This window comes from Saimiri boliviensis, chromosome 7 (assembly GCF_048565385.1).
Source record: "Saimiri boliviensis isolate mSaiBol1 chromosome 7, mSaiBol1.pri, whole genome shotgun sequence".
Lineage (NCBI taxonomy): Eukaryota > Metazoa > Chordata > Mammalia > Primates > Cebidae > Saimiri > Saimiri boliviensis.
Window position 1 is genome coordinate 11942654 of NC_133455.1, and position 273382 is coordinate 12216035.

The following is a 273382-nucleotide window of genomic DNA, read 5'->3' on the forward strand; positions in this document are numbered from 1 at the left end:
CCTGCCACCACACCCCTCTAATTTTTGTATTTTTAGTAGAGACGAGGTTTCACTCTGTTGGCCAGGCTGATCTCAAACTCCTGGCCTCAAGCAATCCTCCTGCCTTGGCCTCCCAAAGTGTTGGGATTACAAGCATGAGTCACCATGCCCAGCCTATGATATTTTTTTTATAGCAGCTGGAACAGGCTAAGACATCCTACTTCTCAGCTTAAATGTCACCTCTACACAGAGCCCTTCGTGACACATCTGAACAGATTCTCTCCTGTGACTCTCCATCCCTGCACTGTGTTTGCTCTTTCAGGGTGCTTTTTAGCACTTGCGAGGGTTTATGTGTCTCCTCTTCCAGGCTGTAAGCTCCATAAAGTCTCTGTTTGGTTCATAACTAGAACAAGCCCTAACACATAGCAGTGGGTGTTCATTAAACATATGAAGAATGAATCAGCGAGTGATTTCACATCTCATCATCTCTAAAAAGCCTGTTTGATCACTTCCAGGACTAGGAAATTTCTGACATTATCAAGGATGTCATTGCAAAGTGAAATGTCATAAACATACAGAAGCTGCTTCCTTCCAGATGCTGGCAGTCCAGGACTGCTGCAGGAGCTGCACAACGTCACCAGCGTTCTGACCTTTTTGCTCAACCATCTTCAGGGGGTGGCTGCTGTACTCAGAGCTACCTCATGGGCCAAGATGGCTGCTGGACTCTCGCCATCATATCCAAATACCAGGCAGCAAAAAGAGGTAGAATAGAGGGCAAAAGCAATGAACCTCAAGGCTGAGGCTCCTGAATACCCTTTTACCTACAGTCTGGGGGATGCAGTGTGGTCATAGGCCCACAGCGAAATGCAACAGAGACTGGGGAATGTCTTCATTCCAGGCAACGCAATCAGAATCTGTTATTGTTTATTTATTTGTTTATTTATTTATTTATTTTGAGACAGAGTCTTGCTCTGTCACCAGGCTGGAGTGCAGTCGCACAATCTTAGCTCACTGCAACCTCTGCCTCCCGGGTTCAAGCAATTCCCCTGCCTCAGCCTCCCAAGTAGCTGGGACTACAGGTGTGTACCACCATGCCCGGCTAGTTTTTTGTGTTTTAGTAGAGATGGGATTTCACCATGTTTGCCAGGATGGTCTCGATTTCCTGACCTCGTGATCCACCCACCTTAGCCTCCCAAAGTGCTGGGATTACAGGTGTGAGCCACTGTGCCCAGCCGGGAATCTGTTACTAAGGGGAAAGAAATAGGAAGAATGGACATTAGGTATGTAACTCGCTACAAATGATCATGGCATCGCTGTTTATTGAGCACTTACTATGTGCTAGACACAGTCCTAAGTACTTAATAAATGTGGCCTGGTCAAACAAGATTGCCCTCTGCTCCTTCTGTAGCCAGGGACACACCACACACACACACACACACACGAGTCAGTTGGGTTTGCCCCCTTCACTGTGGGAGCTGACATGCGAAGTCTTTGTCACGTGACTCTAAGCAGGAAGAGGATAGTGTCCTCTTAGCATGATAAGATCAGGATTCATAAAGTTAAATCAAAGTAACTAGGAGGAATATCAGTTTCCCATGCAGAAGGTAAAGGGGAATGCTTTCAGAAGGAAATTGATCGTTATGGTTTGAGACATGTTTAATTTTAAATATGTGAACAGAAAACCAGCTACAGCCTGGCATGGAAACTCCTGCTGTTCCAGCCAGCGCCTTGGAGAAGAGAGGCCATGCCCGCTTCCTCCCTCGGAGAAGTTGATGAACGTGGAGACCAAAGTCCTCCCGTTCCTCTGCAGTCAGCGGAAATCAGAGAAGAACGTCTTTAGACAGTCAGCAGACTCCGGAACTGTGTACTTTGCAATTTACAAAGAGGGGCTCTGGGACTTTTTTTTTTTTTTTTTAACTTTTATTGTTTTGAGACAGACTCTCACTCTGTTGCCCAAGCTGGAGTGCAGTGGCTCGATCTTGGCTCACTGTAACCTCCACCTCCCAAGTTCAAGCGATTCTCCTGACTCGGCCTGCCGAGTAGCTGGGATTACAGGCACCCACCACCACGCCTGGCTGATTTTTGTTATTTTTAGTAAAGACAGGATTTTGCCACGTTGGCCAGGCTGGTCTCGAACTCCTGACCTCAGGTGATCCACCTGCTTTGGCCTCCCAAAGTGCTGGGATTACAGGCATGAGCCATCACACCCAGCCTGGGACTTTTTTAGTTTTACAGAGGATGAGTGATGATTTATGGGATGTTGGAGATGCCCCAAGACTGGAGATGTGGCCTGGGCAAAATTCAGGGAGGCTGGATCCTGGGTATGGAATAGCCCGTCTGAATAAAGACCCCTGCCCCAAAGGTTGGCACAGAAATAGTGGTCTTGCCAGCCTTCAGGGGAGGCCCACACCAGTCTTAGACTGCCTGCTTCTGGAAGGAATCAACTCTTACATGTTTACGCCATTTCACCTCCTGTTCTATATAGCTAAACCTAATACCAAACTGATACATTATTATCATTTTCAGAACCAACCAAAGCTGGAAGAACATTCTTGATCATGTCAGGAGTTTCCTAGTCCCAGAAGTAAGCAAACAGAGGCTTTTCAGAGATGTGAAATCACTCACTGATTCATTCTTCATATGTTTAATGGGCACCCACTAGGTGCTAAGCCTTGTTCTACTCATGAATAAAACAGAGATTTCATGAAGTTTACAGGCTGGCGGAGGAGACATGGATCGGGCTATTACATTCAGACCAAAGGCTGGGAGAGCCCACCCAAACATGTTTACCTATGTAAGAATCCCGTAACCTTTATACAAGACTAGAAATAGTAAGTGCTGAGTCATGACTGAGTTTGAATGCCACCTTACCTGAAGTCTGAGTCAGGAATAATTTGATTTCAGAAGAATAAAATGAGGTTCCTAGCACCTGTCCCAAGTTGCAAGGAAATCAGGGTATTCTATAAGAGACAGATGACAGGACCCTGCGGCAATGAATTTGTCAAACTCAGGGCTAAGGACACGGCCCTCCACAAGGCTGCCTTCGCTTCAAATCCCACGTGCAATTGGGGGTTCCTACGCCACCCTCACTTCTGACCAGTTGGCTGCAAATTTGAGGGTTCCCACTACCCTCTCTGATTCAATAATTCACTAGAATAACTCACGGAACTCAGGAAAATGCCCTGCCTTATAATGACAGTTTTTATGATAACAAACAGATACAGATCAGAACCAACCAAAAGAAAAGACATACAGGGTAGGGTGTGGAAGGGGTTCACGTGCAAAGCTCCCGGTTCGACGTGGTGAAACCCCGTCTCTACTAAAAATACAAAATTAGCTGGGCGCGGTGCACACCTGTAATCCCAGCTACTCGGGGAGCTGAGGCAGGAGAATCACTTGAACCCAGGAGGCGGAGGTTGCAGTGAGCTGCGATCACACAACTGCACTCCAGCCTGGGAGCAAAACTCCATCTCAGAAATAACAGCAACAAAAAATAACAAAAACGAAAACAAAAAACAAGAAATAACAATAACATGGCCGGGCGCGGTGGCCATGTCGGTGGCCGTGTTGTGGTTATCTTCTCTCCAGTCACCTCCTTCCAGCTTGCAGGTGACAACACTCAGAGAATACTGCTAACCAGAGAAGCCCTGAGGCTTTCGTGTCCAGCGTTTTTGGGAGGGTTGTTTGTTTTTTCAGACAGTATCGCCCAGGCTGGAGTGCAATGGCGCAATTTCGGCTCACTGCAACCTCCACCTCCTGGGTTCAAGTAATTCTCTTGCCTTAGCCTCCTGAATAGCTGGGATTACAGGTGCCCACCACCACATCCAGCTAATTTTTGTGTTTTCTTTTTTCTTTTTGAGACGGAGTCTCGCTCTTGTTGCCCAGGCTGGAGTGCAGCGGTGCGATCTCAGCTCACCGCAACCTCCGCCTCCCAGGTTCAAGTGATTCTCCTGCCTCAGCCTCCCACATAGCTGAGATTACAAGTGCCCACCACCACGCCAGGCTAATTTTTTGTATTTTTAGTAGAGACAGGGTTTTACTATGTTGATCAGGCTAATCACGAACTCCTGACCTCATGATCCACCGGCCTCGGCCTCCTAAAGTGCTGGGATTACAGGTGTGAGCCACTGAGCCCGGCCTAATTTTTGTATGTTTTTAGCAGAGACAAGGTTTCACTATGTTGGCCAGGTTGGTCTCGAACTCCTGACCTCGTGATCCGCCCTTCTTGGCCTCCCAAAGTGCTGGGATCACAGCCATGAGCCACCGCGCCCAGCCATGTTGCCGTTTTTAAGATGCAGTTTCGCTCTTGTCGCCCAGGCTGGAGTGCAGTTGCGTGATCTTGGCTCACTGCAACCTCCGCCTCCTGGGTTCAAGCGATTCTCCCGCCTCAGTTTCTGGAATACAAGTAGCTGGGATTACAGGTGTGCACCACGCCCGGCTAATTTTGTTTTTTGTTTTGTTTTGTTTTGTTTTGAGACGGAGTTTCGCTCTAGTTACCCAGGCTGGAGTGCAATGGCGCGATCTCGGCTCACTGCAACCTCTGCCTCCTGGGTTCAGGCAATTCTCCTGCCTCAGCCTCCTGAGTAGCTGGGATTACAGGCACGTGCCACCATGCCCAGCTAATTTTTGTATTTTTAGTAGAGGCGGGGTTTTACCATGTTGACCAGGATGGTCTCAATCTCCTGACCTCGTGATCCACCCACCTCGGCCTCCCAAAGTGCTGGGATTACAGGCATGAGCCACTGCGCCCGGCCTGTAATTTTGTATTTTTAGTAGAAACAAGGTTTCACCACATTGGCCAAGCTGATCTCAAACTCCTGACCTCAAGTGATCCACCCTCCTCAGCCTCCCAAAGTGCTGGGATTACAGGCATGAGATACAGCTGGCTGGTGTCAGGCGTTTTTTACTGGAGCTTGACCCCATGCTGCCTGTGTGGCTGACCTTTCCTCTCCAGGCACTCCTGAGCTAACTCAGTGCACCCAGTTCATCTGGAGGTTGGAACTGAAATAGTGTTCCTTACGGATCACATTGTTAGACTATCTGGTGGCTGAGGGCCCCAGGCAAACACAGACACTTCTATCCCACAGGACATTCCAGGGGCCTAGAGATCACCTTCCAGCAACGGAAGGCAAAGCCAGACCTCTCATTGGGTAAAGGTAATCCTCCTACTGTATATCTTTTTTTTTTTAAGAGATGGGGTCTCATTCTGTTACCCAGGCTGGAGTGCAGTGACACAGTCATGTCTTGCTGCAGCCTCAACCTCCTGGGCTCAAGCAATCCTCCTGTAGCTGGGACTACAGGTGTGTACCACCACACCTGGCCATCCACCACCACCCTGTCTCCTCGGCCCCCAAAGCCATGAGGCTTTGACTAGCTATCAGTTGGGTTGTTTTCATTTGAAAACAACAACAACAACAACAACAAAATCCCCAACGTGAACACACACAGAGAGAACGTCTTAGGACATGGAGGTCGCCGCTGGAGTGCTTCAGAGGCAAGCCAGAGACAGCCAAAGATTGCCAGAGACGGGAGAGGCTGGAAGAGGCAAGGGCGGAATCGCCCCTCTCCCCCAGGCTTCAGGGGAGCCAGGGCCTACCGACACCTTGATTTGGGGCTTCTAATCTCTAGAAATGCAATGTGCAAGGCTGGGCGTGGTGGCTCATGCCTGTAATCCTAGAACTTTGGGAGGCCGAGGTGGGTGGAACACGAGGTCAGGAGTTCAAGATCAGCCTGGTCAACATGGTGAAACCCTGTCTCTACTCAAAATACAAAAATTGGCCGGGCGCGGTGGCTCAAGCCTGTAATCCCAGCACTTTGGGAGGCCGAGGCGGGTGGATCATGAGGTCGAGAGATCGAGACCATCCTGGTCAACAAGGTGAAACCCCGTCTCTACTAAAAATACAAAAAATTAGCTGGGCATGGTGGTGCGTGCCTGTAATCCCAGCTACTCAGGAGGCTGAGGCAGGAGAATTGCCTGAACCCAAGAGGCGGAGGTTGCGGTGAGCCGAGATCGCGCCATTGCACTCCAGCCTGGGTAACAAGAGCGAAACTCCATCTCAAAAAAAAAAAAAAAATAGCTGGCCATGGTGGCACCTGCTTGTAATCCTAGCTACTCAGGAAGTTGAGGCAGGAGAACCACTTGAACCTGGGAGGCAGAGGTTGCAGTGAGCCGAGATTGTTCCACTACACTCCAGCCTGGGCGACAGGGCAAGACTCCATCTCCAAAACAAATGCAATATGCAGGGACTTGTTCCAGCTGGATTGGTCCCCTTGAGGATGTGGCAATGGATGGGTCCCCCCAGAATTGATGATTGTCCCTTTGTCCCTTACCAGCAATCCCCAAACCAATTCACAAGTTCTGTTTTGTTTTGGTTTCATTTTTTGTTGAGACAGGGTCTCATTTTGTCACCCCAGCTGGAGTGCAGTGACGTGAACATAGCTCACTGCAGCCTCAAACTCCCAGGCTCAAGTGATCCTCCCACCTTAGCCTCTTGAGTAGCTGGGGCGACAGGCTTGCACCACCCTGCCCAGGTAGTTTTTTTCATTTTTTATAGAGGTGGAGGTCTCCCTATGTTGCCCAGTCTGGTCTCAAACTCCTAGGCTCCAGTGATCCTCCCATCTCAGCCTCCCAAAGTGCTGGGATTACAGGCATGAGCCACCGTGCCTGGACACAAGGTATTTTTTAGGTCTGGAGGTTTCCATGTATTGGATTTCCCTCTTGGAGCTTCACTGTACATACTTGTCCAAGGGCAGGGAGATCCGGTGTAATCTGCTTACCCAATATGCCTGGAGAAGTTCTCATTCACTAGATACCTGTACATCTTTGCAGAGTGACAGAGGGTTCTCCAGCAAACACCTTGGAGAGCCCAACTCTTTCCTGGGCATGCCTCTGTGTTAATGGGAATCAAAGCTGAGAGCAGCTGGGGAAAGTACATTCCTGGCTGATTAGCTTCCAACAGAAAGGGGGAAATAAGAGGCCAAGCGTGGTGGCTCACACCTGTAATCCCAGCATTTTGGGAGGCCAAAGCGGGTAGATGACCTGAGGTCAGGAGTTTGAGACCAGCCCGGCCAACATTGTGAAACCCCATCTCTATTAAACATACAAAAATTAGCTGGGTGTGGCGCTATACGCCTATAATACCAGCTACTCCGGAGGCTGTGGGAGGAGAATTGCTTAAACCTGGAAGGCGAAGGTTGCATCAAGCCGAGATTGAAGGTTGCATCGAGCCGGGAACGTGCCACTGCACTCCAGCCCGGGCAACAAAGTGAGACTCCGTCCCAAAAAACAAACGTGAGGGATGGAGGAATAAGAACAGAGGCAACCTTTTATTGCAAGGGGCTGGGTGCCTCTAAGGTCAGTCAGACAAAGCCCACGATAAGATTAGGCAGAAACTGGAGTCAATTTCAAGTCAAGACTCTGTCCCTTCCTTCCCCACACTGTCCACCTCTGGGCCACTTTGCACTTTGTAATTTCTCTTTTTCTGAGAAAGGAGGTAGAGGGAAAGAAGCATTTCAAAGGTAACAGCCTGGCTCCTGGTGACCAGCTCTGGGGATCAGGAAGTTAGTTGAAAGGATCGAGTGAGCTCTGGGATAATCTTTCCTGTCACTGCTGCTGATTCCGCCTCGAGTGGACACAGACAGTGGAGGGAAGGCCTGGCCACCTCTGGCGCCCATGCCTCGCGGGGCTGCACCTTCCTGCCAGTGGTTGGGTCTCAGTTACTTGCATCTGCCTCCACTCCACAGCGTGAGTGCACACGCACATCTGTTTCATCACATTTTGCCCTTATATTATAGATATGAGAGGGATGTGGAAAAATGAAAAGGCTAAGATTGGGATCAAAAATGTAGCTCTTAGGCTGGGCATGGTGGCACGAACCTGTCATCCCAGCTACTCGGGCAGCTGAGGCAGGAGCATCCCTTGAACTCAGGAGTTGGAGGTTGTAGTGAGATCACACCACTGCACTCCAGCTTGGGCAATAGAGTGAGACTCCATCTCAAAACAAAACAAAACAAATGTAGTTCTTAAAACAACCAAAACAAAGTTGTGAAGAATAGGAGGTCTTTAGCATTGATTAGAATTAGTCTTTGGCTGGGTGCGGTGGCTCATATCTAAATCCCAGTACTTTGGGAGGCTAAGGTGAGAGGATCATTTGAGCCCAAGAGTTTGAGACCAGCCCAGGCAACACAGTGAGATCTCATTTCTACTGGAAATAAAAAATTAGCCAGGAATGGTGGCACCTGCCTATAGTCCTAGCTACTCAGGAGGCTGAAGTGGGAGGATTGTGTGAGCCTGGGAGGTGGAGGCTCCAGTGAGCTAGGATGGTGCCACCGCACTCCAGCCTGGGCAACAGAAAACGCCCCGTCAAAATTTTAAAAAGCCAGATGCAGTGGCTCACACCTGTAATCCCAGCACTTTGGGAGGCCAAATCGGGCGGATCACGAGGTCAGGAGTTCGAGACCAGCCTAGTCAGCATGATGAAACCACATCTCTACTAAAGATATAAAAAATTAGCTGGGCGTGGTGGCTTGTGCCTGTAATCCCAGCTACTCAGCAGGCTGAGGCAGGTGAATTGCTTGAACCTAGGAGGTGGAAGTTGCAGTGAGCCGAGATTGCACTCCAGCCTGGGTGACATGGTGAGACTCTGTCTCAAACACAGACACACACACACAAGGTAGGCTGGGTGCAGTGGCTCACACCTATAATCCCAGCACTTTGGGAGGCCGAGGCAGGCAGATCACCTGAGACCAGGAGTTCAGGACCAGCCTGACCAACATGGAGAAACCCCATCTCTATTTAAAAAAAAAAAATTCTCAATCTTTTCCCCCTAAGCTTTTTTCCGCACTGCAGCCTTCCTCAAGTAAGCTAAAAACAAACAGCTCTGTGTTGTTTGGGTCAAATATTGACTTTATCCTTGCTGCCTCACTTTCTCTCATAACCCATAGTCAGTTGGTCTGGAAATAAAAATAAAAGTTTCCCCAGTATAAAAAAATTAATGTCCCAAGGTTGGGTGGGCTTGATGGTGTATGTCATTAGGAGCCTAGGTTTTCTCAATCTACAGCATCGGCTTCAGTGGAGGCCGGTTCCCCTCATGGTCACAAAGTGGCTGCCACCACTCACTGAGGCACCTTGAACTCCTCTGAGGAGAAGGAGGAGCTGCTCACCCTCATCAGCCTAGAGTAAGCCCCACAGCTGGATGGAATTAGCAGGACTGACTGAGCTCAGTGGATCTCAAAGTGCGGTCCCAGGACCAGCAGCATTGGCCTCACCTGGGAACTTGTTAGAACTGCAAATCCTCTAGCCTCACCTCAAACTTGCTGAATCAGAAACTCAGGGTGGGGCCCAGCGAGCTGGATATGTTTCCCAAGGCCTGCAGGGAATTTGAATTTGTGCTCCCACTGAAGAACTTCTTCCTTGATTAAAGAGCTTCGTAAACTATCGTCAAGGTCGAGGCACGAGGGTGGCTTCGGAGGAAGGTAGGTGAGACGCTGCGACAGCGGGAGGGGAAGAGTGGCCTCTTCAGTGGGCATCGAAGCTCACTCGCGGGGACAGCGTAAACCCAGGAGTCCCAGCTGCAGTCTCTGGTCTGGCTGGAGACAGTAAGGGAACACTCCCCCATACAATCCCCCAAAGGAAAGGCATAAACTCACTGACAGAAAAAGACAGAACTACGCATGCCTTATGTCATTTTTGTCTCATAGCTGCCCTTTAAAGATATGTTATTAAATTCCCATTTTGGGCTTGGCACAGTGGCTCACGCCTGTAAACCTAGCACTTTGGGAAGCTGAGGTGGGCAGATCACTGAGGTCAGGAGTTTGAGACCAGCCTAGCCAACGTAGTAAAACCCAGTCTCTACTAAAAATACAAAAATTAGCTGGGCACGGTGGCATGTGCCTATAGTCCCAGCTACTCGGGAGGCTGAGGCAGGAGAATTGCTTGAACCCAGGAGGTGGAGGTTGCAGTGAGCCGAGATCACGCCATTGCACTCCAGCCTGGGCGACAGAGTGAGACTCTGTCTCAAAAATAAAAGAATAAAAATAAATTCCCATTTTAGCAATGAAAAAAACGGGTTCAGAGAAGTCGAGGGCCCAGTGTGGTGGCTCACACCTGTAATCCCAGCACTTTGGGAGGCTGAGGTGTATGGATCACCTCAGGATAGGAGTTTGAGACCCGCCTGGTGAACATGGTAAAACCCTGTCTCTACTACTAATAAAAAATTAGCCAGGTGTGATGGTGTGTGCCTGTAATCCCAGCTACTCGGGAGGCTGAGGCAGGAGAATTGCTTGAACCTGAGAGGCGGAAGTTGTAGTGAGCCAAGATCTCACCATTGTTGCACTCCAGCCTGGGCTACAGAGCGAAACTCTATGTCAAAAAAACAAAACTGTACTAAAAAACAAGAGAAGTCGAGGCCACATGGCTATCCGCAGCCACCTGTCTTAGTCCTATGGTCTATGTCATGGATTTCAGATGAGACGTCCAGTCTCTCTGCCAGTGATGTGCCAAGGGCGGGGCAGTGGGAGCAAATTGTAACAGAGGGGGGCATTTGGTGCAGACAATGTAAAAGCCAGAATAAAGCCAGCTAGGCCAGGTGAGGTGGCTCATAGCTATAATCCCAATACTGCAGTAGGCCAAGGTGAAAAGATCACTTGAAGGCCGGGCCCAGTGGCTCACACCTTTAATCCCAGCACTTTGGGAGGCCAAGGCGGGTGGATCCCAAGGTCAGGAGTTCAAGACTAGCCTAACCAACGTGGTAAGACACCATCTCTACTAAAAATCCAAAAATTAGCCAGGCGTGGTGGTTGGCTCCTGTAATCCCAGCTCCTCGGGAGGCCGAGGCAGGAGAATCGCTTGAACCCGGGAGGCAGAGGTGGCAGTGAGCCAAGACTGTGCCCTTGCACTTCAGCCTGGCACCTGGCAACAGAGTGAGACTCCATCTCAAAAATAATAAGAAGAAGAGAAAAAAGATCACTTGAGTCCAGGAGTTCAAAACCAGCCTGGACAGCACAGCAAGACCCCATCTCTAAAAAATAAAAAAGCCAGGTGCAGTGGCACAAACCTGTAGACCCAGCTACTTGGAACACTGAGGCAGGGGGGTCGCTTGAGCCCAGGAGTCTGAGGATACAGTGAGCTATGATCGCACCACTGCACTAGTCTGGGCAACAGCGAGACTCCATCCTAAAAAGAAAAAAAATAGAAATAAAACTAACTAAAAGACGGTCTGCTTTTTATTCTCACTATGCTCTCACAATTCTAAATATCAGTGATAAAATACTCTTTCTCGAGCTGATATAAGTTCTAAATATTTGCCATAGATACTGCTGAGTTTTAGAAATATAAATAACCTAATCCTATAAGATAAAAAAAAATAACACAAATAATATAAATTGTAAAATAGCTTTTTTATTTTTTTGAGACCGAGTCTCACTCTGTCACTGAGGCTGGAGTGCTGTGGCTCAATCTTAGCTCTCTGCAACCTCTGCCTCCTGGGTTCAAGTGATTCTCCTGCCTCAGCCTCCCAAGTAGCTAGGATTACAGGGACCTGCTGCCACACCAGGCTGATTTTGTGTTTTTAGATGAGACAGTGTTTCACCATGCTGGCCAGGCTGGTCTCCAACCCCAGACCTCAGGTGATCCACTGGCCTTGGCCTCCCAATGTGCTGGGATTGCAGGCATGAGCCACTGCGCCTGGCCGAAATAGGATTTTTTAATAACTTATGTTTTGTTTGTTGGTTGGTTTTAAGACTGAGCCTCACCCTGTTACCCAAGCTGGAGTGCAGTGGTGCAATCTCGGCTCACTGCAGCCTCCACCTCCAGGGTTCAAGCGATTCCCCTGCCTCAGCCTCCTGAGCAGCTGGTACTACAGGCACACGCCACCACACCCAGCTAATTTTTTGCATTTTACTATAGGCGGGGCTTCACCATGTTGGTTAGGGTGGCCTCGAACTCCTGACCTCGTGATCCATCTATCTCAGCCTCCCAACATGCTGTGATTACAGAAATGAGCCCCTGCGCCCAGCCGGCCATGATAGTTTTAAGGAAGTTTATAATAATGCGAAATCACTGGGCACAGTTTATAACTCCAGCCCCAATGGTACTACATATTAATGGTACTGCATTTAAACCATAGATTTTACTAGAAAAAAAAAAAAAAAAAAAACCTAAAAAAAAATAGTTGTTTTTTTAAAGTATAGTGCAGTGATTGTAAAGACAAAAAACCCAGAACCTGGTCTATTTCAGTTTGTCACTCTAGGGGTCCATTTGGAGTTCTTATTTTGTGTTGAAATATAAAACAGTGAGAGACTATGAACAGCAGGGTGTAATACTTCTGTTTAGTAAAATTCACATGAGAAATAGTTGATCGAATTTAAATAATACCTTTAAAATTGAAATGTATTCCTCTTTCCTAATTGTTAATTGTTTTGAAATGAAAGAATGAATCAAGAAATTGATGATCACAGATGATTACATGATACTGAGAATATTTTTGTCATTGAGAGGAAGGGAGGGTTTAAAGATGATATGCTTGGGGTCAAATACAGTCCTTGAAATAAACACCTGAGGAGTATTTTCACACCCTCGCTGGGACTCGGGTCTTCCTAACTAAAGGCCCCTAATTATTCTACCCACTCCTCAGCTGACACACTTCAGCCAGCCTGCTTGCCTGCCCCGGTTACCTCTAGAGCCTGGTGGAACCTTCTAAAATCACGGCGTCCAGAACGTCGAATTCTGCAGGAGAGAAGAGTGAGCACGAGTTTTAGAACCAGTGGGCCTGTATGCAAATGTTGGATTTGGCCGTGACCTTGGGAAAGTCATTTTCTCTCTGAGCCTGTTTCCTCATGACTACAGTTTGGTGAAGGATCTTTATAATCTTGGGGTTAATATGAGAATTGGATGAGTGTTTTTTTTTTTTTTTTAATCATCTAGGTGTGATTATCTATGGTCTTTCCTTCCCCACCTTCTAAGGGAAGACAATTCTTGCCCAAGCAGCTTTATACATCCCCTTTATCAGGCAGAATCCCAGCAATGGGCTGTGTCTTGAGACGAAGTTGTTAGAGAATTCAAGACCTGAGCATACCACCTCCTCTATGGATACTATTGTGAGAGAAGAAGAAATGCTTTAAAGAAGCCTTACTGTAATGCCAGGTGTGGTGGCTCATGCCTGTAACCCCAGTACTTTGGGAGGCTGAGGCAGGCAGATCACAAGGTCAGGAATTTGAGACCCGCTGGACCAACATGGTGAACCCCCATCTCTACTAAAAATACAAAAATTAGCTGGGCGTGGTGGTAGGCGCCTGTAATTCCCGCTACTCAGGAGGCTGAGGCAGGAGAATCCCTTGAACTTGGGAGTCGGAGGGTACACTGAGCCGAGATTGCACCACTGCACTCCAGCCTGGTCAACAGAGTGAGACTCCATCTCAAAAAAAAAAAAAAAGTCTTACTCTGTACTGAAATGTACATGCTCCAAAACCACACCTATTATAATGGCTAAAATTAAAAGGACTGACCATAACAAGTGCTGACAAGGATATATGGCAACTGGAACACCTAAACGTTGTTGTTTGTAGTATAAAGTGGAGGGCATGAGAATTTCTTTTTTGTGTATGTGAGACAGAGTCTCATTCTGTCACCTGGCTGGAGTGCAGTGGCATGATCTTGTTCACTGCAACCTCCGCCTCATGGGTTCCAGCAATTCTCCTGCCTCAGCCTCCTGAGTAGCTGGGATTACAGACGTGCACCACCACGCCTAGCTAATTTTTGTATTTTCCGTCAAGATGAGGTTTCACCATCTTGGTCCAGCTGGTCTCGAACTCCTGGCCTCCTGTGATCCGCCCATCTCAGCCTCCCAAAGTGCTAGGATTACAGGCATGAAGCACCGCACCCGGCCAATTATTTTGATCATGGTGGTGGTTTCACAGGTGTAGGCTTCGATCAGAACTTATCAGATTGCATGCTTTAAATGTGTGCAGTTTGTTGTATGTCAGCTATACCTCCACAACACTCTTTTTAAAAAATGTACTCACTCTGGCATTTTTTGAGACTGAGAAAAGATTTTAATTACTTCCAATTATATTTTTCTGCCAAATAAGTCACCATGCAGCGACAAGGCAATGAAAAGCCTTGGTTATATTTGGCTTACATATATTACGCATAGAGCTCAGTGCCTGGCTCAATAAATAGCTGTGCTTCAGATATCATCTGACTGACAGGGAGGAGAACTCTCTATTTAAACCAGAACTTGCAAACTCAGAAGGCTTTGGGGTCCCAGCAGGTGAAGCAAAGCAAGACAAGCATCTCCTTCATGTAACAGCAGAGACTATGGCAAAATGAATTTATGTCCAATCCAAATGCATTTATTTAATTGCTGAGTGCTGAACAAGGGACATTGGTGGGCTGAATTGGGCAAGTCCTGGGTGGGGACTGAAGGGGACTTCACTCTCCACGTGACTACTGCGTGTAAAATGGGTCCATGTAACTCAGTGATATGATAGTGTATTAGTTCATTTTCACGATGCTGATAAAGACATACTGGAGACTGAGTCACCTATAAAGAAAAGGGTGAACTCACAGTTCCACGTGGCTGGGGAGGCCTCACGATCATGGCAGAAGGTAAAAGGCACGTCTTCCATGGTGGCAGGCAAGACAGAATGAGAGTCAAGTGAAAAGGGAAACCCCTTATAAAGCCGTCAGATCTTGTGAGACTTATTCACTGCTATGAGAACAGTATAGGGGAACCACCCCCACCCCATGATTCAGTGATCTCCCACCAGGTCCCTCCCACAACACATGGGAATTACGGGAGCTACAATTCAAGATGAGAGCTGGGTGAGGACACAGCCAAACTACATCAGATAGCAACAGCTGATCTTTGAGAAAAATGCTTTCATTTGGTGCTCCCAAGAACTCTGTGCTCTAGATAATTTGTTTTCCAGATGAGAAAACTGAGGCTCGGAGATATCATCTAGGCTTCTCCCCAGGGCCAGTGAAACAAAGACCCAGACTTACTTCTGTGTTTTTCACTCCCCACCCGCTACCCAGCCACGCCTAGATTGTATTGGCTTTGTTTATTTCCATGGGGTAAACCCATGGAGAAAACCTAACTTTCTCTTGCTTCCTGAAATCATTGCTTCCAGGAACCAGCGTTGTTTTGGAAGGAGAAGGTGCTCAGCCCCCTGGTGGATGCTCTTGGAACTCTAAGAACTGGAGACATACCTCTTCTACCCACCTGCCCATTTCAAGTTGATATTTTTGGTTTTTTGTAAATTCTCTTTTTAAGAAGTTTATCTGGCCAGGCACAGTGGCTCATGCCTGTAATCCCAGCACTTTGGGAGGTCAAGGTGGGTGGATCACCTGAGGTCAGGAGTTCAAGACCAGTCTAACCAACATGGTGAAATCCCATCTCTACTAAAATAGAAAAATTAGCTGGGCAGGGTGGTGTACTCCTGTAATCCCAGCTACTTGGTGGGGCTGAGGCAGGAGAATCACTTGAACCTGGGAAGCGGAGGTTGCAGTGAGCCGAGATCACGCCATTGTACTCCAGCCTAAGTAACAAGAGTGAGACTCTGTGTCAAAAAAAAAAAGAACTTCATCTGTGTCCAAGTATTCTAAGAAAATGATACAGTAAATCCACTTTAAGAGATGCATTATGTAAGAACTTATTTTGAAAAATAGATTTGTTTATTCATTCCACAAATGCATACAGCTGGTGTGTGACAATCTTAACAGTGAGTGGGGGCCGGGCATGGTGGCTCACCCCTGTAATCCAGCACTTTGGGAGGCTGAGGCAGGCAGATCACTTGAGGCCAGGAGTTTGAGACCAGCCTGGCCAACATGGTGAAACCTCATCTCTAGTAAAAATACAAAAATTAGCCAGACATGGTGGCACACACCTGTAATCCCAGCTCCTTGGGAGGCTGAGGCAGGAGAATTGCTTGAACTCAAAAGGTGGAGGTTGCAGTGAGCTGAGATAGTGCCACTCCACTCCAGCCTGGGCAACAGAGTGAAACTCCATCTCAAAAAACAAGCAAAACAAAACCAAAAAACAGCGAGTAGGGCTAACTCCATGTCTGACACAGTTTTAAGTGCTTTGCAGATATTAACAATTAATTCTTGGCCAGGCGCTGTGGCTCACGCCTGTAATCCTAGCACTTTGGGAGGCTGAGGTGGGTGGATCACCTGAGGTCAGGAGTTAAAGACCAGTCTGGCCATCATGGTGAAACCCCATCTTGAAAAAATAAAAAGTTAGGCCGGGCACGGTGGCTCATGCCTGTAATCCCAGCACTCTGGGAGGCCGAGGCAGGTGGATCATGAGGTCAAGAGATTGAGACCATCCTGGTCAACATGGTGAAACCCTGTTTCTACTAAAAATACAAAAAATTAGCTGGGCATGGTGGCGCGTGCCTGTAATTCCAGCTACTCAGGAGGCTGAGGCAGGAGAATTGCCTGAACCCAGGAGGCAGAGACTGCGGTGAGCTGAGATCGCGCCATTGCACTCCAGCCTGGGTAACAAGAGCAAAACTCCATCTGAAAAAAAAAAGAAAGAAAGAAAAAGTTAAAAAAACCAATAATTTAAGGTGAGTTCTGTTATATCTTTGCTGCTTGATCAGCCATAGCAAAATACTATAGACTGAGAAATTTCTTTCTTTCTTTCTTTCTTTTTTTTTTTTTAAAGATGAGGCTTCACCATATTGGTCAGGCTGGTCTCACACTCCTGACCTCAGGTGATCCACCCATCTCAGCCTCCCAAAGTACTGGGATTACAGATGTGAGTCACTGCTCCCGGCTTTTTTTTTTTTTTTCTTCAAAAATGAGTCTTGCTCTGTCACCCGTGCTAGAGTGCAATGGTGCGATCTCAGCTCACTGCAACCTCCGCCTCCTGGGTTCAAGTGATTCTTTTGCCTCAGCCTCCTGAGTAGCTGGAATTACAGGTATGCACCACCACAACTGGCTAAATTTTTCTGTATTTTTAGTAGAGATGGGGTTTCACCATGTTGGCCAGGCTGGTCGCAAACTCCTGACTTCAAATGATTCACCCACCTTGGCCTCCCAAAGTACTGGGATTACAGGCGTGAGCCACCAAGCCCGGCCAAGAAATTTATTTCTTATAGTTCTGAAGGCTGGGAGGTCCAAAATCAAGGTATTGGCAAGGTAGATTTTATTCTGAGGCCTCTTCCCTTGGCTTGTAGACAGCTACCTTCTTGCTGTGTGCTCCCATGACCTCTTCTTTGTGTATCTATTTATTTATTTATTTTTGAGACAGACTGTCTCTTTGTCACCCAGGCTAAAGTGCAGTGGCACAATCTTGACTCACTGTAACCTCTGCTTCCTGGATTCAAGCAATTCTCTCCCCTCCCCTCTCCCCTGCCTGGCCTCCTGTAGGACTTACAGGCACATGCCACCACACCCGGCTAATTTTTTTTTTTTTTTTTTTTTTTTTGAGACAGTTTCAAGATTGTCACCCAGGCTGGAGTGCAGTGGTGCATTCTCAGCTCACTGCCATCTCTGCCTCCCGGGTTCAAGCAGTTCTCCTGCCTCAGCCTCCTGAGTAGGTGGGGTTACAGGCACATACCACCATGCTAGGCTACTTTTTTGTATTTTAGTAGAGACAGGGTTTCACCCTGTTGTCCAGGCTGGTCTCGAACTCCTGAGCTCGGGAAATTCTCCCACTTCAGCCTCTCAAAGTGCTGAGATTACAGGAATGAGCCACCACGCCCAACCTGAAACCTCATTTGAAAGTCTGATCCCTAATATTGGAGGTGGAGCCTCATGGGAGGAGTCTGGGTTGTGGGGGCAGATCCCTCATCAACAGCTCGATGCCACCCTAGCAGGCATGAGTGAGTTCTCGCTCTATTATTAGTTTGATGCAAAAGTAATTGTGGTTTTTGCCATTGAAAGTAATGGTTCCCCTAATAGTTCCCACAAGAGCTGGTTGTTTAAAAGCGCCTGGCACCTCCATTCTCTCTCTTGCTTCCTCTCCCACTATGTGATCTCTGTGTACACTGGCTCCCTTTCACCCTCAGCCTTGAGTGGAAACAGCCTGAGACCCTCACCAGAAAGTCTAATCTTGAACTTTTCAGCCATCAGAACTGTGAGCCAAACAAACCTCTTTTCTTTATAATTTCCCAGCGTTAGGTATTCTTTTGGCAACATCTATGGACTGAGAGAGGTGGGGTGAGGGTGGAACGGGTGGTCTCTTCTCAGGGCTGCTTTCAATGGACACCTTGCCCTCTACTCTACCTCACCTTCTTCCTCCACCAGCACAAACATAACAAACATATTTTTTTGTTTTTTTGGGTTTTTTTTTTTTTTTTTTTTTTTTTTTAGAGATGAGGTCTTGCTATGTTGCTCAGGCTTGTCTTTGAACTCCTGGCCTCAAGTGATCCTCCTGCCTTGGCCTCCCAAAGTGCTGGGATTGCAGGCATGAGCCACCATGCCTGGACCATCTACAATGCCCAGCTCACATGAACATCTTGACTCAACATACAGAAAACTTCAGGAGGGCATCAATGTTTTGGTTTTTTTGTTGTTGTTGTTTGTTTGTTTGTTTGTTTTTTGAGACGGAGTTTCACTCTTGTTACCCAGGCTGGAGTGCAATGGCGCGATCTCGGCTCACCGCAACCTCCACCTCCTGGGTTCAGGCAATTCTCCTGCCTCAGCCTCCTGAGTAGCTGGGACTACAGGCGTGTGCCACCATGCCCAGCTAATTTTTGTATTTTTAGTAGAGACGGGGTTTCACCATGTTGACCAGGATGGTCTCGATCTCTTGACCTCATGATCCACCCATCTCGGCAGAGGGCATCACTGTTCGAAGAGTCGAGGTGGTCCTATCTAGAATCATCCATAAAGGGAAAGGAGAAAGGAAAAGACACCTGACACATTTAAGCACTTGCCCTGTGCCACTGTGTTTAAATTATCACATTCATTCATTCATTCATTCATTCAGAGGAGCCCCATGAGTTGTGTGCAAAGACAAAGCAAAGGGCTCACCAAATTCATTCCCTCTTCCTGGGCACTAGCTGAGTTACATTTCTTAGCTCCCTTGCAGCTAGAAAGGGACATGTACCTTGCACTGTCAACGGGCAGAAGTGAGGCACCTGCCCACCAGGCCTGGCCATAATACATCCAGTCTAATCTTTCATACTCTGCCTCTGTCTGCTGTCCGTAAGGATGAGGGCAAAAGCGTTTAAGATGGTGGAGCCTTACTATAGAAAGGAACCCAATGCCAGAGTCCACCAGCTGGAAAAAGACTGCCTAGGACTTCTACCTTCCCGGAATCCTCTGCGTCGGACTCTGTGGGAGAGGGAAAGAAATCTTCATTGTGGGCCGGGCAAGGTGGCTCACACCGGTAGTCCCAGCACTTTGGGAGTCTGAGGCAGGCGAATCACCTGAGGACAGGAGTTTGAGATCAGCCTGGCCAACATGATGAAACCCCGTCTCTACTAAAAATACAAAAATCAGTCAGGTGTGGTGGCGGGTACTTGTAATCCCAGCTACTTGGGAGGCTGAGGCAGGAGAATCGCTTGAACCTGGGAGGCGGAGGTTGCAGTGAGCCGAGGTCATGCCACTGCATTCCAGCCTGGGGGACAAGAGCTAGACTTCATCTCAAAAAAAAAAAAAAAAAAATCCTTCATTATATTCAGTCAGTGAGATATTTGTGATTGTTACAGTAGTGAGCCAATCCTGTCGAACACATGGTATTTGATAGTAGACCCATTTCACAGAATGGGAAAACAGGCTCAGTAGACGGAGTTCACACTACTCGTATGTAGTACAACAGGGACTTGAACCAAGCTCTGTCTGACACTAGACATCCCTTTCATTGGTTGTTTTTCTTTTCTTTTCTTTTTTTAAGAGATGGAGTCTCATCCGGGCGTGTAATCCCAGCACTTTGGGAATCCAAGGTGGGCAGATCATTTGAGATCAGGAGTTCGAGACCACCCTGGCCAATATGGCAAAACCCCCTCTCTACTAAAAATACAAAAATTAGCTGGGCATTGTGGTGGTTCACCCCTGTAATCCCGGCTACTTGGGAGGCTGAGGCAGGAAAATCGCTTCAACCTGGAAGGTGGAGGTTGCAGTGAGCCAAGATTGTGCCACTGCACTCTAGCCTAGGTAAGAGAGCAAGACTCTGTCTCAAAAAAACCAACAAACAAATGAAAAAAGAGACGGGGTTTCACTCGGTCACCCAGCCTGAAATGCAGTGGTGCAATCATAGCTCATTGTAACCTGGAACTCCTAGCCTATGAGCCATCCTCCCGCCTTGGCCTCCCAAAGTGCTAGGATCACAGGCATGGGCCCCCACATCTGGCCGCATTTGCTCTTTTCTTTCTTTTTTCTTTTTTTTTTTTTTTTTTTTTGAGACGGAGTTTCGCTCTTGTTACCCGGGCTGGAGTGCAATGGCGCGATCTCGGCTCACCGCAACCTCTGCTTCCTGGGTTCAGGCAATTCTCCTGCCTCAGCCTCCTGAGTAGCTGGGATTACAGGCACGTGCCACCATGCCCAGCTAATTTTTTTTTTGTATTTTTAGTAGAGACAGGGTTTCACCATGTTGACCAGGATGGTCTCGATCTCTCGACCTCGTGATCTACCCGCCTCGGCCTCCCAAAGTGCTGGGATTACAGGCTTGAGCCACCGCGCCCGGCCTTCTTTTCTTTCTTTAAACAACATTTTTTTTTTTTTTTTTTTTTGAAACAGAATTTCATTCTGTTGCCCAGGCTGGAGTGCAGTGATGCAATCTCACCTCACTGCAACTGCCTCCTGGGTTCCAGTGATACTCCTGCCTCAGCCTCTCGAGTAGCTGGGACCACAGGCATGCACCACCATACCCAGCTAATTTTTGTATTTTTGGTAGAGATGGGGTCTCGCTGTGTTGCCCAAGCTGGTCTCAAACTTCTGGCCTCAAGTGACCCACCCATCTCGGCTTCCCAAAGTGCTGGGATTATAGATGTGAGCCACCATTTTTGGCTTAAACAACTTTTTAAAATCTGCATAAGAAGCTAGCACAGGCCAGGCATGGTCATTCCTGCCTGTAATACCAGCACTTTGGGAGGCGGAGGTAGGTGGATTACCTGAGGTCAGGAGATTGAGACCATCATAGCTAACATGGTGAAACATTTCACCAGCCTGACCAACATAGTGAAAATACAAAATACAAGCCGGGCGCGGTGGCTCAAGCCTGTAATCCCAGCACTTTGGGAGGCCGAGGCGGGTGGATCACGAGGTCGAGAAATCGAGACCATCCTGGTCAACACGGTGAAACCCCGTCTCTACTAAAAATACAAAAAAAAAAAAAAAAAAAAAAATTAGCTGGGCATGGTGGCGTGTGCCTGTAATCCCAGCTACTCAGGAAGCTGAGGCAGGAGAATTGCCTGAACCCAGGAGGCGGAGGTTGCGGTGAGCCTAGATCGCGCCATTGCACTCCAGCCTGGGTAACAAGAGTGAAACTCCCTCTCAAAAAAAAAAAAAAAGAAAAGAAAAAATACAAAATACAAAAATTACTAAATTATTAGACCAGGCGTGGTGGCTCACGCCTGTAATTCCAACACTATGGGATGCCGAGGTGGGCGGATCATGGGGTCAGGAGATTGAGACCAGTCTGGCCAAGATGATGAAACCCCATCTCTACTGAAACAAAACAAAACAAAACAAAAAATTAGCCAGGCGTAGTGGAACATGTCTGTAATCCCAGCTACTAAGGAGGCTGAGGCAGGAGAACCGCTTGAACCCTGGAGTCAGAGGTAACAGTAAGCCGAGATTACACCACTGCACTCCAGCCTGGGCAACAGAGCGAGACTGTCTCAAAAAATAAAAAATAAGATGAAGCTGGCACAGTGGCATGCACGGATAGTCCCAGCTACTCAGGAGGCTGAGGCAGGAAGATTGCTCAAGCCTAAGAATTCAAAATTGTAGGGTACGGTGCTCTCCAGCCTGGGAAACATACTGAAACCCTATCTCTTAAAAAAAATACCACAAACGGCATAAGCAATATGTACAATGTTTCACGTGAATGCAGCCGAGTTCATTTCGTTAATCTTCTATTTCCCCCACTGTCGTCAGCAATCATTCCATGAACATCCTTGTAGCTAAAGATCTATGCATAATCCTTCATGGTTTCTTTAGCATACGTTCTTAACAGTGGAATTCCTGGGTTAAAGTTGCTTGCGCTTTTTTTTTTTTTTTAGGCTTCAGAAATACATATAGCAAATAAGTCCCACGCCCTTTCTATTGCCCTATGCTGGTTCCCAAGCTGTTGGCTGATGACTGGGAGGTACCTTGAGGTTTCTGTGACATCTCTGGCGTCAGCTGTCGGAGATGGGGGAAGAGGATCTAGAGCTGCTGGCTGCCTGTGGGTCTATGAAATCAAGCCAGGAAGAAGTCTGCTGGGGAAGCAACCCGGCTGACCAGAGGCTCTTTTTTTTTTTTTTTTTTCTTTGAGACAGTCTTGGCTGGGCACGGTGGCTCACTCCTGTAATCCTGGCACTTTAGGAGGCCGAGGTGGGTGGATCACGGGGTCAGGAGCTTGAGACAAGCCTGACCAACATGGTGAAACCCCATCTCTACTAAAAATACAATTATTAGCTGGGCATGGTGGTGCACACCTGTAATCTCAGCTACTCAGGAGGCTGAGGCAGGAGAATGGCTTGAATCCAGGAGGTGGAGGTTGTGGTGAGCTGAGATTGTACCACTGCACTCCAGCCTGGGCAACAGAGCGAGACTCTGCCTCAAAAACAACAACAACAACAACAACAACAAAGAGACAGAGTCTTGCTCTGTTGCCCAGGCTAGAGTTCAGTGGCATGACCTTAGCTCACTGCAGCCTCTATCTCCTGGGTTCAAGTGATCCTCCAGCTTCAGCCTCCTAGTAGCTGGGACTACAGGTGCAAACCACCACACCTGGCTAGTTTTTTTTCTTTTGTAGAGAAGGGGTCTCACTATGTCACCCAAGCTGGACCCTCAGCCATTTTTGTATAGGGAGCATGAAAAGGGCTTCTTTTTCAAGCTCCATTTATTCATTCAAAAAATTCATTAAAGATTATGAGTTATTGAATAGATAAGCTGTGAACATAGTAAAAATTCAAAAGACAAAAGGTCTGGGGTGAAAGTTCCCTTTCCAGCTCCTGAATACATGAAGGTTCCACTGCAGAGATAGCTAATCTCCCATGGGTATGCAAGCCAAAATCTACATATATCTTTTTTTTTTTTTTTTTTGATTGGTTGTAGAACCATGAGTTTTACCTTGTTGGGTGCTGATATTTTTGTAATCTATAAATATTCTGGAGCTTTTGTCTTTGAAATGTTTTTTGTTTTTCTTTTTTTTTTTTTTTTTGAGACGGAGTCTCACTCTGTTGCCAGGCTGGAGTACAGTGGTGCTATCTCGCCTCACTGCAGCCTCTGCCTTTCAGGTTCAAACAATTCTCCTGCCTCAGCCTCCCGAGTAGCTAGGACTATAGGCACGCATCCCCACGCCCAGCTAATTTTTGTATTTTAGCAGAGATGGGGTTTCACCATGTTGGCCAGAATGGCCTCAATCTCTTGACCTTGTGATCCTCCCTCATCAGTCTCCCAAAGGGCTAAAGTGCTAGGATTACAAGTGTGAGCCACCGCACCTGGCCAAAAATACAGACTTTTTAAAATACAAAGAATAGCATACTATACATACCATTCCACACCTCCCTTTTTTTCACTTAGCTGTACACATTGGAGATTGTTCTATATCAGTACACATCTATCTGCTTTATTCATTTAAAACATTTTTTTCCTGCCTCAGCCTCGTGAGTAGCTGAGACTATAGGCATGCACCACCATGCCTGGCTAATTTTTTCTACTTTTGTAGAGATGGGGTCTCATTGTGTTGCCTAAGCTGGTCTCAAACTCCTGGCCTCAAGTGATCCTCCTGCCTCAGCCTTCCAAAGTGCTGGGATTACAAGTGTGATCCACTGTGCCAGCCCTGTTCATTTTTAATGGGTGTATAGTATTCCATTGTACAACCATGCTATGATTTATTTAATAATTCTCCCTTCCCGGATGTTCAGGTTCTTTGCCATTTCTTGGTATTATAAATAGGGTGACAAGGAGCAGATATTTATTAGGGTCCTCTAAGGTGCCAGGTAGTGAGCATAAGGTAGAAAATGAGACAGATGAGGTTTCTGCCCTTAGAGAACTTGACATCAAGTTGGGGAGAGGTCATCAACAGTAGGGCTGGGTGCGGTAGCTCACATCTGTAATCGTAGCGTTTTGGGAGGCCAAGCAGGGAGGATCACTTGAGCCTGGGAATTTGATACCAGCCTGGGCAACACTGTAACAGCTCATCGCTACAGAGAGTAAAAGTAGCTGGGCACCATGCCTCTCACCTGTAATCCAAGCACTTTGGGAAGCCGAGGTGGGCAGATCCGAGGTCAGGAGATCGAGACCATCCGGACTAACACAGTGAAACCCCATCTCTACTAAAAATACAAAAAATTAGCCAGGCATGGTGGCACACTCCTGCAGTCCCAGCTACTCTGGAGGCTGAGGCAGGAGAATCGCTTGAACCTGGGAGGCAGAGGTTGCGGTGAGCCGAGATCCCACCACTGCACTCCATCTTGGTGACAGAGCAAGACTCCAATCTCAAAAAAAAAAAAAAAAAAAACAACAAAAAACAACATAAAAGGCCGGGCGCGGTGGCTCAAGCCTGTGATCCCAGCACTTTGGGAGGCCGAGGCGGGTGGATCACGAGGTCGAGAGATCAAGACCATCCCGGTCAACATGGTGAAACCCCGTCTCTACTAAAAATACAAAAAATTAGCTGGGCATGGTGGCACGTGTCTGTAATCCCAGCTACTCAGGAGGCTGAGGCAGGAGAATTGCCTGAACCCAGGAGGCGGAGGTTGCGGTGAGCCGAGATCGCGCCATTGCACTCCAGCCTGGGTAACAAGAGCGAAACTCCGTCTCAAAAAAAAACCAAAAAAAAAAAAAACAACATAAAAAATAAATGAGCTGGGCGGGGTGGTGCACACCTGTAGTTCCATCTACTCCAGAGGCTGAGGCAAAAGGATAGCTTGAGCCTGGGAGGGGGAGGCTGCAGTGAGCTGTGATCGTGCCACTGAACTCCATCCTGGGCAAGAATGAGACCCTGTCTCTAAAACAAACAGTCACAAAAACAAGTGAAGAATGCAGGGGCAGCAAGTGTGTCATGCTTGGGAAGCACTCACAGGGTATCACAGGAGCAGTGCCAAAGAGGGGTTGGGGGTGAGTTTAGCCTTCCTGCCTCTCTCCATCAGCAGGAGGACGGAGGGGAAAAGCTGGTTATTGACATGGACAACTTGTTAATCTCATGGAATGGAAAATATCATCTTATTGTTGAATTCCCTAGAAGAGGAGTCTGAGACAGACATATACGGTTCTCCAGTTAGAGTATGGGAGGAAGCAGGACAGGGAGGAGCAGAGCTGAGCCTCAGGTGAAGTCTGGCTTTGGCCTGACCCACAGCGGGTGTGCGCTGGCGTCTAAACTGCGCCATAGAATCGTCCCACCTTGAGGCAATGAGGCCTTTTTTTTTTTCTTTTTCTTTCAGACAGAGCCTTGCTCTGTCACCCAGGCTGGAGTTCAGTGGCATGATCTCTGTTCACTGCACCTCCCAGGTTCAAGAGATTCTCCTGCCTCATCTTCCAGAGTAGCTGGGGTTATAGGCATGCACCACCATGCCCGGCTAATTTTTGGTATTTTTAGTAGAGACAGGGTTTTATCATGTTGGCCAGGCTGGTCTCGAACTCTTGACCTCAGGCAATCCACCCACATCGACTCCCAAACTGTTGGGATTACAGTTATGAGCCACTGCGCCGGCTGAGGCCAACCTTTTGTGCCCCTCTGATGCCATTGCGGGCTGCTGGGCAGGGGCAGGGAACGGAGCCGATGTAACCTCCCAGGAGAGGCAGGGCTCCTTGTGGGAACACAGTTCTCTGGAGAACGGAACAGCCAAGACTCCCAGCAGCTGGGGAATGGAAGCACCTGCTGGGAAAGGATCTGGGCAGGGCAGACGCAGCGTATTCTACAGCGACCAACAGGCAGCTCCAACACAAACCCCTTCCAACCTCATTACCCACCCCAGCATTCCCTAGTGGGAAGATCAGAGAAGGCTTCCCTACCAGGGTGGGCAACATAGCCAGACCCCATCTCTACAAAAAATTTAAAAAATTTGCCGGCCATGGTGGTGTGTGGCTGTAGTCCCAGCTACTCTCGGGAGGCTGAGCAAGAGGATCGCTTGAGCCCAGGAGGTTGAGGCTGCAGTGAGCTGAGATCGCTCCACTGCACTCCAGCCTGGGTGACAGAATGAGACCCTGTCTCAGAGAGAGAGAGAGAGAGAGAGAGAGAGAGAGAGAGGCAGTGGGGGGAGAGAGAGAAGGGTTCCCTGAGCCTGATTTTCCCTGGAGACCTGAAGGATGAAGAGGAGCTAAAGGCAGAAGGGAATAAGGAGCCAGAGAAGCATTCCAAGCAGAAGGCCGGCACTTGCAGAGGCAGGGAGACAGGGAGGCAGGAGGGAGGGTCGCTCATTTGAGGAACAGAGAGGCAGCCACTGAAGGCGCAGTGGGGCGGAGTTGTGGCAGACACTGCGCTGCGGCTTCAACTTTCCCTCAGGGGAGTGGGAAGCCCCTGGTGGTTTAAAACACATGAATGACATGACCTGACTTGCAAGGGACTCACTCCTCTGGCTGCTGTGAGGGGGACAGACTCCTGTGGATAAGGGCAGAGGCTGGGAGTCCAGGGGGGAGGTCAGTGGTCGGTTCAGGCAAGCAGTAACCATGTTCACACAAAAACTCGTCTATGAAAGCTCATGGCAGGCTTATAGTAGTTCCAAGATGGAAACAACCCAAATGTCCATCCACTGATGAAGCAGAATGTGACCTATCTGTACAATAGAATAATTCTGAACATAAAAAGCAGTGCAGCCAGGCGCCGTGGCTCACGCCTGTAATCCAAACACTTTGGAAGGCTAAGGCAGGTGGCTCATGAGGTCAGGAAATCAAGACCAACCTGTTAACACAGTGAAACCCCGTCTCTACTAAAAATACAAAAAATTAGCCGGGCATGGTGGCACACACCTGTAGTCCCAGCTAATCGAGAGGCTGAGGCAGGAGAATCACTTGAACTCTAGAGGCGGAGATTGCAATGAGCTGAGATCGTGCCACTGCACTCCAGCCTGGGTGACAGAGTGAGACTCCATCTCAAAAAAAAAAAAAAAACTACCACCACCACCACAGCCAGGCACAGTGGCTCAGACCTTTAATCCCAGCACTTTGGGACACCAATGTGGGCGGATCACTTAAGGCCAAGAGTTCAAGGCCAGCCTGGCCAACCTGGTAAAACCCCATCTCTACTAAAAATACAAAAATTAGCTGGGTGTGGTGGTGGGCACCTGTAATCCCAGCTACTTGGGGGCGCTGAAGCATGAGAATTGCTCAAGCCTATGAGGCGGAGGTTGAAGTGAGCCGAGATCGCGCCACTACACTCCAGTCTGGGCAAAAGAGCAAGAGTCTGTCTCAAAAAGAGAAAAAAAATGAGAAATGCAGTACTGACAAACGGATGAACCTTGAAAACATTATGCAGAGTGAAAGAAGCCAGACACAGAAAGACCACATATCATTTGATTCCATTTATATGAAACGTTCAGAATAGGCATCTCCATAGAGATAGAAATTAGATTAGATGTTGACAAGGGCTTGGGGTTTGGGGGGTGGTGAGAGAAAGGGGAGTGACTGAGAATGGGTGTGAGGTTTCTCTGGGGAAGATAAAGATGATTTGGAAGTAGATTATGGAGGTAGTTGGGCAAGTTGGTAACTATATATCAAAAACCACTGAATTGCATACTTTAAAAGGGTGAATTTTATAGTATGTGAATTACGTCTCAATCAAAAAAGGAGGAGAAGGAAGAAAAGAAGAGGTTGGGCGTGGTGGCTCAGGCCTGTAATCCCAGCATTTTGGGAGGTCAAGGCAGGTGGATCACCTGAGGTTGGGAGTTCGAGACCAACCTGGCCAACACGATGAAACCCTGTCTTTACTAAAAATACAAAAATGAGCCAGGCGTGGTGGTGCATACTTGTAATCCCAGCTACTCTGGAGGCTGATGCAGGAGAATCACTTGAACCCGAGAGGTGGAGGTTGCAGTGAGCTGAGATCAGGCCATTGCATTCCAGCCTGAACAGCGGAAGTCTTTGTCTCGAAAATAAATAAATAAATGTTAACACCCTATATTAGTTTCCTATGGCTGCTGTAGAAATTACCACAAATACTGACTTCACACAAGGGTATTCTCAGTTCCAGAAGTCATGAATCTGAAATGGCTTTGACAGGGCTGGTTGCGTCTGAGGGCTCTGAGGGCAGAATGACTCCTCGCCTTTTTCATCTTCTAGAGGACCACCTGCATTCCTTGGCTCCCGTTCCCTTCATCAGTCACTACGACCTCTTGTTTCCATCATGAAATCTGCCCCCACTCACTCTGGTCTGCCTCCCTCTTCCAAGGACCCGTGTGATCATACTGGGCCAATGCAGACAATCCAGGATAATCTCCCATCTCAAAATTCTGAATTTGACGCATCTGCAGAGTCTCCTTTCCTATATTCGTAGATTCTAGAGATTAGGACGTGGACTCTTTTTTTTTTTTTTTTTTGAGAAGGAATTTTGCTCTTGTTGCCCAGACTGGAGTGCAATGGCACAATATTGGCTCATCGCAACCTCGCCTCCTGGGTTCAAGCGATTCTCCTGCCTCAGCCTCTGGGTAGCTGGAATTACAGGCATGCACCACCACACCAGGCTAATTTTGTATTTTTAGTAGAGACAGGGTTTCTCCATGTTGGTCAGGCTGGTCTCAAACTCCCAACCTCAGGTGATCCACCCGCCTCAGCCTCCCAAAGTGCTGAGATTACAGGCGTGAGCCACCGTGCCCGGCAGGACATGGATATCTTTTAGGGGGCATTATTCAGCCTACCACACACCTACAGATTTAAAATTCTATGAAGTACACTTACCTACAATTTCTCATTTAGGTACTTACAAGGTGTTATCATTTCTGTTTAATGAATGAGAAAGCAGCTCTAGAAAACTTAATTGCTTAGCAACAGTCATATAGTTAGTCAAAGAACTAGAATTCAAACCAGAGCATATTGAAGAAGAAACAAACAAACAAACAAACAAACAAGAGTGGGGGGGAGGAGGCTGGGTGCCATGGTTTGGGCCTATAATCCCAGCACTTTGGGAGGCCAAGGCAAGATGATTGCTTGAGCCCAGGGGTTTGAGACCAGCCTAGGCAACAAGACAAGAGCTTGTCTCTACTAAAAACAAACAAAAAAACTCAGCTGGATGCAGTGGCACATGCCTGTAGTTCAACTAGTTGGGAGACTGAGGCCGGAGGAGTGCTTGAGCTCAGAAATTCAAGGCTACAGTGAGCTATGATTGCACCACACCACTGCACTCCAGCCTGGGTGCCAGAGCAATACCCTGTCTCTCGGGGGGGTCGGGGTCAGGGTCTGGGGTGAATTGACCTGAGAAGGAAAATGGCTGAATTTGGGATATAGTTTAGACACAGTGGGGCAGGACCTGGTCCTCTGTGAGTCCCTGTGTCCCTCAAATGTGCCACTGGAAGAAAAGCAGAACGAACACCGAGGGCAGAGACTGTCAGGGCATCACCAGCTCCCCAGTATGAGCCACTCACCGAATGCAAAGGACACGCAGTCCTGTAGTGCTGGGATTCAGAAAGTGTCAGATTTACACGCCTCCACGCCTCCACTCAATGGCCTGTGTGTCCTTGGGTAAGTAGCTTGCCCTCTCTGGGCCTCTGGAGGACTAGGGGCAGTGAGTTTATAAAGCCCTGAGCTGCCTCTTCAGCATTCTGAGCACACTGTTGGAACCAAGTGCATTGTGACAGCCCCATGTGCTGACAGCTGATGGAGTCCACGCCTCTTCTACGCGTGGCTTCAGAGTCCTCTCATTAACCTAACCCTGCCTGGTCAACCCCAGCTCTAAAAAGAACTGCCCAGGCCTGCACTAGGACCGCGTCTTCTCCCTGTGACTCACATCTGTTACACCACTGGGGTTTTTTTTTTGAGATGGAGCCTTGCTCTGTTGCCCAGGTTGGAGTGCAGTGGAGCTGTCTTGGCTCACTGCAACCTCCGCCTTCCGGGTTGAAGCGCGTCTTGTGTCTCAGCCTCCCGAGTAGCTCAGACTACAGGCACATGCTGCCACCACACCAGGCTAGTTTTTTTGTTTTTTGCTTTTTGTTTTTGAGACAGAGTCTTGCGCTGTCACCCTGGCTGGAGTGCAATGGCACAATCTTGGCTCACTGCAACCTCCGCCTTCCTGGTTCAAGCAAATCTCCTGTCTCAGCCTCCTGAGTAGGTGGGATTACAGGCGTCTGCCACCACGCCTGGCTATTTTTTTTTTTAAGACGGGGTTTCACCAACTTGGCCAGGGTGGTCTTGAACTCCTGACCTCAGGTGATCTGCCTGCCTCAGCCTCCCAAAATGCTGGGATTACAGGCATGAGCCACCACACCCAGCCTTTTAAAAAATTTATTATTATTAGTAGTAGTATTATGTAAATATTTGAAGTTTGTTTTGTTTTGTTTTTTTAAATGGAGTCTCAGTCTGTCACCCAGGCTGGAGTTCAGTGGCATGATCTCGACTCACTGCAACCTCTGCCTCCCGGGTGCAAGCAATTCTGTGCCTCAGCCTCCTGAGTAGCTGGGATTACAAGCATGCACCACCATGCCTGGCTAATTTTTTATTTGTACCGATATTTTTAGTAGAGACGGGGTTTGACCTTGTTGGCTGGGCTGGTCTCAAATTCCTGACCTCAGGTGATCTGCCCATCTCAGCCTCCCAAAGTGCTGGGATTACAAGAGTGAGCCAGCACACCCAACCTAGAGATTTCATCTAAATGATCTAGCTTGGTGAGGGCAAGTATCTGAGCCTCTTGTCTTTCAATATGGAAGTGAAGACACTGTCTCCCAGCAGACTAATGACCTGCCCAAGGTCACACAGAAAGCCTGTGGTCAAGCCACATGTGGAACCCAGACCTCCTGACTCTGGTTTTCTAAAACTGTAAAGTGCTTTAGCACTCATGAGAAGGGAGAGGAATGTGAGGCTCGGCAGCCAGGAATGAGGCCCCCTTGGTGGAAGTGGAGGGAGGAAGATGGAGGAACATGGCAAAGGATGGCTAAAGCTGGGAGAGGCCGCGGGGGTGAGATTAAGATAAAACAATGCTATAAAAGGCCGGGTGCAGTGGCTCATGCCTGTAATCCCAGCACTCTGGGAGGCCAAGGCAGGCAGATCATAAGGTCAGGAGATCAAGACCATCCTGGCTAACGCAGTGAAATCCTGTCTCTACTAAAAATACAAAAAATTAGCTGGGTGTGGTGGTGCGCACCTGTAGTCCCAGCTACTGGGGAGGTTGAGGCAGGAGAATTGCTTGAATCTGGGAGGCAGAGGTTGCAGTGAGCTGAGATCGTGCCATTGCACTCCAGCCTGGGTGACAGAGCAAGACTCCAAGAAAGAAAAGCAAAGGAAAGAAAAAAAAAAAAAAAAGGCCAGGCGCGGTGGCTCACGTCTGTAATCCAAGCACTTTGGAGGCCAAGGCGGGTGGATCACCTGAGGTCGGGAGTTCAAGACCAGCCTGACCAACACGGTGAAACCCCGTCTTTATAAAAAAAAAAAAAAGAAGAAGAAAGAAAGAAAAAAAAAAGAAAAGGAAAGGAAAGAAAGGAAGAAATCAATCTCTAGAAACACAAGGAAGCAGGTACCTAGAAAAAGGGATGGTCTGGAATTCGTGTGGTCTCCTACGTCCCACAGTGGCAGCAGCTGTTTCTGGCAAAATCCTTGGCACTGGTTCTAGCCATTCAGCTCCCCTAGGTTTCTGCCAATTTCCTGATCCTATTTCTCTTGCCAATTCTCTAAGCTTCCAGATATCCTTCTAACAAATTCCTTTCTGCCTAAGTTACCCAGAATTAGATTCCATTGTTGGCAACCGAAGTCCCTGATGAGCTCAGACCTTCAAGTGGTCCTGTGACAGAATGAGAGAACCTCATGTCTTTACTTAAGTGTGTTATGCCTTTTGGTTGTGTATGTCTTGTGAATCTTCTGCTCTCAACCTTCTCTCCCCAGAAACAGGGATATCTTGAGGATCTAAACACAGTACAAAACTCAAAAACAGCTGGCTTATAGACCCAGAAGCCTTCCAAACATCTTGGAGGATCTTTTAGTTCAGAGAGTCACATTGTCAGCCTGACAGAGCTATCATTGGATGTGCTTTGTCTAGAAATACATTAAAGTTTCGGATTTCCAGATTTTCTTGAAAAATCTGAAGATCTGGCCATACCAACCCACAGTCCCACATAGCAACATTCAGCTGAAGTTGAGTGGTACCTACCCCCTTTAGATGGGATGTGACTTCTCTGGTTATCCATACTCTCCACCCATCCCTGTTACATTACATCTAGACCACGTCATTCATTTAACTAATCTATTTGGGGCCAGGTGCAGTGGATCACACCTACAATCCCAGTTCATTCAGGAGGCTGAGGCAGGAGGATCACTTAAACCCAGGATTTCGAGGCTACAGTGAGCCATGATTGCACCACTGCACTCCAGCCTGGGCAACAGTGTGAGACCCTGGCTCAAATAAATAAATAAATTTTTTAAATTAAATTATTTGAGTCCAGAAGGCATTTGAGTTTGCGCCTCTCTGCTGGGTGCAGTGGCTCACGCCTGTAATCCCAGCACTTTGTGAGGCCGAGGCGGGTAGATCATTTGAGATCAGGAGTTCGAGACCAGCCTAGCCAACATGGTGACACCCTGTCTCTACTAAAAAATACAGAAATGAGGCCAGGCACAGTGGCTCATGCCTGTAATCCCAGCACTTTCGGAGGCCGAGGCGGGCAGATCACCTGAAGTCAGGAGTTCAAGACCAGCCTGACCAACATGGTGAAACCCTGTCTCTATAAAATAAAGAAATAAATAAATAAAAATACAGAAATTAGCCAGACATGGTGGCGCGCACCTGTAATCCCAGCTACTCAGGAGGCTGAGGCAAAAGAATCGTTTCAATGCAGGAGGTGGAGGCTGCAGGAAGCCAAGGTCACTCCACGAGTCTCACCTCTTGTTTAGATGAGTAGAATGTTGTGGGTCATGCCTTGTTTTCCTTGAGCCTGTCTTTGGAGGCCACAGCTGGGCATGGGGTGTGGCTGAGTGAGATGAGCACAGGCCCTGGAGTCACTGACGAGCTGTGTAACCCTGGGCAAATACCTTAACCTCTCTGAGCCTCAGTCTTTGTAACTCTGAAATGGAAATAATAGTTCACAAGAGGCCGGGCGCGGTGGCTCACACCTGTAATCCCAGCACTTTGGGTGGCCGAGGCGGGTGGATCACGAGGTCAAGAGATCGAGACCATCCTGGTCAACATGGTGAAACCCCGTCTCTACTAAAAATACAAAAAATTAGCTGGGCATGGTGGCACGTGCCTGTAATCCCAGCTACTCAGGAGGCTGAGGCAGGAGAATTGCCTGAACCCAGGAGGCGGAGGTTGCAGTGAGCCGAGATCGCACCATTGCACTCCAGCCCGTGTAACAAGAGCAAAACTCCATCTTAAAAAAAAAAAAAATAGTTCACAAGAATGCTGCGAAAATTCAGTCAGGTCAGTAAAGCAGGATACAGAAAAGTAGGTGTTTGCTCAATTTACGAAAGAGGAAATTCTGAGATCTTCCAGGTGGAAGGGCTCTGTAAAATGCTTGGTTCATAGTTGGTGCTTGAGAAGTGTTCCTTCTGTTCCCCTGATTTTTTTTTTTTTTTTTTTTTTTTTTTTTTGATATAGCGTTTCACTCTTGCTGTCCAGGCTAGTGTGCAATGGTGTAATCTCAGCTCACCGCAACCTCCGCCTCCTGGGTTCAAGCAATTCTCCTGCCTCAGCCTCCGAGTAGCTGGGATTATAGGCATGTACCACCATGCCTAGCTAATTTTGTATTTTTAGTACAGACAGGGTTTCTCCATGTTGGGTGTAGTCTCCATGAGGTTGTAGTCTCAAACTCCCACCCTCAGGTGATCTGTCCACCTGGACATCCCAAAGTGTTGGGATTACAGGCATGAGCCACCAGACCGGCGTTTTTTGTTTTGTTTTGTTTTTTGAGACCGCCTCGTTCTGTGGCCCAGGCTGGAGTACAGTGGCGCAATCTCAGCTCACTGCAACCTCTGTCTCTCAGGTTCAAGCGATTCTCTTGCCTTAACCTCCAGAGTAGCTGGAGTTACAGGCATGTGCTACCAAGCCCGGCTAATGTTTGTATTTTTAGTAGAGATGGGGTTTTAACATGTTGACCAGGCTGGTCTCGAACCCCTGACCTCAAGTGATCTGCCCACCTCGGCCTCCCAAAGTGCTGAGATTACAGGCGTGAACCACCATGCCCAGTGCCAAGCTGGAATGCAGTGGCACAATCTCAGCTCACTGCAACCTCCGCCTCCCGGGTTCAAGTGATTCTCCTGCCTCAGGCTCCCAAGTAGCTGGGACTACAGGTGTGCACCACCACACCCAGCTAATTCTTGTATTTTTAGTAGAGATGGGGTTTCGCCATGTTGGCCAGGATGGTCTCCATCTATTGACCTCGTGATCCGTCTGCCTCAGTTTCCCAAAGTGCTGGGATTACAGGCGTGAGCCACTGCATCCAGCCTTGCCCTGTTTTTTCTTTTCTTTTTTTTTTTTTTAATTGTTGAGCAGAATTCTTCGGTTTTTGCTTTTGGCTGGGCCAAGGTGGAGCAATCAGACCACAGTGCTCTTCAGAGGGATTCTGTGGGCTCTGGTAAAACTGGCCCCCTGCTAGCTGTGGAAGATGGAGCATATGCGTGGGTAGCACGACACCTTGTAAAATATGTACAGCCACCCCCCTGATTCACATGGGACCCACAGGCTTCTTGGGAAAGGAATGACATCATGTTCTGGTGTCTGAAACTGGGATTCAGAAAGCTCCAAACCAGCCCAACAGGCTTGGCAGGTGTAGACAGAAGTTACAGGGGGCGGGGGACCTCCAAGAGAAAACTGCAGGAGAAGGACATGTGGCCTGCCTGGCCTGAGGGCTGAGTCTAGAGATTGGAGAGAAGAGGGGTACCAGAAACAAACAATCTGTTATATATATATATATATATATATATATATATATGCACACTTTTTTTTTTTTGAGACAGAGTCTCACTCTGTCGCCCAGGCTAGAGTGCAGTGGCCCAATCTCAGCTCACTGCAACCTCCACCTCTTGGGTTCAAGGGATTCTCCTGCCTCAGCCTCCCAAGTAGCTGGAACTACAGGCGAGTGCCACCATGCCAGGCTAATTTTTTTTTTTTTTGAACGGTCTCACTCTGTTGCCCAGGCTGGAGAGTGGTGGCATGATCTCAGCTCACTGCAACTTCTGCCTCCCAGGTTCAAGTAATTCTCATGCCTCAGCCTCCCAAGTAGCTGGGATTACAGGCGTGTGCCACACACCTGGCTAATTTTTGTATTTTTAGTAGAGATGGGGTTTCACCATGTTTGCTGGGCTGGTTTCAAATTCCTGGCCTCAAGTGATCCGCCCCCTTGGCCTCTCAAAGTGGTGGGATTATAGGTGTGAGCCACCGTGCCCGGCCAGCAAACCGGGCCCCTTTATATTCACAGCTGGCCCATACCTGTTCTGCACCTGCTCTGTGTCCAAGCTCCATGCCAGGTGGGCAGCAAGGAGCAACAGACCAGAGCTTCCAGGCTAGTAGGGAGATAACAGCCCAGTAAGCAAATGAGTCAAGGTAAACTCAGTAGTGATACGTGGACAGCCGAGATGTTGGAGCTGAGTGGCCAGGGAAGACTCAGTCATTTGAGACACCATGGCATGAGCTAGGAGTGGAAGGGTCACATCAGTTTTCTTCTCTTGGGTAGCATTGCCAGGCCTCGCCTTGATGGGTTCCTTGTCTCACCTGAGAAGTCAGGGTCTCCCAACAGCTGGCCCAGGAGAGCAGATCAGCTGTGTTGTTCCCAGGCAAGCCAATGCCAGGGTGTTCTCGTCTGGGCAATGAGGTTGATGGGAACAGGATCTTCTGAGCCACTGGCAGGGCCAGAGGGGTTTGAGACTTGCTCTTACCTGCCCAGGTAGGCCCAGGCTCTAGGGCAGGGGTGTCACCTGTGACTCATCTCAGGCAACGCTGGGAAGTCTACTGTCATTCTACCCTAGCTCTAGGCCTCTGGGACAGGAACTGAGCAGAGACGCTCATGAAAATAAGGGCTTGTGATCACTGGGACAGCCTCCAGCAGGGGCCTTGGTGGAATTTGGGATTCATTTCCAACTCCTTCTGCGGGAAGGGAGTATGGACCTTGAGGACCTGATGGCGGCATTTCTTAGGGTGTGGCTGGACCACTAAGGCAGCATTTGAGACACTGGCTCAGGGGGACAGCCACTGGGCAGTGATTCGCCCCAAACAATCACCAGCTGTCTGTGTGTCTGTTTGTTTATTTGCTTGCTTGCTTGGAGACTGGGTCTTATTTTGTCGCCCAAGCTGGAGTACAGTGGTGTAATCATAGCTCACTACAGCCTTCACCTCCTGGGCTCAAGTGATCCTCCCACCACAGCCTTTCCATAGGTGGGACTGCAGGGTGCCCCACTATGCCTGGCTAATGTTTTTTAAAATATCCTTAGCATAGCGCTGGCTAACATTTTTATTTTTTGTTAGAGACAGGGTCTGGCTCTGTTGCCTAGGCTGGAATGCAGTGGCATGATTATAGCTCACTCCAGCCTTGAATTCCTAGGTTCAAGTGATCATCCTGCCTCAGTCTTCCAAGTAGCTGGGACTACATGAGACTACAGGCATGCACCACCACATCTGGGTTTGGTTTTTTTTTTTTTTTCTTCACTTGTTTGTTTTGTTTTGTTTTGATAGAGACAGGCTCTTGTTATGGCGCCCAGACTGGTCTTGACCTCCTGGCCTCAAGTGATCTTCCTGCCGTGGCTTCCCAAAGTGCTAGAATTACAAGTGCGAAGCCCCGCGTCTGCCTGCCCTTTACTGTTTCTTCCTCAGAATCACCTTCTGCAATGCCCACTCAGTTCCTCTCCCGGTGCCCCCATCTCAGTCACTTAAACCCAGACCCGTCCACTTCCCGGGGTGCCACATGGCTCTGGATTCAAAGCGCAGCCCCACCATCCACCTATGACTACCTGTCAGCCCTGCCACCATCTCTTTACCTTCTCTATGTGTCTGTTTCATGATTTTTGTTTGTTTGTTTGTTTGTTTGAGATGGGGTCCCATTCTGTCACCCAGGCTGGAGTGCAGTGGTAGGATCTTGGCTCACTGAAACCTCTGCCTCCCAGGGTCAAGCGATTCTCCTGGCTCAGCCTCCCGAATAGCTGGGATTATAGGCATGCGCCACCACACCCAGCTAATTTTCTATATTTTTTAGTGGAGATGGGATTTCACCATGTTGCCTGGCTTGGTTTGGAACTCTTTTTTTTTTTTTGGTCTGGAACTCTTGAGCTTAAGTGATCTGCCTGCCAAAGTACTGGGATTACCAGGCACGAAGCACCACACCCAACCTAGTTTCTTGTTACATAAAATAGGAATACAGTCCAGCTTTGGCTGGGTGTGGTGGCTCACACAAATAATCCTAGCACTTTGGGAGGCTGAGGTGGGATGATTGCTTGAGCTCAAGAGTTTGAGACCAGCCTAGGCAAAATGGTGAGACCTCATCTTTATAAAATAAATAAATAAATAAAAGAGGCTGGGCACAGAGGCTCATGCTGTAATCCCAGCACTTTGGGAGGCCGAGGTGGGCGATCACCTGAGGTCAGGAGTTCGAGACCAGACTGGCCAACATAACAAAACCCCGTTTCTATTAAAAATACAAAAAATTGGCCGGGCGCGGTGGCTCAAGCCTGTAATCCCAGCACTTTGGGAGGCTGAGGCGGGTGGATCACAAGGTCAAGAGATCGAGACCATCTTGGTCAACAAGGTGAAACCCCGTCTCTACTAAAAATACAAAAAATTAGCTGGGCATGGTGGCTCATGCCTGTAATCCCAGCTACTCAGGAGGCTGAGACAGGAGAATTGCCTGAACCCAGGAAGCGGAGGTTGCGGTGAGCCGAGATCGTGCCATTGCACTCCAGCCTGGGTAACAAGAGCGAAACTCCATCTAAAAAAAAAAAAAAAAAATACAAAAAAAAAAAAAAATACAAAAAATTAGCCGGAGATGGTGGCAAGCGTCTGTAATCCCATTTACTCTGGAGGCTGAGGCAGGACAATTGCTTGAACCCAGGAGGCGGAGGTTGCAGTGAGCTGAGATCACGCCACTGCACGCCAGCCTGGGTGACAGAGCAAGACTCTGTCTCAAAAAATAATAATAATAAAATAAAACAAAACAAAAAGTGGCCAGCCTTATAGGATTGTTAACCACATTTTCACCCAGCAAATATGATACGAGTTAAGAGATATGAGGCACTTCGAAGGGTGCCTGACACATAATGAGCACTCAATAAATGGTAGCTGTTTTACTATTACCATGATTTTGTAGTTAGCAAGTATCTATCGTCCTCGGTGGTGGGCATTCGTTGAGGAAAGCAGACACCATTGCAGTGACGAAGTAGAAGGATGTATAGCACCTGTCACCTGCAGGGCCCCCAGTCATCGGCGGGTCCTCCTCTCTTCCTTCCCAGCTCTGAGGCCCCTCCATGCTTCTCACTGTCCACAGAAACCTACAGATCTTACACATGCTGAAGGCTGAGTGAACACTTCTGGCCAGCAGAGGACCCCCAAAAGACTGCTCCAGGTGCTAGTCATCTTGGGGTGTGCCACTTAGGAAAGCCTTCCCTGAGGAGGAGTCCTAAAGATACATTTGCCAGATGGGAGGATGCAAGCAAGCTTCGAGGGTGTTGGCTGAGTCCCGTTCTACCCACCAATCTGCTCATTCAGCATCTAGAAATAGGGCACTAAGAGTCTGACTTAGGCTGGGCATGCTGGCTCACGTCCGTAATCCCAGCACTTTGGGAAGCTGAGGAGGGCAGATCACTTGAGGTCAGGAGTTCAAGACAACCCTGGCCAACACGGCGAAACCCTGTCTCTACTGAAAATACAAAAATTATCTGGGCATGGTGGCAGGCACCTGTTGTCCCAGCTACTGGGAAGCCTGAGGCAGGAGAATCACTTGAACCCGGGAGGCGGAGGTTGCAGTGAGCCAAGATGGTGCTGCTGCACTCCAGCCTGGGTGACAGAGAGATTCTCTCAAAACAAATAAAAAGAGAAAAGAAAAAGAAAAGCCAACTGTAGTATGGATGAATAAAGCAACCTTTATTTAAAAAAAAAAAAAAAAAAAAAGAGTTTGACTTAGCCTCTGGGCAACACGGCGAAACCTTGTCTCTACAACAAATATAAAAATTAGCCAGGTATCACACTCCAGCCTGGGCAACAGAGCAAGACACCATCTCAAACAAAAAAAAAAAAAAAAAAAAAAAAAAAGAAGGTTATCCAGGCATGGTGGCATGTGCCGGCAGTTCCAGCTACTTGGGAGGCTGAGGTGGGAAGATGGCTTGAGCCCAGGAGGTTAAGGCTGCAGTGAACCATGACTGTGCCATTGCACTCTAGCCTGGGTGACAGAGTGACACCAAAAAACAAAAGCTTGCCTTTCTTGGGTCCCCTTAGTGAAGCATGGTTTCCACCTGGAATCCTCTGACTCAGGCCAGACTCTCAGGAACAGAAGTGGGCACTTTCAACTACCTAAATCTGGCTTTGTGATTTTCACATTCCATTCCGGAATTCAAAGTTGCCCTCAGGTGTCACTGAAGGTGTGGCCTCTAATTGGCAAAGTCCAGCCTGAGGGGTAGACCCCGCGGCTGGGTGTCTGAACCGCTCCTAAGAAGTACTCTGAGGCTTTGGGCTAGATTTAAAATGCTTCCTGGCCGGGCGCGGTGGCTCAAGCCTGTAATCCCAGCACTTTGGGAGGCCGAGGCGGGTGGATCACAAGGTCAAGAGATCGAGACCATCCTGGTCAACATGGTGAAACCCCGTCTCTACTAAAAATACAAAAAAAAAATAGCTGGGCATGGTGGTGCATGCCTGTAATCCCAGCTACTCAGGAGGCTGAGGCAGGAGAATTGCCTGAACCCAGGAGGCGGAGGTTGCGGTGAGCCGAGATCGCGCCATTGCACTCCAGCCTGGGTAACGAGAGCGAAACTCCGTCTCAAAAAAAAAAAAAAAAAAATGCTTCCTGATAAGGACAGAGGGACAAGCATGGGGCATGCATCCCTTGCAAGGACAGAGGTTGGGTTACCTTTTGGAAGAGGGGAATTCTGAAATAACTTAGAAGTTATTAAATCACTTAGAAACTGCCAGGCGCAGTTTCTCACGCCTTATAATCCCAGTACTTTGGGAGGCCAAGGCAGACGGATTACTTGATGTCAGGAATTCGAGACAGGCCATGGCTAACATGGTAAAACCGTGACTCTACTAAAATGACAAGAATTAGCCAGTGACCTGTAATCTCCGCTACTCTGGAGGCTGAAGCGGGGGATCGCTTGAACCTGGGAGGCAGAGGTTGCAGTGAGCTGAGATCGCGCCACTGCACTTCAGCCTGGGTGACAGAGCAAAACTCCGTCTCAAAAAAAAGAAGACCTAAGTATAGTCTAACTCTAGAAGCTGGATTTAAATAGGGGCTATAACAGAGTTCAAGACTGCAGAAAAACAGAAAGAATATGAACAGTTACAATCTATTGAGTGCTTGCCAGATGCCAGGCACTGTGCTAAACCCTTCACATGCATCAGCTCACGTAGGCTGGAGAACAGCCCTGTGAGGCTGGTGTTGTTACCTCCAGTTAGGAGATAAGAAAGCAGGAGGCTCAGAGAGGTGGCACCACCTGCCCAAGGTCACACAGCTAGCAAGCAACAAAGGCAGAATTTGAACCTACATGGAGTGACTCCAGAACCCACAGTATTAACCTCGGCACCGGTGTTACCAACCAGGCTAAGCATAAGGAAAAAGTTAGAGTCTTGAGCTACAGTGAACAGAAGAATATTGGTGGAGGTACTTTGCCTTTAACCACAGAAGTTTTCAACTCTGACTGGGCAGGTGTTAGAATCACCAGAGAAACAGAAAAAAAAAAAAAAAAAGCCAGACTGCCACTTAATTACAGAAGTTGAGGCTGCAGTGACCTATGATCATGCCATTGCACTCCAGCCTGGGCAACAGAGCAAGACCCTGTTTCTTTTTTTTTTTTTTTTTGAGACGGAGTTTCGCTCTTGTTACCCAGGCTGGAGTGCAATGGCGCGATCTCGGCTCACCGCAACCTCCGCCTCCTGGGTTCAGGCAATTCTCCTGCCTCAGCCTCCTGAGTAGCTGGGATTACAGGCACGCACCACCATGCTCAGCTAATTTTTTGCACCATTAGTAGAGACGGGGTTTCACCATGTTGACAAGGATGGTCTCGATCTCTTGACCTCGTGATCCACCTGCCTCGGCCTCCCAAAGTGCTGGGATTACAGGCTTGAGCCACCGTGCCCGGCAACCCTGTTTCTTAAAAAAAAAAAAAAAAAAAAAAAAAAAAAAAAGGCTGGATACTGTGACTCACACCTGTACTCCAGCACTTTGGGAGGCCAAGGCAGGAGGATTGCTTGAGTCCAGGAATTTGAAACCAGACTGGGAAACATAGTGAGATCCTGTCTCTACAAAAAAATTTAAAAGATTAGGTGGATGTGGTGACACACGCCTCTAGTCCCAGCTACTTAGGAGGCTGAGGTGGGAGCATTGCTTGAACCCGGGAGGTCAAGGCTGCAGTGAGCCAAGATTGTGCCAAGCCTGGGCCACAGAACAAGACCCTGTCTCAAAAAAAAAAAATAATAATAATCGGCCAGGCACAGTGGCTCAGGTCTGTAATCCCAGCACTTTGGAAGGCCAAGGCAACCAGATCATTTGAGGCCAAGAGTTCAAGACCAGCCTGCCCAACATGGTGAAACCCTGTCTCTACTAAAACTGCAAGAATTAGCCAGGTGTGGTGGTGAATGCCTGTAATCCCAGCTACTCAGGAGGCTAAGGCAGGAGAATCGCTTGATCTCAGGAAGCAGAGGTTGTAGTGAGTCAAAACGGCACCACTATACTCCAGCCTGGGCAACACAGCAAGACTCTGTCTCAAAAAAAAAAAAAAAAAAAAAATGTAGATCACCAGTCTCTACCGCTAGAGCTACTGATTCAGTAGATGGGGCATAGCATATCTATTTTTCAGTTTCTCAAATCACTCTGATGCTCTGGGTTGAAAGCTACTGCCTTAGCCTGGATAGGAGTTTTGAGAGCTCTCACCTCCTGCCAGCCCCAAATATTTTTCAGAGGGCTCTAGGCTGGAATCCAAACCACCCTGAGGTGTTTAGGAATAGTGAAGTGGGGCAAGCATAGGATTATGTGATCGAACTGGTTTTACATCCTGGCTCCTCCACAAACTAGCTGAGTGACCTTAAACAAATGGTTTCACTTTTCCGTGCCTCTGTTTCCTCAGCTTAAAAATGAGGGATAGTTGTACTAACCTTAAAGGGGTACTCTGAGGAATAAAAAGGTTAAAAAGTGTAAGGGGACCAGGCTCAGTGGCTCACACCTGTAATCCCAGCACTTTGGGAGGCTGAGGCAGGTGGATCACCTGAGGTCAGGAGTTTGAGACCAGCCTGGCCCACATAGTGAAACCCCACCTCTACTAAAAATACAAAAATTAGCCAGGTGTGGTGGCGGGCACTTGTAATCCCAGCTACTTGGGAGGCTGAGGCAGGAGAATCGCTTGAACCTGGGAGGTGGAGGTTACAGTGAGCTGAGATTGTGCCATTGTACTCCAACCTGGGAAACAAGACCAAAACTTCATCCACCTCCTGAAAAAAAGTGTAAGGGGGCGGGTAATAGCACAATAATTTGGTCAGAATAATCATGCCTCAAATTACAATTATAACACTGAAACAAGGGCTGGGTGCGGTGGCTTATACCTGTAATCCCAGCACTTTGGGAGGCTGAGGAAGGCAGATCGTTTGAGGTTAGGAATTTGAGACCGGTCTGGCCAGCATGACAAAACCCCATCTCTACTAAACATACACAAAAAATTAGCCAGGCTGGTGGTATGCGCCTATAGTCCCAGCCACTTGGGAGGATGAGGCAGGAGAATGGCTTGAATCCAGGAAGCGGAGGTTGCAGTGAGCCGAGATCGTGCCACTGCACTCTAGCCCAGTGACAGAGTGAGACTCTGTCTCAAAAAAAAAAAAAAAAAAAAAAAAAAACTGAAACAAGGCCAGATACAGTGGCTCATGCCTGTAATCTTAGCACCTTTGGAGACTAAGGTGAAAGGATCACTTGAGACCAGGAGTTCAAGACCAGCCTGGGCAATACAGCAAGACTCCATCTCCACCAAAATAGCTTTTTAAAAAATTAGCCAGGCATGGTGATATGTACTGGTGGTCCCAGCTACCTGGGAGGCTGAGGCAGGAGGATTGCTTGAGTTCAGGAGTTCAAGTCTGCGGTTTGCTATGATCGCACCACTGTGCTCCAGCCTGGGCAACAAAGCAAGGTCCTGTCTCACAAAACAAAACAAAACAAAACAAAACAAAACAAACCTGCGTGTGGCGGCTCACACCTGTAATCCCAGCACTTTGGGAGACCAACACAGCCAGGTCACCTGAGGTCAGGAATTCAAGACCAGCCTGGTCAACATGGTGAAGTCCTGTCTCTACTAAAAATACAAAAATTACCCTGGCATGATGGTGCATGCCTGTAGTCCCAGATACTCGGGAGGCTGAGACTTGAGAATCACTTGAACTTGGGAAGCAGAGGTTGTAGTGAGCTGAGATCGCGCCATGGCACTCCAGCCTGGGTGACAAGAACAAAATTCCATCTCAAAACAAAACCAAAACAAAACAAAAAACCTGAATAAAATAAACAACAACGAAACCCAAATATCTAAAGGCACTAAGAGAACGCCTAATAGCAAGTAGAAATGTGAGAGAAACCAATTTTTGAAAGATGGGAGCTGCCTTATACTAGACATATTTTTGTGGTCATTTGTGTGAGGGCAATCTGTAATTTGTGTGGGAGGTGGAAATGCATAGAAAGCCACAGTCTTCCTGGTTTGAGGTGCCAAGCATACAGAGTTCTATGCAAGTAGTATGGCTAGAAAATTAAGAGGGAAATCACAGAAAAAAATTCTATAGAGCAAACAAGTCCCAAAATCTGTACATAAACTCTGTCCAAATCCTTGGTTGTCCAAATGCACATATGCACAGGAGTCTCTCGGGGTCCCAGTAAAATCAGCAGCTGGGAGCTGAAATAACTAAGTGGAAATTCCAGCTACTGCCCTTCACAAGGGAAACAAAGTTTGGAGTTTGAGTCCAACCAAGTTAATTGCCTGTTAGAACAAAATTAACACTCTTGAGAGGAACATAACAAAATCCATAGTCTTGACAATGTCCAGCCACAATGAACAAGTACTAGGCAGATGAAGAAACAGAAAACTGTGAAGCACAATCAAAACTCACTCTTTTTTTTTTTTTTTTTGAGATGGAGTCTTGCTCTGTCACCCAGGCTGGAGTGTAGTGGCATGATGTCAGCCCCTGCAACCTCCATCTCCCAGTTTTGAGTGATTCTCCTGCCTCAGCCTCCCAAGTAGCTGGGACTACAGGCACACGCCACCATGGCCAGCAAATTTTTGTATTTTTAGGAGAGACGGAGTTTCACCACGTTGGCCAGGATGGTCTCAATCTCCTGACCTCATGATCTGCCCACCTTGGCCTCCCAAAGTGCTAGGATTACAGGTGTGAGCCAGCACGCAGCAAAACTCACTCTGAAAGAGAAAAAGTGATGACCCAGATGTTGGAATTCCTAATCTTTGGAATTAGCAGCAAGGATTTTAAAGCAACTTTTACAATTATTTTCTCTTTTCTGAGATGGAGTCTCATTCTGTCATGCAAGCTGGAGTATAGTAGCATGATCTTGGCTCACTGCAGCCTCTACCTCCCAGATTCAAGTGATTCTACTGCCTCAGTCTCCCAAGTAGCTGGGATTACATGTGCGTGCCACCACACCCAACTAATTTTTGTATTTTTAGTAGAGATGGGGTTTCACGATGTTGGCCAGGCTGGTCTTGAACTCCCAACCTCAGATGATCCACCTACCTTGACATACCAAAGTCCTGGAATTACAGGCGTGAGCCACCATGCCGAGCCTTGTTTTCAAGGCCTTAAAAGAAAATGTAATCATAATGAAGGAACAGATGTGGAACCTCAGAAGATAAATTTTAACTATAAAAAAGAATCAAATGGAAATTCTAGAATTGAAAAGTACAATAACTGAAATGAAAAATCAACTTGATAGGTTTAATAGCAGAATGAAGATTACAAAGGAAGGAGTCAGTGAATTTAAAGATAAAGTAATGCAAATTATTTATTCTAAACATCAGAGAGAGAGAGAAAAATAACTGAAAAAATTAAACACAGCTTTATGGATTTGGGGGGCAACATTAAAAGTTCTATATACCCAGCTTGGCCAACAGGGTGAAACCCTGTCTCTACCATAAACACAAAAATTTCTGGACACAGTGGCTCATGCCTGTAATCCCAGCACTTTGTGAGGCCAAGGTGGGTGGATCACGAGAGGTCAGGAGTACGAGACCAGCCTGACCAACATGGAAAAATCCTGTCTCTACTAAAAATACAAAAATTTGCCAGAATGGTGGCACATGCCTATAATCCCAGCTACTCAGGAGGCTAAGGCAGGAGAATTGCTTAAATCAGGGAGGCAGAGGTTGCAGTGAGCTAGGATTGCACCATTGCACTCCAGCCTGGGCAATAAGAGCGAAACTCTGTCTCAAAAAAAATAAAAATTGTCCGGGCATGGTGGCACATGCCCGTAATCCCAGCTATTCAGAAGGGTGAGGCAGGGGAATTGCTTGAACCCGGGAAGTGGAGGTTGCAGTGAGCTGAGATTGCGCCATTGCACTCCAGACTGGGTGACAACCTCAAACTCTGTCTCAAAAAAAAAAAAAAAAAGCCGGGCTCGGCGGCTCACGCCTGTAATCCCAGCACTTTGAGAGGCTGAGGCGGGTGGATCATGAGGTCAAGAGATCGAGACCTTACTGGTCAACATGGTGAAACCCCGTCTCTACTAAAAATACAAAAAAATTAGCTGGGCATGGTGGCGTGTGCCTGTAATCCCAGCTACTCAGGAGGCTGAGCCAGGAGAATTGCCTGAACCCAGGAGGCGGAGGTTGTGGTGAGCCGAGATCGCACCATTGCACTCCAGCCTGGGTAACAAGAGCAAAACTCTGTCTCAAAAAAAAAAAGTTCTATATACCATATGTAATTTGAACTTTAGAAAAATAGAAGAGAGAGAATGGGGCATTAAAATACTAGACAAAGTATGTGCAAATTTATTCAAAGACAAATTTATAGATTCAAAAATCTCAGTGAAGCAGCCTGAATAGAAAACTAACTGCTGAGGCCTGGCATAGTCAAACTTCCAAAATCTAAAGGTAAAAAGAAAAACATTGAAAACAACCAGAGAAAAATGATACATTATAAATAAGGACTGTGATTGAAATGATAGCTGACTTCTCACTGCCAACAGTGGATGCTTGAACCCAAGGGGTTAACATCTTTAAAGTGCAGAGGGAGAAAGAGAAGAAAGAGAAGGGATGAAAAATGAACACTCAAATTAGATTTCTATATCCAGTAACACTATCCTTCGAAAATGAGGGCAAAATAGAGACACTGTGAGATAAACAAAAATTTCGTTTGTCACCAGCAGACCTGTATTATAAGAAACATTGGTTGGCTGGATACAATGGCTCACGCCTGTAATCCCAGTACTTTGAGAGGCCAAGACAAGCAGATCATTTAGTGTCAGGAGTTTCAGACCAGCCCAGCCAACATGGTGAAACCGTATCTCTACCAAAAACACAAAAATTAGCCAGGCATGCTGGTGGGGGCCTGTAATCCCAGCTACTTGGGAGGCTGAGGCAGGAGAATTGCTTGAACCCAGGAGGCGGAGGCTGTAGTGAGCTGAGATCATGCCATTGCACTTCAGAGTGGGCAACAGAGTGAGACTCTGTCTCAGGGAAAAAAAAAAAAAAAAAAATCAAAGGAAGTTAGTCTAGCTGAACGATATGATACCAGATAAAAACTCTGATCTATAGAAAGGAATAAAAAATACTTGAAGGCCGGGTGCGGTGGCTCACGCCTGTAATCCCAGCACTCTGGGAGGCCGGGGCGGATGGATCATGAGGTCAAGAGATTGAGACCATCCTGGTCAACATGGTGAAACCCTGTCTCCACTAAAAATACAAAAAATCAGCTGGGCATGGTGGCGCGTGCCTGTAATCCCAGCTACCGAGGAGGCTGAGGCAGGAGAATTGCCTGAACCCAGGAGGTGGAGGTTGCGGTGAGCCGAGATCACGCCATTGCACTCCAGCCTGGGTAACAAGAGTGAAACTCCGTCTCAAAAATAAATAAATAAATAAAATAAATAAATAAAAAATACTTGAGATGGTAAACAGGGGAGTAAATATTTTTAAATTGTATTTAAAATTTTTCTTTTATCTCTTTAAGAGATGTGGCCATTTATTTATTTATTTTTCACTTTTTTTTAACCATATAGGCACACCGACAGATGTGGCTATTTAAAAGCTAAAATTATGACATTGTATTGTGGGGTTTATAATTGAAGTAATTTATATAATAAAAATAACAAAAGAGGGTGGGCATGGACATAAATGGAACTATGCTGTGCCAAGTTTCTACATTTTATGGGAAATGGTACAATATTAATTTTAAGTAGATTGTGGGCTGGGCATGGTGGCTTACACCTGTAATCCCAGCACTTTGGGAGGCTGACTAAGGTGGATCACTTGAGATCAGGAGCTCAAGACCAGCCTGACCCACAGGGTGAAATCCCGTCTCTACTAAAAATACAAAAATTAGCTGTGTGTGGTGGCATGTGCCTATAATCCCAGCTACTCAGGAAGCTGAGGCATGAGAATCACTTGAATCCAGGAGGCAGAGGTTGCAGTGAGCCGAGATTGCACCACTGCCCTCCAGCCTGGGCAATAGGGTGAGACTCCATCTCAAAATAATAATATTAAGTAGATTGTGATAAGTTAAAGCTCATGAGATTCATACTCACTATAGCAGCCACTATGAATACAATTTAAAGAGGGTACAGCTTTTAAAAAGCCAGCAAAACTGGTGAGGTGGCTGACGCCTGTAATCCCAGCACTTTGGGAGGCCAAGGTGGGCGGATCTCGAGGTCAAGAGATTGAGACCATCCTGGCCAACATGGTGAAACCCCGTCTCTACTAAAAAATATATAAATTAGCTGGGTGTGGTAGCATGCACCTGTAGTCTCAGTTGCTTGGGAGGCTGAGGCAGGAGAATTGCTTGAACCCAGGAGCTGGAGATTGCAGTGAGCCAAGGTTGCGTCACTGCACTCCAGCCTGGCACCTGGTGACAGAGCAAGACTCTGTCTCAAAAAGAAAAAATTTAAAAAAATAAAAAATAAATTTTAAAAAAGCCAGTAAAGATATTAAAATGTCGGCCGGGCGTGGTGGCTCAAGCCTGTAATCCCAGCACTTTGGGAGGCCGAGGCGGGTGGATCACGAGGTCAAGAGATCGAAACCATCCTGGTCAACATGGTGAAACCCCGTCTCTACTAAAAAAAATACAAAAAATTAGCTGGGCATGGTGGCGCGTGCCTGTAATCCCAGCTACTCAGGAGGCTGAGGCAGGAGAATTGCCTGAACCCAGGAGGCGGAGGTTGCGGTGAGCCGAGATCGCGCCATTGCACTCCAGCCTGGGTAAGAGTGAAACTCTGTCTCAAAAAAAAAATAAAAAATAAAAAATAAAAAAATAAAATGTCAGTGGCTCATGCGGTAATCCCAGCACTTTGCGAGGCTGAGGCAGGCAGATCAGAAGGTTAGGAGATCAAGACCATCCTGGCTAACACAGTGAAACCCTGTCCTTACTAAAAATACAAAAAACCCAGCCAGGAGTGCTGGCACGCGCCGGTAGTCCTGGCTACTAGGGAGGTTGAGGCAGGTGAATTGCTTGAACCTGGGAGGCGGAGGTTGCAGTGAGCCAGGATCACACCACTGCACTCCATCCTGAGTAACAGAACAAGACTCCGTCTCAAAAAAAAAAAAAAAAAGATATTACAGTGTAATCATAAAAGGTATTCAGTTAACTCAAGAGAAGGCAGAAAAGGAGAAACAGAGGAACAACAAAAAAAAGATGGAACTAGTAGTAAACAAATAGCAAAATGGCAGAACCCAACCTAAACACATCAATAGTTACATCAAGTGTAAGTGAAGTAAACATTCTATATATTTTATTTTTATTTATTTATTTATTTTTAGAGACAGGGGTTCACTATGCTGGCCAGGCTAGTCTAGAACTCCTGACCTTGTGATCTACCTGCCTCTGCCTCTCAAAGTGCTGGGATTACAGGCATGAGCCACCGCACCCGGCCCTAAATATTCTAATTAAAACACAGAAATGGTCAGGGAGGGGCCAGGCTCTGTGGTTTACACCTGTAATCCCAGCACTTGTAAGGCTAAGGCTGAGGCTGAGGCAGGTGGATCATCTGAGGTCAGGAGTTCAAGACAAGCTTGGCCAACATGGAAAAACCCTGTCTCTACTAAAAATACAAAATTACCCGGGTGTGGTGGCATATGCCTGTAATTCCAGCTATTCATAAGGCTGAGGCAGGAGAATCACTTGAAGCTGGGAGGTAGAAATTGCAGTGGTTCACCAGTCTTGGTGGCTCATGCCTGTAATCCTAGCATTTTAGGAGGCCGAGGTGGGGTGGATCACCTGAGGTCAGGAGTTCAAGACCAGCCTGGCCATCATGGTAAAATCCCACCTTTAAAAAAAAAAAAAGAAAGAAAAAGAAGGATATAGAAATTGCAGTGGGTCAAGATATAGACAGAGTCTCACTCTGTTGCCCAGGCTGGAGTGCAGTGGCGCCGTCTTGGCTCACTGCAACCTCCACCTCCTGGATTCAACTGATCCTCCTGCTTCAGCCTCCTGAGTAGCTGGAATTACAGGTGCGTGCCACCACGTCTGACTAATTTTTATATTTTTGTAGAGACAACGTTTTACCATGTTAACCAGGCTGGTCTTGAACTCCTGACCTCAGCTGATCTGCCTGCCTTGGCCTCCCAAAGTGCTGGGATTACAGGCATAAGCCATTGCGCCGGCCCAAGACACATACTTTATTAATTATTTATTTATTTATTTATTTATTTATTTATTTATTTATTTTGTGACAAAGTTTTGCTTTTGTTGCCAAGGCTGGAGTGCAATGGTGCAACCTCTACCTCCCGGGTTCAAGCAATTCTCCTGCTTCAGCCACCCAAGTAGCTGGGACTACAGGCATGCGCCACCATACATGGCTAATTTTTTTTGTATTTTAGCAGAGACAGGGTTTCACCATGTTGCCCAGGCTGGTACGGAACTCCTGAGCTCAGGCAATCCACCCACCTCGGCCTCCCAAAGTGTTAGGATTACAGGCGTGAGCCACAATGCCCAGCCGGCACATACTTTAACTACAAAGCCACACTGAGGTTAAGAGTAAGAGGTTGGAAAATGATCTAAAATTAAAACACACATCATAAGAAAGCTATATTAATATCAGATAAAGTTGTCTTCCAAACTAAGAATATAAGAGAGGTATTTTATAATGATAAAAGGGGCACTTCATTAAGAAGATATAACAATTTTAAGCGAGTATCAACCTAATCATAGTTCCAAATACATAAAGGAAAATGGATATAATTAAATGAAGAAGTAAACAAACTCATAATCATAATTAGAAACTTAATTATCTCTTAATAGTTGATTGAACTGCTAGACAAAAATATCAGTAAGGACCCAGAATACCTCAATAACATTATCAGCCACCTTGAATTAGTTTATGATTATAAAACACCACACGGCAAAATAATAGACTTCTTCTAAAGTACACCTGGAATAGTCTCTAACATATAAACCAACATATGGTTTATATGTTGGCTATAAACAAGTTTCAATAAGCTTCGGAAGACTGAAATCTTACAGAATATATTATCTGGCCACAACAGAACTAAATCAGACATCAATAACAAAGAAGATATCCAGGAAAGCCTCACGTATTTGGAAATTAAACATTCTTCCAGAAAATATATGGTATCCACAGTATACCCAAATAAATTGAAGCCATGTCCATATGAAACCTGCACACAAATATTGAGAGCTGCTTTATTCATATTTGCCAAAACTTGGAAGCAACCAAGGTGTCCTTCAATAGGTGAACGGATACACTCTGGTACATTCATACAACGGAATATTATTCGGCAATAAAAAGAAATGAGCTATCAAGCCATGAAAAGACATGGAAAAATCTTAAAAGCATACTGCTAAGTGAAAAGCCAACCTGAAAAGGTGACATGCTGCATGATTCCAATGATAGGACATTCTGGAAAATGCAAAACTATGGAGACAATAAAAAGATCCGTGGTTGCCAGAATTTGATGGGGAGGGAGGGATGAACAGGCAGAGGGCGGGAGATTTTTAGGGCAGTGAAACTCTGCTGTATGACATTGTAATGGTGGTTATGTACCACAGCAAATTTGTCAAAACCCTTAGACTGTGCAACATGATGGGTGAAAGGTAATCTCATTATTGGCTCATCCACTGTAACAAATGTACTACACTAATACACTGTGTAATTCATAGGGGAGATTTACTGGGGAAGAGGCCTATATGGGAACTCTCTGTACTTTCCCATCAATTTTTCTGTAAGCTTAAAACTTCTCCAAAAAACAGGTTTTCTCTGAAAACCCATGTTCAAAGAACGTTAGTGACCCTGTGTCTAATAAGCTCCCTATATACCTTACTTCTGATCTGTCTTCCTGTAATCTCTCTCTCTCTCTTTATAAATTCTCATTCTTAGTCAAGGAGGGAGTTGCAGAGGGCAGAAGTGGATGCTGAGTATGACATCAGGCAAAACAAGTTGTTCTGAATCGTGGCTTGCCTTCTCCTTCACTCAAACATTCATCCTACAAACATGGAGCTTCTGTTCTAGGCTAACTTCACTGCTGGGCACACAGGATGTAACTGGCAATGAGTTAACAATCTCTTCCCAAGAAACATTCCCAAGCTAAGGGAGAAACAGCCGATGACAGTTCATTGTGACAGTTCATTGTGCTAAGTGTCACGTGGATAAATTCAGAGGACGATGAGAATGCAGAGATGTATCTAACCCAGCCACGTTTTGGTCAAGTGAAGTTTCCTGGAGGATGTGACATTACGATCAAGCCCCCAAAACTGAGCAGCAGTTATGAGGCAGTGAGAGGCCCAGCGCCGTGGCTCAGGCCTGTAACTTGAAGTCAGGAGTTCGAGACCAGCCTGGCCAACGTGGTGAAACCCATCTCCACTAAAAATACAAAAAAAAAAAAAAAAAAAAATTAGCTGGGTGTGCTGGTGGGCAACTGTAATCCCAGCTACTCGGGAGGCTGAAGCAGGAGAATCACTTGAAGAAGGAGGCAGAGGTTGCAGTGAGCTGAGATGGCACCATTGCACACCAGCCTCAATAACAGAGGGAGACTTTGTCAGAAAAATAAAAAAAGCCACCTCCTGGACTTGAGCAGAGGTTTGAAAGGAAAAAAGAACACAGTTCATGGAGAAACTGCAAGCCGGTCACTCTGGAACATAAACAAAGGCTGCATGCATGTGTGTAGGGTTGAGGGGCGGATGACAGAGGGAGGAATGGGCAGGAGGAACAGGTGGAGCCAGGTCGGACCTGAGCCTTGATGTTCTCAGAAGCAATGCTTAAGCAGCCCAGACAGATCTGGCAATGCTAGCTCCCTGGAGTCTATGCCTAAGGCAGGAGATGCGTCCTGGGGGAGACTCCCCAAGTCTCTTTTGAACACACTTGGTAGAAGAAGCTATCCTATAATTACTGTGGTGATAATTAGAGGCACCTCCATGGCCTCTTTCTTTTCTTTCTTCTTTTTTTTTTTTTTTTTTGAGACTAAGTTTCGATCTTGTCACCCAGGCTGGAGTGCAATGGCGTGATCTCAGCTTACCGCAACCTCCGCCTCCTGGGTTCAAGTGATTCTCCTGCCTCAGCCTCCCAAGTAGCTGGGATTACAGGCATGTGCCACCATGCTTGGCTCATTTTTTTTGTTTTGTTTTTAGTAGAGACTGGGTTTCTCCATCTTGTCCAGGTTGGTCTCAAACTCCCGACCTTAGGTGATCCACCAGCCTTGGCCTCCCGAAGTGTTGGGATTACAGGTGTGAACCACCACATCTGGCCTCTATGGCCTCTTTCAACAAACATTGCACAAGCTGTAGCTCTTTCACCTGCAATAGGGTGCAGAGAGACCAAGCACCCCTCCCAGGGGGAGCCTAATGCATAGGTCTCTTGTCAAGCACACCTGACTCCCTGGCTGACACTCAGAGGTGCCACAGATATACCTGGGGCTGTTCCAGCTTGGAGCTGAGTGCTGCTGGCAGGGAAACTAAAAGTCACTCCTGGCTGGGTGCGGTGGCTCATGCCTGTAATCCTAGCACTTTGGGAGGCTGAGGTGGGCGGTCAAGATTTTGAAACTAGCCAGGCCAACATGGTGAAACCTCATCTCGACTAAAAATACAAAAAATAGCTGGGCATGGTGGCAGGCGCCTGTAATCCCAGCTACTCGGGAGGCTGAGGCAGGAGAATGACTTGAATCTGGGAGGTGGGAGGTTGCAGTGAGCTGAGATCTTCACACTGCATTCCAGCCTGGGTAACAGAGTGAGACTCTGTCTCAAAATAAAATAAAAAATTAAATTAAATTTAAAGTCACTCCCCAGATTGCCACAGTCTGGGCAGCTTCTAGCCAACCCGCTGGCTTCAGATTTATTCCAGCCTTATCCTACCGGGAGACTTCAAGCCTGTAGAGATCTTGACTAGGACCTAGAGGTGCCATCTACTTCTTAGCAACCTTAGCCTGAGATGCTCAAGCCATTCGTCTCTGGGCCCACACTTCATCTTCCTGGGACCAGGTACATGGTGTTTCCATGGCCTGGACACCATCCCAGTCCTGGCAAGTGCTCTGTGGCGTCTTATAGGGTCCGCAGCCACATGTCCTCAAGAAACACTTCAGAGGTCTCTGGTTCAGACAGAGAGAAGAAAACACCTCATTCACCATAGTTTCACCAAACCCTTTCTTCCTTCTTTCTTCCACCAGATTCCTCCCACTGAAAAGAATGGCCCCTTTGCTTCCGGGAAGGCCTTGACTCTCCTACGCCAGCAGCTCCCATTTCATTCATTCATCCAACACCAACTTTCCACTTGGCTTTGCTTTCTGTGACTCACTGGGAACCAAAGCCCAAGTGAATCGCCCAGAGGCTCAGTGTGGCGTTTTTTGTTTCCATAACAACATGTGTGGTCTGTTTTGTTCTTAGCTCTCCAGAGGAGTTTCTGCACCTCCCAAAGCCACTTCCAACGACTTCTGGCCTTTCCCATGGGACCTAACACCTCACTCCGTGCCCCTTAGAGACTCAGAATGACTTTGTTCAAGGGCATGGCTGGCTTTCTGTAAAAGCACTTGGCCATGTTGAGAGCTAAATGAATGGGGGCGGGCGGATCCCTTGAGGTCAGGAGTTCGAGAGTAGTTTGACCAACATGGTGACACCCCATGTCTACTAAAAATAAAAATTAGCTGCGTGTGGTGGTGCATGCCTGTAATCCCTGCTACTTGGGAGGCTAAGGGAAGAGAATTGCTTGAACCTGGGGGGCAGAGGTTGCAGTGAGCCCAGATCACACCGCTACACTCTAGCCTGGGTGACAGAGCAAGATTCTGTCTCAAAAAAATAATAATAATAATAATTAATTAAAGTTAAAAAATTTTAAAAAAGAATTTAGGCCCTTTGCCTTCTCATCTCCCCTTAATATCCATGCATCTGGTGGGTTTGTGGGGGGACAAATCTTTGCAGGCCAGAATCTTCCTGTGAATAGCAAGAGGAAGGGTCTCTGGTGGTTTGATGATTTCTTTTTGCCCCGCCTCAAACCCTCCCCTGGACTCTTGCAACCTCCTCCTCCCTGGTTCAAGCGATTCTCCTGCCTCAGCCTCCTGAGTACCTGAGACTACAGGCACGCGCCACCACACCCATCTAATTTTGTATTTTTAGTCGAGATGGGGTTTCACCATGTTGGCCAGGATGGTCATGATCTCTTGACCTCATGATCCACTCTCCTCAGCCTCCCAAAGTGCTGGGATTGCAGGAGTGAGCCACCTAGCCCAGCCTGGACCTCGATCTTATCAGTGGGCCTTTTCCCAGGGCTCTCTGATAAAGCTTTGGAAGAAACACTTGGAACCTAACCGGTCCTGGCACCTGGCAGTGGGGGAAGAAGGAAGAAGAAGAGTTTGCTTCTGAAGGGAAAGTGTACTTGGCTTTCTCTTTAAAGGATTTCTCTTGGGAAACAGGCAACCGGCAGATGCATGGGCAATGGCCAGCTGATCCATTTGTAGATAGAGCCAGGGTGCGGTGTTCCCTGCAAGCCTGGGCAGGCCCCGGGAAATGAGCAGAGCTAAATTCTGGCCTAAAGTTGGGCAAGTGCAGAGAAGCTTGAGTATGTTGGTTTCAGGTGCGTGAGTTTCGCCTTCTGCAGAGAAACTGGGGGGTGAGGGGTGGGGGTGGAGGGATGTCCAGGAGGGTTAGTGTCTTGTTGCCCGGGCATGTTTCTAAATTCTGAAGCTGCACTAGTTAGTCGTTTTTGTTCATGAACACAGTAGCTGGCAGGGAGGCTCAGCTGGGCCCTCCAGCTCTGACTTCAGTGCTTCTTTTCAGTGTCTTCCCCCAAAACTCTCCAGCACAAATCACCCATCCCACGCTTGATTCAAGCCCACCTGGAATTGGGCCTTGCCTCATGCCATTCTTTCTTCCTAGAAAGCCTTCTTAAAATTTTTTTATTTTTATTTTTATTTTTTGAGACAGAGTCTCGCTCAGTCACCCAGGCTGGAGTGCGGTGGCACAATCTCGGCTCACTGCAACCTCTGCCTCTCGGGTTCAAGTGATTCTCCTGCCTGAGCCTCCTCAGTAGTTGGGATTACAGGCATGTGCCACCATACCTACCTAATTTTTGTATTTGTAATAGAGACAGAGTTTCACCATGTTGGTCAGGCTGGTCTCCAACACCTGACCTTGTGATCCGACCCCCTCAGCCTCCCAAATTGCTGGGATTACAGGCGTGAGTCACCACCCCCGGCCAAGAACACCTTTTCTTTGGTAAGTCTCTTATCCTTTCAGACGGCCTCATCCACTCCTGGCGAAGTATCCCCCAGTACCTGGGGCCTCCATTCATCTCTCCCTCCTCCTTCTCTCTAAGCCCAAGATTCACTCTGTTGGTCTCTGGTCTAGCTCTACTGTCTTTACTTCTGTGCCAGGAAACCTTTAGATGGACGGTTTCCTGAGCTTTCCCAGGATCTTTGAGCTTTCCGTGGATCTTTGCAAGGCCAGCTCTGTCATTCAATATCACTCAAACGTCACCTCCTAAGCGAGGCTTTCCTTGACCACCCTATCTAAAGTAACCCACACCTCTACTCACTCTCTGTCCCCTCACCTTGTGTAAAAAACGTGTTTTCGTAAAAATTAACAGCATCTGAAATTATTTTCTTTGTAGGCTTGGACTATCTCTAGAACGTAAGCTCCAGGAAGGCAGAGTAAGTTGACACACGGTTGGCACCCAACAAATATCTGTTGATTGATTCAATGAAGGCAAGCGTGGGGTATTCGACTTGGCACCAGGCCTGGGCGCAATAAAGGTTGGCTGCCTGGAATATTTGCTACGTGAATAAATGAACCAGGGTACTTAAGAACGAAGGAGTGCAGCCCTCTCTGCCTGTTGACTGACAAGTTGACTGACATTTGGGGCGCCCGTGGCCGGCAGACTGTTGACTGACGGTTGACAGCTGAGTGGCAGCCAACAGACGAGCATCGGCGTTCCCGATTGGCTGGTGCTGCATCCCCTCGGAAAGGGGCAAAAGAGGGTACCCGAGGCGACATCTCCGCGTGGGGAAGGGGGCGGCACCAGGCGGCGGGAGGCGGCTCGACAGCCCCGGCCGTGCAAGCCGCAGCCGCCTAGAACCCGGGAGCCGACGTCTCCGCGCAGGAGCCCGGCTCGAGGGGCGGGGCGCGCGTCACGTGAGCGTGTTTTGGGCACGTGACCCGCGCGGGCCCAAGGCTCGCCCCCGCCCCCGCCCCTCCTCCCCTCGGCGGGTGTGATCGAGCGGCCTCGCCTCATCGCCTAGCGCCCCCCTCAGCCGCCGCCGCCGCCTCCGCCCGCCGGCCATGTCCCCCGGCCGCCGCCGCCGCCGCCCGAGCGCGGCGCTCCCGCGGCCCGCCGCGCAGTGAGCGCGGGCCCGTCTTGCCGTTCGCCTGCCCCGGGGCCCCCTTGTTCTCGGCGCCGCCGCCGCCGCCGCCATGTTGGGTTTGGAGCCGCAGCGGAGCCGCCGCCGTCGCCGCGGGTGAGGGAGGCCGAGAGCGGAGCCCGCCCCGCCCCGGGGCCCAGGGAGCGGGGCCGCCTCGGAGCCCGGCCTCTACCCGCCAGCCGCCTTCCCGGCCCGCCGTGCAGCCAGCGAGCCAGCGAGCGAGCGAGCAAGAACCGAACCCCGGCCGCGCCTTCCGCTCCCGGCCCGAGCGAGCCCGCCGCCGCCGGGCCCGGCCACAGCCTGCAGCGGAGCCCACGAGAGGCAGCGCCATGGCGGAGCAGACCTACTCGTGGTGAGTGCGGGGCTCCGGGAGGCCGGGGCGCGGCGAGGGTGGGGGTCGGGGCGCCGGCGCGGCCCGCCGAGGGGAAGAGGAGGAGGAACAGGTGCGTGTCGGGGAGGGGGGGGCTCGGGTTGGGGTGCACGCCCCCCTCTTCCCCACCGGAGGGGGCGGCTGGCGCGCGCGGAAGGCGGTGAGTGGCCAGGGACCCGGCGTCCGAGAAGGGGGATGGAGGAGGCGGCGGCGGCAGGCAGCGGCGGATGTCATCTGGCTATGGGCGGAGCAGGTGATGGAGAAGGGGAGCTTGACCCCGGGGATGGGAGTCCCAAGGATGGGAAGTTGAATCCGACGGGCGCCCCGGAACTGACTCGTGGGGGTGGCTCCTCGGCAGGAGGACTCGAAAGGGTGGAGAGAGGCAGAGGCAGGCCAGGGCAAAGGTGGGCCGCTGGGCGGAGAGGCAGCGCTGGCGAGAACAGGTGATAGAGGCAGAACTTCTGAGCTGGGAGAGTGGAGCAGCCGCCGCAGCTGCGGGGCCGCTGCTTGGCTCTGGGACAGGGAGCTCAGGGAGAGTCGGTGAGGTGGGCAGAGGCCCGGGAGTAAAGGGAGAAAAACTGCGGGGGGATAGGGTCCGGGAACCTTGGGAGGGGAGTCACGGGTGAAGAGGTTGGAAGGGAGCCTGTTAGAAGAACCAGATTCTGGAAGAGGAATTCGTTGGTGGCGGCGGGGCATGGGCAGAATCTTTGTAAGGGTCGCTACTATTGTTTTAAGAGGACTGGCGCCCAGGTCCAAGTGTGGAGGTGGAGAACCTGCAAGTGAAGTTCATTTCTGTGGGGCTTTTAAAGTTAGGAAAGTAAATAGCTCGTTAAAGACCAGAAGCGAGAAGCTACTGTGGAGTTGATGGGGTGACAAGAGAGTGCCAGGGTTTGGGGGAAGGAACAAAAGAGGTGTCCCTTTAGCATGCAGTGGTGGGATATTTGTGGGACGGGTTGAAGCAATGATGATAGTACCCATGAAGAGTGGAAATTGAATAGTGAGAAGGAGGTCATGCCTGGAGAGTGAGGAAGCAAGAAATGGGATGATTATTGGAGTTGGGATCAGGCTGCAGTCTAGAGAAATGGTTTAAAGATGGTTTACTCTTGAAGCAAGTGTGGTTTGGGACAGAACTGTAGACCTTCCCTTCTTAGAAAAGAGCATAATAGAATGGGGAAGAGCATGGCGTTTGGAGTTGGAAAACCTGCTTCGGAGGTCCGGTTTGCCACCAGCTTGCTTTGTTGATATGACGTGATAGTGAGTTCTTGGGTCCTTTTTTTCTTACCTGTAAAGTAGGGGGAATTACCTTTTCCAGAGCCTGTAAGGATTAAGTGAGTACATTTAGAAAGTGCTTGGCAAACTATGCAGCGCCGTATGTTACTACATTAATTATAATTGTCCTAGGGAAACATCCAAGAAATGGGTAATAATCAGTGGATTATTCATAGTGTTAGAGGTTGTAAATCAGTAACTTACTCTATCTTCACATAGGGAAAGGGAGTTAGTGATTTGGTGATTGAATCTGATAATTATTATTATTTTGTTATTTTTAGTAGAAACGGGGTTTCACCATGTTGGTCAGACTGGTCTCGAACTCCTAACCTCATGATCCGCCTGCCTTGGCCTTCCAAAGTGCTGGAATAACAGGCTTGAGCCGCTGCGCCTGGCCTGAAGATGATAATTCTTGTTTTTTTTTGTTTGTTTTTTTTTGTTTTTTTTTTTGAGACGGAGTTTCGCTCTTGTTACCCAGGCTGGAGTGCAATGGCGCGATCTCGGCTCACCGCAACCTCCGCCTCCTGGGTTCAGGCAATTCTCCTGCCTCAGCCTCCTGAGTAGCTGGAATTACAGGCAAGAGCCACCATGCCCAGCTAATTTTTTTGTATTTTTAGTAGAGACGGGGTTTCACCATGTTGACCAGGATGGTCTCGATCTCTCGACCTCGTGATCCACCCGCCTCGGCCTCCCAAAGTGCTGGGATTACAGGCTTGAGCCACCGCGCCCGGCCTTGAAGATGATAATTCTTAAGGGAACTTCAATGATGTATGTAACAATCTCAAGAAAGGTAATTGAGAGACAGAAGGTAGCTCTAAAGGAAGGGAGAACATGTGCTCTAAAAACAGGTTTAAACTAATTTCGTAGTTTTGAGTGACACAGAGCTGTTTTTCAGTGGCAGGTCATAGGGGAGACAAGATTACAATTTGAGCTTCCTTCTGGACAGAGTAAGAAATGAAGGTAAAGGTGTTTCTGTCATGCCGTGTGATAACTCATCTTGAGCTTCTCATGCTCAGGCCCAGCTGACAATCCTAATGGCTGCCTTGCTGTTTTTACTGTACTGTAAAGAGACCGTAGATCAGGCGTCCCCAAACTTTTTACACAGGGGGCCGGTTCACTGTCCCTCAGACCGTTGGAGGGCTGCCACATACTGTGCTCCTCTCACTGACCACCAATGAAAGAGGTGCCCCTTCCTGAAGTGCGGTGGGGGGCCGGATAAATGGCCTCAGGGGGCCGCATGCGGCCCTTGGGCCATAGTTTGGGGACACCTGCCGTGGATGGTTGAAAGAATAGAAAACTCAGTGGTGAAGAAATGGGGAAAATAACATGTTTTACTAGGTAGGTTGGACACACACTACTTCTCTCTGACATTAGTTGGCTCTATTAAGGAGGGATAACTTTGTAAAATTTGACAGTTTACAAATTTATTTGACTAAAATACCTCTTTCAGTATCAGCTCTGTTTGCTTTACAGGCAAAGAAACTTCTTGAAATCAGGGAGCTTAGCCCCTCACCTTTAGCAGGTTTTGAGATGAAGAAAACTTTTACATGATTTGGAGGGTGGCACATAAAGGAAGAGGCTGTGGAAACAGGGCAGCATCCTTTTTTTTTTTTTTTTTTTTTTTTTTTTTCTCTTCAAGGTGGAGTCTCACTTTGTGGCCCAGGCTGGCTTGCAGTGGCACCATCTCTGCTCACTGCAACCTCCATCTCCCAGGTTCAAGCAATTCTCCTGCCTCAGCCTCCCGAGTAGCTGGGACTACAGGCACTTGCTATCACGCCTGGCTGATTTTTGTATTTTTAGTAGAGACAGGGTTTCACCATGTTGGCTAGGCTGGTCTGGAACTCCTGACCTTGTGGTTCACCTGCCTTGATCTCCCAAAGTGCTGGGATTACAGACATGAGCCACCATATCCAGCCATAGCTTTCTATTTAATAGTTGTTCCTGAGTCAACTGGCTAATAATATAATAAAATAAGAAACTGTACACATGGCATTTAATATACACTCATTTAATTCTCACAAGTTTCTGAGGTAGGTGATATTTCCCTATTTTATAGAGGAAGAAACTTAGATTTGGGAGGCCAAGTGATATATTTAAAGTACTTCACTTGTGATACTCTTATTTTGTTTGACATGAATTCTCCCATCACTTTACTCATTCTTATTGAAATATACGTATGGAAAAGGTATCCAAAAGTATATGTAAACTGATTTTTGGGTTATCTGTCATTTTGCAGTATCTTTGTCACTCTTCCCTTGGTTTGTGCAAACGATCAAGAGTTAATTACTTATTTTTTATTTTTTTGAGACAGGTCTTACTCTGTCATCCAGGCTGGAATACAGTGGCCTGATCTCAGCTCACTGCAGCCTCTGCCTCCCAGGTTCAGGCAGCTCTCCTGCCTCAGCCCCGCAGGTAGCTGGGACCACAGGCATGCACCACCATGCCCGATAATTTTTTAATTTTTTAATTTTTTTTTTTTAGTAGAGACAGGGTTTTGCAATATTGCCCAGGCTGGTCTTGAACTCCTGACCTCAAGCGATCTGCCTGCCTTGACCTCCCAAAGTGCTGGGATTACAGGCATGAGCCACCACACCCAGCAACTGATCTTTTTTTTCCCTTGAGACAGGGTCTCACTTTGCAGGCTGGAGTGCAGTAGGGGGATCACAGCAGCGCCTCCAGGGCTTAAGCCATCCTCCTGCCTAAGCCTCCTTAGTAGCTGCAACCACAGGTGGGCCCTACCACGCCCAGCTGATTTTTGCATTTTTTGGAGAGACTGTTTCATCATGTTGCCCATGCAGGTCTTGAACTCAGTCTATGCCATCTGCCCACCTTGTCCTCCCAAAGTGCTGGGATTATAGGCATGAGAAACTGTGCCAGGCTCCCACTTTTTTTTTTTTTTTTTAAACAGGCTTGCACTTTATTTGGCCTTTAGAAAAACCAAACTGTGGATACTGTTGTGGCACTAGAGATTTGTCTGAGGATGCATCAGTGAAGAATGTAGAGGCATATGCAGATAGGCTCTCTTAGGATTTTTGTATAAGAAGACATGTAAATTATTGGCAATGAGTTGATCATTCCTGGAGCTAGGTGATGAGTATACATGGAGGTTTATTCTTTTGACTTTTTTACCTGTTTAAATTTTTCAGATAAAAAGTTTTTTCAAAAAAGCTCTTACATGTAAGTTCATGTGTGCTTGTTCTCTTCCTAGCAAATTCGATCAAAATCTTGTACTCAGGGGTTCAACTCAAATTCTGCTTAGCTGTGAAGCATTTTTTGACCACCCCATATGAAAGTGATCTTTTTATTTTTAGTTTTAGTTTTTTTGAGAGAGTGTCTTGCTCTTTCACCCAGGCTGGAGTCAAGTGGCTGGATCTTGGCTCACTGCAACCTCTGCCTCCCCAGTTCAGGCCGATTCTCCTGCCTAAGCCTCCCAAGTAGCTGGGATTACAGGCGGGTGCCACCACACCGACTGATATTTGGCCGCGCTGGTCTCAAATTCCCTGACCTCAGGTGTTCCACCCACCTGGGCCTCCCAAAGTGCTGAGATTACAGGCATGAGCCACCGGCAGACCAGTCTTTATTTTTAATATTTACAGTTCTATTTGTTTTTTTTTTTTGTTTGTTTTTTTTTTTTTGAGACGGAGTTTCGCTCTTGTTACCCAGGCTGGAGTGCAATGGCGCGATCTCGGCTCACCGCAACCTCCGCCTCCTGGGCTCAGGCAATTCTCCTGCCTCAGGCTCCTAAGTAGCTGGGATTACAGGCACACGCCACCATGCCCAGCTAGTTTTTTGTATTTTTAGCAGAGACGGGGTTTCACCATGTTGACCAGGATGGTCTTGATCTCTCGACCTCGTGATCCACCCGCCTCGGCCTCCCAAAGTGCTGGGATTACAGGCTTGAGCCACCGGCTTACAGTTCTATCTGTATCATTCTCTCCTTATCTTGTGTAAATGCCTAATCTCCTAATTAGATTGTAAACTGCCTGAGAGTAAGGACCACATAACTCTAACAAACCTTTCTCCCTTAGTGCCTAGCACATTGTATTACATGTAGCCCTGCTTAGTAAATACTGAGTGGTAAATATGACACTGAATTTCAGGATGGTTCATCGTTTGTTGAAAGAATATTAAACATAAGGAGGACGACACTGAAAGATAAGCATTTGTAATCCAGGTACTTATCAAAGAGGGCTTTTGGTAACTTGGTTTCCTGATGTACCAGTGCTGCAAGAATGAGGAATGCCATACTTTATTAACATTCTTTATAAAAGCTGGCTGACCTCCGTGGCTCACACCTGTAATCCCAGCACTTTGGGACACTGAGGTGCATGAATCACATGGTTGGGAGTTCAAGACCAGCTTGGCCAAGATGATGAAACCCTGTCTCCACTAAAAATACAAAAATTAGCTGGATGTGGTGGCAATCACCTGTAATCCCAGCTACTTGGGAGGCTGAGGCAGAGAATTGCTTGAACCCGGGAGACAGAGGTTGCAGTGAGCCAAGATGGTGCCACTGCACTCCAGCCTGAGCAACTGAGTGAGACTCTGTCTCAAAAAAAAAAAAAAAAAAAAAAAACAGCCGAGCACCGTGGCTCAAGCCTGTAATCCCAGCACTTTGGGAGGCCGAGGCGGGTGGATCACAAGGTCGAGAGATCGAGACCAACCTGGTCAACATGGTGAAACCCCGTCTCTACTAAAAATACAAAAAATTAGCTGGGCATGGTGGCGTGTGCCTGTAATCCCAGCTACTCAGGAGGCTGAGGCAGGAGAATTGCCTGAACCCAGAAGGTGGAGGTTGCGGTGAGCCGAGATCGCGCCATTGCACTCCAGCCTGGGTAACAAGAGCGAAACTCCGGAAAAAAAAAAAAAAAAAAAAAACAGCTATTGACAGAATAAATTGAAACAATTGGTAGTAACACCAGAATCTTTATCACAGTTTACAAGATTCTACTTATATCCTTTTTTTCTCACATACACTGAGGAAGTAAAAGAATGCATGTGAAAATACAGATTGAAGGTGCAAACTAGACTTTGATTAATTAGAGAAAAACACCTTGCTTCCTGTATATTAGCAGTTTTAGTGTAAGTTCTGTGGGAAACAGGAACTTGTCTCCTGATAAACCAAAATGTGTATATAACTGCTCTTGAACCCTGCTTAACATTACTAATGTTGGTGTGAGGGAAAAGGAAGTCCATTTATTTAAACTTCTTCAAGTGAATTTTGTTACCAAAACACTATCATAATGTGTGTATTTCCTATGCGATAGAGTTTTACAAGCATTATTAAGCAAGGAAATTGAGGCTCAAAGCGTATAAGTAACTTGCCCAAGTGTGTAAATGGTAAAAGGGCTCAAACTGAAGATTATCTGGCACCAAAATTCTGACATTGAATCTGTCCACTTAATGTTTTCATAGTCTTTGCTGTAAATAAGCCCTTTTTTGCTTGAGTTCCTGTATTAGCCTCTTTGCTGGGTTTCCTCTACCTGTTGGTACCTTCTTGGCCTTCTGACAACCTAAGTCACATCTTGGCAGTTTTCTGCTTAAAATTCTTCAGTGGCTTTGGTCACAATTAGAATAAAACCCAGGTTCCTTAGTGTGGTTCTTCATGGTCTGATGTTGTGTATATCTCAAGGGGATGACAGATGATAAAATAAGCTGCATAAGGATAAAACTCTTTCTGTTTTGGTGCCCTCTCTAGTGCCTGGCATTTAAAAGCTGTAATAGATATAAATATGTGGCTGCTCTGTGCTACCCATCTTTTTTTTTTTTTTTTTTGGAGACTGAGTCTTGCTCTGTTCAGGCTGGAGTGTGGTGGCACAATCTCAGTTCATTGCAACCTCCATCTCCCAGGCTTAAGCAATTCCCATGCTTTAACCCCCTGAGTAGATGGGACTACAGGCATGTGCTACCATGCCTGGATAATTTTTTGTATTTTTTATAAACATGAGGTTTTGCCATATTGGCGAGGTTAGTCTCATACTCCTGATCTCAGTCTGCCCACCTCTGCCTCCGAAAGTGCTGGGATTACTTTGGAGCCACCCCACCAGGCCTGTGCTACCCATTTTAAGATCTGATCTCAGCGCTGCATTATATTGAGGTGATGTATTGTGATAATGGACGTTGCTTGTCAGATATTTGCAAATGGTACTAAAGCTGAGAATGACAAATAACACAGGTCTCCAGATCTAGTGGAAGTCAGTTCTACTTTTGGATTACTGTTGTGTGTTATTATATCTGGTATGATCATATCTGATTGTAGCTGATGGAAGTTTTTCAGAGAGAAATTAGTTGAAAATGTGTATCTAGCATTATAGACTTTAGAAAATGCTCATTATTTTAAAAACATGTTTTGTCTGTAAAGTGCTATGATAATGTTGTTTGGATGATGTGTGATTTAAACTAAAATTAGTCAGAGTTAACGTTGTGAATTTATATTTAAATTGTTTTCTCAAGGTTTGTTATAACAAGCCTTCAGGGGTAAAGAAAGCTGGAGAGTATAACCACATCAGCCTGTAATTATCAGGTAGTACTGTGAATTTAAATGCTTAATGATCATGCACTTCTCAAAAAGATTTCTACATGATCATTTATTTTAGAGATGACAAATGGGTTGTGAGATGTATAGTTCTATATAATTGTATTTTATTTCAACATTAATAACATTAATAAATTATTTAGTTCTCATCATTGGTTATCTGTTTTATCAAACCATCTTGTGAAAATTTAGAGATGTCCTAAGAAGAGAAAGAGAGTGTTAATAACCAAATGCTGTTTTAGTTGGCTGCTTTTGGCCTCTGAAACTGTGTGTGACTGCTGTCCCTCATAGTAAAGCCATAGTATAATTTGATTTTTAAAATTCTACTATCAATTTTTGATGTTTCTGGAGTTTAATGGTTCCTTCTTAGAAATTTAAAGAAAATACTGATTATAAATTACGAAGTGTTTGGAACTTTCACTTTCTATAATGTATTTTCTTTTTTTTTCCCCAGGAGAGGTAGGTGGGAAGGAGGGTGAATGCAAAAGCTAATGTATTTTCTTATCCTCACTTAAAGAGTTAGAGGCAGAATACTTACTTGTCGTCTGGAATTTTAACCTCTTAAGTGCTCAGAGGGGCTCCAAATGATCAAATTCAGTTTTACAGGGAAAAATCTGCAGTTAGTCTCCATGACCCTCTCAATGAATTGTTACCGCTCAGATTTTATTAACAAGTCAAACTAGAGACACAACTTAAGATGAAACAGTCCCACTTAGTTGTGGTATGACTAGGTTGAGCCCTTAGAAAAAGTTTTTGTAGGTATTTTTAAGGTATCAGACTAAGGAATATGTCTTACCCTAATAGAGACCTTATGGAAAATCCCATTTCTTGGTTTGTAGGGTTTTCCCTAACCTGGTAGGAAAACTTAATTATCTCTGTTTTGGAGTTCTAGCATGGATAGTGAAGAACCACCAAAGGATTTCTTTTTTTTTATTCTTTTTTTTGAGGCAGGGTTTCACCATGTTGGCCAGGATGATCTTGACCTCTTGACCTCGTGATCTACCCAGCTCAGCCTCCCAAAGTGCTAGGATTACAGGCTTGAGCCACCGCACCCGACCCAGGATTTTTTTTAAGTGCTCTGAGGTGAAGGTGTCCTAGTTGTTTTTTACGTATTTTGAATTGTATCGAATATAAGTGATTATTCAAAAAGTATTCAGTTGTGTTACGACATTCATTAAATTTTCATTTGAAATCTTGAGATATGAGCACTTCATTCTGTGAGGTGTGCATCAGGAAATCTTTAGTGTGAGGGTGATTTTCATCTCTAGTTCACTGTGACCTAGCCATGTCTTAGTCCCAGTATTGTATTTGGTCCAATAGTTAGGCTTGTACTCCACAGGGTGGTTGTGAGGATTTAGTGAGATAATATATGTAAAAATGCTTTGTACATTGCTAAGTGCTCCCTCAAGGCACGCTGTTTGTTCTGTACATTATTTGTTAGAGCCAGATAGGTTCCAGATAGAGTTCCTCACTATAGAAATGACTTTTCTTGTTTCACAATTAGCCATATTTAAACTTTGAGATATCCTTTGTATTGAGAATGCTACATAATACTATATAAAAATACATAGAGCCGGGCGGGGTGGCTCAAGCCTGTAATCCCAGCACTTTGGGAGGCTGAGGCGGGTGGATCACGAGGTCAAGAGATCGAGACCATCCTGGTCAACATGGTGAAACCCCGTCTCTACTAAAAATACAAAAAATTAGCTGGGCATGGTGGCGCGTGCCTGTAATCCCAGCTACTCAGGAGGCTGAGGCAGGAGAATTGCCTGAGCCCAGGAGGCGGAGGTTGCGGTGAGCTGAGATCGTGCCATTGCACTCCAGCCTGGGTAACAAGAGCGAAACTCCGTCTCAAAAAAAAAAAAAAAACATAGAAATAATAGTATCCAAATTGTCATTGATTTATAGGTTTCTTAGCCTGTGTCTACATTCCACAAGAAGAAAAATAAATAATGAATAAAGCTATGTTTCTTCTTCTTCTTCTTCTTTTCTTTTTTTTTTTTTTTTTTGAGATGGTGTTTCGCTCTTGTCACCCAAGCTGGAGTGCAGTGGCACGATCTCGGCTCACTGCAACTTCCACCTCCCAGGTTTAAGTGATTCTCCTGCCTCAGCCTCCCGAGTAGCTTGGATTATGGGTATGTGCCACAACACCCAGCTAATTTTTGTATTTTTAGTAGAAACAGAGTTTCACCATGTTGTCCAGGCTATTCTCAAACTCCTGACCTCAGATGATCCACCTGCCTTAGCCTCCCAAAGTGGTGGGATTACAGGTGTGAGCCATTGCACCAACCTGTTTTTTTATATGTTAGCTTTATCTTGATTTTGAAGACAGTTTCCTTCATAATCTACTTAAATGAAGAAAGAACAGTCAAGTGGATAACCCTCATCTTTTCCTGCTTTTCTGTGGGATGCATAGTAAAGTTTTCTACCCTTCTAAAATGAGGAGGCGCTGTTAGTTAGCACTTTCTTTCTTTTTTTCTTTCTTTCTTTCTTTTTTTTTTTTGAGATGGAGTTTCCCTCTTGTTGCCCAGGCTGGAGTGCCATGAAAGGATCTCAGCTCACCGCAACCTCCGCCTCCCAGGTTCAAGTGATTCTTCTGCCTCAGCTACTGTAATCCAGTAGCTGGGATTACAGACATGCACCACCTCACCCAGCTACTTTTTTATTTTTAGTGAAGACGGGGGTTTCTCCATGTTGGTCACGCTGGTCTCAAACTCCTGAACTCAGGTGATCCTCCTGCCTCAGCCTCCCAAAGTGCCCAGCCATCAGTTTCTTACCTGCTTTCTTACCCCACACCATGCCTGACAGGCACACCTACTTTCCTTCATCCAGGACCACAGGCTTGGGCTTCACTCTTGACCGAAATAGGGCAGGTGTAGCAAAGAAAGCTTTGTCCATTATTTCTTCAAGCTAGTTATACAGTCTGATTTTGTTTTGTTGTTTATTTAAGTTTTGTCTAGCTTTGTCTAGCTTGACCTTCCAAACTTGATTAAATCTTCAGGCTTTGCCTGATAGCCTTTGACTGTATACTTTGACTTTATAAACTTCCTGAAATGTACGCTCATTTTTTATAACCACTTACAAAAATACTACTGTTAGAAGTAAAAATTAGTTGTGAAAAACAAATTCTCTTATCTTTGCCGTTGATTAGTACACATGTCTCTAGAAATGCCACCTGGGATTATGGTTAGGGTGGCTAGAACTAGTTGAAGATATGCAGTAAGACCAGTTAACAAAAGGGAAGAGTGTGGAGAGGAAAGAATGGAAGATCAGAAATTGATGCTTGGGAAGCTCACAATTAGGAAATGACAGGAAGAAGAAGAGTCAGAAGAGGTTCCATCAGAGGTAGGATAATTAGGAAAGTGCAGTGGCGATGAAAAGGCACAGGAGAGTTTTTAGGGGCAGAAGTGTAAAAAGCTACAGGATTCAGAGAGAATGAAGCAGCAAGCTATTGAATTTGTAAAGGAAGTTATTATTGAGAGTGTACTAATAAAGATCAGAGTAATGGGGGGTGAAAGCCAAATCAGGGGTAAGTAATAAAGAAATAAAGGCATCTTCTGGGTACCGGCCATTTCTTTGAGAAGATGTGAAAGACTTGAGGAAAGACAATTGTTGGTATAGACGGCAGGGTCATAAAGGTCTTTTGTTTTTATTTTTTATACATAGGCAGGGAGAAGAAATTGATCTTGGAAAAAAATTATTTTTTTACTGTACTTTGCGTTTAGAGATTTCTACCTTTTTAAAATTTATCAAGGATTTCAGTTAGGATTTGTAAAGAGAACTTCAGAGAAATGCTTAGTGAGTGCATTTAATTTTTGTCTCTTGGTTTGTATATTGTCTTTAAAATTTGGGTTGTATTGTATTTTAATGGCGTTTAGATTTTTTATTGCTGGAGTATAAAAATCTAACCTCTTCAGTCTGTCTTTCAAAACCATCTGGTGTTGTAACCCTGCCCTATACTTCCTTTAAATATAACTTGTTACTTCAGCCAAACTGGGTTACTTCTTTTTTTTTCTTTTTCTGAAACCGAGTCTCACTTTGTCGCCAGTCGCCAGGCGCCAGGCTGGAGTGCAGTGGTGCTATCTCAGCTCACTGCAACCTCCGCCTTCTGGGTTCAAGCAATTCTTCTGCCTCAGCATCCCAAGTTAGCTGGGACTACAGGCACATGCCACCATGCCCAGCTAATTTTTGTATTTTTAGTAGAGATGGGGGTTTCACCATGTTGGCCAGGATGGTCTCGATCTCTTGATCTCATGATGTGCCTGCCTCGGCCTCCCAAACTGTTGGGATTACAGGTGTGAGCCAAACTGGGTTACTTCTGTTTCCTCTTTTAAGTAAGTTAACTCTTCTGGCTCATTTGCCCTTCTTCTAAGTTTCTAAACATGTTAACTCTTACCCATTTTTCAAGGTCCAGCTGAAATGCTTTCCCCTTGCTATGGAGCCTTCTGATTGGCCCAGGAGAAATGTTCTTCTGATGCCTACAGCTCTTTATCTATTCCTGTCATATGGGCAGCACTCAGGATTTTCTGACCTTGTATTGAATTTATTTAATATGACTGACTTCCCATTTTGACAGTGAACTCTATAAGGGTAGGTTCAAAGCCATTAATCTCATGGTGCAAGGACCTACAGATGGTAGTAGGTGCTCAGATTTTCTTAGTAAAAGAATGAATATTTTATGCCGATGGGTCTGACTTGAAAACAAGCATAAAAAAAAGAATATTTTAGGGGTAAATTTGTTAGATGCTGGATTTTAGAATAGCATGTCTCCCTAAAAATATAGTGACAAGGCACATAGAAGAGAGGAGAGAACATCTTACTGCTTTTTGAAGGAAATACAGAAATAAAATGGCTACTGCCAAGTTGGTTCAAGTGTTATGGACAGATTTGCCTAACTTCCTAATATGCTGACAACACCTAGAGAAAAGAAAGGGGCTCAGCTAAGGGGCACGTCTACGAAGGACCACAAGTCCTGTAGAGTAGTCATCTTCATTTATTTCCTTCTTGAACTTGACCACTGACTCTCTTATAAAAAACTATAAGTATATAAATTTATTTATACTTTATATTTCCCAAACAGCCACTTGTTAAATATGTGGCATGTGTTACTTTTTTTCTAAAGCAGGTGTCCCCAAACTACGGCCCGAGGGCAGCATGTGGCCCCCTGAGGCCATTTATCCGCCCTCCCACCCCCTCGCTGCACTTCAGGAAGGGGCATCTCTTTTCATTGGTGGTCAGTGAGAGGAGCACAGTATGTGGTGGCCCTCCAACGGTCTGAGGGACAGTGAACTGGCCCCCTGTGTAAAAAGTTAGGGGATGCCTGTTCTAAAGTGAAGATGCCCTGTTTTTTTTGGGGGGGCGGGGAATTTCAATAACATACATGAAAATATTTTGCAGGAAACATCCCTTGAGATATAAGTAACTATAAGCTGTATGTAAACTAGCTTTTGAACAATGTAATTTCTCTTTTTTGATGCTATCTCAGGAATTCAGTCTTCATATTAAGCTTTTGTTTAAAAAGCTAAAAAATTGGCTGGGTGTGGTGGCTCACGCCTGTAATCCAAGCACTTTGGAGGCCAAGGCGGGCGGATCACCTGAGGTCGGGAGTTCAAGACCACCCTGACCAACATGGTGAAATCCTGTCTTTAAAAAAAAAAAAAAAAAAAAAAAAAACTAAAAAAATTTTTTAAAAATAAACTTATTTTGCTATTTTGTTGTCCTTTTTTTCTAAAAGCCTGTCAGCTCATTTGTTGTCCCTTGTTTTATAATTATTCAGAAAGGGTGATTGAAAAAAATCTCTTGGCCTGATGTGTGCATATTTTAAAGTTAGTAGATATAGCAGTGCTTCAGTCTTAGGTTAGAATTAAATAACACCATCATCTGGAATAGGCATAAACCAGACATTTGAGAGATTAGGAGTTAGTTTTGTTTTCTAACCTTTGTATGCTTTGCAGTGCTGAAAACCTACAGGCCTAACGATGATGTATTAGGCTGGATTCCTGTATAGCAGTTATAAAACCATGGGCAAATGTTATCAACCAGCTTAGAAAAAAAGAGAGTAACAAGTAGAAGCAGGAAAGAAGTGTACATGGCAAATGTGATTGAACAACAGAAGCAGAGGCGAGGGTTAAAGATGAAAACGGAGCCAGCTACCAGAAAGTAGACAGCTAAACCAGAATCATTGTGTAGCAAAGATGTGGATGGCCCAAGACATCTCTGGAAATCTACCTTCGTGTTCAGGTTAGATTTACCAAGTTGATAATGAGTCAACTTTTAGTGATAGGATAGTCTTACCCTGTCCAGTTAGCTATTGAAAGCATCAGGTTTGGGCTTCACAGCTAGAGACCTTGGAGACATTCTTGATTCTCATCAAGTCAGTAAGGTCTGTTGATTTTTTTTTTGCTCCATGTTTGCATGTGTATGTAGAATATTATTTAATATATTTTAAATTTGCCTCCTCTTCCTTCCTCTGAATTTTTGTTTCAAGATGATGCTTCCCTCTGTTCCCTTAAAGTTTTGAGGACATTAATAATGTTCAGGTGTTTATCCTCAGTGGTCTGGTACATAGTTTATTAAAGTGAACATAATTCTGTATTTGATTTTTTTTTTTTTTTACATACTCTGAAAAAGTAAAACGTTTATTTATATATATTTTTTGAGATGGAGTTTTGCTCTTGTTGCCCTGGGTGGAATGTAATGGTGCAATCTTGGCTCACCGCAACCTCTGCCTCCTGGGTTCAAGCAATTCTCCTGCCTCAGCCTCACAAGTAGTGGGGATTACCGGCATGTGCCAGCATGCCTGGCTAACTTTTTAAAATTTTATTTATTTATTTATTTTTTGGGACAGAGTCTCGCTGTGTCACCAGGCTCCAGGCTGGAGTGCAGTGGCACAGTCTTGGCTCACTACACCCTCCGCCTCCCGCATTCAAGCAATTTTCCTGCCTCAGCCTCCCAAGTAGCTGGGACTACAGGCGTGCGCCACCACGCCCAGCTAATTTTGTTTGTGTTTTTAGTAGAGGTGGGGTTTCACTATGTTGGCCAGGAGGGTCTCGATCTCTCGACCTCAGGTGATCCGCCTGCCTCGGCCTCCCTGAGTGCTGGGATTACAGTCATGGGCCACTGCACCTGGCAAAATTATTTTTTTTGAAAAGGAAAGTGGAAGAATATGTGACGTCTTAAATTGCTATCAACCATCAGTTAAGAGCTTACAGGGACAAGCATCAGATATCATTTATGCTTGTCTTACGTTAAGTGAAAAACCATTATTCAAGGTATTAGGCTGGACCTACCTTGATAATGATCACTGTTCAATTTATAGGACCTCTTTATAATACAGTGGGAGAATTGGTGATTATATCAGTTAGCTATTGCCACGATAACACTGTATAACAAATGATGCCAACACTCAGTGGATTAAGAAAACAATGAAATATTCTTATGAATCTACAGATTGGTTGGTGCAGCTCTGCTTCTTCCGATCTGTAAGTTGATTAAGATGACTCTGCTTTATGTGTGTTCATTTTAGGGCTCAGAGTGAATGGGCAGTCGCCACATAGGGGAAGCTGTTCTCTAGGCAGTGGCAGGGGCACAAGAGAGCAAGTGGAAACCTGCAAGACCTCTTCAGGTTTAGGCTTATAATTGGCACACTACCATTTCTGCTCCATTCTTTATTGTGTTCTTTCTTTCTTTTTTAGAGACAGGGTTTTACCATGTTGGTCAGGCTGGTCTTGAACTCCTGACCTTGGTGATCCACCCGCCTTGGCCTCCCAAAGTGCTGGGATTACAGGCTTGCGCCACCACACCCGGCCCATTCTTTTGGCCAAAGCAAGTCATATGGTTGAAACTAAAGTTAAGGAACCACAAAAATAAATCTTACCCCTGTTAGGAGGAGGAACTGCAAAATCATATGGCTATGGAGTAGATCCTGGGAAGGATGAGGAATTAGGGCCTGTATTGCAATCTACCACAGTTAAAGTTTCCTCTTCCGTTTCAGTAGGGCTCATTATTCCTTTTTCATTTTATTCTAAAGTGAAGCATTTCATGTAGGCACATTTCATAGAAGTCACTTTCTATGGCATCGTATTTTTCATTTTGATGTTTATGTTTTATAAATAGCTTTTGAAAGATGGGATTCATGGGCTGGGGTGCAGTGGCTCATGCCTGTAATCTCAACACTTTAGGAGGCCGAGGCGGGTGGATCACCTGAAGCCAAAGTTTAAGACCAGCCTGGCCAACGTGGCAAAACCCCGTTTCTACTAAAAATACAAAAGTTAGCTGGGTGAGGTGGCACGAACCTGTAAAAGCAGCTACTTACTCGGGAGGCTGAAGCAAGAGAATCACCTGAGCTTGGGAGGCAGAGGTTGCAGTGAGCCGAGATTGCACTACTGTTCTCTGCCCTGGGCAACAAAACAAGACCTAGTCTCAAAAAATAAAATAAAATAGATATAATTCGCATATTATACAACTCAGTCATAAAAAGTGTACAATTCAGTGATTTTTACTGTACCTACAGAGTTGTGTAATCATCGCTGTGGTCAATTTTAGAACATTTGCTTCATCCCAAAAGAAACTGTATATGTTAGCAATTACTGCTCATTACCCTTCTCCTCAGCCCTTGGCAGCCACTAGTCTGCTTTTGGCCTCTATGGATTTGCCATTTCCTATTAATCAAATAATACATGGCTTTTGTTGTGTTAATGGCTTCTTGCACTTAGCATAATGTTTTTAAGGTTCATCCATGTTGTAGCATGTGTCAGTGTTTCATTCTCTTTATTGTCAAATAATTTTCGTTTGTATGTTTATACCAGATTCAGCTTATCCACTCATTAGTTGACAAGCATTTGGGTAGTTGCCACATTTTGGCTATTATGAATAATGTGAGGCCAGGTGTAGTGGCTCACACCTGTAATCCCAGCACTTTGGGAGGCCAAGGCACATGGATCACCTGAAGTCAGGAGTTCGAGACTAGCCTAGCCAACACAGTGAAACCCTGTCTCTACCAAAAATACAAAATTTAGCTGGATGTGGTGATTGGCGCCTGTAATGCCGGCTACTCAGGAAGCTGAGTCAGGAGAATCGCTTGAACCCAGGAGGCAGAGGTTGCAGTAAGCTGAGGTCATGCCATTGAACTCCAACCTAGGCAGCAAAGCAAGACTCCATTAAAAAAACTCCAAAAATAGTAATAATGCAATGAACTTTTGTATATAAGTTTTTGGGCAGATGTATATATTTCATTTCTCTTGGGTAGTACTTTGGCGTGAAGCTGCTGGCTCATAGTTGTTTTTTTTTTTTTAACATTTTGATGAACTGCCAAACAGTTTTCCAAAAATAGCTGCAATATTTTACATTCCCACCAACAATGTATAAGGTTCTGATTTCTCCACATCTTCACCAACACTTGTTACTGTCTTTTTTAAATTATAGCCATTCTTTTGAGTGTGAAGTCATACCTCATTGTGGTTTTGTGTAGTGTTTATGTTTAATTAAGGGTTTGTAGAGGAAAAAAGCAGTGGTTTAAAATGTTAGATCTGTTTGTTCGTAGAAGTGTGTTACCAAAGTTGAACCTCAGTTTTAGTTACCTAAAAATCTTTGTATTGAGAGCAAAAATTTAATAAGCCTTTGGTTCACAGATTTTTCTTCAGGCTACTTCTTTTACATGCTAGAATCATTTAGGAAGAAATTAGCCTCATAATTTTTAAACTGGTTTCTTCCCTTTGGTTAAGTGATTAACCAAATTACTCTGGCAACCTGCTGCATCATCAGTAAACCTGGAACTGTGAGTGGTTTCATGATTGAAGGTTTGGTGGGTGGAAGAGGGGGTGAGGGGTGCCTTGATGGGTCAGTTATTTGCTGGGAAGATAATCACTGGAGGAATTAGTTGTAAAATACTACTTTTTCTAGAGCAACACTACCCAATAGAAGTATAATACATGGTACATATGTAATGTGACGTTTTCTAGTAGCCACATTAAAAGGTTTTTTTTGAAAAAAGGTGATACTAATTTTAGTAATAGTTTATTTAACTCAGTATATAAAAATATTTGGCTGGGCATGGTGGCTCACGCCTGTAATCCCAGTACTTTGGGAGGGCAAGGCAGGTGGATAATGAAATCAAGAGATCGAGACTGTCTTGGTTAGCATGGTGAAACCCCGTCTCTATTAGAAATACAAAAACTTAGCCAGGTATGGTGGCACGTGCCTGTAGTTCCAGCTACTCAGGAGGCTGAGGCAGAAGAATCACTTAACCTGGGAGGTGGAGGTTGCTAGTGAGCCTAGATTGTGCCACTGCACTCCATCCTGGGTGACAGAATGGGACTCTGTCTCAAGTGTGTGTGTGTGTGTGTGTGTGTGTGTGTGCACGCGCGCGTGTGTATGTAATCAATATACATATTGAGATATTTAAACTTTTTTTTTAGTTCAAGATCTTCTCAATTCAGACTATCCACATTTCAAGTGCTCAGTAGCTACATGTGGCTAGCAGCTACCATATTGAACAGTGCGGTTCTGGAGGTAGTAAATACTTATGATCTAGATTTTTGCTCACATCTACGTATCTTTTTTTTTTTTTTTTTTTTTTTGAGGCGGAGTTTCGCTCTCATTACCCAGGCTGGAGTGCAATGGCGCGATCTCGGCTCACCGCAACCTCTGCCTCCTGGGTTCAGGCAATTCTCCTGCCTCAGCCTCCTGAGTAGCTGGGATTACAGGCATGTGCCACCATGCCCAGCTAATTTTTTGTATTTTTAGTAGAGACGGGGTTTCACCATGTTGACCAGGATGGTCTCGATCTCTTGACCTCGTGATCCACCCACCTCGGCATCCCAAAGTGCTGGGATTACAGGCGTGAGCCACCGCGCCCGGCCACATCTACGTATCTTTAGGAAAAATAGATGAGAGTGTGATCAGTCTGTATTTCTAGTTCTTTATTTTTTTATTGTTAGTGCTGGTTTTTTTTTTCTTTCAGTGCAGAAGAGGGTGTTTAGAGGGTTGCAGAGAGGCAAGCTCATAACTCAGATTTTTGGTTGTGAGCAGATAAATTCACAGAGGGAGAAAATTGCCTCATCCTCATTAGAGATATACCAGATTCTATAGTTCTCAGCAAGTGAATCTGTTGGAACTGTATTGTTTGGTCCTTGTTGTAATTGTTCCAGATGGTCAAGGTCCGCTTTGGCCTGTTGTCTTCAGTTATGTACTGCTTGTACTGCCTGATCACACAGCTCACTTGGTTAGACATAGTAAGATTGTGGGTTTGATCTCTGTATTTAATGAATGACTTTATGCTTTTTGGGGCTCTGCTATAGTAACTATATAGTAACTAAAAACAGAATAAACCAGATCCTCTTTCATCAGATGTTTATAATGTTGTTAGAGACTGGGTGTCAAATGCCCCCAGATGTAGTTAGACAATTTAGAGACAAGGAGATTTCAGATAATATTCAATGGGCCATTGTATATATTGTGTGTCCCAGTCAGTCAGTTGATTACTAGAAAGACTGAATTTAGTTAAAAAAAAAAAAAAAAAAAAAAAAAAAAAAACAGAAGTTTTGGCCCTGACGAGGTGGCTCACACCCGTAATTCTAGCACTTTGGGAGGCTGAGGCAGGCGGATCACCTGAGATTGGAGTTCAAGACCAGCCTGACCAACATGGAGAAACCCCATCCCTGCTAACAATACAAAAGTCGCCGGTCATGGTGGCACATGCATGTAATCCCAGCTACTTGGGAGGCTGAGGCAGGAGAATTGCTTGAACCTGGGAGGCGGAGGTTGCCATGAGCTGAGATTGCGCCATTGCACTCCAGCCTGGGCAACAAGAGTGAAACTTCATCTCAAAAAAATTTTAAAAACAAGTTTTAACATTTGTATGACTTTACTCACAGCTTAGTTTTTTTTTTTCTTTCTGAGATGGAGTATCACTCTGTCACCAGGTTGGAGTGTAGTGGTACAATCTCAGATCACTGGAACCTCTACCTCCTGGGTTGAAGTGATTCTCCTGCCTCAGCCTCCCAAGTAGCTGGGACTACAGGCATACACTACCACGCCTAGCTAATTTTTGTATTAGTAGAGACGGGGTTTCACCATGTTGGTCTTGATCTCTTGACCTGGTGATCCGCCCGCCTTGGCCTCCCAAAGTGCTGAGATTACAGGCGTCAGCCACTGCGCCCGACCACAGCTTACATTTTCTAATTTGCGTCAGTCCCCATCACTTTCTGTTGCCATATACTGAATCTCTACCTCACTATATGCTGTTTAGCTAGTTCCTGGAGGCGATTGAGTTGTGATCCCTTAGTGACCATAGTTGTAGGTCGTTACCTCAAGGATTGTTGGAGATCAGGGGATAGCTGATCAGTGCTCCAGTGACTGAGGATTGAAAAAACAACTTTGTTATAGGTACTTGCGTGTTTAGATACAAATACTTTCACAGAACTTGACCATTGCATTAAGTATTACTGACTATTGGATGACTTAATGACACGTAGTTATTCTGGATGGCATTCGTGTGCTTGTGAGTTGGAGTCCCTGAGTGGTATTCAAGGATCAGGACTTAATTTACATGCTATGTCCTTACATTTGTGATACTATGAACCCAGGGCCCATTTGTAAGTTCACTGATGCATTTGAATTTGAAGGCCATGTTAAATACTTATGTGTCATAGGTCCAGCACACAATTAATGGAATTAAAACCATAAGTGGCACTGTCTCTTTAATTAATCAACAGTTTATTTGGTGGTTCTGTTGAGTTTTTGTATACATTATGATTTTGATAATTTCCAAATATTTTATACTTCGACACTTGTTCATCAACTTCATTTTTGAAATGTGTTTGAAAGCCTTAACCTTACTAAGAAAGAAATGTCCTTTAGTCAAGTTTGAAATGCTTTGATTTGTTGGTATTATATTAATGTAAGGGTTTTTTATTTGTTCTCAACCAAGTGCAGTCTGCAGTGACTAAGCTCCAACTTAGTTGGACCAGCAGGGGCAGAATTGGAGCCTTACTTACACTAAATAATTCCATTCCTTTAGGGAATAAAATCTAGTTTAGGCCTCTTTGGTAACAAAAAAGACCTTAACTGAAGTTATTTATAGTATCTATTCATTGATGTGACTTGTTACCCTCTTTACAGACTGTTGTTACCTTTCTGAAAGCCAAAAAAAAAAAAGAAAATAATAATTTTGAAACATCTCCTGCCATAAGGTGTCAGATAAGGAATTATGGAACTGTAATACCATTTTTTATTGGTGAAAATATTGGAAAGTGCAGATAAACACAAAAAGTATAGAAAAACTACCCACAATTCTACCAACACAGAGAGATGTTACATTTGTTATGTATCTTTCAGGTCTTTAAAAAAATGCACTTACTGTCATCGTTAATTTTTTTTTAATTACACAAAACAAGTTGTTGAAACCCAAAAATCCCAAATAGAAGTAAAAAAGAAAAATTATAAGTAACCTAATATTTAACTTACTTAGAAAATTCAGCCAGGCACGGTAGCTCACGCCTGTAATCCTAGCACTTTGGGAGGCTAAGGTAGGTGGATGACGTGAAGTCAGGAGTTAGAGACCAGCCTGGCCAACATGGCGAAACCCTGTCTGTACTAAAAATAAAAAAATCAGCCAGTCATGGTGGCGGGTGCCTGTAATCCCAGCTGCTTGGGAGGCTGAGGCAAGAGAATCATTTGAACCTGGGAGGTGAAGGTTACCCTGAGCTTAGATTGCACCGTTGCACTCCAGCCTGGGCAATGAGAGTGAAACTCTGTCCCAAAAAAGAAAACGAAACAGGCCGGGCATGGTGGCTCACACCTGTAATCCAAGCACTTTGGAGGCCAAGGCGGGTGGATCACCTGAGGTCGGGAGTTCAAGACCAGCCTGACCAACATGATGAAACCCCATCTTTAAAAAACAAACAAACAAAACAAAACAAAAACAATTCATGGTAACATTTTGTGTTACCCTTTGAGGAATTACATATAGGAACTATAAATCACTTTTTACCCAAAAGTAGAAACTGGTTTATTCTGTGTTGTTTTTTTTTTTAATGCGATATTTAATATCTACAGAAGAATATATGTTTTGTATGTATAGCATAATAAATGAACGCTCGTGAACTTTACCAGTTAATTAAACTATAGGATTACCAGTGTTCTGGAAGCCCCCAGTATACTCTCCTTTGTCCCTTCCCCTGCCTCTGTCCCCCGCCCCTGTTTAGGTGTAACCACTCTCATGAATTTTGTTTACCGTCCCTTTGCTTTTTTAAAAAACTAGATTTACATCTATTTTTATTTTTTAATTTGAGATGGAGTCTCGCTGTGTCACCCAGGCTGGAGTGCAGTGGCTTGATCTCAGTTCACCACAACCCCTGCCTCCTAGGTTCAAGTGATTCTCCCGCCTCAGCCTCCCAACTAGCTGGGATTAGAGGCATGGGCCACCACGCCCGGCTAATTTTGTACTTTTAGTGGAGATGGGGTTTCTCCATGTTGGTCAGGCAGGTCTTGAACTCCTGACCTCAGGTGATCCACTCACCTGGGCCTCCCAAAGTGCTGTGATTACAGGCATGAGCCACCAAGCCCGGCCTACTTCTACATTTTGATGTTTTACTGTACATGTTTAGTTTTGCTTTTTTTTTGAAACGGGGTCTTGCTCTGTTGCCCATGGAGTACAGTAGCGTGATCTTGGCTCACGGCAACCTCCGCTCTGGGTTCAAGTGATTTCTCCTGCCTCAGCCTCCTGAGTAGCTGGGATTACAGGTGCATGCCACCACACCCAGCTAATTTTTGTATTTTTAGTAGAGTCGGGGTTTCACCATGTTGGTTAGACTGGTCTCAAACTCCTGACCTTGTGATCCGCCCACCTTGGCCTCCGAAAGTGCTGGGATTACAGGCGTGAGCTACTGCGCTTGGTCTAGTTTTGCTTTCTAAAATAAGTTTATAAAAATGGTTGTTTTTTTATTTTTTATTTTTTAGACAGTGTTTTCACTCTGGTTGCCCAGGCTGCAGTGCAGCGGCGTGATCCGCTAGTGCAGTGGGCTCACTGCAACCTCTACCTTCTGGGATGAAGTGATTCTCTTGCCTGAGGCTCCTCAGTAGCTAAGATTACAGGCATGCGCCACCAGGCTCAGCTAATTTTTTATTTTTAGTAGAGACTGGGCTTTTCCATGTTGGTCAGCCTGCCCTCAAACTTCTGACCCCAGGTGATGTGCCTGCCTGGACCTCCCAGAGTGCTGGGATTACAGACATGAGCCATGATCTGCTGATTGTCTTTTGTAATTTGTTTTTTTCAGTCAGTATTTTTTCTAAGCTTTGTCCCCACTGTTGCACTCTTTTCCAGTGCTGTATAATGTTCCATTCTATGAATATGTAATTACATTATTTATCTGTTCTCTTGTTGATGAATATTTAGGTTTCCAATTTGATGCTATTTCAAAGGGGTCTTGTGAACTTTTTTTTTTTTTCTTTTTTTTTTTTTTTGAGACGGAGTTTCGCTCTTGTTACCCAGGCTGGAGTGCAATGGCGCGATCTCGGCTCATCGCAACCTCTGCCTCCTGGGCTCAGGCAATTCTCCTGCCTCAGCCTCCTGAGTAGCTGGGATTACAGGCACGCGCCACCACGCCCAGCTAGTTTTTTTTGTATTTTTAGTAGAGACGGGGTTTCACATGTTGACCAGGATGGTCTCGATCTCTCGACCTCGTGATCCACCCACCTCGGCCTCCCAAAGTGCTGGGATTACAGGCTTGAGCCACCGTGCCCGGCTTTTTTTTTTTTTTTTTTTTTTGAGACAGAGTCTCACTCCTTCACCAGGCACCAAGCTGGAGTGCAGTGGTGCGACCTCGGCTCACTGCAATGTCTGCGTCCCAGGTTTAAGCAGTTCTGCCTCTGCCTCCCCAGTAACTGGGACTACAGGTGCGCGCCACCACGCCCAGCTAATTTTTTTGTATTTTTAGTGGAGCGGCGTTTCACCGTGTTGGCCAGGATGGTCTCCATCTCTTAACCTCATGATCCACCTGCCTCGGCCTCCCAAAGTGCTGGGATTACAGGCGTGAACCACCATGCCCGGCCCGTTCTTTTTTTTTTTCCTTCTGAGACAATTTTATTCTTGTTGCCCAGGCTGGAGTGCAATGGCATGATCTCAGCTCACCACAATCTCCGCCTCCTGGGTTGAAGCAATTCTTCTACCTCAGCCTCCCAAGTAGCTGGGATTATAGGCATGTGTCACCACACCCAGATAATTTTGTATTTTTTAGTAGACACAGGGTTTCTCTATGTTGTTCAGGCTGGTCTCAAACTCCTGACTTCAGGTGATCTACCTGCCTTGGCCTCCCAAAGTTCTGGATTACAAACGTGAGCCACCATGCCCGGCTTTGTGAACCTTCTGGTACATTTACCTGGTGTTCATGTTTCAGAGTTTTCCTTGGATTTATATATCTGAGAGTGGAATCTACCATGCTCTTTTATGGTGAGTGCTTTTTGTGTGCTAAGAGATTATTCTGTAGCCTGAAATCTTATAGTCTCCTATATTTTCCTCTAAATAGGAATAGGTTAGGGTTAAGGTTCAAGCTTTGCCTTTCACATACAAGTTTTTAATCCATCTAGAATTAAGTTTTATGTATCTGTGTATGTATTACTTAGGAATCCACTTGTCCCAGAATGATCAAATAGTCTCTTTTTCCTCAGCGATCTCTATCATTACCTCTGTGATTGGTTTTAAAAAGCCAGGGTCTAGCTCTATTGCCCAGGCTGGAATGCATTGATGCCTTCATAGCTCACTGTAACCTTGAACTCCTGGCCTCAAGCAGTCCTTCGCCTTGGCCTCCCACAGCACTGGGTTTACAGGTGTAAGCCACTGTGGCCAGCTGGAGATTGTTTTTGTGTGTGTGTATATGAAAGTAATGTTAAAATGGCAAATGGTGTTTTGTTACGTGCTTTTTTCTATTTAATATATCTTGAATGTCTTTTGGTACCTTTAATATATAACCAGCTTTTGTGGATACATAGGAGACCACTATATTCAATCCCTCTAGCTTTTATTATAAATCACTTTAATTCCTCATCTTCCAGTCTACTTCTCCAAGAAAGCTTATAACCGGTTTTCTTGGCCAGCTGCAGTGGCTCACACCTGTAATCTCAGCACTGTGGGAGGCTGAGGTGGGCAGATTATGAGGTCTGGAGTTCGAGACCAGCCTGGTCAATATGGTGAAACCCGATCTCTATCAAAAAAAAAAAAAAAAAACAAAAAAAAACAAAAATTAGCTGGGCATGGTAGCGCACGCCTGTAATTCCACCTGCTCTGGAGACTGACGCAGGAGAATCCCTAGGACTTGGGAGGCGGAGGTTGCAATGAGTCGAGATCACACCATTGCACTTCAGCCTGGGCAACAGAACAAGACTCCATCTCAAAAAACAAAAAACCGTTTTCTTTCCTTCTAGAAATGTGTGCATGAAAGCACATGTGTATACAAAGTCCCCCTATTATATTGTGGTAAAATATAGTGTAAAATTGATCATTTTTAAGTGTCACTGAACTCAGTGGCATTAAGTACATGCACATACTTACCTGTCACCACCATCCGTTTCCAGGACTTTTTAATCTTCCCAGACTGAAACTGTACAGTAGTCCCCTCTTATCCACATCCCAAGACTCCCAGTGGATACCTTGAAACTGCAGATAGTACTGAATCCTGCATATACTGTTTATTCAGTCTGATAACCAAGATGGTTACTAAATGACTAACTGGTGGGTAGGGGTGATGTACGTATACAACATAGAGATGCTGGACAAAGCAATGAGTCACTTCCCGGGCAGGAGGGAGCAGGACTGCATGAGACTTAATCATATTGCTCAGAATGGCTCACAATTTAAAACTTATGAATTACTTTTTTCTGGAAATTTCCATGTAATATTTTCAGACCATGGTTGACTGCATGGAGGCAAAACCATAGATAAGTTTAATGAGAACTACTGCACCCATTAAACTCTTAACTCCCCATTCCCCTCCCTCCACACAAACCCTGGCAACTTTTGTTCTCCTTTCTGTCTCTGTGAATTTGACTACACTAGGTACCTCATGTAAATGACCTCTACCAGTATTTTGTTTTGTTATTGGCTTTCCCACTTAGAGTGATGTCCCCAGGGTTCATCTGTGTTTTAGTGTATGTCAGAATTTCCTTCCTTTTCAAGGCTAGATAATACTTGACTGTATGGATAAAACCACATTTTGTGTATCTGTTTCTTTGTTGATGAGCAGTAGTCGCTTCCAACCTTTTAGTTACTATGAGTAATACTATGAATATTGGTGTACAAATATCTGTTCAAGACCCTGCTTTCAGTTCTTTTGGATATATACCTAGAAGTGGGATTGCTCAATCATATAGTAATTGTACATCATTTGACTTCCTTCCTTCCTTCCCTCCCTCCCTCCCTCCCTTCCTTCCTTCCTTCCCTCCCTCCCTCCCTTCCTTCCTTCCTTCCTTTATGCTCTCTTCTTCTCTTCCTCCCATCTTTCTTTCTGTTTTTCTTTCCATCTTTTCTGTCTTGACAGAGTCTTGCTCTTTTGCACAGGCTGTAGTGCAGTCGTGCAGTCTTGGCTCACTGCAACCTTTGCCTCCTGGGTTCTTCTCCTGCCTCAGCCTCCCAAGTAGCTGGGATTACAGGTGCATGCCACCATGCTCAGGTAAGTTTTGTATTTTTAGTAGAGACAGGGTTTCACCATGTTGGTTAGGCTAGTCTTGAACTCCTGACCTCAGGTGATCCACCTGCCTCGGCCTCCCAAAGTGCTGGGATTACAGGTGTGAGCCACCACGCCTGGCCAACATTTAATTTTTTGAGGGTTCACCATACCATCTTCCATAGTGACTGCAACATTTTACATTCTCACCAGCAATGCATAAGAGTTTGTTTTTCTACATCCTTGCCAACACTAGTTGACTTTGGTGTGTGTGTGTTTTTTATTAGGCATCCTAATGGGTGCGAAGTGGTTTTGATTTGTATTTCCCTAGTGGTTAGTGTTGCTGAGCATCTGTTCACAGGCTTATTGACCATTTGTATCTTTGGAGAAGTGTCTATTCAAGTCCTTTGCCTGTTTTTTAGCTTGGTTGATTATTGTTGAGCTGTAGTTCTTGATATATTCTGAATATCAATCCCTTAGCAGTAATAATTTCTTTTTTCTCTTTTTATTTTTTGAGATGGAGTCTCCCTCTGTCACGCAGGCTGGAGTACAGGATCTCGGCTCACTACAATCTGCCTCTCAGGTTCAAGGGATTCTCCTGCCTCACCCTCCCAAGTAGCTGGGACTGTAGGCACATGCCACCATGCCTGGCTAATTTTTTGTATTTTTAGTAGAGATGGGATTTCACTGTGTTAGCCAGGATAGTCTCTATCTCCAGACCTGGTGATCCGCCCACCTTGGCCTCCCAAAGTGCTGGGATTGCAGGCATGAGCCACTGTGCCTGACCAATTTGCAAATAATTTTTCCCATTATATGGGTCTTTGGTGCAGAAGTTTTTACTTTTGATGAAGGTCTTTTTTTCTGTCTTCTGTCATGTGTGCTCTGGTGTCATATCCATGAAGTCTGCCACGTCCAATGTCATGAAGCCTACCTCTTTATTCTTCTAAGAGTTTTTAGTCTTAGCTCTTACTTGTATGTCTTTGATCCATTTTCAAGACCATTTTTGTATAATAGTAAGAGTCCAACTTCATTCTTTTGTGTAATTAATTTTTTTTTTTTTTTTTTGAGACGGAGTTTCACTCTTGTTACCCAGGCTGGAGTGCAATGGCACTATCTCGGCTCACTGCAACCTCTGCCTCCTGGGTTCAGGCAATTTTCCTGCCTCAGCCTCCTGAGTAGCTGGGGTTACAGGCACGCGCCACCATGCCCAGCTAATTTTTTGTATTTTTAGTAGAGACAGGGTTTCACCATTTTGACCAGGATGGTCTCTATCTCTTGACCTCCTGATCCACCTGCCTCGGCCTCCCAAAGTGCTGGGATTACAGGCTTGAGCCACTGCGCCTGATGTGATTCATTTTTAATAGGGTAGTCGTTGCATCATATATACTGAGATTGATTATCTGGTTTTTTTCACTCAACGTGTCTCCACCCCACTGTTTTCTTCTTGTCCTGTCCTCCAGTATCCCGTTGAGTGGTGTGAGCCCATGTGTAGGAAAGCTTTTGAACATGGCTACCTTCACTAACAGTTAAAATGAAAGGAAAATTAAGTAGGATTGTTAAATCTAGGAATGAAAAGTGAGCAAAAAGTCAAAAGCAGGGAAGAGAAAAGAAGAGAGGTGGAGAGTATGGGAAGTTCAGGTATCACCAACTTCTGCTTTTAGAACAAATTGCAGTTTTATTGAAAATTTGTCAGGCACATTGTTAAATTCTGTGTATATATAATTTTTTAAAAACCACAGTTGACTGCGTTATGTGTATATATAACTCATCTTTACATCAGTTCCCTGAAGTGTAGGTATTGTTTTCCCCATTTTACAGTTGAAAAACTGATGACTTACCCAAGATTTTATATTTAATGAGTGGCAGATGTAGCATTTGAACACAGGTATTTTTGACTCTGCAATTAATGGCTCTTTGTGATAATGAGAACCTTTAATCAAGTAAGCTTGAAAAAGGCTGCATATTAAATCCCTCTCTTGGAAATTTGGTCTGAATTAGCATTATTATGAGCTCTGAGAAGTTGGGCAGTAAAAAACCCTGTTTAATTTTGCTTGAAATTTTTTTTTTTTTTTTTTTTTTGAGACGGAGTTTCGCTCTTGTTACCCAGGCTGGAGTGCAATGGCACGATCTTGGCTCACCGCACCCTCCGCCTCCTGGGTTCAGGCAATTCTCCTGCCTCAGCCTCCTGAGTAGCTGGGATTATAGGCACGCGCCACCATGCCCAGCTAATTTTTTGTATTTTTAGTATAGACGGGGTTTCACCATGTTGACCAGGATGGTCTCGATCTCTTGACCTCGTGATCCACCCGCCTCGGCCTCCCAAAGAGCTGGGATTACAGGCTTGAGCCACCGCGCCCGGCCTGCTTGAAATATTAAGATGCTGACTTGCTCAAGAGAAGAGTTTGCTCGGCATCTTAATACCTGGAACAGTTCTCATTTTACACTATTTTGGGAAGTACAACTCAAAGTTGCGTTCTGTTTTCTTGTGTCAAATCAAAAGACAGTAAGTTAAATCCTAACTTCGTCAAGAAGAGAATCAATGTGTAGAATCCTCTAACATAGACCAGGTGTGTTGCTTTTGGGGCGGGGGGTGGGGGTGGGGGGAGATGAGGAATGTCGATTTATGCTTCAAAGTCTACTGTGATGTAACTCAAAAGTAACGTGTTTTTCCATGGAAAGTGGCATGTGAGTATAGCTTCCTTTGTCCACATGACAGGTATTAAGCTGTAGCTTTATTTTATTTTAGTTTAGTTTTATTATCTTATTCTTAACCCTACAAGGAATGCAAGACTGTAGCTTTATTTCAGTGTATATGATATGGCAAAATAACACAACAGAAGGATTTAAGGCATTCATGTAAAGATATTTAAGAAAAAATAATTTTTGACCAGCAGCACTTTTTACATATGGGCTTTGAGTTAAGGATTTTATCTTGGTCATGAATTGTTCATTTTAGCTATGCCACTGATAAACATAAGCTATGATTTAGGAAATGAAAGATTGTCTCTCTTATGGGTGTATTATTTAAATATTGAACCGAAAGTCGTGTCAGAGATGGTCAGCAAATGAATGAATCAGCAGTCCATTTGCATTTAGCTTGTAAGAGAAAGTCATTTATCAGCTGAATTGAGACCCAGTCCCTTGATTAGGCATTGCTTTTAGTATTCAGTAGGGTAATCCTACCTTTATGTTTTTACAGAATGTTCTTTCATATTTTTGCCCACTTATTTTTCCAAGTTCCCAAGTTCCGTAAAGTATCTTGTTAATGATTTTGTTGGAAGTACGTTACGGCTGTTATTTAACTGGGGCAAAATTTTCATGATGTTCTGCTATATTCCTTCTGTACAACTGACCAAGGTATGTTTTTTTAATACTACATTAATTATCAGATATTTTATACTTTTTTTTTTTTTTTTTTGAGACGGAGTTTCGCTCTTGTTACCCAGGCTGGAGTGCAATGGCGTGATCTCTGCTCACCGCAACCTCCGCCTCCTGGGTTCAGGCAATTCTCCTGCCTCAGCCTCCTGAGTAGCTGGTATTACAGGCACGCGCCACCATGCCCGGTTGATTTTTTTGTATTTTTAGTAGAGACGGGGTTTCACCATGTTGACCAGGATGGTCTCGATCTCCTGACCTTGTGATCCACCCGCCTCAGCCTCCCAAAGTGCTGGGATTACAGGCTTGAGCCACCGCGCCCGGCTATACTTTTTGTTTAATGAAGATAGTTCTTCATTTTTTTCCTAGCTGGTTATTACCGGTATGTAGAAATCCATTTTATTTTGGCCTTTACGATTCCTTTCTCATTTCTCACTTTGAGATTTTTATTTTCCTGTTTAATTAAAAAATTTTTTTATTTTTTTGAGACAGAGTCTTGCTCTGTCACCCAGGCTAGAGTGCAGTGGTACCATCTTGGCTCACTGCAGTCTCCGCCTCCCAGGTCCAGGCAATTCTCTTCCCTCAAGTAGCTGGGATTACAGGTACCTGCCACCATGCCCAGCTAATTTTTGTATTTTTAGTAGAGATGAGGGTTTCACCACATTGGTCAGGCTGGTCTTGAATCAGGTGATTGAAGGTGATCCACCCGTCTTGGTCTCCCAAAGTGCTGAGATTACAGGCATCAGCCACCACGCCTGACCTAAAAAAGTTTTTTTTTTTGTTTTTAGATTGAGTTTTACTCTTGTTGCCCAGGCTAGAGTGCAGTGGTGCAATCTTGGCTCACCACAACCTCTGCCTCCCAGGTTCAAGTGATTCTCCTGCCTCAGCCTCGCAAGTAGTTGGGATTACAGGCGTGTGCCACCACACCCAGCTAATTTTTGTATTTTTAGTAGAGGCAGGGTTTCTCCATTTTGGTCAGGCTGGTCTCAAACTCCCGACCTCAGGTGATGCACCTGCCTTGGCCTCCCAAAGTGCTGGGATTATAGGCGTGAGCCACTGTGCCCAGTCCTTAAAAAATTTTTAATCAGTGCTTTGCCTACAGTAAAATCTACCCATTTTAAGTATACAGTTCAATCAGTTTTTGGTGAATACATGCTATTGTGAAACTGCTACCACAATCAAGATGTACAGCATGTTTTTCCATTACTCCAAACAATTTCCTTGTGCCCCTAGGCCCTTGGCAACCACTGATTTGCCTTTTGTCGTTATAGTTTTGCCTTTATAGAATTTTGTGTAAGTGGCGTCACACAGCATGTAATCTTTTGAACTTGGCTTCTTTCACTTAGCGTGAGTTTGAAATTGTCACCCATGTTGTTGGCTGTATCAGAAGTTTATTCTTTGTATTGCTGAGTACTAGTCCTCTATGTAGATATCAAATTTTGTTTACCATTCACCAGTTGGTGAGCATTGTTTCTCTTCTGGGCTATTACAAATAAAGTTGCTGTGAACATTCAAGTACAAGTCTTCACACGTTATTTTATTTCTCTTGGGTGAATACCTAGGAGTGGGATTGCTGGGTCATATGGTAAGCATATGTCTAATCTTTAAAGAAACGATCAAACTGTTTTTCAATGACTGTAGCGTTTTATATTACCACCAGCAGTGTATGAGAGTTCCAGTCGCTCCCCGCCCATGTAAGACAGTGTATGCTCTATGTGTTTTGACTGCCTCATGGACCAGCTTAGCCATTCCTTCATCTCTCTCCTGCCCCTCAGGCCTCTCTGTTCCCCTAGACACAACAATATTGAAATTAGGCCAGTTAATAGCCCTGCGATGGCCTCTGAGTCTTCAAGCGAAAGAAAATCATGCCTCTCACTTTAAAATAAAAACTAGAAATCATTAAGCTTAGTGTGGAAAGCATTTCAAAAGCTGAGATAGGCCAAAAATTAGGACTCTTTGACCAGTTATCCAAGTTGTGAATACAAAGGAAAAGTCCTTGAAGGAAATTGAAAGTGCTACTATGGTAGCAGTTACAGTTGATCAGAAAGCCAGACAGCCTTGTTGCTGATATGGAGAAAGTTTTAGTGGTCTATAGAGAAGACTAAACCAGCCACAACATTTCCTTAAGCCAGAACCTAATCCAGAGGAAGGCCCTAACTCTCTTCAATTCTGTGAAGGCTGACAGAGGTGAGGAAGCTGCTGCAGAAAAGTGTGGAGCTAGCAGAAGTTGATTCAGGAGGTTTAAGGAAAGACACCCTCTTCATATAATTACAAGGTGAAGGAAAAGCTGCAGCAAGTTATCCAGAAGATCTAGGTAAGATCATTGATAAAGGTAGCTCCACTAAAAAACAGATTTCCAATGTAGATGAAATAGCCTTATATTGTAAGATAATACCATCCAGGACTTTCAGAGCTAGAGAGAAGTCAATGTCTGACTTTAAAGTTTCAAAGGACAGGCTCACTATCATTAGGGGTTAATGTAGCTGGTGACTTTTAAGTTGAAGCCATTGCTCATTTACCATTCTGAACCTTCTAGGACTCTTAAGAATTTTCCAAAGTCTACTCTGCCTGTGCTCCATAAATGGAACAACAAAGCCTGGATGATAGTACATCTGTGTAAACAGTGTGGCTCACGCCTGTAATCCCAGCACTTTGGGAGGCCAAGGCGGTTGGATCACGAGGTCAGGAGATTGAGACTATCCTGGCCAACGTGGTGAAGCCCCATCTCTACTAAAAATACAAAAATTAACCATGCATGGTAGTGTGCACCTGTAGTCCCAGCTACTCGAGAGGCTGAGGCAGGAGAATCACTTGAACCCAGGAGGCAGAGGATGCAGTGAGCTAAGATCGCATCACTGCACTCCAGCCTGGGCAACAGAGCAAGAGTTCATCTCAAAAAAAAAGGACCCTGGTTGGGCGCGGGGGCTCATGCCTGTAATCTCAACACTTTGGGAGGCAAAGGCAGGTGGATCACTTGTGGTCAGGAGTTTGAGACCAGCTTGGTCAACATAGTGAAACCCTGTCTTAAAAAAAGGACCCCAATATAAAGGTAGACTTTAAAAAAGGACCTCAACATAAAGGGATGGGGACAAGAAGGAACATACCCCTTAGTGTAGAGAAATAGTGGGGCAGGAGGAGGGGAAGCCTCAAAAGGAGGGGAATGTCATTAAGGCTGCAAAATATTCTGTGTAGGGAAGGAGGAAGGGGTCTTCACAGCCTCAGAGATGAAGGCAGAAATCACCTTCTCAGTGTCCAGAAGCAGGGAAATGGCAGCTTTCCTTTCTTCCATGGCAGCCACTCCATTGCTCCTCCAGATTACCTTCATCCTTATGTAGGTAAGAGAGCTGCAGAACTCAGAAGAGATTCGTTTGTGTGAGTTAAAAGTCAGCATTACTAGCCGCAATTGTGCTCCTGACTCCTCTGTCTCAGGTACCACCGATTGCACTAGGCGGGGCCTTCTGGGGGGAAAGGCTTCTCAGAGTAGAGATGCATTTTGGGGCCAGACATCCTCTGGGGGCAGCCCGATGAGGTTAAAGATTTTACCCAACTGGTTGGCTTCAGAGTTTCCACAGAAGAGAGGCTTTCCATGAAACATCAATGCAAAGATAAAGCCAACACTCTACATAGCCATGGGTGTTGGGTATGTCAATTGCAGAAGAACTTTGGGAGCTTGGTACCAGAGCGTAACAACCGTATATGTGCTGTCTGGAAGCTGTAGATTCTGGCCAGGCCAAACTCAGCCAGCTTGACTCTTTCACCACTTGTCACCAGAATGTTCTCTGGCTTCTGATCTCTGTGAATGATACAATTAGCATGAAGAAAATCTAGGCCTCTTAGAAACTGGCACATCAAATCCTTGATGGGCTCCACTGGCAAGCCTGGCAGGGCTGCCTTGTCTGATAGGTCTTACTTGGACACCACGGTTACCTTGATCTCCTGGTTAGTTTGGGATGTGGCAGAAACATCCATCAGCCAGACAACACTGAGATGCTCAAAAGCCCCCAGCCGTCTCAGTAAGGCCATCTCACAAGTTGTGCTGATGGGAAGGCCTCCTCCAGTTCCTCTTCCATTGGGAATTTTCACACTCTTGAGGGCCACAAAGCAGCCACTGTAGGGATCATGGGCCTTGTACAATGTCCCATAGGCACTGACACCAGTTTCAACCACCGGTTCATATAGAGGTAGCCATTCTCAGATCAGATGAGACCTTCACACCAGGCCGGGGAGCTGCAGGGACAGCCTGTTATCAGAGCTCTGGAGCTAGTTCTTGCAGCACCATACACCTAAGCTCAGTCCAGGGCAGCTAGATGCTGAGGGCCTGACCATAGACACACGCTGTAGGCTAGAGAGGCTCCCCTCACCCCCACCCTCACCATGTGACCAGCTGCCAAAGAGGCACACAGAAACTTGTTTACTGAATATTTTAAAGTCCACTGTTGAGACCTACTGCTCAGACAAAAAAGATTCCTTTCAAAATATACTGCACGTCGTCAATACACCTGGTCACTCAAGACCTCTGATGGAGATGTACAAGGAGATTGTTGTTTTCATGTCTGCCGACACAACATCCATTCTGCAATCCATGGATCGGTAAGTCATTTTGAGTTTCAAGTCTTATTATTTAAGAAATACATTTTACAAAGCTATAGCTGCCATAGATAGTGGTTCCTCTGATGGATTTGGACGAAGCAAATAAAAAAATTTGGAAAGGATTCACCATTCTAGATACCACTAAGATTATTTATGGTTCATGGGAAGAGGTCAAAATATCAACATTCAGAGGAGTTTGGAAGAAGTTGATTCCAGTCTTTATGGATGACTTTGAGGGTTTTAAGACTTGAGTAGAAGTAGTAACCACAGACATGGGGAAATAGCACGAGAAGTAGGCTTGCAAGTAGAGTTTGAAGATGTGACTGAATTGCTACACTCTTATGATAAAACTTGAACAGATGAGAAGTTGCTTCAGATGACACACAAAGAAGGTGGTTTCTTGAGATGGAATCTACTGGTGAAGATGCTATGACCGTTGTTGAAAATGCAAAAAAAGGATTTAGGATATTACATAAACTTTGTTGATAAAGCAGCAGCAAGGTCTGAGAGGATTTCTTTTTTTTTTTTTCTTTTTTTGAGGCAGAGTTTTTGCTCATTCCTCAGGCTGGAGTATAGTGGCACAATCTCGGTTCATTACAGCCTCCACCTCCCTAGTTCAAGTAATTTTCCTGCTTCAGCCTCTCGGATAGCTGGGATTACAGGCATGTGCCACAATGCCCAACTGATTTTGTATTCTTAGTAGAGGCAGGGTTTCACCATGTTAGTCAGGCTGGTCTCGAACTCCTGACCTCAGGTGATCCACCCACCTCGGCCTCCCAAAGTGCTGGGATTACAGACGTGAGCCATGGTGTCTGGCCTTGACTTCAGTTTTGAAAGAAGTTCTGCTGTGGGAAAAATGTTGTTAAATGGCATCATGTGCTACAGAGAAATCTTTCATGAAAGGAAGAGTCAGTTGATGTGGCAAACTTAACTTCATTGTTGCCTCCTTTTAATAAATTGCCACAGCCTCCATCTTTCAGCAGTCACCACCCTAATCAGTCAGCAGCCATCCATGATGAGTCAGGACCCTCACTAACAAAAAGATGACGAGTTGCTGAAGGCTCAGAGATTGTTAGCATCTTTTAGCAGTAAAATAGTTTAAGGTATGTACATTTTTTTAGACATGCTGTTTCACACTTAATAGACTACAATATAGTATAAATATAACTTTTATATGCACTGGGAAATTTAAAAATTTGTGTGATTTACTTTATTGTCATATTTGCTTTGTTGTGGTGGTTTGGAATTGAAACCGCAATATCTCTGAGATAATGCCTGTGCATGGTTCTTCCACATATTTTGTTAAATGTGTATCTTTATATTTCCTATTTTTGGATAATTGTAATTTTTATTTCAGCTTTCAGTTTTTCTTTTTTTTTAACCTTATTTTTTTTATTTTTTTTAATTGCATTTTAGGTTTTGGGGTACATGTGAGGAACATGCAAGATTGTTGCATAGGTACACATATGGCAGTGTGATTTGCTGCCTTCCTTCCCCTCACCTATATCTGTCATTTCTCCCTTGCTATCAACTTTCAGTTTTTCATTGAGAGTATATAGAAATTTAACAGATTTTTAAATTTTTTTAAATTTTTTTTTTTTTTTTTTTTTTTTTTTTTTAAAGACAGAGTTTCCCTCTTTTCACCCAGGCTGGAGTGCAATGGCACAATCTTGGCTCATTGCAACCTCCCCCTCCTGGGTTCAAGTGATTCTTCTGCCTCAGCCTCCTGAGTAGCTGGGACTACAGGCATGTGCCACTACGCCTGGCTAATTTTTTTGTATTTTTAGTAAAGATGAGGTTTCACCATTTTGGCCAGGCCAGTCTCAAACTCCTGACTTCAGGGGATTTGCCTGCCTGGGCCTCCCAAAGTGCTGGGATTACAGGTGTGAAACACTGTGCCCGGCCAGAAATGTAATTGATTTTTAAAGACCTGATCTTGTATCCTACAGTCTAATCTTGGTAAACTCACTTATGACTTCTAGTAACTTTTTGTGTGGGTTACTTACCATTTTGTACATATGTAATTATATAATCTGCAAATAAAGATAATTTGACTTATTTAGTTTTAATCTCTTGCCTTTTGTTTCTTTTGCTTGTCTCATTGCACTGATGAGGTTCTCCAGTATGATGCTATCAGTGAGAAGAGTGGGTATCTCAGCCCTGTTGATCTTAGGTGGAAGGATTGAGCCTTCCATCACTGTATGTGATCTGGTTTTTTTCTAGATGCCTTTATAAAGATAAAGACATTGCCTTTTATTTTTAGTTTGCCATGAAATTTTATCACGAATGGGTGTTGGATTTTGTCAAATGCTTTTTCAGAATCTATTGAAATAATCATATGGTTTTGTTATTGTTGTTTGTTTTTTTCTATTTTTGACTCAAAGTTCTGAAAATCATATGGTTTTAAATATTAATACCATGAATTATACTGATTGATTTTCAAATGTTAAACCAGGCTGGCATTCCTGAAGTCTTAATGTGTTATGCTTTTGCTATGTGGCAGGGTTTGGTTTGCTAACATTTTGTTACAGATTTTCACGTCTCTATTCATGAGATACATTGGTCTGTAATTTTTTTATGTCTTTGGTTTTGGTATCAGAGTAATGCTGGCCTTACAGAATGAGTTGGGAAGTGTTTTCTCTCCTCTTCTGGAAGGTTGTGTAGAATTGTTACTTCTTTCTTTAAATGGTTGGTGGATCACCGGTGAAGTAATCTGGGCTTAGAATTTTCTTTATGGGAGGATCTTAAGCTACCATTTCAATTTTGTTACCAGATACTGGCCTAGTTAAGCTATAAATTGATTTAGGGTTTATAGTATGTATCTTAGTTTATGTTGAAATTGGTAATTTATCTCTCTCCATTTCATCTAGATAGTCTTAATTTGTTTGTATGAGTTTGTAGTTTTTTACCACCTTTTAAATGTTTGTAACATCTGTCGTGATGTTCCTTCTTTCATTTCCGATATTAGTAATTTGTACTTCTCCCTTTCTCCTGATCAATTTAGCTAGATGAGTTTGTTTTCAGAGAATTGCTTTTAGTTTTCCTGCTTTTTCTCTAGTGTTTTTCTATTTTATTCATTTCTGCATTCATATTTATTATGTCCTCCTTTCTTTGCATTTAATTTGTTTCCTTTTTTTGTGTGTGTTTCTCAAGATAGAAGCTTAGATCTTGAATTTGAAAACTTTCTTCTTTTCCAGTGTAAGTATTGAAAGCTACACATTTCCCTCTAAGCACTTCTTTAGCTGTATACCATAAATTTTGGTCTGTTTGATTTTCATTCAAGTCAAAATATTTTCTCATTTCCCTTATTGTTTCCTTTGACCCATGAGTTATTTAGAAGTGTTTTTCCTCCTATTAATTTCTGGTTTAATTCTCCTGTAGAGAATACGTTTATATTATTTCAGTCTTTTTAAATTGAGGGATAGGGGTTTGTGGTTTTGGTGGTCCAGAATATGGTCCATGTTGGTGAATGTTTTAAGTACACTTGAAAATAATGTATATTCTGCTGTTACTGGATGAAATATTGTATCGGTATTGATTAAGCCAAGTTGGTCAGTAGTAGTTCTTGGTGAGTTTGGCGGGGGTGAGTCTCGTTGTTTTGTCAATCACTAAGAAAGATGTGTTGACCTTTCCAACTTGAATTGCTTGTTTCTCCTTTCAGTTCTGTGAGTGTTAAAGCTCAGCTGTCAGGGAATACATATTTGGGATTGTTATGTCCTTTTGAGGAATGGACCCCTCTATCATTTTGTAATATCCCTCCTGATATTCCTTGTCCTAAAGTCTACTCTGTTGATACTTAACACCACTCCGGCTTACCTATATGGTATATGTATTTTCTCCATCCTTTTAATCTGTATGTTTGTTTGTTTATTTATTTTAGATGGAGTTTCACTCTGTAGCCCAGGCTGGAGTGCAGTGGTGCCATCTCGGTTCACCGCAGCTCCGCCTCCTGGGTCCCGGTTCAAGGAATTCTCCTACCTCAGCCTCCCGAGTAGCTGGGATTACAGGCATGAGCCACCATGCCCAGCTAATTTTTGTATTTTTTAGTAGAGACAGGGTTTCACCATGTTGTCCAGTCTGGTCTTGAATTCGTGAGCCACCGTGCCCGGCCTGTATCTGCATTTCTTATCCATAGCATGTGGCTGGACTTGCTTTTTTGTCTAGTTTGACAATCTTTGCCTTTTAGAGTAGGTTATATTATAATTTACTTTTGATGTAATTATTGATATGCTTGTGTTAAAAAATTTTTCCTTGAAATTTCTTTTTCATCTTTTTTTCTTCCTTTTCCACATTTTTGTGCCTTTTTAAAACATTAAGTATTTTCATGATTCCATTTTATCTCTGTTCTTTTTTTTTTTTTTTTTTTTTAAGATGGGGTTTCACCATGTTGGCCAGGAGGGTCTTGAACTCCTGACCTCAGATGATCTACCCACCTTGGTCTCCAAAGTGCTTGGATTACAGGCATGAGCTACCATGCCCGGCCTCTTTTTTTTTGAGATGGAGTCTCACTCTATCACCCAGGCGAGAGGGCGGTGGCACAGCCTGGACTCAATGCAACCTCCACCTCCCAGGTTTAAACAGTTCTCCGCCTCAGCCTCCCTAGTAGTTGGGATTATAGGCACTGCCACCACGCTTGGTTAATTTTTTGCATTTTTAGTAGAGACAGGTTTTCACCATGTTGACCAGACTGGTCTGTTCTTGATTTACTAACTTCACATCCTTGTTTTATAATTTTAGTGGTTGATATAGGGTGTACAGTATATATCGTTACCACTATCTATTGAAATAATGTTACACCATTTCACCTGTAACTTAAGCATAATTTAAAAATATTCTATTTTTTGTTTGTTTGTTTTAGTTACTTTTTTTTTTTTGGATGGAGTTTCGCTCTGTCGCTCTGGCGCAATCTCAGATCACTGCAACCTCTGCCTCCAAGGTTCAAGCAATTCTCCTGTCTCAGCCTCCCAAGTAGCCAGGATTACAGGCACACGCTGCCATGCCCAGCTAATTTTTTGTATTTTAGTAGAGATGGGATTTCACCGTGTTGCCCAGGCTGGTCTCAAACTCCTGAGCTAAGGCAATTCACTCGCCTCAGCCTCCCAAAGTGCTAGGATTATAGGTGTGAGCCACTGCGCCTGGCCTGTTCTAGTTATTTTCATGGCATAAAAGCCCACCAGTAAAGTAGTGCCTTAAAACAACACTATTGCCAACTTATTCTGTAGATTAGGTATTTGGATAGGACACAGCAGGGATGGTCTGTCTCTGCTTCATGATGTCTGTGTCCTCTGCTGAGGCAGCTGAAAACTGGGGGCTGGGATTATCTGAAGGTTTACCCACTTGTATGTTAAGCAGTTGATGCTGGCTGAGACCTTAGCTTTGTCTGTTGGCTGGAATCTGTGCACATGACCTTTTCATGTGGCCTAATTTTTTTTTTTTTAAAACAGAGTCTTGCTCTGTTGCCAGGCTGGAGTGGAGTGGTACAATCTTGGCTCACTACAACCTCTGCCTCCTGGATTCAAGCAATACGCCTGCCTCAGCCTCCTTAGTAGCTGGGATTGTAGGCGTTCTCTACCATGCCCAGTTAATTTTTGTATTTTTAGTAGAGACAGGGTTCACCATGTTGGCCAGGATGGTTGTGATCCTCCTGCCTCAGCCTCCCAAAGTGCTGGGATTACAGGCGAGAGCCACTGCACCCGCTGGCTTAAATTTTCTTACAGTCTGGTAGTTGAGTTCTAAAGGCAAGCGTCCCAAGAGAAGAGAGCCAGATAGAAGCATATTGGCTTTTGTGACCTTGCCTTGACTAGTGTCACTTCTGCTGTACTTTTTAGGTGGAGGCAGTTATAGAGGTTTGCCTTAATTCAGAGAGTATGTGCATAACCATCTCCTATCTCACCAACACACACACACACACACACACACACACACACACACTCTCTCTCTCTCTCTCTCTCTCTCTCTCTCTCTCTCTCTCTCTCTCTTACTTTCCCTCCCTCCCTTCCTCCCTCCCTCTCATATTCCAACTCATATGTTCTGCTTTCAATGTTATATCCATATGAATATTGATGTCGTATTAGAAGCAGGGCATGTGGGCTGGGGTAGGACACAGTCTTTGGAAAATACAGTCTACCGCACTGCTGCCATTTTGCTGCTATTAGACATTTTAATTCTTTCGATGTTATGTTACACAACACATTATTTTTGTTTGAAACATGTCTTTTACATTTACTCACTTATTTATCATTTCTTTCACTCTTGATTTCTTTTATAGATCCACGTTTCCATCTGCTATTTTTCTTTTGTGTGAAGAAATTTCTTTAACATTAGTTGTAGTAGGATTCTGCTGATAATTATCTCAGCTTTTATTGGTCTAAAGTATTTTGTCTCCATATTTGAACTGTCACTGGGTATAGAAGTTTATATTGACTTTTTTTTTTTTCTCAGTAAAGATCTATTTTCTTCTTGCTGCATGATTTCTGATTTCATCTTTATTTTTGTTTCTCTGTGAATAGTGTGGCCTTTTCCTTCCGGATGCATGAGGTTTTTTGTTTTACCACTGATTTTTAGCGCTTCGGTTATAATGTGCCTTGATGTGTTTTTGTTGTTATTGTTTGTTTGTTTGTTTTGTGACGGAATCTCACTCTGTTGCCCAAGCTAGAGTGCAGTGGCGTGATCTTGGCTCACTGCAACCTCCCCCTCCTGGGTTCAAGGAGTTCTCCTGCCTCAGCCTCCCAAATAGCTGGGACTACAAGGCAGGTGTCACACGCCCAGCTAATTTTTGTATTTTTAGTAGAGATGGGGTTTCACCATGTTGGCCAGGATGGTCTTGATCTCTTGACCTTGTGATCTGCTTGCCTCCATCTCCCAAAGTGCTAGGATTACAGGCATGAGCCACTGCGCCCAGCTGATGTGGTTTTATTTATGTTTCTTTTGTTTGGGGCTTTTTGAGTTTCTTGGATCTGTGAATTTACAGTTTTCATCATATGTATAAAATTTGCAGCCATTATTTCTTCAAATTTTTTTTTCTGCTTTCCCTTTTGCCCTTCCTGTATTCTCGTTCAGCTATGTTAGACCACTTGATCGTGTCCCACAGGTTACTGAGGCTGTGATTTGTTGTTGTTGTTGTTTTTGTTTTTATTTTATTTTTATAAATTGTTTGTTTTGAGACGAAGTCTCACTCTGTCACCAGGCTGGAGTGCAGTGGTGCGATCTTGGCTCACTGCAACCTACACCTCCCGGGTTCAAGAGATTCTCTTGCCTCAGCCTGCTGAGTAGCTGGGACTACAGGTGTGTGCCACCACGCCCGGCTGATTTTTATATTTTTAGTAGAGATGGGATTTCATCGTGTTGGCCAAGATGGTCTCGATCTCTTGACCTTGTGATCCCCCACCTTGGCCTCCCAAAATGTTGGGATTACAGGCGTGAGCCACCGTGCTCAGTCCACTGAAGCTCTGTTAATATTTTTTCAGTCTTTTCATTGTGGGTACTTTTTATTTTTCTTTTGGAGAGTTTACCTCTGTCGCCAGGCTGGAGTGCAGTGGTCCGATCTTGGCTCACTGCAACCCACACCTCCTGGGTTCAAGTGATTCTCCTATCTCAGCCTCCCGGGTAGCTGGGACTACAGGTGTGCACCACCATGCATAGCTAATTTTTGTATTTTTTGGTAGAGACAGGGTATCATCGTGTTGACCAAGATGGTCTCGATCTCTTGACCTTGTCATCTATCCACCTTGGCCTCCCAAAGTGCTGGGATTACAGGCATGAGCCACTGCACCCGGCCCACTGTGAGTGCTTTTTATTGCTGCATCTTCAAGTTCAGCCATCTTACCTTCTGCAAGGTCTCATTTGCTGTTATTCTGAGCCAATGTGTTTTTAATTTGAGATACTGTACTTTAAAAATCTTTACAATTTCCATTTTGGTCAGAAAAACTATTTCCTTTCCACATCACATTCATATGAACTAGATATTATTTGTTTTAACGTCCTTGTATTCTGATTTCATTATTTCTGTCATTTACAGATTTATTTCAATTAGTTTTCATCCTGATATGGGTCATCTTTTTCACTTCCTTGTATGCTTGGACATTGTGAATTTTATATTTTATATTGCTGGACACTGGATTTGCTATATTCCTCTAAAGACTGTCAGATTGTATTTGATCACACAGTTAAGTAACGTTTGGCTCGGTTTGATCCTTTCGAAGCTTACTTCTAAGGTTTTTGTGGCTAGTCATAGCAATCTTTATCTTTGGACTAATTTAGACCCCCCACCTCCACCCCGCAAGATGTTGATCCTTCTAGAGACCCCGTGGTTTTTTCATGGTCAGCGTAACAAGTGGTATGGGAGCTCTGGGAAGTGTTGGGCTTATTGCTTTCCCATAGGTTGTTCCCTGACCTTGGGGAGACTTTCTCTTAAGCACTTGCAAATCTGAGAAGAAAGGGAACCCTTCTGCCAGACCTCCAAAGCTCTCTGCACGCAGTTCCAGCTTCTCCAGTACTGTGTCCTGCAAATTCTAGCTGCCTCAGCTTCCCCTAGCTCTATTGACTCCTCAGTTCACTGAGACCCTTGTATTTTGTTTCAGTGTTCTTTCCCTGAAGTGAAGCCTGGGAGTTGTCACCAGGCTGTAAGTTTCGTTAATTGTAAAGTTTACCTTTTGTTTTCCTTTCCCTGGCGGAGGATCACAGTCTTGTGCTACTTCTTGCCCAGTGTCTAAAAACTGTTATTTCATGTATGTTGTCTGGTTTTCTAGCTGTTTATAGTGAGAGGACAGTTCTCATAGCAATTACAAGTTCATGTTCTGAGTTGAGAGTCCTCCTGTTTAAATTTTGTTAATACAGTCAGCCCTCTGTATCTGTGGGGCCTGCTCATTGGATTCAACTAACTTTGGATCAGAATATTTGGAAAAGAAAATAATAACAATACAATGATAATGCATGTTCTTTAAAATATGGCCTAACAGCAACAGGTTGAGTATCCCTAATCCAGAAATCTGAAATGCTCTAAATTCTGCAACTTTTTGAATGCCATGATGCTCAAAGGACATACTTATTTGAGCATTTTTGATTTTCAACTTAGGGATGTTGAACCAGTAAATATGTAATGCAAATATCCCAAAATCTGAAAAACCCCAAATCCAAAACACTTCTGGTCTCAAGCATTTCAGATAAGGATTATTCAACTATATTTGTGTGGCATTTACGTTATATTAGGTATTACAAGTAATGTAGAGACAATTTAAAGTGTAGAGAAGGATGTGTGTAGGTTATATGTAAATACTATGCCCTCCCCCAACAGAATTTCGCTCTTGTCACCCATGCTGGAGTGCAGTGGTGTGATCTCGGTTCACTGCAACTCCACCTCCTGGGTTCAAGTGATTCTCCTGCCTTAGCCTCCCAAGTAGCTGGGAGTACAGGTATGTGCCATCACACCCAGCTAATTTTTGTATTTTTAGTAGAGATGAGGTTTTACCATGTTGGCCAGGCTGGTCTTGAACTCCTGACTTAAGGTGGTCTACCCATCTCAGCCTCCCAAAGTGCTGGGATTACAGGTGTGAGCCACTGTGACCAGCCATTTTATATAAAGGACTTGAGCATATGTGGATTTTGTTATATGAGGGGGATCCTTGGTATCCCCCATGGATACCAAGGAATGATTCTACCTTCAGTGATTTATTAGTTTCAGTTGCCAACAGATTTTATGTCAGTTCTACTTTCTAATTTGCCAGCTTTTTACTTTTTACTCTTTTTTGAAAACTTTGGTAAAATGTATATAAAACATAAAATTTACCATTTTAATCATTTTTAAATGTACCCTTCTGTGGTATTATGTACATTCACAGTGCTGTGCAGTCATTATCACTGTTTACCTCCAGAACTTTTTCATCTTCTTAAACTGAAACTGCATACTTATTATACAACAATCCCATTTTCCTCTCCCCCAGCCACCATTCCGTCTATGAACTTGACTGCTCTAGGTATGTCACATGAATGGAATCCTACATTTGTCCTTTTGTGACTGGCGTACTTCACTTAGCGTGTCTTGAAGGTTCATCCCTGTTGTAGTATGTATCAGAATTTCAGAATTAGCTTTTCTTTAAAGGCTGAATAATATTTGAATGTATAGATAGGCCACATTTTTCTTATCCATTCTTTCATGGGTGGGCATGGGTTGCTTCCACCCTCTGGCTGTTGTGAATAATGCTGTTGTGATCATGGCCATATGAACATTTCTTCAAGACTCTGCTTTCTATTCTTTCTAGCTTTATGATTGCATTCATCTTTGTATATTTTTTCTTTATTACGTTGCTTTTATTCTGAATCTGAATGTTCTTTTTTCATTGATAGTTTAATAATTTAAAATGGAATGTTTCTTTTGCAGTGTACATCTTTTACAGCAAGCTAAACAGTTTTGGTTAAATTTGTTGAAAACAGTATGAAAGCTTCAATGGCTTTATGTCACTGTTTGATACTTTTTCACTTTGGACAACATGCTGGTGGTGAGTAGTTTCTGGTCCAGTGAAATCCAGTTTTCAGATATTCCTAGTTTTGGATTCTCAGCTGCGTATTTGAAATCATCACATTCAGAATTCTTTTGTTCCAGAACATATATGTTCCCATTCTTGTTTGTACTTGAGTCATATTTTATCACATATATTTGTAGTATGCTTAGATATAGTAGTTTCTATTTTCATAACTACTTCTCTGTTGATCCATTATGGTGAATTGCAGCTACAAAGTCATACTGTGTAGTAGCAAAAACGCTAACATAAGAAGTAAATAGTAGCAAGCAAAGGATTTTTAAAATATCCAAGCCTAGTAATATATACCCATTTAGCTCAGTAGTTTTCAGCTGTGGTAATACCATTTTCTGGGGTGCATTTTTGAAATTTGTGAGAACATTTTTGTTTGGCAGCATAGTAGAGGTCATTACAGACATTTAGTGGACAGGGTTTAGGTCTGCTGGATGTCCTGCAGTGTGCAGAAAAGTGCGGTACAATGAATATTCTGTCTCATGGTGTTTGAAGCTCCTTTAATTACTCACATCTAAAGTTTTTTTTTTTGAGACGGAGTTTCGCTCTTGTTACCCAGGCTGGAGTGCAATGGCGCGATCTCGGCTCACCGCAACCTCTGCCTCCTGGGTTCAGGCAATTCTCCTGCCTCAGCCTCCTGAGTAGCTGGGATTACAGGCACACGCCACCATGCCCAGCTAATTTTTTGTATTTTTAGTAGAGACAGGGTTTCACCATGTTGACATGAATGGTCTCGATCTCTTGACCTCGTGATCCACCCGCCTCGACCTCCAAAAGTGCTGGGATTACAGGTTTGAGCCACCGCGCCCGGCCTAAAGTATTTTACATATAAACAGATCATTTTTTACATAATACACTACATTTTCTATGAATGGCACTGCTGTGTAAATCAAGGAGTGAGTAATGTCCTTTCATTTAAGGCTTTACCAAGAGCTTGCCATTTTGGTAAAATGCATCACCTATGGCAGTACTCCTCATGGTGTGGTAGTCACCATTTGACACACCTGATTCAGTTTGCATTTGTTGTTGTCACATTCATGGCGATGTTTCATTTTGATGAAAGCATCTTACTGTATCATGATATTTCCTAGTATATTGATGCTCCAGTTTTAATATGTTAAATAGTGTTTTATTATGAATTAACTTCCTTTTCTTTATTCTCTATATTACAGTTAGGACATTGTAATGATTTTTTAAGTTATGTAGAGTATTAATATAATTTCAGTATAATGAAGAGACTTAAACATTTTTATTATGAACAGGAGATGTTAGGTGTGGTAAACTTGGGACAGTAGTCCCTATAGCACACCCACCCTTTAAGATTACTTCAGGATTTCTGTGAAGTTATTAATCTTATACTTCAGATGTATATGAAAATATTGTTTTATTGATTTTCCTTAGAAATTACCACATGATCTATCTGTTGACCACTTGACAAGTGATTGGGCAATACTGGTGGTCCATAGACTACACTTTGGAAAGAAGTGCCTTATATCCTATCTTCTTGTCCTCAGTTACTGAAATTGCTCCGTATTTCACTTTATCAGATACCATTTTTTCCCTAACATTTTTTTTTCTTTTGTAGTGACAGGGCCTCACTCTGTCACCCAGGCTGGATTGCAGTGGCATGACCTTGGCTCCACTGCACCCATGACCTCCCAGGCTCAAGGGATCCTCCCAGTTCATCCTCCTGAGTGGCTAGGATTATAGGTACACACCTCTAATCATAGGTATACACCTATAAATTAGGCGTGGTGATGCCTAATTTATTTTTTGTAAAGATGAGGTCTCACTATATTGCCTGGGGCAAACTATAATTTTTATACATGGGCTGGGTGCAGTGGCTTACACCTGTAATCCCAGCACTTTGGGAGGCCGAGGTTGGCGGATCACTTGAGGTTAGGTATTTGAGACCAGGCTGGCCAACATGGTGAAACCCCGTCTCTGCTAAATATACAAAAATCAGCTGGGCCTGGTGGCACATGCCTGTAATCTCAGCTCCTCAGGAGGCTGAGGCAGGAGAATCACTGAAACCTGGGAGACAGAGGTTGCAGTGAGCCGTCATTGTGCCTCTGCACTTCAGCCTGGAGAACAGAGCAAGACTCTTATCTCAAAAAAAAATTATTTTTAATACATGAATTGTCTAATACCATAGTTGTTCAACTCGGAGATAAACTTTTCCTCAACACTTTTAAATATTTTTGATGGTCCTTTGTAGTCCTTAATGGCAAAAGAAATTCACAAGTGCTGTTGCAAATGTCATTGCCTGCATACATATATAAACTTTGCCATGTGTGGGAGTGTCTTCTCAACCATTTGTCACCTAATTAAAGTTATTTGCACTGGCAGCATTTTAAGTTAAATTTAGATAAGCAATTACTTTCAGTATCTTTCTCAAAAGGACTATGCTACAAGGATTATTTTATGTATAGCAAATAGCCTATACCAAGGTAAATAATACAGTTAGAAGCAATAGAAATAGTTAAATCTTAGGAATACATTGTAGAGCATTTGAGAGATAATGGGGGTTAACTTACTGATTCATGACTTGGGATGGAATATCACTCAAGCACTAATTTTTTTTTTAAAACATCCTTATTTTTAAGAGAAACTGCCTAATTTCTAGGGACATCTATTTGAGGAAAGATGAAACTGAGTTTAACTAAATACAGAATTCAGAGGATTCTCAGATATTCTTTTATTTGCCTCGAAATTATGCTGTCAGCCCCAAAGATGTCAAAAAGAACAGAATTCTGGGTTTTGAGAAGTGACATGTTTCTCTGATACTATTGCATAACTGGCGATGGCCAAAAGTTCAGAAAAATCATTAGACTTTGAATGTGAAGAACGTTTCAGTTCAAACTTTGATCAGAGGCTGAAGAGGAAAGTGGTATGTAACTGTTTTGGGAAACGTATGCTATTTTACAATCCACTGTGTCTTAGAAGAAATGCATTATTTCTCCATTTTAAATTCTTTTTTTGAGCGTGTCTTTTTCAGGATAAACTTTCTCATGTGTGGAGGTGTCTTTTCAAAGTAAATTATGCCTTACTATTTCAGTTAATTCAGAAAATGACTTTTGATGATTGACTATCAGTCTTTTAATAGTTCTAAATTCCTCAAATACAGTGTTTTCTCTAGAGGTGTATGTCCCAACCTTGCATAATAATAGGAATTCCTTAACATGTTGTTTCATGGATTCTAAGGCTCTTTCCCTAAAGTTTATTATGGTGTATAGTCTAGGTTGGGACCCAGTAATCTAGATTTGGAAATACCTTAGGTTACAGGCCTCCAACCTTTTTGGCATCAGGGACTGGTTTGGTGGAAGACAGTTTTTCTACGGATGGGAAGGAGGGGGAGGATGTTTTTGGGATGATTCAAGCACGTTACTTTATGTTGCATTTTATTTCTGTTATTACATTGTAATATATAATAATTATACGACTCATCATAATGTAGAATCAGTGGGAGCTCTGAACTTGTTTTTCTGCAACTACTCGGTCCCATCTGAGGATGATGGGAGTCAGTGACAGATCATCAAGCATTCGATTCTCATGAGTGTACAACCTAGATCCCTTGCACGTGCTGTTCGCAATAGGGTTTGCCCTCCTATGAGAATCTAATGCCGCTGGCTGATCTGACAGAAGGTGGAACTCAGACGTTAATGCGAGCGATGGAAAGAGGCTGTAAATACAGATGAAGCTTCACTGACTTGCCTGCCTCTCCTGCAGTGTGGCCCAGTTCCTGATAGGCCACTAATCAGTCCCAGTCTGACCTCGGGGTTGGGGACCCCTGCCTTAGGTGATTTTTCCAGGCTAGCTTGGGAAATACTGCTGTTAGAGCGTAGGCTTCTTCCTGGGGGTGCAGCCTAGTCTTGACTACTGTATAAAATTTCTTTGCTACAACTTAGAATACATCTACTATTCCAGTATTATAGTAATATATACTAATAAATATAGCAATATTTAGACTATTGGTAACATGTTGTGAGCACTTCCTGTGTGTAAGGACCCATGCCAAACACTGAATAGGTTGTTGAATCCTCACAACTTTCATCAATAGATACTACCATACTCATTTTGCAAATGAGGGTAAATAGTCTTGTACAAGGCCCTATAGCTAGTAAGTGGTACACCCAGGATTGGAACCCAAGCAAACTGACTTTAGAGCCTGTGCTCTTAAACCACACTGTACTGGCTGTTGCAGATCAGATGCTGAGCTGTTCTGATTGCGCAGTGCGTTGTAGAGTAGTGTCCAGTTCACCATGAGTGTGAAGCAACAGGTATGATAAGACATGAAGCAGCAGCAGTAAGAGTCAGTGTGTCACCAGGAGTATTGCCTCATGAGTGCGTGGGAGGGTGTCAGAGTAGCCAACACTTCTATTAAAAGAGTAAACAATCTCGAAGGGCCACAAAGTGATAAACTGGGTAACTGTCAGTGCTTCTTAAGATTAGCACTTCACAAAGTGTGGCCCTTATTCCTCTGGAAATCTCTCATGGGATCCTGAAGGTCAAACTTTTATGTAATGTTTCTGAGAAGTTATCTTTTCCTCTGTGTTAACATTTGTATTGATGGTATACCGCTGCTGCCTAAGCATGAATCAAGGCGGTGGCACCAAAGTGTGCTCATAGCGATTGTATTTTTCATCACCACACACACACTATAGTTAGCTTTTTTAAAAGCCAGTTTTGAACTAGTAAAAATGCCCTTAATGAACTAGTAAAAAATACTCCTTTAATAAATCTAAGAATGCCCTTAATGAACTAGTAAAAAATACTCCTTTAATAAATCTTGACACTAGATTGCACATCTTTTTAATACTTTGTGTGATGTAATGGGAAGTACACACAAGGCACTTCTGCTACATTAGTACTATGGTTGTTATAAGGAAAAGTACCTGTAGGGTTGAGTTACATGCTGACCTAGCATCTTTTTTCATGGATATCATTTTTTTACTTGTAAGAATAACTGACAAACTATGGTTATTCAGATTTGAATATTTGGCAGATTTTGTTAAAATTAAAGAATTGATCATATTTGTTGCCAGTGATAAGATTTGGGCTTAACAGCTTCTCATTATTTGTTTGAGATGGGGTTTCGCTTTTGTTGCCCGGGCTGGAGGACAGTGGTATGATCTCGGCTCATTACAGCCTCCGCCTCCTGGGTTCAAGTGGTTCTTCTGCCTCACCTCCAGAGTGGCTGGGATTACAGGCACCTGCCACCACGCTCGGCTAATTTTTGTATTTTTAGTAGAGACAGGGTTTCACCATGCTGGCCAGGCTGGTCTCAAACTCCTGACCTCGGGCCTCCCAAAGTTCTGGAATTAGAGGTTTAAGCGCCCACTCCAGCGCAAAAATTGTTCTGTTTTGTTTTACATTCGTCAGTTTCTAATTGGGTAGTTGCAAAATGCCAGAAAACCGTTATTTCTGTTCATTATTGTGCTATATGGGATCTCTTACGCTGAGAGGGTATACTTTATAAGTTATTAGCACAAAGATTAATCACTGATAGTCCAGTTCTCTTATCATTCCTGCACTTTATGGGGTCTAGTGATCCGTTCATACAAAGAGAAGAAACCATGGCTGGAGGGATACTGAGTTCCCTCTCCTCTTTCCTGCACACTAGAGGTAGGGTCAGGCAAGCCCTGCATGCTTCTTCCTTCCCTGCCCCTTGGGGAGGGTCATCATGAAACAGTTACATGCAGGTGCTGAAAATCCTGACATGCTCTTAGGTCCAAATAGTGATCTTGAATGTCATAAATATAAGAATATTCTTACTGCACTGTTTTCTCTCACTTGAACAGGTTTTGATTATAAGAAAACAAAATGCTCTGCTTTGGAAACACTTGGTGATGACTTATTTAAAAGTAGTAGGAATAACAGGAAGTTAGCTTCTGGTTGTTGATAACCTTTGCAAAGTTCTGTAACTTAAAGATCCTTCCTTAGACTTTGGGGCATTCATGCTGATTGAATTTTAGATAGGCCCAATTGGTAGCCATTTTTGGTTGAATCTTTTAGAAAATCTTTTTAATATTGTTAAAATGGTTTCCTGCCTTAATAAAATGTACAAAACATACAATTTAACATGTGTTTGGCTTTGATAGCACCTCAGGCTCTTGCCCATCAATTATTGTTTTATTGATTTCTAGGTGTAGCTGTTGCAAAAGGAAGGTGGTCACACAGCACATAGCTACCATGATTTAAAAAAGAAAAAAAAAACTTGTGCTGTCGGCTTGCTGCTTCTTCTCCATTGTATGTTGGCAGTACTAGATTTACTTAACATCGGACTGCTAGAGTGTAATTCGGCACATATACCGAAACTTAGTTTCTTCAGCATTCTAAAATTGTTCAGGGGTGGACCATGTTTACCTCCCACTGAATGTGGAGACTTTTCCTGGTGCTTCATGGTGAACCCTTGGCTTTTCAGAGCCTTTGTTTCCTCTGCCCACCTGACAGGAGGCTGCTATGTGTGTTATCACATTTAATCCTTGAAGAGCAGTTAGTAAAGGGCAGATGGATAACTTGCACAGTCATAAGCAATTCAGTTCGAGTAGCTCAGGTTTGTTCTGTTTGGGGAACTGACTGTCACTATGAGGTTCCCCCCCTCCCCCGGCCTTTTTTCTCCCCTTTGTGTGTGTGTGTATATGTATGTGTGTGCATGTGTGTGGTGGTGGTGGTGGTGGTGGTTTTCCTGCATTGGTTTTGGGAGTTTGTTGGTTTTTGCTATTTCAAATAAAAATTCATGACACCTGCTTTCATAATATATTCAATAGTTTTTCTGAATTGCTGTGAAAATGTGAATTTTATCTGAAACTGGTTTTTGAGGTATGGTCTTTGGACTAGTAGCATCTTTATTGCCTGGAAACTTTTTAGAAATTTATGAATGCTTGGGTCTGCCCCAGATCTGCTGAACTGGAAACTGTGGGGTAGGGTCAACAATCTGTGTTTTACCAAATTCTCCAGGTGATTTGGGTGCATCAGCAGCTTTGAGAACCACTGGTCTAGAAGATCCATGAATTTACATCATTTTAAACAAATGCTGCAACTGTCTTTCCATGTGCTCTGCTGTGCATATCTTCCTTTCTAACATTGGTCTTAAATGTGTATCAAAAGAATTAGGAAATATAATGGTTTGTTACAGCTTCTTGCTTTGCTACTATTGTGTACATTTTTTTTTCTGTATTTTTATTTTTTGCCACCCTGCCCCCCAGCCAAACAATCTATGGTATACATTTTTAAGAGTTGCTAAGAACAGATTTTATGCTGTCATGTTTGTCCATCTAACACTTGAATGAGTAAGTGCAGTTCCTTTGGGCAGATAGAATGTCAGTGTACTTTATTTGTCTAACAGGAATTCTCTGCTTGTAGATGCAATATTGTCTTGTAGACTTAGAAATCAAATCTTCACTGTATGCAGACATTTTCCTTCATTTGCTTGCCTTCCTCAGGAAAGAAAAGTAGATGAGCAGATAAGATGGTGGTAAAGAATATATCTTTAGGCTGGGCATGGTTGCTCACTCCTGTAATCCCAGCACTTTGAGAGGCCGAGGTGGACAGATCATGACCTGAAGTCAGGAGTTCAAGACTAACCTGGCCAACGTGGTGAAACCTGGTTTCTACTAAAAATACAAAAAACAATAGCCGGACATGGTGGCAGGTGCCTATAATCCCAGCTACTCAGGAGGCTGAGGCAGGAGAATCCCTTGAACCCGAGAGGTGGTTGCAGTGAGGTGAGAACACACCATTGCACTCCAGCCTGAGCAACAAGAGTGAAACTCCGTCTCAGAAGGGGAAGAAAAGGGTTCATATATATAAAGATATATTCTATTAAAAAAAAACTTGGCAAGAAAATGAGAGGCCAAAGGCCAGTGATTTCTAGGCAGCCTGGTGGAGAAGTGGTGTGTGGTTCTATTACATGATCTCTAGGGCCATATGATCTTTGATTTGAGTTCTATCACTAACTATATGACGGTTGCTAAGCAATTAAGTTTTCTAAAGCTGCTTTCTAATTCATTAAATAGGGATGATAACACCTTGTAAGTACCTAAATAAGATACTGTAGGTAAGTGTACTTCATAGAATTTTAAATCTGCGAAGTGTGTGGTAGGCTGAATAATGATGCCTAAAAGATGTCCATATCCTAATCTCTAGAATCTATGAATATAGGAAAGGAGACTCTGCAGTTGCGTCAAATTCAGAATTTTGAGATGGGAGATTATCCTGGATTGTCTGCATTGGCCCAGTATAATCACACGGGTCCTTGGAAGAGGGAGGCAGACCAGAGTGAGTGGGGGCAGATTTCATGATGGAAACAAGAGGTCGTAGTTGACTGATGAAGGGAACGGGAGCCAAGGAATGCAGGTGGTCCTCTAGAAGATGAAAAAGGTGAGGAGTCATTCTGCCCTCAGAGCCCTCAGACGCAACCAGCCCTGTCAAAGCCATTTCAGATTCATGACTTCTGGAACTGAGAATTCCCTTGTGTGAAGTCAGTATTTGTGGTAATTTCTACAGCAGCCATAGGAAACTAATATAGGATGTTACTCATATTTTAAAAGGGAAAGTTTTTGAGAAACCGTAAAGTCCACTGTCAAAAGACCGAACATTCTTTCATTCTTTTTCACAGTATCAAGTCTGGAGTAGCAGCATTTGGCTTTTTTTTTTTTTTTTTTTTTTTTTTTTTTGAGGCTGGTCCTGAACTCTTGGGTTCAACCAATCCTCCCACTTCAGCCTCCCAAGTAGCTGTGCATGCATTTGGCTTTTTAGACTTCCTTACAATGCGGCATAAATTTTTGTGATGTAAACATATCGAGAAGATTTCCTTTGGCCTTAACAGGTGGCTCTAGAGACTTTTTGAGTAAGTATTTAGATTTGAAAGGGACAGCAGAGAGGACTCATTAAACCTCTGGAACATCTTAGTTGAGTGTCTCTGGAAAGCCTAATTTTATGGGAAGGGTTCTTGGAACTGAGTTTTCTTGGCAGCTCCTAGAGTTACCTTTTACCAACCGTCCATTATATTTCTAAATCTAGCTGGTCCAACAAGTTGCTTTAGAGCAGTTTCTCCAAGCCTAATGTGTTTTATATTTGCACTCCAGAGGGTAGTATTTCAGAGCCTCTCAAGTGCAGACTTGGGGTTTTTCATAGTCCAGTGACTCAGCTGAGGAAAGCGTCTGACCAGTGACTGCCTGTTTATATATATGTATACTTTGTTAGGAATGGTTATTTTTACTGAGTCCTTGTCAACTTCCTGTCAATCCCAGATTTTCCAATAGAAATACTTCACACTGGAATTATGTCTTTATAAGGCAGCAGCTGTCACAAAGGAGCGGTAAGGCCTTAGGACATGAGAATTTTAGGGGGAAGGGTATGTGTGAGAAGATTCAGAACTTATAACCCAGGGGGATTTTAGGAGTCTAGGATAAATAGGATTTTCCTAGTCCCAAAAGGTAAAGACTACATGCATTGCCCACTAGTCAAGCTTCTTCATAGCTAACTAGCATGACGGATAGAAGCTAGACATATTCTTGGACATATTCTCATATGCCACGTGCCAAAATCAGTTCATACAGAATATATATTGATCTGTTTTTTAGAGCAATTTGGATTTTCTAAGTAAAATTCGTGATTTTACCTGTATTTGCTATATATTAATAACATGACTGTTCAAAGATCTTTTAATCCATTGCTAGTTTAGACAGATCATCCTATTTCACCTTCCTCTGTGGTGGCTTGTTAATCTATTAGTAGCTACTTAAACAATAAAGTATCTGGAAATTGTGCTGCTAGCTGGCTACAACATTGTAGAAGTTGGTACCAATTACCTGAAATTATTTTTTACTTTTAGAGGACCGATAGATGCTTGTTAGAGTTGAGCCCGTCTCTGGTAAATTTGTTAAAGGGAAAAGAGAGTATCGGGGTAAGGTTTAGGTTTAGTTTTACTTTATATTATTATTGTTTGTGTTTCTGTTTTATTTTTCTGTTTTTAGAGGGAGACACTCTGTTGCTCAGGCTGGAATGCAGTGGCATGACTATAGCTCACTGCAGCCTCAAATTCCTGGGCTCACGCAATCTTCATGTTTCAGCCTCCTGAGTAGCTGAGAATATAGACATGCGCCACCATGCCCAGCTAATTTTTAATTTTTTTTGTAGAGACTGATATTTATATAGTAATCAAGTTTGTATTACATCCTGGACCTTGAAAGATTGCCAGAAAACCAAAATTGACTTATACAAATCACCTGTAGCTTGCTCATTGTTTGGTCATTAGTGTTACTTATTACACCAAAGTGATAAAAAGTAGTTTATGCACAGAATTTTAAGGAACTTTTTTTTCTTGCTGTTTTCTTACACATTAGAGATAATGAGCTATGGTAAAAGAGCAGTAGTTTTTTGTTTTATGTTTTTTGTTTTTTTGGGAAAGAAAAAAGAAAGAGAAAAAAAGAATGAAAAAGAGAAAGAGGAAGAGAAAGAGGGAGAGAGAAGAGGAGTCTTGCTTTATTGCCCAGGCTAGAATGCAGTCTAAAAATGGGTATTGAAAACCTCTTTTATGCCAATAATTGTGCTTAACAATGGAGACAGGAAGGAATAAGGGAGGAAAATAACAAACAGCCAACCAATATTTCATTTAAACCTGTGAAATGCAATGCAGTTACTGAGGAGTGATTTACTTCCAATTATGTAGTCACTTTTAGAGTAGGTGTGATGTGGTACTGATAAGAATGTGTGTTTTGTGGATTTAGAGTGGAGAGTTCTATAAATGTTTGTTAAGTTTACTTGTTCCCGGTCTGAGTTCAAGTCCTGAATATCCTTGTTAATTTTCTGTCTCGTTGATCTGTCTAATATTGACAATGTGATGTTAAAGTCTCCCACTATTGTTGTTTGGGAGTGTAAGTCTCTTTATAAGTCATTAAGAACTTGCCTCATGTATCTGGGTGCTCCTGTATTGGGTGCGTATATATTTAGGATCATTCGTTCTTTTTATTGCATTGATCCTTTTACCATTATGCAATGTCCTTCTTTGCCTCTTTTGATCTTTGTTGCTTTAAAGTCTATTTTATCAGAGGCGAGAATTGCAACTCCTTTTTATTTTATTTTTATTTTATTTTTTTGCTCTCCATTTGGTTGGTAAATCTTCCTCCATCCCTTTGTTTTGAGTCTTTGTGTATCCTTGCATGTGAGATGGGTCTGGATGCAGCATACCGATGGGTTTTGTCATTTTATCCAGTTTGCCTGTCTGTGTCTTTTGATTGGGGCATTTAGTCAATTTAAATTTAGGATTAATAATAATATATGTGAGTTTAATACTGCCATTTGATGCTGGCTGGCTGTTTTGCCCATTAGTTGATGTAGATTCTTCATTATGTTGATGCTCTTTACCTTTTGGTATATTTTTGGAATGGCTGATACTGGTTGTTCCTTTCTATGTGCAGTGTGCTTCTTTCAGAAGCTCTTGTAAAGCAGGCCTGGTGGTGATGAAATCTCTGAGTACTTGCTTGTTCACAAAAGATTTTATTTTTCCTTCACTTATAAAGCTTAGTTGGCTGGATATGAAATTCTAGGTTGAAAGTTCTTTTCTTTAAGGATGTTGAATATTGGTCCCCACTCTCTTCTGGCTTGTAGGGTTTCTGCTGAGAGATCTGCTGTGAGTCTGATAGGCTTCCCTTTGTGGGTAACCTGACCTTCCTCTCTGGCTGCCCTTAGCATTTTCTCCTTCATTTCAACCCTGGTGAATCTGATGATTATGTGCCTTGGGGTTGCTCCTCTTGAGGAATATCTTTGCGGTGTTCTCTGTATTACCTGGAGTTGAATATGGTCCTGCCTTGTTAGTTTGGGAAAGTTTTCCTGAATAATATTCTGAAGAATATTTTCTAACTTGGATTTATTCTCTTCGTCACATTCAGGTACACCTATCAAACGTAGGTTAGGTCTTTTCACATAGTCCCATATTTCTTGGATACTTTGCTCATTCCTTTTTACCCTTTTTCCTCTAATCTTGTCTTCTCGTTTTATTTCATTGAGTTGGTCTTCTACCTCTAATATCCTTTCTTCTGCTTGAACAATTTGACTGTTAAAACTTGTGCATACTTCATGAAGTTCTTGTATTGTTTTTCATTTCCATTAATTCACTTATATTCCTCTCTAAATTGTCTGTTCTGGTTAGCATCTCGTCAAACCTTTTTTCAAGGTTCTTAGTTTCTTTGCATTGGGTTAGAACATGCTCTTTTAGCTCGCAGAAGTTTCTTATTAGCCACCTTCTGAAGCCTGATTCTGACAGTTCATCACACTCATTCTCCATCAGACCTTGTTCCCTTGCTGATGAGGAGCTGTGATCCCCTGAAGGAGAAGAGGCTTTCTGGTTTCAGATGTTTTCAGCCTTTTTGTGCTGGTTTCTTCCCATCTTTGTGGATTTATTCACCTGTCATCTTTGTAATTGCTGACTTTCAGATTGGGTCTCTGAGTGGACATCCACTTGCTGGTGGTGGTGTTATTTCTGTTTCTTTGTTTTCCTTTGGCGGACGCCCCTCCCCCACAGAGCAGGACCTTCCCAGGTTCAGCTGTGCTTGCTGTGAAACTCTCAACTGTCAGCGTTTCCAATTGCTGTTTTTTTGTGGGGATGGGACCTGCCGAGCCCGATCACCTGGCTGTCTGCCTTGGAGTCCCCTTTTTTTTCTTTTCCTAATTGAACAGTCGATTTTCTCCCAGGTGCCCCAGTCACCCGCCGAAAAGGCACTGGGATCTATGCAATTTCCTGTGTGGTCACCGTGCCAGCTGAAACAGCAGCGCTGAGGTTCGTGGTGCTTTTCTGCCCGGGAATCTCCCCGTCTGGCTCCAGGCTTCAGTCCCCTTTTCAATCAGCTGAATGGGCCACTCTGCCTTCCCGGAGCTCCAAACGCCAACTAAAAGGGCACCCAGTCCTGCATACTCTGGGTGCCCATACTGAGAACCGCCATACCGGGACACTGGCAAAACAGCCACGCCAGCCAAAAGAGTTGCGCTGGTGACCCGTGAGGCTCCTCTGCTGGGAATCTCCTGGTCTGTAGGCAACAAAAATTCATCTGGAAGCCTGACATCCACTCACCCCCTGCACCTTCACTGGGAGCTGCAATCCTGAGCTGCTGCTAGTCGGCCATCTTGGATCTCTCTCTTGTTTGTTTGTTTTTTAAAGATGGGGTTTCACCATGATGGACAGGCTGGTTTTGAACTCCTGACCTCAGGTGATCCACCCACCTCAGCCTCCCAAAGTGCTAGGATTACAGGCATGAGCCACTGCACCTGGCTAAAAGAGCAGTAATTTAAAGCACCTTTGAGAAATCTTAACTTTTCCCTTTGTAACCTTTTGGATTTAAGCATAATTTTTGAGAAATGGAACAATCAGGGTAGTAGTTATGAACATTATAAATGTGGCCTATGTTAAATATATAGATTACAAGTCCGTGGAAAATATGCAGCTAAAATAATACAGCAATTCTAAAATAATACTTGTTAGACTAGCACTTTTTTTGCGTAATGGGGGGCATGTAAGTTAGTTAAAATAAACCCTTACCATTCTGTTAATGATACCACTATTATAGTCATTAGATTGGACAAGAAATAGCAGTTTTGGTATTTCACCCCTCTTGGGTTACCTGGCATGTTCAAGCACTCTCACTTGAGGTCTTAGTTCTGTAATGGTAAGAATAACTCTAGACCCATGCCATCCCTGTGGTCCTCAGTGTGACCTTGTGGCTGTGGTTTGGCCTTTCCTCTGACTCCTTGAGATATGTCCTGATCCTGGTACATTAGAAAGTGACTGTTGGAGCACAACGCTGCAGTACAACTTTGCTTGCAGTGCCAACTAGAGCAGCCTTGAGATTCTGTCAGGGTGGTGCTGGTGAATTTTCCTTCCTTTTAATAGATTCTGCTGCTCAGTTCATCAGAAGCTGGTAAGTAGTGCAGGTCAGAATCTGCTCTTACTTGTGTACATGTACCACACACCAGTGTTCATGAACAACAAGACTAGGTTTTGTTTTGTTTTAAGTTTTTTGTTTGTTTGTCTTTGAGATGGAGTATCGCTGTGTCACTCAGGCTGGAGTGCAGTGGCACAATCTCTGCTCACTACAACCTCTGGCTCCCAGGTTCAAGCGATACTCCTGCCTCAGCCTCCTGAGTAGCTGGGATTACAGGCTCCCATCACCACACCTGGCTGATGTTTGTTTGTTTGTTTGTTTGTTTCTTTGTTTTTGGAGAGATGGGGTTTTACCATGTTGGCCAGGCTGTTCTTGAACTCCTGACCTCAGGTGATCCACCCGTCTTGGCCTCCCAAAATGCTGGGATTACAGGCGTGAGCCACCACACCTGGCCTGTTTTAAGTTTTACATAATGCCTTAATTCTCTTTTTCTGTCACCAGACATTCAACCCCATATCAAAATTACTCTCTCCCCAAACCTGTGAATGAATACAGTTCAGATTCAATGTGGCATTTTGAAAGCCAGGGGGGCCGGGCGCGGTGGCTCAATCCTGTAATCCCAGCACTTTGGGAGGCGGGTGGATCACGAGGTCGAGATCGCGACCATCCTGGTCAACATGGTGAAACCCCGTCTCTACTAAAAATATAAAACATTAGCTGGGCATAGTGGCGCGTGCCTGTAATCCCAGATACTCAGGAGGTTGAGGCAGGAAAATTGCCTGAACCCAGGAGGCGGAGGTTGCGGTGAGCCGAGGTCACGCCATTGCACTCCAGCCTGGGTAACAAGAGCGAAACTCTGCCTCAAAAAAAAAAAGAAAGCCAGGGGACACACCCAGGATGATTATGGTACCTGGGTACAGGAGAACAGAAAGACAGTTCTCTGCTATGGAATACTAATTATGAATATTGGCTCTCTTTTTACTAGATTCAAAGTAGTTTAATGGTTACCTTAAAAATAAACTGAGACACGGGGTATAGTGGCTCACACCTGTAATCCTAGCACTTGGGGAAGCCGAAGTGGGGATTCATTTGAGCTCAGGAGTTTGAAACAGTCATGGGCAACAGAGTAAGACCTTGCCTCTACTTAAAAAAATAAAATAGGCCAGGCGCAGTGGCTCAAGCCTGTAATCCCAGCACTTTGGGAGGCCGAGGCGGGTGGATCACGAGGTCAAGAGATCGAGACCATCCTGGTCAACGTGGTGAAACCCCGTCTCTACTAAAAATGCAAAAAATTGGCTGGGCATGGTGGCGCGTGCCTGTAATCCCAGCTACTCAGGAAGCTGAGGAAGGAGAATTGCCTGAACCCAGGAGGCGGAGGTTGCGGTGAGCCGAGATTGCGCCATTGCACTCCAGCCTGGGTAATGAGCGAAACTCCGTCTCAAAATAAATAAATAAATAAATAAATAAAATATAAGGCCAACCTTGTTGGCTTGACATTGTAATCCCAGCGCTTTGGGAAGCTGAGACAGGCGGATCGCTTTGAGCTCAAGAGTTCTAGACCAGTCTGGGAAACATGGTAAAACTGCTTCTCTACAAAAAATAAAAAAATTAGCCAGGCATGGTGGTGGGTGCCTATAATGCAGCCACTCGGGAGGCTGAGGCAGGAGAATCGCTTGAACCTGGGAGGCAAAGGTTGCGGTGAGCCAAGATCATGCCACTGAACTCCATTCTGGGTACTGGGAGACAGAGTGAGCCCCTGTCTTAAAAATAAATAAATAAGAAAAAATAAATAAAAATAAACTGAATTCCTATTTCCAGCCTCCCCAAAGAGACACTAAGGTCTTCTCTTCTTTTTTTCCTCTCTAATTAGTGTTGAAATTGTTGTTACATCTCCCTTTCTTCTGGTTTGTTTGTATTTCCTTTTCTCTTTTCCTTATGTTTGGTTCTGTGCATGATGAAGTTTGAGGCTATCAGTGCAGGTATTCAGTAATATAAAACTTTGTTTATAAGTTAGAATCCTATTTTACTTCTTGAGCCTGAGTGGTAATCTTAGAAAAGTCTGTTGAGATTTAGTTATAATAAACATACTACTTAATTACTGCACAAGCTTAAACACAAGAGTTTGCTGTCACAATATAAACACTCAGATGAGGGCCTGAGAGAAGCCTTCACACTCCCACCCACATGAACTCTGTTGGGTGTTTTCTTCCTGCCCTCGATCTGGCAAACAAAAATATGGAATTCGTTCCAAGAATTTCTGTGAAACCAGTTTAGAAACTTTATAAATGGCTCAACTAAATGCCCAAAACCTGACTACCGCCATTCCATTTTGCCAGCTCTCTCTAAGCCATTATTTTATTTTAAAAAAGTGATTTTTCTTGAGAGCTTTGTTATTCTTAAGATATTTTATCTAATTTGTTGCAAGTTTTTAAAACTCCCAATTTTGAGACTTTTCTTTCCACGCTTTCTGTTTTACTCTCCGTAGCTTTTATAGAATAAAACACTTTTAGGCTTTAAAATTCTATGGTAACTATTTTAAATGGAAATAGCAGCTATGCAAGTAAAACAGACACTGTCAGTTATTTCATCAGTTTAAGACAATAAAATTCCATTGCTTTTAATATAATTGAAAATCTGTTTAAAGAGCCCAGCATCTATTTTTGATAAAATTGCCGTGGTAAACAAATAGGTCATTTCTGTGCATGTGTTTGAAATGAATTTATGTAGAAAATTATTTTATTGATACTCTTGGAATGTCCCTACTTTTCAATTATCCAGTAGCTTAAAATATTTACTGAGCTCTTATGTATGTGCCAGGCACTGTTCTTGCAGTAATCAAGGCATCAGGGCCACTGCTCTCATGGAGCTAACCTTAAGAAAAATATTGATAATGACAGGACTTTGAGACTAGCCCAACTAACACAGTGAAACCCCATCTCTACTAAAAACACAAAAATTAGCCGGGCGTGGTGGCATGCACCTGTGGTCTCAGCTACTTTGGGTTTAAGGCAGGAGAATTACTTGAACCTGGGAGGTAGAGGCTGCAGTGAGCAAGATCACACCACCGCACTCCAGCATGGGCATCCGAGCAAGACTGTGTCTCAAAAAAAAAAAAAGAAAGAAAGAAAAATATTGATAATGAATTCCAGGCAGACAATTAAAACAGTAATTGGGGTGGCTCTGAAATGAGGTAGGCAGAAAATGCCAGTTTGAGAAGGTGACATTTAAACTGCTGTCTGAGTAAAAAGAAAGAGCCAGCCATGGTGGGAGCAAAACCAGTGCCTGGCTCAGAGCAGCAGCCACTGAGGTATCCCTGACCAGGGTCCTGCCGCCTATTCACAAGCATGGGGAACATCTTTGCCAACCTCTTCAAAGGTCTTTTTGGCAAAAAAGAAATGCGCATCCTCGTGGGCCTGGATCCTGCAGGGAAGACCATGGTCTAGTACAAGCTTAAGCTAGGCGGGATGGTGACCACCATTCCCACCGTAGGATTCAACGTAGAAACCGTGGAGGACAAGAACATCAGCTTCACTGTGTGGGGCATGGGCAGCCAGGACAAGATCTGGCCTCTGTGGTGCCACTACTTCCAGAACACACAGGCCTGATTTTCGTAGTGCAGCAATGACAGCACGTGATCGAAGCCTGCGAGGAGTTCATGAAGATACTGGCCAAGGACAAGCTCTGGGATGCTGCCCTCCTGGTGTTTGCCAACAGGCAGGACCTCTCCAACGCCATGAATGCGGCCAAGATCACAGACAAGCTGGGGCTGCACTCCCTATGCCACATGAACTGGTACATTCAGGCCACCTGCGCTACCAGCAGCGATGGGCTCTATGAAGGAGCGGGCTGGCTGTCCTGTCATCTCCAGAATCAGAAGTGAACACGACACCCTTCCATCTCACTCCTCTTGTCCTCTCCTTTACTCTCATGGTGGCAAACATGTGGCTCCCAGTGTGAGTACCAGGAGCTGCCTCCATGGTTCAGTCACCATGTGCATCACACCATGCTATAACTGTGGCACATGCAGCCTGCAGCCAGGCTTTTTATTCAATGTAAATAGCTTGTTTCCAGTCAGTCAGTTTCTGGTACTCCTGTGCAATATTACTCAGTTTTTTTTATTGTAACAAGAAAAGTCAACTCACTGTTCAGTGTTGAGAGGGGATGTAGGCCCCTGGGCACCTAGCCTTGGGAGTTGATGTTGGGAGAGCTGGGCATGTTCTTGGCTTTAGAGCTCCCTTGAGATCCATTTTGGCAGTTGGCTTTTTTTGGCTTTTTGTTTTGTTTTGTTTTGAATGAAAAGAGCCAGCCATAAAAAGACCATAGGAAGGATCTTTTAATCAGAGGGAATAGTACTAAAGTGGAGATGAGTTGGGTGTTAAAAAGCAGAAAGAAGACCAGCAAAACTGACTTAGTGTTTGTGTTGAGATGTCAAAGGACGCGCAGCCATGTGTGTGGAATTTGGGGAGCAGTCGGGAAATAGGGTAAGATTGAGGTCAGACAGGTAGACAGGACTTGGGTTTTATCAGCATGGTGGGAGGCCATTAGAGGATCAGAGGCATGGCAGTGCACTCCAGGCATAAAGAATTGGTTGTGTGTGTTGAGTGAAGGAAAATGGCAGTAAAACTAGTTAGGAGGCTATTGCAGTAGTGTAGTTGGTAGTGACTTGAATTAGGGTGCTAATAACAGAGAAGGAGAGAAGTGGAAGGGTTTGGGCTATGTTTTGGAGGTATGGTTCATTTACTTGTGCTATAGATTTGCCATGAATGCCAGGGTGGATGGTGCCTTTACTGAAACAGTGGAAACAGGGAGCGGGGGAGCAGGTTTTTGAGGAAAATCAAGAGTTCTGTTTTGTCCATTTTAAGATACCTAGAGGTGGGCTAGAGGTGCAGTTTTATGATTAAGCAGCAAAGAACAAATGTTTTATTTTATTTTATTTTTAATGTTATTTTTGGGAGGAGTCTCGCTCTGTCGCCCACGCTGGAGTGCAGTGGCATGATGGCAGCTCTGGCAACCTCTGCCTTCTGGGTTCAAGCAATTCTCCTGCCTCAGCCTCCCTAATAGCTGGGATTACAGTCGCCTGCCACCATGCCCATCTAATTTTTGTATTTTTAGTAGAGACACGGTTTCGCCATGTTGACCAGGCTGGTCTTGAACTCCTGACCTCAAGCAATCCACCCTCCTCAGCCTCCCAAAGTGCTGGGATTACAGGCCTGAGCCACCCCAGCCAGCCCGAGAACAAATGTTTTAAAACCATTGGACTTTATAAGATCACTAGGGAAATTGTGTACGTTGGGAAGAAGAGAACACCTAGTGCCTTGGGAACTCTAGGAGAAGGGATCTGGCAGATGTGACTGAGTAGGAACAGCCAGTGAGGTAGAAGGAAAGCAGTAGATAGTGGTGTCAGAGAAACCAAAAGCTGAAAATTTCAAGGAGGGACTGTTGAAAATTTCCAGAAGGAGGGACTGTCAGATGCTACAGAGAGGTTGAGTTGAGTAACAATAAAAACATTGGCTTTGAGGGTCACTCATAATCTTGACAAAAACATTCTCAATAGTGTAGATGTGAAGGGGTCAAGAAGAGAATAGAAGAAGGAGATGGTGATTATAGACAAGTCTTAAATCACCAAGGACTGTATCAAGAGTAAATGTAATGGGTAATTGTGTTTTCTAAGAGAGAATGGGGATAGCAAATGTGTACTTTTTATCTAATGTGAATCTATAGAAATATCACTATGTATTAAAACTTGTAGCTGGGCGCGGTGGCTCACGCCTGTAATCCCAGCACTCTGGGAGGCCGAGGCGGGTGGATCATGAGGTCAAGAGATCGAGACCATCCTGGTCAACATGGTGAAACCCCGTTTCTACTAAAAATACAAAAAATTAGCTGGGCATGGTGGCACGTGCCTGTAATCCCAGCTACTCAGGAGGCTGAGGCAGGAGAATTGCCTGAACCCAGGAGGTGGAGGTTGCAGTGAGCCGAGATCGTGCCATTGCACTCCAGCCTGGGTAACAAGCGAAACTCCGTCTCAAAAAAAAAAAAAACTTGTATATGTTTACCTCCTACCTGTGAACCCAGACATGTAGTAGAAATGGGATCCATTCACTGTGTGAACACTGTTGAATGAAGCACTGGCACAGTGGTCCTCATGTAGCTGCACTCCTGGGGATAGATAAGTAACTAAGTTTACTAGTTGGAGGTGAAATTTAATGTATTTCAACCTAGAAATAGTGCAGAATGCATAGTTGTTTTGGCCGGCTGCGGTGGCTGTGATCCCAGCGCTTTGGGAGGCCAAGGTGGGTGGAGCACTTGAGCTCAGGAGTTCAAGACCAACCTGGCCAACATGCTGAAACCCTGTCTCTACTAAAAATACAAAAATTAGGTGGGCATGGTGGCACGTGCCTGTAATCCCAGCTACTCGGGAGGCTGAGGCAGAAGAATTCCTTGAACCTGGACCCAGGAGGCAGAGGTTACAGTAAGCCAAGATTGCGCTCTAGTCTGGACTACAGAGTGAGACTTCATCTCAAAAAAAAATTGTTGTTTTGTAAGTGTACTGCCTCCTCCACTTTCTTGCTTGCTTGCTTTGTGTGCATGTGTGTGTGTGTCAATAAACATGATTTTTATTTATTTTTTATTGTACTTTAGGTTCTGGGATACATGTGCAGATCATGCAGGATTGTTGCATAGATACATACGTGGCAATGTGGTTTGCTGCCTCCATCCCCCTGTCACCTATATGTGGCATTTCTCCCCATGTTATCTCTCCCCAACCTCCCAACCTCCTGCTGTCCCTCCCCTAGTCCCACCCACCACAGACCCCAGTGTGTGATGCTCCCCTCCCTGTGTTCGTGTGTTCTCATTGTTCAACACCCACCTATGAGTGAGAACATGTGGTGTTTGATTTTCTGTTCTTGTGTCAGTTTGCTGAGAATGATGGTTTCCAGATTCATCCATGTCCCTACAAAGGACACAAACTCATCTTTTTTTCATGGCTGCATAGTATTCCATGGTGTACATGTGTCACATTTTCTTTGTCTAGTCTGTCATCAATAAGCGTTTCGGTTGGTTCCAGGTCTTTACTATTGTAAACAGTGCCACAATAAACATATGTATGTATGTTTCTTTATAATAGAACGATCTGTAATCCTTTGGATATATACCCAGTAATCGGATTGCTAGGTCAAATGGAAGTTCTATTTCTGGGTCCTTGAGGAATCGCCACATTGTCTTCTACAATGGTTGAACTAATTTGCACTGCCACCAGCAGTGTTGTAAAAGTGTTCCTATTTCTCCACATCCTCTCCAGCATCTGCTGTCTCCAGATTTTTTTTTTTTTTTTTTTTTTTGGAGACGGAATTTCGCTCTTGTTACCCAGGCTGGAGTGCAATGGCGCGATCTTGGCTCACTGCAACCTCTGCCTCCTGGGTTCAGGCAATTCTCCTGCCTCAGCCTCCTGAGTAGCTGGGATTACAGGCACGTGCCACCATGCCCAGCTGATTTTTTGTATTTTTAGTAGAGACGGGGTTTCACCATGTTGACCAGGATGGTCTCGATCTCTTGACCTCGTAATCCACCCGCCTAGGCCTCCCAAAGTGCTGGGATTATAGGCGTGAACCACCGCGCCCGGCCCTGTCTCCAGATTTTTTAATGATCACCATTCTAACTGGCACGGGATGGTATCTCCATTTGGTTTTGATTTGCATTTCTCTAATGACCAGTGATGATGAGCATTTTTTCATGTATTTGTTGGCCCTCATACATGACTACTTTTGAAAAGTGTCTGTTCATGCCTTTCACCCACTTTTGAATGAGTTTGTTTTCTTCCTGTAAATCTGCTTTAGTTCTTTGTAGATTCTGGGTATTAATTAGCCCTTTGTCAGATGGGTAGATTGCAAAAAATTTTTCCCATTCTGTTGGTTGCTGGTTCACTCTAATGATTGTTTCTTTGCTGTACAGAAGCTCTGGAATTTAATTAGATCCCATTTGTTGATTTTGGCTTTTGTTGCCAATGCTTTTGGTGTTTTAGTTAAGAAGTCCTTGCCTATGCCAACGTCCTGAATGGTTTTGCCTAGGTTTTCTTCTAGGGTTTTTATGGTGTTAGGTCTTATGTTTAAGTCTTTAATTCATCTGGAGTTAATTGTAGCGTAAGGTGTCGGGAAGGGGTCCTGTTTCTGTTTTCTGCACATGGCTAGCCAGTTATCCCAACACCATTTATTAAACAGGATATCCTTTTCCTATTGCTTGTTTTTGTCAGGTTTGTCAAAGATCAGATGGTTGTAGATGTGTAGCGTTGCCTCCAGCCTTCTCCACTTTCTAAGTCACCAGTCAATCAGCAATCAGCAGTTCCTTCTGCATTTTAAAAAGTGCCCCCTTGACATTTTTTTCTATTAACTGTGAATGTTTGTTAAGGCTTCTGTCTGCTGTACTCTGTGCTGTGGTCTGAATGTCTCCCTTCCTCCACCCACCCAATTCATATATTGAAACCTAATCCCCAGTTTGGTGGCGGTGGTGGGGGATGGAGGCTTTTGGTAAGTGATTAAGTGATGAGGACGGTATCCTCATTAATGGTATTAGTGTCCTTGTAAAAGAGGCCCAAAAGAGCTTGTTAGCCCATTCCACCACATGAGGACACACTGGAAAGCTGCCATCAATGAAGCAGAGTGAGTCTTCACATATACAGAATATACCAGTACCTGGATGTTGGACTTTCCTGTCTCTAGGGCTGGAAGAAATATATTTGTTGTTTATAATTATCCAGTCTAAGGCATTTTGCTATAGCAGCCCAGATGGACTAGTTTTTCCTTTTCCACTATTATTGAAAAATAATTTCTTCAGGACCATTTTTTTGTGGGAACATTTTATAATCCCCGTATCTGTAGCCTCTTAGTGTATAGTATAATGTTCTGCTGTTACCTTAGGTTGAGGAACAAGTTTCTAATACTTGTCTGTAGATGTCTTAACTTTGTGGTGCTTTTTGCTATCATTACTTTTATAAATCAAGTATACCATCAGGGGATGTTTATGACTGTGTTACCTTTTTTATCTACCTAAAAAACATCAGCTTCCTATGTGTGATTCTGGGCCACAATTACAAATTTTGAGCCCTCTTGCAATCACAATTTTAAACTTTATTTTCTATCTGGAATACTGTACACAGTCTGTATTCGTGATCTAAATCAATTCAGCCTGCTGATTCTCAAGTTTACTATTCCAGATAGCAAGAAATACTGGGGCATGATAGAAGTTTTAGATGTAATAGTTTATTTAGTGTTAAATTTTACCTGAAATGCCTGATAGTACAGGTGCACATTTAAATATACAAGCTAATAATCCTGTGACTCGGGCTGTTGATTAGTGGTGAAAGCAGAAGGCTATGTTATATTGATGCTTATTTTGTTTTGAAGAAAGAAGTAATTGCTAGCTTGTCAGATATTGAGCCTCTCTGACCAAAAGAAATTCAGTTATCACTCTGTGTCTGACCTTTCACTTTCCAAACTCCGAAACTGAATAAATTTAGATAACAAGGGATACTTGTTTTTGTAACATTGGGCTAATTGTATAAAGCACAGACTGGGACTTGCCCAATTAATACATTTTGTTTCATATTCCAGAACTTCTGACTTACACAGTCAAGTAATTTAACCTAATTCACATGAATGAACAAACTGAGGCAATTTCTCTTTCTATCCTTTTTCAGAAAATAAATATAACTTGGTCTTTTATTTATCATACTTCTGTAACATGAAGGTTTCAGGTGTCTATAATGAAAAACTGAGTTGGAAGGGGAAGGCAATCCAGATGTTTTGCATATATATGTAAATATATAAAACTTTTGTGTATATGAGATATATGTATATATATATGTATATATATAACTTTTGTATATAAGATATATAAAGATATATATAAAACTTTTTTCACCTAAAAGTACTCTAGCAAAGAAAACTGATGAATAATAAAGATTTTAATACTTGAAAGCATTGTATGTCTCAGTTTCTTTTTTTTTTTTCTTTTTTTTAGACGGAGTTTCACCCTTGTTGCCCAGGCTGGAGTGCAGTGGTGCAGTCTTGGCTCACTTTAACCTCTGCCTCCCGGGTTCAAGTGATTCTCCTGCCTCAGCCTCCCTAGTAGCTGCGATTATAGGCATGTGCCACCATACCTGGCTAATGTTGTATTTATAGTAGCGAGGCAGTTTCTCCATGTTGGTCAAACTGGTTTCGAACTCCTGACCTCAGGTGATCGGCCCACCTTGGCCTCCCAAAGTACTGGGATTATAGGTGTAAGCCACTGTGCCCAGCCTTTTTCTTTTTTTTTTTTTTTGAGACGGAGTTTCACTCTTGTTACCCAGGCTGGAGTGCAATGACGCGATCTTGGCTCACTGCAACCTCCGCCTCCTGGGTTCAGGCAATTCTCTTGCCTCAGCCTCCTGAGTAGCTGGGATTACAGGCACGCGCCACCATGCCCAGCTAATTTTTTGTATTTTTAGTAGAGACGGGGTTTCACCATGTTGACCAGGATGGTCTCGATCTCTTGGCCTCGTGATCCACCCGCCTCAGCTTCCTAAAGTGCTGGGATTGCAGGCTTGAGCCACCATGCCCGGCTGCCTTTTTCTTTTTTTTAGTAAGTTTTTCATGGACCGTAAAGTTCATCCCTTTATAATATAGAATTCTGTGGTTTTTATTTATTTATCTACTTTTGAAATGGAGTCTCACTCTGTCACCCAGACTGGAGCGTAGTGCCACAGTTTTGGCTCACTGCAACCTCTACCTCCCAGCTCAAGCCATCATTCCACCTCAGCCCCCCAAGTAGCTTGGGAATACAGGTACACACCACTATGCCCAGCTATTTTTATATTTTTTTGTAGAGTCGGGGTTTGTCCATGTTGCCCAGGCTGGTCTTGAACTCCTGAGCTCAAGCAATCCACCTGCCTCGGCCTCCCAAAGTGCTACCACCACATCTGGCCATAATTCTGTGTTTGTACAACCATCACTAATTTTTATCCCCCTCAAAGAGAAACCCATACACACGAACATTCATTTTCTGTTTGCCTATTTCCCCACCTCAGCTCTAAGTAACTATTAATCTACTTGCCTATTCCGGACATTTCACATAAATGGAATCATCCATTGTAGGGCCTTTTGTGTCTGACTTCTTTAACTTAGCTTTTATGTTTTCAGGGTTCATCCACGTCAACCAAATATTAGTATTTTACTCCTTTATGGGTGTTTTGTTGTTGTTGTTTGTTTTTTGAGACAGAGTCTTACTCTGTTGCCTAGGCTGGAGTGCAGTGGCACGATCTTGGCTCACTGCAGCCTCTGCCTCTCAGCTTCAAGCGATTCTCCTTCCTCAGCCGCCTGAGTAGCTGGAATTACAGGCTCCTGCCACCGCGTCCAGCTCATTTTTGTATTTTTAGTAGAGATGGGGTTTTACCATCTTGGCCAGGCTGATCTTAAACTCCTGACCTCGTGATCCACCCACCTCAGCCTTCAAAGTGTTGGGATTACAGGCGTGAGCTACCGCACCCAGCCATATTTTACACCTTTTTATGGCCCAAAATATTCCATTGCATGGATATAGCACAATCTGTTTCTCAGAATTTCCAATCTGTTTCTCAATGGTGGACATTTGTATGATTTCTCCCTTTGGGTTATCATGGGTACTGCTACTTTGAACATTTGTGTTCCTGTTTTTTTTTTGTATATGTGAATATGTGTTTTCAGTTCTCTTGACTGTATACCTAGGAGTGGAATTGCTGGGTCATGGGGTAACTCTGTGTTTAACAATTTGAGGAGCTGAACTATTTTCCAAAGTAAGTACATTGTTTTATAGTCTGTATCAGCGAAGGAGTGTGTTGCCACATGTACATACGTACTGAAAAAAATCATTTAGCCTCAAAGTTAGAGATTCTACTATGTTATTTCCCACCTTTGATTATTTAAAGAAAAAGACTTAAATTTCAGATGAGTTCAGGAAAGCTTGTTAGGTTTTTTGAGTCTTCTTGGAATGGTAACTATGATAGATACCAATAGGTACCTTGGCAATACCTCTCATTCTAATTTCACATATGCTCCTTGATTGCTCTAAAATTTTTATCTGTTGAATGTTTGGATGCAAATTACAGAACAAAAATCACAAATGGCTTAAATGATTAAGAAGTTTTTCTAATACAGGAACTGAAAAATCCAGGTAAGACTGGCTTCAGCCAGGACTTGATCCTCCACACTGACTAGAACAGTATTCCCTGGTTGGCTTAAACAGAAGTCCCCGAATCGGATCTTCTTGGCCCTGATTAATCTGCCTTGGCTGTGTGCTCATTTTTGGTCACAGTTTGGGATAAGCTGGCCCTGGGAGTGAGTACAGTCCAATCAGGGTTCTCCTAGGAGAGGAAGGAAGAATGTATGCTGGACAAATACCCAACATGGGTCCACTATAGAGTCACACCTCTCCTTCTGTAGAGCTGCTAAGGAAAAAATAAATATGCATTCACTGCCCTCAAGCCTGTGTCTGATAACTTAATGAATTCAGATAGCTCATCTTTCAGGAGACCAATTTTTCTTCTAGCCTTTCGTAACAATCCTTTATATGTCTGCGTCATTTTATTCTTGTTTTGGTAAAGCATTTTATAGCTTTGTTTAAGACGGTTTCTTTGTTTTAAGTAGTAAGTGTGGGCTGTTATAATCGTGGTGTCTGAGTTTTAGTACTAGAGATACCTGTTGTAGTTAAGAATGTTTTATTTTTGCTTGGTGATAGTCCCTTGCTTGATAAAAGGGTTGGGTTTTTAGTGCAACCTGAGTTTTGTCTGAGGCAGTGTCTCTGTGTCTCATCCAGCTAATTCTAATAAGTAACAGGGCAAAAGAGTAAATGAGAGTAGCTTAAACATTCTCCTATGGGCATCAGTGAGAAGAACGCAGATAGGCATTGAGTTTCTCCTTACTATATGTACCATATGAATTATCCAGTTTAGTAACTCTCCTTGTGTCACTGCTGGTCTTAATATTTTTCTGCTGCATAACAAACAACCTCAAAATCTCAGTGAATTATAACCAACAACAATTTATTTTCATTCTTACGGATCTGCAGGTTGGTACAGATCCACTGACACAGGCTTTACTCATGTGGGCCAGGCTGGGCTTAAAACTTCTGGCCAGGTTCAGGTCTGTTTCGTAAATTTTTATTCTGGAACGTGGCTATCTGGGCATGTGGTTACATGCTCTTATACAGAATCCCTGGAGTATAAGAGGGATGAGTAGAAACATGCAGTGTCCCTTAAGACTGCAGCTTGGACTGGCACACTGATACTTCCTCCTAATTTTATTGGCCAAAGTAAATAATACGGCCAAGCCTTGTATCCATGGGCCCAGGGAATATGCTGTTTCCACAGTGGGACACATTGCAAAATCACATAGCAGTAAACATGGCTGTGTCCTTCTAATGAGTGAGGAATTGGGAATGATCATCTCCATAGCTATATGAATTATAGGAATAAAGGTATGGAAAATTATGTGTGACAGAAGTAGATTTCTCCTTAGTAAATGAGGATTGTAGAAGAGTATAATTGGGTACTTTTGACTTTTTACATTTTTATTATGTGTTTATTTACCCTGAGACAGGCTTTCAGCTCTGTCACCCGGGCTGGAGTGCAGTGATGCAATCATGGCTCATTGCAGCCTTGAACTCCTGGGCTCAAGCGAACCTTCAACCTTAGCCTACCAGGTAGCTGGGATTACAGGCATATTTTAATAATCTGATTTAAACCACTAATAATGTTCAAACTAAATTAATAAATTGATTATTTACTGCTATTTCTGAGAAAGCAACCATGGTAGTACTACTATGTTCAGTGCCTTTTATCTCAATGTCTGAAGACATTTGCTAAATTGCTTAGTAATCTTTTTTTTTTACCTTTTTTCTTCCGAGATGCGGTTTCACTCTTGTTGTCCAGGCTGGAGTGCAATGGCATGATCTCGGCTCACTGCAGCCTCTGCTGCTTCCCAGGTTCAAGCAATTCTCCTGCCTCAACCTCTTTTTTTTTTTTTGATACCGAGTCTCACTATGTCGCCCAGGCTGGAGTGCAGTGGTGCCGTCTCAGCTCACTACAGCCTCAGCCTCCTGAATTCAAGCGATTCTCCTGCCTCAACCTCCCGAGTAGCTGGGATTACAGGCCTGCTCCATCATGCCTAGCTAATGATTTTTTGTATTTCTAGTAGAGACAGGTTTTCACCATGTTGCTTAGGCTGGTCTTGAACTCCTGACCTCAGATGATCCACCCCCAAAGTGCTGAGATTACAGGCCCGAGCCACTGCGCCCAGCCTGCTTAGTATACTTTGCTCTTGTGTAAATTGTAAAAAGGTCTGAAATCCTTTCTCCTAGTCAGTCTTAAATTGTTAACGAAGCCTTATTCCTATTCTTTCTCTAAAATCTAGCAAACTAGTCAACTTGTATATCAGGTCTTAAAAGGAGTTTATAATACTGGAATATAGAATTAGTGAAAGGGTGGGCATTTAAAATCACATTCAGAAATATCTAAATAACCTAAGGAACATTGTATGCAGCATCCCTAGAAGGAATTGTAAGTTTGTCTTTTTATTTTTGAGAGTTTCTGATGGTGGTGAAGTGATTTTGTAGACTTTGAGGAATATAGGTTTTAATAGATAACATGGTGTTTTCCCTGCTGATGCTAATCAAACTACGGCACTCTTTCCCCAAGAAAAGGATATTTTGAAAAACTAAAGATTCCATGGAATACATTTTGCATAACTCTGTTAGAAGCCATATGTATTAGTTAGGATTAGTTTTAATTAAGTGTAATACAAACTCAGGATAACGGTGGCTTAAATAAAGTAGTTCATTTCTCTCATCTAAAATGTGGCTAGAAGTAGATACACTGGTATAGTGCCATGCCTTATTGTCATCAGGGATCTATGCTGCTTCTAGCCTGCTAAAACACTGTTCTTAATGTGTTCCCCCATGGTTCAAGGTGGCTGGTTGAGCTCCATCTGTCATTTCTATATTCAAGGGAGAAGGGCCTGCTTTCCTTTAAGGAATCTTTATTGTAAGTCCTAGATAGTAGAGGCTATACCATTGTGATATTGTCAGAATTTAGGCCCTAGTTGTGTGTGCGTGTACATGTATGTGTGTGTGTGTTTGTATAAAATAGCTGCAGGAAAGGTTGGAAATGCATTATTTTTAAAAGGATTATTTTACCAGAAAGGAGAGGGAGAATAAATGTAAAGTTTGCAGTCTCTGCCATATTGTAGTTTTTGTTTTTTCCGTTTTAGGTGAGTGTTTTTAATTGCCTAAAAAGTTATGATAGTTGAAGTTATATATTGACTTCTAGGAATCACATTCTCGTCTGATAATAAATAGAAAGTTGCTCTATGATGTAAAGAGTAAGTACAAATATGGTGCTAAAAGGTATTATAGAAAATTCAGAAATCTTTTATGCCTTGAAATGCGGCTAAATACCAGTTTGCATTCAGGAAGAACTGAGATTTTAATATCATGTTTTTCAGCTAATTGTAGACTGTTGATTTAACATTATTTTTGTACCACTAAGAAAAAAATGCAGTTATACAGTGCGCTCCAATTTCAGAGTTGTTCAAATGTGAGGAAAGTATGTCTTTAACAATATTAACCTTTTTCATAGCTGCCTTTTGTCTCTTCACATTTCTCTCTAGCCAGTTGAAGGGACAGTTATTGCTTGTGATTGAGAACCGTTTGGTCAAATGCAGATAAAGTAGCAAAAATAATGTACCACATTAATAATATAGCTAGCACTTATTAACATCAGATATACAGCCAGTTAGTCTTCTCTTATAAATCTGAGCTAACAAGTTACATTAAAATATTACTGCTCTGTATCAATTATGTATTATCTATTGCTGTAAAACAGACTAACTCAAAACCTAGTAGCTTAATGTAACCATTTTGAAATTTTTATTGACATAATTATAGGTTCAAATGCAGTTATCAAAAAAACAATTCAGAGAGATCTCATGTACTCTTTGCCTGTTTCTCCCAATAGACAGCATTTTGCAAAACTCTGACATAACCAGGATGTTAGCATTGATACAATCCATTGATGTTGTTCAGATACCCCTGTTACCTGCGCTCATATATGCACGTGTGTGCATATTAAGGTGTGTACAGTTTTATCACCTGCCTGTGTTTCTGTATGCACCACCACAGTCAAGATAGTGAACGGAACTAACACTAAAATCCCTTGGGTTGTCCTTTTGTAAGCGTACCCCATACCTTCCCAGTGCTAACCCTCCATTCTCACTGTGGTCCCTAAGCCCTGGCAGCCACTAATCTGTTTACCATTTTAAAGTTTTCTCCTTCCAGAAATGTTATATTTGCTCATGATTCTTTGGATCTGCAGTTGGGCAGGGCTCAGTTGGGATGCTTTGTCTTTGTCCCGTGTGGCGTCTGCCAGACTCTACCAGCACTGAAGGATTCAAGATGACTTCATTCACATGCCTAGAGCCTTGGTACTGGCTTTTGGTTGAGGTGTCTGTGATCCTCCCCACAACCTCTCTTTTGTAGTTGTCTTCTGCTGGGCCTTTCTTCCAACAGGAGAGCCTGGACTTCCTTACATGCCAGCTTCGGGTGCCAAGAAAGCAAAAGTGGAACCTGCTAGATATCTTTTCAATCTAGGCCTGAAACTGGCACAGCCTGCTTTCTGTAGCAGTATTTTAGTTAGAGAAAGTTGTAAGGATAGCCCAGATTCAAGGGGAGGGGAAATAGACTCCCCTTCTTGGTGGGAGGAATAGCAGATGTATGCAGAGATGAGAGGCATTGTTAGTGGCCAGCTTTGCAGACCATGGAGCGCACGCTCCAGAGTTACAGAAATGATGGCACGTGGGTCTGCTTGGATTTGTTGTAAATGCTACCTTACTTCATTTTTGAAATGTGAATTTATTTGAATTCCATAAAAAGTATAGGGGAGAATGTGATATGGTTACAGAGTTTTTTGCTGCTAATGGCCATTTCAAACAGAACAGTTCTGTTGCAAGGCAAGTTGCCAGAGTTCAAGTTATCAACCAAATCTAAGGATTCCCAAGGGGTCTGTGGTATTTGCAGAACAAGGGGTTGCTTAAAGTGGCTGTTAAGATGTTAGAAATGGTTCACCTCTCTCATTTTCCCTGGCTAGCTGTTTCTTGTGATCCTAAAATAGCAGGGGCGTGTATATGTAGTGCCAGAATTCTGTAATACTGACTTGGAGAGACCACACAGATTTCTGTCTTTACATTAAGCTTTTTACATTAAGGAATAAAGATGTTGTTTTTCAAGATACTATCAACATAGAAGACATCTTTTAGAGCGAAAAGAGAATTTTTCAACTGAGAAAATGAAACCAGTAAAACATTTTCTCTTTAAGATTTTTCTGACTATAAAAATGTTAAACTTCCTTCATTTTATTGTAAGAGCGACAGCACAGTGGGTCAGAGGCTAGATCTTAGACTTCATTGGCAGAATTCTTGATCATCTATAACTGTGTATGTAACATACATACATAGATGTATAACATCTGTGACTGTAATGAGTAAGCTTTCCTAGATTTCTGAAAGGAGAATAACTAAAGAATTATTGCCCAGCAAGGGCTGTGTGCTTGGAGAGTATTTCATAAATCATCATGATGGTTAAGGGTAGGTGTGGTTTCAAAAATAAAATGAATTTTTTCACCCTGAGTTTAGAATTACGTTATTTGGCTAAGAGCTTATCCTTTCTGAGTGATAACTGATTTCACATTTACCATACACTCTTTGTCTGTGGAGCATATTGTTAGACATCAATACAAGGACAGGGTTCCTATTTTCCAGGAGACTGTGGTCTGACAGGACAAATACAATGTATGCAGAGAGCTAAAGTATAATATCAAGGTGATTAACATAGAGGAGTTTCAAAATGAGGTGAGAACGTTACAGACAACAGACTAAGCTGCCTGACCTCACTTTTCACTCTCGTAAAATAGATTTGTACTGTTTCTCTTCCTTTTATAAAATACTACCTTAATAGTTCAGAAATGTTTCAATTATTAATTGGAGGCTTAGTTATTGTATAAGATGTATCAGATTTCATGTGACCATTTGAAAGATTATCATATAGTTTTGGCACATTTTACCTACTGTGTGTACACAGTTATGAACACTTGTTTTTATCATTGTTAATGAAAAGAATACAGAAAGGGAAACACAAAGGTCATTTTTAGCTTTGGTTAAACTAGAGTAGTATAGGACTTTCATTTACTGGGTTTTGATACTAATGGTGAAAATAGCATAGTTGATCTCTGTTCACTCTGAAAGAAAAGGAGAATGAGTGTAAGATTGCAGAAGGAGGCTGGGCGTGGTGGCTCATGCCTGTAATCCCAGCACTTTGGGAGGCCAAGGCAGGCGGATCACGAGTTCAGGAGATCGAGACCATCCTGGCCAACATAGTGAAACCCCATCTCTACTAAAATACAAAAAAAAAAAAACCTAGCCAGGTGTGGTGGTGTGCACCTGTAGTCCCAGCTACTCGGGAGGCTGAGGCAAGGGAATAGCTTGACCCGGCAGGTGGAGGTTGCAGTGAGCCGAGATCGAGCTGCTGCGCTCCAGCCTGGCAACAGAGCGAGATTCCAAGGAGTATCACCTCGACAGGGGAGAGGAAATGCCTTACTTTGTTTTAGCAAACATTTCTAACATCTCCTGTTTGGCAGCATCCATGGTTCTCCTCTGCTTCCCACCTCCCAAATATGAAGGTGTTTACATGGAAGCTGTTCATGGCCTCTGTCTCTCTCTGGGCAGTCTCTCAAAGGGTGCTTCAGAGGGCTGAGTCCCCTCAACCACCCCTACTCATAGCCCACTTCAGCCCCTGTTGGGGACAACCAAACAGACTTCATGGACCATTGATCTGTTTTACCACTCCATTGCCCACTTGTTAACCAGGAGCACAGTTGGCTGGAACTGGTTAGCTCATGGTTGTGCTGAAGGGTCAGGCAGCTACAAGGAGTAAAAATGAATGGAAAGATTCTCATTCTATCTCGGTTGTCTGTTATGAACTGAAGACTTAAAATTCCATCTGTGGTGGTTTCCTTTTTTCTATATTCAGCAGATGTGGTTAACATAAAACTGGTTCTAACTGTGAACTCGTTGACTAGGAAGAACTTACAGGCCAAATACTATAATTTCAGGAAATGGTAATATTTATCTCACAAGGTTGCTTCATCAGGATTAAGGTAGAACACATGTGAAAGTGTGTCATCATGGTTGCATGTTTATTCTGAGTCTTCAAAAGTCAGTACTGTGCAGACTCACAGTCAGCTTCATGTGAGTATGTCAAGATGAGATCTCAGTTTTGAGCTGTAGCCCCACATTTGCAGCCCACTTCAGTTATATAAATTAAAAATGGATCTCACCACTTAAATATTCCTGTCGCTTGAAGCTCAACACACTCACTCTCTCTCTTTCTCTCTCTCTCTCACTCACACTCACACACACACACACACACACACACATTTTAAAACTCAACAACTCTCCGTTTTTCTTCCTACTTTATATGCATCTGTTTTTTTCCTTTGTTTCTTTCTCTTTTTCCTTTATTTTGGGGGGCGGGTAGAGATAGAGTCTCACTATGTTGCCCAGGCTGGTCTCCAACTCCTGGCCTCAAGTGACCCTCCCACTTCAGCCTCCTAAAGGACTGGAATTATAGGCATGAGCCACTGCACCTGGCTTGTTTCATGTTTTTATTAATCTACTACCATCCTCTCATTTACACAGCTTCATTCCTACCTGTCTCTTGCTCTTTATACTAGTCATTCCCAAATGCTGTCCATTCTACTTAAAATGTTTCTGGTATCTGCCTTGACTCACACATTCTCCCTAGAATATTAGGTTAGTTTTCTATCTGGCTCTCTCCTTTTTATGGCCTGAGTCACATTTAACCTCTCTGGCCAACCCTGTTTTCCTCTATTCCCTTTCTGGTACCCATGCTCCAAGTAAGCTCCAGTACTTAGCACATGGCCCACACTTCTTTGTCATTATGCCATCGTTCCTACTGTACCATTTGCTTCTGAATCTTATTCTTTCTGATAGATTTCACATTTTCAGATTCTTCAAAAATAATTCAAATTTTACCTCTTCAGAAGAGGCTAATTTGACCTCCTCTGTTGGAAGCAATCTTTCTTCCTCTAAACTCCTATAGCTCTTATGTTCCTTTATTGAAATTTAGATTTCTTTGTAGTGCATTTAAAGTTATTTTATGCATATCTTATTACTTAGATTGTAATCTTGACTCAGAAGCAGTGACTTATCACCAGATCCCCATAATGCTGATATAGTGCCTAAAATAGTCTCTCCTACTTTGGAAGTGCTCAGTAAAACATTTGTCTAACACACTGGCTGCTGTTAAAGAGTCTTCCTATTCAACTGAAATATCTGCTAAGCTGCAGTATGGAAACAGGCGGCCTGTATAGTATAGTGGGCTTTGAACCTGCTGTGAGGGCAACTTTGGGTTCCTTCCTTGGATATAAGGATTTCCAGGTAAAATAAAAAGAATTTCACTCATTCCAGATAGCTCATTTTCTTTAAGAGGTGGCACACCTATATTTTTCTTTCTCTTTTTTTAATAATCAGAAATAATATAAGGCAAAACCAATCTCTCATAATTCTTGGGGGATTAACTGAATGTCATACTCCATGGTGCACAGCCTAAGTATTGCTTCTTGTTTAGCTCTAAGGTGTCCTGTGTTTCTGAGGTGAGTGGATCACGAGGTCAGGAGATTGAGACCATCTTAGCCAGCATGGTGAAACCCCATCTTTACAAAAGAAAAAAATTAGCTGGGTGTGGTGGTGCCTGCCTGTAATCCCAGGTACTCAGGGGGCTGAGGCAGCACAGTCACTTGAACCAAGGAGTCAGACATTGCAGTGAGCTGAGATCGTGCCACGGCACTCCAGCCTGATGACAGAGTGAGACTCCATCTCAAAAAATAATGATGATAATGATAATTTTGTCACAGGGTTATTTTATTAAGTGAGCTGATTTAGTTAAAGCACTTATTTAGCACAGTACCCCACACGTATGAAAAGCTAAATAAATATAAACAGTTATAATTGCTATTATGAATTTACAGTTTGAGATTTCAGATTGGTAATATAAAGGCAAGAGCTGCAGCTGGTTTTTTATGTTTCGAACTGTGCTGAGTAGTTTCCTAGGAATTAGATTAGCTCTGAAATGTTATGTCAGCTGAGAATTTTGGTTTCTAGGTGACAGTACTGCAGTAGGAACAGGACTGGCTCTCCCTTTAGAACAAAAGGCTTTCAGTGGGAATTTGTAGTGACTTCTTTGGTGGTAGTGGGGTGAGGCCGTGGTGATGATCAGATTATTTCTGTCAAGTCCCAGATTAAAATGACAATGTAAAGGAGAGAATGGAGAGCCTCTGCGAAAAGGATTAGGAACCACCACAGAACTACAGGGGAACAGAGGTCTTAAAGAGACGGGAGAAGAGAAGCAATTCATGTTTTGTTTTTATTAAGCACACAGCTATTAGTGGAAATGACAAACTCCACAATAGGAAGGAAAAGCCATATTAGAGATACAAGTGGCTGAGACATGAATTCCCAAGTTATCTAACCTCTCCTTCACGTAAGCAGTGGTGTAAACAGTGATCATACAAAGTGAAATATAGAAATAGAAATTTGGAGAAATTTCTTTTAGAGTTTGAATGGGACCTGATTAAAGGAGCTATAAAGAGTGGACATTTTCTCCTTTTGTAAAAGGAAACATGCTTAGTTTGGGGTGAGTGCTGGGGGCCCCATTGTGTTAGGGTTCTCCAGATAAGCAGAACCAATAGAGTATATATGACATGTATATAAGAGGAGATTTGTAGAGGAATTGGCTCGGGCGGTGATAGAGGCTGCGAAGTCCCACCATCTGCAAGCTAAAAAACCAGGAACGCCAGTTGGTGAAATTCAGTCCAAGTCTGAAGGCCTGAGAGCCAGGAGAGCCAATGGTATAAGTCCTGATCTGAGTCTGAAAGTCCAAGAATCAGGAGTGGGGATGTCCAAGGACAGAAGATGAATGTTTCAGCTCAAGCAGAGAGAGAGTGAATGTGCCCTTCCTCTGCCTTTTTGTTCTGTTCAGGCCCTCAGTAGATTGGATGATGCCCACCCACACTGGGGAGGATCATCTGCTGAACTCAGTTTCCACTTCACTGCTGATCCCCTCCAGAAACACTCTCACACACAGAAATAGGCAGTAAACAGAAATAATGTAAAACCAGATAGCTGTGCATTTCTTAGCTCAGTCAAGTTGATACATAAAATTAACTATCATACCCATCAAGCTACAGTAAGCAGAACTATATGACGGCCGGGCTTCCTTCTAGGGTCATAACGAAGTCTGCTTGATAGGACTTTTAACTGAAATGAAGGAATGTAGTGATGTTTACTCCCCCCCCCCCACAAAAAAAATGAGTTAAGTAATGGGATTATTTCTGTTTTATACCAGATGAAGCTTAGAACTAAATTCCCCATCACCCATTCCCTCCCCAACGTACACATGTACGCCCCACAACCCCCCACCCCATCTCCATCTGTCCTCTCATTTCAGCTGATGGTGTCTCATTCTTCCAATTGCTTGGTCCAAAAACATAGTAGTCATCTTTGGCTTCTCTTTCTCTCATCCTCTGTGTTCAGTCTATCAGGAAATCCTGTAGATGTATCTTCCAAATATTAATATATCTAAGATCAGATAACTTCTCACAACTACCATGACTTTCACTCCATTACCAGCCACCATCTTACTGTCTTTTGACTGGGATGCTAAAGTCAGATTTTTAAAGGTGTAATTTGTGAACAGTGAAATTTATTTATTTATTTAGAGACGGAGTTTCACTTTTGTTGCCCAGGCTGGAGTGCAGTGGCATGATCTCATTACAACCTCCATCTCCCGGGTTCAAGTTATTCTTCTGCCTCAGCCTCCCTAGTAGCTGGGATTACAGGCGCACATCACCACGCCCAGCTAATTTTTGTATTTTTAGTAGGGACAGGGTTTCGCCCTGTTAGCCAGGCTGGTCTCAAACTCCTGACCTCAGGTAATCAACCCATCTCGGACTCCCAAAGTGCTGGGATTACAGGTGTGAGCCACAGTGCCCAGCCAAAATTTATTCTAAGGGATGCAGTTCAGTGAATTTGGAAATACACACACCAACCACCACAATCAAGAAATAGAACATTTCCATCACCCCAAAAAGTTTCCTCATGCCCTTTTGTAGTCAGTCCCTCTTCTCACCCCTTCCCCTGGGAACAGAACTGTTTTTTCTCCTTTTTTACCTTTTCCAGAATGTCATTTAAATAGGATCATGTTTGCAGTCTTTTGAGTATGGCTTTTTTTCCCCTTTTTTAACAGAGTCTCACTTTGTAACTCAGGCTGGAGTGCAGTGGCACAATCTTGGCTCATTGCAATCTCCCTCTCCCAGGTTCAAACGATTCTCCTACCTCAGCCTTCTAAGCAGCTGGGACTACAGGCGGGCGCCACCACACCTGGCTTTTTTTTTTTTCTTCTGTATTTTTAGTAGAGACGGGGTTTTACCATGTTGGCCAGGCTGGTCTTAAACTCCTGACTTCAGGTGATCAGCCCGCCTCAGCCTCCCAAAGTACTGGGATTACAGGCGTGAGCCACCGCGCCCGACCAAGTTTGGTTTCTTTTACTTACCATCGTTCATTTGAAATTCATCTATGTTGCATTTATCAGTAGTTCATACCTTTTAATTGCTGACTAGTAAGTACTACATCGCATAAGGGTACCACAGTTTGTTTATCCATTCATCAGTGGATCCACGTGGGTTTCCAGCTTTTGGCAATTCTGAATAAAGCTGCTTATAAACATTCACATTCAGGACTTTGTGGGGACATACGTTTTTATTTCTCTTGGGTCATATGGCATGAGCATATTTAATTTTGTATGAAATGCTAAACTGTTTTTTGGGTTTTTTGTTGTTGTTGTTTGGTTTTATTTTATTTTTTTGGGATAGAGTCTTGCTCTGTCATCCAGGATAGAGTGCAGTGATGCCATCTCAGCTCACTGCAACCTCCACCTCCTGGGTTCAAGTAATTCTTCTGCCTCAGCCTGCCTAGTAGCTGGGATTATAGGTACCTGACACCACCCCCAGCTAATTTTTGTACTTTTAATAGAGATGGGTTTCACCATCTTGGGCAGGCTGGTCTCAAACTCCTGACCCCATGATCTACCTGCCTTGGCCTTGCAAAGGGCTAGGATTACAGGCGTGAGCCACCACAACCAGCCTCAGTTTTTTTGTTCTTTTTTTTTTTATAAAGACGGGGTTTTACCATCTTGGCCAGGCTGGTCTTGAACTCCTGACCTCAGGTGATCCATGCACCTTGGCCTCCCAAAGTGCTGGGATTATAGGCATGAGCCTCCACACTCGGCCTTTGATCCATATTTTGCAGAATTTTCTCCCAGTCTATGTCTTGTGTTTTCATTTTCTTCACAGTCTCTTTCAAAGAGAGGGTTTTTTTGTTTTTTTGAGACAGTCTCTCTCTCTGTCACCCAGGCTGGAGTGCAGTGGTACAATCTCAGCTCACTGCAACCCTGCCTCCCGGGTTGAAGCAGTTCCCCTGCCTCAGCCTCCAGAATAGCTGGGACTGCAGGTGTGTGCCACCATGCCCAGCTAATTTTTGTATTTTTAGTAGAGATGGGGTTTCACCATGTCGGCCAGGCTGGTCCTGAACTCCTGACCTCGAGCGATTCGCCTGCTTTGGCCTCCCAGAGTTCTAGGATTACAGTTGTGAGCCACCATGCCTGGCCAAAGAGCATTTTTTATTGAAGCTCTATGGATTTCACTTTCACATTTAAGCTTATGATCTGTTTTTGCATATAGTGTGAAGTTGTTTGTTTTGCATATGTACATCCAGTTGTTCAAACACTATTTGTTGAAAAGACTATTCCTAGTCTGGGCCCAGTAACTTATGCCTCTACTCCCTGAACTTTGGGTGGCTGAGCCAGGAGGATCACTTGAGCCCAGGAGCTCAAGACCAGCCTGGGCAACACAGGGAGACCCTCATCTCTACAAAAAATAAAAATGAAAAATCTTAGCCAGGAGTGGTGGCACACACCTGTGGTCCCAGCAACTCAGGATGCTGAGGCAGATGATCGCTTGAGCCCAGGAGTTTGAACTTGCAGTGAGCTGTGATCACACCACTGCACCCCAGTCTGAGCAACAGAGCAAGAATCTATCTCTGAAACAAACAAAAAATGTTTTTTTCCTCTTGACACTTTTGTTAGAAATTCATTGGTTATAAATTTAAGAATTTTTGGAATCTGTGTTCCGTTGAACAGTATGTGTATTCTTCAGGAATTCTCACCATAAATACTGTAGTTTTATATTTTTATAGTAGTAAGTCTTTAAATCAGTTAATGTGAATCTTCCAACTTTTTTCCCCAAAAATTGCTTTAGCTATTCTACTTCCTTTGCCTTCATACAAATTTTAGAACTAGCTGATTGATTTCTGCAGAAAGGAATTTTGTAGTTTTCAGTCTCATTGATTTCTGTGCTGTATTACTTCCTTCTGTTTTCCTTGAGTTTAGTTTGCTCTTTTTTTCCAGTTTAAGGTGAAAACTTAGTTGATTTTTAAACCTTTTTTCATCTTCCAATACAATAATTTAATACTGTAGATTTGCTTCTATAAACATTGCTTTAGCTGTCTTCCACATATTTTGATATGTTTTGTTTTCATACTCATTGAATTCAAGATATTTTCTAATTTTCCATGTGATCTCTTATTTGACCCATGGGTTATTTAGAAGTGTGTTTAATTTCCATGTATTTGGAGATTTCACAGATTTTCCTTTAGGTGATTTCTAATTTAATTCCACTGTAGTTGAAGAGCATATTTTGTATAATATCAGTCCTTTTAAATTCTTTGAGATTTAGGCTGGGCATGATGGCTCATGCCTGTAATCTCAACACTTTGGGAGGCTGAGAAAGGCAAATCACTTGAGGTCAGGAATTCAAGACCAGCCTGACCAACATGGCAAAACCCCATCTCTACTAAAAATACAAACATTAGCTAGGTGTGTACCTGTAGTCCCAGCTTCTTGGGAGGCTGAGGCAGGAGAATCACTTGAACCCGGGAGGTGGAGGGTGCAGTGAGCCAAGATGGTGCCGTTTCACTCCAGCCTGGGCAACAGAGTGAGACTTGTCTGGAAAAAAAAAAAAAAAATTCTTTGAAACTTGTTTTTATGGGCCAGTCTGGAAAATGGTTCACTTATGGTGTTTACCATTAGCTCTTGGAGGGTGCATTTTGATTCATGATACAACTTAATGATCCCACCTGAGGCTGGGGGCACAAGCCAAGTTGAGATAGGGAGTGTTGTAAAACAGTTTAGAGCATGACCTTTGGATCTAGAACCAGACTGCCTGGGTTGAAATGCTAGTTCTTCTTCCTTGAAGCTGTGAAGCTCTGTGACCTTGGCCCAATCAGTTAATCTCTCCCTGCGTTAGTATCCTCATCTCTAGAGCTGATGGTAAAAGTATGTTCCTTAGGGAGATGTTGAAAAGATGAAATGAGAAAAATGTAAACAGCTTGTACAATGTCTGGCAACGCAGTAAGAGCCCCCAAAGTATTTGCCATTATTATTGCTCCTGTCATTATGGCAGCAGTTATATTTCTTGGTCTCACAGGCCTTTCAGATAAGCTTTGTCTGGCTACTTGGATAGTTTTTAAAGGATTAGTTCCCTTATTTCTCATGTTTATTATGTACAGAAGTTCAGATAACTTTTGTTTGGGTTTTTGTGGTCCCCCTGTATAGGGAAAGATAGAAGTTGGAAAAATCTTTAAAACCCATACTTTCAAAATACTGTGATTTAAACTCTAACCAAGAATTTGACTCCTGCTAGTTTTCAAGTTGCCTCTGAAAACATTCTCAGGCTTGGCAGAGAGGGAGTAGGATAGAGTCCAGCACCCTTTATCGCTACCAAATACAATTTTGTTAGGATTAATTAGAAAATTCATAAATCACCCAGGGCATCTCATTTTTATTTCAGTTCCTATTGGTGTTTTTTCCCCTCCTGGAGTCCTGAACAGGACAGCAGGACTCCAGGTGAAAACTTAGATGAAAACTCCAAGACATTGATGTCAGTCTTTCTAGAGAAGCAAAAGGGAAGCTAAAGATCAAAGACCTTAGTCATTGATCCTTTGTATATGCTTCTGAAAAACAAGAATATTAAATATTCTTGTTGCTAAGGCCAGAAGAATCTTCTCCAGACAGCTGAGTGTCTGCTCTCTGGAGAGAGTTTGCACAGAGAGACTCTTACCATGGAACAGGTTTCTCCTGTCTCTGTTCATCTATTTCTTCGTATGTAAATTAGGGATAATAAAAGTTACCTATCTCAGAGGGTGATAAAGTTTCATATCATGGCACTGGGCACATAATGAATATTCAACAAATATTTACTGTTATTGTGGTTGTTATTTACATTTAGTTTTTGGATAAAGAGGCCTGTAATCCCAACACTTTGGGAGGCCGAGATGGGCAGATTACTTGAGGTCAAGAGTTCGAGAGTAGCCTGGGCAACATTTTTACTAAACCCCATTTCTACTAAAAATACAAAAAAATCAGCTAGGCATGCTGGCACATGCCTGTAATCCAGCTACTCAGGAGGCTAAGGCAGGAGAATCTCTTGAACCTGGGAGACAGAGGTGGCAGTGAGCCGAGATTGTGCCACTGTACTCCAGCTTGGGTGACAAAGTGAGACTCTGTCTCAAAAAAAAAAAGCTTCCAAAGTATGTGCTATGGGACATAAGACCTGTTAAGTGCTATAAGAAAAAAGAGGAAGAGAAAAAGGATAACTTTCGTGGGAAAATATATTATGAGCTTCGTGAAGCTCTCTAAGCCAGAAAAAAGTCAAGTATTGAAATTAATTGTGCTTAACTAAGCACTTACCAAACCTACTTGTCCATCACTGCTTTTAAGTTGCTGAAGGAACTTCTGTTTGTAGAATCTGCTTGGGGAACACTAAGAATTTTCTTTATTGATATTAAAGTTTTCTAGATGTTTGCCTATTGGCATCTTTATGTTTGCTTTAAGACATTAGCCCAGCCATGACTACCTCTGTATTAACCATTTCTGTTCCCTCTGAGTCACAAAATATTTAGCATAATCAAAGCACTTTAATGCTGGCCTCCTTTAAAGAAGTTGGCCTGCTTTCCAAATGAGGATGGATGAGACCAAGGGGGAACCTGGACTTTAAAAACGACCTTAGTGTAAACATGTATTTATAACATCAGGGAAAAACAGCAACAAAGTCTTTTTCAAGGTGTTGTGGCACTTGCATTACATGACTGTTGCACAACAAATTGCCTTTTATATTGAGTTGATGAGTGGTAGCCATGTTTAACATGCCGCAACTAGAATCCTGCACGGATTCTGAAGTCAGTCTCCCCTGTAGAATTATTAAAATAATTTTCCTTACTCTTCTCATTGACTCATTTCCTCAGTTGAAGAATTTATAGTGAGTCCCATGACCATAGTAACGTAACTTGTTATTAACACTCTGCCTAACAGATCACATTCATTGAGGCTGGGGGTGGTGGCTTACACCTGTAATCCCAACACTTTGGGGAGGCCAAGGTGGGCAGATTACTTGAGGTCAGGAGTTTAAGACCAACCTGAGCAACATGGTGAAACCCTATCTCTACTAAAATAATTAACAGGGCATGGTGGCAGGTGACTGTAATCTCAGCTACTTGGGAGGCTGAGGCAGGAGAATCGCTTGAACTAGGGAGACGGAGGTGGAGGCGGAGGTTGCAGTGAGCCGAGATCATGCCGGTGCACTCTAGCCTGGGCAACAGAACGAGACTGCATCTCAAAAAATAAAAAATAAAAAATAAGGTAATGTTCATCGAGAGCTTAACCTTGTAAGATACATATCATCACCCTCATTTTACAGGTATGAACATTGAACACTAGAGAGGCTAACTTGCCCAAGGTCACATGGTTTGCAAAGGACTGAGTCCGGATTTGCTGCAGAGGCTGTGTCCTTAACTATTCTGTAGCACAAGGCACTTCTGTCTGTTCTGCATGTTTCGTTAGCCTTGTTCTCTTTATTGTCTTAAGTGTTACTCCCTCTCAAGCTGGCCTAATTTGGGACATTTCCAACTTCTTATCATTATATGTGCCATTTTTTGTGTGCTTAAAATACATGCTTTTTTTTTTTTTTTTTCAACCCGTCTTCTGAGAAACCTTCCATAGTTTACCTTGCCCAACTCTTGATGTCTTTGAATTTTGGCTCATTTCCACAGTGCTTAGATAGTCATTATTCTTTGAAAGGAATTTAGGTGTCTCTCTCTCTTTTTTTTTTTTTTGAAATGGAGTCTCCCTGTGTTGCCCATGCTGGACTGCAGTGGTGCGATCTTGACTCACTGTAACTTCTGCCTCCCAAGTTCAAGTGATTCTCCTGCCTTAGCCTCCTGAGTAGCTGGGATTACAGGTGCCTGCCACCACGCCTGGCTAATTTTTTTGTATTTTTAGTAGTAGAGATGGGGTGCTGGGATTACAGGCGTCCTTTTTATATGTTAACTCAACATAGAGAATTTCTGTCTTACTAATTTTACTAAAGTAGGTGATTATTTCATCAAACCAATTCTTGAATTTAAGGACATTTCAGCTTAGGATACTTTCCAGTCTTCCCTTTTCTTTGAACCTATGGAACATAGCTTTTTCACGTCATACTGAATAACTAACTCTGCATCTTGTTATATGGAGATGATTGAGACCTGCTGGCCTGAGTACGTTAATAAAACCTCATCCTCTGCTTCAGCTTGTTGTTGCTTATCCAACCTTTCTGGTCTCAGTAGAGAAGGTGTTATTTCTCCTTTCTAAAGCTAATCCTTTTTGTTTTCCATAGAATCTTGCCTGCATAGTCATTTTCCTCCTCCTCTGGTTAATCATTTATCTTTTCTTCTCTAAGAATGTCTATTTTTCCTGTCTTCAGAATGGAAGAAGTGCCCCCACACCCAACCATCCTTAAAAACACGTAAACAAAGTCACTCTGTTGGCCTTTCACATTGCCATTCAATTTCTCTCCTATCTACTGTTCAGCTTCTGTAGAAAATTACATAAACTCACTATTCCCACTTTCTCTTTACCCACAATTCTGTTGAAACTACTGTAGAAGATCAGTTGTAATCTCTGTTAAATCAAATAGCCTACTCTCAGCCCTCATGTTCTTCTGTGGATGTTGAGAGGGGTAATGTGGTGTAATAGAAGCATGGACTGTTGGAGCCATACTTACTCACGTTCTGTTTCTGTCACTTTCTGTCCATTTAACCTTGGGCAGCTTTCTTGTATCTTGCTGTCCCAGTTTGCTCAGCACATGTTCTCAGCATTTAACTGTTTGTTGTTATCCCCAAAATGATCTTTTCTCAGCTCTCATCTCTCCCCGTAGTAACTCCTTATTTCCTTATAACAGAGGCAGCCGTTCAGGAGAATGAAACCAAAGATTGAGTACTTAGAGGAAACGCTTTACTATCAAAGAGAGAACCCAGTCCAGTATAGAGTGGAGGCTCTGGGAGATGAGGTTTGAAGGAGGAAAAAATGGGATAGGTCTTCTAAAGTGAAAAGACAGCTGAGCACCTCAGTTTCATATTAGGAAGGTAGAGTGGATGTTGCTGATTGATGGTGTTGTTTGGGCTTGCTGTTACGTAAGCTTTAGGCTAGGTGGTGGTGATCTGTGTCAAGGGTTCTGCCTCAAGTTGTGACTTCTAACTGCCTCTGCTACATAGAGTGCCTAAATTGGGATTTTGGTGCTTAGATAATCCCACCACTGTTAGTAGGCAAGGTAGGTAGGTCTGGGTTTGAGTTTGTCATAACCCGTGGAAATTTTGACTTTTGCCCTGCTTTCATTCTCTAACCAGTGAGTGTGTCATCGGAGATAGACACACTGGACAAAGAGAGGTCCCATTAATTCTTTCAAAATGTGGTTTGTGACTATAGTACCTCCTCTTTCCACTTCTTACTAACCTAGACTTTATCAACTCTTGCCTACATTATCCTAAGAATCTTACTTGTTCTCCTTGATTCTGGTATCTTCTGCCTACTTTATCTACATTGAATATTTCTGCCTGATTAATTTTTTAAATATATCACTCTTACGATTTTTACTCTACTAGTGAATAAAAGTAATGTTTTCAGGTGACATTAAATTCCAGCAAATCAAATCCTGCTGACAAACCTTGACTTCAGCTACACCGTAATTTAACACCTCTGTAAGCAGAAGCTGACCTTGCAGTTAATCTCTCTGGAATTCCACTCTTCCATAAGACAAGTGACACTTGCTCCTGTTGATATTTCTGTGTACCTGTGCCCTGTTCCTAGAGGGTTAAGATCATGACCTTTATTCTTTTTGGATTTGTTTTTTCGCCTCCACTCTCTTTTCTCTCTACCAAGCTAAACTCCTTTGAGGTACTCAAGAAACAGATGCTCTTTAGTGTTTCATAACCCACAGGAAAATTTTTCTCTGAATACATCAGGTCTGTTGGATAACAAATTCATTTAACTGAATTGGAGCTGCTTTTGCCGTAATCTCCTTTTTAGTGTGTTACGCTTGTTTTTCCTAACTAAATAATTGACTGGATTGTATAGTTTTTCAATTATTAATCTAGTAAAACCTTAGTATTTTGGATTTAATGAATTAAAGTTTATGAAAATTGTTCTGGATCAAACTAACCTCATGTAAGTTTGGATCTCTCTCTCTCTCTTTTTTTTTTTTTTTTTTTTTGAATGAGTTTAAGGTATTAGTAATTAAGATTCCATTTGTGTTTCTAAATATAATGACTATCCAGTAGACTTAAGGTAGCATCATATAAGGAAGGGCACACTGAGAGAGGGACTGGGGATGGGGAAATGTCTACCCTTTAACATTTGTCCCATTCCATCTGCAATTAAGTTTTCTAGAAATGTATTGTTACAGTACCTTCTTAAATGTTTTTAAATTGTCTTTTCAAGTGAATAGAGCATGGGAGTTTGTGACTGTTTCTTGTGTCAAAAACAATGTCAAAAGTTTAAGAATGCCAGGCATGGTTCACGCCTGTAATCCCACCACGTTGGGAGGCCAAGGCTGAAGGATCACTTGAGCCTGGGAGTTCAAGACCAGCCTAGGCAATATGGCGAAACCCTATCTCTACAAGAATTACAAACAAACAAAAAAATTAGCCTGGTGTGGTGGCATGTGCCTATGGCCCCAGCTACTTGGGAGGGTGAGGTGGGAGGATCAGTTGAGCCCAAGGAGGTCAAGACTGCAGTGAGATGTGATCATGCCACTGCACTCCAGCCTGGGTGACAGAGTGAGACCCTGTCTCAAAAAAAAAAAAAAAAAAAAAAAAAAGTTTAAGAAAACCGTTGTATTTAAATTGGGCTCTTTGAAAAGTAAATTCTAATATAAAACTTATTCCATAGTATTATTTGTTAAATTCTGTATCTAACTGAAGAGCACAGGCTTTTGGTATTTGGTATAAGTGAAAAATATAGCCAGATCAGACATCACGAACACTTCTTTGTCTCTTTTGCTAACGTGTCCACCAGAATCCTATGTTCCATTAAAAAGGTTTTTAGTGTTATTTAAAAAACTCAAATCACACAGAAATGTGAAATTTTAATACAGGTGATTTTGTGACATATAGGTCTTCAACTTTCTTCTTCCTAACAATTTTTCATTCTTTTAAATTTCTTTGTGATAGAGTAAATTATACAAATGAAATACAGTGACTGTAGTAAAATAAATAGGTTAATTCACCCACTGTATTTCAGTTTTTTCATCTGTACAAAATGGATATCATAATGGAAAGTACTTAGGACAGTGCTAGGCACATTACTCAATAAAAGATTGCTATTACTGCTTGGAAGAGGAAATCATCAGCCGATATAGATGATAACCAAAGATATGACAGTATCACCCAGAGATGAGGTGTGGAGTAAGAAGTAAAAAGAACTGATGACAGAACCCCGATGGGCAGAGGAAAAGGAGAGGGTTAGGTGCAGAGACCAGGGAAGAAATCCAGTAGGATGTCATGGGAGCTGGGTTAAAATTGTTTCAGGAAAAGAAAGTGGCTGCAGTTGACAGCTCCTGCAAGCGGAGGGATATCAAGTTAAGATATTGACCGAAATGTTACTAGATTAAGCAACAGTAGGATTGTTGATGGTCTTGGGGAGAGCAAATTCCATAGAGTGTTGGGGAGAGAAGGCACAGTGTGTCAAGGAGATACCAGTGAAGACACCAAGTAACAGCCAGATCCCCAGGTTTGGTAGCCCTATATGAACTGGCCTTTCTTCCTTTGGTTCTCTGTCCTCCTCTCCCCGCATCCCACCCCTGCCCCACTACACACACACTCTCCCATCTCTCACAGACACCTTTGTGGAAATACGCTCCAGCTCTTGCTTTTTCTTTCTGTCTCTTGCACTTATGCTCACTCTTGCTTTCTCTACCTCAACTGAACTGCTTGACTACTCTGTGATCTCCGAGCAGGTCACACTATCACATAGGCCTCCATGCTGAGTTCCTACACCTGTCTGTGCCATGGCTTACTTTGGTAACTTGTTTACTTCTTTGTCTCCCTATTAGGCAATTCTTGGTGGGTGGTAGGGGCTGAGTCTGTATCATGGAGTGCCAGTACCTAGTACAGTCATCATGATGTGGTGATACATAAGAGAGAATGGAACAGTGACCAGCATTTATTCTAGTTGGAGCTTGTAACAGACATTAGATACTGCAGGATGATGGAGAGATTGGTTTGATTTTTAGATGTGTTGAATTGGCCAGATGCGGTGGCTCATGCCACCCAGCACTTTGGTAGGTCAAGGCAGCAGATCATGAGGTTAGGAAATTGAGACCATCCTGGTTAACATGGTGAAACCCTGTCTCTACTAAAAACACAAAAAATTAGCCGGGCATGGTGGCACTCACCTGTAGTCCCAGCCACATAGGAGGCTGAGGCAGGAGAATCTCTTGAATCCAGGAGGCAGAGGTTGTGGTGAGCTGAGATCGCACCACTGCACTCCAGCCTGGGTGACAGAGCGAGATTCCATCTCAAAAACAAACAAACAAACAAACAAAAAACAGATGTGTTGAATTTGAGGTGACCTTAGCATATGAGGGGCATTGGAGATTTGCTACTGAAAGTCAATGTGTCTTAGAAATCCCTCCTCGCTCTGGGACTCAAGAGACTTTCCTTTTTCAACTTTTTCTTCATCCCAGATAGAAATTGTAGTTTGTCCTGATAGTAGTAATGGATGAACTGTGATTTAAACTGTTAGGCTCCTGTTTGCTTGTCCACAGAATTGGATTTGTCGCTAGAAGAGGTTAGTTAGCCCCCTGGAAATAACTAAATGTCAATCTGTAGCATTCATTTTTTTTTTTTTTTTTTTTTTTTTGAGACGGAGTTTCGCTCTTGTTACCCAGGCTGGAGTGCAATGGCGCGATCTCGGCTCACCGCAACCTCCGCCTCCTGGGTTCAAGCAATTCTCCTGCCTCAGCCTCCTGAGTAGCTGGGATTACAGGCACGCACCACCATGCCCAGCTAATTTTTAGTATTTTTAGTAGAGACGGGGTTTCACCATGTTGACCGGGATGGTCTCGATCTCTCGACCTCGTGATCCACCCGCCTCGGCCTCCCAAAGTGCTGGGATTACAGGCTTGAGCCACCGCGCCCGGCCGTAGCATTCATTTTTTTAAGTCATCCGAGATTTTCTTCTTGAGGTCTAGATTTTGGAATTGTATAGATGCTTTTAAAAGATTTTGTTTCTAGAATCATTTCTAAAGCTATCATCAGCATTAAATGGCAGGGAATAACTTTTTAATGAAACTGATACAGTAAAAACCAGTTCTGTTACAGGTTAAGAGTAGTTTTAAAAATTTCCTAAAGTTTTATAAAAATTGTTACTGTAAAATATACATAACATACAATTTAAAATTTACCATTGAACTGTTTCTAAGTATACAGTTCAGTAGCATTAAGTACATTCACTTACATTCTATGCAACCATCACCACCATTTCTAGACCTTTTCCATCATCCCAAACAGAAACTCTGAATGCATCAAACAAAAACTGCCCATTCTTCTTCTCTCCAGTTCTGGTATCTGCTATTCTGCTTTCTCTTCCTATGAATTTGCCTAATGTAGGTTCGTCATAGAAGCAGAATTATAACTATTTGTCGTTTTGTCTCTGGTTTATTTCACAAGGCATCATGTTTTTGAAGTTCATTTATGTTGTATCATGTATCAGAATTTTCTTCTTTTTTAAGGCTGAATTTGATGGGATGGGTGTATCACATTTTGTTTATTTCATTCACCAATAGACACTTGGATTGCTTCCACCCAACCCATCCCATTATTCACAACCCATTATTCAAGCCATTGTGAAAATTGGTGTACAAGTATGTTCGAGTCCTTGCTTTCAATTATTTGGGGCAAATACCTAGCCTTTGTTAAGTTTTATGAGCACATATCCTGAGAGGGTAGATATTCAGTAGCATTTTTCTTATGAAATGATAATTTCAACCAGCATGTTAACACAGACTTTTGCAAGTTTTTAAGTAGATTTATTTTGTACAAGTTCTAAAGCAGTCTTGGACTGTGATTCAAAGATATCTTCAAAAGCTGCGCTATAATTTTTTTCTGTAACTGAGTCCTTGGCCAAATAAAAATGCATAAACCACTTTATCCAGCTTGTACCTATTGGCTTTGTCTGAGGAAACCAGTTGCCTAATTTTTTTCCTTGCCTTATGTTTGTTACAGCCAGTATAGGGCTGTTTCCGGCTGCAGTGTTTAACACAGGAGCCACAGTATGTTGCTGGTTGTATGCTCAAATCATGATAAAATGCACATGCTTTTGAAACTATAATGTGAGAACCCGTCTTAGAAGATAATTCGTAGGGAAAAGTTAAAGCATATTGCCATCAAAGCCTTTAATGTCTTCTTTCTGTTTGACCCCCCGACTCCCCCCATAAATCCTTTCTTATCTGTCCTAGGCAATAAGATGTACTTAAAAAGAAAATTACTCCAGATTATCTTTACTGCCTTGAAGACTAATACCTTTCTTTTGTATGAATTCTCTCAGTCAGCAGATTTTGTATCTCTGATGGAAGTAATCATTTTTCATTGTACTAGTTTTGGTAAAATATAAAATATTAACATGTAGTATATTTTATATATATTCTTTCCATGAAATATTTTGTGATAATGCAGGGATCATGTTTTGATATTTCTGTGGAGATGGGGGTCTTCCTATGTTGCTTAGATAGGTCTTTTGAACTACTAGGCTCAAGCAGTCTTCCTGCCTCAACCTCCCAAAGTGTTGAGATTACAGCTGTGAGCCACTGAGCCCAGCCTTAAGTAACTATTTTGTTTACTACTTGTACCTTGTACATAAATGGTTAAATTTAATGTATTAAATTTATATTTAATAAGATACCTATTCTGTTACTAAGCTTAGAATCCATCTTTGGTTTTTTTCCTTTAAAATATGGAGAAATATGGAAGAGAATTATTGCAAACATTGTAATGTTAGACTAATTTTTTTTTTAGATAAGGATACAAATTGAGTTCTATTTCAATATATTCCCATAAAGGGAAAAACAAGCATTTCTTTAGGCATGGAATACAAGTCATTTTTAAAATTTTTTTTTAGAGACAGGGTTTCACTGTGTTGGCCAGGCTTGTCTCAAACTTCATGATCCACCTGCCTTGGCCTCCCAAAATACAGGCATGAGCCAGAGCTTGTGAGTAAAGGTAGAAGGTCAGCAGTTCCCAGAATGTGGCTCATGGACCATGGGAGATTCCTGAGACCCTATCGTGGGGTCCATAGGGTCAGACTGTTTTCATAATATTACTAACATTGTCTTTTTCATTTTTGCACCTTTTTTCTCATGGTGGCAAAGCAATGGGGGGGTGGGGGTAAAACCTCTGGTGCACCGTCACCTGAATCAAGGCAGTGGCACAAGGCAGGACTGGTAATCATGGTATTCTCCACCACGAGGCACATGCCATTTACCCTTAGAATATTCTTGATGAAGCAGTAAAAATTTCTTCTGTTAAGTTTCAACCCTTGAGTACACTCATTAAAAATTTCCACAAAGCACTTCTGCTGTATACCAAAGTACCGTTGGTTAGCTTGAGAAAACCACTTATGCAGTCATTTGAGATGCTAACTGAGCTAGATTTTTTTTAAAATCGGAATACGATTTTTACTTGAAAGAATGACTGATGGACATATTTGGGAGATAGTTTCTCAAAAACGAATAAAGTGAGCCTGTCACTTAAAGGGGGGAAAAAGTGTTTTTACCAATGATAAAATTTGAGCTTTCAAGTTAAAATATAATTTTTGAAAATTTGTATTTACTACCATAAGCCCTAAGAATGATACTAACATGATTTTTCAGATGCTATATAATGAAAAGAGACAACATCTGGAAGAGTGGCATAACTCAGCAAATCAACACCTTCCAGATTATCAATGCGCGTTACAAAATCATCCATGGATAACAAGGTTCACACGAAGCTTAGGATAGTCCAGTGGATTTTAATGTACTATAGTAAAATCCAAAAAAAAATTCGTTGATGTAGTTTCAAATTCCACATTGCAGTAAACCTTTAAGAATCACCACTTGTTGAATTTAATAAGGTATCAAAGAAGAATATTGATAGTTATCTGAAAAGGCTATTAAGTACTCCTTTTCCAAATATCTATCTGGGTAAAGCTAGATTTTTTTCCCCATAAAGCTGAGTTCATGCAACATATGGCGGTAGATAGAATGCAGAAGCCGATAGGAGAATCCAGCTATCTTCCATTTAAGCTAGACATTAAAGAGGTTTACAAACATGTAAAGAATGTCCCTTGTCTCAATTTTTGTTTGTTTGGGAAATATTTGCCCTTTTAAAAATGTTATTTATGTTAACATGTAATGGTTTTATTATATATAAATTAACATTTTAACTTTTTCTTGGTTTTAATTTCTAATATAGTAAATATCACTAACCCACACATAACTAAAGCTCTTTGGGAGTCCCCAGTTTTAAGAGTGTAAATTGTTCTGCAACCACAAAGTTTGACAAGTGCTGGTCTAAGGCAATGTCTCTGCAGTGTTAGAATAGTAGTTGCTTGGTTTTGGGGTGGACAAGAATGCTTTCATTGTATAGCTGGAAGGCTGTCACATAGAACACGTCATAGAACAGTACTCTCTGTGTCTCAGTTTGGCATGATTTTTAGCAGGCTATGTGCTATAAGCACTTGCTGGTAAAGCAGCTAGAAATAGATGTTCTACTGTCAAGCAGTTACTAAAATCCAGCATGGTTCTGAAAATCTTAGGGTTTAGAGTTTAGTCTTGTATATGAGAGACGTTTAGCTCTTTGTCTATTAAGGTAAAGGTTTGGAGGAATATAGTTAAAGAACTAGTGGTCTTCGTAATGAATTTATAAAATATTTCAACTAAACAGCTGGCCTGTACTGATACATCACTTGACAGAGTCTTCAAGTCTGTTTTCAATACATTTGGCTAACCTGATTTTGGCATGTCTCAAGTGCATGTATTTAGTTTCTTTGTTTCAGTAAGAATTCCTTTATTTCAGAATAGAGTAGTACCCGTCTTTCATGTCCATCCAGAGCCTCTGGGAACAGACACCTCAGTAGGAGGGCCTGAAGAATGACACATTTCTGTTGATGCTTTGGTAGAGTCTGAGATGTAAGATGGGGAGAGACTGTGAAATAAGATTGTTGGGCTTTGATTTCCTATTATTGGCCAGACTTGCCCACCCTTTTTCCTTGGAATACCTTTTCTTCCCTGCCTACTCCATTTATCATAGTCTTACAGCAGAGCCCCAAATCCCAGCTCCTGCAATAAAATCTATGTGTATTTCTGAAGTGCTGATGAAGGCGTTCATTCTTTGTGTGGGCAAAGAGCAGAATAGAGAATGATACAAGAGGGGCCTTCTTCCTCCCTGTCATTACCAGCAGTGAAAACCTTTAGACATTTTTGAAACCGCTCTGTGCTCATTTTTATGAGTGTGTAGAGTAGGTGAAAAGTGAGCCTACTTCAGGAGACCAAGGGCATAAACAAATACTGGATAAAGCAGTCTAGCAGAGAGAAAATGAAGAGTTTGTAAGTTAGCCTTAGGGCTGGCCACAGTTTTTAAACAGACCCACAAGAAGAATTTCCCGTGGGTTGAATAAACCAACCAGAGTTGCTAGCCAAGGTAAGATGATGGCATATATGTCTGCTGGTATAATGTAAGATTTATATTACGCCATTTTTAAATCTGTAAATATTGGGTGATTAAAAGAGGAAATATAAGTTTCAGTCACCTGGAAACAGGATCATCGTTGGCAGTGCCAGTTTACGTGTGTTATGTCAGTGATGAGCAAAATGAAAGATGGAAAGGGTATTTTTGATAATATTTCTGATTTTTGAAAGCAAAACACAATATAAATACAGGTTTTTTTTTTTTTTTTTTTTTTTTTTTTGGAGACAGGATCTTGCTCTGTCACCCAGGGTGAGTGAAGTGCAGTGGCATGATCATAGCTCACTGCAACCTCAAACTTGTGGGCTCAGGGGATCCTTCTACCTCAGCCTCCCAAGTAGCTGGAACTATAGGAGCACCCCACTGTGCCTGGCAGATTTTTTTCTTTTTCTTTTTTTTTTTTTTTAATAGAGTCGGCATCTCATTTTGTTGTCCAGGCTGGTCTTGAACTCCTGGGCTCAAGCAATTCTGCCACCTCAGCCTCCCAGAGTGCCAGGAGTACAGGCATGAGCCACCATGCCTGGAATGCAGGTGTGAGCCACTACACCCAGCCAAAACCTAGACCCTTGAAAAGTAAAAATTAATTGGGCCTCAGGTTTATCTGGGCCCAAAGAGGATTTTATGGATACTAGAAAGATATGAAGGATTGCCCAGGGAGGATTACATAGCTAGTTACTGTGTAATTACAGATAGAAACTTCAGTTTGTCATTCAGTTTTGGGCAGATATTGAAGTCAATTTGGGAGACTCTAGAATTAGGCCACCTAAAATCAGAAGTGCATCTGGCTTTTGATCTTAAAAAACGGTAATAATCACAGAGATTAACAGTTCTCCAAACCCCAAAATGAAAACTCAGAGTTTTCTCTAATTCGTTTGGCAGCAAAACCTGGCCTAAATTGATATGAGGCTATTTATAATCTTTATTTATCCTATTTAGTTTGAATATTCATATTTTGCTACAGAAATATTAGTATTTGATTACCAGTTACTGCAATGGGGGTGTTTTCTTTGTAAAACTCCCAAAAATTCTGAATCATATTTGTTCTCGAGGCATTATTTTTGGATAAGGGTTTATAGACATGTAGTACTTACCTTGTAGAATGATGTGAGAATTAAATGCTCAGTAAAAGGTTAGGTATTGTTGCTATTACCACTAACATAAGTCTAGAACCCCAGTTTTGAAATGTAACATGAGTATCCTTCTATAGAGATGCGTGTCAGTGCAGTCCACTAGAACTTTTCACAATTATGCAAATGTCTTTATCTGGCCATCCAATACAGTAGCCACTAGCTATAGAATACTAGAAATGCAATCAGTGCAACTGAAGAAATTTTAATTTAAATATAAATAGCCACATATGGCTAGTGGCTGCTGTATTGAACAGCACAGTTCTGTGTAATTTGAGTTCATGTTCCATTCAAACTTTAGTTTTTCTGTCTTTGTAGTCACTACTGATTAAGAATACAATGTGGACCCAGCAGGTTATTTATTAGCTAAGACAGCCATTAATAGTAACAGAGCAAGAACTTCATGTTTTTTTGGTTTAAGATGAAGTTTTGCTCTGGTACCCATGCTGGAATGCAATGGTACAATCTCAGCTCACTATAGCCTCTGCTTCCTGAGTTCAAGTGATTCTTCTATCTCAGCCTCCCAAGTAGCTGCGACTACAGGCATGCGCCACCATGCCTGACTCTTTTTTTTTTTTTTTTTTTTTTTTGGTAGAAACAGGGTTTCACTATGTTGGCCAGGCGGGTCTTGAACTCCTGACTCAAGTAATCCACCTGCCTTGGTCTCCCAAAGTGCCGGGATTATAGGCGTGAACCACCGTGCCCAGCAGCAAGAACTTGTTTCTAAGTACATCCTAGGCTTAGCATCAGCTAATATTTCCTTCTGTCTCCAGGGCTTTTTAAAGACTTAGTGGTAAAGGGTACACATTTCTCCTTGAACTTGGCTAAGGCTACCTGTAATGACCTCAACTTAGGTAATTAATAAAATATAATGCATCTATGCCAAGAAGTCCCTAGCCTTAGAGAATTCAAGTGGCAGAAATTTCTCTGGTAAATGGGGAAAAAGAAAACTTAATTATGAAGTTGTTGCCAGATATCAAAATGTTTCTGCTAACATGTTCACATTTGTTAAACAGATGTTATTTTCCAAAAATGATTTCTGTATACATCTAAAATGTAATATGGTGTGCAACATCGATGTTTTTGTAATTCCCCTAGACTAGATAGGAGTTGTTAGGGTACATCTGTTAAAGTGCAAGATGCATTTTTTTCTAATGTCATTTCACAAGCGATTGAATGTTCACCAGTGTGATGTGTATATTATCTTTACCTGTGGTATTCCATGGTTTTCCCTTTGATAAAAGGTTGTTAGCAGTGTCCCTTTCTTCATTAAATATTAAATTGGCTAAAAAAGGAGGCGTGGAGCTGGATGCTGTGGCTCACACTTAAAATCTTAGCATTTTGGGAGGATAAGGCTGGAGGATCACTTGAAGCTAGGAGTTTGACACTAGGCTGGGCAACATAGCAAGCCCCTTGTCTCTGCAAAATTTAAAACTAAAAAAATTAGCCAGACATGGTGATGCACACCTGTAGTCCCAGCTACTAGGGAGGCTAAGGTGGGAGGTTTGCTTAAGCCTCTGAGTTCATGGCTGCAGTGAGCTGTGATCATGCCTCTGTGCTCTAGCCTGGGATGCAGAGCGAGACTCTGTCTCTTTTTTTTTTTTTTTTAAAAAAAAAAAAAAAAAAAAAAAACCCAGAGGCAGGCCAGATGTGGTGGCTCACGCCTATAATCTCAGCACTTTGGGAGGCCAAGGTGGGTGGATCATGAGGTCATGAGATCAAGACCATCCTGCCTAACATGGTGAAACCCCGTCTCTACTAAAATACAAAAATTAGCTGGGCGTGGTAGTACATGCCTATAATCCCAGCTACTCAGGAGGCTGAGGCAGGAGAATTCCTTGAACCAGGGAGGTGGAAGTTTAAGTGAGCCGAAAATGAAACAAAACAGAGCTGGACTTTGTTTCAAAAAATGAGAGAGACAGAGAGAAAGAAAGAGGGGGGAGGGGGAGAGGGGAGGGAGGGAGGGAGGGGCAGACAGGCATGGGCAAAGGCCTCCATTTATTTCTACTGAGGTGTTAGAAACAATCTAACTTCCTAATTAGAAAGTTAAATAAGATGAAAGCATGTAAAACATTGAGATATTGCTGTTGTTAAGGACTCAAAATGAGAATGTTGAGACAATGAGTGGTTAAAAGTTGTGCTCATTGAACCTGGAAGTTTTCTGTTTCTTCTTTTTTTAAACTTACTTATTTTGAGACGGAGTCTTGTTATGTCGCCCAGGCTGGAGTACAGTGGCCTGATCTCGGCTCACTGCAATCTTTGCCTCCCAGGTTCAAGCAATTGTCCTGCCTCAGCTTCCTGAGTAGCTGGGATACAGGCATATGCCATCACACTTGGCTAATTTTTGTATTTTTTGGTAGAGATGGGGTTTCACCATATTGGTCAAACTGCTCTCGAACTCCCGACCTTGTGATCTGCCCGCTCGGCCTCCCTAAGTGTTGGGATTACAGGCATGAGCCACCATGTCTGGCTCCTATTCTTTATTTTAAAAAAGAGTGCTTTCTGTATTTGTGAAGTTTTCACATCTTAATTTTGTAGTAAAAGGCCAGTAAGGGAAGGCAGGAGGAAAGAGTAGCTCCTGGGTGCATGGTTGAGTTTTTAAAAAGAACAAGTTTTAAGAGAACATGTTTGCTTCCTGTTTTGTAATATGTATATATTCTGTACACATGATTTGTATGGAAGGATACACATACCAAACTGTAAACAACATCTCCTCCTAGGGAATGGAAGTGCAGAGAGGAGGAAGGGGGAGGCACTGTACTTTGCTTTATATACTTGCCCATTTTTGAGTTTTCACAGTGAACATAAATTTTTATAATTTTTTTAAAAAATTGATAGTTCTAAAAATGCAAATTGGCTATAATTTATTTAAATTTATTTTCTGTATTTTATGATGTCTTTTTGTTAAAAGGCTTTTTGCAAAACTTTTATAAGGCCAGGCACATAGTGACTCATGCCTGTAATCTTAGCACTTTGGGAGGCTGAGGTGGGTGGATTGCTTGAGCCCAAGAGTTCAAGACTAGCCTGAGCAACGTGGTGAAACCCTGTCTCTACAAAAAATACAACAATTAGCTGGGTGTGGTGGCACACACCTGCAGTCCTAGCTGCTCGGGAGGCTGAGGTGGGAGGATTGCTTTTGAGTCCAGGAGGCAGAGGTTTCACTGAGCCAAGATTATGCCACTGCACTCCAGCTTAGGCAACAGGTGAAAGCCTGTCTCCAAAAAGAAACAACAACAAAAGCTTTTATATTGATAGTTTGAATTGAAAATAGTATATGAAATTTCTAATAATGTCATAAAATAAGCTATAACTTCTGATTATGTGATATTTGGTACAGTTTGCAAAATTGTTAGAACTTTTTAAGATCTTAGCATGAATTATAAATGTACAATATTAGGGGTGAACTTTAACCAAATTTTCTTGTATAGGTTTATTTGAAAACTAAAACAAAACTTCAGTTAGGGGAACCATTAAACATCTGAACAGTTTTCTGAAATCAGGCATTTAGTTCTGCATTGGGGGACATGCTCATTGCCAGGATATGGAAGTGAGAACTGGCAACCCTAATTACACTGTGATATTTTGTACATGGTCAAATCTTCAGCTAGAAAAACAGACTATGAAGAAAGTCATTGACTACAGCCACTCAAAGACTGCAGCACAACACAGATCTATCAGGGAAGAGGAGCTGATTTTTGTAAATGTAATCCAGCCCGGGCGTGATGGCTCATGCCTGTAATCCCAGCACTTTGGGAGGCCGAGGCAGTTAGATCACCTGAGATCAGGCGTTCAAGACCATCTTGGCCAACATGATGAAACCCTATCTCTAGTAAAAATACAAAAAATTAGCTGGGCGTAGTGGCGAGCACCTGTAGTCCCAGCTCTTCAGGAGACTGAAGCAGGAGAATCGCTTGAACCCAGGAGGTGGAGGCTGCAGTGAGTCGAAATTGTGCCGTTGCTCCAGCCTGGGCAACAAGAGTGAAACTCCATCTCAAAAATGAATGAATGAATAAATAAGGATCCAAAAGCATGCCATTGTCGACCACAGCAGTGTGTCATGAAAGTTTATTATATGTTTTGTTTTTTACGATTAAAGGAAATGTAATGTCCTCCTCTGTATGCATCAGTCTTTGTCTCCTCACTGGGATAATTTCCAGTCAGCATCAGAAAAGGTCGAGCATCTCCCATTTTAAAAAAGAAAATGGGCCTGGGCACAGTGGCTCACACCTGTAATCCCAGCACTTTGGGAAGCCAAGGTGGGCGGATCATGAGGTCAGGAGTTCAAGACCAGCCTGGCCAGTATGGTGAAACCCAGTCTGTACTAAACATACAAAAATTAGCTGGCATGTTGCCACATGCGTGTAATCTCAGCTACTCAGGAGGCTGAGGCAGAAGAATTGCTTGAACCTGTGAGGTGTAGGTTGCAGTGATCCAAGGTCACACCACTGCGCTCCAGCCTGGGCGACAGAGCGAGATTCTGTCTCAAAAAAAGAAAATGTTTTAAGGCCTTCCTTATCTTTATATTTACCCTCCAGCTGCCATTTTCTTCCCTGCCCTTTTCAAAATACTGTCTCCATTTTCTCAGCTTTAACATCTCAGCTAGTTTAGTCTGACTCCATCCTCACCACTTTACTCAGTGGCCACTCCAGTTGTCTATCTTGACCTCTCAGCAGCATTCATGTTTGGCAATTGGCAATGTCTCCCTCCTAATGCAGTGAGTGTCAATTGAGTATTAATGTGTTACGCTCTTTATATGAATTCATTTAATCCTTTAACAACTCTTTGAGGTGGATGTTGTCATTATCCCCATTTTACAGATGAAAAGCTGAAGCTTAGAGAGGCTAAGTAACTGGCTTAGCTACTGATAAGTTGTAGAGAGGAAGGGATTAAATTCAAGCCCCATTCAGTTCTGCTGCCTTTATGAAATAACCTGCTATCCTGGGTTTTCCTTCTCTGTCTCTACTTCATCTTGGTTTCTTTGCAGTTCCTTCTTCTACCTGAGCTTTAAATTTCAGGGTTTCTCAAGCCTCGATCCTAAGTCCTCTTTTCACTGCGGCGAGGCATTCACACACACCTATGGCTTCGGTTACCATGTGGAAGGTGAAGAGTTCTCAGTGTATATGCATATTCAGCTCAGAACAGTTTCAATATCCAGCTGTCTCCTTAGTACATTCAAACCTTAGTTTAAAATTTGTTCCTCCTGTGTTACCTTTTATTTCCCCCCTAAATGGTATAAACCCAGCTAAGCAGAAACCTAGGGATCACTGCTAATTCTTCCCTCTCTTGGTTCCCATGAACAATCACCAGGTCCTATTTATTGTGTCTTTTATCTCTCTAATTCATCTTCCTCCCTAAAGAAAGCTTCCCTGTTCTTAGACTGGATCCCCTAATATACATTCTCATAGTACCCTGTACTTCTCTTTCTCTCCATTGTAACATTCTTCATTACTATATTCATTCAGTTATGTTAATTTTTTTCTTTTCTTTAGAGTGAAATTGTTCATTTCTTTAGAAAAGACATTTAGGCAGAGACCAAGGCATTCTTATTTATTACTATATATCCCAGTGGCTAGCAGAGGGCCTGGCACGTAGGCAGTATTAAATACAGAGATTTGTTTTAGGAAAATCCCTGACAAATAATGGGTCATGTGGAGGGTGAACTCATGGAGACAGACTTTAAAACAAGATTTCCAGTAGTCAAGCCATAGAAGGGAGCTAACACATTGGCAGTGGGATTGGGAGAAATAGGGCAGTTGGGGATATGAAAGTAAGAGAAACAAAGGGCTGTCAAGAATGCAACAGATTTTTAGCTTTGGCAGCTGAGGGGATGGTAATACCGTTCCTTGAGAGGATCGGATAAGACAGAATATTTGTGTTGGACCTGTTGACTTTGAAGAACCTCCTGTAAGCCATCTGGATGGTGATAACCAATAGGCAGTTAGAAAAATGGAAACGGGGAATTTAGGAGATGCAGGCTTTACCTCGTCACTGAGTTGTGGTTCAAATGTAAATGGATAACAGTCGAATTATTGAGACTTTCGCCATTGGCACAGATTTGGTCAATATTTTGATAATTTTTTAATTGGGGGTGGATATTGTAAACATACACAGAGATGGAATTTTTGCATAGATGTCATTTTACATGCTGTAAGAAGTAACTAATAGCTGTAAACCTATCAATTTATTCTTCATGTTAAACTAGGAAATCTTAATTGTGTTATTTTGTTAATGCTAATTTATACCTATTTTATTCTTAAAGATGAAAACAAAGCTTAGTGGGGTTTATAGAACTCCGTTAGACTGTAAGCTCCATTAGGACTCACTGCATGTGACTTAAATTTTTTTCCTCTTATTTCTCTAGGGCCTATTCCCTGGTGGATTCCAGTCAAGTGTCTACATTTCTGATTTCCATTCTTCTTATAGTCTATGGTAGTTTCAGGTAAGATGTCCTCAAATGGGGTTTATTTAAGTTGGTGGTGGAAGAAGGAAGCATTGCTCTGAAAGTGCTGGTACCAGAACTTACTGTATGAAGAAAAACAGGACTTCAGCAGGAGCTGAGTTAGAATAGATAATTCTGGTATTTGTTCTTTAGTTGGCTGCTGTTAAACACTTCTTGGTTTTGCTTATGACTTTAGCATATTAATGCTAACATAGAAAAACTAATTGCTTAAAATGCTAGTTCTGAAAATAATCACCTGAGCACTCTTTAATGAGAAGGTTAAGGAGAGAGTCTTTGGCAATGATTCTAGATTCTCACAGGGAACAGAGAGATTAAATGGAAGGACAATTTGAAATATGAAAAAAAAAACTACCAAATATCCATATAATAGAAGGGCAAAGAGAAAACCTCATGTTTCGTTTTGTTTTTTTTTCTAACCAAAAATCAAAGTATAGTCTCAAAGCTTTAGTAGGCTTACGAAGACCAGGGAAATCAAAGTAAAATTGTGCCCAGGATGCTAGTAAAGTTCTTTATCCTTGGCTGGACACAGTTGCATATGCCTATAATCCCAGCACTTTGGGAGGTTCAGACAGGAGGATTGCTTGTGCCTAGGACCAGCCTGGGCAACATAGCAAGACCCACATCTCTACAAAAAAAAGATTAAAAAAAAAAATTAGCCAGGCATGGTGGTAGTGCCTGTGTTCCCAGCTGCTCAGGAGACTGAGGCAGAAAGAAGAAGAATCACTTTAAGTCCAGGAGATTGAGGATACAATGAGCTATGATCACGTTGCTGCTCTCCAGCCTGGGCAACAGAGCCAGACTGTGTCTCAAAAAAAAAAAAAAAAAAAAAAATCTTTATCTTGTCCTAAAATGCTTGTAAGTAAGTAGATTATATCCTTGTGGAAATTTACATCACATTTTTCTTAATCCAAAGGCTTGACATCCAAGGTTGAGCCATACAGAATTGCCAGTGATTAACTATTAATATTTTGGCCCACAGAAACAGGTTCATATGGTTCATCCTACTATCAATGGGGTTGTGTGTTATAGCATTACCAGGTATTCTCTCTGATAACCTTGGAGATACTGAGACTAGATCATGCTGATGTTCTCATCCCAGCAGGCAGCCATAGGAATAGGAAATATCAGGAAACTAGATACACACTCCCTTTTTCCACTATTCTCAGTTGAGAGGAACTTTAATGCTTATATGATTCAAATAGTTCAGTGGCTGATAAACTTACCCAAAAATGCTGCTTGAGGAATTACAAGTTGAGAACTTGAAAGGAAGTAATACGGGTAAGTGAAATACTCAGGCATAAAGATTTTGAACTATCCAGTATTATATCTGAATTGTAATGACTACTTTGTAAAATCACAGACTTGTGGTCTTTACCTCAATACTGAGTAAAACTAGTAAAATACTGTGGGTAATTTCAGTATAAACTGATAAAAGGTTTAAACCTTTTAAACTGAGATGTCTGTTGAGAACTCTAGATTCATAAGCACACTCAGGAACCGTTAATCAAACCAGAGGAATGTAGAACCTTATCAGTGCAATCTTGATATTTTTCATCTCTACCCTGTGGATAAGTATCTGATTTTTTCCCCTTTGAGTATACAGTGCATTAACGTTTCAAATGACTTTGCAATTAAACATACAAAAAGCACTGTCTTTGCAATTAAACATACAAAAAGCACTGTCTTTAGACTCTTACAGCCCTAAAACTACTTTCAGTAGTGCAGATTACCTTCCATTTGGCATATGTTTATATACTCTATACATTTTCATGTTGAAATTATTTATATTCTGATTCTTTGCACCAAATATTTTCTACGAATTATCTTCATGCTGTTTTAGTAATTTGACATTTCTTCTTGTTACTCATCTTATTCTACTCTTGTTGGGCAATTGGGTTGTTACAGTGATGATAGCTTTATGGATTATTTGCTTTTGTTGAATTATATCTCCAAGATAAATATCCAGAAGTGGAAATACTTCAACAGAGAATGTGAACTGGCTCTTACTACATATTGCTCTATTGTTTTTCTGAAGGGCTGTATCATTTTAGGATTGAGCAAGTTTTAAACAAAATTTTATGTAATAACTTTATCATAGAATTATATGGATGGAAAGGATTTCTCTGGTTAACTTCCCTATTTACCACAAAAGCAAAGCACAAAAGCAAAGCTAATCTACGAGAGAACCATAAAAGCAAGGATATTCAGTAGACTCCCATTTTCTGTTCTGGTCTATTTGCCTCTTTTTATGCCAGTACCAATGTTTTGATTGCTGTAGCCTTTGAAGTAAGTGTTGTTCTTTTTCAAATTTGTCTGGGTGTTCTGAATCCTTTGCATTTCCATATAAATTTAGGTTCAGCTAGTCAATTTCTACCCCCCCACACACAAAAAAAGCCTGCAGGGATTTCGATAGGCATTGTGAATCTGTGATCAGTTTGAGGAAAATTGCTATCTTAATGATGTTCACTAAACCCATGGACCTGGAATGTGTCTCCATTATTTAGATATTTTTTAATTTCTATTAATAGTGTTTGTAATTTTCAAGGCTTGCACTGTTTTGTTAAATTTATTCCTAGGTATTTTTTTTCTTTTTGATGTTACTTTTGATGGATTTTTTTTTCTTTTGGGATTGTTCATTTCTAAGTATGTAGAACTACAACTGGTTTTTGTGTATTGACCTCATGTACTGTAGCTTTGCTGAACTATTTTATTAGTGCTGGTAGTTTTTTGTCTATGATTCCTTAGAATTTTCTGCACATAGGATAATGTAGTCTGCAAATAAAGACAATTTTGCTGCTGCTTTCAATTCTGAAAGACTTTTTCCTTTTTTTCTCCCTTATTGTACAGTGTTGAATAGAATTGCCAAGGGCATCATCCATCCTTGCCCTGTTCCTCATCTTCAGGGAAAAACATTTTCCATTAAGTATGTGGTTAGCTGTACATTTTTCATAAATGCCCTTTATCAAGTTGAGGAAATATTCCCTTATTTCTATGGAGAGTTTTATCATGAATTGGTATTGGATTTTTGTCATGTGTTTTTATGCTTCTTTTGAGGTGATCCTGTGATTTTTGTCCATGTATTGAGATATAAGACCATAAAGTTTGCTCAAAGTATACAATTAGTATATTTATAAAATTGTGTAACCATCACTGTAATCCAATTTTAGCACATTATCATCCCCAAAGAAAATTTGTACCAGTTAGCAGTCATTCCCATTCCTCTTTTCCTACCTGCCAGCCCTAGGCAACCGTGAATCTACTTTTTAAATTTTTTTTCAGACAGTCTCACTCTGTTGCCTGGGCTGGAGTGCAGAAGCACAGTCTCGGCACACTGCAACCTCTGCCTCCTTGGTTCAAGCGATTCTCCTGCCTCAGCCTCCCAAGTAGCTGGGACTTCAGGTGCACACCACCACGCCCGGCTAATGTTGTATTTTTAGTAGAGGCATGTTTCGCCGTGTTGGCTGAGATGGTCTTGATCTCCTGACCTCATGATCTGCTCGCCTTGGCCTCCCAAAGTGCTAGGATTATTGGCGCAAGCCACCGCACCCGGCCCACGAACCTCCTTTTTACCTCTATGGAGTTGCCTATTCTGGACCTTTCATATAAGTGGAGTCATACAGTATATGACCTTTTGTTACTAGCTTCTTTCACTTAGCATAATGTTTTTGAAGTTCATCCATGTTGTAGCATGTTATCAGTATTTTCATTTCTTCTTATTGCTGAATAATATTCTCTTTTGATTTTCCATTCATTGGTTGATGGACATTTGGGTTGTTTCATTTTTTGGCTGTTATGAATAATGTTTACTGTGAACATTTGTATACAAGTCTCTGTGTGGACATAACATGTTTATTGCTCTCAAGCAGATACCTAGTAGCAGAATTGCTGGGTCTAATGGTAACTCTTGGTCTTACATTTTAAGAAATGCTTCTGTTGGGAGGCTGAGGCCAGTGGATTCCTGAGGTCAGGTGTTCGAGACCAGCGTTGCCAACATGGAGAATTCTCCCTGTCTCTACCAAAAAATTAACCGGGCATGGTGGTGTGCACCTGTAATCCCAGCTACTCAGGAGGCTGAGGCAGGAGAATTGCTTGAACCTGGGAGGCAGAGGTTGCAGTGAACCAAGATCACGCCACTGCACTCCAGCCTGGGCAACAGAGTGAGACTCCGTCTCACAAAAAAAATTTAAAAAAAAGAAGTGTTTCTGGCTGGGCATGGTGGCTCATGCCTATAATCCCAGCACTTTGGGAGGCCGAAGCAGGCAGATCACAAGCTCAGGAGTTCGAGACCAGCCTGGCCAACGTAGTGAAACCCTGCCTGTACTCAAAATACAAAAATTAGCTGAGCGTGGTGGCACATATCTGTAATCTCAGCTACTCTGGAGGCTAATGGAGGAGAACAGCTTAAACCCAGGAGGTGGAGGTTGCAATGAGGTGAGATCGTTCCACTGTACTCCAGCCTGGGCAACAGGCAAAACTGTCTCAGGTTTAAAAAAAAAGAAACAAACAAACAAAAGAAATGCTTTTGTTTTCCAAAGCAGCTACACTGTTTTGCATTTCCACTAGCAGTGTGTGAGGGTTCCAGTTTCTCCACTTCACCAATACTTGTTATTATCTATCTCTATGATTATAGCTGTTCTGGTGGGTATGAAGTGGTATCTCGTTGCAATTTTGGTTTGCATTTTCTTAATGCCTGCTGATGTTGAGCATCTTTTCATGTGCGCGTTTTACTATCTGTGTCTCTTCTCTGGTGTGTTTTCAACTCTTTTGCCCATTTTTAAATTGGATTGTCTTCTTTTTGAATTTTGAGAGTTCTTTAGTGTGAAAACGGGTTTTTTGTTTATTTTGAGACAGAGTCTTCCTCTTTTGCCAGGCTGGAGTGCAGTGGCACGAAAACGTGTTTTTAAATAAGATACATGCCTCTGGGTTTGTCTTGTCACTTTTTGTATGTTTACAGTTATATATTTCTTGATGGACTGACTTTAGTAAAATATTTCTCTTTGTCTCTAGTAACAGTTTCTGTCTTAACATCCTTCAAAAAGGCTACTTAGGTTTTCTTGAGTTAGTTTTGGTCATTCATTTTATAATTCTAAAGTAACCAGTTCCTTTTTTATAAAGGCAAACACCTACCAGTGCTTTCTTAGGTAGTGAGGGCAGTTCATTTACTTATACCCAAACCTACTCTAGGAAGACAACATCAGGTTAATAAGACTGCAGAAAGGCTGAACTCTTTAATAAGAACTATACTTTATATGATTGTGATGCCCCTCGTTCTAAGTGCATATAATTGTAGTTAGACCAGGTTCACCAGAACAAGTGTCACTGTGCTTCACAAGATGTTCTAATTGTGTGTAATGTGTTTATTATCTTTTCAGCTACCCTTTTTGTCATTCCATAACTTGTCCTACTTTAAGAAAACATCATCCACAAAAGTCTGAACTTGTTAGATAATGTAGGGAATGATTTTGTCCGTTGCTGCATATGTAGACAAGTTTTTTAAATATATTTAAGAATTTAATCAATTCTCTACTAAATGTTCAATTTATAAAACCACTGTAAGTTTTCTAGGAACACCTGTTTAACTTAACCTGTTTAACCATGTAGTGTTCACCTTGGACCAGTGAGTCTCTCCCTTCATTGTGCTCACTTCCAGAAATAGGATTATCAAAAAACATATTCTTTTAAAAATTTTTTATAAATTTTTAATTGTTTTTCCTTTTTTCACTCCTTTCTGGAGCTGAGAAAAAAAATTAATATTAAGATTAAAATTTTCAATTTTCTTTTCTGCTCCTGTATTCACAGTGTACTCAGGTGTAAGAATGTAAATGGACGAATGAGTATAACTTTAAATAAACTGGTATGTTCTCACCTCCGTTTTGCTTCCTACAATTGTTTATTTGTGCTCTGCTCTGCCCTGTTCAAAAAGATTTCAGAACATGTACTAGGTTTTGCAAGTTACTTCAAGGTAAATTAAAATGGGGCCAAAGAAAAAGTATGAATGAGACAAAATGAGCCAAAAAAGAAATGTAAAAATGCATTCCATAATGCCAACACCCCTGTTCACAAGTACCACCATAAGCTTTCTAGTAGCCAGCTTTAAAAAGAAAGAAAATGGGCCGGGCATGGTGGCTCAAGCCTGTAATCCCAGCACTTTGGGAGGCCTGGGCGGGTGGATCACAAGGTCAAGAGACCGAGACCCATCCTGGTCAACATGGTGAAACCCCGTCTCTACTAAAAATAGAAAAAAATTAGCTGGGCATGGTGGCGCGTGCCTGTAATCCCAGCTGCTCAGGAGGCTGAGTCAGGAGAATTGCCTGAACCCAGGAGGCAGAGGTTGCGGTGAGTCGAGATCGCGCCATTGCACTCCAGCCTGGGTAACAAGGGCGAAACTCCGTCTCAAAAAGAAAGAAAATGTAAAACTCCTTCAGCCTCCTTCATTAAAAAGAACCTAGTTGTCAGGTGAATTGCAACTGTTCTTGGCCTTAAAATCAGACATTTATCCTAAAGATCTTCATAAAGAAGATACAACATCAAGTTTCATTGATTTCACAGCAGGCATTCAAATAAATGTTTGTCGAATGAATTATTGTACCCTTCAGTATAAGCTGGTGGCCTTGCATGAAAATGTGTTTCAGCAAAAGCAGTTTTGCCAAAATTGAAGGTGCACAGTGGGCAACAGGATGTTGTGGTTTAGATATCTGGAGAAGTGAAAGGACTGTTCATTCTTAAACTGATTATTCTTGAATATTGATCTGTTAGTAAATATTGGTAGCAGGCCAGGCATAGTGGCTGACACCTGTAATCTCAGCACTTTGGGAGGCCAAGGCGGATGGATCACTTGAGGTCAGTTCGAGGCCAGCCTGGCCAACATGGTGAAGCTTCATCTCTACTCAAAATACAAGAATTATCCAGCCTTGGTGGTGCATGCCTGTAATTCCAGCTACTCAGGCAGCTGGGGCAGGAGAATCGCTTGACCTGGGAGGCAAAGGTTGCAGTGAGCCGAGATTGTGCCATTGCACTCTAGCCTGGGCCACAAAGTGAGTGAGACTCCCATCTCAAAAAGAAATATATATACATATATATAAAATATATTAGCAACAGCCCAGAAATATACTGTGTTGCCAGCTAAATACAGACCTTGTCTTAACAGCACTCATGGTGCATTTGTATTTTTATCAGAACCAAGGAACCTACCAAGGCTTAAATGTAATCCGATAATCCCCCTTGTCCTGAGGCAGGCAGTGGAAGTTCCCAAAGGCAAGCCTAAAGTGTTCCTCAGAAAATCCTTTTTAATCTACTCTAGTACATAAAGAAATGAGTAGTTGATTTCCTGAAGTTCTGTTCCTTGCAACTGAATTAATTCTAGCCTGAAACAAATGTAGGGCAAATATAACCAGATTGCTACCTCAACTACACTAAAATCTTAAGGCACTCACAGAATGTTAAACTGCTTCTTGATACAGTGTCTGTAATAAACTTCATGTGAAATGTACATCAGAGTGACCAAAACACCAAACTGGAATTTATGCTTACACCCAATTTAAAGTTGAAAAATGTTGATGAGTTGTGATTCTATCTGACGCTGATTAGCTGACAGGGTCAGTGGCCATCTGGACCTCACCCAATTCAAGGCTATGGCTGCTGGTCTTAATATTTCTCTGTAGCAAGACAGCATATTTGCAGCTCATCTAAAAATGATACCAGATCAAGTTTACTTGGGGAGAAATACTGTGTAGGTGTTTGGTTTTTTTGTTTGGTTGGTTTTTTGAGATGGAGTCTCACTCTGTCACCAGGCTGGAGTACAATGGCGCCATCTCGGCTCACTGCAGCCTCCAACTTCCTGGTTCAAGCGATTCTCCTGCCTCAGCCTCCCAAGTAGCTGGGATTACAGGCACATGCCACCACACCCAGCTAAATTTTGTATTTTTAGTAGAGACAGGGCTTCACCGTGCTGGCCAGGATGGTCTTGATCTCCTGATCTCATCATCTACCCACCTCGGCCTCCCAAAGTGCTGGGATCACAGGCGTGAGCGACTGTGCCCAGCCTTTCTTTTTTTCTTTTTAAATGAGAAAAAAGCAGTATGTACTGATGTGGAAAGATGTAGCACATCAAGCAGTGAGCCCATTACTTGGTCCAACAGGGCCAAGGGAAAACTTCCTCGGTGCCTTCTGAAACCTCGCTGAAAAATCAGCTGACAAATGGCAGGTTAATAGAGCAAGAGGCATACAGATTTATTAATGTGCACAAAAGTCTTATAAAATATAAGATCTCAAAAAAAATGGTCAGATGGCTAATACTTTTATACCACCTTGAGGTTACAGAAAGAATGAGGGCTTGGAGTGTGTCAAAACAGATTATGGTGGTAAATCAGGTTATGGTGGTGAAACAGGTTATGGGAGAGAGAGAAAAGCAGCCCCAGCTAGCACAGGTGATGCTGTTATGTAGATGAAACCTCATAGGTCGCAGCCCTGAGAGAGAATAGATGTAATGTGTTTCTTTCAGATCTTTTAAGGTGTTTTTCCTGTGTCTGGACAAGGTAGGGTCTCAGAGAAATGCCTCAGCCACATCCGTGCATATTTTCTCTACAGATGCAAATCTGCCCCACACAGCTTCTCAGCTATTTGTGTCTGAAAGCCATCTGAAATGTGTCAAAGAGAAGTGTATTTTTAGGTGAAATATTTTTGTTTCCTTCATAATTTTGCCAGGGCAGCAAGCATAGCTGGGATCTGTGGTCACCCTGCTCATGGGGTTTTTCTATGAATCAAAAGAAACCTTGCCTGTAAAGCACCTAACGTAGTGCCTGACAGTGTGAGGTCAGTCAAACTTAACTATTACCATCATTTTAACCCTCTGGGCCTTCTCAGCTGCTGAGTCAGACTGTCTCTTTCTCCCCAGATTCTTAGGCTTTTCTTTCTTGGTGTAGGTTCTGTGTAAGCATCAATAATTGGACATTTGTTTACTTGCTACACCTTACCCATAACTTCTTAGTCATAGTTGCTAAAAAGATAAAGTTGCATATAATATGGTAAATTTAGATGGATTTTTTTCCTGTGGTGATAAATGGTTGTCTTTGATGAAAAAGCCATAGCTCAAGTTTTTCTGTTGGTCGTTTAAACATTGCTTTTTTTTGAGACAGAATTTTGCTTTTTTGTCCAGGCTGGAGTAAAGTGGTGTGATCTTGGCTCACTACGACCTCCGCTTCGCAGGTTCAAGTGATTCTCCTGCCTCAGCCTCCTGAATAGCTAGGATTACAGGTGCATGCCACCATGCCCAGCTAATTTTTGTATTTTTAGTGGAGATGGGTTTTTGCCATGTTGGCTAGGCTGGTCTTGAACTCTTGACCTCAGGTGATCCATCAGCCTCAGCCTCCTAAAGTGCTAGGATTACAGGAATGAGCCACCACACCTGACCCAAACACTGATTTCAGTACCTAGACTTGCAAATAGCCAGAGTACAGTTTGGATGGAATGTATAGTTAGTGGTATATTAACATCATATTATGTGTTACTGTATAGCAGTAACAAGATTGTGAAGGAAGGGCAGGATGGAAGAGAATGAAGAGTAGTCCTCTATGAAGATGCAACAAACTGTTCTAGGTCCAGCCTAGCAATCTAATGTCCATGGAGTTAATAAATTACCAAATAAGCTAGGTTAAAGACCTATAATTGAAATAGTTCTGGATAGCTCTGGAGGCAGAGTCTGCTGCAAAGACTTTATTTAAACAGCTTAAGTCTGCTGTCAGCTGTGCAGTATGAGTAACTTTACAGGACCCCAGTCGTAGTGGTGTGGGATCTGCTAAGCCCAGGCCCTTTAATCTTGTTTTATAAAGCTGGAAGATAGGAATCTTCCCAGCTTGAGCTAATAGGTGAGACCCTCTAACTCATTTAGCCCCATTTCTGTTTTGTGCAGTGGTGACCCATGGTCTACCTTTAACAACCAAACAAGGCTTGATTTTAGCTAAGCTTATTTGAGGCAACAAGAGAAATTCAAGGTCTTCTTATTACAAAGAGAACTTCGGAGAATGTCTGCTCTCCCTACCACCCCTCCACCCTCCCCAGCTGTCTGATAGTACCTCATTCCTGCTTAAGGCTTTCCTGTCCCTGCTACAGTTCTTGTCAGTTAGATGCTGAGAAAATGGACCAGCTAAAGCTGGTTTGAAGTTGACCACTACTTCCTGCTACAGAAGGTCCCCAACTTACCAATGGTTTGACTTAATGATGGTTCAACTTAAGATTTTTCCACTTCATCATGGTACAATGGCAGTAGGATTTCAGTAAAAACCATCCTTCAAGTACTCACACAACCAGTGTTTTTCACTCTCAGTACAGTATTCAGTAAGTTACTTGAAATTTTAAGCACTTTATTACAAAACAGGCCTTTGTGTTAGATGATTTTGTCCAACCGTAGGCTAATGTTAAGTGTTCTGAGCACGTTTAAGGTGGGCTGAGCTAAACTGTGATGTTCAGTAGGTTGGACGGATGAATATTAAAGGCATTTGAACTTGAGACTTTCATCTTAACTGGGTTTATTGGGATATAACCCCATCGTAAGTCAAGGAGCAGCTATATTTGAAAAAGGGAAAATCTTGCCTTAAAACATCCAGGATGGAGTTATAAATAGTTCTCAATTAATGACAAATTGAAATGGAGTTATATAACCCTTCATCCTGTCCTGTGTCATTCTCAGCACCTATTTTCACTCACCCAGTCTCACAAGAGAGGCTCTATAACAGCTGTGCCTAGGGTTAAACCAAAGAGATGACTGGCAACTTTCCAATCCAGAATAGCAATGTAATGCCAACAGAAAGAATAAGAGAAGCTGGCAGTCTGTATAGTACCAAGGGTAGAGATGTAGGTAAAAATCTCTGCAAATTTAACCAGATTCTGAGAAGCAGAGTAGTTATAACAAGTGCAGTTACTGTGATTCCATTCATAAGTAATTTGAAAACTCAATTTAAATTAATACATGTCTTTCCAAAGCATGCCCACAGGGAAGGAGCAGTTTTCATGTTCTGTTGACTCCAGGGAGGTTCCCATGAAATGCATCACCAATCCTAGAGTCCGTGCACATTGTTAGCTCTGTTGTGCAAAAACATGAATTAAAGTTTAAAAGATCATAGAAGTGAAACCATGTACTGAAGACTACCGCAGGGGCCTTGTCAGGGGAAATATATGCAAAATATTATATCTAGTTTGTTGTAGAATTAAAATTAATAGGAAAATGTTTTACAGGAGCCAGTTGCCATAACAGTTCCTCTAAGGATGACTGAGGTATGAGCAGTTAGTGTGCATTTTAAGCTCTACTAATGTGTCTTCCTCTGATGGCTGGAGAAATATGATGTCTCAAATACTATATATGAATATTCTAAAATCCAAGGCTTTTTTTATATAGAAAACCCCCAACACCTCAGACACCTGACTATATTTTGGAAGAGGAGTCTAACCATGTTTCGGGGAGGCCACCACATCTAAAAAAAATCATCGTGTTTTGGTCCTGCTGGGGAACTGTCAGCCATTGGGGCTGCCCTCCAGTGGAACAGTTTGCTAAACAACTCATTGGCCAGATTTATATACGAACAGGGTGACATGTAAGTAACCAGTCTCTACTCAGTGGATTATCCTACCCAGATCTCCCATTCTAATGGAGGTTTCCTCAGCACCAGTAACACATAAGGGAGTTTTAGACAATGAATGAAAGTACAGGAGACAGAGTGGCAGTTGGAGTCAGGCTGTTAATAGAGGAATAAGTCATTTGAATCCAGCAAGAGATTTTGAGTCATAGAGGTAGGAAACTACGAAGTTAAGAGCATTATCAGTGTGACCTGAGCCCAGTCATTTAGTTAAGTTTCTTCCAGGAATGATTATGAACTAAACCTCTTCATGATAGGATCCTCTGCTTTACTAAAGAAAGGCATAAAATTCATCAATGTTTCAGTACCCCCAGGGACTTTAAAGACATGAACAAGAAATTTTAAAAGCCCTTTCCTTCCCTTAAAATCTGCCCAGTTCCAGGAGAATTGAACCCCAGAGGCGGAGGTTGCAATGAGCTGAGACTGTACCGCTGCACTCCAGCCTAGGCAACAGAGTGAGGCTACCTCTCAAAAAAAAAAAAAAAAAATCTGCCTAGTTCAGGACCTATTTAAAAGAATTACCTAGAGGCACTTGTACTTCCAGCCAAAATAGAGACAGAAACTGAATTACCATCCCACCTTAAAACAACTTTAAAAAATAAACACATAAACCTCATAAAATAGCAGTTTTCAAGATATTTTTCATCAGACAACAAAGGACAGTAATCCTGAGAGTTTAGGAATAGTTTTCCCATCATGCTATCTTAAGATAGTTTCTAGTCATGGTGCAGAGAAAAAGGTTTCCTAAGTTGAAGAGATGGAACTGAGAGTCCAAAGAGACGGCTAGAGGCAGCTAGAATTAACAGAACAGAGGACAAAAGAAAAGAGAGCTCCAAAAAGAAGAAACAGAGATCTACAGACCCCTTGAACATTCACCACTGTATTAATCAGTGTATGCGTATGTGGAAATCACGGAAGGTGGAGGAAAGAAAAATGTGAAAGGATTGTAGGGGACAGTACCTGTTTCCAAAAGCCTGATGGGAAAAACTTAACAATTCATTTTGCATTGGGTAGAGTACTCATAAAAATCTTGACTCAGTGATAGGGAATAATTACCCTGAACAGAGCACTGCTTCAGACCCACCTAATCATGGAAACAAAATATAAATTAAAGCCAGGTATCTAACAGCATCCCTGATCAAAGCTCAAAATTAATAGGAATAAAAAAAAATTTAGATAGGATAAAATTCACAGTGTCTAGTATACATGCAGAGACGATCAGATAGGCAAAAAACAAGGAAAACATGACCCAGGATGAGGAAAATAGTCAAAACTGGCCCATAACTGACATAGATGTTAAAATTAGCAAAGTACATCAAAACAGATATAATTGTATTAGATACATGGAGGTTATTTTTATTTTTATTTTTTGAGGCAGAATCGCTGTGTCATCCAGGCTGGAGTGCAGTGGCATGATCTCAGCTCACTGCAACCTCCGCCTCCCGAGTTCAAGAGATTCTGAATGCCTCAGCTTCCCAAGTAGCTGGGACTATAGGTATACACCACCACACCTGGCTAATTTTTGTATTTTCAGTAGAGACAGGGTTTCACCGTGTGGGCCAGGCTGGTCTCTAACTCCTGGCCTCAAGTGATCCACCCACTTCAGCCTCCCAAAGTGCTGGGATTATAGTTGGGAACCACTGTGCCTGGCCAATACATGGAGATTATGAAGAAGACCCAAATTAAACTTTCAGAAATGAAGACAACAATTTCTGAGATGAAAAATACACTGGATGGGATTAACAGAAATTAGACATTGCAAAAGAAAAGATTGGTTAACGTGAAGGCACAGCAATAGAAATTATCCAAAATGAAGTACAGAAAATAATAATTTTTTTAAACATGAAAAGAGCATAATGGAGCTATCATTGAATATCAGAGAGAAACCTTCGGTGGCCTGTACTATATGGGTAATTGGAATCCCTGGAAGAGGAAAAGAAAGGGAGGGACAGAACAATATTTGAAGAAATAAAGACCAAGTTTTTTTCTAAATTTGCTAAGTATAATCTGCAGAATCATGAAGTTTAATGAACCCCAAGCACAAGAATCATGAAGAAAACTACACCAAGACACATCATAATCAGTAGCTCAAAATGAGTGGTAAAAGGAAACCCTCAAGGCGGCCATCAGTGGCAAGAGAGCGTGTTAGGAACAGAGGAGGAAAGTTGAGGATGATGTCAGATTTCTCACTGAAAATACAAGCGAAAAGTCATTGTACCAGGAGCTTTAAAGTACAGGGAGAAAAAACTGTCACTGTAAAATTCTGTAGCAAAAATCGCTTTTAAAAATGAAGGCAAAATAAAGATATTTCCATGTCATACACTACCTGAAAGAATTCATCACCAGCTATCTTTTTTTTTTTTTTTTTTTATCACCAGCTATCTTACGCTTTAAAAAATTGTTAAAGGAAGTCTTTTGAGCAGAATGAAAATGGTATCAGTTTGAAATCTGTATTTACACAAAGGAATTAAGATCATCAGAAATGACAAATGCATTGATAAAAGTTTTTTCTTGTTACTTACAGCTGTATAAAAGATAATTGACTGGAGCTGGGGCACAGTGGTATGTGTCTGTAATCCCAGCTACTTCGCAGGTTGAAGCAGGATTGGACTGCTCAAGTCTAGATGTTTGAGACCATCCTGGGTAGCATAGCAAGACATGAATGAATGAATGATAGATAATTGACAGCATAAACAAAAACAATACATTGTGCGGTTTATAAGATAACATGTAAGAGTTAAATGCATGGCCACAATACCACAAAGGTTGAGGGAGGGAAATAAGTATAAACTCTTGTAAGGTGTTTATACTATACATGAATGTTGCAATGTAACTAGAAGGTAGACTGTGTTAAAGATGTATGCTACAAACCCTACAGCAGCCACTAAACTTAAAGAGCAAAGTGTTGTAGCTGATAGGACAACAAAAGAGATCAAATCGGATCGTAAAAAGTACTATATTCATCCAGAAGTCAGATTAAGGGGAAATAAAATAGGACAAAGTAGGAAGCGAATAGTGAGATGATAGTCTCAAACCTAATTGTATCATTAATCACATTCAATGAAATTGGTCTACACCTCAATTTAAAGCAATAATTGTGAGATTGAATAAAAAGCAAGACCCAGATATATGCTGCTTATAAAAAAAAAACACACTATAAATATAAATCCAAAAATGGTTAATTCCTGGTTGTCTAGTGGTTACAATTTTTTTTAAATGTTAAAAGATTGGGAAAAGAGATATGCTGCTTTCACTCATCCACAGAAAGCTGGAATGGCTGTGTTAATATGAGACAAAGCAATTTTTTTTTTTTTTTTTTTTTTTTTTTTTTTTTTGAGACGGAGTTTCACTCTTGTTACCCAGGCTGGAGTGCAATGGCGCGATCTCGGCTCACCGCAACCTCCGCCTCCTGGGTTAAGGCAATTCTCCTGCCTCAGCCTCCTGAGTAGCTGGGATTACAGGCACGTGCCACCATGCCCAGCTAATCTTTTGTATTTTTAGTAGAGACGGGGTTTCACCATGTTGACCAGGATGGTCTCGATCCCTTGATCTCATGATCCACCCGCCTCAGCCTCCCAAAGTGCTGGGATTGCAGGCTTGAGCCACCACGCCCGGCCTAACAAAGCAACTTTCAGAGTAAGGAAGACTACTACAGACAGGAAGGTTATTTTGTAATGACAAAGGGGTCAATTAAGCAAAAGAACATAACAATCATAAATGTTTATGTATCTAATAAAAGATCTTCAAAATACATGAAGCAAAAGCCAAGAGAACTCCAAGGAGAAATAAATCCACAAAATATAGCTGACACCACTCTCAATAATTGATAGAGTAAGTAGGCAGAAAATCAGCAAAGATACAGTGGATTTCAACAATACTGTTAATCAATTTGACCTAATTGACATTTATAGAACATTCCATCCAACAACAGAACACACATTCTTCTCAAGTATATGTGGAATATTTACTAATACAGACCATATCTGGGGGAATGAAACAAATCTCAATAATTTAAAAGGATTCAAGTATGAAATCTGATCTGCAGTAGCTCAGGCTGCCGTGAAATAACTGTAGACTGGGTAGCTTAAACAACAAATTTATTTTTTTCAGAGTTATGGAGATTGGAATTCTCAGGTCAAGGTGTCAGCACGGTTAGATTCTGTTTTCCAAGGTGGCTGCACCAGTATTCCTTCCCACCAGAAGTATATGAAGGTTCCAGTTTTACATCTTTGCCAACACCTAGTTATCTGACTTTGTTATTATAGCCATTTTGCTGTGTGTGAAGTAGTTTCTCATGGTGGGTTTTTTGTTTGTTTGTTTTTTGAGACATTGTCTCACTTTGTTACCCAAGCTGGAGTGCAGTGGCACCATTAGCCTTGACCTCCTGGGCTCCAGTGATCCTCCCACCTCAGCTTCCTGAGTGGCTGAGACTATAGTCACGTGCCATCACACCCAGCTAATTTTTTTGTTTTTTATAGTGACAGCGTCTCACTGTGTTGTCCACCTGGTCTCAAGTGATCCTCTTGCCTCAGCCTCTCAAAAGTGCTGGGGTTCCAGGCACTGCTCCCAGCCAGTTTCTCATGGTTTTGATTTGTACTTCCCTGACGACTAACGATGTTCAACGTTTTTTCATGGGCTCATTGGCTACTTGTGTATCTTCTTTGAATAAATGTCTCTTCAGATCCTTTAAAATCAAGTTGTCTTTTTAATATTGAGGTGTAAGAGTTCTTCATATATCCTAGATAACAAGTCCCTTATCAGAGATATGATTTGAAAATATTTTCTCCTGTTCTGTGGGTTGTCTTTTTACTTTTTTGATAGTGTCCTTTGAAGCACGTAAGTTTTTAAAGTTTTTCTGTTTTTTACTCATGTTTTTGGCATCATATCTAATAATTCACTCCAAATCCAACGTCACAAAGATTTGCCATGTGTTTTTAGCTAAAAGTTGTATAGTTTTAGAATTCCGTTCCTCTGTCATACCAGCCACATTTCAGTGATCACATGAGGTGGCTGATGTCCAGAACACTGGTCAGTGCAGATATAGACCATCTTTACAGAAAGTTCTTTTGCACACTCAAACACAAATCCCTTCTTTACAGGAACACATGCAGAAAATCAGCTATGGACTTGGACAGATAGTTCACACAAAAAAATAAATGAGCAAGTTTCTGTACACAAAGCTGTTTGCTGGTTAAGGAATTCTAAATCAAAGTGACATGCCATTTTTAGTTCCCCAGATTGACAGTGACTACTTCCTTCAGGTCTTGACTCCGAAGTCACTGTCTTTGAGGCCTTCCTGCCCATCCTTTTAAAATTTCAAACCCTTACTCCTGCATTTTCTACTTTTTTCCTTAGCACCTGCCATGGACACACTATGTATTTAACTTAAACTTTTCTTGTCTATTATGTCTGCACCCTTAATTATAAAATCCAGTCCGGTGTTTGCTATTTATTGTCCCTCTATTAGCTAGAACAATTCCAGATATAGAAGAAACTCAAATTTTTGTTACTGAATCACAGCTGACAGAGTATAGGGAAATGAATGCTCTCATACACTGCTGAGAGAGTAAATTGATGCAGCCTTTTTGGAATCAGTTTTGTGGTATGTAAAAGTCTCAATATGTGCTTGCCCTTTGACCAACATTTCTCCTTTTAGGTTTTTAACATAAGGAAGTAATTAAAGATACGATATGCTCAGAAATAAGAGAAAGATTCAGCTGCATTGGAATGCTTTCATCTGCAGTCGGGAAAACTCTTGAACCGACACACTGGAAAGACATCAGATTGTTTTTTAAAATGTGACGAGCTATTTTTCAGAATTGTGCAAAAGAGATCTTCTTTCCTAATTCCTTAGCATTTAAAAAATATTGTTATATCATGACTTTTCTGACCTACTTCTTCTTAAGCTACAACTTAACTGTAACATTTTTTTCCACAGGTCCCTTAATATGGACTTCGAAAATCAAGATAAGGAGAAAGACAGTAATAGTTCTTCGGGGTCTTTCAATGGCAACAGCACCAATAATAGTAAGACATTTTACGTTATTTAACCTCTATACATGTAGTTAATTTGGTTATTTCTATGCCTCCAGTTAATGATTTACTGGGTGCAAGGATTTATGCTGGGTATTAAAAAATCATTGAGTTATATTTAAAATGAGTGAATTTGATGGTATATAATCATAAGTCAATAGCATTAATAGAAAACGTTTGATGCTTATGGAAAGATATGAATTTGAATCAACTCGATTCGATAACATTAATACATTTATATTAATATCTACCATGTCCTTGACATTCTATTAGATATTTTGAAAGATACAAAAGTACAAGAGCAATTCTTGCCAAGATGTTTTTAAAAAAGTGCCAAGATAGCGATGGCAGATACCTCTTCACCTCCTATATCTGGGGCAATTACTTTTTTTCACTGACCCTCACCATGGCCTCAGAATCCTTCTCAACAAGCAGCTATTATCAGAGGGTCAGAGGAAGCTCTACAGATGAAATCATTTTGACATCCATGTAGAAAGAACATAAAGAGATGGGCAAGTGAGGTGAGCAGGAATGGATCAAATAAGTTCTCTACAAGAAAAGGTGGGTTTGACTTAGTGAAAAGGTGTGGTTTGGTGGTGAAGTGGTCATTTCAGGTGTGGGGAGCATGTAACAAGCACAGAGATCATGACCTATTTAGAACAGGGTAAGGGAGAGCAAATGCTAGAGATCTAATAAAAACGTAGATCCAGTATTAATTGGAGGACCATGGATGCTACACTGAAAAGAGATCACTTACTACGTATCTTAGTTTCTCCAGTTATTATAGTGCGCTGTTAACCAAGTTGTATTTGCCCAGTTTTCACTGGGCACAGGCCCAGGCACATGTGTTTCATTGTCCCTAGCAGTGCCAAAGTGGCCATGATAAAGACAGTAGGTAGAATCATTTAAATATAACAAGTGTTTTCCTAAATTTATGACATGGATCCTTGTATGAGATAAAATTCCATACCAGTAGTTATTACCAATGCTAGGAACCACATAAAACCCAGTGCAAACTCTGATTTTTAGATTAAATTATTACATAGCAGCTTACCTTCTATCAGCATTTTAAGCCAAATCACTTTATACTCCTGAAACCCTATTTAAAAGTCCTGTATTATATAGCACATATGCAAGTGATGTACTTAAACCAGATTATAAATATGCTGTACATTGCATCACAGAAACCTAAAAGAAATCTACCTATGTTATTATATCTAAGTTTACTCTCAAAAAAAAAAAAAAAAAGGTAAATGGTTGTATCAGTCCATACAGTAGAAGTTACCTGGTAGCATAAGCTTTTTTATTTCTTGTTCATGGAGCAGAGTCTAAAGAATGGTAGAATACTTACTTTTTAAATGGTCTTTTTCTTTTTTCTTTTGTTTTCTGAGATGGAGTCTCATTCTGTCTCCCAGGCTGAAGCGCAGTGGTACAGTCTCTGCTCACTGCAACCTCCACCTCCCAGGTTCAAGCAATTGTCTTACCTCAGCCTCCCAAGTATCTGGGATTATAGGCTCCCACCAACATACCTGGCTAACATTTTTAGTAAAGATGGGGTTTTACCATGTTGGCCAAGGTGGTCTTTAACTCCTGACCTCAAGTGATCCTCCAGCCTTGGCCTCCCAAAGTGCTGGAATTACAGGCATGAGCTGCTGCACCTGGCCTGAATGGTATTTTTCTTAACTCTACCAGCTATGTTGTACTAAATTATCCTTGACAACATTTCTTCAGCGCCTGCTCTGTGCAGTGGATACCAGTATAAGGACAGATTTACATAGAATGCAAAATTCACTTTCACAAAGAAAAACATAATACTAAGGGGGCTGACCAGTACTTGATTAGGGAATATAACATTATTCCAGATTGAATGGATGACATGGAAAATAGGATGCATTTATCAGGAATCAAAGAAATAACAACAGCCAGAAAGATGAACAGAGAAACAGGTATAGTTGCTAAAGAGATGGAAGTCCTGAACGATTAACAGTGTAGAACAGGCCGGGCGCGGTGGCTCAAGCCTGTAATCCCAGCACTTTGGGAGGCTGAGGCAGGTGGATCACGAGGTCAAGAGATCGAGACCATCCTGGTCAACATGGTGAAACCCTGTCTCTACTAAAAATACAAAAAACTAGCTGGGCGTGGTGGCGCGTGCCTGTAATCCCAGCTCCTCAGGAGGCTGAGGCAGGAGAATTGCCTGAACCCAGGAGGCGGAGGTCGTGGTGAGCCGAGATCGCGCCATTGCACTCCAGCCTGGGCAACAAGAGCAGAACACTTGGGGAGAAGGTTTTAAGAAAAAGGAAGTTTAATTTTAGTGTTAAGATTTTGTCAAGAGTGTTTCAGACTGACTGAAGGAGACAGTAATCAGACAGAAGCTTTTAAAAGATTGTAGTTGCTCACTCCTAAAATAATAAAAAACAAGGAATTTGTAGAGAGACAGGAGAGTAGGAAAAGTTGTAGGTGTAGGCTGGCATCATTGGTGGGTGTGCAGGGGTGAAGGGTTACTACTCTATGATTAGATTACATGCCTTGAATATGTCAGAAATGATTAGACTGTCCTTGGTTATAATAGGAGCTAGAAGAAGGAGAAGCATTAAATGAGATTCAACAGAGGGTTAAATGGGCCATGTGACTCTTGCCCCAAAAAATCAGAACTTAAAAATGGAGGAATCAGTTTGTAATTGAATGTTTCTCCCTGCAGGGTGCCCTAAGGTATTTGACCAAAAGCCTGGGTAATTATTACTTCAAATTATGATAATGTTGCAGCTGTCTGGGCAACTCGAAACACATGGAAGTAAGAGGAAGAGTCGATCAGGCCTGCCAGGTGCAGTGGCACTTGTTAGGTAGAAAGGGCCCATTCCCCATGCCCGGGACCCACATCCAGCGGACCGCCTCCGGAGCCCATCCCCTCTTGCCACATGGCTCTTCCTTCTTCTTTGTTTAACCTCCACCAATCACTCCGTAACACCTCACCTGTACTCCCCACCTTAGCCCGCCAAAGCTAAGCCAATCCCTGCACTCCACAATACTCCCCCTTCGCCCATGCCCAACCGCCACCAATCACTTCACAACACCTTGCCTAAACAGGCCGCCGCCCCTATAAAAACCCTCTCCGGCAGCTGCTGGGTGCAGCTCTTCCCTCTCCCGCTCGAGTTGCCTGCAAACCCCAATAAACCTGGACTCGGCTTAACAACTCCTCGCTCTCATTTGCTTTGGGAAGGGTCTCTGCGGGTCACACAGCACTCAACTCATTAGAAAGCAGAAAAATAAAAGTTCAGACAATAATGAAAGAGCACTACATGCCCACCAGAATAGCTAAAGTTAAAGCCCTTGACCATATCAAGTGCTGATGAGGACGCACAGCAACAACGAAGAACACTGTGGCGCCACTGGAGAGCATGAGTTAGTGCAGTCGCTTCGTAAGGCAGTTTGATGTTCCCTACTGAAGGTGACAGTGTAAACACCCTTGGACCCAGTGTCACTCCTAGTTAGATATCCAACAGATACAGTCACATGTACATCAGGTCATGTGTAAGAGTGCATAGAACAGCATTATCTGTAATAACCAAAAAATTGGAAACAACTCAAATGTCGACCATAGAATGGCTGAATTGTAATGTATTATATAGTGCCAACAAGTGAACTGCTGTAGCTGCATGTAACAGCATGGGTCATTCTCACAGATAACGTTGAGTGAAAGAAGCCAGACACAAAAAAATGCTACCTAACTCTGTATATAAAACTTAGAAAACAGGCAAAATAGTCTGTAAGGATGCATGTGTGGGTAGAAAACACACATCATAAAAGACAGGATAGCAGTTCCTTTCAGGAGAAAGAGAGTAGTGATTGAGACGGACACAAAGGAAGATTTCTGGAGTTGGTCTGTTTCTTGGCTGAAGTGGTATTAAATATGTAGTAATTCACTGAACTCTACATTTTTGTGCTTTTCTGGGGGTGATATTTCACAATAAAAAAGGTGAGAAAGAAAGTGACAGGAGTGGAGGTGGAGAGCGGGAGTTCCCGCCAGGTCCTGTGATTTCCCCTAACCTTGTTGTAATTTTACTTTTGTATCTGCCCCAAGAAGTCAATATAGACATTTATTTTCCTGTGGCACATCAGTCCTTCATTTAAGTAATATTAAGTGGAATTTTAAAAAGAAGCCATATACACCCACCCCCCAATTATCTGACCCCTCAAAGCCCTTTACTAAACTTCAGTTATAATTTATTTGCATTATAAAGATTGATGGAGATTTATAGTTGGGATTCTCATCGTTAGCAGAGATATACATCTTAATCTCCCTTCTTGAATTGTAAACTTGATGAGATCTGGAAGTGACTTTTTTTCTTTTAATCTCTCCTGTCGCTTACTATGTAATAGGTGTTCAGCAAGTATTTAGTCCAAAGCATGCTTCTTACATGGAGGTGCAAAATCAGTAATTTTCTTAACAATTATTGGTTTATTGCTCAGTGTCTTTTCCATGCCAGACATACATTTAGCCTGTAGCCGTGTTCACTGAATGTTGAAAATGATGTTGCCTTACGTTCCCGAGCCTATTTCCTATGTTGATTTTGGCTTTAAAGATAATGCAACTGCGCTTGCATACGGCCTCCCAATTACCTGTTTTGCTTTGCTCAGTTTTGCTTTGTTTTTAAGTCACTGGAGTTTGGCTAAGGTTTCTAATTAATTACCTCCTTCCCCTTCAAGATCTTTATCTCCAGAACTTTAGGAAGTGCAGTACCGAAGTCATGGACATTGTTTTAGGTAGCATATTGTCAGGAACTAAAGGTGCTTTGCTTACCCTTTGACATTGCCTCCTGGTTCAAAAATCTGTAGTTTAAGGGAAAAAAATCTTTGCATTCTGTCTAATATTCTAGAAAGGTTCTTTTCAGTTTTGCATTTAATTGCAGACTGAACTTTTAAAATTTAGCTTTACTATAAACAAGTGCATTTCATATACCTGACCACTACAGTCTTTATTCTAGCTAGCCATTTAACTTTTCTGTTCATACTTCGAGCAGTATAATCTGTCTGTAAACTCCATGATGCTTTGCACCCTTGACAGTCATTTATTTGAGAAATGATTAATTTCTGTAGTGACAGGCACTGAAAATCTGTGGCTTCCTCTAGCAGTTATTTAAACTACTGTAGAGCACTTAAATTTAAAAACTCTTGAGGTGAAATTTAGTCAGCGATTTCATAGAATTTTGTCTAATGAATGTACTCCCCAAAGTGATCCATGGGCTAAGCCAAATGAGTTTGACTGCAGTCAGGACAGACTGCTTCCAAGATCATTTCTGTTTGTGATGATACATAGTTCACTTTTCCTAAATTGAATTTCCCTCTTCCTAAGTGAATTACTTCACTGATCTACCTAGCTATTGAGAAGCAATTTTGTTTTGTAGATAATAGTTCATTAAAACCCCTAAATAGCTCTTTTGGGGACAGGCAAATTTAAATACCTAAGAGAAGTTTTATTGGTTGATCATTGCAACCCTTTGTGTCTTGCTATATTTATCCTGGTTGCATGTTTTATTTGTAGCCTTAATGAAGAGACTTTTCCTTTTTTTTTTTTTTTTTTTTGCCTTGGACTTCTGGGCTCAAGTGATCTTCCCACTTCAGCCTCCCAGTAGCAAGATACTACACCCAAGTAATTTTTTAAATTTTTTATAGAGATAGGGTCTCTTTATTTTGCCCAGGCTGGTCTTGAACTACTGGCCTCAAATTGTCCTCCTGCCTCAGCCTCTCAAAGTGCTGGGAACACAGGCATGAGTCCCTGTGCCCAGCCTTTTCCTTCTATTATTTCATTATATTAGATCATATGAAGATTTATTTGATTCCTTTTGTGTACTTTTATAACATATCAGTAGAGCGAATTTGGAAGTGGGACAAGGTAAAACTGGTACTTTTTTTTTCAGTCAGTGGTGATAAGTTTGTCATGTTTTCCTTCTCTACCAAAAATACTCTATTAATAGTTCTCACTCCTGGATTCAAAATATAGTTTTGTGAGGAGTTTTTAGCTGGGCCTAACCCCTGTGATTTCATTTAATTTGTCTGGGATTGAACCTGGGCTTTTTAATTTTTTTGACACTCTAATGGGAAGCCAAGAAATAAGAACTCCTGTGCTAAATCCTACTCTATCGCAAAAAACTATTTCCCCCCATTAATCTCCTATTCTGTTACCTTAAAATGGTCCCATAAAATTATTTTTTTATTTTAAATATTAATAGATAGAAACGGGGAGTCTCACTATGTTGCCCAGGCTGGTCTTGAACTACTGGCTCCAAGCCATCCTCCCACTTCAGCCTCCCAAAGTCCTGGGATTACAGGCATGAGCTACCACATCTGGCCAAATAAAATTTTTCTGATTTGCTGTTTTCAGCTATGGCTTGTTCTCCTTCCTCTCCCCCATCAGCCAAGTCAGTTCTCAACTATTAGCAATAATGGGAAAGCGTGAAAATGAGTACATTAAACCCACAGGTGATGAGAAGTACTTTTAGTCAGTGAGTTTAAGTCACCGCTTTTACCAAACGCAATACCACAAATTTACTCAAATGGACTCATCTGGGTTTTACTGCCTCTTAATGTTCTTGACAGGGGTTTGCATTGTGTCACCCAGATGGTCAACACCAGGAGGTCCTAGTTCACTTCAACAAATATTACTGAGCATCTACTGTAATGAAAGCACCATGAAGAGAACAAGGCGCTCATAATCTAGTTGGGAAGGAAAGACTCATAGGGCCTGGATAATCCATGTCTTACATATAATCCCTAGAACTGTCTGCATTTTTGCAAGTTAATGTATATGAAGTGCATAGGCACAGTGCCTGTTGTGTAATAAGTATTAATGTGTCCGTTTTTCTCTCTTTCAGGCATCCAAACAATTGACTCTACCCAGGCTCTGTTCCTTCCGATTGGAGCATCTGTCTCTCTTTTAGTCATGTTCTTCTTCTTTGACTCAGTTCAAGTAGTTTTTACAATATGTACGGCAGGTAAATGAGTTTCTCTGTCTAGTCTTAACATACTTAAAGGAAAAGTTTTCACCTTTATCATTATTCAAAAATTAAGATTTATATACCATGTCATGTAAGTTTTTCCTTATAAATCTTGGCTTCATCTCCTCCCTCTCCACCACACCGCCCTTCCCCAACTCCTCCTTGAACCACTTGACATACATCATCTGTTGAGACCTGCCTACACGATCTGAAAGAAAGGCAGGAGAGTGAAAACGCAGGAGCTCTATGACGCCGAAGCGGTGTTGCTCTGCTTTGGCTGTGGCTCCGTTTCTGGTAGATTACCAAGAGGTTGAGCTTGGCATACAAGTTACTGTCAGCCTCTCCCAACATTCTTGCAGCTAGAAACATTAATAACTGATCAAGGTGATTGGACTGTCAGCTCTTTGCTGTGTTTTCAAGCTAAGCAATGATGGAAATGTAAAAAAAAAAAAAAATTAACAAAATGCTACAAGACTTCTTAGGAAGTCATCCCCTGGTCTGCTGCTTATCTTTTACAAAACTTACTTATGCTTTCCCCTACTTCAAATAAAGTACTTTTTTTTTTTTTTTTTTTGAGACGGAGTTTCGCTCTTGTTACCCAGGCTGGAGTGCAATGGCGCGATCTTGGCTCACCGCAACCTCCGCCTCCTGGGTTCAAGCAATTCTCCGGCCTCAGCCTCCTGAGTAGCTGGGATTACAGGCACACGCCACCATGCCCAGCTAATTTTTTTTTTTTTTTCTGTATTTTATTAGAGACAGGGTTTCACCACGTTGACCAGGATGGTCTCGATCTCTTGACCTCGTGATCCACCCGCCTCAGCCTCCCAAAGTGCTGAGATTACAGGCTTGAGCCACCGCGCCCGGCTTAAAGTACTTTTTTTAATTGAAGAAGTTTTTTGTGCAGTATTAAAGGAAGCTATTTTTCTTCTGTACTCAGTTAACTGTATCCACTTGTCAAGTGTTTGGGGGAATGACTAAGTTTCTGTAAGTCATGTCATTTTTCTTACAATTGGTTAAAAAAAAATTAACTATCTTTTCTTTCTCTAGTTCTTGCAACTATAGCTTTTGCTTTTCTTCTCCTTCCGATGTGCCAGTATTTAACAAGACCCTGCTCACCTCAGAACAAGTAAGGACTTGGGACTTTCCTCTTAAATTATAAACTTACATAGATTTTTCTGTCATATTTGATAGAATTATTAGGAGTCTATATTTCTGGTATTGGCTAGAGCACAGAAATGCCAGAAGACCAGGAAGTGAGACATTTGATCTTTAAAACTAGAAGATGGTACTTCCTTTTGCACCTTCTCATGTCAGAGGAAATACAAACAAAACTTAGGAAGTCTGGGTCGCTGTAATGTGCTTCCTACTTAGAGCATTGAAAGATGAGCAGTTTTCTTTTGAAACACTGCTTTCATTTCTTTACTGTGAGTTGATGAAATACGAGGACAGTGGTTGAACTCAAACGTTCTTCTTTACCTTTGGTCTTTGGTGGCCTGGATATGCTACCGACTTGCCTTTAATCCCAGTGTTCACACTTTAACTCTGAAGCCACTGATACAGGAAGACAAAATGCTGTGCTAATGGAGATGCTGGACACACTTACCATCTTCTAAATAGAGTAATACCATCTTTGCTAAATGAATTGAATCATTGGGATTTCTTATTTTGTTTTCCTCGTAAGAACAGCATTTTCTCCGTACTTAAAGCTTTTCCAGAGGTGTTACTACCACTTGAAACTTCTAAATGCCCATGTTGATAATTGGTCCAAAAGGGACATTATCAGGTGGTGTAGAAGTATAATTCCTCTGAGCTTTCCATTGGTTACTCCAAAAAGGATTGGGTATTTTGGATTTCCAGCTATCTTGGTATTATCTGCTATTCTAATCCAGCCATCGCGAGCTCTGATCATGAAATACCAAAAGAGAGTTAGGTTATTGGATAAAGTGTGCCTACAGTCCAATGAGTGTTGTGTGTTTTCCAGGATTTCCTTTGGTTGCTGTGGGCGTTTCACTGCTGCTGAGTTGCTGTCATTCTCTCTGTCTGTCATGCTCGTCCTCATCTGGGTTCTCACTGGCCATTGGCTTCTCATGGATGGTGAGTGACTAATTTGTGGCAAACTGTAATTTTACTTAATAGAGTTTTATAGATACCTTAGGATATTCACAGAGCATTCACAGAGCATTCACAGAGCTATATAGCCATCACTACAATCAACTTGTAGAGCATTTTCACCACCCACCCCTGTCAAAACTAACACCCATTAGCAGTGATTCCCTTACCCTCCACCCCACCCCAGCCCCAGGTATCCACTAGTCTCTACTTTCTGTCTCTATGGATTTCTCCATTCTGGACATTTTCCATAAATGGAATCATACATTATATGGCCTTTTGTATCTGGCTTGTTTCACTTAGCATGTTTTCAAGGTTTATCCATGTTATAATCTGTTATCAGTACTTCCTTTTTATGGCTGAATACTGTGCCATTGTATGGGCACACTTAATTTTATTTATTTGTTTACCAGTTGTTTCCACTCTTTAGCCTATTATGAATAATGCTGCTTTGAATATTAATGTACAAGCATATGCTTTCTTATATAAATGGAGGCTTGGCACAATGACTCATCCTGTAGTCCCAGCACTTTGGGAGGCTGATACAGGAAGATTGCTTGAGACTAAGAGTTTAAGACCAGCCTGGACAACGTAACGACATCCCATTTCTAGAAAAATAAATATCATCTGGGTGTGCCTGTAGTTCCAACTACTTGGGAGGCTGAGGTGGAAGGATCCCTTGAGTTGTGATCATGCCACTGCACTCCAGCCTGGGCAACAAAGCAAGACCCTGTGTCTTTAAAAAGTAACAATAAGGAAATGGGATTAGATTGTGTATAATGTGCCATATTATGCTATATATGATATATGTAGTATATGTCATATATATATGTAACCTGCATTATGTATGTGATATACGTCATATACTTTAATGATATAAATACATGTCTGTTTCATTACATAAAAGTATATCACATCCTTTTTAATAACTCCAGCGTATTAAGGATGAATCCCTAGACATGAAATTCCTGGAACAGAATTTTTGCATTAAAAAGATTCATACCCATTATTATACTGTTTTTCAGATAGGCTATAGTAGTTGATGCCCCAACCCTGTAGGCTGTGAGAATTTCTCTTTTCATTGATGATAAGGATGAATTATGTGTTAGGCAGTCTGCTAGGTGTTTTACATGGATTCTCTCTCTTAATCCTCTGAACAACTCTTTGAAGTAGGTACTGCTGTTCCCATTTTCAGAAGACTAAACAAAGGTTCAAAGAAGTAGCTCACCCCAGACACAGGCCCCTTATGTGGAATTCAAACCTACTACCAAAACATCTTGGAGGCAATTTCCAAAAATCACCTATAATTTTCTCCTTAAGACCTTTTTTTGGTGGGGTAGAGGAGTAGTCTTGCTCTGTCACCCAGGTTGGAGTGCAATGGCAAGATCTTGGTTCACTGCAACCTCCGCCTCCTGGATTCAAGCGGATTCTCCTGCCTCAGCCTCCCAAGTAGCTGGAATTGGCAGTCATGTGCCATCATGCCCAGCTAATTTTGTATTTTTAGTAGAGACAGGGTTTCACAATGTTGGTCAGGCTGATCTTGAACTCCTGACCTCAGGTGATCCACCCTCCTTGGCCTCCCAAAGTGCTGGGATTTTTGCTTGAGCCACCATACCCAATAGAGACGGGGTCTCATGTTGCCCAGGCTGGTCTCGAACTCCTGACCTCAGGTGATCCACCTGCCTCAGCCTTCCAAAGTGCTGTGCTTACAGGCATGAGCCACCGCCTCTGGCCTCCACTTCCTTTATATATAGTCCTTAAATTTCCACAGTTCACTTTCCTAATCTCAAGAAACTTTTATCTAACTACTCTGCCTCACAAAGTAAAATCCTCTAAAAGGGATTGTAAACTGTCACCTTTTCTTTCTTTTGGTGGTTCCAAAGGGAAGGAGGTTAAAATATAAAGGCAGTCTAATTTTATACTACTCTTAATCCCAAATCATTTTTAAGGGAAGAATTTGAAAATCTAGGGTACAGGTATGGATTGCATCTATTCCTGTTACCTACTCCAAATAACCACAAAGCTACTCCAGACTTTGGAGACAGAGTTCTTTGGAACCAGTGCCAGGTCCAGGATGCTCCTCTGCTCTCCACCAGGCAGTGTTTCCCTGCAGCTCTGGGGCTGGCTCAGGGGCGATGGGGTTGGTGTTCATCGTTGTCTGAACCCAGAGTGATGCTTCCTGTCATTCCTCAAGTTCAGAGTAGCTGAGTTAGTTAAACACTTTATAAGTACTGATCTTACAGAATATATATACTTTGTATGATTGATCTTAAGTTTTCTGCATAGCATCTGGTCCATTGTTTGGGGTTTTTATTTTTAATTTTGTTTAGAGAAAGGTTCTTGCTCTATTGTCCAGGCTGCAATACAGTGACATGATCCTAACTCACTGTGACCTCAAGCTCCTGGGCTCAAGTAGTTGTTTGGATTTTTAAAAATATATGTATAATTTTTAGAAGATATTTGCATCAAATATGTGAATTAAAACCAAGGATGTTCTCTTCATGGTCAGGTTGGATGGAATTTGACAAAAAGGATTGTAAACTGTTTTTTTCTGGATCCAGTATCAAAATCATCTTAAGGAAGAAATTTTAAACTTTAAGGCAAACTAAAAACTTGTCCTTCTGCATCTAGGAATTTTTTTTCCTCGTAAGTGACTTTGACCACCAGTACAATGATTTGAAATATATATGCGCCAAGTTAGTAAAAATGCCATATGAAACCGAGTATTATGTGGAAACAAACTGTCGTGGATTGCAAACTGTAAAACATACAAATATAAGTTATGCTCACAATTTTAAAATATATTTGTTCTTCAAAATGATAAAATTATAGGGATGGAGAACAAACAGCTCAGTGGTTGGCAGGGGTTTTGTGGAGGAATGAGGTGACTATAAAGAAAAAACACAGGTTTTTATGTTATGTAAACATGTATATCTGTTTTCATTATAGTTATTCAACGCTTTTTTTGAGCATCTACCATATACCAAGCTATTAAAACAGTTCCTTGAGTTTGCAGACCAAGTGACCCTCTAGACTATACAGACCTTTCATGACGCAGACAGGAAAGGCAGAGTCAAAATAAGCCATGCCCCATCTGTGTAGTAGTTCACCTTTGCTGATTCTGACAGATTTGGTCCCTTGTTTCAGCATCTCACATTCCCTTGTAAAAACATGTGTTCTGATTGTTTGCTTCAGTACTAGAGAACCCACTATGCATATAAGCAGTCTCAAGTGCAATGGCTAGAATTTTTAAGTGGTTTATCAGACCTGATTTCCCAAATTAAGTATTAGTGCTTTCAGTAGCTTATGATTTGTGTTACCATACTTCGGTGCTTCTGGAAGTTTATGAAAATTAACTTGAGAAAATGAAATTGCATTCAAAGTAATACTACAAGTTGCTTGCCCAGCTTATGGTAAAAGGGCAAGTGCTGATTTTATAAGGACTAGGTATTATTAAGAGTGACAAAGTGACAGCTATGCGCATTGGGCTTCTGAGAGTGTCTCTTACTGATTTCTGCAAACAATGGTTTGTTAATTTAAAATAGAAAAGAAGTGATTCACATATAAACTGAGCATGTAGGAGATTCTGAAAGACTTCAATAAAACTCAATCTTTTAAAAATATATATTATACAATTTTAAAGAATCCTGATTATGATAATTATTGGAACACAAATAATAAATTTTAGTCCAAATCAATCTCATAGCTTCTTTTATTATTATATCCCTTAAATCTTAACTAGTTTGTTGGCTTCCTGATAAGGAAACAGGCAGATATTTCTCCTGCTGTAGAAATTCAAGTTAGTTGGTTACAGTCTAAACCAGATTATTTGAGTGCATATAAGTTGGCTCTTTGGATGACTGAACCACATATTCCTAAGCGAAACTGTTTTGTGATGGTGTCTTTAAATGACAGATTGAGAGGCCACCCCCATAATGACACACATAAATCCACCTAAACAAATGTGGAATGAGAGGATGAAAGCACCAGGTGCTAGTGGTTTAACTAAAGTAATGGAAAGCAGTCATCACCTCGGCAGGATGGTTAGTCTAGATGCTAGCAGGCACAAAGCCTGTATCACGACAAATGATATTTTAACTACCTTGAAGTCTCAGTCCTCCATGTGGTCTAAGTCTCTTGGTAATCTCACTGCTAACCTTTTGGTGGCTCTCCTTTCTTGAATCTCTTTATCCATGTGTCCAGACACACATGATACTATTTACGTGTTTTACTAAGGGTTTGAAGTGCTTACTAAGCCGCTGACCCAAAAAAGATGAGCTGTCTCTCAGAACTATAAGCGGTGTGGTCTTTCTACTCTCAGCTCTCCCCTACCTTAGCATTGCATAGAACAGAAAAAATGCCTGTTTACTGACAGTAAGTTACAAAAGAAAAAAAAAAAAAAAAAGGCCGAGCACGGTGGCTTACGCCTCTAATCCCAGCACTTTGGGAGGCTGAGGCTGGCAGATCACGAGGTCAAGAGATCAAGACCGTCATGGCCAACATGGTGAAACCCTGTCTCTACTAAAATTACAAAAACTAGCTGGGCATGTTGGCATGCACCTGTAGTCCCAGCTACTCGGGAGGCTGAGGCAGGAGAATTGCTTGAACCCAGGAGGCGAAGGTTGCAGTGAGCCGAGATTGCACCACTGCCCTCCAGCGTAGCACCTGGCGACCAAGTGAGACTCGGTCTCAAAAAAAAAAAAAAAAAAAGGTCAGCATGGTGGAAGGTGACATTCTTCTCACAGCCATTGACAACACACTTTAGAGCAAATTGGCAGAATTTTTGTCCTTGTGCTTCTGCAGACAGATCTGGGACAGGTTTATCAGACTCAATAAAGGAGGAATGGGCTGAGCACCTCTCTGTAAGACATACTGAAGGGTCTGTTTTACTATGAGAGTCTCTTCCTCTAGACTGTATAGATAGAAAATTGGCCAAAGGGACAAAACATTTGTTCCCAGTGACCACTATCAGAAGTAGATTTCCACTGGAAAATTCACTTCATAGTTGAAAAGTTTTGCTCAGTGTTCAGTGAGGCTCCCCTAAACCCTAATTAGAATTTTACCACATTTTTTGTCATTATCGCAGTTTTCCAATATTACTTATCCACAGATCTCTTCTTCCTACCAGTTTGCACTGGTTGAACTGCCCTTGTGACCAAGGAGGGAATTTTTCCTCAAAGAGAGCCTTTTAGCTTTTTGTTTGTTTTTCAGACTAGTGTTTGACTTGTTTTCTGTTATCACAGTAGCCTGGCATTCTAGCCGTAGTGTGTAATTCACAGAAAGAGATTGCTCTCTGCCATGGATATTCTCTTTTCAGACTTCTCTGCAGAATCAAAAATCATCTTGTAGGCAGTGATATTGGTGGCTGGGTTTTTTAATTAGTGTTTCTTAATTAAAGTCTGTTCTTTGAAGTTAATTTAAGTGAAAACAGGATGATAAATTATTTTCAGGGCTACACTAAGAAGTATTAACACTAAGAATGGACTTCAGGGTTTTCCCAAACTGAGGTCTAGGGCTATTCTATCTACTCTCAGTTTCATCTGGCAAATTAACCTTTCAAATTTGGGAAGATTTGAAAGAGTTTGACCTATGAGTGATGATATGTTACCTAAAAGCTGATAAATACTGAGTATGCACCCTAGTGATCAAGAATCATGAGACCTGGTTTACAGTCTATCCCCTGCCTAGTTCAGGGGCTAACAGAATCTTGACAGATATCTGATTCAGCCCCCTTGTTTTACAGCAATTGCTACTAACCTATGGTTAGAAAATGTTCCGTGCCAGAAACCTAACAATTGATTCTTTGTTTTTAAAATGCTACACTTGGCCAGGCAGGCACAGTGGCTCATGCCTGTAATCCCAGGATTTTCAGAAGCCAAGGTGGGCAGATCACTTGAGGTCAGGAGTTCAAGACTAGCCTGGCCAACATGGTGAAACCCCATCTCTATTAAAAATACGAAAATTAACCAGGGCTTGGTGGCATAGTCCCAGCTACTCGAGAGGCTGAGACAGGAGAATCACTTGAACCCAGAAGGCGAAGGTTGCAGTGAGCTGAGATCGTACTACTGTGCTCCAGCCTGGGCAACAGAGCAAGACTGTGTCTCAAAAAAATAAATAAATAAAATGCTACACTCTTGGTGCACTTAGTCCACACAAGGCATAGATATCTAGAGAGCCTATATCGTGAATGTGAGCACTGCTTAGAAACCTTACAGGTTAGGTAATCCTCATAGAGAACATTTGAGCTCAGTTTGGTGTTAACATCTTTGTCCCTGGCCCTACTGGTTGTAGAAGTCAGTGTGATACAGAGATATCAGTAATAAATTGAAAATAACTGTAGCTAAATGACTGAGATTAATCATTTACTTCCCCAACACTTTTGGTTAATATACATTAATGTACATTTAACCAAAAAATGTGTTGGTGCAGCTGTAGGACAGAGTCTCAGGAGTATCTGAAGCTGCAAGGGAAAGAGAGCACCTCTCTTCACTTTAGCCTTAAAGGCCCTGAGGAGGAGGTAAGATTTTTTAAGAGTTACTTGAATGACAGAATGAAAGGCAGGCAAACTCAATGACTAACTGAGAGCACATTCTGAGAATATGACATCGCTTGTGACAGTATTCGCTGGGTCAGTGGTATTCATTCCACATACCTCTAAGAGCCTTCTCTGAGACAGTCCAAAGGGATATATTCTGCCTCTTCATACACGGAACTTAGACTACAGTAGGAAGGACCTAGAGGGTCTAATTAGAAAGAGGGGTTGTTCACCTTAACGCAGACAGAGAGAAGGGATAGGGTGAGGAATAGGAACCAATTCAGAAGATGCTGAGGCAGAGCCAGTGTGGTGCTCAGCTCCGTTCTGTGTAGGTTTTGCCTCCTGAGTTTATGTAACTTTATACTTAGATTTGATTCGTCACGGAGAAGGGAACCTGGTGACCTGAAGGCAGGAAATTATGTGAACAGATGTTTGACAGTGGCAGCGAACAGTACATGGGAAGGAGGAGGGCGGGAGGGGAAGGAGACACAGCAGAGTAGGAAGTGGGAGGAGGCGTGAGCAAGGTCTGCAGCAGCCGTGAAGGATGACACCTCAGAACAGCTGCAGATTCCATGTGCGTGATGAAAGGCTGTGATACATTGAAGATGAGCCCAGACTGTCTTACTTGGAAGGTTAGGATAGAATGACACTGTCTGGAGTCATGGAGAACCTTGTCACTGAGCAGTCTGCCTGTTCCATATTTAGTTTAGACCCAGGTGGAGGAGGATCAGCCTGAGATGAATGACAAAGCAAGTGGATGCTTAGACTTTATGACCTTTCAAGGCTTCTGCATGTTTAGAATGAAATGATTCTGTGGTAAATTGAGTAGAAAAGGTCAGGAAGGGCCGGGCACAGTGGCTCACACCTGTAATCCCAGCACTTTGGGAGGCCGAGCCAGGCGGATCACCTAAGATCAGGAGTTTGAGACCAGCCTGACCAATATGGTGAAACCGCATCTCTACTAAAAAATTCAAAAATTAGTTGGGCATAGTGGCAGGCGCCTGTAGTCCCAGCTACTCGGGAGGCAGAGGCAGGAAAATCTCTTGAACCCAGGGGATGGAGGTTGCAGTGAGCCGAGATCACGCCACTGCACTCCCGTCTGGGCAACAGAGTGAGACTCCATCTCAAAAAAAAAAAGATTGAACTGTGATCTGGTAGCAGAGAAGTTAAAAAAAAAAAAAAAAAAAAAAAAAGAAAAGGTCACTAAGGGACAGGTCAGCTGCATGTGTCCCAGAGGTGCATAAACTTAACCCAAGGAGCCTGGCCTTTTGCTTCTGTGTCCAGCCTGTTTCCCCACCCTTCTTCTGGTTATTGGTGAGCTGCAATATTCAGTCTCTGACCCTCGCTCCCCACAGACTCCTGTCTTTCTGTTCATCCTAGGCCTTCTGTTACTTTCTTTGTGCCCTTGATGCCTTGCACTCCATGTATTCACTTCCAAGTCCATGAACAGATCACCCCCAGCCACTCTCTATATACAAACCTGTGTTCCACCTGTCTCTGGCCCTATGGGCTTCCCACCTACTGCTGACCACTGTTGTTTGTTCCTCCAGCTGGGTGAGCTGCTCCCTGTTAATGTCCTGTTTATTGACTCACAACACAACCAAACCTTTGTTTCCTAAAGATGATGATCATGGGAGGTTCCATCCTTTCAAATATGTGCATGAGTTGATCAGAGCAGGGGCTCTGGGTACATCTCTCAGTGCCCTAAACATCATGCTTCAGTCATCCCTTTACAGCCCTGAATGCTCTGAGCTTCTCCAAGCCTAACTGACCCTAACTAATACAGTTCATTGGGTTCATTTCAAATGACGTGCATTTGTGTATATTTTACCGGGTTGGTTTTTACAAATTTATTTTAAAATTAAAGGAGATCCTAGTATAATAAACATCCTAGCCAGGCGCGGTGGCTCAAGCCTGTAATCCCAGCACTTTGGGAGGCCAAGGCGGGTGGATCACGAGGTCAAGAAATCGAGACCATCCTGGTCAACATGGTGAAACCCCGTCTCTACGAAAAATACAAAAAATTAGCTGAGCATGGTGGCGCATGCCTGTAATCCCAGCTACTCAGGAGGCTGAGACAGGAGAATTGCCTGAACCCAGGAGGCGGAGGTTGCGGTGAGCCGAGATCGCGCCATTGCACTCCAGCCTGGGTAACAACAGTGAAACTCCGTCTCAAAAAAAATAAAATAAAATAAAAAAATAAACATCCTATATTATTATAAAGTCAGGAATTAGGTCTTGACCACATCTCTTCAAAATTCACACTACAGTAAACCCTGTAGTTCAGTGAATGATTGATAACAATGATAGTGGAGATGAATATATGTATTTTGCTCTTCCTAGTTTCACTACTGTCTTTCCAACGCTTCTCAGTTGTAGGGATGAGGCGGCTTTTTCTCCTCTTGTGTTTATACAGCACTGTGCACACAGTAGAAACTCATGAAATATTAATATAGTTGTGTCCAGGTCTGCCAAGCTGCTGTATTTATCCACTTTATTACATATGTTGGTAATTTACCACCAGTTCTGTGAAAATGAAATATATCTGCCTATATGGCTTTTTACTTTCCTTAGAATAATTTGAAATTTGAAGTTAATAGAACACAGTTTTGTATTCATTCAGCAAGTATTTATTCAATATCTACTCTATCAAGTGCTAGGGATCCACAGAAATAATCAGACACGGTTTCCATTTCCCAAGAACACGTGGTCAGCTAGCATAGGGAATAAACTCACCAGTGTGTAAACATCCATGCTGTCATAGAATGGACCAGTGAGTTAGAGACATTCAAACGTTCTGTGGCATCACATAGAAGTAGCAACTGGGCCAGGCACAGTGGCTCACGCCTGTAATCCCAACACTTTGGGAGGCCAGGGTGGGTTGGGTCACCTGAGGTCAAGAGTTTGAGACCAGCCTGACCAACATGATGAAACCACATCTCTACTAAAAATGCAAAAATTAGCCAGGTGTGGTGGTGTACTCCTGTAATCCCAGCTACTCAGGAGGCTGAGGCAGGAGAATTGCCTGAACCCGGGAGGTGGAGGTTGCAGTGAGCCGAGATCCCATCATTGTACTCCAGCCTGGGCAGCAAGAGCATTTCCATCTCCCGGGGGTAAATAAAAAAAGCAAGAATAGCAACTAGTGGTTGGATCAGGAAAGACTCTGAGAAAGGGCTCTCTGACCTGGCTCTTTGAGAATGAGGATGGATTTTCCAGATGAAGGAGCTAGGGGCAGGACCTTCTGTGTAGAGCGAGAAAGAACACAGTGTGTCGGGGGATGGGAGGTGGTGCTGAAGGGGCTAGAAAACAGAGCCACAGGAACGCACGTGGAGTGCTTAGGCAGCACAGTGGAGAGCGCCCTCCCTGCCCAGGGAGTTGGACATTCATCCTACCACAAGACCCCATGAAGAATTCCTCATCACCTCTGGCCTCATCAAACCTGTGTTTGCAGAACAGTGGAGGAGAGCTGAAGGAAGAGGCCTGCACCTGCCAGGCCCTGGTCTAGACTGCAGGGATGAGCAGTGAGCCATGCTGTCAGGGAGCCTTCACCGGAGTTGAGGGGCGTGAGAATGTTTAACATTTAAAAAAGAAATTTTATATGTCAGATGTTGAGAGATGAAAAATAAGGCAGGAGGCCGGGCGCGGTGGCTCAAGCCTGTAATCCCAGCACTTTGGGAGGCCGAGGCGGGTGGATCACGAGGTCGAGAGATCGAGACCATCCTGGTCAACATGGTGAAACCCCGTCTCTACTAAAAATACAAAAAAATTAGCTGGGCATGGCAGCGCGTGCCTGTAATCCCAGCTACTCAGGAGGCTGAGGCAGGAGAATTGCCTGAACCCAGGAGGCGGAGGTTGCGGTGAGCCGAGATCGTGCCATTGCACTCCAGCCTGGGTAACAAGAGCGAAACTCTGTCTCAAAAAAAAAAAAAAAGAAAAAGAAAAATAAGGCAGGAGCAGGAAGTATAATCTTTAATTTCAGGAAAGTCCACCTGTCATCGAGAAGCTAGTACTCGAGTGAAGACCTGTAAAAGACGAGAGGGGGAGCAAGCTGGGTTCTGGGAGAAGATTGTTCCAGGCAGAGGGCACAGCAAGTGCAGAGCACTGAAGCAGTGGCATAGGGGCAGAGTGAGGAGGCTGCTGTGCCTGCCACAGGAAGTAGCAGGAAGTCAGTCACAGCAGGACCTTGTCAGCCAGTGTGAAGGCTGTGGCTTTTACTCTGTGGGAAGTTAAGAGTTTTGCACCAGGGGACCCTTAAAACCTGCCTTAGGGTTTAAGCAGCTGATCCTGTCTGCCGTATGAAGAGGAGACTTGTAGGGGTTAAGTTGGAGGCAGAGAGGCCAGGCTGGGGTCACTGCAGCAGTGCATGGTGGCTGGTGCCAGCAGGTGTAAAAGAGAGAGAAAGGGGTCAAAAATGACACCAGAGATTTCCATCTGCACAGTTGGAAACACAGAGTAAATGCTTGGAGACAGAAGACTACCCAGGAATGAGTTAAGAGCTGAGTTTGGACACATTAGATTCAAGAGGCCGATTAGCCAAATAAATATGTCCCTTAGGCCATAGGATGTATTAGTCTGGAACTCAAAGGAGAGATTCAGGCTGGAAATAAAAATGTGCAAGTTGATGACAGTCTCGAGAGCCTTGAGATTGAACTAGATCACCGAGAGGGAGGAAAAGATCTGAAGACAGGCCCACAGAATTCCGGAATTGGGGAAGAGCTACGAGAAGCCTTTAGGAGTGGCCAGTGATGGGGGAGGAACAGGAGGGCGCACTGTCCTGAAAACAAAGGGAGAAGAAGGGAGCCATCAGCCGCGCAGGTGGCTGCCTAGAGGTCTGGTAAGAGAAGGACAGAGGTTGATTACTGTGTCTAGCACAGGGGATCGTTGGCAAGCCCACAAGTGTCAGTGGAGAAGCACGGATGAAAGCCCTGCTGGAAGTGATTGAGCCTTCAGACAGTAATATTTAATTTATGGAAACTAGATGGGATAGAGGAAAAGCCAACCACCACAATAGGAAGGCACCAGAAAAGTCCAGAAGGTTCTGTGTTTTATAGGACACATGACTCCAGTTTGAGCAAGTCATTTAAAAGAAGGACTGTAGGCTGGGCATGGTGGCTCATGCCTATAATCCCAGCACTTTGGGAGCCCAGAGTGAGAGGATTGCTTGAGACCAGCCTGGACCACATAGCAAGAACCATCTCTACAAAAAATATGAAAATTAGCCAGGTGTGCTGACACATGCCGGTGGTTTCATGTACTCGGGAAGCTGAGGATTGCTTGAGCCTGGGAGGCAGAGGCTGCAGTGAGCCAAGACTGTACAGCTTACACTCCAGCCTGGGCGACAGAGCAAGACTCTGTCTCAAAAAAAAAGGGGGAAGCCAGGCGCAGTGGCTCAAGCCTGTAATCCCAGCACTTTGGGAGGCCGAGGTGGGTGGATCACGAGGTCAAGAGATCGAGACCATCCTGGTCAACGTGGTGAAACCCCATCTCTACTAAAAATACAAAAAAAAATTAGCTGGACATGGTGGCACGTGCCTGTAATCCCAGCTACTCAGGAGGCTGAGGCAGGAGAATTGCCTGAGCCCAGGAGGCGGAGGTTGCAGCGAGCCGAGATCGCGCCATTGCACTCCAGCCTGGGTAACGAGAGCAAAACTCTGTCTCAAAAAAAAAAAAAAAAAAAAAAAAAGCAGGGGGTGGGGACTATGCCAGATTAGAAACTAGCTTGGACAAACCATCTGTAAAAGACATTTTGGGATCTATAGAGAAATTTTATTAAATGAGGTGAAAATTCACCCAAATGGAAACTGGGGGTTGTTGACTTTATGGGAAAAAAGTATGTAAAAAATTCTAGGCTGGGCTCAGTGGCTCACGCTTATAATCCCAACACTTTGGGAGGCTAGGGCAGGTGGATCACCTGAGGTCAAGAGTTCAAGACGAGCCTGGCCAACATGGTGAAACCTGATCTCTACTAAAAATACAAAAATTAGCCTGGTGTGGTGTCAGGCGCCTATAATCCCAGCTACTCAGGAGGCTGAGGCAGGATAATGGCTTGAACTCAGCAGGCGGAGGTTGCAGTGAGCCGAGATTATGCTGATGCACTCCAGCTTGGGCGACAGTGAGACTTCATCTCAAAAAAAAAAATTATACGAAGACGTTTAACAATGGTAATCTCTGAAAAGTGGGAATGTAATTTTTTTCATTTTGCTTTACTGTATTCGCCAGTTTTCTATAATGCAGTTAATTGCTGGGATGATGCTTCCAAGTGAATGAAGGAGATGCTATCTAGGGTGTGCGTTCATTTTAAAGCAAGGACATTTCCACAACAGTGGAGGGAAGGCAGGAAACGAGAGTGAGAAGGTCTAGGACTGGTTTAAAGTAGAACATTTCTTGGGTCTCCAACAGCTGAGCAGTATGTTTAACAGGAGGAAAGCAATCACCCCAAATTCCACAAGTCCAAATGGACTGAAGAAGTGGGTGGGTGCTTTGCACCAATTGCATGTGAATTTCTAAAGCTGCAGCTTAGGGCTGCCTGATTTTTGAGGGATCAGCCTATGCCCCTGAGGGCATAGCTTGTAGAAAGAGGATGAGCCTGCAGTCCACACTGACTGCTGTCTGCTATATCCCGTCTCCTCCCCAGCATTGGCCATGGGTCTCTGTGTCGCCATGATCGCCTTTGTCCGCCTGCCGAGCCTCAAGGTCTCCTGCCTGCTTCTCTCAGGGCTTCTAATCTATGATGTCTTTTGGGTAAGTGTTTGTCCTTAGAGCCCCTCCCCTCCTTTGTGTTGAATTGAAGCACTCACTCCTGAAAACTATTAAGTAGAAGTATCCAGCCAGGCACAATGGCTCACGCTTGTAATCCCAACACTTTGGGAGGCCGAGGTGGGTGGATCACCAGAAGTTGGGAGTTCGAGACCAGCCTGACCAACATGGAGAAACCCCCTTCTCTACTAAAAATACAAAATTAGCTGTGTGTGGTGGCACATGCCTGTAATCCCAGCTACTCGAAAGGCTGAGGCAGGAGAATCACTTGAACCTGCCGTTGCACTCCAGCCTGGGCAACAAGAGTGAAACTCCATCTAAAAAAAAAAGAGGTATCCACAGTCAGTCTTGCCCAGCTGCTGATCACTCTCTCCCAAGTCCTGAACTGTAGTTGTTCATGGGTGCACAGTCCAATCCTTGTTTGTTGAGAGGTTGTTCAGTAGGTGGTGTGTGTGTGACTCCTAGGATAGAGAAGGTAACCAGCTGACAAGGCTCGCTGCAGTGAGGACCACCCTGTCAAGGGAGTAATCTCTGGGTGTGGAGAGTGCAGACATTAGCAAGCACACAGGAAGAGCAAAGATTTTCTTTCTCCTCAAATCATACAGAGAAAACACTGCAGTCATGGCATTCCAAGACTCTGCTCTTAAGAGCAAGGAGGGCTCATGCTGAAAGCAGGTTGCTTCCAGCTCCCTCTGTTAAAATACCTGCCTCTCTCCAACTCGGCAGGTATTTTTCTCAGCCTACATCTTCAATAGCAACGTCATGGTGAAGGTGGCCACTCAGCCGGCTGACAATCCCCTTGACGTTCTATCCCGGAAGCTCCACCTGGGGCCCAATGTTGGGCGTGATGTTCCTCGCCTGTCTCTGCCTGGAAAACTGGTCTTCCCAAGGTAGGACCTCAGGCTATGAAGGACCACACTGCTTTCCTGTGCCTATCTGTTCCCCGCCTTGGTCAGTCTCTTTTGTCGTCAGCATTCTCATCCCACCCTGGGGTCCTTATCTCCATGCAGCAGAAGAGGAAATGAGGATGAGATTCTTGGCTTAAAGGATGATCACTAAGTGATCCAGGCGCTGCCTTTTATTACTGATTAATTTCCACAAACAGCCGTGCCCTACTGCTGTTTCCACTGTTTAAAGTTGGCTGGAGGGAGGAGAATCTTGATCCTTTTTACTTGTAAGATATTTGTAAAATAGGTTCTAATGGTAGAATTATACAGCTCCTGGTAATAAGATCTTGGCAAAATGAATGTGCTGCTTTAATCTTCCATCTGTAATAGTAGCCAGGTGCTTATTTGAAGTCTCGGCAGTCAATGTGTCACAAATCATTGCTTGACATTTCTAGAGGAAGCAGCACTTAAGCAAGGCACTTCCGAGGTGCTCTCCTGAAACACCGGGGCCAGGTGGAGACCTCTAGTGCCAGTACTGTCACAGCTTTTTCTCTCTCAACTCTTCAAAACTATGTTCAATCAGAAGAGATTTCTGTCTGCCATACAGATAAGTTCTTTGACTCCTTTAAAAAGACTTTGCACAAAAGGAACAGAAAGTGTGGCAGAGTGTGACATCGCTAACCTGTGAAACTGCATTCCAGCTCCACCGGCAGCCACTTCTCCATGTTGGGCATCGGAGACATTGTGATGCCTGGTCTCCTGCTCTGTTTTGTCCTTCGCTATGACAACTACAAAAAACAAGCCAGTGGGGACTCCTGTGGTGCCCCTGGGCCTGCCAACATCTCCGGGCGCATGCAGAAGGTCTCCTACTTCCACTGCACCCTCATCGGATACTTCGTAGGTAAGGGAACCAGAGAGACTGCAGATGGTCCTCTCTCTGGCTGTCCTCCCACCCTTGGAATTCAATCAGGTCTTCCAGCTACAGATACCGGATGGAAGGAGAGCAGGAACCCTGGGTGCTGTAATAGACAACCTGGCCCATGAGATAAGTGTTCTGTGTACTGGATAGGCCAATTGCCTCTCCAACAGTGTGTCTGAAGAACCTTGTAGAAAAAGCATGGGCAGTCCTCACAGCGAAGGACACACAACACACAGTATAGTGGATGAGTCTGTGCTTAAATCTTCCCCTTGAGTGTCATAACTGTTGTATTTATTTCCTACTTGATTCAACAGGTATTACATTCATTAGTTCTGCGTTTCTGGCACTGTGACCTAGACTAAGCTTTCTAGCCAGCTCACGTATAGGCAGACAGGAGGAGACAGTTGTAATTGGTCTGGGAAACGCAGTCACCTGCCTGCACGTGCAGTCGCTCCCGCAGAGTGAGTGGAAGGGAGCACCTCTTGCACTTGGTGCGGCCTCCTCAACCCCAGCACGGTCCTCGTCCCACAGCAGTTCATACACATAGGTTCATTTCAGTCCACAAACTCAGAGGGGCAAGGCCAGTAGTAGTATCCCTGTTAGACAGCTGAGCAGGCTGAGGCTCGCAGAGGTGGAAGGCCTGAACTACGCTTATGTTGGCCGTTGTGGGACTGGAACCCAGGTTTTCTGCCTCCCAAGGTGCAGCGTCACAGGAGACAGAGGCATACAGAGCCCTCCAGAGGGGCCGGAGGTGGGCTTTGAACCCAGGAACCTGAGCAAGGAGTGAGACTTGGGTCAATCATGGGTCCCTGGAGTTGGAGGTGTTCCTTAAAGCTGTGCTGATCCACATTTCTTCAACTGCCCAAGCTGGGCACTTCAAACCCAGCCAGAGAATGGACTACAGCACATTGGGACTGTACAGTCGCAGGACTTTGCCAAACAGCAGCCAGGTGACACGGGTTCTCTCTCCTTTCTCACGGACGCCCCTCTCTCCTCACAGGCCTGCTCACTGCTACTGTGGCATCTCGCATTCACCGAGCCGCCCAGCCCGCCCTTCTCTATTTGGTGCCATTTACCTTATTGCCACTCCTCACGATGGCCTACTTAAAGGTAAGAGTAGCGGTTCTAAGCCTGTGAAAGCAGTGCCTTGGATTGGCCTCGCGCCTGGGTTTGTGCTCTCCTGGCTGAGGTGGCTCTGCCTAAGCCCGAGTGAGCTTTTGATCTTGGCTGGTGTGTGCGCTACCTGGAAGCTAGCAGACACTTCCAGATTCACGCAGCCACTGACAGAAAACGCTAATGAGCTAAACCACTACACCACCTGGTCAAGGGTTAATTAACTGAAAGCCCCAAACCCAGCTGTGGGAACTTCCTGCTGCTGTTAAGAGCAGTGCCGTCCCGCCACCTAACAGCTTAACACTATGTTAAAGTTGGGGAATGGTGATAATAAAACCAGAGTCAGGGAGCCCATTATTCCCAGATGTCTATTCTCAGCCCCGTTTTACAGATGAGGAAGCAGATACTTGCCCAGATCATCTGACTCGCTGCCTCTAGAGAGTTGCTAAAACCCCTTCCTTGCTCAAGGAGCTTGAAAGCATCCCTACTAGGGAGTCCTAAAAATGGTGGTTTACTCTTCAGTGGGTAAGATTTAAATACTCTTTGATTTCCCACAGAAGCAATCTGATCTCAGATCAGGCATCAGAAAGGGGGCAGGGCGCACATAGTGGCTCACACCTGTAACCCCCAGCACTTTGCGAGGCTGAGGGTCTCGAGTTTGAGACCAGCCTGGCCAACTTAGTGAAACCCCGTCTCTACTAAAAATACAGAAATGAGCTGGGCATTTTGGTGAGTGCCTGTCATCCCATCAGGAAGCTGAGGCAGGAGAATCACTTGAACTCAGGAGTCCAAAGATGCAGTTAGCTGAGATCTTACCACTGTACTGTACTCCAGCCTAGGTGACAGAGCGAGACCCTATCTCAAAAAAAGAACCAGAAAAGGGCCAAGCTCAGTGGCTCACGCCTGTAATCCTAGCACTTTGGGAGGTCAAGGCAGGAGAATTGCTTGAGCCCAGGAGTTTGAGACCAGCCTGGCCAACATAGGAAGAGCTTGTATCTGGGAGAGAAAAAAAAAAAAAAAAAAAGAATCCTAGCTGTGTGTGCCTCGTGTTTAAATCTGTAACTGAGAAAGTCCCTTGTTTCCCAGGGCGATCTCCGGCGGATGTGGTCTGAGCCATTCCACTCCAAGTCCAGCAGCTCCCGATTCCTGGAAGTATGATGGATCTTGTAGAAAGTGACCAGATGGCCATCATAGTCCTTTTCTCTCAACTCGTGGTTTTGTTTCCTCTAAGAGCTGGCCTGGTACTCAGAAATGTACCTGTTTAAGGAACTGCCGTGTGACTGGATTTGGCATTTAAAGGGAGCTTGTTTGCAGGAGAGAGGTGCTGGAGCAGTGCTTGACTCCTCCTCTTCCTGCGGATGCAGAGGTGGGGCCCCTTCCAGAGGGACAGGCCTCTCCCCAGCGCTCCTTCCTCCCTCGTTTTTATGGAGCTGCAACAGACTGTTACCTTGTGGGGGGATGGAGATTTGACTGTTTAAAAACTAAAACAGCGAGGAGTCTTTTTAGAACTTTTGAACACTAAAAGGATGAAAAAAATTAGCAAACCCAAGTTTCTTCAGTGAACCCACGAGAACTTTGGGACCAGTTTCCTGTGGGGGACTCAGTTTCAGAGAACCGAGACAGAAGCTCTTCTGTCGTTATATTCTTCTTTCCTTTTTTTGGATTTATTAAATATTTTCTGTGGTGTGAAGTGACTTATTAAATCCACAGACATTGAGTGACTTCTTACAACATCCACATAAGAATTTGTTGTAATGAGTTCATGTCCACTCAGATGTTGTGTTGGCAGTGAACAGGGGCACGGTTTTTATACATACGTACATATATATATATACCAACACACACATAGATATATATGAATAAACGAGAACTAAATCCTGCTGCGATCACGCTGTGTAGCTGACAGGGGCTTGCTGTGGTTTTGAGCATGTCGAGCAGTTTACTGTGGCTTCCTTGTGTATGGATCAGCTGCTGTCCTTCCCCTCACGACTGACCCCGCAGTTACAAACCAGTATAGCATTTGTGCCGATAGACTCATGGACTTTAGGAGCCCTTACTTGGTTTTGATCAGTGTAGCAAATTAGGGATGAAGAGTTCAAACCTTTTGGTCCTTTTTTTCCGTTCCTAGGCTTCTCCCTCGCAGGGCGTTTCGTAGTTTCTTCTCGAGCCAATGCATGTATTATAGCAGCAGGTGTCTTTGTGCTTTCTCATCATAATGTACTACTTGTAAATACATTTTTCTATTTTCTATTTTTTTGTATTTTTTTTTTTTTTTGACATTTTGTTTCATTGGTGTGCTGTATATTTTCCATGCCCTCACTCCTTTAAGAAAAAAAAAGGAAAAAAGCAACACAATCCTGTCCTTGCTGTTGTGATTATAGTCTTGGTTTACCTGTGGTAACAACCGGGTGTGGGGACAAATGTCAACTTCCCCTGTGAGATGGGCCCTAAATTCCAGGAACTGGGGAAAGAACGAGCTGCTCTGTCCCGAGGACTGGACGTGTGCTGTGCTCTGCTGTGAGCCCGGAGTTCTGGTAGGAACTAGTGTCATGGCTGCTGGCCTTTACCTGAGCAGCCCTGCCTGGTAAGAAGCTGCCCATTGTTCAGAGGCAGAGAGCCTGCAGTTGGCACGAGGATGCCCGACAACAAAGGCGGGAGAAGGGCCCCAAGTCCTGGTCTCTCCCCAAGGGTCCCCGCCTCAGTGGCTGCCTCTGTCTTGACCTGTGTAATGAACTGGTGTGCTGTGTTGTTGAAGTCACTGTGGATCGAGCTCACAGGGGGCGCCCAATGTGGCATTAACAGTCTGAAGGAAACAGGGTGTTGGATTCCTCTGTTGTCTTCAAATGCTGCTGAGGCATTTCTGGGGTTTTGTTTTTAATAAATGACTCCTTTGTAGCCTTTGTCACATTATCTTCACTTTGGTTGGTGGTACAAAACAGCTCCCAGCCATCTCCTTCCTGTTCTGGAAGACTGGGAAGACCCTATCTGGCCCCAGACCTGGTCACCTGCAGCTCTGGCCCAGTCATAGATACTCAGAGAACTGAAGCTTCTGCTGTCCACAGAACTCAACGGCCTCTGCATTTGGTGAAGACTAAAAATCCACTCGTGGACTCACTCTCCTTCCTTCTCAGCCCTCAAGGATACAAATGGCTAAACAGACCCGGGGGTAGGGAGGGACTCCAGAATGGCTCGGATTAAGGGCAAGTGCCAGTGATGGGTAGAAATAAATGTTATTCCTAACGCCTGTAATCCCAGCACTTTGGAAGGCCTAGGCGGGCCAGTCACCTGAGGTCAGGAGTTCAAAACCAGCCTGGCCAACATGATTAAAACCTGTCTCTACCAGTTACAAAAATTAGCTGGGTGTGGTGGTGGGCGCCTGTAATCCCAGCTACAGGAGGCTGAGGCAGAATTGCTTGAACTCGGAAGGCGGAAGTGGCAGTGAGCCGAGATTGCACCATTGCACTCCAGCCTGGGCAACGGGGCGAGACTTCGTCTTAAAAAAAAAATGTTATCCTGGCAATTGGTCATTTTTTTTCTAACTGTCTTTGTTTTCATAAGAAAATTAAATTCCAAACAGTAGGAACATCATCATTTTGTCACAGTCACTCTGTGCAGGCTTTGGGGGGAACTACCCAGACTCTGAATGCACCTTGGATTCCAGCTGCTAGTCTTCAAAGCCCTTCAAACGCAGAGAAACAGCAAATACTCTGCTTTTCTTGAATTCACCATGGTAGACACGCTAGAGTCCCTCCCAGTTCCGGAAGGCGTGCCCTTTTGATGGAGGGTTGAGTGGGTGGGCCGCATACATCAGACTTCTTCCAGTCCCACTTGGCTCCCCGCTGCCTCCTATGTTTATGTCCGCTTATTTCTGTTTTCTCAAATACCATGGTTTAGGGGTTTTCTAGGAAATCTCTCGCATTAGGCATGGCATGTTCATGAAGTTCAGCACAGACTCCTTCCTCACTGATTGAGGTCCTTCTTCCCCACAGAGACTGTTAAGAGAACTCTCACTTATTCATAGTAATAACTCTTATTTTTCTAGTTTGAGCTAATGAAGATGTGACAGCCAAGTTGATCCAAAGCCTACTGTGTTCCATTACTGTCATTACCACACGTACCCTTTCCGAATGTCACCGTGACAGCTCCCGGCATAGGAGCGGTTCAAACCAAGGCAGCCTGGGGCTAAGCTACTGTCTGAATTACTTTTGTAGCAGGTAAGTTAGGTCACCCACAAGAAAAACAAAAGCGCTAGTTCTCTATAAGGGGGGAGGAGAAGGGAGTTCCGTTTTGCCAATAAAGTGTTAAAAATAGAATCTGCTGTGTCTGCTGAGCAGCTCTCACATGACTGCTCTCCAGATCCCATGTTGCGTGTACATTTCTGTTTTGTAAAGCCTGGCATTTACGTCAGAGCCTGGGAATGCAGCAGTCGTGTCTATACATGGAATATGTGCCTCAGGGACATCATTTGTGCAACCCCCTTCTCCACAGAGGCCCGGCAGCCGTCCAGGCTCGGCAGGGCACAGTCTCAGTCTCCTGGTCTTCCAGCCCAGCGTGGCTGGGACAGCCTCCCCCACTTCGCCCAATCACATTTCTTCGGCAGTTTCCAACAGTGAAATCATTTCAAGAACAGTGGCTGCTAACTCGTGTCAGCTGAAGCACTGCAGATCAAGTCATCCAATTCGAGCTGCTGCTGCTTTCTGGAAGGGATAGACCAGGTAGGACTTTCATCCAGAAATTATTCCTATTCTTGTACAATGTGTAGGGTGCTTTCTGTCTAAGTTTCTGCAAGTTCAGATTCCAGCTGTCTCATGCGCAGAGCCTCTCTCATCACAAAACTTTTCCCGCTCCTTGCTTTGCTTCAGCCATCATCTGTTTCCTTCTCAGCCTTTCCCTTGGAATCCAGAGTTCTTTCCTGTCCAGTAGAGGCAGTCAGTGATGTTTCAGAGAAGCTAGAGGCACTGAGCCCCCCAGTGAACGAAGCCAGACATCCTGACCCCCTACCCCTGCGGTCTGCAGAGGCTGCTTTGGCATGCTTGGCTTGTGAGGAGGAGGCATAGCAGCCATCCCCACACAAGGTTACACAGGGATGCCATGGTGTGTTCAAGAGCAGAATCCGTAGCCTTCTGTGTGTAACTCTGGGCCTTGCTGTAAACAGCAAAGCCTTAGGCTGGGGGTCCGTTATCACAGGACTGGATGTACCGATGAAGAGAAGGCTGAAAAGCAAGTCGGCGCAGGAGAAGCCCACTGCTCCTGGTGGACACGGGCCTGCATTTAACCAGGTGACTAACGACACGAAAAGTCTTCGACAGCCCCAAACACGCTGATCTTTCATCACCACAGGTTTTGGAAGTCTCACTGCACAGAGCCAGTGGTTAGCAAGTACTTGATGTAAACATCCTGCAGGGAGGCGATGAAGAGTCTGCAGCGCTCACTTAGGAGCCCTTGAGTGTGCAGTAGAGCTCCTAGACCCCCACGTTCTAGGCTCCATGCGCAGACTCCACTTTGCTTATGGTTCTTTTCATTTGGAGTCTGCCTGGTCAGTCTTCTAAGTTTCAAGAAATCTTTTTCGTGTTTAGAACCTGTCAAGCATGCCACCTGTCCGCAGGCAAACAGAGGCCCCAAAGGTCCCAAAATAGCTGAGTCGACGAGCTGTCTCCAGCCCCCGTGGAGGCCTGAGATTCTCACCATATCCAAAGACAACAGAGGAATGGGAACCAGTTAGGCAGAAGAAAGAAGGAAGACTTGAGAGACTGGGAGTGAGGAAGCCTGTCAAGCAGCGAGCGGCAGGCCTGTGCTTGTAAGGAATGGAGGACAGGAGGTGGGCGTCCCCGGGACAGAGGGAGGAATGGACGACAGGAGGTGGGTGTCCCCGGGACAGAGAGGGAGGAATGGAGGACAGGAGGTGGGCGTCCCCGGGACAGAGGGAGGAATGGAGGAGGAGAAGTGGGCATCCAAAGGACAGAGAGGACAGGGGGCAACATCACAGTCGCTGTCAGCCGTCCAGCCCTGGGATCTGGACACCAGTTGCTCTGCCTCGCTCCACCTGTCAGCCTTCTCATGCCACATTTCGATCTGCCCACCTAGAGCTGCGGGGGTGTAGCCAGCACATGAGCTTCTAACTTTTGTAGTTGAGCCTCTGCCATTGGAGATTGAATTCCTCACACTTTTGGTTGCTGTCGTGCCTTGATGGGGTTTTTATCCCCAGGTAGACAGTAACACATTTCAGAAAAAGAGGCTGAGGGCTTGCTAGTGCAGGGGGCACTAAGACGGCAAAGCGTCGCGCACACAGACGAGCCGTGGTCTTGCCGGCTTGACGGGGTGGAAAGCAGTGCCACCCTCCCCAAGACCACCAGCTGGCCAGGAGCCCCGGTCCCACCCTGCTTCCTTCCCTCGTGCCTGCTGGACATTCCTGTGGCCCTCCCCCGTCAATGCAGCCTCTGAATGTCCGGGGAAGTCGCTGTGAGAGATGTCATGGCCTGGACTGGGGTGATGTGAAGAACAGGACTTGCTACCAGATTGGATGCAGGGGCGGGGACTCCACCGTGACTTCACACCTCTTCACCTGAGCAATTAATTGCCAAAACAGATGCGGAAGAAATTGGGAAGAAGAGTTGATCCAGATAGTAGGCCAGCTAAAGCAAAAAAACAGAGCTTCACTTAGGTAAAGCCTTGCGAGACAACCTCCAAGTGAGAGGCAGGAGGAAGCCTGCTCTGTGGTGCTGAGTGTGAAGGCGTTTGTCAGCGCTGGCCCCTCACACAGCCACCATGAGCTCTGGTGAGGGACAGAGCCCCTCAGTCTGAGCTGCTTCATCTGAAATGGGGACAAAGGTACCTCGTAGAAAGTACTGAGTGAATATGAGGCACTCTTCTGGTTTACTGCGTTCTCATGTATCTCTCACACGATGCTCAGGGAGTTGGAATACGGTTAAAATCATTACATCTGTATGCTGTCATTATTCACACAACACAGATCCCCGTAGGACTTCATTACTGGACATACTGGTTCTCTCTCCACTGCCGAGGGGTGGAGGGGGAGTTGGCACTCACGCCCCTGCCCTGTGTCTTTCTGTTTTCTTCTGTGCACTGAAAGGCCTGGCGCAAAGCTCCGTGCACAGAGGGGGCCGGCGCGGCCCCGCCCATGTAAGGTCCTCATTTTGGCATCTTAAGGCCAAGAGGATCAACCTCTACCCAGATGCTGTGAACAAACCAAAGGTGACGTGTTTCTGTGCTGCCTTTTCCATGATCAACACTACCTGTGCCCTCTTTTACTTCAGTGTACTTCAAAGCCTGCCTCTTGTTCGGAGGGAAACGTTTACTACACTGTGAAGCTACCATTCTTTCCGTCTTTTGTGGGTCTGTATTAGTTCACAAATCTAGGTTTTTCGTGAACAAATTCGTGGGCCAAACTCCTGTCCTGTATTAAAATAAAAAGCAGTCTGTTTTCACATTGCTGATTAAATAAAAATAAAAAGCAGTGTCGCTCTAGGCCACCTGGTCACTCCACTGGATAGCCACTTAGTCCACTGGACAGGAGAGGGGCAGTCACCAGACTAGGTGGAGTGTCAGAGGAGCAGATTCCAGCCACGCATTTGGAAAATTCTCAGTCCTCCAGGCCACAGTGAAGGAGTCAGGGCTGCAGCACCATCTGATGAAGCAGATGAGTAACTGGTAGGAGCTGACGAAGGACCGGATCCTCCCTTGAAGGGATGGCCTGGGCTGTGTCCTCAGCCCTATCCAACATCCTTCTGGATCATTTGGCTAGGGACACAATTGCCAGGCTTCATTTGAGGAGGACATGAAGCAAGAAGGGACATGCCCATGACCTAAAGAAAGCTCAGAGTCTTGGGGTGTCAAAGCAGAACTGAGGAACTCTGCTGAGAGAGCCCCAGCAAATGATGGCCACACGCCAGGTGTCAGGCATGCCTCACAACAGCCCTTTAAGGCAGGAGCCGTTACTGTCACCATTGATACAAAGAAACTCGCCAAGACCCCAAGATCACCAATTGGTAAGTGGCAAAATAGGCCCTAAACACTGCCCCTAACCATTATGTTCCATCCTCATCCCAGGATTAGAAATGTCCTCCACCCCAGAAAATACAACACTCATGGCTCAAGGGCCGCCTCCTAGTTCCAAATAAACTTAAATCCATCCACTGTCTGTAGCAAATAAAGATTCCTGCACAGCCTCTGCCCGGCTCTCCCTCAGTGCGGAGTGCATTCCATGTTACAGGTCAAAATGTGGCCAGATCTTCAATCTTATATCAGAGGGCAGATTTTGTCATCCATTTTATGTAGCCAAGTGTCAAGGGCGGCTAATTTGCCCCAGATCTTCCTGTTTCCAGAGTCTGAGCTCATTGCCCACATCAGGAGAAGATAATCACAGCCAAGTTTTATAGACACGACTTGTTTTGGCCTACACACAGAACTGGGGGGAGGGGCCGTGCAAACAGTATCATGCTAGAGATGGAGACCCGCCAACCCTAGCAGGCGGCAGGAGAGCGCTGGGGTTTTGGCTTCTGAGCCCTGTGCTGACCCAGCCCAGAGGTGGCACACCGACACCTTCCTCTCCAGTGATGCCACAGAAGTGCTGACCATTATTCATGAGAGGCTGTCACCTCACACAAATCAGGAGTCCCTAGGAAGCAGGGACCAGGACACATGCCTGCTAGCAAGCTGGGGTCAAACTAGAATCTGTGAGGCATTCAGAGCAACTGGATTTCAATGTAAAAATTAGGAACACTTTACTGCTTTTTTAAAATTTATTTGGAGACAGTCTTACTCTGCTGCCTAGGCTGGAATGCACTGGTGCCCTCACAGCTCACTACAACCTCAAATGATCCTGCTGCCTCCCAAAGTGCTGGGGTGACAGGCATGAGCTGCCACACCCAACCCATTGCGACATTAACAAGCCCTAAAACAACTGTCAGCTGCTGCTCTGATCCCCAGTAATACTGGGCTGTTACTCAAACCAATCCTCTGGCCAAAAACAACTTTAAAATATACATGAAATATAGAAAATACCATGTATGAGCCCTGCCTAAATCTGATTTCTAAAATATGTAGAGGGCAGACCCTAGACAACCCAGCTAAGGCCATAAGACATAAAGACAAATTTCAGCTTCTGCCCACCACCGGAGGATCAAAGGCTTTTCTGCTTGTGTTTTGCCTTCTTTTTTCTTAAACTTGAGACAAGGTCTGTCTCTGTCACCCACACTGCAGTGTGGTGGCACAGTCCTAGCTCACTGCAGCCTTGACCTCCTAAGCTCAATCAACCCTCTCAACTCAGCCTCCCACGTATTAATAGCTGAGCATACAGGCACATACCACCAACTACTTGGGAGGTTTTTATTTGTAGAGATGGGGTCTTGCTATACTGCCCAGGCTGGCTTGAAACTCCTGGCCTCAAGCAATCCTCTTGCCTTGGCATCCCAAAGTGCTAGGATTTCAGGCATGAGCCAGTGTGCCTGGCTGGAATCAAAGTTTTAAATATTGAGTTCAGCCGTTAAATGCCTGCTTTAAAAAAAAAAAAAAAAAATCTTCATCAGAATTTTCTACAATTATGTAACTCAAAGCTACTATACATGTGAACAAGAATATGTGATCCATACTGAAGAAGCAACTGAGAGAAACTGACTCTGATATGACTGACGTGTTGGAATTAACATTCAGAATGTTTAATTATAACCAGCCTCCAGGATATAAAGGAAAATATGCTCATAATGAGCAAATAGGAATTCTTAGCAGAGAAATCTGACAGAACCAAATAGGAATTCTAAAACTTAAGAACATATGAAGCAAATTCACTGCACAGGATCAACAGCACATTGACAGATTAAAGAATCACTCAACTTGCAACAGAGCCAGCATTACTAAACCTCTTCTGTGAAGGGTCAGATAATATTTTTAGCTTTGTGGTACCAAAATCATCTTTACAACTACTCATTTCTGCCATTGCAGTGTGAAAGTAAGCAGCCACTGTAAATGAGAATGAACAGATTCCACCTGTGGCCATAGTTTCCCAAACCCTGAAATATGCAAACTGAAAAACAAGATACAGAAAAAATGATCAGAGCCTCAGTTATCTGTGAACAGTGTCAAGCAGTCTAACATCTATATAGTTGGAGTCGCAGAATGAGGGAATAGAAAGAAGGGGCAGAAAGCCTTTTTTAAATAATGGCCAAATTTGGGGAACGAGTCAAGAAACATGGCAAATCCCAAGCAAAATAAATAAAGGACTGTCACACCCGGGGACTTCACAGTCTGAAAAATAATATAGAAAGTCTGGAAACCAACAAGAAAAAAAAAAATGACACACTGCATAGGGCAACAACAATACCTTTACATGAATTTCAGGAAAATTCTCATCAGAAATCATGGAGACTAGAGGACAATGGAATGACACCTCTAAAAATATAAATGTGTCAACCCAGAATTCTATATCCAGTGCAAATATCCTTCAAGAGTGAAAGTGAAGGCCAGGTGCAGTGGCTCATGCCTGTAAACCCAACAGTTTGGGAGGCCAAGATAGGAGGATTGCTTGAGCTCATGAGTTTAAGACTAGCCTGGGCAACGTAGAGAGAACCAATCTCTACAAAAACTACAAAAAATGGCCAGGCATGGTGGCTCACACCTGTAATGCCAGCACTTTGGGAGGCCAAGGCAGGTGGATTACAAGGTCAAGGGATTGAGACCATCCTGGCCACCATGGCAAAACCCCATCTCTACTAAAAATACAAAAATTAGCTGGCACACTTGTAGTCGCAGGTACTCAGGAGGCTGAGGCAGGAAAATCGCTTTAACCCGGGAGGCAGAGGTTGCAGTAAGCTGAGATCACACCACTGCACTCCAGCCTGGTGACAGAGCGAGACTCCATCATCTGGAAAAAAAAAAAAAATCTACAAAAAGTTAGCCGAGTATGGTGGCACGGTGGCATGCACCTGTAGTCGCTACTTGAGAGGCCAAGGTGGGAGGGTGGCTTGAGCCAGGGGTTTGAGATTGCAGTCAACTACAGTCACCACTGCAATCCAGCCTAGGCAACAGAGCACGACTGTCTTAAAAAAAAAAAAAAAAAGTAAAAACCCAAAAATGGGAGGAGGTATTTGTCAATCATGTATCTGGTAAGGATTAAGGATTTAGTATTCAGGATATATGAATATATAAAGAATTCTTACAACTCAACAATAAAAAAGACAATCCAATTATTTAAATAGGCAAAAGATATGAAGAGAAATTTCTTCAAAGACATACAAATGACCAATAGCAGATGAAATGGACATCCAGCACCATTACTCATCCAAGAAATGCAAATCAAAACCGCAGTGAGATACCACTTCACACCCACTCAGATGACAGTAACTTTTTTTTTTTTTTTTTTTTTTTTTTTTTTTGAGACGGAGTTTCGCTCTTGTTACCCAGGCTGGAGTGCAATGGCGCGATCTCGGCTCACCGCAACCTCCGCCTCCTGGGTTCAGGCAATTCTCCTGCCTCAGCCTCCTGAGTAGCTGGGATTATAGGCACGCGCCACCATGCCCAGCTAATTTTTTGTATTTTTAGTAGAGACGGGGTTTCACCATGTTGACCAGGTTGGTCTCGATCTCTCGACCTTGTGATCCACCCGCCTCGGCCTCCCAAAGTGCTGGGATTACAGGCTTGAGCCACCGCGCCCGGCCGACAGTAACTTTTTAAAGACAGTAACAAGAGGTAGCAAAGATGCACCGGAAATGGTGCCCTCATAACATTGTTGGGGTTGGGCGCAGTGGCTCGCACCTGTAATTCCAGCACTTTGGGAGGCTAAAGTGGGCAGATCCTTGAGGCCCGGAGTTCGAGAGCAGCCTGGTCAATGTGGTGAAAACCTGTCTTTACTAAAAATACAAAAATTAGCCAGGCATGGTGGTGCATGCCTGTAATCCCAGCTACTAGGAAGGCTGAGGCAGGAGATTCACTTGAACCTGGGAGGTGAAGGTTGCAGTGAGCCAAGATTGCGCCCCCACACTCCAGCCTGGGTGACAGAATGAGACTTTGTCTCAAACAAAACAAAACCCAACATTGCTGGTGGGATTATCAAATGGTGCAGCTGCTTTGCAAAACAGCTTGACAGTTCCACAGTTACCATATGATCCAGCAGTTTCTTTCATAGTTCTACAATAATTGAAAATCTATATCCACTAAAAACTTATACATACATGTGCATAACCATATTAATCAAAAAGAAAACAATAAAAACTTGCCATTAACTGATGAATGAACAAAATGTGTATGTATACAGAATATTATTCAGGAATAAAAATGACTAAAGATGAGGACCATAACCTAGACTGAATATTTCCTAATCCATCCTAAGCCAAAAACTAGGGTTACCTTTGGAGAGGGAATCGGGAGTCATAGAGACTGCCTAAAATTTTGAATGCCTAACAATTTTTTTTTTTTTTGAGACAGAGTCTCCCTCTGTTGCCTGGGCTGGAGTGCAGTGGTATAATCTCAGCTCACTGCAACCTCTGCCTCCCAGGTTCAAGCAATTCTCCTGCCTCAGCCTCCTGAATAGCTGGGACTACAGGTGGGTGCCACCATGCCTAATTTTTTGTATCTTTAGTAGAGATGGGATTTCACTGTGTTAGCCAGGATGGTCTCGATCTCCTGACCCCGTGATTCACCCACTTCAGCCTCCCAAAGTGCTGGGATTACAGGCATGAGCCACTGTGGCGGGCGCATAACAATATTTTTATTAAATAATTAAAAATTAAGGCCGGGCGCGGTGGCTCAAGCCTGTAATCCCAGCACTTTGGGAGGCCGAGGTGGGTGGATCACAAGGTCAAGAGATCGAGACCATCCTCGTCAACATAGTGAAACCCCGTCTCTACTAAAAATACAAAAAACTAGCTGGGCATGGTGGCTCGTGCCTGTAATCCCAGCTACTCAGGAGGCTGAGGCAGGAGAATTGCCTGAACCCAGGAGGCGGAGGTTGCGGTGAGCCGAGATCGTGCCATTGCACTCCAGCCTGGGTAACAAGAGCGAAACGCCTCCTCAAAAAAAAAAAAAAAATAATAATAATAATAATAATAATAATAATAATAATTAAAAATTAAAACATTCAAAATGTAACATTGTTGCGAACCCTTAAGGTCAAACATATCAAACTACATCAGCAAAAACGCAACACAAGAAATTGAGAGAAATAAAAATGTAATTGAAGAATAACAATTTCTTTCCGTCTCTGACAATGCAAGTAGAAAAAGAATGTGTATATAGAGGGAAAAGCTCATAGTGCCTAAGACGGATTGATCATCTGCTCTCCCCAGCACCACTAACAGTGTTCCCCCTTTTCTTCTGGAGTGACACCACCCCTCATCCAGCTGGACAAGTCAGAGCCCTTCTCCCTCTGTCCCCGTGACCAGGAAATGCATCACTGACTCTTGTCCATTTAACCTGCCTACTATACCTAGGATCCATCCATGTTTTCCATCTCCTCTGTCTCCACCCAGATCCAAGATATCATCTTGGATTATTACAGGAGCCTCCTAACTCACTCTGAGCAGCCTCCTCTTTCCACACCTCCTCACGGCTCTGCCCACCACAGTCGGGGGGATCTTCTGACAACAATTTTTTTTGAGATGGAAATTCACTTGTTACCCAGGCTGGAGTGCAATGGTGCGATCTCGGCTCACTGCAGCCTCTGCCTCCCAAGTTCAAGCAATTCTGCCTCAACCTCCCAAGTAGCTGGGACTACAGGCATGTGCCACCATGCCCAACTCATTTTTTTATATTCTAGTAGAGACAGGGTTTTGCCATGTTGCCCAGGCTGGTCTCAAACTCCTGACCTCAGGTGACCTGCCTGCCTCAGCCTCCCAAAATGCTGGGATTATAGGTGTGAGCCACTGTGCCTGGCCTCAAAACAATTTTCAGACCAGGTGTGGTGACTTGTGCTTGTAATCCCAGTGCTTTGGGAGGTTCAGACAGGAGAATCACTTGAGGCTAGGAGTTCAGGGTTTCAGTGAGCTATGACGGTGCCACTGCATTCTAGCCTGGGTGACAGAGCAAGCCTGTCTGTAAAAACACACACACAGCCAGGCACAGTGACTCATCCCTGTCATCCGGACGAATCACGAGGTCAGGAGTTCAAGACCAGCCTGGCCAATATGGTGAAACCCCATCTCTACTAAAGAATGCAAAAATTAGCCGGCGTGGTAGCACACGCCTGTAGTCCCAGATACCCCGGAAGCTGAGCCAAGAGAATTGCCTGAACCTGGGAGGCAGAGGTTGCAGTGAGCCAAGATTATACCACTGTACTCCAGCCTGGGCGACAGAGTGAGACTCCATCTCAAAAACAAACAAAAACGAAAACAAACATATTTGTACACCATCACTCTGCGTTACGTGGGCCAGGGGCTTCCCATCACTTTGAGGACAAGGCAGAAATCTATGTGACCCATAGGAAGGACCGTGCCCGATGTGGCTGTCCGCCTCTCCCGCTCATCTCACACCAAGCTCCCTCTCTGTCCAGTAGCCATTCTTCCACTCCTTGAAGCCCATGCTCTCTTCCACCACAGGGCATTAGCACAAGCCATTTCCCAGACCCAGGCTGTCCAGCTCCAGGCTTTGTCTCATTCATGCCAACTCGTCCCTCAGATCTCACCTGGTCAGGGAAGCCTTTTGGACCCAGCATTCTAGCTCAGGTTCCTCTATTTTAGTCTGTCTGCCCCTCTCCTGCATTGCTCGCATCCCATTGAGGCTGCGATTTGGTTAATGTCTGCCACTAGCACCGCCAGCACAAGCTTGCCTACCAGGACTGCGAGAAAAGGAATTGCTTCTGCCCGCCCACTCTTTCTCCCAATGGCTTGCACACTATCTTAGATACAGTAGCTGCTGCAATAGGAATGAATGAATGAGTCAGAATCAAGTCATCAACATCATTAGATCAGCTTTTTTAATCTCTACCATCATAGAAAGCATAACCTTCTGTTCGCACGGAATCTTGATGGAAATGGACCACGTATTTAATTCTTACAAAGCCTCGTTCTGAAAAGTGCAAACAACGGACCACCTTCTCTAACTACCACACAGCACGACTGGGAAGAATTATGAAAACAAGAAACTACCAGGTGCAGGGCCCACGCCTCTCACCTCAGCATTTGGGAGGCCAAGCAGGGAGGATCTCTTGAGGTGAGGAGTTTGAGACCAGCTTGGGCAACATAGTGAGGCCCCCTCCCTACATAATAACTAAGTGGATCACCGTGGCGGCACCTGTACGGTCAGCTGCAGAGAGGCTGAGGCAGGAGGATCTCTGGAGCCCAGAAATTGGTAGCTACAGTGAGCAATGATCACATCACTACACTCCAGCCGGAATGACAGAGTGAGACCCTGTCTCTTAAAGAAGAAACTAGAATCTAAAAACAACAAGGAGTCGGGAATCGTGGCTTATCCCTGTAACCCTGGCACTTTGGGATTACAGGAGGATCACTTGAGCTCAGGAGTTCGAGATCGGCCTGGGTAAGATAGTGAGACCTCCAGCTCTACTAAAAATAAAAAAATTTTTTAAAAAATTAGCTGGGTGTGGTGGTGTGCACCTGTAGTCCCAGCTTTGTGGAAGGCTGAGGCAGAGGATCACTTGAGTCCAGCACTTTGAGGCTGCAGTGAGCTATGATCGCACCACTGCACTCCAGCCTGGGTAACAGCAAGACCACATCTCTTTTTTTTTTTTTTTTTTTTTTTAGATGGAGTTTCACTCTTGTTGCCCAGGCTGGAGTGCAATGGCGCGATCTCAGCCCACCACAACCTCTGCCTCCCGGGTTCAAGCAATTCTCCTGCCTCAGCCTCCTGAGTAGCTGGGACTGCAGGAGTGTGCCACCACACCTGACTTATTTTTTGTATTCTTAGTAGAGATGGGGTTTCTCCATGTTAGTCAGGCTGGTCATAAACTCCTGACCTCAGATAATCCACCCACCTCAGCCTCCCAGAGTGCTGGAATTACAGGCGTGAGCCCATTCAAAAAAGAAAAAAAAAACAAAAGCAAACGTTTGTCTTTTCTGCTCCATCTCACTACCTAGAATATGTAGTTTTTAACAAACAAATAAGAATAGAAAAAATAAAATTGATGACCCCCTCAAATATAGGAATGACAGAGCAGGAAAACAGGGGAGAAAAGAAAATTAAATGTTCAGCCAACAAGGTGCAATATCAGACGTCTAGGAATTTAGAAAGCAAAACAAAAAAAGTGAATCAGGCTGGGCGCGATGGCTCACACCTGTAATCCCAGCACTTTGGGAGGTCAAGATAGGAGGATCACTTGAGCCCAGGAGTTTGAGACCAACCTGGGCAACATAGCAAGACCCCATTTCTACTAAAAATTTTAAAATTAGCCAGGTGTGGTGGCAAATGCTGGTAGTCCCAGCTACTTGGGAGGCTGAGGTGGGAGGATCGCTTGAGCCCAGGAGGCCGAGGCTGCAGTGAGCCATGATTATACCACTGCACCCCAGCGTGGGCAACAGAGTAAGACCTTGTCTCAAGAAAAAAACAAAGTGGGGGGCCGGGCGCGGTGGCTCAAGCCTGTAATCCCAGCACTTTGGGAGACCAAGGCGGGTGGATCACGAGGTCAAGGGATCGAGACCATCCTGGTCAACATGGTGAAACCCCGTCTCTACTAAAAATACAAAAAATTAGCTGGGCATGGTGGCACGTGCCTGTAATCCCAGCTACTCAGGAGGCTGAGTCAGGAGAATTGCCTGAACCCAGGAGGCGGAGGTTGCGGTGAGCCGAGATCCCACCATTGCACTCCAGCCTGGGTAACAAGAGCGAAACTCTGTCTCAAAAAAAAAAAAAGAAAAAAAAAAGAAAAAAGTGAATCAAATTATCAAAGAAAGAATGTAATATTTCCAAGAATTAAAGTACATGGAGGAATAAAAAACACGAATCTTGAGATGGAGAGACCCAGCAGGTGTCCAGCTAAATAAATGAAAAGTGACCCACATCAAGGCACATTGCCTTGAAACCTCAGAACACCAGAGACAAGGAGAGGATGCTACCACTTTCAGAGAGAAAATTCCGATCACCTGCAAAGAATCGAGAATCAGAATAGCTTTAGAATTCTGAATAGCACCACTGGAGGCTAAAAGACAATCGACGCCTTCAAAACTCTGAAGAAATAAATTTCCAAACCAGAATTCACCACCCTGACGAACTACCAAGCGCTTGATAAAAAGTAGAATAAAAATATTTAAGATATGCAGTAAAGGCCAGGTGCAGTGGCTCACACCTGTAATCCTAGCACTTTGGGAGGCCAAGGTGGGTGGTTCACCTGAGGTCAGGAGTTCAAGACCATGGCCATCATGGAGAAACCCCATCTTTATTTAAAAAAAAAAAAGAAAAGAAAAAAGGGCCAGACGCGGTGGCTCAAGCCTGCAATCCCAGCACTTTGGGAGGCCGAGGCAGGTGGATCACGAGGTCAAGAGATCGAGACCATCCTGGTCAACACGGTGAAACCCCGTCTCTACTAAAAATATAAAATATTAGCTGGGCATGGTGGCGCGTGCCTGTAATCCCAGCTACTCAGGAGGCTGAGGCAGGAGAATTGCCTGAACCCAGGAGGTGGAGGTTGCGGTGAGCCGAGATCGCACCATTACACTCCAGCCTGGGTAACAAGAGTGAAACTCCATCTCAAAAAAAAAAAAAAAAAGAGATGCAGTATCTTTTTAAAATTGCCTTCCATGCTCCTTTTCTCAGGAAGCTACTAAAGGAAATAATCCATCAAAACTAGGTAATAAGACAAAAAAGATCCAGGATTCAAAAACTCTAACACAGGAAAGATAGAAAGGTCCAGAATGACACTGGGTCTAAGCCAGTGCAGGGAGTGCAGATTGACATGAAGATGTAAGTATGGGCCGGGCACGGTGGTTCATGCCTGTAATCCCAGCAATTTGGGAGGCCAAGGTGGGTGGATCACTTGAGGTCACGAGTTTGAGACAGCCTGGCCAACATGGTGGATCCCCCATGTCTACTAAAGACATAAAAATTAGCCAGGCGTGGTGGTGGGTGCCTGTAATCCCAGCTACTCAGGAGGCTGAGGCTTGAGAATTGCTTGAACCTGGGAGGTGGAGGTGGCAGTGAGCTGAGATCATGCCACTGCACTCCAGCCTGGGCGCCAGAGCGAGACTCCATCTCAAAAAAAAAAAAAAGAAAGAAAGTATGGTGGCCATGAAACCGCACCTCTCAGATCTCCAAGCACAGGGAACCATCCTTGGCAAGGCCCTCGGCTGCTGTCCTCTAAACCCACACGCAAGTTTGGACCAAGGGCATCCCTCCCACAAGCTGCTCTGAGTGAGTGAATGAGTGCAACAAAGACCTCAGGGAGACCCGTGCCTGGGACCCCTCTGTTGGCTGAATTTGGCTGGAGACTGTCCACGCCTTTGTGAACCTTCCTCACTCTGTTCGTCGGTCTAGGATGTTCCCCTCAAGCTCCTCTCCTTCACTTGGGGTCTGACGCTCCCGCAGCTCCTCTGGCTGCTCCCTGTGGTTTCTCCCAGAAGCACGTCTCGTAATAAATTCTTACACGTTCAATTTCATCTTAGTGTCTATTTCTCTAAAGACCCAGACTACCACAGGTGGAACCAGGAGTGGTCTGAGCAAACAAGAGGTAAGATGGGATTGGAACTGTCTTCCTGACGACCCAGCGGGGGAAGAGGACAGTCCTGGTCAGTAGGTGGCATAAATAGATCCCAGTCCAACGTGGTGGCTCCACTGCTAAAGATCTTACCAGTGGTGATGTGGGAAATGCTGCAGCAGCTGTAATGATGCAGAATTTGACAATTATCCAGGGCAGAAGTCGGGGGGACAATGCCAGAGAAACTGCAGGGGGGCTGCTCACTGCCAAATTGTCTGATGCTCTGTCTGCAGCAAGTGAGAAACTAGAACTGTGAACAAGAAGCTCATGGCTAAGTGTGAGCACCAGAGAGCCTTGGTACTGAGCAGTGTAAAAAGAATCTTTCATTTCCTTTTCTCTTTTAAACGGAGTCTCGCTCTGTTGCCCAGGCTGGAGTGCAGTGGCACCAGCACCATTCCATTGCAACCTCCACCTCCCCGGTTCAAGTGGTTCTCCACCCTCAGCCTCCCAAGCAGCTGGGATTACAGGTGTGCACCACCATATTCGGCTAATTTTTGTATTTTTAGTAGAGTCAGTGTTTTACCATGTTGGCCAGGCTGGTCTCGAACTCCTGACCTCAAGTGATCTGCCCACCTTGGCCTCCCAAAGTGCTGGGATGACAGGTGTGAGCCACCATGCCTGAATGAGTTTCCTGTCTGGTTGGCTAGCAGAAGATTCTTACAGTCTACATGCTAATTCCTGTCGGCTTTAGACACTGGAGGCACCTTCTCCTGGTCTGCGATCTCTCTGTTAACTTCACTCCAAGGAAGCCCCATCCGTTGTGTCCTTTATTTCTCTGTCCGTCAGTGGTCATGGCAGCTCACCATCTACCTAGAATAATGTGGCAGTGAGAGAAGAGCAGTGCCCGAGGGCTGTGTGCAGGGACAAGTGTTTTGGTTTTTCCAAGTGGACAATCTATTTTTGTTGTTGTTTTTGAGATGGAGTCTCACTCTGTTGTCCAGGCTGGAGTATAGTGGTGTGATCTCAGCTCACTGCAACCTCCCTGTCCACCCCAACCCCGGTTCAAGTGATTCTCCTGCCTCAGCCTCCTGAGTAGCTGAGATTATAGGCATGCACCACCATGCCCAATTAATTTTTTTATTTTTAGTAGAGACAGGGTTTCACCATGTTGGCCAAGCTAGTCTCCAGCTTCCCCACCTGGGCCTCCCAAAGTGCCGGGATTACAGGCATGAGCCACTGCGCCCAGCCTGAGTGGATAACCTGTTGAAAGAACTAACGAAGCTCTTCACATAACCAGATAAACACGGAAATCAAAATGAAATTTATCAGCAGTAAACGATCTTTTTAAAATAGTGGGTGACTTCTGGTTTCCTTCAAGGTGGTGAACTAGCATGTAGGTTGTGGCTTCCTTGGCTAAACCCTGAGGGCTACAGAGATTAAAGGAAAGGATATTGATTCAGAGAACTAAAGATGAGAGGACAATTCTAGGGAGAGACGTTGTGAGCAAATGCAGAGGGGAGCACAGCAGCCCAGAGCGGGGCAGAGTTGGGGCTGTGGCTACTTCAGCTATTAACTAGAAGGATTCACATAACCTGATAAGATTATATCGCGGCTAAGTGTTGCTAAGCAAAGGATACACCACGGGACCAGAGAAAAAGATCCAGGGAGGCTGAGAGTGGATTACACAGTGTTTTCTTTCCAGGTGCGAGCCACAGAGATGTGAGGTCTCTCTGCCCCGGGAAACTCCAGGTCTCAAAACCCGCTGTTCTAAGAGAAGGATGGTCACCTAGGTACTTTCCTGCCACATGACCAGCCACAGTAACCAAAACCCAGCACTCCAAAACAGACGCCAGACGCACGTCCTCAGTCTTCACGTTGATGTTAAGCATTCTGACATCTGCCAGTCTGCTCATCTTGCCCTGAGCCTACAGAGTCACATCATTCACCAGCGACTATGTGCACATTCCAAGAGTTTAGTTCTCAGCTTATCCCAGCTCAGCACCATAGCTCCAGACACTCCCAGAGACCGTTAGACTAAGTGAACCAGGCCTGCTTGCAACAGAAACGCGGACTGTGGGAACCCTTGGCCTTTCCTATGTCTTTTAGAACTCTCAGTAAAGCCATCTGGGCCAGATTCCTTGCTTCTTCATTTAAAAAAAAATCAACACTGAGCTGTAAGCAGTGATGTCCACGTATTTTACACGTACAGCCTTTGTGAATCTGCCCACGTGGCCATGCCTGAACCACCACCGCTCGAACCAGAATACAAAACCTTTCCAGCACCCAACAAGCTTCTCTTACGCCCCTTGTGTGTAGCGCCCAAACTGTTCTAATTTCTATCACCACAGATTAGTTTTGCTTGCGTTTGAAATTTACATAATATAGTGATACATTATAAAGTCTTGAGTATAAACTTTTTTTTTTTTTTTTTTTTCAAGATAGTCTCACTCTGTCTCTCAGGCTGGAGTGCAGTGGCACGATCTCGGCTCACTGCAACCTTCACCTCCTGGGTTCAAGTTACTCTCCTGCCTCAGCCTCCTGAGTAGCTGGGATTACAGGTGCACACCGCTACTCCTGGCTAGTTTTTGTACTTTCAGTAGGGACAGGGTTTTACCATATTGGCCAGGCTGGTCTCGAACTCCTGGCCTCAAGTGATCTGCCTGCCTCGCCCTCCCAAAGTGCTGAGATGATAGGCATGAGCCACTGTGCCCAGCCTAAGTATTACCCTTAAAAAAAAAAAAATTATTGGCCGGGCGCGGTGACTCAAGCCTGTAATCCCAGCACTTTGGGAGGCCGAGGCGGGTGGATCACGAGGTCAAGAGATCGAGACCATCCTGGTCAATATGGTGAAACCCCGTCTCTACTAAAAAAAATATAATAATAATACAAAAAATTAGCTGGGCATGGTGGTGTGTGCCTGTAATCCCAGCTACTCAGGAGGCTGAGGCAGGAGAATTGTCTGAACCCAGGAGGCGGAGGTTGCGGTGAGCCGAGATCACGCCATTGCACTCCAGCCTGGGTAACAAGAGCGAAACTCCGTCTCAAAAAAATAAATAAGTAAAAATAAAAATAAAAAAATTTTTTTAACTTTTTGCTTGTTTTGAGATTGGGGTCTCCTTATGTTTCCCAGGTTGGTCTCCAACTGCTGGAGGATCCTCAGCCTCCAAGTAGCTGGGGTTTAGCTGCTCTCCACTACGCCCAGCTCCGAGTCTAACCTTTTTTGCTTAATGTTACGTTTGTAAGATTCAACCATGTTGGTAATTTGTGGTCAGTAGTTCATTTTTCTCATAGCTGTATGTATGTTCATTACTGGAATACAGCATTTCTCCTCGGTAACTGTACCAAGTATCCTTCGTCTGCTCCAAGGCAATTCCAGTTAAGTTACATTTCCACTGACAGTGTTAAGAGATGCCTTTTGTGAAGGCAAATTTTTTTTTTTTTTTTTTTTTGAGACGGAGTTTCGCTCTTGTTACCCAGGCTGGAGTGCAATGGCGCGATCTCGGCTCACCGCAACCTCCGCCTCCTGGGTTCAGGCAATTCTCCTGCCTCAGCCTCCTGAGTAGCTGGGATTACAGGCACGTGCCACCATGCCCAGCTAATTTTTTGTATTTTTAGTAGAGACGGGGTTTCACCATGTTGACCAGGATGGTCTCGATCTCTCGACCTCGTGATCCACTTGCCTCGGCCTCCCAAAGTGCTGGGATTACAGGCTTGAGCCACCGCGCCCAGCTTTGTGAGGGCAAATTTTTAACTGCTTTATCAATTTGTTCTAGTCTTACTGGTCTATTCTGTTTTTTTTTCTGCCTTCTCTAAAATCAATTCTGTGAATTTGTTTTGCTGAAAGATAAATCATTTATGTAGATTTTAAATTTCATCATTACGAATATGACAGGTTTTGATATGCCATGTTTTCATTTTGCGTATTAAATATAAAACACATCAAAACCAAATTGTATTAAAAGCTTGTAGCAAAAACGAGTCCCCTGACTCACCTGTCTCACTTCCTCAGACTCTTTTAGTATTTATTTGTTTATGTCTTTTTTTAAAGATAGGATCTTGCTATATTGCCCAGGCTGGTCTTGAACTCCCGGCCTCAAGTGATACATTGACCTTGACCTCCCGAAGTCCTTGAATTATAAGTGTGAGATCCTACACCTGGCCCATTTATGCTTTTAAAAAAATATATGAATTGGCTGGGCACAGTGGCTCACTCTTGTAATCCAAGCACTTTAGGAAGCCCAGGAGGGCGGATTGTGGTCAGGAGTTCCAGACCAGCTTGGCCAACATGGTGAAACTCTGCCTCTACTGAAAATATAAAAATTAGCCAGCTGGCCGGGCGCGGTGGCTCAAGCCTGTAATCCCAGCACTTTGGGAGGCCGAGGCGGGTGGATCACGAGGTCAAGAGATCGAGACCATCCCGGTCAACATGGTGAAACCCCGTCTCTACTAAAAATACAAAAAATTAGCTGGGCATGGTGGCGCGTGCCTGTAATCCCAGCTACTCAGGAGGCTGAGGCAGGAGAATTGCCTGAACCCAGGAGGCGGAGGTTGCGGTGAGCCGAGATCGCGCCATTGCACTCCAGCCTGGGTAACAAGAGCGAAACTCCGTCTCAAAAAAAAAAAAAAAAAAAAAAAATTAGCCAGCTGTGGTGGTGTGCACCTGTAATCCCAGCTACTTGGGAGGCTAAGGCACAAGAGTCGCTTTAATCTGGATGGCAGAGGTTGCAGTGAGCCGAGATCGTGTCACTGTACTCCAGACTGGGGGACAGAGTAGGACTCTACCAAAAAAAAAAAAAAAACAAAAACAAAAAAACGGGGTGGCGGGGGAGGAACTTTCCAGGCTGTAGTCGGAGAGGGAGGATGTGTCTATCAGACAATGGCCAGAGAGTCGCAATCTTGGTGGCTTTGAAGATGGAGGAAGGGGCCATGAGCCAAGGAATGTGGGCAGCCTCTAGAACTTAGAAAAAGTGAGGAAGTGGATTCTCCCCAAGAGCTCCAGAAAGGAATGCAGCCCTCCCGACCCCAAGATTGGAGACCAGTGAGACCAGTGTCACACTTCTGACCTACAGAACTGTAAGATAATACATTTGTACTTTTTTTTTTTTTAATTTTTCAGGTGGAGTCTCACTCTGTCACCTGGGTTGAAGTGCAGTGGCACCAGCTTGGCTCACTGCAGCCTCCCTCTCCCAAGTTCGAGCAATTCTCCTGCCTCAGCCTCCCAAGTAGCTGGGAATACAGGCATGAACCATCACACCTGGCTAATTTTTGTATTTTTAGTAGAGATGGGTTTCACCATGTTGGCCAGGCTGGTCTCGAACTTCCAACCTCAAGTGATCTGCCCACCTCAGCCTCCCAAAGTGCTGGAATTATAGGCATGAGCCACTGTCCCCAGCCCATTTATACTTTTTAAAGCCGCTACATTTGTGGTGGCTTCTTACAGCAGAAGTAGAAAAACGAGAGAGAGATCACATTCCTTAACCATCTCTACAACCTCAAGCTTCCTGGGAGTCTCCCTCCAACCTTGCTGGTCTTCCTAGTAATTGTGGCCTCCTGGCTTCTTGCAATTAAGTGCTGTCACTTAGAATACGTGACTGGTGATGAATCCAGCTCTGGCCTGCAGAGGGGAGTCCCCACCGACCGGCTTAGCAAGGCTTGCCTCTCTCACCAGCGCCTTGCTGGTGGCCGTGGTGGAGGGGTATCCTCTGGTGGGCCTTCTGCCTCACACAGCATGTTCAGTTCATTCCTGTGTGCCCCCTTCACTTACTCTCTTTAATCTTCAACTCGGTCTTTTCAACTCCACTGATAAGTGGGCATTATTTTCTCCAGGCTTTTTTTTTTAATGGAGTTTCACTCTATCACTAAGGCTGGTGCGATCTTGTCTCACTGCAACCTCCGCCTCCCAGGTTCAAGCAATTCTCCTGCCTCAGCCTCCTGAGTAGCTGGGATTACAGGCACATGTCACTACACATGGCTTTTTTTTTTTTTTTTTTTTTGGATTTTTAGTAGAGATGGCGTTTCATCATGTTAGCCAGGCTAGTCTCAAACTCCTGGCCTCAAGTGATCCACCCACCTCGGCCTCCCAAAATGCTGGGATCACAGGTGTGAGGCACCACGCCTGGCCTTTTCCAAGCTACTTAGAGCTACCTGAGCAGGATTTTTGCTCCGTCTCCTGGGTTCACAGTTTAGGTGTTAAATCCCATGTCCCAGGAAAGTGTCCAAAGTCAACGAGTTACTGTATACCCAAATTCCAGCCTCCTTTATGAAGAACCTTCAAGATCTACTCCAGGAGCACCCGCCACTCCTGCTCACACAAGCCAGCCAGCTCCTGCAGTTCTTCAGCGGCAATGGCAGGCACAATTCTACCCTGGGGGACTTCCGTATAGCGTCTGAGTATAGGCAGCCCCCGTGAATAGGATGGAAATCTCTCCAGTTAGGTGACATCATAGGGCAAAGCTGAAGGGATGATGCAGATGCAATGAAGGTTTCAAATTAATTTACTTGGAATTAATCAAGAGGGAGTTTATTCTAGCTTTATTCTGGAACTTTTTTTTTTTTGAGACGGAGTCTTGCTCTGTCACCCAGGCTGGAGTGCAATGACACGATTGTGGCTCACTGCAACCTCCACCTCCCGGATTCAAGTCATTCTCCTGCCTCAGCCTCCCGAGTAGCTGGGATTACAGGTGCCCACGATCACGCCAGGCTAATTTTTGTATTTTTTTTTTTTTTTAGTAGAGATGGGGTTTTACCATGTTGGTCAGGCTGGTCTTGAACTCATGACCTCAGGTGATCTGCCTGCCTCAGCCTCCCAAAGTGCTGGGATTACAGGTGTGTGCCACCGCACCTGGCCTATTCTAGAACTTTTAAAGAACTTGACCTTATCAGTGAGGCTTTAAGTTCTAGAGCAGGTGTGTCCAATCTTTCCCTGAGCCACCTTGGAAGAAGAACTGTCTTGGGCCACACATAAAATACTAACGATAGGCCAGGCATGGTGGCTCACACCTGTAATCCCAGCTCTTTGGGAAGCCAAGGCAGGTGGATCACAAGGTCAGGAGTTCAAGGCCAGCCTGGCCAATGTGGTGAAACCTCCTGTCTACTAAAAATACAAAAATTAGCTGGGCGTGGTGGCAGGTGCCTATAATCTCAGCTATTCAGGAGGCTGAGGGAGAGAACTGCTTGAATCCTGGAGGTGGAGGTTGCAGTGAGCCAAGACTGTGCCACTGCACTTCAGCCTGGGCAACAGAGTAACACTCTATCTCAAAAAAAAAAAAAAAAAAAAAGCCAGGCACGGTGGCTCACGCCTGTAATCCCAGCACTTTGGGAGGCCGAGGCAGGAAGATCACAAGGTCAAGAGATTGAGACCATCCTGTCCAACATGGTGAAATCCCATCTCTACTAAAAATACAAAAATTAGCTGGGGGTGGTGGCGTGCACCTGTAGTCCCAGTTACTCAGGAGGCTGAGGCAGGAGAATTGCTTGAACCCAGGAGGCAGAGTTTGCAGTGAGCCGAGATTGGGCCACTGCACTCCAGCCTGGCGCCTGGTGACAGAGTAAGACTCTGTCTCAATCTCTTGACCTTGTGATCCGACCAACTCGGCCTCCCAAAGTGCTGGGATTACAGGCGTGAGCCAGGGCGCCCAGCCTTGAGACTCTGTCTTAAAAAACAAACAACTAACAATAGCTAATGAACTTTAAAAAACAAACAAACAAACAAAATCCTCATGATGTTTTAACAAAGTTTACAAATTTGTGTTGGGCTGCCTTCAAAGCTGTTCTAGGCTGCATGCAGCCTGCAGGCTGTAGATTAGACAAGCTTGTTCTAGATTCAGAGATGTTCCCTTGCTGGCTTTGAGAGGAAGAGCTATGAAAAGAAATTCAGGGGGTCCTAGGGGTTGAGAGTGGCTTTCAACTGAAAGCTAGCAAGAAAAAAGGGACCTCTGAATTCTGCTACACTCATGTGAGCTTGGAAGGGAACTGAGTTTCAGATGAGACTGCAGTCCCTTGATTTCAGTCTGAGACCCTGAGCAGAGCATCCAGCTAAGCCAGGTGGACTCCTGAAACATGAATACTGAGATGGGTTTTATATTTATTTATATTGAGTCAGGGCCTTGTTCTGCTGCCCAGGCTGGAGCGCAGTCATGTAGTCAGCTCACTGCAGCCACAAACTCCTGGGTTCAAGTGATCCTCCTAATTTAAACTCCCAAGTAGCTGGGACTTCAGGCACGAGCCACTGAGCCTGGCTAATTTCTTATTTTTTTGTAGAGACAGGGTCTCACTATGTTGCCTAGGCTGGTCTCAAACTCCTGGCCTCAAGTGATCCTCCCTTCTTGGTCTCCTATGTAGCTAGGACTATAGATATGTGCCACCACGTCCAGCTCATTTATTTATTTTTTGTAGAGATGGGCTCTCCCTGTGTTGCCCAGGCTGGTTTTGAACTCCTGGGCTCAAGTCATCCTCCTACCTTAGCCTCCCAAAGTGCTGAGATTACAGGGCTGAGCCACTGTGCCTGGCCCTTTAAGACAGGTATTTCTTCAAGCCACTAAGTGTGTAGTAATGTGTTACTACAGTAAAAAACCGGTACCAGTGCATGGTCGCTTTCTTATCGGCCCCAGCCTGTCCCAAGCTGGGTGATGCTGGGCTTCAACCACAGTCATGGGCCTGGCAGCCAGGAGAGGCGGTGAGGGCCGCTGCAGAGGGGTACCTGTGGCCTTCTTGGGAGAGGCTTCTACAGACTCTTCCAGCACAGCAGAAGCGCTCGCCTTCCTATGGAGAGGGAACCACCCTCTGCACCCTGCAGAGTTTGGGCTGGAGCACAGAACCAGGGGCATCCAACAGAACCAGGGGCATCCAACAGAACCAGGGGCATCCATTCCCATGGCTCCACTTTCCGGATGCCAAGTTTTCCTTCCCCGGCCCCGCTGTGTATTCAGTCTCTGGAGCTCTGAAAATTCCTGTTAGGTCTCTGGCTGCCTGCACTGTGTCTGCCCTTCTGCTACACATAGGAGCTTTTTTTTTTTTTTAAATCGATACACAATAATTGTACATATACATATTTGTGAGGTATGTCTGATGTTTTGATGCATAAAATGCTTAATGATCAAATCAGGTAACTATCCATCACTTCAAACATCTATCACTTCTTTGTGTTGAGAATATACTAAATCTATTTATTTTGAAATATTCAAAAAATTATTCATAACTATAATCACCATATTGTGTGAACACTAAAACACTACAACGTATTCCTTCTACCTATTTTTTTTCCTTTTCCTAAGATGAGGCTCACTCCGTCACCCAGGCTGGAGTGCAGAGGCACAATCTCCACCTCCCAGGTTCAAGTGATTCTCCTGTCTCAGCTTCCTGAGTAGCTGAGATTACAGGCACCCACCACCACACCAAGCTTATTTTGTATTTAATGGAGATGGTGTTTTGCCATGTTGGCCAGGCTGGTCTCGAACTCCTAACCTCAGGTGATCCACCCTTGTGAACAACCACGCCTGGCTTAACCCAAAAGGGAAAACCACACACTGTATGGGTCCTTTTTTGCAACCATACATCTGACAATTAGTATCAAGAGTATACACATGGGACAATTACAAATTAATTACAACCCAAAGAAGAAACAGGCAACAGCAATTTACAGCAGAAACCAGAATGACCAATCACCATGTGAAAAGACGTGCAATTTCTCAAGAAACCAGGGAAATGCAAGTTAAAATCGCAACCATATTGAAGAACATTTGTAAAACCTGCGGGTGCCAAGGATCGGGGAGCATGCGTGCGCATCATCAACACTCGCAGACACTTAGAGGGAGATCCCACCACGGATCAACCGCTGGAGGGCCATCTGGCAAGAGCTGGAAGCTGAAGAAACAGCCTTCAGGCCCAGCAAGCTCACTTCCATTTAAATGCTCAGAAGTTTAAATTCTCACACTTGAACAAGGACACACGTGCCAAAATGTTCACTGCATCATGGTTTATGAGAGTAAAAAACTACCCAAATAGAGGCTATACTATGGGGCACAGTGCAGCAATTCAAATAAATGAACTGGAACTTCATGTATCAACATGGAAAAACCAAACTGCTAACGTTCAATCTTTACAAAAGTAATTTAGTGCCATGAAGCACATCACAACGGATTTCAAAACTTTCAAATAATGCAGAAAATGTGCTGAGACCACAATGCAATTAAGGTAAAAACCAGCAACAAGAGGTACGGAGTTTCCTGCTGAGGTGATGAGAATGTTCTGGAACTAGATGGTGGAGGTGGTCGCACATTGTGAATGTCTTCAATGCCACTGAGTGTACCCTTTAAAATGCTTCAAACTGCAAACTGCATCACCGTTTTAAAAAATTGTTGGCCAGGCGCTGGTGGCTCATGCCTGTAATCCCAGCACTTTGGGAGGCGGAGGCGGGCGGATCACAAGGTCAGGAGTTTGAGACCAGCCTGGCCAACAAAATGAAACCCCATCTCTACTAAATATATAAAAAATTAGCCGAGCGTCATGGTGGGCACCTGTAATCCCAGTAACTCAGGAGAATGAGGCAGGAGAATTGCATGAACCCAGGAGGTGGAGGTTACAGTGAACCAAGGTCATGCCATTGCACTCCAGCCAGGGTGACAGTGCAAGACTTCATTTCCAAAAAAAAAAAAAAAAAAATCATTAACAAAATACCTAAGAAAACCCCATTATTTATAAAATAATACTCTTCAGCTAGGCATGGTGGCTCACACCTGTAATCTCAGCACTCTAAGAGGCCAAGGGGGGCAGATCACTTGAGCCCAGGAGTTTGAGACCAACCTGGGCTGGTCAGATCTTTAGCAGAGACAGTGAAACCCCATCTCTACTGGGTGACTTCTCAGCTACATGCAATGCAGGCTCCTGGGCCTTGAGGAGAGCTGATGCAGAGACGGCTGGCACTGTCTGAGTGGAGCGTGGAGACGTGAGCCTTGACAGGTTAAGTTCCCAGCTTGGCTAGCAGTCCAGTTGTTACGTAAGTGAACGTCCTGCACTTAGGAAATACACACTGAGGAATTTGAAACAAAGGAGCACAGGCCGCAGGACAGTTCAGGCTCGTGTCCCCAGGGCCAAGTCCAGATTCAGTTCCAAGCTAAGAGGAGCTTCCACTAACTTGGCAGCACCCCGTGAAGCCGAAGGTTTGTGCCAACCCTCCCTCCCTGAAGGGCAGACCCCGGACCCGCAATGGCACCGAGGAGCCCCCCGAGTGCACAGAATGGCTCTTAGCTCCGAGCCTCGGCTGCTTCATCTGAGGACGACGCTGGGCCTCTGAGGCTGCGAGGCACTTCCTGGCAAGGCTCTTCCTCGCCATCTGAACAAGGCCTGGGCAGGTCCGAGAAGCAGAAACCCCACCTGGGGCCGCCACCTGGGAAGCTCAGGCCTGTTTCTTGGCCTGGGCTGACTCCAGCCCTTTGCCCTGGTAGGAACAGGGTGGCTCCAGTTGGCTTCGACCCTCCAGGGACCCCCAGATCCTTCTCAGTGGGCGGGACAGGGGGTCTGAGGCCTTCTGGGCCTGAACTCCAAGCTGGCTGGGACCAAAGTCCCCAGCCTAGGATGAAGGCTGTTTGGGCTCCCTCTCCCATCACCTAGAGGAAGGGTCCAAAGACAGCCTCAACGCCGCGCCTCATCTGCATAGGAAGGGTGCTGCCTCGCTGAGAGGGCCACAGAGCCTCTGAACACCCCCTCCCCACTGTTCCAGGGCTTGTGGGGACAGTGAATGAATGACAGGCCCTCATCTGCCCCCAGGTGGAAGGGCTCAAACACGGCTGCTTCTGGAAGCGTCCTGGGTCCCCCTCTGCTCTCATACCTTTGCTTTCCAACTGAGCCCAGGGTGGGCACAGGAGCAGATCCAGGAGACCTCAAGACAGCATAAGCTAGGAGCCAAGACCTTGCAGCACCTACCTGGAGCCAGGAGGAAAGCCCAGAGGCCCAGACTTCTTCGGGTTGGGCAGGACGCCACGGGCCTCGGAAGCCCAGGCCAACACGCTTCCCGGGAGCCACAGGTGTGCCTCGTTAGCAGGGAACGAACTACCCATGGGCCCCGTGCCCACCCTGCCTGTGGGGTAAATTAGGACCTAAATTTGCTCAAGGAGGCGCACGCCCATCCCTCGGGGCCCTGGACCAGGCCCAGGGCAGGGTCAAGGGCAAAGCTGTCCTGCAGAGCAGCCACTCCAGGCTGCTCCCTTTGGCTGTGGGGCACCAGTGCCTAACACAGAAATTCCACTTGGGAGGCCAAGGTGTAAGGATCACTTGAGTCCAGGAGTTCAAGACCAGCCTGGGCAACATAAAAGAACCCATCTCTACAAAAAATTTAAAACTTAGCTGGGCAGGTTTGGTGGTGTGCACCTGTGGTCACAGTTACCTGGGAGGCTGAGGTGGATCACTTGAGCCTGGGAGATTGAGGTTGTGACGAGCTGGCTCGTACCACTGCACTCCTGCTTGGGTGACAGAGCAAGACTCTGTCTCAAAAAAAAAAAAATCCAAATGCAGCACAGGCTCGGGGTTCCTAGGTGCCCCTTGATGACAGCTCCTAAAGAGTCACCTGTCTCCCTCCCACATCCCTCCAGAGGCCTCCCAGCAATGCCAGTCCGGCTCTGCCCCGCCTCCCTGGCTGCAGACTGTCCCCATCCCCTCTGAAATCTTCCTTTGCTCACTGTTTTCTCTTCCAGCTGCTCTGATTGACACTGGCCCAAAGGGTTAAGAGCTTGGAATTCAGCTTCAGAGACACCTCTGCCCAGAGCCAGCCCCGCAGGTACCAGGACCAGGCAAGCCCCTGCAAGGGTTGGCCCCGGCCCGCCCCAAACGCACTAGTGAGCAGAATGGCTGCTTTTCAAGGTTCTGTGTTCTCCCACCTGGGGCTCCGGGCCCCCACAGTTTTGTTCCCTGACCCTGGCAATCCAGGGCCTTCCTTCCACCCGCATGGAGGCTGGGCCTGCCTAGAGAACCCCTTCTAGCCCACTAGCCCTAACTGGCCGACCCTCCCTACTCGGGGGGCCACTCGCTGAGGCCTGCGGAACCTGGTTCCTGTTCCTCAACTGCCTCCGTAGCCAACCTGGCCTCCTGCTGGAACTCAGGAACTCCCAGGTGGCCAGGCCCCTCCCTGAGACTCCCAGCATTCCCAGGGTGAGGCCTGCCAGAGGGGGGCCTCCGTGCAGGTGAGACCACCATGCCTCCCCGCAGCACCCAGGAGAGGGCAGGGACAGAGATTAGGGGTCAGGTGTGTTTATTACCCACAGCCAGTTGCACAGCGCCAATCACTGACCCCGGCATTCATCAGACTTTCTGAAGGGCTGGGGATCCTCAGGGCCAGCTCCACGGCCCAGCCCTACCGCCTGCCCAGCACCAGGACCCCGGGCCTCATCATTCTGACCCCAACCCCACTCCTGACCTCTGACCTCAAGGAAAAGACAGACCCCACCAAGGGCCTGTCCCACTGGATCTTCATGCCAGGCACCAGGCCCCCAGGAGCACAACTTGGGTGTGCTCGAATATCACTTAGCTGCCCCCCCACAACACACCCCCAAGAGGCCAGGCTACTCATGAAGAACACGAGGCACTGTGGTGAGGAGGTAGCAAGTCCCAGAGGTGGAGCCGACGGCGGCTCTGATCTGGGTGGACAGCGCTGAGCCCCTCTGGGCCGCCCAGCCTCTGCATCAGGGTTGGGGTGGAGGCCCTGGCTCCCGTGTCTTCCCGCAGTCCTGGGCCAGCCTGCTGTGGGCTCAGCTCCGGTAGCTCCTGAGCACGTGCCCGGCGATCACCAGCCGCTGGATCTCGCTGGTGCCCTCGTAGATCTCGGTGATGCGGGCATCGCGGTAGTGCCGCTCTGCTGGCATCTCTGTCACGTAGCCCATGCCGCCCAGGATCTGGATGGCCTGGGACGGGAACAAGGGCTCAGGAGGGAGAAGACGCCCCCACCATGGGGAAAGCTGGAGGAGGGGCAGATGGCCCCCGGGGCTCACTGCGCATACTCACCTGGTGGCTGATGGTGGTTGCGGCTTCTGATGCAGCCAGCTTTGCCATGGCTGCCTCCTAAACACGGTGGGGGCGGTCAGAGCCTTCCCTTGAGGGGACTCCCCACACCTGTTCACAGCCCCTCAGCAAGGGAGGCCTGTGGAGCCTCCCCACGGGGCTGAGGAGCGGAGACCGCCCTGACCTCTCCCCTATCCCTGGGCCCACCACATTCTGGGCCATGCCTTGGGGACTCCCGTGGGCACCTTGATGAAGGGCTTCTTGTTGTCCTTCAGCATGGCGGCACGCCAGGTCAGCAGCCGGGCACTCTCCAGGGCCAGGGCCATGTCTGCCAACTTGAACTGCAACAGCCCCACCCCATGCCACAGGTCAGCAGCTGCCCCTCCAAGGACAGGAGGGAGGGGGAGGAGGACGGGCAGAGGGAGGAGGCCACCCTTCCCGCCCGATATCTGGCCTCTAGGCCCAGCTCCCAAAGCTGCCACCATTACCTGGATGACCTGGAGCTTGGTGATGGGTGCCCCAAAGGCCATGCGAGTCTCAGCGTAGTTCACAGCACAATCGAGGGCAGCCTGGGCAATGCCCAGAGCCTGGGAGGCGACGCCAATGCGGCCCATGTCCAGGCTTTGCTGTGGGAACCGCCCTGGTCAGTGGCTGGCCAGCAGGGCATGGGCCTGAACCCAGGGTGCCATCCCGACCGCCACGCTCACCATGGCTATCTTGAAGCCCATCCCTGGCTCCCCCAGGATGCTGTCCTTGGGGATGCGACAGTCCTCAAAGATGAGGTTGGCCGTGGACGAGGCCCGGATGCCCAGCTTGTCTTCTTTCTTCCCCAGCGTGAGTCCAGGCGTTGGCATGGGGACCAGGAAGGCACTGATGCCCTGAAAGGTCCGGGACAGGCGGGCGGTCTCCCAGAGCTGCCCCTCAGCCACAGCCTCACGCCAGCACACCCGACACCAGTCAGGTCCCCTACCCACCTCCCTTGGAGGCCCCAACACCCTCTGCCAGCTTCTGGGGAAGGCGCAGAGCAAAAACAGTTCCAGCTGGGCCAAGGAGAGAATGATCTAGAAACTGAAATGACGGCAGCCCAGGGTCCGGCTGACGCCCTCTCTGGGGTGCCTACCTTGTTTTGCAGGGCTCTGTCCGTGCTGGCAAAGACCACGGCGGCCGAGGCCTCCCAGGAATTAGTGATCCAGGCTTTGGTGCCATTCAGGACCCAGGAGTCGCCCTCGGCCCGGGCGGTGGTGGAAGCGGCTCCCGCGTCACTGCCGTTCCCTGCCCTCACACAGACTCGGGGCTCAGTGCAGGCCCCACCCCACCCGACCTAAGGGCACCACTTCTCCCCTCCACACCCCCTGCTGATGGGCATGAGACCCTATGACTCGGGCTCCAAAGATGAGGGTCCCAAAGCTCTCAGTGACTGGCCCAGAGGGCAAAGAGGCCGTGCAGGAGCTGGGTGTCCTAAGCCGGGGGACCCTCAAGCCCAACTTCCTCCCAGCACCTCGGAGGCAAGAGCGCTCACCCTGCCAACCACACACAGTCTCCCCTCCCGCCTCCGAAGCAGTGGGCCCTGCTCCTTCCTCTCCTCCCCACTTGGGCCCTGAGGACAAGTAAGGGGACAGGGCAGGTACCTGGTTCGCTGAGGGCAAAGCAGCCAATTTTGTCACCACTGGTGAAAGGCGTGACCCACTTCTGCTTCTGCTCCTTGGAGCCAAACTTCAAGATGGGCCCCAGATAGAGAGACTGGCGGGACAGTGGGCAGCAGTCAGAGGCCCCCGGCCAGGCACACCTGCCCACCTGGAGGCTGCACCTCAGGGCCTGTTCTCTCCAGGGCCTACCCCGTTGGACCAAGGCCTGTGATGTCTCCAGAGAGATCAGGGCTGGTAGCCGAGGCCGGGGCCTCCCCGCTCACAGGAGCCTCCCCCGCCCGTGTGTCCCAGGGGCCTGGGAAAGGACTCACATTGTTGACACTCATGATGATTCCGGTGGAGGCGCAGCCCCGGCTGATCTCCTCCATGGCGATGGCGTAGGCCAGGTAATCAAGGCCAGCACCGCCAAGATCCTCAGGCACGTCCATGGCCAGAAGCCCCAGCGCGCCCATCTTCTTCACCTGGCCGCAGGGAAGGACAGCGTGGCTTGGGTAGCTGCTGGGCGGCAGGCCCACCCTCCCCAACCCCAAACCCTCCTGCCCCCAAGGCAGTTCCTACAGAAACTCAGGCCATGTGACCCCAGCCACCAACAAGGGATCCCCAAGTCCAGATGCTGAAGACCCAGCCCTGCTGAGACCCGTGCGACAGCACCACTCAGTCAAGCTGTCCTGCCCCGCCTCCACGCCTGCTCCCGCTCCATCCACAGCCACGGCAGCGAGCAGCAAAAGGCACAGGATGCCCTCAGGGAGGAGGGAACTCAGAGGTAAGGAGCAGGACAGCCTGAGCCACAGACCTTCCTCCAGCCCCTCTGCACACCCGCACATACAGCCTCCCCCCTAAAGGCCTCTGCACACGCCGCTTCCTATGTAGTGACGCCCTCCATCAGGTTACCGCCCTTCCTTTCCTGCCGATCACAGCTCAGGCCTCACTGCTCTGTGCTCCATCCGCAGCCTCACTGAGTCAAATCCTTCAGTCACTCTCCTGCGGCACCTCCGCAGCTGGAATTTCTCAGGGATGAACATGCTTGTCTGGACTGATGTCTTCTGCCTTCACTATGAAAGCAGAGACGGTGTGTGCTCCTGCAGACTGCTACATGCCCAAGGCCAGTGAGAGAATGAATGGAGGATAAGAGCTTAGAATTCTTAATTTTTATTAATAGTAATAGTTGGCCAGGAGCAGTGACTCACACCTGTAATCCCAGCACTTTGGGAGGCCAAGGTGAGGGGACTGCTTGAGGCCAGGAGTTCAAGACCAGCTTGGGCAACATAGCAAGACCCTGTCTCTACCAAAAACATAATGATAATAATAATAATAATAATAGTATCATAATAGTATTACTCTCAGGCAAGTAATATGGGAAATGTGGACTGTAACAGAACCTGCCTAACTTCAAAAAGAAACAAGTAAAAGAATATAAAAATTAGCCGGGCATGGGGGCATGCACCTGTAATCCCAGCTACTAGGGAGGCTGAGGTAGGCGAATGGCTTGAACCTGGGAAGCAGAGGTGGCAGTGAGCTGAGATTGTGCCACTGCACTCCAGCTTGGGTGACAGAGCAAGAGACTCCGTCTCAAAAAAAAAAAAAAAAAAAAGGCCAGGCACAGTAGCTCACGCCTGTAATCCCAGCACTTTGGGAGGCCAAGGCAGGCAGATCAAGAGTTCAGGAGTTTGAGGCCGGCCTGGCCAACATAGTGAAACCCTGTCTCTATTAATAATACAAAAAAATTAGCCAGGCGTGGTGGTGGGTGCCTGTAATCCCAGCTACTACGGAGGCTGAGGCAGGAGAATCATTTGAACCCAGAAGACAGAGGTTCCTGTGAGCCGAGATCATGCCTCTGTACTCCAGCCCAGGCAACAGTTCAAGACTCTGACTCAAAAAAAAAAAAGGATTTTATTAAGGAATGCCTCTGCTGCTGGACAATACTCTAGCAAGCGCTAAAAATATGCAGGTCTCCAGTTACTCAGGAGGAGGCTGAGGCAGGAGAGCCACTTGAACCTGGGAGGCAGAGGTTGCTGTGAACCAAGATTGTGCCACTGCACTCCAGCCTGAGCGACAACAGTAAAAACTCCTTCTCGAACCAAAAAAAAAATTTAAAAGAGGGGTGGTAGGTCAGGCCTGTAGTCCCAGCACTTTGGGAGGTGGAGGTAGGAGGATCACCTGAGTCCAAGAGTTTGAGAACAGCTTCACCAACATGGCGACACCCCATCTCCACAAAAAAATAATAAAAATAAAAATATAAGAGCCAGACATGGTGGTGCACACCTGCGGTCCCAGCTACTTCAAGGGCCAAAGCGTGAGGACGGCTCGAGCCCAGGAGGTCAAGGCTGCACTCCAGCCTGGGTGACAGAGTGAGGCCCTGTCTCAAAAAACACAAAAACAAAACAAAAACAAATGTGCAGGTGTCCCAGACTCACGGTCAGGCCTAGGCACAAACCTCACCGAAAGCCTCTTTCTCCGGCCTACCAGCAAAGCACGCGACTGAACGAGCTCAAGCTGCCTCCCTCTCCAAACACCTCCGATCTCCCCAGACACCAAGACACGCCTTCCTCTTCACCCCCGAGCTTGTTGGTATAAAACCCTGAAATAAATGAGGCATGACTCAGTCGCTCCATAACGCTATCTCATCCCCAGAAACGCAGTGGGAACCCAAATTCCCAGAAGGAGGGTAAAAGGATGAAACTCCCAAAAATGCTTGGTCACACGTGCCGACAGGTGGCAGAATGAGGTGACCCTGTATTCCTCTTACAGATGACGGAATGCACATAGAAAGGGTGTGGGCATCAGTGGCCAGGTCTAGGCCACCAGGAGGCAAGAGAGAACCCCAGCCTGCTCCTCTCTATAGAGCACCGCCTTCCTTTGGCTAACAAGACACTTCTCACTGAGCTAGAATCAAAAGTTACAGGAATTCACAATCCCCACACCCAAAGGACCTCGCGAGCGAGCGTATACCGTTGCCCTCGGTTTTCACCCAGCTCCTCCCTCCTCCATCAGCATTTCCTTTTTAAGTGTCTACCAGATGGGCATGTTGGCTCACGCCTGTAATCCCAGCACTATGGGAGGCCGAGGCGGGTGAGTCACAAGGTCAGGAGTTCTAGACATGGTGAAACCCTGACTCTACTAAAAATATAAAAATTAGCCGGGCATGGTGGCACATGCCTGTAATCTCAGCTACCTGGGAGGCTGAGGCAGGAGAATTGCTTGAACCCGGGAGGTAGAGGCTGCAGTGAACCGAGGTTGCTCCAGTCTGGGTGTCAGAACAAGACTCCATCACGAAAAAAATAATAATTCTAAAGAAAACACTAAAGCATCTGCCTCTGTGAAAGGCACAGCAGTCCCACTTACTCCCACTTCCACTCTGGTGTTGAGACAGCAAATTTCAAAACAGAGGAGCGCTGCTCTTGGGCAGCACCACGTGAGAGCACGGCCTTCCCACCGATTCCTGAGCCTGGATGCGGTCACCTCACCCCATTTTATCAGTGGTGACAGGGGCTGTTTCCCAGGCTTTCTCACTCTGAAATGTTTCTCTAGATTTCAGGCAACGTACTGTGGCCAGCCACAGGAACATTCTAGAAAAAAGCTAGGAACGAAAGCAATAACCGGGGTCATGTGCACTCGTTGCAGGGCCTCCTGAGAAAGAGACAGGGAGGGAGACCAGCACCGAGGGAAAGAAAAAGGGGTGGCAGGAGAGGGAGGAGATGAGATCATCAAAAAGAAGAAACCCAAAATAAAATTAAGCGGTGGCTCATGCCTGCAATCTCAGCGCTTTGAGAAGCCGAGGCAGCCGGGTCACCAGAACTCAGGAGTTCAAGACCATCCTGGCCAACATGGTGAAACCCCATCTCTACTAAAAATATATAAATTAGCCAGGTGTGGTGGTACGTGCCTGTAGTCCCAGCTACCTGGGAGGCTCAGGCAGGAGAATCGCTTGAATCTGTGGGGCAGAGGCTGCAGTGAGCCAAGACTGCACCACTGCACTCCAGCCTGGGGATTAGAGCGAGACTTCATCTCAAAAAAAAAAAAAAAAAAAATTAAAAGCAGCCAAGCAAAAAAAACATGGGTTCGGGTTTATTCATTGTCTCTGACTGATGTAAGTTGATGGTAATTGACTAACAGCAGCCAGATCCCCCTCAATACTTTAGTATTTTCTACAGAGAGAGGCCTGACCTTCAGAGCAATCTCAAAGGGTAACCTCCTAGAGCCCCCTCCAGTGGTCACTCTTGGTCCGTGGTGTCTGTCACCCAGTAACCTGGACCTGCACCCTGAGAAGAGGAAAGCACTGAGGCTGAGCCTGGTGGTCTCCAGACTCCCAAAGAAAATGTAAGAAGGAGTAAGACCCATTTCCCAGCAGTGACAGACGAGGCAAGCCTGCAGTTACCTGATGCCTTTGTATATGGAAAACAGTGGGTCCTTCACATATAAACAATGTTTTAAGTTCCTTTTCAAACTCATTTTTAAGGCTGGCACGGTGGTTCACACCTGTAATCCCAGCACTTTGGGAGGCCGAGGCAGGCAGATTGCCCGAGCTCAGGAGTTCGAGACCAGCCTGGGCAACATGATGAAACCACGTCTCTACTAAAGTATAAAAAATTAGCAGGGCATGGTAGCGGATGCCTGTAGTCCTGGCTACTCAGGAGGCTGAGGCAGGAGAATTGCTTGAACCTGTGAGGCGGAGGTTGCAGTGAGCTAAGATTGCACCACTATATTCCAGCCTGGATGACAGAGTGAGACTCTGTCTGAAAAACAAAACTAAACTAAATTTTAAAAATTAAATTTATCTTGAATTTGCCTATGTTCACTACAGCCAAAACTAGTCCACCCATCTTCATTCCCTCCCTTCCTTCCTTTCTTGAGACGGGGTCTTGCTCTGTCACCCAGGCTGGAGTGCAGTGGCACAATCATAGCTCACTGTAGCCACAACCTTTTGGGCTCAAGTGATCCTCCCACCTCAGCCTCCTGAGTAGCTGGGACCATGAGCTCACGTCACCACACCCAGCTCATTTTTGTATATTTTGTAGTGATGGGGTCTACGTATGTTACCTGGGCTGGTTTTGAACTCCTGACCTCAGGTGATGCATCCGCTTTGACCTCCCAAAGTACTGGGATTACAGGCATGAGCCACCACACCCAGCCTCAGCTGATACTTTACTCAATAATAGGCTGGACGCAGTGGCTCACGCCTGTAGTCCCAGCACTTGGGGAGGTCGAGGCGGGCAGATTGCCTGAGCTTTGGAGTTTCAGACCAGCCAGGCAATATGGTGAAACCCCATCTCTACTAAAATACAAAAAATTAGGCGGGTATGATAGCACACACAGTCCCAGCTACTCAGGAAGCGGAGGCGGGAGAATCGCTTGAACCCGGGAGGTGGAGAGTACAGAGGGCCAAGATTGCAAAACTGCACTCCAGTCTGGGTGACAGAGTGAGGCTCTGTCTCCAACAACAACAAAAAAGAAAGAATTAACCAAGCACCTACTATAGCGGGGAGGTGGCCCAGAAGTCTCTACCTGGCTCCTCTAATTACCAGGGGTCTGACTTTCCAGCAAGAAATTTAACCTGACTTTAGATTCCTCCTCTGGAAACTGGAGATAATTGTCCACCTCACAGTGTTGTCTCGAAAATGGAACAAGGTGTCTGGGTGCAGTGACTCACTCCTGTAATCCCAGTACTTTGGAAGGCTGAGGCAGGCAGATCACGACGTCAGGAGTTTGAGACCAGCCTGATCAACATGGTGAAACCCCTTCTCTACTAAAAAAAATACAAATAATTAGCTGGGCGTGGTAGCATACGCCTGTAATCCCAGCTACTCAGGAGGCTGAGGCAGGAGAATTGCTTGAACCCGGGAGGTGGAGGTTGCGGTGAGCCAAGATCATGCCACTGCACTCCAGCCTGGGTGACAGAGTAAGACTCCATCTCAAAAAAAAAAAAAAAAAGAAGGAAAAGAAAATGTAAGGAGTTAAATACATGTTTAAGGCCAGGCACAGTGGGTCATGCCTATAATCCGAGCACTTTGGGAGGCCGAGGCAGGTGGATCAATTGAGGTCAGGAGTTCCAGACCAGCCTGACCCATATGATGAAACCCCATCTCTACTAAAAATACAAAAATTAGCCAGGCAGGGTGGTGGGCACCTGTAATCAATCCCAGCTACTCAGGAGGCTGAGACAGAATCACTTGAACCCAAGAGACAGAGGTTGCAGTGAGCCAAAATCGCGCCACTGCATACTCCAGCCTGGGTAACAAGAGTGAAACTCCGTCTCAAAAAAATATATAAATAAACAAAATATATATGTTTAAGTACCGGGAATATAGTCACTCCTTAATGTTAGCTACTAATGGCAATGCCATCAGGATTTTGAAACACTGACTGTATCATTGGAATTTTGCAAACACGCCGTATGATCTATGCATGTCTAGTCTCTGACCCTCCTGCCTGCTTTTGCCCTGAACTCCCTTCTGAAACTGGGAGTACTGTGCCACACACGGTGCCAGGGATGAAAGCAAAAAGCCAACAGGTTTCAATCCTCAGTTAAGAGAAGCAAACCTTGAGGAATAACCAGTGCATCCCATCAGCCACCCAAACCAGAGCCCAGTTTGCATGGAACAGCAGGAAGACCAGAAGATTGGGTGCCACTCCTCCCTAGCTCTACTGAGCCAGCCCTGAACCTGAGCCAATTCATACAGCTGCACCTGCGTCATCCACACAGAGAGTAACAGCAGGACTCCTGATCATCTGATGAGATTACAGACATGGGAAAACCCTGTAAAAGATTTTAAAAAATAGATAGCTGGGATCGCGCTCTCAGCCACCTTTATACTTCTAGCAAGTCCTTACTAGCAGTCCCCGTGGGCCACAAGGGAGTGGCAGGCTGGTGTCCTGAGGTCTTCCCTCAATATCCATTTCTGCCATGATTTGGAGGAATATCTTGCAACTTTCCCAGCCCCAGAAAACAAGCAAGAGAGAACTAGTTCAGTGTAGGTTGGCAAAAAGTCTTGCTTCTGTTGTCAGCTTTCTTATGCAGAGCAAATCTATGCTGTAAATCTAGTGATAATCTGGGGAGTTACAGGAGAAATACATCAGGCAGTCTGTCATTCTGCAGGAAGAGTCCTAACACACAGCCATGTCTCGAACAGTGGTCTTGGGGGAAGTGCCCCTATACTGTTTCTGCTTTTCTACGGCCTGTCTGCTGATTTTTCTTCTACTTCTTCTTCTTCTTTTTTTTTTTTTTTTTTTTGAGACAATATCTTGGTCTGCCACCCAAACTGGAGTGCAGTAGCGTGATCTCAGCTCACTGCAACCTCTGCCTCCCGGGTTAAAGAGATTTTCCTGCCTCAGTCTCCCGAATAGCTGGGATTACAAGCATCTGCCACCACGCCCAGCTAATTTTTGTGTTTTTAGGAGAGACAGGGTTTCACCATGTTGGCTGGGCTGGTCTTGAACTCCTTGAACTCCTCAAGTGATCCACCCACCTCAGCCTCCCAAAGTGCTGGGATTACAGGCATGAGCTACTGTGCTTAGCCTCTTTCTTCTACTCACAAAGATGTTGGGTTTCCTCACATCTCCATTAATGGAGTTAAAAGGTGAAGGGATCGCCAGCCAAGGTTACTAAGAGTAATGTGTGTAGTACTGTGTGTGTGTGTGTGTGTGTGTGTGTGTGTGTGTATGTGTGTGTATGTGTGTGTGCGCACGTGTGGAGGATGAAGGGGTAGCTAACTCTCCACAGTCGCATTCCCCACTAGAACAGGGACTCCTTGCCAGCCAGCTGGGCCTCTGGAACAACCAGGTGAACAGGGGATGGAGAAACGCTTTAGAGCCAGACAGCCTTGGGCTATGAATTCTAGTTCCACAGACCAATAACCCTTTGGAAAGTCACTTCACCTCTGCAGGCTTCAATTTCCTCAGCTCTAATGAAAGGAACAATAATAGTATGACTGGCTACCGTTTTTCAAGTACCAGGCATCATGAAATTGGCTATCTCAATCCTTGTAGTCATTCCAGAAAGCAAAATGGAGACTAGATTAGATTAGGTAGGGACTTCCTTAGGATTAAATGGGCTAACACGAGTGAATAACATGTTAAATGTCTAATACCTGAAAGCTGCCCAACTAATTCTGGCACCCAGAATGTCACTCGCCTGCTCAGGGGTATCCCACAGGCCAGGCACCATGCCCAGCAGCACACCGAGCACATACGATGTACTCAGCTGGAAGAGTGGCCCCCAAGCGTGTAAATGGGGGCAACTCGAGAGCTCCTCAGACTGCAAAACAGGCAAGAAGGCCAGGCGCGGTGGCTCACGCCTATAATCCCAACACCTTGGGAGGCCAAGGCAGGTAGACCACCTGAGGTCAGGAGTTTAAGACCAGCCTGGCCAACAAGGCAGAACCCCGTTTTTACTAAAAATACAAAAATTTAAAAAAATAATAATACAAAAATTAGCCAGGTATGGTGACACATGCCTGTAATCCCAGCTCCTCAGGAGGCAGAGGTTCCAGTGAGCCGAGATGGCACCACTGCACACCAGCCTGGGCAACAGAGTGAGACTGTCTCAAAAAAAAATGAAAAATAAACTAAAATTAAAATAGAAAAAAATATAGGCAAGAAGAAGAGGCCAGCAAGGTTTGACTTTTCACAAATCATTAATTAAACAACTATCTACTGAATGTTTATACCAGATGCTGGACATCTTGCTAGTCAGAGGGTACAGCAGTAACATCTTCAACACGTAACTGTAGATAGACTGAATGTAAATGGAAGAATACAGTGGCATGGGAGGGAGCATACTGATGGGAAACTCTGGTTCCCAGGGCAGAAAACAGTTCCAGCAGGCTGGATGCAGTGGCTCACACCTGTAATCCCAGCCCTTTGGAAGGCCAAGGCAGGTGGATCACCTGAGGTCAGGAGTTCGAGACCAGCCTGGCCAACGTGGAGAAACCTTTTCTCTACTGAAGGTACAAAACTAGCTGGGCATGGTGGTGAGTGCCTGTAATCCCAGTTACTGGGGGCTGAGGCAGAAGAACTGCTTGAACCCAGAAAAGGGAGGGTGCAGTGAGCCAAGATTGTGCCACCACATTCCAGCCTGGGCAACAGAGCGAGAGTCCATCTAAAAAAATAATAAGTGAATAAAAAACAAAACAGGTTGAGCAGAAGCTCTGTAGTTGATGTGCCCCATGACCTTGGGTACATTATGTAAGTCATTCACAAGTTTGAGTCCATGGGGTACATAATAACAGTATCTTTGGCCGGCACGGTGTCTCACGCCTGTAATCCCAGCACTTTGGGAGGCCGAGGAGGGTGGATCACCTGAGGTCAGGAGTTCGAGACCAGTCTGGCAACATGATGAAATACTGTCTCTACTAAAAATACAAAATTATAAACTGGCTATTCTAGTTTAGACAAAAAGAAAATGAAAAAAAAGAAAAAAAATAATAATAAAAATAAAAATACAAAATTAGCCAGGTGTAGTGGCGCACGCCTATAATCCCAGCTACTTGGGAGGCTGAGGCAGGAGAATCACTCGAACTTGGGAGGCGGAGGTTGCAGTGAGCTGAGATGGCACCATTGCACTCCAGCCTGAGCAACAACAGTGAAACTCTCTCAAAAATAAATAAATTAAAAAAAAAAAAAATAACAGTGCCTTCACCTCACAGGACCATTTTGAGGAACAGATGAGATAATCCATCTCAACAACAGTGCCCAGCGCATGCCAAGCACCCTAAAAGCACTATTACAATTAGCACAGTGTCTGGCACACAGTAAGCAACTGACCATCCACCGCAAATTACTGCTGTCCTGGAAGTTAAATCCTGGCTACTGGCCACACGCTGGACAAGGGAAACTTCCAGAGCATTTTCTGGGTTCCAGGCTCTGCTCTGGAGTTCCTCTACTAGAGTCCGGGTGCCCCTGGCTGTCACTGCCACCACCTATCCAGGACCAGAGGGCAGACTGCCATCATGGGCTGCTGAGGTTGCACTCTCACCTGAGCTGCTGGGAAGAGATGTTCCTTGTCTACCTGGGCTGCAATGGGAAACAATTCCTTCTCGGCAAAGTCCCGGCATGTCTGACGCAACATCTGGTGTGTCTCAGGCAGTTCCACAGACTGGTAAATGGTGTGTAACTGCCGCCAGTCCCTAGGATGGAGAGCTGTCAGCAAGGGCAGAAGTCAGTGGAAGGAGAAGGCACGAGATCTCGAAGAATACTAGTGGCCCACTGACTCAGTGGTTCTCCATCAGGGAGGATTTTGCCCTCCCAGGGACATCTGGCAATGTCTGGAGACAATTTTAGTTGTCACAACTAGAGGAGGGGAATGCTATTGGTACCCAGTGGATAGGGGTCAGGGATCCTGCTGAACATCCTACAAGGCACAGGACAGCCCCCACAACAAAGAACTGTCCCCAAAGAACTGTCAGCCCAAAATGTCCACAGCTGCCACTGAAAACCCCATATTAACTGAATGCTTAGTATACTCACTAGACATTTTCATACACTCCATCCTTCAGTCCTCAGTATAATGCCAATAGTAATAAGACCTCAGCTCTGTGGCCTGAGGCAAGGGTTTTAAACTTCACTGAGCCTCCTTTACTATAACAAGTGGAGGACAATAGTAGTCAGCTCCTAGGAGTGGGAAGATTAAACAGAGACTAACTAGCACTTAGCACAGTTCTCAGTAAGGGTTCCCCTTGTAATTCAGGCCAGGCAAAGGAAGCCCTGGCCATAAGTGCCACAGTTGCTACAGCTGGAGACACATAAGATAGGAAAGGTACTGTATTAACCAGCATGAACATTTATGGAGCACCTGTTACATGCCAGGCGCAAAGTGCCTTACACACCCTGTGATTTAACCCTCCCAACATCTCTGATTTTCCCTGTGGACATTTTACACACAGAACAAATGAGGCTGAGAGGGCTGCCTTGCCCAAGGTCACAGATGCGGATCTGGTTCAATCCCAGGCCTGGCTCGGGGAGAAGGGCACACCCTGAACCTCTGCTGGGGGTGAAGTGAGGGGAGGGGGGTGTGGATGCAGTCGTAAGAAATGGGCTGGCGGCGGGGGTCAATCGAGGGGTAGGGGTCCGTGCAGGAGCCAGGGATCCCTGAAGGGCCGGGCTGGGCAGACGCGAGCAGCAGCAGCAGAACTGGGGCAAAGGCCGCGCGCGCTCCTGGAAGGGGATCCGCCTGCCAGAGGCACGGGCAAAAGCCGGCGATCGGGACCTCTGCCTGCTGAGCCAGGCGTAGGCCGCAGCCCCGCCGTGCGAAGCCCGAGCGCACTCACCTCTGCGAACAGGGCCAGAGGCCCGGGCGAGGAGTGCCACGGCCATGGGCGACAGAAACCGCTCTGGGGTTCTCCTCCGCAACTTCCCGCAGCTAGCGCGCGGTTCCGGACTGCAGGGGCGGGACTCGAGGCAGAAGCCACGCCCCTGGGGCCGCGGGGGAGGGGCCGAGGCGCGCCCGTGCCCCGGGGGCGGGGCCTCCAGTAGTCCCTCCCGAGGCGAAACACCCACGCTGCCAGTGCGAGCTGGCCGTTGGTGCCATTATTAGTTAATCAAAATGCCAACAAAACAAAGCCAAGGACAGAGCCTCGCAGAGAGGCCAGAGAGAGGTCTTTTTAAATAAGATGGCGATCTTCGGCTTAAAACTTTGTTGGGCTTTGTCGGCGGGCCCACCTCTCCTAAAATCCAATTCTATGGCTTGAAAAGCCAAGACCTGCCCTATCAGGGCCCATGTCCGCCGTTCCCTGGTTATTGTTGTTCAGCTTTATGAGGTAGCTCTTCTCTAAGACCCTTAGCTGGTTCGTGACTCGAGGCTTCTGTGATCACTGTTCCCCTTGTCTGGAATGCCCCCCTCTTCATTCAGGTGTCGTGGAGGCCTACCCTGACCACACCAGGCCTCCCCCATCGGCTATCTTTTGTTCTGTTTATTAAAGGCACTTTGCATCTGAAATTATCAGCTCCCCCACTTGCTCCAAGAAGCTTAAGGACTTTGTCTTGCGTTGGTGCTCAGTATTTAGGCCCCTGGAGTTGTGTTGCAAGGGAAGGAGCTTTCTTTTCCCCAGAGCCTAAGGTGGGTGGAACTGCTCTCTGTTCCACTTCAGTCCTGTCGACCTCACTCCCGATTGGGGCAGAGCCACACTTCTGACCCCTAGCATCTTCATCAGGATGCCTTCGCCCTGACCAAGAAACTATGCTGATTTTACTTGTCCTCTGAGTCTTATCTTGCACAAATGTGACTCGGACTCCCATAGCGCCTGGCACCACCCACACCCTCCCAGGAACCCACACATCCCTCCAGCTGCCTCTTTCCTAACACAGCCAGGCAGGCATCTGTTCCCAGCACCGACCCATTTGCCAGAAATTCTGCCTCTTCCTCTTGGAGGAAAGTAGAAACCTCGTTTACTACCTCCTAGAGGAGAGCCAATCAAAAGATACAGCAAAGTCCTTAATGTGTTACCTTTTATTTTAAATAATGCATTTAAAAGAAAGCCTCCAAATTCTCAGCACTTTAATGAATGGCTGTAATTGGCACATGATCTGAGGGCTTCCTCACCTTTCAGTCATCCCACCTAGCATCAGCTCCGGGTAGAAGAAACCATGAAACAGCAGGAGAAAAGAGAGAAGTGAGTGAGTTGTGTTTGTGAGCAGAGGCCAATAATAATTGCTTCAGGTGCCAAAGAGCATCTAAACCATTCTTATCTGAGAATTGTTTGTGACTGTAAATATTAATGTAAAATTTCATTTTAAAAGCATCCAAGTTTTCCTAGACAGAATCAGATAGTGGTTGCAAGAGGCTGAGGTGGGGGAAGGGACCTGGCTGCAAACACAAGGAACTCAGGAACTTTCTGAGTGGGTATGATGGAAATGTCCTAGATCATGACTGTGATGGGGTAATAAGACTATTCATTTATCAAAATGCATCAATACTCTTAAGTGAGGTGAATTTTGCTGTAGTTCAAGTATTCCTTAGTAAGTCTACCTTATGGCTGGGCACAGTGGCTTACACCTGTAATCCCAGCACTTTGGGAAGCTAACGGGCAGAATCAGGAGTTCAAGACCAGCCTGGCCAACACGGTGAAACCCTGTCTCTACTAAAAATATAGAATTAGCCAGGCGTGACGGCGGGCACCTTTAGTCCCAGCTACTAGGGAGGCAGAGGCAGGAGTATCACTTGAACCCAAGAGGCAGAGGTTGCAGTCAGCCACCACTGTGCTCTCTTTGCCCAGTCTGGAGTGTGATGCCACCATCATGCCACTGCACTCCAACCTGGGAAAAAAGAGTGAAATTTTGTCTCAAAAAAAAAAAAAAGCCTACCTTTAAAACATGCATGTAAACTTTCAGTTCACAAAGCCACTCACTCTGGGAAAATATAAAGCAAATATACTAAACCTAAATTACAGTACAATTCCCCAATAACCCTAGAAGCCAGCTATACTCTAGCTAAACTACTTACAGAAGGGCCAAATAATAGCCGAAATAAGAGACACTTGGAGCCCCCACCCCACCCCTGCACCGCTAAGCAACACAAGGGGAGACAAATCAGGAGACAGGATAAGGGAGACGTACTGTGAAAATCTTTCTTTTATTACTGTCTCTTGTGGCAAAATAACATTTTATACAAATAAGTCACCTAGTTTACTTTGGACACAAAGACAATAAAAACTGGAATGCGGATCTTGGGTGAAGTGGGGAGCAGGAGGAAGGACAGATCAGGTCATTGATGTTTCTTATATTCTGTAAAAAATAGATTTACAGGAAAAAAAATAGACTTTTACAACTTCAATGACTTTACACAGTCCTTTGTAAAACAAGGGGTAAATCCACTTCCAGCAGATCCTTCTTGAGGCTGAGATGTTCTGTGACATGGAATGTGAGTAACACAATGGTTCAATGATTAGGCTCCTACATCAGGTACAGCAGCACCTTATGCCACAGGAATCCTCATGCACTGGGACAACGAGTCTGTCCTGTGAACTTCAGGACACAGTGTCCTCTCCCCCAAACCTCACTGACATCATAGTGACACTGGGCATCAGAAGAAAGTAACTTTACAGAGGGGAAAAAAGAATACTCTGGAAACCTAGCAGTGGGGCAGGACACACTAAGGCAGGACTCGCCCAGTTTGTACATTAGACACAAGCCTATTAAATCCACCCCAGAAATGAGTTCCACTTCAACTGAAAACATAAACTGACAATTGCCCAATCACTGCCATTTCACGAATTTCCAGTTTATGGTCAGCCCCAAATCACGTTCTTCCATCCTATGTATTGCAAATCAAATGGCCCAAAGACTGAGGTGTCTTCAGGAAGTACGCGCTGAAAAAATGCTTTCTCTCCAAAATAGTATTGAGCTAATACATAAGGAGACAACAGCCTACCCTAGCCCAAAACTTCTTCTACTTGTTATGTCCTCTGTTTAACTTTTAAAACACAGAATGAAATAAACTAGGATCTTCTTTGGAGAAGCTAGAAGGGCATCTTGGCCCAAAGGCTGTACAGGAAAAGCGGCCCCTCTCCAGGAGACTGCAAGGCAGAGGAACCGAGGCAAGAGGGGAAGGGTGAGCAGGCAAGCCCTGTGGCAGCAGGTGGGCCTGCTATTCTGATGAAATGTGCTCCCACCTCCTGACAGAGGGCAGGGCCCCCTATGCAGGTAGTTTTTCTTCTCCCTCCCATTGTATCACCCACAAGCTAACTGCTGTCAACAGTTCCGATTCCTTAATAACATGGCAGCCTGACTGGTTCTGTTACTTTCAGAGAAAGTATGCCTTGCAATTTTTTCTCCCCAACTCAGGTAACAAGGAAAGGCTTGAATTTCAAACTCATCCTGGTGAACACCCCAGAGTGGGAATGCTTCTCAAGATTTCCTGAGCAGCTAGGCACAGGAATCCAGAGCCCCAGATACAGAACACCAGACTTTCAGGAGCAATAAAGCCCTGTCCTGCTGGGCATGGACCAAGCACTGTTCGCAAATGGTCTCCAGTGAGACTAAGGCAAGCTAACAAGGAAGAGGATACAGCACAACCCAAGCCAGACTGCCCACCTCCTCCTTCCTCCAGGTCCTCTTCCTAGCAAAAGCAATCACTGCAGATAAGAGCTAGCCCACTAGAGTACTAGATACAGTCTGCCCAGGGGCACGTTTCCAAGACACACTCTACTGAGCAGAGCTCTGGGTAGCTCCAGAACCACATCCCAGATAATGTTCAAATATCAAATAGTAAAAACTCCCCACCTGGGCCTCTGTCAAAGAGAGAAGGGACTGTTATTAAGCTTGACAGGAACATGCAAATCCCATTTGAGGAGCCACAATGAAAAACAGAAGGTGAGGAGACAGTGCTAACTGTGCTGACATCTGCCAATGAGGAGGTGGGAACAATGGCTATGCAGCTTTCCCCAGCAGCATAAGGGACAGAGCCACACATAAGGCACCTGGATTTACAGTGGACGCCAGTTCTGAGTGTGGCCGGTCTGGTGAGAAGGAACCCATTCCACAGGGTGCATGGTCTCTTCCCTCTCTCAGGGCTGAATCCAATGCCAACACATGGGGGTAACCTAGGACCTTCTCAGTGGGAAAGCTGCCAGCATGTGGCATCGCCAAGACTCTGGCCTGGTACAAAGCACTGGGCCAAGGTTCAGGGCCACTCACTCTAGAGCCCACCCAGGGAGCAGCACTGGTGGTGGATGCACAGGAACTTCTGTGGCCACGTGCTGTCTCTTTTGTCCCTGGCCCCCATACGGCTTTTCTCCCAAGCACTTTGGGACACAGCTCTCCTGTCACAGGTACTGTGACACCTCACAGTCACTTACCAGATACCTGGGTCTTTCCTAGGGACATTCTTCTACTGATGTTAACTGGACCCTGACCACATCAATCATCTCATCAGAGGGTCATGGAGTCTGTCCACTAAGGGTCTGAGGACAAAAGCGGCCTACAGATGTGCAAGGGAACTTTTATGAGAAGATATCACTCTGACAGGCCACCTCAGCCTATTTCATCCTTTCTGAACACCTAAAACAATTCTAACTAGCAGTGTGAAGGATCTGATTGTATTACGTAACTCTGATCCACCAGGACAGTTCCAGAAACTACTTCAGTAGAAAGGTACATAGGAAATCCCCCCCAAATAAGAAATCTACAAAGAGATTTGGAGGCAAATCCCCATCAAAAGCCAACTCTCCAGGCTGTGCAGTGCAGAGAAAAGTCAAATCTCTCCGTTAGAAACTTGCTGCTGATTTTTAAGCATATCCTCCCAAACATAAGCCAGATTAGCCCCAGGAAGCTGATTAATACAATCACAAGTCTAACCCCGTATCATATATGCTGGGAACACCAGTCATTTTATAAAACCTCCCCAAAAGAAGTCTGGAAATAAACAAAATTCAAGTCTTGCTCTCTGGCCTCGAGATACTACTGTTCTGTGAGCAGAGCTGACGCGTTCTATTTCATAAGAGACTCAGAAGGGAGGAGCCAGGAGAAGCGGAGCAAGCTTATCTGTCCTCCAGAATGAGAACAGAAGGCACTGCCAGGCTGAAACCTTGGTCTATCCCCAGGAGGGCTGGCTGATGACTCTGGAGGTGAAACAGAGCAGCAGCCTCTCCACAAGGCAGATCCTTCAGTTTGGCAGCATCCTCATCTCTTGGTGCCTCCACTCTTGGAACCTTCCCACCCCCAACTCTTTCAAGTTTCTTCCAGCTGGTGTAAGACTTTACACCAGGCGTCCCCAAACTATGGCCTGTGGGCCGCATGTGGCCCCCTGAGGCCATTTATCTGGCTCCCTGCCGCACTTCAGGAAGGGGCACCTTTTTCATTGGTGGTCAGTGAGAGGAGCACAGTATGTGGCAGCCCTCCAACGGTCTGAGGGACAGTGAACTGGCCCCCTGTGTAAAAAGTGTGGGGATGCCTGCTTTACACAGACCAAGGGCAGACTGTGCTGAGGGCAACTCCAGAGGGGAGAGGAGGAGCTACCTGGAAGAGGCAAACCTCTCGGCTTCCCACAGCACCCAGGAACCTCAAGAGCTGCAGACCTGCCAGTGGGCTTGGCCGGAGCCTTCGCACCAGGCACAGCTATGCCTGGAGAGACAAAGAGCTCGTCAAGACAACCAACAGGCAGCCAGAACTACAGAAAAATAAAACTTTTTTCATCTGGATTCCAGGAGCTTTATCCTAAGTTTTTACTTTACTATAGTACCTCTGAGACCTAAGGGACAGGGGGAGAAAAAAGGGAAGAAAAAATACTGGGGAAGAAAACACAGCACTGTTTGGCACCTCCTTTGGCACACAGGAAAGTCCCACCCCAGCCTTGGCTTCCTGGGGTCAGGTTCCAGATGCATGTTGACAAACTGCAGCTTCCATCACCCCTGTGTGCCAGGATCTTGTGGCCGCGGCAAAGCACCTCCCCTGTCTACTCCTGCAGCACTTACTGGCCTCCATTATAGGCATAATCAGCCTTGTTGTGCATTATCAGCTTGTTGTCAACAAAGTAGAAGCTGTCAGAGCGGGTCTCGTAAGGATTTTCAATCATCAGACGAACTGCAAAGTGGGAAAAAAAAGCAAATAATTATGTTTGAGTCTGCTACACAGGGTAAGTGGCAGAAAACTTTGTATCCCTTCCAAAACAAGCCAGCACTTCAGAGTATACTCTGCCAGAATAACGATGAGGACCGAACAGAGGGAGCCAGCCCTTGACAGCTGGAGAGACCCGAGGCCCCCAAACTGAACACAATCTGCATTTCAACATAAGGATGCAATCAGCTCTCCGCCATGGCCTCCTCTGTCATCTCCAGCCCGGATTTTTCAGCTAAGACGCCAGGGAAATGTGGTCACACTCTTGGTAACATGGACCCCCCCCAACCTATTTACTCAGTGCTCCCAGCTGACTGAAGCAAGCCCTGACCTCTGGTCAGTGGCCCACCTCTAGATATTCCAGTCCAAATTCAGAAATCTGGGCCTCACTATGCCCACCTCCCGCATGCACCCCTGACAACCCAAGGAATCCTAGGTGGGAATGAGCACAGGGAACACAGGGAGCAGGGAGCCTTCTCCGGAGACTTTTTGGATATTAACTCGCAAATGATCCAGCAATAGGTCTGCTTGTCTTGGAATCTAAATTGAAGTCTTCCGTTTGTTCAGGCAATTGCCCAGACCTCTTTAACCATACTGGAGGGTAAAGATAATTAATAGTTACTACCTCTGATAAGTTTTGAGTTAATGATTACATGGCATTTTAAGTTCCCTGGAGGAAGTGCTGTTATTCATCACAGTTTTCAAAAAGTGAAACTGATTTTCTAAAGTTCTTTGATCCCACCAATGCCAAAACTATTTGGTTTATATGCAGAATATTGCCCTCCAAGCTGATTTGGCTTCATGGGTAAAACTTGTAACACTATACATAATCTTTTCTTGCAAGCATCTATATATCCCAGCCAGCTTGGGGAGAGGGGTTCAAGTCAGAATCAGATGCTGTCATCAACACACTGCCCCACATCTCAGCAATCCTCACTTTACCTGGGAACTGCACTGCCACACGAGTATAGGGTACCTGGCTTTCAGAATATGACAATTCTTAAGGACCTGGGATTCTGAGAGGACCAATCAGTGGATCCTCCCCAACAAGGCAACTGAAGGCATCACTAGTCACAGGATTCCATTCACACCCTCATAAATGCCCTGAATTTTCCCTAACTATTCCCAGAGGACGCTAACCTGAGATGGCTAGGCCAAAGTCGAAGAAACTGACAAGGCCTGGGGATGGGATGGGCACAGGCCTCCTTTTATCTCCCTTAGGCACTGTCTTCCCACAGGAGGCATCTAAAAGGAGGGCCTGTATTATTAAAACCTTCAGGCTGGGCGCGGTGCCTCACACCTGTAATTCCAGTGCTTTGGAAGGTTGAGGCGAACGAATCATGAGTTCAGTTCGAGACCAGCCTGACCAACATGGTGAAACCCTGTCTCTACTAAAAATACAAAAATTTAGCCAGGCATGCTAGCAGGCACCTGTAATCCCAGCTCCTCAGGAGACTGAGGCAGGAGAATCACTTGATGGAGGAGGTGGAGGTTGCAGTGAGCCAAGACTGCACCACTGCACTCCAGCCTGGGCAACAGAGCGGGACTCTGTCTCAAAAAAAAAGTGGGGGGCCGAGCGCAGTGGCTCACACCTCTAACACCAGCACTTTGGGAGGCTGAGGCAGGCAGATCACGAGGTCGAGTTCGAGACCAGCCTGGTCAACATGGTGAAATCCTGTCTCTACTAAGAATACAAAAATTAGCTAGGCATGGTGGCGCATGCCTGTAATCCCAGCTTCTCAGGAGGCTGAGGCAGGAGAATCGCTTGAACCTGGGAAGCAAAGGTTGGAGTGAGCCGAGATCGCACCACTGCACTCCAACCTGGGCAACAGAGAGAGACTCATCTCAAATTAAAAAAAACTTCATTGCTCCCATACAGGCAGAGTCAGACTTTGAAACAGGAGCCAGGAGCAATAGGAAATGAGAAGCCTGAGGTCAAATGACTAAATACGCATCATGTCACCACTGCCATGTGACAAAGCCTGGGCACTTGACCAGATGGAGTTCAGGGTTTATTCTTTGTAGCCCTCAGAATTGAGACTGCTGTAAGAGTCAGGGGATACATACTGACATCCTCCGAAAGCTGGGGAAATTCATAGATATGTTCACAAGTGTTCCTACTGCTGGGAATGCAGAAGCCAAAATCAAAGTCAAAGTTTTTCAGCAAGTGTTCCCGGAAATAGTGCCGTTCGATCATCCGGAAGTTTGACACAGGTTTGTCTCCCACTGTGAACTCCACCCTGGAAAATAAATCTCTGTGAGCCCGACTTTGTCTCCTCCCACCTCTAAAGCCAACCCAAAACCCAACCGAAAACATTCTTCTCTGTGAACAAACAGAATGCTCTCCCCTCAGGTAGTAATGGTACTCACGTAGCCCCGACCGTCCGGAGGCGGAGAAATGCCGGTGTGAACTGGTAACGAACAAAACGTCCTGCACTGTTGTCTATGTCTCCCCCTCCTTCCTCCTCATCCTCCTCCTGGTCTGAAAGAGCACACAGAATCTTCAATGCACCATCTCGGCATTCTCAATCCAAGAGTTCTACCACCAGTACCAACAGCACAATGGCAACCAGTTCCCAGTAATCACACCAACAAGAAGGATGGACAACGTTTACTGCGCACTCGCTATATATCAGGACACTTGCCACAGGGCAGACTCCTCACAACAACCCTGCAAGGTGTTACTATCTCCATTTTACAGATCAGGAAGCTCAAGTTCAGAGAAGTCAGGTAACATGTCTGAAGTCCCTCAAGCAGTAAGAGGAGGGAACAGGGATTTGAATCCAGGTCCATCTGACTCAAGGCTTGTTCTCCAACACCTTTTTTTTTTTTTTTAAATAATTTGGGGACTTATGCCATATCCTAAGGGTGAAGGCTGAAACACAAGCTGGGAACTGGGCACCTGACATGGTCTGTATTATACAGACAAGGTCTATAGCTGACCAAGTTGAAGCGCTGGTCACTAACCTAAAAGAATGAGACTACAGAACTACAGAAGTTGACACTTGTTGGCCAGGCATGGTGGTTCATGTCTGTAATCCCAGAACTTTGGAAGGCTGAGGAGGGCAGATCACCTGAGGTCAGGAGTTTGAGACCAACCTGGACAACATGGTAAAACCCCGTCTCTACTAAAAATATAAAAATTAGCCAGGCGTGGTGGTGGGTGCCTGTAATTCCAGCTACTCGGGGGGCTGAGGCAGGAACTGCAGTGAGCCAAGGGGGCACCACTGCACTCCAGCCCGGGCAACAAGAGTGAAACTCTGTCTCAAAAAAAAAAAAAAGTTGACATTTATCAAAAAGTTCTTCCAGTGAATATAAAAATTTCTGGCAGACATGCAAAGATAAACCACTAGAAATACTTTTGTTATTTAAATAGAAGACACTGACCTACAGCCTTCGGATACTATAGTTCCTTGACTGATGTCTATTTCTAGGCCATACCAGAACTAACCCTTACCACCTGGGAAAGGGTGAAGCAGATGTGGGGGGCCCTACAAGGTTAATGCTGGTCTCTGGTTTAGTCCATTCCTGAACCCAGGAGATGAAAGATTTGTAAAATTGAATCAGAGAACAAGCATTCTAATGTGAATAGGAGTTAGTACCTGCCAGTGTCCAGTGAGGATATTTTCTCCAGGTCTAAGCTGTACATGAGTACAACATAAGAGAAGTCTTTTTCAGCATCAAACATCTCTGCCTTTGACAAGCCCAAGAGCGACTGGGCAACTAGGTTGAGTAGGGGTTCACACCCAGAGACTCTAGAACCCTGGCTCCAACAATGGACTGAGAGAGTAAATCTTGGGGATTCAACTTCATCAGAACAAGTGCTGCAGGAAGGTACTGATTTCAGTGTGAGGATATTCTTTTTTTTTTTTTTTTTTTTTTTTTGAGACGGAGTTTCACTCTTGTTACCCAGGCTGGAGTGCAATGGCGCGATCTCAGCTCACCGCAACCTCCGCCTCCTGGGTTCAGGCAATTCTCCTGCCTCAGCCTCCTGAGTAGCTGGGATTACAGGCACACGCCACCATGCCCAGCTAATTTTTTTTGTATTTTTAGTAGAGACGGGGTTTCACCATGTTGACCAGGATGGTCTCGATCTCTTGACCTTGTGATCCACCCGCCTCGGCCTCCCAAAGTGCTGGGATTACAGGCTTGAGCCGCCGCGCCCGGCTATTCTTTTTTATATTTTATTTATTGACTTATTTTAAGATAGGGTCTCACTCTGCCACCCTCGCTGAAGTGCAATGGAGTAATCACAACTCACTGTAGCCTTGATCTCCCAGGCTCAAGCAGCCTCCTGAGTAGTAGGATCACAGGAATGTGCTACGATGCCTGGCTAATTTTTTGTAGAGATGGGGTTTTACCATGTTGCCCAGGCTGGTCTCAAACTCCTGGGGCTCAAGTGACCTGCTGGCCTCTGCCTCCCAAAGTGCTGGAATTACAGGCATGATCCACGGCACCCAGCCTCAACGTGGGGATATTCAAGTGAATCAAGATCCTTAAATGTAAAAACTAGAGAGACTGAACATCAAGATACTTTACAGTATCTTCAGCTGAACTTCTTTAAACAGTTCTGTCTTATACTGAAATGACAACTCTGGGTCTAATCCAAATCCACAAACCTGTAGTAGGCCTGGAGTCTTTGAAATGTCCCAGGTACTGGGATATGTGGCTTAGGAATGAGAACACCACAGACCCAGGAAACTAGCTGATCCTGATCTGACCATCCCAATAAAAAACTACCCACAAGCTTGAGCCTTTAGAAGCACTGGTCAGTATTAGATTATGAAAGCATAAATACCACCAGGTAGGGGTAAAATCAGGGCCTTATCAAATTTGCAGGCTCTTTCTGAGTGGCAAATCAGACAAGAAACACTTATTAAAATAAGCTTACAAACCACGCTGACATTACTGGTATCTGTACCAGTGTTCTAACAAATGACTAACTCCAGAGGGCGCTAAACCTCCAATGAGGTGCTCCAAAGGCTTCTGTGGTCCCCTGGCCAGAATGAATCACCCTGGCACTGTATCACAAGCCCAGCAAGCGGCTCTTGGAGGCTAATTTAAGGAACCCCAAGTAGTTGAGTTCCTGGGTCTGTTCCTTCAGAAAATGGTCAAGATTAATATCCAAACCAGGACTTACTGGGAAATCCATGGCACTATGTAAAGGAGAGTGAGAAGATGGTTCAAACTGCCTCACGTCTGGACTGGAATCCTTCCTATCACCCTCCAAGAGGGCTCTAGGCTCAGGTGAGTTTTCCTCATTATAGTTTAATTTCAAGGATTTCTCTCCCAATTAGAGGCAACATGGTAAGATGAACAAGCACAGGACCTGAGGCAAGTGCTGCTTGGGGATTCCAGGCTTCAGATTCTTCGCTGTAAAATGGAGATAACAGTAACTCCTCACAGATGTGAGGATTACATACACTGATGTGCAGAAAAATGTGGAACAGTGACCAGCAGAGACATTCAACAAGCATCAGCATCTGAACACAGCTTCAAACCAGGCCATGGGAAGAAGTCATAGAAGTGGGACACAGTGGGGTTCAAAAAACAGGATGCAGTGGCACACAAAGATTTGAGTTTCAAAGACCTTTGGCTCGAAACCAATGTCTAGTGGTCACTACAACATTGAGGCCTACCTGAAACGCAAGGCTTGGCGATCTCAAAAAGCACTGTCCCTGTCTCCAAATCTCGAATTTTGAAGCGGGTGAAATCAATACTGTAGATGTTGTCTTCAGGTTTACATAAATAATCTGAAAATGAGAGAGAGAGAAACCAATACTGTTAAACAATCCTCCAAAACTACCATTTTTTAAATTCTCAAGTTTTGAAGCAAACTCAGATTTTTTCTTACACAATACACTTAAAATACTCCCAAAAACTTTCTCTTGTGTTATCGTTAGCAGAAGTCATATAAACAAAATTAGGGGATCCAACAAAGAAAAAAAAAAAGAACAAGGACTTGCTTTGGATGAAAACTTAAAAAACTGTTAGAAATAGAAAGCTGGGTGCAGTGGCTCATGCCTGTAATCCCAGCACTTTGGGAAGCCAAGAAGGGCAGATCATGAGGTCAGGAGTTCAAGAAAGCCTGGCCAATACTGTGAAACCCCGTCTTTACTAAAAATACAAAAATTAGCCAGGTGTGGTGGGGCGCACCCAGCTACTTGGGAGGCTGAGGCAGAACAATCGATTAAACCCAGGAGGCAGAGGTTGCAGTGAGCAGAGATCGCACCACTGCACTCCAGCCTGGGCAACAGAGTGAGACTCTGTCTCAAAAAAAAAAGAAAGAAAGAAACTAGGATAGAAAAGGGGGATTTCTTTGGAAACACCTAAAAATCTTTCATTATCTATCAAGTTGGATATCACAACAGGGCAGAACTTTGTATGGAATTCCAATCTAAAACATTTAAACTGATTTAGCAGATAATACAGTGCTAGTTTGCTAGTGCTAGTTTGCCAACTGCCAGTGTAAGAAAGCCGAGATCAGCAAATTTTTCTGTAAAGAGCCAGATTCTAAATAATTTAGGCTTTGCTGCCACATGGTCTCTGTCACAACTACTCAACTCTGTCACTGTAGCCACAAAGCATCCACAGACAATACGCAAATGAATGACTGTGGCTATATTCCAATAAAACTGTATTTATGGACACTAAAATATGAATTTTACATAACCACGTGTTATAAGATTTTAAAGTTTTTTTCAACCATTTAAAAATGTACAAACCATTCTTAGTTTGTGGGCTACACAAAATCATACAGTAGACCATACATATCTAGGCAACAGGATACAGCTGCTGGTGAAGGCATTAGGCCCAAGTAAGTAGATGTGACAACCTGAGCAGCTAATTCAAATAATACTGATCACAGCAAATTTCACTGATTTCTTTCCAGAATGATTCCAGATACCACCTTTTCCACAACTCATTTTGATGCTTTATCTTTTATAGCCTGAGTTAGTTGTTTTTGTGTTTTACAAGTAAGTTGTCTCTTTTTAAATTTTTTTTAATTTTGGAGACAGAGTCATGCTGTCACCCAGGCTGGAGTGCAATGGCACCATCTCTGCTCACTTTGCCTCCTGGGTTCGATTCTCCTCCTCCCAAGTAGCTAGGATTACAGGTGCGTGCCACCATGCCTGGCTAATTTTTGTATTTTTAGTAGAGATGGGGTTTCACCATGTTGGTCAGGCTGGTCTTGAACTCCTGACCTCGTGATCCGCGTGCCTCAACCTACCAAGGTGTTCAGACTACAGGTGTGAGCCACCACACCCAGCCACAAGTTGTCTCTTTAGTAAGGCAGCAAGAGAACTTATTATTCTGTAACTGCTAAAAACGCTAACTTTGGCTTTGCACCCTTAGAGAGTACTCAAATAACCTGCTAGATAGAGTGAACAAGACGTTAAGAAGAATAACAAAGAGGCTGCCAGGCTCTGACCTGTGGCTTTCTCCAAGAAGCTGCAGAGGTGGGTCTGAACAATGATCAACAATGCCAAGCCCCCAAACAGGACCCGAGTGCTCACTGAGAATGCCGCTTAGGGCCAGGCACAGAATACCCTAACTCGCCTTTGATGGCAGGAGAGGGCATGAGGTTACCAAGACCAGGTGCTGAGCACTGTGTACTTTCAGAGCTCCAAATGAAAACTGGTTCAGATAAAAAAGCTTTTTCGCACTGTTGCAATAAAACTGAATAGCAAGAATGTCTTAAAGATACCTTCAGGACTGCTAAGACAGTCCCAACCCAAACAGTGCTAGGAAATGGGGGCATCCAAATACCTAGAATCAAATTAAAACTCTTTGAGGAGATGAGAATGCCCTTTCGCACAGGTGGACCAAAACTTCCACCCAGATTACTAGAGCTGCCATCAGCAACTTGAGGTGCCCCTGAGCAGCCCTGGGCCGACTGGCATAGCAATTCAGACACCACCGCAGCCTTCGATCATCAGGGAATGCTGCTGTCGCCACAGGGTTAGGAGACTGAAGGGCGGGAATAATGGGCAGGGCAAGATAGGCCTAACTGTGACCGCACACTCCGGGGGGGGGGAAGACAGCAGCAAGAGCAAAGACGTCAAGTCAGGGATTGGCTTGACAGAGAACAGAAAAAGGAAGGTCACCCAGGGCAGGGACTGGGCAATATTTTTCTTCCCCCCCATCCTCCTATCAATGAAAAAGCTTAGGACGGTTGCCTTTTGTGCAGGAAACGCATTTCTGAAACCCTGAAATCATTCCTAATTCACGAGAATAAATGTCAAAAGCAGGATTCACATGTCGGAGTTTGTACACAAACTGAAACTTTATTCATGTGGCACAGTTTTAATGGGCAGAAAATGCCACGGCCATGTGTTGTGGGTAAGAACCCACCTGCACACTAAGGCGCAAGGCTTCGGACCCAGAGAAGGAGGGAGGCGCGGCCACCGCGCCGGGCCGGAGGAAGCAGGCAGGGCTCCTGGCCTGCCAGGGAGCTGCGGGGCTGGGGCAGAGGGCCGGGGACGCCCGGCTGCACGGGAACTTCACGGATGGCCGGGGTTCCAGACGGCGGGTCCAGGGGCCCGTTTATTAGGGGACGTCGGCTCCCGGCCGGCTCAGGAGGATCCGGTTCAGCTGACCCGGGCCCTCTGCCCAAACAGGTCCGGCCCACCCGGGGAACCGACCTGCTGAGGGGCACCCTAGCGTGGCGGACTCACAGGAACGCGGTCAAGCCCAGCAGAGCCCTTCCCCAGCAGAGCTACGGGAGCGTGGCGGGGGCAGACCACTGCCGGCGGGGCAGCGGAAAGCGCGGCCTGACCCGCCGGGTCCGCACTGGGCTCCAGGAGCCGGGGCCCGGCGCGAGGGGAGGGCGCGGCCCGCGCGGCACTCACTCTCGGTGACCCGGCTGAGGCGCAGGACGTGCTCGGGCCGGATGGTGTCCAGCGCCAGCAGCTCCTGCTCCGTGACGGCTGCCCCGACGCCGTCGTCGGCCGCGTGGTTGGACGCCTGCCTTCGCGCCTTCAGGCGGTTCAGGACGCCGCCTCCCGCCTTCTTCTTCTCCTCCTTGCCAGCCACCAGCCCCCTGGGCCCAGCTGCCGACGCCGCGGCCGCAGCCTTCGGGTTCGACCCGCTCATCGCTCCGCCGCCAAGATGGCTGCCGCCTCCACAGCGCGGTAACTATGGAGAGCGGGGGCGGGGCCCAGGGCCTGGCGGCACCGGGGGACCAGGCCCCAGGGCGGGAGTGGGCGGGGCCGCGGGGCGGGGCGGGGCGGGGCGGGGCGGGGCGGGGACCGGGGGCGGGGTAGCGGCTCTGCCCCAACTTTGGTCCTGCCGGGTGGAGGGCCTAAGGGTGCCTGGTCGCCCACGATCTTTAAATGCATATCTTACGATCAAATGAATTTACGTCATATAAACTTTCCTCCTCATCCTCCTGTTCTGAACGAGCACACTGAATCTTCAGTGCACCATCTAGGCATTCTCAATCCAAGAGTTCTACCACCAGTACCAACAGCACAATGGCAACCAGTTCCCAGTAATCACACCAACAAGAAGGATGGACAACGTTTACTGCGCACTCGCTATATGTCAGGACACGTGCCATAGGGCAGACTCCTCACAACAACCCTGCAAGGTGTTACTATCTCCATTTTACAGATCAGGAAGCTCAAGTTCAGAGAAGTCAGGTAACATGTCTGAAGTCCCTCAAGCAGTAAGAGGAGGGAACAGGGATTTGAATCCAGGTCCATCTGACTCAAGGCCTGTTCTTCAACACTAAGCTATTAGTGGACAATGCATATTAAGAAAATATTTATTAATATATTTAGCATAGAAGGTAAGTTAAAACGGTGCTTGTTATGCAAAGGCAGCTTTAAGACAAACTTTTCAATGAGACTGCCATCCCTAAGCCCTACTGTGCCAGGCCCTGGGCTAGACATTCAGCTAGGTTACAGGAGATGTAAGAGGGCAGGGATTGGGTCTGCCTCACCCCTGAATTCTCAGCAGTTCAGCTAATGCCTGACATAGGCTCAGTAATGGCTGAAGGACAGCCTGAACAGTATCCCACTATGGAGGAGCTCCCACTTTTGATATAATTCATTATGTGACCTTTCCTCTTCACAAGGCAGGTTAGTATGAACTGGAAGACAAACTAGACTCATTGACTGCACTGTAAGAGATGCAGCAATGGTGCTAGGAATATACACAGGAGTGGTTTATTCTAACCTGGCTGTAAGAGTCTGAGGGGTGGGGAAGGTTTCACAGAGGCAACATCTGCACTGAGCCTTGGAAGTTAGCCATGACTTCACCAACTGGCCAGAAGTGGGTCAACAGGGGAATGTGGTCTACCCTCTTCCACTCCAAGGGGTTCCTTCTCTAGGGATTCTAGATCTGGGCTGTTCTGTGTTGGAGGCCTGGACCTGACTGATGCAGTGTGTCTGCTAGGTCTGATGTCACTTCTCAGCCAGGTTAGAGTAAAATTGCAACCCTCCCCCAGTGCTTCCAGACATTCTTCCCAGGCCTTGCTTGCTGAGTCCCTCTCACCAAAGCACCAAAACAGGCCCCTCTTGGTTCCTGGACAAGGTCCAAACTTGATCCCACCCCAGCCACCCAGCTGGGTGGCACAGTGTATGGCCAAGTTCCTACCCAAATGCTGTACTGTCTTTGAGAGATTAGCATATGGTGGCATTTAACAAACTGTTCAGGGAGGTTTTTTGTGTTTTTTTTTTGTTTTTGAGACGGAGTCTTGCTCTGTCGCCCAGGCTGGAGCGCAGCGGCGCAATCTCGGCTCACTGCAACCTCCACCTCCCAGGTTCAAGCAGTTCTCAGGGAGATTTTAATAAATGTGTACAAAGAATTAAAGTCTTTCCTTTTGCAAACAGCTCTTTCAAAACCACTCAACAGAGAGTGGTTACTGAAGAATTTCCAGAACTTTTATTATGCTACTTGACTGTGAATGGCCAAAAGGGTGGTTTAGCATGTGGCCATTTCCCGTATACTTGTTCATGGAAGCTTTGTTCTCAGAGCAACAAGACTAGTTACTTGGACCCTGGCTTTTCTCTTTCTAGGGATAATGGCAAATGTAACCTCTTCACCTGCAAGTCCACATCCAGGAATTTACCCTACATGTATGCACAGAGATTTATAATATTGACAATTTATAATAAATTACATTTGTATCCATTCATGTTGCACAGAGCTGTTTTAAAAAATGAGATATGTATATATATTAGTATGGAAAGATATCAAAAATATATTAAGTGGGGCAAAAAGCAAGGCACAGAATCCTATTTATTTATTTAACAGGGTCTCACTCTGTCACCCAGACTGGAGTGCAGTGCCGCAATCACAGCTCACCAAAACCAGCCAAGAACTCCATTTATTTAAAATAAACAGTATAGGCTGGGCGTGGTGGCTCACACCTGTAATCTTAGCACTTTGGGAGGCCAAGGCGGGCAGATCACGAGTTCAGGACTTCCAGAACAGCCTGATCAACATGGTGAAATCCTGTCTCTACTAAAAATACAAAAATTAGGGCCGGGCACGGTGGCTCACACCTGTAATCCCAGCACTTTGGGAGGCGGAGGCAGGTGGATCACGAGGTCAGTCAAGAGATCCAGACCATCCTGGTCAACATGGTGAAACCCCGTCTCTACTAAAAATACAAAAAATTAGCTGGGCATGGTGGCACATGCCTGTAATCCCAGCTACTCAGGAGGCTGAGGCAGGAGAATTGCCTGAACCCAGGAGGTGGAGGTTGCGGTGAGCCGAGATCACGCCATTGCACTCCAGCCTGGGTAACAAGAGCGAAACTCTGTCTCAAAAACAAACAAACAAACAAACAAAAAAATTAGCTGGGTGTGGTAATGCCTGTCTGTAATCCCAGCTACTCAGAAGGCTGAGGCAGGAAAATCACTTGAAGCTGGAGGCGAAGGCTGCAGTAAGCCAAGATCGCACCACTGCACTCCAGCTTGGGTAACAGAGCAAGACCCTGTCTCAAAATAAAATAAAATAAAAGTATAGCCGGGCGCGGTGGCTCAAGCCTGTAATCCCAGCACTTTGGGAGGCTGAGGCGGGTGGATCACGAGGTCAAGAGATCGAGACCATCCTGGTCAACATGGTGAAACCCCGTCTCTACTAAAAATACAAAAAATTAGCTGGGCATGGTGGTGCGCACCTGTAATCCCAGCTACTCGGGAGGCTGAGGCAGGAGAATTGCCTGAACCCAGGAGGCGGAGGTTGCGGTGAGCCGAGATTGTGCCATTGCACTCCAGCCTGGGTAACAAGAGCGAAACTCTGTCTCAAAATAAATAAATAAATAAATAAAAGTATATAAATATATAGATGTGGGCCAGGTATGGTGGCTCATGCCTGTAATCCCGGCACTTTGGGAGGCCGAGGTGAGCAGAATGCTTGAGCCCAGGAGTTCAAGACCAGCTTGGGCAACATGGCAAAACCCTGTCTCTACTAAAAATATAATAATTAGCTGGGTGTGGTGGTACATGCCTATAGTCCCAGCTACTCCGTAGGCCGAGGTGGGAGAATCACCAGAGCCCAGGAAGTCAAGGCTGCATGAACCGTGATTGTGCCAGTGCACTTTAGCCTGGGCCATGGGAGTGAGACCCTATCTCAAAAAAAAGATAGACATAGATACAGATATAAATGTGTATTTGTAATTATAAAGGAAGAGGTCTGGATATACATTAAAACTTTAACCTTGATTACTTCTGAAGAGGAGAGCATCAGATGGGGCTAAAGGAAATATATTCACTTTGACATGATTTAGAGCTACTTCTGTACTATTTTATCTCAAGCATATAATCATGGGCTGGTTGTATACTTTCTAAAAAGAAAATACCGGCCAGGCACAGTGGCTCACGACTGTAATCCTAGCACTTTGGGAGGCCCCAACAGGCAGATCATGAGGTCAGGAGTTCAAGACCAGCCTGACCAACATGGTGAAACCCCATCTCTACTAGACATACAAAAATTAGCTGGGCTTGGTGGCACACACCTGTAGTCCCAGCTACTGAGGAGGTTGAGGCAGGAAAATCATTTGAACCTGGAAGGCAGAGGTTGCAGTGAGCTGAGATTATGCCACAGGGCTCCAGCCTGGTGACAGAATAAGACTCCATCTCAAAAAAAAAAAAAAAAAAAAAAGAAAAAAAGAAAGAAAGAAAAAGAAAAGAAAATACCTTTGGATCTGTGTCGGGAAGTCAGACTCTATACCAGAGTTGCCCTATTTTCTTTTAAAATTTAAAAGCAACCTCAAACTTAATCAACATTTTCTGTTTTGTTTCTTAAGAAGGGTCTCACTCTATCGCCCAGGCTGGGGTGCATTGGCCCGATCTCAGCTCACTGCAATGTCTGCCTCCCAGGTTCAAGCAACCTGGGCCTCAGCCTCCCGAGTAACTCAGATTACAGTCTTGCGCCACCAGCCTGGCTAATTTTTGTATTTTTTTGTTTTTTGAGATAGAATCTCACTCTGTCACCCAGACTAGAGTGCAGTGACCCAGTCTCAGCTCACTGCAACCTCCGCCTCCCGGGTTCAAGCAATTCTGCCTCGCCTCCTGTGTAGCTAGGATTACAGACGCATGCCACCATGCCTGGCTAATTTTTTTGTTTTTTTTAGTAAAGACTGGGTTTCACCATGTTGAGGAGGCTGGTCTCAAACTCCTGACCTTGTCATCTGCCCGCCTTGGCCTCCCAAAGTGCTGGGATTACAGGTGTGAGCCACTGCACCCAGCCTGTTTGTTTGTTTGTTTTAAATACTGCCATGAGTCAGGGCCTGTACTCTCTCTGGGTACTACCTATGAATTGTGGTTAAAAGGAATGGACAGGCTGGGCACAGTGGCTCATGCCTGTAATACCAACATTTTGGGAGGCCAAGGCCAAAGAATCGCTTGAGGCCAGGAGTTAGAAGAGTGACAGAGTGAGACTCTCTAAGAAAGGAGGGAAGGAAAGGAAGGAAATGAGGAAAAAAAGAAAGGAAAGGGAAGGAAATATATATAATTTCATTTTTTAAAGGGGTAGGAAATTTTTTTTTTTTTTTTTTTTTTTTTGAGACGGAGTTTCACTCTTGTTACCCAGGCTGGAGTGCAATGGCGCGATCTCGGCTCACCGCAACCTCTGCCTCCTGGGTTCAGGCGATTCTCCTGCCTCAGCCTCCTGAGTAGCTGGGATTACGGGCACGTGCCACCATGCCCAGCTAATTTTTTTTGTATTTTTAGTAGAGACGGGGTTTCACCATGTTGACCAGGATGGTCTCGATCTTTTGACCTCGTGATCCACCCGCCTCAGCCTCCCAAAGTGCTGGGATTACAGGCGTGAGCCACCACGCCCGGCTAGGGGTAGGAAAAATTACAGCTGTAACGTCCAATCTGCCTTTCTGCATCAAATTTTTTGAGGTACATTAAAAGGTTCTCTTAAAATGTCTTTTGAAAATTACATATACTGCCGGGCGCGGTGGCTCAAGCCTGTAATCCCAGCACTTTGGGAGGCCGAGGCGGGTGGATCACGAGGTCAAGAGATCAAGACCATCCTGGTCAACACGGTGAAACCCCGTCTCTACTAAAAATACAAAAAATTAGCTGGGCATGGTGGTGCGTGCCCGTAATCCCAGCTACTCAGGAGGCTGCGGCAGGAGAATTGCCTGAACCCAGGAGGCGGAGGTTGCGGTGAGCTGAGATCGCGCCATTGCACTCCAGTCTGGGTACCAAGAGCGAAACTCCATCTCAAAAAAAAAAAAAAAAAAAGAAAAAAAAGAAAATTACATATACTAACACTTTATTTGGGGGAAGAAGGAAAATAGAGACTATCATACTACATAGTAACTCCAACACCAAAAGCAGAAGGTCCAGCCTCCCTTTACCCGCAGCTCAGGGCTGACTCCCTCCTGCTGGCTATTTTCCTCCAAGAGGTGTGACAGTGGCTGTTTTCCAGGGCAGTCCCAGAGTAGCCAGGCAGTCTGCCTTCAAATCAGGCCACACAGGTGGGGCCCAGAGCTGGTGTAACCAAGGTAAGCAAGACATCAACTGGCTTTTTTCTGCTAAGACTGAAAGTTCAGTCCTGCTTTCTGCCGCCTCCCGAGAGATGGCATGCATTGAATTAGCAAGTCATGGCTGGGATTATAGGCATGGCTGGTGGTCTGCGACTGAGAGCTAGTAATTTCCTTAGTACCAAGTCACTTCACTCTCTGGCTGAGGGCTGTTTCTTTGTTTTTAAGACGGAGCTTGCTCTTTC

General features: G+C 44.5%; 3 protein-coding genes and 2 pseudogenes across 3 annotated transcripts; 2 read left to right on the forward strand and 3 right to left on the reverse strand.

Moving 5' to 3' along the window:
* The first annotated feature begins 57196 nt into the window (after positions 1-57196).
* Positions 57197-209317, forward strand: SPPL3 (signal peptide peptidase like 3). Its single transcript, XM_003932175.4, has 11 exons — positions 57197-57731; positions 163353-163430; positions 181017-181105; positions 187981-188100; positions 189151-189229; positions 190085-190197; positions 203382-203488; positions 204230-204393; positions 205092-205291; positions 206310-206419; positions 207509-209317. The coding sequence occupies exons 1-11, from the start codon at positions 57709-57711 to the stop codon at positions 207578-207580; spliced, it is 1155 nt and encodes a 384-aa protein (XP_003932224.1). The 5' UTR covers positions 57197-57708; the 3' UTR covers positions 207581-209317.
* Positions 86824-143695, forward strand: LOC141585061 (ADP-ribosylation factor 1 pseudogene; annotated as a pseudogene).
* LOC104652053 (cyclin-dependent kinase 4 pseudogene) lies at positions 90830-93688 on the reverse strand (annotated as a pseudogene).
* A 28917-nt stretch (positions 209318-238234) lies between the features above and the next one.
* Positions 238235-252041, reverse strand: ACADS (acyl-CoA dehydrogenase short chain). Its single transcript, XM_003932176.3, has 10 exons — positions 251905-252041; positions 250614-250777; positions 240955-241104; positions 240626-240737; positions 240118-240269; positions 239705-239875; positions 239486-239623; positions 239243-239338; positions 239001-239057; positions 238235-238900 (listed from the first exon to the last, which is right to left on the reverse strand). The coding sequence occupies exons 1-10, from the start codon at positions 251948-251950 to the stop codon at positions 238748-238750; spliced, it is 1239 nt and encodes a 412-aa protein (XP_003932225.1). The 5' UTR covers positions 251951-252041; the 3' UTR covers positions 238235-238747.
* A 2144-nt stretch (positions 252042-254185) lies between these two features.
* Positions 254186-267330, reverse strand: UNC119B (unc-119 lipid binding chaperone B). Its single transcript, XM_003932178.4, has 5 exons — positions 267037-267330; positions 263824-263937; positions 260555-260666; positions 260252-260424; positions 254186-258151 (listed from the first exon to the last, which is right to left on the reverse strand). The coding sequence occupies exons 1-5, from the start codon at positions 267278-267280 to the stop codon at positions 258039-258041; spliced, it is 756 nt and encodes a 251-aa protein (XP_003932227.1). The 5' UTR covers positions 267281-267330; the 3' UTR covers positions 254186-258038.
* Positions 267331-273382: the final 6052 nt, after the last annotated feature.

Excerpts from the sequence above, each read along its gene's own strand:
- SPPL3 (XM_003932175.4), top strand. The coding sequence starts at position 57,709 with ATGGCGGAGCAGACCTACTCGTG. Across the intron at positions 204,394-205,091 it reads GGAAAACTGGTCTTCCCAAG|CTCCACCGGCAGCCACTTCT; the intron begins GTAGGACCTCAG and ends ACTGCATTCCAG. Across the intron at positions 205,292-206,309 it reads CCTCATCGGATACTTCGTAG|GCCTGCTCACTGCTACTGTG; the intron begins GTAAGGGAACCA and ends CTCTCCTCACAG.
- ACADS (XM_003932176.3), bottom strand. The coding sequence starts at position 251,950 with ATGGCCGTGGCACTCCTCGCCCGGGCCTCTGGCCCTGTTCGCAGAG. Across the intron at positions 239,624-239,704 it reads TGGGCTTCAAGATAGCCATG|CAAAGCCTGGACATGGGCCG; the intron begins GTGAGCGTGGCG and ends CGGTTCCCACAG. Across the intron at positions 239,058-239,242 it reads ACAAGAAGCCCTTCATCAAG|GAGGCAGCCATGGCAAAGCT; the intron begins GTGCCCACGGGA and ends CACCGTGTTTAG.
- UNC119B (XM_003932178.4), bottom strand. The coding sequence starts at position 267,280 with ATGAGCGGGTCGAACCCGAAGGCTGCGGCCGCGGCGTCGGCAGCTGGG. Across the intron at positions 263,938-267,036 it reads CCTCAGCCGGGTCACCGAGA|ATTATTTATGTAAACCTGAA; the intron begins GTGAGTGCCGCG and ends TCTCATTTTCAG. Across the intron at positions 260,425-260,554 it reads CTCCGGACGGTCGGGGCTAC|GGTGGAGTTCACAGTGGGAG; the intron begins GTGAGTACCATT and ends TTTATTTTCCAG.